The following is a 285,469-nucleotide window of genomic DNA, read 5'->3' as shown; positions in this document are numbered from 1 at the left end:
CAGAAAGTTGTGTCTATGACTCCATTATAACTCAATTTTATAGACAGAAATAATTAACCTCATGGGACAGTTAGGTCCAGTAAACACTGGACTTCAGTAATTTGTCAATAAATACATTCATTTCATTAAAATGAAAAGCCAAGCCCAAAACAAAATATACAAATAAGCAGTGTCAGACCATGTCTGTGTTTGCACAAGCAGTGCACACAACTGCAGGTCATCAGTAAGTTTCCGACAGTTAACCATTTTTTTGTGAACTTCAGACATTCTATTTCATTTAATTCAAAATGGCACTTATGAAGTGCACGTCGTCAGAATAACGGGACCATATGAAGAAAAGGCAAAAGAAAGTCAAAGTCTTCATTATTTTTGCAGTCATGGGGTTCTGTGGTGAGAACTGGGTCAAGGGGCCCCAGACTACTGCTGTGCACACTTAACTCACCCCTGAGCTTCTCTCCTCAGGAAGCACATGAAGGAAGGGAGTGCATGTCGACCTCTTCAGATGAAGTGCTAATTGACTCCTGCGGTGGATGACTGTTTACCAAAAGACACTATGATGGTCTTGCTCGTCCAAACGGTTCACCAGGTCTTGATCTAGGTGCACAGGCTATACACACCCTGTATAGGTGCAGGAGTCAGCAAGCAAGGCTTAGTGAAAGCACTGAAAGAGCGTTTTTTTTCCTTAAGCTCGCTGCAACTTTCAAATTAGGGACACTTGCAGTCTCAGTAGTTCGTGGCGAAAAAGGGGCTTGCACTTGATCAGTGGTTCATTTGTTACCATGTGTCCAAAAACAGGAAAGTAAAGATAATGATGGTTTAACATCATATTGCAACTGTGATGCGGGCTGAAATTTTGATCATATCATTTGTCATATGGCGCAACGGTTTATCCCTTTACACACAATAGCCTCTTCTATACTGTAAAAGCTGTCATTTGTGTGTAGTTATGTGTAACCAGCATTAACATCCATTTTCTGTAGCAGTGATTCTCAATGTTCTACGCGTACAACTAATGGCTTAACTGTTAGGGATAAAATCTCATTTTTGATGACCTGTCGAATGCTCGTTACGCAAAACGCATTGAACTGAATAGAAATGCCGTGCAGTATAATGCATTCAGACATATTATACGTAGATTAGATGATGACCGCCCTTGTTCAAATATGTTGTTTAAAGGTTTATAATAACCACAACGTTGATGGTAGTTTTGTTAGCCTGTCTATGGTGTTTTGTATTGTGTGGTAGCATGAAGGTAGCAGACTTTCGCAAGTCAAAGTTACTGTGGTTTGGTTGAATACACAATGCACTAGTAATTTAAGATTTGGCTCACAACTCAAGACAAAAACAAATCGTTCCAACGACTGCTCGAAAAACTCTGAAGTCAGGTCACCCCTAAGTCGAGGTTTGACTTACGAAGCCTATCCCAGCTGACTGAGAGATACGGAGTATACAGTACCTTGGACTGGTCGCAGGGGTATCCTGGAGACAAACAACAATTCACACTTATATTCACACCTGTGAGCTTTTTAGAGTATTCAATTAATCCGCGACCTCAAAGCCATGAGGCTCTGACGTAAATTCATCCCAACTTCAATGAATGGTGGTTGACTTGAGGACTAAGGGGAATAGCATTCCTATGAATCAGCATGTGAGATCAACCTTTCAAAAAGTTATTTGTAGTTTGCACTTCTCCACATTCTTGAAATAGAACCTTTTTGAAACGCTCTTCCTCCCCCAGCTTTGTTTATAACGTCAAATAGATCAAGGTGGATTCTTCAGTGTGGGTGGCTTCACGTTTGACCACATACCCCCTTGACAAGGGGCGTAGTCGGTGGGGCGCTTTGGTCCCTATTTCCATCAACCGTCTCGTGAGCATTAACCACCTTCACCCCTTTCCTTACATTCTCATCTGTGTGTTTGTCTTTTGACCCACTTTGACAGAAAATCAAAGGCCGGCTTTTGCTGTGTCAACACCACCGCCAGCGGTAGTATCATTGTTCGTGCTGGACTCAGATGGAAAGAATGAGACAGGAGATAAAAGCAGGGGTCCTGTGTCGGAGCCATTAGGGCGGCCCCTTTTTTTCTGAAAACATGGTTCACTGAACACTCGGCCTTGGAAAAAAAAATTGTGGACATTTGTGTTTTTATTGGCAGTTCTCTTTCCACAGGTGAATGTTAAGGCTCCGATCACTTTGTAAGGATTTTTTGGCTGACCTTGAAGACAATTATTTTTGCAATAGATGTGAAAATTTGGTTTCAGGAAGTAAACGAGATGAACCTTATGAGCTATTGCCAGAGCTTTCAAATTCAGAATTTTGCCATAGCATCGACTGTCTTGCTCTCCTCTACCTGTTTCAGAGTTCATCGGAACTGTCGCCAGCTTTGAGGTCGCAGTTTTCCACACTATCATATTTACCTTCTTGGACCTCTGTTTGTATTATTTACATTAGCATGATGAGGTTTGTTACATACGATGAATATACCAAACTTCTCGAGCAGGCGTTGGCGCAAAGCCAGGGAATGTCTATCCGGAGGACTGCACTTGAACTCAGCATCAACAAATGTTCAATTCAACGGATGCTTCAGAGAGTGATAAAGCTTTACCCGTAACGACTTCAGGTTGTTCAAAGTGTTCAAGGCAAAGATTGTGATGCTCAACAACACAAAGTCGGTACGAGTAAAGCTTTATTGCTATCCGAAGAAGCTACCAAATCGAGATTTATGGATGCTGAGTTCCAGTGTAGCCCTCCACATAGACTTTGCCTGGCTTTGCGTGAACGTCTGCTCGGAGAGGTTCGCACCATCGGCTGCGAGGTTTGTGAAGAACAGATCTTTTGAGAACCTTAGTATGGATAGTGCACAATAGATTGTCCTACGCAATGGAGCAGTGTGACGCCATAAAGCTTCTCAAACTGCCGCTGAAATGCAGTCGGATGGTAAAAAATCTTCTTGCCAGGTGTCGATCTTGCAACACACTTTGAATGTCAATTAGCAAGCCATGGGCAAGGCAATAATATGCTTACAAAAATGGCAAAACATAAGCTGTCAAATGCTTATGGCCTCTGGTCTTTCCAAATCATACCTGTAACGAAATAGAAAAAAAGCAAGTGTATAGTGACTTTTGGGACACCCTGTAGACAATGAGCTAAAGTTCCATTCAAGATACCCTACCCAGATCATTTCCTGATTATGGAAGGATTGGGAAAACATGGTAGACATCTGCCCCACACTGAGGCCTGGTTCTGGAGTTTTTCTATGCCTTGCTCATAAGGTGTACACTTGTTTCTTTGTTCTTTGTAAGGAGCCTGATTCTAGACTTGGGCCATGTGAAAAGTACCTAGCGCTTTGAGTTCTCAATAAAACAAAATTGTAGTACAATGTTGGTCTCATCATCATTGTTGCCCAGTGGAAAAAAAGTGTACATGGCGTGGTGGTACAACGTGATCGTTCCAAAACAAAACATCATTTCTATTTTTGTGTAAACCTCGTAAATTCTAAGACAAATTGCAGTGACACATGCTCACGTGTGCCTCTAATTCCTTGGAAAATGTTATGTCGACTTCAGTTTGCAGTACAATTGCCCCTCGACGCTCTCTTTGGTAAGTTGAAACCACCCTTAGCCTTACAAGCCAAGGTAGGCTGTTTAGCTCATGATAAATTTTACTTTGTATATTCTTTCCTGACATTAACAATATACATGTGCTATGTATAAACAGAGGCTTAATGAATGAACCGCCCTACCGCCCTCTGTTTTTTCGGTTCATTCTATGGAGATCAGCGCAGGTCGTCTCTGGATTAGTGAGGAATGCAGCTTCATAGGGCCACTTCAAATGCACTTTTCTTTGCAAAAGTCTATCCGTAACAGGATGCTGTGAAAATGCCTAAAAACAAACTGGATGCTTAGACCACACTAACCCCAGCAGTGTTGCTATTGCGTGCACAACGTCCCACAGAAATAGCATAATCAACACAAAACACAACACAAAATGTGAGGTGGAAGCAAGCAAGAATGTGATGGAGGGGCCCGGCTCCATCAGTGCTGCATGCTGTGAGACATGTTAGCCTTTGGCCCAGAGAGATAAGAACCTGCATGGCAGTTTCAACTCTCAGAACCCGAAACCATTTCCTCCTCCTCCACTCTGAAATGACTTCACAAACTTTGACTTGTCAAGGCTGCTTTGTCCCTGAACAGAAATTGTCTCTGCATGGTCCGCAATGGAAAACAGCATTAAAAAAATGAAATCCAAAAGATATTCGCAAATGTAATCTACACTACAATGCTCCCAAAAAAGTTAACTTAATTTGACGTCCTCTAAACCTTTCATGTCCAACTGTTCAGTAATTCTTGTACAAGTTGCGAACAAGGAGCTGAAGAGCACAACAGGTGTTTGATCCATCCTGGTTCAATAAGAATGGTATTTGAACAGTCCTCTTCATTATGCTGTTCTGAAAATAGCTCACCAGTGACCAGTGTAGAAGTGATCATTTGAAAACATCAACACATGCAGAGATTTAATGTTGTTGATATGGCTGTTGTTGTGCCCATTGTTCTCTTGTCCCTTTCGACTTGACATAAAATATTGCATATTGATATTTATCTGTTCCCTACATTGTTAAAGCATTGTTGATCATTGTGTATGTAAATGTAACAATAGTCCACATCTTGAGTTACCTGAGGGCTTTAAGTAAGATATGATGGTTTATTGAAATAGATTATAAAACAAGAGAGTTTTGACCCCAGTTTTGTTTGCTCACCATCTGTGTTTGGGTTATGCTACCATTCATCTGCAGCCAAAAGACACAAAGTTGGACTTTTGACGGTTTAAAATAAATGAAACCTGCTGCCTCACAGGTACACATTGATAATAATGAGGAGCGTGTGCTGTTTATCATCCACGTTATCGTCCTGACATTATCCCATGAATCTGCACGTCCTTATCACCTGGTGCACTTCATTCTTTTATTTGCATTGGTTTGTTACGCTTCGGCTGCCTTGTTGTCGTGTGCGTGAGGGACGTGCTGACCTGAATATGCTGCTCTCTGTTAGTTGTACTGTAACTACACAAGCTATACGAGGGACAAATTCTATTACATCGCAGTAGTTCAAATACTGTTAAAAAACACACACAGACTACTAAGATAAATAATGTTAAACATCTTATTAACGGCGGTGACAATGGCATTCTGTGTAGTGTTGCCAACTACTGGTCTGGCGTACAGACTGCATCGTTTTCAAAGTTGAACGTGAGATTGTATTGTCATGTTAACATTGGGGTCAATTGCCTGTTTGAGATCATGTGAGTCTTGTGATGACCTCGAGTTTTGTTTGTCAGCTAGTATAGGCTCTAGTTCAATATACTGTAATCATTCTTTATAAAACCATCCTTTTGAATTGTTTTTATGTTTTTTTTCACACAGTACAGTGCTATTTTACGTTATTATAGACGATAAACAAATGTGGTGTTTTTTTGTTTTTTTTTTTACTATGAAAAACAGCACACTACAGTACTGGATTAAAAAAAAAAAAGCAAAATAATTAATTAAAATATAAAGAAACAAAAGTTTTCGCGGGGGATAGGGACTCGGCTGGACTGCAAATAGCGAAAATTCTCAGGTATTTGACGCACATTATAATTGCAGTGAAAATTATCGTTCTTATAATTTTTTTTACCCAAAAATTCCTGAATAAGCTGGGATAAACTGTCAATTAGCATTTTCAGGGTTGGTTCCCCCCCCCCCCCCCAAAGAAAAGAAATAAATATAAAAAGGAAAGAAAATTTGAACGAATTGGGAAAACAAAATTGCGAATAAGTGAATCCATGGGTGCTGGACCACGAGTGGGGTCCACTGTATAATACATCCAGACATACGACATGTACTGTCGATTTGATAATGAAACACAAAATACCGTTTCAACTAATTTGCAATATTCGTTGATTTCGCATAGGCTAAAGTGAGTATTATTATATTTTCTGTCTAGATGTGTTGCTACAGTTCAGCACAGTTTGTGACTACCAATATATGGGCACTTGTTTTTTTCGCCGGTCTGTGGCGCTTCCCGTTGTTTGAGCATTAAAACAGCAAACATTTGTAAGGCAAATTATGTAGTTTTGTTAAATACACGTGTCTCTGTTTGTTTTCTTTGTTTTATTTAGTTTAACAGTTAACTTCAACTGGGAGTGGCGATAAACAACTCGAAGCACGCACACTCATCCTCTTGTTTGAAGAATTGTTCACTCCTGCTTATTATGAAGTTGGCTGCCATCATCTTGTGCTCTTAATTTGGCTTGCAATTTAAGACAAAAAAAAAATAAAAAAAGTCAAGCCATGCCCATGAATACACTCTCTGAGAATCCAAACGATCAGTCCATGTTCAGGTACTGCTTTGTTTTCAAAGTCAAATGCTCGAAATTCCTCGACTGGGAAATCCGTTGACCGCCACGCGACCCAGCCTGATTTGCTTCATTAAACTGGCCTTCCAAAGTGAGAGGTGACTAAGTGACAACACAGCAGCTCTCGCTCCCCTCCCGCCTTGACGAATGACACAACAAACCGGTGATAAATGGCCCGTGCAAGCCCCCCTTGTCTCCCCTCCCCCCAATCCTCCCTACTGGAAAGACACATATGCAGTCAATTCACTCTGCTCACGTGAGCCACACAGGAAGATGTGTGTAAAATGTGTTTGCCCGGGCACAAAAGAGCCTTTGTCGCCCTAATACACGGCAGGTCAATGACATCACTATTGTGTGTGTGCTGGCTATTTTCCCATGAGAAAGATGTCAAAAGCGCACATACGCTGCCGCCTTACAATCATGTCAGTGAACGCGTGATTTCACAACACAAATGTGACTCACTCCATCAGGTCCTGTAGATCACTGTAGTTTGAGCAGCTCCAATTCACCGGTCCAAAACATCAAAACACGATCTCTTTTGAGCCTTTGGCTTCGTCTCAAATGCTGTTGCGATATCTCATTTGTAATAAAAGAACAGCAGCTTGTGTAACTAAAAAGAACAAGATGTGAAGTTTACTTCTCGTGGCGTAATTTATGCGTTAAGCTTGACACAAACACCTCACTGGGCGTCTTTCAGCTCTGAGAGTGCGTCACCTCCAGGAGGTCAGCAGCAGGTCGAACATGCCACCGGAACTGAACAATAACAAAGCTTTGATTTTTATTATTTCATTAATCATTCACTTTGTTCATACATTCATACATTTTTGAGTTGTTCGTTATTGATTAGGCTGCTAATATTGCACTTGCATGAATGTTTTCCAGTTAGATCAAAAAAGAACCCACATACAGGGAAGCAAAGTTGATTTCATGAAGTAAAATTAAGTGCAGTTTAAGTTATAATCCCCATGCAGGTTTACATAGCTGTAATTACACCTTTTAAACAATTCTTTCAAGTCTCTGCAAAGTGAAATAAATATCTTCTAAAGTTGATAAACCGGGACGAAGACCTGGTCCACACGTCAGACTCTTTTATAACCCACCCCCCTCCTCAGTATTCCGCCTTTCTCTGCATGACACACACTCACAGCTAACAACGAGGCGCTCTAAACGGCCACACAGGTGAACTATCTGAATTGCATTTTTGGGGTGTATGCATATCTGGCTAGCGAGCTGCATGTCGCACTTGCGCCGGATAACGAAGGCACTCCAGTTCTTGTACAGTGGGGGTATCGTTGATTTTCATCCAATATATCAAATGCACGTTTTTAAGTGCTGTGTACATGAACTTGTCTGTGTACTAAAAGTGAACTATTGGAAACCATTTAGGCTTAAAATAACGAACTTTTGGCTTGAATAAACTTCTCATGGTTTCTCAGGAAATCAGAACGATAGAAATGAGCATCTCACGTTTGTCAGCCTTGGACCACCCAAGCTACGTCAGTACGAAACATGCAATCTTGCGTCGCTAACTGTGGGCAACGGCTCTTGTCAGGAGTGTTCAGACAACACAGATTTACCCTCTGTCGTGCAACCTGCCCAAATGTTTAAAGTACTACCTGTGTTTCGCTCTTAATCACAAACTGGTCTTGCTGTTTTGAAAGTCTGTTGCTGAAAGTCTGAAGAATATGATTTGAGAATGCAAGAATGCTGATTAGAAAGTGCTGTTGGCACAAGTGCAAAACTTTGTTTTTCATAAATACAGGTATATACAATTGGAGTAGGTATTAAATGTTTAGCTATGGAGCAGAGGTTTTTAATGTGTTGTTTATTGATCTATGGTGAAAGTTTGAAGAATTCCATTTGAGAATGAAACAAGCGCACAAATTTTAATTTGTCGCAGTTGTTGTTGTTGCTTTTTACTGCTATTGTGCTGTTGAGTCCAAATCTGGGAAAACAAATATTTATAAAATGTGTGTGTTCAGATAAATTGAACTCAACAATACAAATACCCCAACAAAGGCTAATGATTATTCCATCTTTGAGTCAGTATTTGTTCAACAGGGATACCTGGAACCGACTAGGAATGTCGCCCCAATCGGGTTACCGTAAAAACAGCAACTCAAAACGCACGCAGCGAACACCAAAAGGTGCATTGTGTCTTTGCTGGGGAGTGATGCGCGCCATTAAAGCGTCAGATGAGCAAAGCAGCTGCTGACCCCTCCCCTAGCGGGACCCCGTGGACCTCAAACCAGCAGGAACCACTAACTAATCCCACATCAAAGTGCACCCAGTCACTTACTCTATAGTGGTAGAGTATTGCCTGTGATGTCTCCTTTTGTGCATAAAAACGTCCGAATCAATGGATCTGAAGTGGCATTAATCAGGTTAAGCCCAACAGATCGTCCTGTGTTCAGGTACTTTAAATGATCCTGCACCTGTGGACAAGTGTGTATTTCCCCCTTTCACATGGTGAAAATAACAAGTAGTTTTGAAGCAGGTAAAGAGGATTGGTCAATGAGTTCAACTGCGGCAGATGAGCTGGAAAAAGGCAGTTTGTCTTTGTCAGGGACTGGCCCGACCGGCTCTATTGACGGCATGCAGAACTGAAATTTCCCCAGAACATTCAGTTCCCGACGCGGTCGCCTCTTGTCTGGTAACACTGGATGTACAGTACGGCCATGCAGAAGCCGCAATATGCATTCAGAATTGTGATGTAACTTCCCAACCTGCTCTCTGTCAAGGTTGTCAAATTCCGACGCATGGTTTGCGTGATTTCAGAGACATCCCTATTCAGAAACACGGCAGAATGCAAACGGGATATGTCTAAAGTCTATATGGAATATGAAAAGTAGGTTGTTTTAAGCTTAGTGGTGCACATAGCTAGGCTTGGCAAATTGGCATCGTCATAGTTACTTGGATTGGGACCAAGCCCTGCTAATAGCGCAAATCCGCGAGTAATTAACGGCAACCCGAAAAGGCCGAATGACGGCTCGTACCTAGAAAAAAAACTTGTAAGTCGGGTGGGTCGTATCTCAAGGAACCATTGTATTTTGTCTGTAAAGTCGTAAATCTCCAATTACCTGCATAGGAGAGGTGAAAAAGTAGAGCTCAAGCACCATGTACTTTGCTTGCATCCTTTATTTCCCATAATGCAATCACCTCCCATCATCACCCCCTCAAGCTTTCTGTTATCGATATGCACAAGCTGAGCTGACTTGTATGACATCACCTCGGCCGTTTTGTAATTTGAGACACGTGTCGCTGCAGGTTGTGTTTCTTCCAGTGAGTGAACGAAGTCGCTGGAGCGGCCTTCAACGCATCTCCACGCAAAACAATAATAGACTAAATCACATGCGACTGTTTTTGTCTTGACGGATGAGTGCAGGTGACTGTTGTCTGCGGTGCCTTATCTGCAGCCAGCGCCGCATAAAGGCCGGGTACCTGCAGCAGGAACAAAAGCAGTTGTTTTTTTTTGGTCCCGCGGCAGATCCCGGAACAAGAAGTCGGGCTTGATAAGAGACTGAAGGGGAAAAACATTTTGACGGACGATGACAGAGGGACAACACGGCACACTAAAGCCATTTATAAACTGCTTTATTGTAGGCGTGTTGGACGTGTTAAGTGCCACGTGATCACACATGCTGACTTAAGTCGACTTCTAAAAGAAGTGATGTCATGATAAAATACTGTACTGCTGTTGTGATGGTAAAATGAGCACATGAGGTTTGGGTGCTCTATTTAGACGGGGTATATTCCTGATGCATCAAAATGAATGCAAACTGAAGTTCACTCACTGGCCATACCATTAGCTAGTAATTGCTCCACAATTTAAATGTTTAATTCTCTATAAATTATTGTTCTCCCTTTTTTCCTTCCTTCCTTCCTTCTCTCCTTTCTTCCTAATAAAAAAAAAAAATCTGTTTTCACCTTGATAATCATAATCACAATAATAATACCAAAATACATTGCAAGGGCGTGAAAACATCCATCCATCCATTTTCCGAGCCGCTTCTCCTCACAAGGGTCGCGGGAGTGCTGGAGCCTATCCCAGCTATCTTCGGGCAGGAGGGGGGGTACACCCTGAACTGGTTGCCAGCCAATCACAGGGCGCATTTAAACGAAAACAGTTTCTACCAATTTCAACAAATAATAAAAAAATTAATTATTATAATATACCTATATATTAAAATTTAAATTAAATTATTTTTAATGTAAAAGATCAATCTGTGCTCACCTTTTATGATGATGTAATTTTTGAAAGAGATTCATTATTATTATTATTATTTTTTTTAAATGGCCATTGAAAAGGTCAGCAACGCTGCATTGGTTTGTGCAGGTGTACCAGATGTGTAAGCTGTTAGTTAATAAAGCTGTTAACTGCAAACAAAAATGAGCATAACACAATCGCCCCCAAAAACTAATACAGACAGAACATCGAGTGGGATATGACTTTGTGACATGAAAGTTGTACCTAATAATCTTCAGAGGCCAAATGAAAGCAAAATAAATGTCGGGATTGCGGCGTATGACTGGAGTGTTGTTCAATAGACGGCAGGAAGGATATTAACCTGCTGGCGCAGTTCTTCATCCCGCAGATTTTGTTCTAGCTTTGATGGGACGACCTCGCTAGGAAGAAGGTTTACACTGTAAATCCTGGAATCAAATTTCATTTTAGAGGAAATGGAGAGAAAAAAAACATTCTTTATAAGGATTTTGCTCCATGAGTAGGCACTGCCCCAAGAATAGATCGTTTTCAGCATTTTCCATCATTTCTTATTAAACAATACATGAATTCTAATGGTAGAAGAAAGCAGGACTATTTATATAAGGTGAGCCAAACTATCAAGTGTCACTATTACATACAGTATGTAGAGTGGTTTTGATAATATAATGAGTCGTGTGTGTTTCAGGGTTGTGGTCATTTTAGATTTTATGTGTCACTGATGTTTTACTTGGTATTGCGGCTGTATATAGCCTCCCCCTGTGTTTTATGATCTCCAAGTCAGGGGAGCGCTAATCTGTGACTAACGCTGAAACGACATTCCGACTACTACGATCAAGTTGAACTGGGGTGAAGCCAGCTATGAAACATACATTAAAGTTGTGTCAATTGGAATTAATAGGAACCGGAAGGGAAGAGCAGACTTTTCGATGTGTCACAAGTGCTAAAATAAGTTAATATTTTACGCCTGGCTTCTTAAGGTGCCCTAAGACTTGAGACCGACTCACAATCCGGCCTCTGGCGAGGGCTTGCAACTGAAATGCAAGCCACAGCATAGTGGAAGAATACATGCAAGAAATAGGGAAATGTGTCCCATTATTCTTTTAAGACAACTGGGAAGTGAAAAAAAAAAGAAGTGAAAAAGTGCATAGTGCACCCCTATTTCTTCAAATCTTAAATTTTATAGTTTTTTTTTGTCTGTTTTGAGTTCATCCTTTGGCATTGATTGAAGAAGACCATACTACAAATCATAATAATTAAAACCATGTTTTCTCAAATGATTTTCATGACGGCATTATGAAGTTAATGAGCAGTTTAATCTGTGTATATTTCCACTGGCTGCATTTCACATCAAAACGGAGCCAAATAATGGATGACTTGGCAAGTCGGGCGAGCTGATGTCAGTATGGGCAAGAGATCGAAGTTAATCACCGAACCGCAGCTACCGCTTGGGCCGAAGAACCCGGTTGATTACACTGAATGTGACGTGGAACGCTCGTTTGCTCGCGACCAAAAGTCAAATCAATATTTGACTCGCCTGCAGACCCCCAGTGACGATCAAAATAGTGAATGGGGACGTGGGGCGCTACTATTGGAGAACCCGCTGATGACCTCTTTAACATGCAGGTGCCATCTCCTGTTCGACGTCACAGTCCTCATGTGTAACCAGGGGCGTTGCCAGTGTTTGGGGGCCCTGAAGAAAAGAAAAAAAAAAAAAATCACTTGAGTGACGCAAACTGAAACCACTACAGGATCATTCCAGAATTGGAGGACAATTTAGCCCCGACATTCTTTTTAAATGGACTATTTATTGACAATATTGGGGCTGAAAATCAATGCTAGCTAGCTAGCTATGTTAGCTGCGATGCTGACTGGTAAAAAAAACAAAGCTTTATAAGAAAAAAATAATAACTTTGATATTTGGACTTAAATTTGGGCTATACCTACCAATTGTGATAATTGTGATAAAAATGACTTTGTCCATTTAAAACCACTGCCTACACTGCATATAAAAACAACACAAAAATGTCATGAAAAACCCACTAGAAAAGCTAAAGTTTATTTGCTGTTAATCAGATGTACATTAAATGGTGGCAGATGTGTGCCTGACTCCCATTTAACACTAGTTTTTGATTGGTGAAATCTGAGTTCAGCCACCTCCCCCAGTTTGCACTTTTGTAGCTGCACATTTGGCTTTCGTCCCCCTCTGGGGTTCCGTTCTCTGCACACAAGAGTGTGGCCAGCGACTCAAAAAGCAACTTTCATTACCTCATGAAACCGCCGCTGAACCAAGCACCGGAGTCCATCACCCCACGAGCACGACGGGCCTGCCGAATCGGAGTGACCTCACATCTCTCGACTGACTCAACAGTGTGAGGGAATAAACAAAGCCAGACACGCAAATGTAATCACTCAACACACCTATAAAGTTTAATGAAAGCAATTTGCTGTTACACAACACTTACACAAGGTTCCATTTATAGAAAATGACACGCTTTTAAACTATATGTTATGAGTTGGAAACAGAATTTTTAAGCAATACAGTTTGAAACCGGACTAGGTAACTTCACCGCGGAGGTCGACTGAAATAAAACCCGAGCCGCTGCCGAGCTTCTTGATCCTGTCGGCCAGTCAGACAGGAAGCGCTTTAATCATGGCTTCCTACGCTTTGCCTTGTTTTGTCTGCACACCGAGACACGGGGGAGAGAGCGATATGTTTCGCAGCTGTTCAGCAAATAGCGACAAAAAGTTATTGCAAGTTTGCATTTTTTCTTTTAGGTAGTCGTTTTATCAACTTGCATCAGGTCGTAGTAATCAATAAAGTTTCCTCACTGTGATGCCATCAAGGAACACGGATTGCGCCCCACCACTGTTATACTAGCTCACGTGAGCGGGGGGTAAACATTCCGACACATGGTAGCGATGTCGCGCCGTGTTTGTTTTCAGAGCCCCCGCCAACTCCTCGCTTGTTGTACTTTTGCTAACCCGGCTTATTATCAGAGCGGAATATCTCTCCTCACGTGCAGAGGACCGTTTGGACAATACAATACGAGCATTGTTGCGCTCACTAATCGCCCGTGTAGGTACATAAACCGGTTTGTTGGCTATTTCCAAGAACATTCTCTCTTTTATTGCTCTCTGCATAGCTGATTTCGGCAGTTCGAGGGCATTAAAAAATTAGAACAGCATTACGCATTCAAACTAAAATGCACTGGAGACTATCGCTAACCTACGCGAACAGTTATAAAGTCATAATTACAGGAAATATTTGCATGAAAAACCGCTACTTTAACACAACTGTATTAAACAAATGCACTGTACTGGATTAGAAAAAAAATTTAAGCCACTGTAACATATACACTGTTTGAACATTTAATTCAGTGATTCTTTTATATACCACTAGAGGGAGCGCACTACGCTGCTGTAGTCATATTGCATTGTATCGGCTAATCCTCACACGCCTTCCCTTCTTGCGGTTTTCCTTGGCAATAGGGTCAGAAAAAAAGCCAAAGAAAAAGTAAAACACTCAAATGTGTCGATGCTTGACGTCCGCTTCACCTCACATTTATCCCCGCAAAGGCTTTGTAAACATAAATGTGCAATAACCGTATAATCATTTCCTACAGGGTGGCCATTACAGGCTAATCACACAGAGTGCTGTGGTCGCAAAGTGGCGAGCGTGACGCAGGGTGGGAGATGAGGAATGAGGACACTTCACTTGTAGTCTGTAACTTCCACACACGTCATCGTCTTCACTGTCTCGTGCACGGATCGGGTTTTGTGGCTAGTCTCAAAGCTGTTAATATGTTTGACATTACGAACTGCACGCAGAGTCTGGATGGAGAACTCATATTTGATTGATTATTAGTTTGAAACTTATCCCAACACTTATGTCGTCTTCACCGATATTATCGACAATTTCTGGGAACTTCAGGTCATTTAAGGTTATTTGAACAAATAAGACTATGGGACACATTGCTTGTTTAAACATTTGGTTTAAAACTGTACCCACATTATGCCTTTATTGATTTTTGCCAAACAATAGGCCCACTCAAAACGGCTTGAGAATAAACAAGTAAATACCGATAAGTGATCATTTTGTAGTGGTTTCTTAAATTTATTCCAGCTTTGTATATATGTGATATGTACAAATACTCACTATGAATGTTCTCATCACGTCAAAAATTTATTGATTGATTAGGAATAGATTAAGACAGACTTTTGTGATTGATAATTCTCCTGCAACATCAACAGTAGACGTCAGATAAGTTCAGTTATGTAGTTGAAATTTTTTTTATTACATACAATTTAAAACTATTAAAGTAAAATTTTAATTTTACATTTTATTTTTTTAATGTATTTTATGTGTCGTTAAAATGCATTTAGTCATAGTTTAGTTTAAAAAAATAATGTAATAATTAAACAAAATAAAATACAGGTCGTGGTACGGCGCCTCACAGTTCTGAGGACCGGGGTTCAATCCCCGGCCCCGCCTGTGTGGAGTTTGCATGCTCTCGCCATGCCTGCGTTGGTTTTCTCCGGGCACTCTGGTTTCCTCCCACATCCCAAAAACATGCGTGGTAGGTTAATTGAAGACTGTAAATTGTCCGTAGGTGTGACTGTGAGTGTGAATGGTTGTTTGTTTCTATGTGCCCTGCGATTGGCTGGCAACCAGTTCAGAGTGTACCCCGCCTCCTGCCCGATGATAGCTGGGATAGGCTCCAGCACTCCCGTGACCCTTGTGAGGAGAAGCGGCTCAGAAAATGGATGGATGGATGGAAAATACAGGTCCATTTGAAATGTATTTTTACATGTTAATTATTTTTTAAATATATGTCGTACAAATACATTTTTGGGGTGTATACTACAGAGAAAATGTGCCAATTTGTGTTAAAATGTGTGAATTTAATATTGTAAATTAAAAAAAATATTTATACAGAATTGTTATTTCAAGATAACTATTTTTACATATATTTTTCTATTTGTAGACCTCTTTTTATTTCTATTTACTTGTTTTACCCAAGACATATCTGTTATAAATTTCACTGAGTTACTTAACTTTTAATTTATTTTAATGGATAATTTTAAGATACCTTTTGTTATTTAAATTAGTTGAATTATAAATTATTTTGTAGTTTTTTCTGTTAACGCTCAACAGCCATTTGTTTTTTTGTTTTTTGTTTTTTAATTTATTGCAACTAGACTGGAACACTAAGGTCCTGAAACACTTAAATTTTTTAATAGCTCATCATTAAATTCCTGAAAGACATTTATGGTACAGGACTGTTGCAGCGTGATTGTTCTGTACTGCGAGAAAAGCGTTTATCTTATCTCTTCATGTCGAGGCTACGGCCTTCTAATCTCTCGTCATTGCCCTTTCTCCATTTTGTTATGGCTTCGCTTCCCTGTTTCACACCACAGTTTGTCCTTCTGTTGAGCCATATATTTATTTCTAATCCCACCTTCAAATTGCGTCATAATGACATCATCAGGTCATGGAAGTCTCATTTGAAAGGTTACGTGCGGTGAAGTGATGCGCCGCACGTGCGGCCGCTTATGTGTCGGTGCAGTTGTTTTTTTAAAAAAATATATTTGTTGCATCTGATGACATTCTGGATTCGGCGAAAAGTACCCGCAGCATTCTGGGAAAAATCAGTGGTGTGAAAATATCAGACCACCATGGTTTTGTTGATACATCAGTGCCGTTTGCAGGTGTCTCTGTCTCTACTCTGCAATGACCATGACTAAGCGAGTCAGTTGCAGTGCCTATACAGTTGGTCTAAAAAGTCTACACACCCTTGCTCAAATGCCAGGTTTTTGTGATAGCAAACTAGAACATCTGAATTTGGAATGGATTAAAAATATAATTTTTAGTCTGCATGTATTCTTCCACTGCCCTGCAGCGGACTCTTCTGGTTAAGTCCCGCCTCCTGTGATGACTGTCATCATTGGTCGACTTTTTAGTTACTATTCCCAAAATTATTGGGTGGTCTAATATGTTCATCAACTCCACAGCACAAAGAATAAACCATGGGATACTTACTGTAGTCTGCACGTATTCTTCCACCACTTGTGTTGCCCACCTTCTTGCATGGTTGGATTGTCTTGTAAATGGACAGCTTTTCAGCCACTGTGACTGTAAATCATTTACACAGCTCAACTAACAAACCAAGGGTTATTTAGTCCAGTGATTTCCAACCTTTATGAAGCCAAAGCACATATTTTACAATTGAAAAATCTCACGCCACACCAACAAACAAAAATGTCACAAAAAGTGGATACATCAATTACTGTATCAGAATCAAAATCAGAATCATCTTTATTTGCCAAGTATGTCCAAAAAACACACAAAGAATTTGTCTCCGGTAGTTGGAGCCGCTCCAGTACGACAACAGAACACTTTTGAGACATGAAGACATTGACAAAAAACAGTCTGATTGTACTTCCTGCCATTTATTTGTTCTGTCTGGCACTATGCCTCACTGGCATAACTAGATGAACAAAGATACATTATTTATTGTAAACAACTCAGTAAAATTTGATCATTTCCCACGGCACACCTGAAGAGAGCTCACGGCACACTTATGTGCCCCGGCACACTGGTTGGGAATCACTGACATAGTCTACAGATATTCTTCCGTTGCGATCTGCCTTATGTTTCCCACCTTCTGTGATAGTTTGACTGTATTGTCATTGGCCAGCTTTTCAATCACGGTTCACTGAGTCATGTCTGCATGTAGTCTTCTACTGCCAAAAGGCTTCTGCCTCTGTTCAAACCTTCCCTTAAAGGCGACTGTGCAACTATCGGGAGCCGTTATGCAACAATCTTTTCCTTCCAGATAACTTATCTGCATTGAACAACAGACCCAACACCCGGTCCTTTTCCCACTGGGATACAATCCCAGTGGGAGAGAGGAGGAAGCGCTCTTATCCACATTGACACAAATCCACCTCCACTGTGAGTGTCAGCTGCACACGTTAGTCGCAGTCCAACTTGACTTGTGTTTCAAGGGAAAACTCATGCTAACACCCAGTGACACACTTTGCATTTCCTGTTTATCTGCACATACACAGAGGTATTTAATAAACTAAACAATCAGAACGAGCAGAAATAAAATCGAACAACGTGTACTGACTTGTAGTCAGTACCAATTTTCACTATCATGAGGAAGTATATTTTGCAAAATTGCTGTTCACTGCATTCCACATTCGCATTCCACAGTGAAGCTGTTTTTTTTTTCATTTGTTACATCTGTATTTTAATTTATCTAAGTGTTGGTTAGCATTCACAGGTAAAGCATGAGGCAACAATTTATGCTTTAAAATGATGATCCGGTGCAACCAGATTCTATACAATTGTTTTTTATGAGATTGTTCACTTAATAAACCTTGAGCGGAAAAAGAAGATTTTTGCAAAGTTTAATTTTGTTGGACATGTTACTGCATGCAATGAAAATGCACTTTTTGTGGAGTATTGACAGGAAGAGATGTGCCAACTGGGCCCTGTGCAGCAATCATCAAAATACCTAAAATTGTATTTGTTCATACAAAATTTTAATAGTGAAAATTGTTTTGACATTTTTACTAAGTAACTTGTTATTGATGATATTCAGTGGAAATGTCAACCCCTTTATAGGACAAACATATTTTTTGTGAAATATGTGAAAATATTTTTTATTTTTTTATTTATAACTACAATTTTTATTTACTTTTCAACCCAAAACAATTGTCTTTTTTTTGACATAATGCCAGATATACAAAAAAATGTTTGAATAGAATCACGGGGATGTGGGCATTTGCTTACCAATCAGCTGATCTCATTTTAGTTTACAATTTGATTGTCCGTTAGACTTTGGAACAATGTACCGGTGGAGTGGACATCAGCTTATCAACCATGTCAATAATCTGTCGATATGGTTACAAATTCCAACATGATGACCAGGAAGTTTCAGCCCCGTGAAATGTGGCGTCGTTTCTGGAGAGTTGACATGATTGCGTTTTCAAAATGTTGCCATGTTTTTGCCTTCCCAAAATGTGGAGATACATTGGGCATATTCATTTCAGATAAAAAAGCAAAGAAACGGACATACTTTATACTTTGAAGACGTCCAATGGGATACATTGGTGCCATCTACTAGTCCATCCACTCCATTTTGGGTGCTTTCTTCTGGCACATCTGGCACACCACTGAAGGCTTCGCTTGCTTTTCACGCTAATCTCTGGCTTTTATTTTGATTGTGATCTCCCTTCTCCTGCTCACCTCGACACCAACGAAACAAAGGACATGTTGTCAAAGCCACGGCGCAGAAACATGCGGGCGCACAAAAGGACGGCTTAATTTCTGACAAGCTGCTCTGTTTAAAAGACCCCCTGACATCCAACATGAGCCAGGTGTGTGCAGGTACAGTGAGCCTCGCATGAGTTTAGTGAGTTCATCGTAGTGATGCTTTGAACTTCCCCTCACAGATTACCTCAGAGCGAACATCATCTGGGAGAGAGACGCAAGAAACCGTTTGGAAAAGGCCCATTTGAATTATCGTTGTTATTCTTTCTGTTGCAGCTGTCTAGATTTAGACGCCTTTCCATACATGGCAGTGTTTACATTTCACGAGTGTGAAGTAAAAGGGTACTTTTTTTTTTTTTGAGGGAAACATAAATCTCCTACATGGCACATATGCACCTGCTTCTGGAATATTTTCCGTATCAAACTGACACGCACAGGTTTGTGTGACCTTGGTAAATCCACTGCAACATATAATTAGCCCGGTTAAAGTCTGGCTGTCATTGCATAAGAAATGACTTTGCCCAGTACAGGGAAGTCGCCTTGCTTGAAAGTAGAGCCTCAAAGGGATACTTCAACAGCCTGAATAGCGTGAGATTGGGTTGCAGTCGAGTAGACAATGTGAAAATGACCTCATCTATTTTTCACAAGCATTGAACACGCTCTCTCTGTCCCTTTGAAAATCACAAATGTCCATTTCATCATCTCAAAATTTAAAGAGGCTGTTCATTCATATGTTTTTAAAAAGCACAAGACAAAAATAAAAACACACAAAAATATGAATTTGGAGATACATGCTTTTCACTGGACATTTGTTGAAGACATAAAGCAAGGAAAATCCCCAAATTTGAAGATCATGCTTTTCATTGAATAATCTAAGGTGGCATAAGCAACCACTGCACCACTTTTTGGAGGTATAAAAAGAAAAGAAAATCAGAGAATGTAAAGGCTTTATTTCATAATAAATAACCCCAACATTTTTTCCAATACTCTTTTTCCATTGGATAGTTTTCGATTAAAAAAAGAAAAAAAAAAAACAGAAACTTTGATGAGGGATGATGTCGGAAGCTTTTCCTAGGCTGTTTAGAACTGTTTTTGGTCATTTCCTCAGTCATTTCCATCCATCGGCGCACAGCTTTGTTTGTGTTTATCACTGCGGGGCTCAAAGAGGTGTGTTTGCTGGCAAGCGTCTCGTTTTGCTGTCTTGTGTGAAAACGGGACGAAGGTGTGAGTAATCTTGCACCGGGGCTGAGTAATGGGTCGAATAACACGGTGCGTTCCCTCGGGTGGTGGATGAGGCCCAGATGGTTGGCGAGGGGTTGACACGCAAACCCGCCGACCGGAGGGAGCAAGCGTTTGATCCAGGTGAGGGCCGACTGCTGGAATCAGCTGTGACCTTGCTGGCATGCAGACAGCTTCCCAACCATGCAGAACAGCAAAGCAACTTTGCTGCTTTTTGTACCCGGTTTGGATCATTAGTGCAGGCGGCATCTCCGGTGTTGTTGCTTCCTCAACATATTGGTGCCAGACATTTCATAACCTGACCAAGCAGTTGTCATCTTTAATCATTTAGGCACACCTGCGCAACGGATACATATGCCGACCACGTTGTTAAAATGAATCTGACATACATTTCTTAAAACTTTTGACGTTTAGGTACTTTTTCCACAACTTGCTTCGACAGACAGAGCCCCCTCTCCGAGGAGGGGAAGAGGAGAAGCGGCAGTATAACAGGCCAAAATCCAGCAATGGAAAACAATATCATGATGCATCGCCATCCTGTGAGTTGCTCAACACACCCACTCCTATCTTTCCAGTGAAGGCTCTCCCGTCTTCACCTGTGAACTTCGCCCTGTGACATGTGGCGGCCACCTGCATATGCGCGCTACAAAAGCAATCCTTCAAACAGGATTATTATGGGTAGCTGTGATTTAGGACCTACAGTTCAGGGATCAGACAGCCGCGGGTTAAGGTTTAGGTTGGGTAACTTATGGCTTGCCCGAGTATTTGTGATGCAATGCTAAAAAGCTCATAAAACCTAAGAGGTATTGTTTCACAAAGCCTCCAAACAAATATATACACTGTTCCCTCGCCACTTCGCGCTTCACGTTTTGCGGCTTCAGTGCTTCGCGGGTTTTTCCAAAATATTCATCCAAAAAAAAAAAATATGAAAAAATACAGCCATATCAACAGCCATATTGCGGAAAGACGCGTTGTTTCATGTTGATGCACGCGAGAGAAGGTTTCCTGCATGCCAAACAAAGAGATGAGTTGACTCAGATGCTTTGTATATGCCTGTACTGTACTGTACATGCCACTGGCACTCATACAAGGCGCGTGATTGGTTCCCGGCGCGACGGTATAAGATTTTATAATACAAGATTTAACTAAATGCGTGTACTGTTGTCATCTTTGTCTCAAATATGTCAAGTATAAATACTGTTTACATATTTTAAACATTCTGGTACCCACATGCATGAAAATACCTGGGGGGGGGAGGGGGGGGCAAATCCTACTTCGCGGGTTTTCACCTTTCATGGGGGGTTCTGGTCCCCATTAACCGTGAAAAACGAGGGAACACTATAATATGAAACTTTCAGTTGAGTTCTCTCTCTCTGGCACCTTAGGGAGATAATGTTTTGGGCTTCACTTTCTGATCAGTGCTTTCGCAACACACAAAGTTGTGAAACTATATGCGTCACGTTCAGTTTGCGAACATTTGGAAAAGGCAGATTTTTCAATGCAGCTCGTGTTCCATTTCCTTAGATAACTATTAGATTCAGACATATTGTACAGTTAGTTTTTTCAGATCTCAGGTATCTTATTAACATGTTTGCGTTTGTTGAAATACCACAAGGATCAAGAGTTATAGCTCACTTCATTGTCCTGTTAAAATTAGCCTGTTTTGTGGGGGTGGTCCTGTCTCATACAAGTTAGTCAGCAGTCACCCAGGCCCAAAAACTGCCGGGCCAATGGTGAGTATGACATTTTGATACCATGACAACTGAGGACGGAGCTAAGGTGAGACTTGGCCAAGCTCACAGTGTGGAAAACAAAAGACAGGAAAAGCATTTTCACTCATGGCTGCAGCACTTCATACACTACGCTTCATACATGTCGTCAATTAGTGTGCAGCTGTATACATGTCAAAAACAAACCGAAGCGACGGCTTCACCGAATAATCAATTACAGTATGTGCTGCGTATCAGATGCTCATGCTGTTAGCTAATGCTCTTCTGTGCATCCAACAAAACGCAATGCAGCTCTGCTTACCATTTGGCTTTGACATTGCGTTTCAGATAGCGTAGTCCAGCGGCTGGACCGTCGTTTGAAATTGGCTAGCTTCATCAGATTGTGCATCTGTACCCAAAGAAGTCTGCATCCAAATGTCCTTACGTGACTCCAATTCCCCTGTTAAGATGCCCCGAAAGAACCCTCTGGTCTCTTTCCTGTAATGCGACACAATAAAGCTGAAATGGGTCTACATAGACAAGGGGGGCCCTTTAGAGTGAGAATAATGCCTACCATAGCAGGTTAGTTTCCCCTGTTGGGGGAAGCATCATACATCACCTCCCCAGGTTTTAATGGCGGATTAGCAGTCATTGAAAAGCAGAGTCGGCGTTTCCAATGAAAGGACCCTCGCTGACTTTGATGTTCCAAGTCCGGGCGTCTGTCTGGAAATGGATCACAAGACTTTGCGGAACCCGCTTGACCTTGTTTAACTTTATTAGCGAGAAGGGAGGACGCAGGACAGAGAAGCGGGCCCGGGCTCTGTTTTCTGAAGGCACGATTGAGTGGTTTGATCTTTACACAAAGCAAACACCTGTCTGAGTTTTAATCCAACTCTTTATGTGATATTCTCAACATGTAACATAAATTGTGGTTTTAAAAATAGCAATCCAGGTCGTTATCAGTGTTTTATCCCTTTTTGTTTCTGCTGTCAAGCAGCTATAACTCTCGGATTTGATTCCTTCCACCTGTTGACTTTCAACCTTGCCGTGCCATGCGGGAAACTGTGAGCATTGATTCGATATCCAGCTTAAAGTCCATATACAAGTATGCTCTTTGTCCTCACTAATACGACAACTTGGATAAACTAGTTGGACAACTACATGTTACTAGTGAGGCAAAACTGCACGAGTTGACATCTGTGTGCTCGGGGTTGAACAACTAAAGATTTTTGTGTTATCCATCCATCCATTTTGTGTACCGCTTACCCTCACTAGGGTCGCGGACGTGCTGGAGCCTATCCCAGCTATCTTCGGGCAAGAGGCGGGGTACACCCTGAACTGGTCGCCAGCCAATCGCAGGGCACATCTAAACAAACAACCATTCGCACTCACATTCACACCCACGGGCAATTTAGAGTCTTCAATTAACCTACCATGCATGTTTTTGGGATGTGGAAGGAAACCGGAGTACCCGGAGAAAACCCACGCAGGCACAGGGAGAACATGCAAACTCCACACAGGCGGGGCCAGGATTTGATCCCTAGTCCTCAGAACTGTGAGGCAAATGTGCTAACCATTCGTCCACCGTGCCGCCGTTTTTGTATAATGAAAGTTGATTTGAAGTCAATTCATCAATGAGATAATTTTTTCAGCACAGCCCACCTTTTTTTGTGCCACCGACCCATTTCACGTCATGACATATTTCGATGGACAGGCATAGAAACAAATAAAAAGAAATGCTTAAAATTGCAGCTCACCATTAGGCTGAATATAATTGTAGTAATTAGTTGGCATCCTGCACATGTTAAAACACACAAAGTGAATCTTTTTGTTTTAGACTTTTGAGTTACATTCAGTTCTTGCCAATGAAAAGGGATCATTTACCTTTTTTTTTATTTTTATTTTTTAACCAATTATGTTATGAGCATTGATATTACAGAAACTGTATTTGTGTTGTTTTTGGGAAGAGCTCGCAGGAAATTAAATATTTGCACATTTTATTCGATGTTTACTTTAGCATGACGGCTGTGGATTACTTTGAGGCTCTCTAGAACACAAATCATGTTAAGTTCAGGGTAGCCTGTGAAAAACTGCGGTGATGTATCGTGTGTTTGGAATTTCCAATGGGATTGGCCCCAAAAATAAAACTCCAACTGGCAATTCAGAGACATTGTTTCTCATAGGAAATAACAGAAATAGCAATAATCTGTACCTTGTAAGTGTACAAAGCCTTTTCAACATGCAATATGTCTTCATTCATTGAGCTTCATCATGTGGCATCATTATGTAGCGGTTGGGTCTGTCTTTATATCTCATCTGTTGTTTGAATAGGATCAAAACCTGGAGGTGTCAAATTAGGAAACGCAAGAAGAAGAAAAAAACCTCCTGGGGCAGCATTTCAATTGACTTTTTTTTTTTTTTGACTGTGATGTGACAAAAGCAGTAGGGGATCAGGAGGAGATGTTGAACTTCACTTTGAGCCATTGTTTTGGTTTGGAAAGCAGGTTTTTTTTCGGGGAGGGCGACCACACATCTCGACAGAATTCTCCCAACAGATGTTCCGATAAGGATCATATTGTACGTCCTGTTTTACAGCGGATCTTTAAGCCCTTTTAGTACCGCATCCCGTGTTTAAAGTCTGACCTTGCCTTGCTTAAACATTAAGACATCGGCTGAAGCGGTACATCCAACGCACATATTGCTTTTGGACTGAAAGGCACGGGATTAGACTCAAACACAGACACCGTATAGGATATACAAAGAAAGGTGGATACATTCCAGATATGCAGCACTATAAAACCTTCATTTTTTTTCCCTCGAGCGGTCTTTGCTAAAAGAGTCTACTTTCAGACACACGCAACTGTCACTCAAAACAATGATATATCACATTCCAAATCATATTTTATTAGCCTTTGTCCTCGCATATTTCCGCATAAGACTCCTTACATAACGTCTTAATGGGATGGTTGAAGGTATGTTGACTGACGCTCGATTCACCAGCTCCGAACGACAACCTGTAATTGGCTCGTAAATTCATTCGATAATCAGGCCATCGACTTATTTAACATGGTTATGTCACAAACAAAAAAATAAATACTTTGTTTACATGTTTGAGAAGTGATGCCTATTTTTCCCATCGTTGGTTGTGTATCGCACAACATTTTTTAAGTGAATTTCCCAGTTCGAGGCTCACAATTGGCCATTCGATTGAAAGAAGAGTACTCTTTTTTTGTGGTAATGTATGTTTGGTGCTTATACTGTCACAGAACACAGTGTTCCGTGGATCTTCAAATATCAATCTAAATGCTCTAAAACGGCTGGCAATATGAGGGAACGCTGTTTGGAAAAGGGCTGGCAGTGAATGCCTTATATGGAATCCCATCTTTTGTCAGTTTTTCATCTTCACTACCGTCTTGCACAATAGAAATGAATAGAAGGCAGTTGTATGTATAATACAATTGCAATACGTAATATCAAGTCTGAAAGCAAATGTAACTTCCTTAGAAATTCCACTGTAGCCTATTCCGATGAGTTTACATTTTTCGGGCGAAACGCGTGCCAACTCTCAGGGAATCGCAAAGCTACAGGCCTCCTCCTAAGGAAATGAAATCCTCCCCCTCCAACGCCGTCACAATATGTCTGAAGCTAAGCACTATAAATCCTGACTCTTGTCAAATATTGCTTTTTCAGAATCAGAATCAGAATCAGAATCATCTTTATTTGCCAAGTGTGTCCAAAACACACAAGGAATTTGTCTCCGGTAGTTGGAGCCGCTCTAGTACAACAGACAGTCAATTTACAGAACACTTTGGAGACATAGAGACATTGACAAAAACAATTGTGCAAAAAGATGCAGAGTCCTCTAGCACTTAGAGCAGTTCGAATGACTAATATATATATATATATTTTTTTTTTTAACTCAGGGGGTTCTGCAACACAATCCCTCTATCACAAAAGTTAGCTTGTATGCTGATATCCTGCAGGCGAGCTCTGCTCAAGGGCACTGCGGACTTTGGCAGTTCCTGCTTTTAGAGTTCATGTTAAGTCTGCATTTCGGTTCTATGCTATAAGGAGTGAATGCTGCTAATGTTTGATGTCAGTGGATAATTTGAGAGGTCTATTTCAATTATTAATTCAAATGTAATGATGTGGTGTGCTTTGGATTATTGTCTGTTTGCCAACATTTTAAGGCATTGTGCTTTCCCCTCAATTGAAAGTATTGATCATTTCTTGAAGGGATCATCCATTGTTGTGGTCTATGTGCAACACAGTGTGGGTCATTGATCTGGTATATTTTGGATCATGAGCTGTTCCATTCCTTTTCTGCGAGTTGCAATCCAAGTTTGAGAATAGACAGATAACAGATATTTAGACAGATAACAGCAGTTTGTTTAACTGCGGTCATTTTAAAAGGGAAGCCAAACATCAACAGCACGTTGCCTCCGAGCGTAGGCGCGAGGCGTGTGAATGACCTGAGCAAACACCTGCAGCCGTAAGCTAAAATTAGCATCTGCACAACTGAATAACTTGGAATTAGAATCAGGAAGGATGTGTTGTATAGCAGTTAGAATAACATCCCCTTTTGAGCAAGTACTCTATTTAGTGAGAATATTTGGTTGGTTGGTGAAGCATAGTTTTGAAAAATCCCCCTGAAATGGCAAAGAATTGCGTGCAGATTCCCCACAGAAAGGCTACAGCTGAGATTTGAACCCAGAGCCTCCGACGTACTAACGACTCGTCGACTGTGATGGAACATTACATACAAAAAGATAACCATGCAATAAAATCCTCATTTCGTTACTTAAACCGCACACGTGGAGATTTAAGAGGCATTAACTGGTGAGCTCATTGAAACTTTTTTAACAACCGAAACAGCAGCATCTACCGAGTTCCGTAGAAACAGTCTCTTCAGATGAATTTACAGTTAGTGTGGAATCTCAAGTTCCCCTCTGAGACGCATCTCACCCCATCTGCAGTTGACTAAGCAAGTTAGCTAGCAATATAAATACGGTCCGCTAATTTAATTCCAAAGTCTGGCATGCTGCACGTTTTTTTTATTACACGGTATCTCACTTTATTGAAAATTATTTTTAAAAATGCAATTAAAATGTGTTTGTTTTAATTTAAAACTGTAAAAAAAAGAAAGTTGCAAGATATCACGCTACTTTTTAACATATTTTAATCTTCAATATTACCTTTGTATTTGAACAGGGGTGTGTAGACCTTTTATAACCACTCTATGTGACTCTCAGTGTAAAAAGCTTCGCCAAGCCTCAACATCCCTCCAGGGAATTATTTCCATTGTTTCCATTGCCATCTTCTTTTTTTTTTTAATGGTCGATTATGACTGCAAAGTGTTTTTCTTGTAGTTTGATTTCTCTCCTCCTTTACGTGTCGTCGTCATAGCTCGAGGGCGGAAAGAAAATCTGCGAGACGACGCCGACATTCTCGGCGAGTGCATTAAGCTGTCAGTCGCTCAGGGTCGCATGCGAGTGATGACCGAACGCGCTCCGGCTCTGTCGCCACCAACTGTATTTTGACATAAACACGAAGTTTAAGTTGGGACAGAGGTGAACTCGTTTGACCTGTTTTTGCTGCGTTAATCCTCACTTACTATGTGTGCAGATTTGGTAAACTGATCCTGGAGTTCGATTTTCAGGGAGTTTCCAGAAGCTTCTAGAGCAGTCCTATTTTTTTTTTTACACCAAATACCACCTAAAAAAAACATGGGGTTTTATTTCTAAAAAGTAATTAACGTAAGCTACTGTAACATGATCTACAATTTGAAAATCAACACTGTATTTAACTTAAGGTCAAATGAAAATTTTACTGAACTAAATACTTGGAAACAAGCGATTAAAAAAATAAAAGCAAATGTATTGTACTTAAAAGTTAAATACAACTTAAGTGTGCTCAACAAATGTATTATACTGGGTTTAAAAAAAAACACTAACAGGCATGGTTTGAAATTTCAATTGAGTGATTGTTTTGCATACCACTAGAGGGAGCCTATGTATGAAATGTGGGACGTGTACCACACTTGGAGATAAAGATGGATTTAAGCAGTGGCGGGCTAACCCGACTTAATCCAACGCATAATAATAATATTATTTGTATAACACCTTTTGAAACAAAGTTACAAGGTGGTTCACAATAAAAACCGTCAAGAACAAAATAAAACTATTGAGCAATTTATGCTAACATAGTAAAAATATGGGAGGAAATGAGTAATGACAATGATAACAACAATAAAATGAAATAAAATATAATAAAACAATACAAGTAAGAGGGTAGCACCACTATCACGTCCCAATTATAAAAATCATCAATACTATACAAAAACGCAATATACTGTTTAGTAACAGCTCGCAACTTTACCATATACACTGAACCCTGTCATATCTGCAGTTTTGCATGACTAAATTCACTGATTGACAACAGATGATCTGATAATTATTTGTGGAAATCCCCACTTATTAGTGACTTATTTTGGCTAATGTGTGCAGATCACTCCAGACTGTTTTTGAGAGTTGAACAGGTTTTGCTTTGACCAACTAATCCACATTTGAAATTTTATATCTGATTTGTTAAAGAAAGTCCCATGGTAACACATAAAGGCTGAAATCTGAATTGGGAAAAAAAAAAAAAATCAAATAATCGAACATACATGTAATTGAAGCGATGTGCTACTAAATGAAGAGAACAGACTGTTGGGAATACATCAATCCAATTTCATGGAACAAATATTACAGTTGAGGTAAAAATTCTGCTCAGTGCTTGTGACTGTGTTTTTAAAGGCCACCACGGGCTTTACAGTAGTCGCACAAGGAGACGTGAATGCTTTTGTGTGGACGTGTGTTGATGTTAATTTGACCAACGAGCTGTTATATTGTCTCCACCCAGCGTGGGGCTCGCCTTTAAAATGCATGAGCCTCGGCGACATGAATGAAAGCGCTCACCCGCTCCATTGACACTGCGGGCTCCAAGGTTTAGCCGGCGTTAAATCACACGCACATTTCTCTGAAAGCGAAACAGCTGAGGCAACTAGAAAAATTCATCATTTTTCCGATGAGTCGTTAACAGATTACGACAACCTCGCACTGGGCCTCAACTGGGGAAGAAAAAAAGTGAAATTATGAGGGGGAGAAAAAAAGTCCTAATGGTACGAGGAAAAAAGATGAGAAGTACATTTATTACATGTGAATGTACAGTACAAGCCACACAAACAAGCAAGAAAATTCAATTACAAGGGGAAAAATTGAAATAAAAAAATAAGTTGTAAGATTACAAATTCGAAAGTCAAATTAGAAAAGGTAAAATTACAACAAAAAGGTATACTGCTGGAAATTTACAAGAACATTTGTTTTTTTTAGAGGACAAATTAGTTTAGCAAGGGAAATTAAAAAAATATATTTGTAAGTGGATTGTCAAGATTTTCACTCAAACTATGCTGAAATTAAAATAAAAATAATAATTAGAAACAATTGATAAGAATGTCTAGTATTTTCAAAATTCCCACATGAACTACACTACAAATATATTTTTTTATGTTTCGTCAATTTAGGAGAATGAAATTATATACCAGAAAATAAATTCACATTTGCTCACCCCCCCCACCCCCCCAAAAAAACTATTTAGAAAAATAGTGAATTTGTAAAAAATAATATCAAAATTCCCATGCAAACCTTACTGAAAATTTTGAGTTAAGTCGCATATTTTAAAATCCAACAAAAAGTTTTAAAGATAAAGCCCATAGTCTTATTAGAATAAATTCATAAATCCCTTCATGTGATACAGATGTCAAAGATGGGATGACCTCACAGAAAAAGTAAATGTTGCAATTGTCCCATTGGAGACAATTCCAATAACAAGTGAGTCACGCAATGCGGACTTGTATGTGTTGCAGTCCTCATTAGGAACATTTGAAGCATTGCCGAGAAAGGTGACATCAGCAGTAGCAGAAAGGCAAGCGAGATGGTTTGTGTTGTGTTCTTAATCGGATTCAAGTTCCACTATTGAAGACAATTTGTGCCTGAGTCACAGCAATGAGGGAAGTTTGAGTATCAGATGCTTCTGCCAGGCTGTGGCCACGGGGCAAAAGGCTGTTTGGAGCTGTCTTAGTGGGAGTGGCAGTGTTTTTTCTCTGTCTTCTTCTTCTTGAGGAGACAGCTCTCAAAGCATGTGACAGATGGCTGACAGGAGGCTCAGCTGTCCGTGTCCGTCAATAATCGGTCCCTTTTTGAGAAAGAAAATGCACCGATGTGTTGCTGAAAGACACCTTTCTGCAAGCCCTTTGGAAAAAAATGTTGTTTGTTTTGCTCCAGTTTGAAAATGCACATATATGCTAGTGTCAATCAAAACTGAACATTGTCTTTGCAAAGGAAGAATTAGTCATTCAGCTTATATTGCATCATATGCACGTGTACCTAATCTTATGGGTTGCTTTATTTTATTCTATTCTATCGAATTTTTTAAAATGACTAATTGACTTATTGTAAATAAATAAAAATATGAGTAATATAAATTGTAATTTACATAGTTGGAATAAGAAATTGGGTAATACTAAGTTACCCCAAAATGCTATTAAATTCCCTGTATCAATAACAAATATAAATTCCTCAGCCAAATTTCCCATGGAAGGTTTTCTTGAATTCACCGGAAAATATATAACAATCAATCTCCTCTTCGAGCCATGTTTTTACACAATACTTATTGTTTGCTAGCATGTATTGTATTTACTACAATTCCTCAAATAGTTGCCGTCCCTTTCATAAACGCCGTCCACCAATTAGTCACCAGGTGCATCATCCTTGCAACAAGTAAACGCCTCCTACATAAAGGCCTCCCTTTTTCCATCAGGGCAAAAGATTGTGTAATTGTCTCATATTAGTCAACTTCTGAACTCATTTGAACTCTGTTGCTAACCAAAACAGCAACACTAATAAAGCAGTAGGCATACATTGAAATATAGTCATAATATTGTTTGGTACTATATATAAAAAAAAAAAAAAAAAGCATTTTACAGCCTAAGCAGGCAAATACAGTCAATATTGCAATGGAAGACGTGCCTGAAATCACGTTGGCGTTTGCGAACGTGCACTCTAAAACGTGCGCTTCTCGTGCTTTTGAGTGGCTTTTATCAGCCTGTTTGCCGTTAGTTTGGTGTAAACACTGCTGAAGTCCTTTACGAGGAACAAAATGTGTACAATACTAGTTGGCGTCTCCATGGCAATGCCGACTGATGTTGAGGTGTCCCGACTGTTTCAGTCTATTGAACTGCTTCCCAAGAAAAGTTTATTGGATCTCAGTGGAGGTCCCTGAGTGTACTTTCGTGTCTGTAATGTCTTTTGTTTAAATAGATTCATGCAGCATCTGTGCTCAGCTTGTTGTCTTCAAATTTGACCCGCTTTGACGTTTGTCAGCAATAAAAATATCCAAAATGTAAAATGTAATTCGTACACCCTGAGATTTGATGACTCTTCCTAAAATGACCCCCCCAAAAAATACAATATTTAACATTGTTGATCTTTCTAAAGGTGCTACAAAGTTTGTATTCTGGGTCAAATTTGACTGCAGAAACTATATATTAGATTAACGTTTCTATGTTAAATATTCTAAATCTTGAAACCTTGATACAGTATGTGCCACGAAGTGATCCTGAATGTTCATGTTTTACCAGAAGCAGGCACGAGGTGACCGAGGTTGGCTCGCACCGACTTTGACCATCACACACTTAAATCACCGCTTCAATTCCTAGTAGCGTACTCCGAGTTGTTTATTTTTAAGCACACAAGTAAAGCAAAGACCAAAAAGGGAGATGGAAACTTTTAATAAGTGCCATTTAGCTGGCATCAGGCAGTCATTGTTTGAAAAAACAGTCACTGTTTTAATCCTTTGCTTTTGACTATTTGAATGGATAGTTGAAAGTTTGGGTTTGTCACCAGCAAAAATGGTTGAAGACAGTGTAATATGCATGCCAGGCCAGTAGTTGGCAGTGTGACATTGTAATGAAACAGTATGTACACACCAAGTAAGCCCTAACTGTTCTTATCTTAAGTTGTCTTTTGATGCTGAATATGATGTTGACATTTCCAACTTTCCGCAAGACAAAGTGCATGAAATCAAAAGTTCCTAATGATGAAAAACGTCCGCCTTCCCACTTTGGATCAGACCATCCAAGCACTGTGTGACTGTTTGAAGGACTAGTTAGATTTTTGGGAATAGATTAGCCAAAGTTTGATAAGAGCAAACTTTAACCGCAAAAAAGTAAAAGAGATGGTGTAATATACATGCCAGACCATTAGTTGGCGACATATACCTGACGTCGAACAGGTTGTTTCCGATATCACGAATGTATTGCGGTCTTTCTTGACAGCTGATTTTTCCATTTTCTCTTAGCTTGAAAACCGATTGTTTTTTCACCGATAGCTAAGATAGCTCTGTGGTTGTGACGTTTGTTACACCTCCAGTACGAACCCAAATCTGAAACTGCTCACTACTGTTTGGATCATCAATTAAACACCTGTCAGATCCAGATGTAAATCCCAAGAAATAAAAGCTATCTTTTCTTATATGAATGTTTTGATGACAAAACCAAATGTTCTGAGTCGACAGTGAAAATATAGGAATTGGTCTTTCTATTACAATACTTTTATGCTATAATTGAATATTATATCTGCAGATGGGAATAGCAACCTGAACATAAATAGATACTACAGATAAAGAGGTGAATAAGAATAATCAGCAGCAAAAAACTACATGTAGCAAGTGTCTACTGTGTACACGTGGGCGTTTACTTTTAATCGTGATTAATGAAGACATGACACAAAAGGTTCCGGGTCAAATTTTACACAGATCTTTATTGTTAGATAAAGTTCATGGCAAGTACACCTTTTTCCCTTTTTCTTTTTCCAATCTCGACATACACATACAGAAACATTCTTTTTTTCTTCGTCCCCTACATACTCTTCCCAACTATGAGCATCCAACATTTTCTTAATTATCTTTCTTTCCATTTCCACACAGTCTGTTCTCCTCAGCAACATACTCTTTTTCATCCTTCTTACAACACGTTTCGTAATTCCGTTCCTCTGGTGCAAAAGTCCACAACTTCGACTCCATGAAAGATGCTACACCGAAAAGTCTCCTTCCGAAACCAAACATGGCTCAGTTCGAAAATTGGTTTCAGAACATCCTCGACTTGTGATCGGATTTAAATAACGCCTGACGCCGATACCCAAAAATAAACCGGCCACCATGTCCTGGCATTTTTCGTTTCAAGGAATGTATAAAAATAAGACGTCTTGTTCACTCGTAACTTATGCGGTACATCTTAATTTATTTATCTTCCTGTCTTACCTAAAACACATGCGCCACCTAAAAGCTAAAACAGTGCTCCATTATTATAACAAAAAAAGATACCACATAAGAATATAAAAATGTAAAACTACACCCCTCTTCTTATGCAGGAAACAAGATTGCTTAAATATCAAATTAATGGTAAACATTCTTCCCTTTGTTTTTGTCTTTGGCAGGGTTTCACAAACGTAGGTTGGCGACCCAAAACGGGTCTACCTTATGGCAGGACAACAATTTGATGTCTATGTTTATGTTATTTCAAATATGCAGTTTAGGAAACCCTGGTCTTTGGGATGGTATTAAAAAGGAGGGGTGAGGTAAACAGCTGCCAAAGTGGACAGTCACACAGAACACTGTTGTAAGGGTATGCGCACACACTGACACACATAAATACAAGTCCCACGTTTTCCCGTGTTTATGTACAAGAAAATGAGTCCGTTTTCGTCTTCCACTTCACACCATGGTCTCTTTTCTCTTCCCTAATGAATAAAGGTATTTCTTGTCCTTTTTGGTCTTCTGAGACGCTGGCGGGGGAACGGGCGACGATGACGTGGAGGACGAGGGGGAGTCGGAGGGGGACGGGGTGGCAGTGCCGCATGGCGAGCTGGGGGCAGACTGGGTGGCCCGCTGCGGGCAGTTCTCGTCCGTCTCCTCCATGTGGACAATGGCGGAGACGGAGGACGGGCGGCGCTTGGAACGGACGTCCGTTGTTGTTGTCGGCGAGGCGGGCTCGCCGTGAGGCCGGTGGACGGAGATGGCGCTGCGCAGGCAGTTGAGCCACTGCTGCTTGTGGAATACATCGTTGACCTGGAGCGTGTGCGACTGCGCTTGGCCGGGGTCTTGGGCGCGAACGCGGAAAATGTTCTTGGCTGGAATGGAAATTAACAAAAACATGAAGTTCACAACAGGTTCAGATTCCACAATCGAATGCCAGGATCTCTCTGGGAGCACAAGCCTCACCTTTATCAGCATTGCTAAAGGCGCCTCTGAAAGAACCGCCCATCCTGACGTCGCCGTCCTGCAGGTCGTCCAATACCAGGTCCTGCACGGGAATGGGCTGCCGATACACTTGGAAACATTGGCGCTCATTTCGGGTGACTGAGCGGGTCAGGACGAGTAGCTCGGTGAACAGGAACACGTGCAGCTTCTGCCAAGGAGACATTGAAAAATTGAGGCTTGGCTAGTTCCTCGGGGGTTGGGTGACCATAAACAGTTCCTGCCTGCTTGCTTTAATCCTTTATAAGGGACGTATGGAGAGTCTAAGACTTAGTTTAACCTCAACCAAAAAGGAAAACACAAGGCTAGTGTTATGTTTTTCATTTGTTTGTTAGTTAGGGTGCCAGTTTCTCTGGTAGTCTGGCTTCCTCCCTCTTCCAAAAACCTAAATTTATTGAAGAATCTAAATTGCCCTTCGGTATATAAGTTAGTGTGAATGTTTTATTGTTATTTTTTTCACAAGGCTTAAGTGGAGGCCCAGCAGCTTGAGAAAACTGAAGTAATGCGAAGTTCACGACAGAGCTCTTAAACGTCGGGGAGCAGATCAGACAGCTGGAGGAGCAGTGTGAAAAAAAACTGATTTTATAACCCGTCAGACCAGATTTTTAGGACTGTTCCACCAAGATTTGGATCTACTGCTCTCTTGTGTGTGTATATTTCATTATAACGCTGTATCCAATGCTAACATTGCCTTGAGTGTTTAGCTGAGAGAAATCCAGCTGAGTTCTATTCCCTTAAAGTTGAGGAGACAAGAATGTTATGTTTGCCTGATTGAGTAGGAGGTACTGATAAGATAAGTCGGGGTGTGTACTTTGCTCACCGTGCCGCTCTTGTTGCGAAGCTCGCCGTGACACAGCAGGCTTTTGCACTGTTCGAGACGGGGATCTCTCTGGCGGTCGTCCAGATACTCCAGCTTGTCGATGTAGTACAAGCACTCGGACTCGCCCTTCTTCATGTTGATGTCAGACAGCACTCCTTGGATGATGGTGATCTGAGGAAATTGTATCATTTAGTCACTCTTGTCTCTAGAACTAGGGGTGTTCAAAAACTATCTTAGGGTTGGCACTTACTGCTTGTTCCAAGCTAGTGGCGTCCGGATGCTCTGGCGGAGTGTGTCTCAGGATTTCCCTGAGCAGGAGCGGGTACTTCACCAGTCGGGAGCGCGGAATGTCTAGGAAGCTCCAGAGGTCCAGCTTCCGGCTGAAGGGTGACTCCAGGCAGCGCTGCAGGAAGTCCTGCACCCGCCGGTCTTGTTTCTTCTGGTCAAGCAGGGCCTTGGCGGCCAGCTGGTTGCTGCAGTACTCCTTATAAGCGTCCAGCCTGGGTAGCTACACAATGAAGAAACCTCTATAAGTACTTCTCACTTAAAGCATTTTAATGCAAGTAGTTAATTTGAAATTAATCTTACCCAGTTTACAACAATCTGACCGATCTGGCCCACAGTTCCATTGGAGCCTGTCGCTTTAGAGAGCTGGGCCAGCAAGTCCTCATGCAGAGGGATATAGGCGTCCAGGTTGCCGAAAATGTGCGAGAGCTCCTCTTCAGACATTATGGAGAGCTTCAGCATTGGGTCATGATATGCCTGCGGAGTGGGAGGAAATTGTTAAATAAATCCCCAGTAAACCAGAATGGGAGGATGTTAAATATAGCTCTTAAAGACAAGAGACACAGAAAAGATAGAGTGGAGGATAAATTCCTAGCTTTTTATAGACCCTGGTTTGATTGCGTGAAGGGCCTGCTAGGCTTTGATTGAATCTGTTTGCTTTCTGAGTACAAACCTTGCGTGCAAGTTGGAGGTCCTCAATCAGGTCTTGTTCTCCACGAGACAGCTCAAATATGGCCTGAGGAAGGTGAGGGGGTGGGGGTAGGGGGGGCAGAGAAAGACACATGAATCAGGTTGCTTTTTACTTTAGGACAACCCAATACCCCTTCGACTAAAGGCCAGACTCGTGCCGGGTGCCAAGCAACTGAAGTCTAAGTCTTTCTGGCTGCCGTCTGTATAAAAAGTGCACAAAGTTTATAGCTCCTGACAGCTGGCAAAGATTTCGGACATAAGTGGGGAGGGAGCTCGCTCTTTTTCAGTTCTATGTGAACTTACACAGACTGGTGGAAAAGGCCCTGGAAGGGCTTATATTCCCATTTCGACTATTTGACACAAATACTGCAGGGATATGTGAAAGTAGTCTGGACGTACAGCGCTGTCTGGATCTTTGAACCACACTGGCCTAATTCTTTTAGTCTGATTGGATTCTCACCTCCTGTCGCTTGATCTCTTTGGTGGTTAAGGTTTCTTTCTGGTGCACGTCGAGCGTCTCCGACCACAGTGTGCTGTTTCTCCTTTTAGGTGGCGTGGGGGCCGCCGCCTTGCTGCAAGGCTTCTGGGGCATGGCCGGCAACTTGCCATCGCTCCGGAAGGAGGCCTGCAGATGGGAAAAGCTCCACAAGTCAGTTGTGGTGTTGTTGATTTGACATGCGGGGAAGAGCATCACAAGGTCTTTACCTGGATGGTTTGGCCGAAGCGCCGGACGGCCCCATTCTTCACCGGAGAGATGAGGTTGGCTAACGACGTCACCCTGCCGAGAGAACGGACACGCTTGTTGCTGGGTTCCTGGATTAGAAAGACAAAATAAGGAGGGAAAAGTTAGCTGAGGAGGTAACAGAACGAATCCATTGGTAATGCAAACTGTGAGACCTCAGCAGTGAGTCCCTTGTGAGTTCCTTGTGATAAAATGCATCAAATAAAATCATAAATCCTCTTTATTGACCTCACTTCCAGGGTTTGGAGCCAAGAAGGAGTTGGGAGATCATGCTTCAGACAGACAGACTGGCAGAGCTCACAGGGGAGACAGAAATATTGCCCATGTCTAGTTGGACAATATGGAGTCCAAAGCGGCTTCCCCAGCTGTCGGTTCCATCATCTGAGAGGCAGGCGGCCGACCCACCCTGCACAAAGACCCCCTGTGTTGAGCTGGTCGGGTAAGGGGGTCTGGAGGAATGCCAAGAATGCACGAGACTGCTCTCAGCTGTTCGGCGTCCTTTCCTGGCTGTGCACGCTCTGCGACTATCTGCCTGACAACAAGCCCACTTGAAAGTGTATCTGTGGGAGATAAATGCTTCCTGGTGGCTCGCTGCTGTTCTTTAACTTCCTTTTCCAGACAAAGCAGTGTGTCAGGAGCGGCGGCTTTAACGTGAAACAGACCGTGGCGGAAAGTCTAGGAAAGGGGTCGTCATCATAAACCTGCAGTGAATCTATCCCCAGTTCGAGTGTTTACATTGAGCAGCGTCGCATGATGGCGCATGGGGCTCACAGTTGTGTTTACAGTGCTTCTGCAAGTTGACACAGGTTCTTTAATAAAGCTTGCGTGAGAGCTGATCTACACCTGGGCCAGGTAACCTACCCCCCCACCCTCCAGAGTTAAAAGGTTGCTGTTCAGCCGCATGCCAACAGCAACGTAGAGCAGCAATCAAGAAGCTGAGGTAATGCTTTCAGACCACGGACATTCTTCAAAAATCATTACAGGACCAGAATCACAGCATTTAATTAGTTTGCGCCATCTCCCATTTTAAGTCTCTCATTGAGTTACTTGTCCTTTCTCCTGACTCAGCCCAAAAGGGATTTTTTGCCTTGGATCAGCGAAATCTGGGAAACCACTGAGGCACAGCTGTGGAACTGATCCACTTGCTCTGGTGCGCTCTTTGAGCTGTTATGACTGTGGTCGGCTGGGGACTCAAGATGCCGAACCGCAGTTTTATTAAGCCCTCTAGCGGCAGGGCTGGCACATGGCTGCCACATGGCAGATGCTTTGACTGTTAGTCCTTGGGAACGACTCGTTTGTGACCTGTTATTATCTTTGCAGACAATGCGCGTAAAACTAACCACCAATGGTGAGGGGTGGGGGGGTTTGACTAGTCCGTGACAAACAAGCCAATGATGCTGGTCTTTGTGCATCTAAGTTGCTTTTTCTGGCAGTTTGACCACAAAGTGACCCAGTTGCTTAAGTCTGTAACTATTGTCTGTAAAGAAATGAATAGTGTTGCACATTCTCCATCCAAACCCAGTATTACAACCTCCCTGCTCGGAGGCGTTTAGGTTACTTTGATCGATACTTAAATGTGCGGTGTGCCGAAAAACTCCATATGTGCGCCTTTGCTTTTTACAGCAGAGCGCTGAGAACCAGAACCAGACCTCAAATGACAGAGCCGAGGTCATCAGTAAGTCACTTGTGAAAGTCTGGGAACTGGCTTGTGGAGAATTGTCTCCAGACTTCTCAGAACCTCAACACTTTTACTGTCAGTGAAACCACATGTTAGTGGGAGATTAAAAAAAATCCTTTTCCCTAAGACAGCTGAAGGTACAATATACATTTCTGCAGTAGAGAGACCAGTTCCACGTTGATCTACTGGATCTTCAAGTGACAAATACCTGTTTATTTCTAAAGCTGGACCAAACCTTAAAAGGTTACCCCCTGCTATTTCATTGTTTATAGTACTTTGATTCTGCTGAATACACTGATTGCTCCATATCCTACCAAGCCCCCGCTGGGGCGAATATTTCAGAGAAGGCAGCTAATACATGTGTGTGGTAGCAGAAAATGGGGGTGGGGGTGAGGGTGGGTTAGTTAATAGTTCACAATCTGAGGCAAATGACAGAACATATAAAATAAATAGCAGTAACTATCTCACCTCTAAATCCTTGTGGAGTTGGTTCTGGCAGTCTATCACTTGCAGCGTCCGTTTGATAGGCACCAAGCTTCCCAGTTCATCGTAAGCCACCATAGCTTTCAGTAAAACACAATATCCGTTTTTTAATCCGTTTTTAATTCGGCTCCAAGTAATCCACAGAGAAAGAAAAAAAAAAAATAAGTTAAAAGTAATAAATAAATAAAATCCCTCTTATTTATAGTAGCTCTTCTCCCCGAGTGGGATAGAGCTTTTAGTGAAGCACCACCTCACACGCTCTCTAAACTTTGGTCTGGTCCAGACTGAGAGTGGGAGGGCTTTATAGCGGGTGAGGAGACATGGGAGGAGAGAGCAGCCCTTGTGCCGGCAAATGAGGCGGGCTCAAAGTTTGCTAGGCAGTGAGAGGACACCACCAGCATGCTATGTTGTTCCTTGCGCTCGGGACTCAAACAGTAGCGAGAAAAGGCAAGATCCCAAGTAAAGTTTACTGCGAAACAGTTTCGATGCGGGTTTTGATTGAACCTTGGACAAAACCACGTGATTAACTCAGGCGGCCATAAATAATTAAAATAATTCAATTATAACGCATAATAATAACCATTGAAATGTAAAAGTCAATTTAAATAATGATTGCAAAATAGCAGCGGTTGCTGGTTGGGCCCTAAATATGACAACAACACGGAAGCAACATAAATCATAAAGTACTGTACAGTGTTTAACAAAATTGGCAAAATGTTGTCATACAGCAATGAATCCTCTCTAATAACATAAGCAGAAACTAGTCAAATAACAGCTAAAATGGGTAATTTATATCAGCAATTTTCTAATAATTACATGCAATTCATTTCGTCTCTCATCTTTGTTCTTCAGCTTTTAAATTGAGTTTGGTATTTTGGTTTGAGCCATAGTGGAACATTTCCTAATCCTTTCTGCTCTGAATTTTTGCATGCCGAATTATGCGAGAAGCCAATTATGATTAAATTAGATGTGTCTTCTGATGAGCCGCATTATGCTACTTGTCATCACGATTATCATCATGATGCGGACGTCATCTCGAAATGGTACCTACAACAGCTATTGTCAATTTCAGTTGAATCTACTCGAAACCAAGCTATTAATTAACGACTTCATCATTCTATGTTTGGGAATCAATCAAAGTAGTCTCTGTTCGGACCTGTTTTCTTAAACAGTCCTCTTATCAGTCTCATCAGGCCAACTGGGGGAGGTTGACAATTTGAATATCAATAGCATGCGGGGGGGGGGGGGGGGGGGGGGGGGGACACACACACATTCATCCAGATGTTTGAACAAAAACTTGTATATTGAAGACCGTTAAGGTGGGGGGGGGGGGGGATTGGGGGGTTCGGTGTGACCACCACCCATTTTATTTCTTTGTCGGTTTCAGTCAAGTCAAATGAAAATCTAACCTGGGGCCTTGTTTCACGCAAGCGCACATTTGGGAATGATCTCAACTCTGACTGACAACAACACCTGAAGACGCAGAATGTGTTGGGGCGTGAGCCATAGTCTTAAATGGTGGCGCCACAAAAACAGTGTAGTGTAAAAGCGCGTTCCGAGGGCAAATGGATGAGAGCGCCACGTCTTGGACTCCATCCTCCTGGGTCAACACGGAGGTGTAAAGCCCAACGCAGACTTCGCACTGCTGCTGCCGTGTGTAGGTGATAAAACACAGATGCTGAATGAGCTGCATAGTGGTTGACACCTTCTTCAGGGCTTATTGGCATGACGGTAGGAAAGCACACCAACAGGATGATGGTTCCAGACGGGGAATACAATTAAATGTGACGCTCATGAAATAACAAATATTTCTCATTGGAAATGATCAAAATAGTTGGAGAGGGCCATCATCAAACTTTTATGATCTTAACAGATCATTTTCAAGTCTCAGTTGGACATTCTTAACTATGACACAAGTGAATGAAGAAGTCAACCGGTGTTGAGAGCGAAACAGTGGCACAGCGTCATTTTCAACATAATCAATTGTCACACAAGTGTAAAAAAACTTTAACCACTGTTAATAGTGAAACGTATAAACAATTAACACTCTTAAATGAGAATTAGTGGTGGCATAATGTGAAGGTGAGTCGATTTTAACATGCTTGATTGCCACACATGCGTAGAAACAATAAGACACCTTTCATTTGAATGACAATTACGGAAATGAGTAATCTTTTATTCTTAATCGTCACGAGTGTAGAGACAAGTTAACTGTTAATCGGGGAAAAAACAATCAGACATCTTTCATTTTAGTGAGTATTGCGAGTCTGAATATATTCTGACATGCTTGTCACCCTATCGTAAAAAGAAGTTCACCGAAAAAGAAAAATGAAAATTGTACAAACAATAATACACCTTTCAGATAAATAACAAATGAAGTTTGTTTTAAGTAAAATAAAATAATCCAAAGAAAACATCACAATACACACTCAACAGAGGTTTTGCATGACATCATGCAGGATGATGGTACAAACTCTGTGGGTTTGTACAACTTCAATCTTTCACCTTAACTTTCCAAGTGCGGTGACCATAGCATCGAATAAAGTAATTACAAATCAGTTTATTTTATTTCTGTTCTTGTTAAGGCTAGAATAAGTGTTGTAGAAAAGCCAGAGAAAGAACAAAAACACTTGTGCAGTACCGTGAGATTCTCGCCTGACAATTTGCATGGCGGACGGTGGTTCAAATTGCTACGTTTTGTGGATGTAAAAGCTTTTTTCCAATTGGCGACCACCAACATAACTAACCTAAATTTCACACTCAGATTTTACAACACCGATCTGCGATGATGCCACTTTTGACACCTATACCCAAATAAATCTGTCGTAATGTGGGCCCACGGTGCGATTTGAGTTTGCACGCCATTATCACTAGCACGGTATTATAGCGCAAGTGTGTGAGCATTTTTACTGTCATGCTGTCAATTTGGTCACGTAGCTACCTCAGCTTAAGCCCATGTTTACATGACGTCCTGCAAATGTTTTTCCCTCGGTTTCATTATGTCAGGAATGAATGTAATTGGAGTCACAAAACATAGCGTCTCTCTTAGTTTTGCACACATGGCTCGGAATGTGATCGGTCACTGTGTTGCTTTGTGTTATTAGTGACAAAACCACTCGCCACAAGTAATAGTGTAGTATGATATTATGTGTAACTTCTTTTCTGTTCAACCTGCCATGCCATTACGATCCCCTCGTGAACAGACTTTTTCTTTCATATGACACTTAGTTTGTGAGTTAGCAGAGCAGCAAATATGCGGAATGGAATGAGCTAGCGAAAATCTGTCTGTGTGTAGTCTGCACTGCAGATGACACCGGGTCGCCTTTTGCTCTGAGTCACACGGTGTGGGGAGACCTGGTGCTGAATCAGCTGTACGTCTGCTCCCCACCTCCTTTCCCCTCAAGTTATACTGAGCTGCAGCTGGAGTGTCAACATGATTTACACTCCAAAACCCATAGTCTGTGGCGTGCTGGTGGGCGTTGCTGATGGGGGGAATATATGGGTTTGGACAGATGAGTAATGCCACGTGTGGCGCGGAGTGGAGTTTCACCGCTACCTAACCTATGCCGTGCCAGGGACGGACTAAAACGCCAAGGGCTGAGCTCAATTTAACTTGAACTCGGGAGCAGTGAGCAGCCTAATTGCTGCCCTTGAGGGATGACTTTCAACAAGCGGCTCTGGGCTAAGGAACACAGCAAAGTTTAAAAACTGGAGGCATTGCTGCCTCCTGCTGACTACATCTGGAAGACATGCTGTACTTTATCAGTTGGGAAAAACATGCATTACAATATTGCTAACTTACGGAGCTAACGTCAGCTCTATAGCACGCTATTCAATTTAGTGTCAAAGGAGTATGTGTGTCCCATTAATTAGCGCAACAGAAAAGTCAGTGAATTAGCCAGTCCCTATATGATCATGTGATCATATGTGTGAATTTCTACCACGTCTATTTTTGAAACAGCTTCAAATTCATCTGACACCAAAGAATCTGAATTTCAACCCAACTGTAGGTGTGTTCCGGTGTCGATTGGGTGTTATTCTGCTTAGTACAACACTGGGATGGAAAAAGGAGTTTCAAAAATAGCACTCAATTGATTTAATTTAGTTGAATACCCATCCCAAATCCTATAAATAATTCAGATATGTTTCACTTAATGCCGACAGACTAGGTGTGTCTTTAATGATACGCTTTAATTTTGAGTGGGCCACTGATTACGTTTCAAAACGTATTTTTTTTGTCTGTGGCACAGGTAAACTATAAATATCACCACTTTTCTCCACCAACAGTTCTCCGATGGGACTTAGTCGGTTACTCAATGTTTTGATTCGTCAGTGTCCACGCCCCAAAGCAGACCTGGTTGCTAGCAAACACAGGATGATTGGAAGAACTGGAACGCCGATACAGCCTGATAACAGACGAAATCACTTTAAACACTACTTCCTACATTTCTTTTTGTTTTGGGTGGCAGGTCACAGTGACATATGATGATAGGCCCTGGAAAATAATTGGAAGTAGCTACTGAAGCAGCGACAGAGCGTGTCGGGATTAAAGCGTATTGGAAGCAACTCAACTTGAAAGGAAAATAAAGTCCTAGCAAAACAGAGCTGTTTTGATTGGAGGAGTGGCTGCTGGGAATCTCCGCACCACAACAATTTCTCTGCCAAATCAGAGGTACTGATATAACTTGTTGCATAAGTCCAGCTGCTCATCTCTTTTGCGTAGGAAAAAAAAAAAAAACAGCCCACATGCAACCCAAATAAATGAGACAAAAACATATTAGGGCTGCCCTGAAACGTAAAAAAAAAAACTAAGAAGAGACAACGAGAGGAAGATCATTTGTTGTATTATAATGAGAATAAAGTCCTAATTTTGGCAAGCGAATGTTAGAATTATCTCTGGAATCAAACTGAAAATAAAAATGAAAAATAACATTAGAATATTATGAGAATAAAGTTGTAACATTAGCAGGGGAAAAAAAAAGGAATCGAACCTACGACATCTGCAGCATTTACCACCAGAACACTAGTGCTGGAATATTGCGAGTATAATATATGAAGTTTACAACAATTCGATCGTGTTTTTCTTTCTTTCTTTTTTTAATCTGCATACTGAGAAAAAAGGTGTCATTTTCTGAGAGCTGTTGTAACGTTACAAGGAAGGTTGTTGAGAAGAATGTTTTAGTTCGTCCTGTATAACTCAGTTTTGAATGTTGTTTTAGTTGATATACAGTGTCCTTGAGGGCCACGAAAGGTGCTTTCAAATATTCATAGTAGCATTTTGTTTTCTCAAGACATACATAAAATGAAAGTGCCCCCAACCCCACCCCCCGCTGGTGCCCCATACAAGTACATGCTCATTTTGCGATTCATTTTATTTCACCTGAGAAAGGAGTAGTCATGACAGGTCTTGTTGCTGGTCCAATGAACCAACCACCAACACACTTCAACGTCAAACGTGTTATTTTCTAACTCGGCCGTCCTGCCTCTTGTGCCCTCAAACCCGAGAGCTTGTTTTAACTTGAACCTAAATAAGAACGACTTAAATAATAGAACGTTTTCGGGACATCCTGCGTGGGCCGGCTCACGTGTTTGTTTTGATGATCCGTTATTATTTTTCAGTTAGACCAATATATTATGCAGTGCATAATTCTGACATTGTATCGTAACAAGTTTTAGTTGTTTCTTTTCTACAAAATGCTAAAACCTAATCTGCGCTCACGATGACACGTGCACGGCTAAACTGCTGTGTACCCGGTTGTCTCTTATTTTAGTCTGTAACAAACAGTACAACGTTATTTTCATCTCATGTCACATAGATTCTATCCCGAGATCTGTCTCTATGGCCTTGTTCACTTGGTTTCAATATAAATGGCATGGTTGCTTTTAATAGTGCGGACAGGGTGGGAGAGGAGCTTGGACTTTCTACTTTTATCAATGGATGTCCTCCATCTATTTTTGTGAAATGTCTGAAAATGGGAGAAAAATGTTGACTCGCCGCAGCGCAGTCAAACCCAGCAAAAAAAAAATAAAAAAAATAAATAAATCTCCAGAGGAGTATCACAGGGTCCCATCAGCAAAGCAGCTGGTAATAACAAAAACGCTAAAAGTAGTTCTCTTGCCGCTGCAACGTCGCCATGAAAATTCTGTTTTTATGATGTTAAACAATTATGCAGAACTTTTAAACTCTTCAGTTAAGTTTTGTAACAGTCATTACCTCCTTTTCCTCTTTTTACCCTTCTGGAGATTCGAAACAGGATCTCCTGACTGTGATGCAGACATGCTAACCACTATTTCACCGTGCTAGTCATTGCATAACACGCCAATAAAATGAACAAACAAAAGAATGTGACACAGTAAACACAAGACAATAGGGGAGGAATTCAAACAGGCTTTGTTCAAGAAAGCTTTTTCTTCTTCCGTGAGGAATTCTGTGTGAACCAATCAGCTGACTGCAATGTGACTAGCCCGACCCTTTTTAGTACCCAATTCTAAAGCGCCATTTTCACAAAGCAGCTCGAAATTTATCGGCATTTTTTTGTTTCCGCAACCTTTCATTGGGGTACTGATCACAGGGGGGAGGAGCAACACGCACCGCTCCACTGATGGTCCAACAGATTTGGATGGCTATGATGTCATTCTAGATCGATGACGCCTCTATCAACTCGGGACATAAGCACTTTGCTAAATTTCCTTGAACGGGGAAAATTAATGTGTGATGAATCGATTCCCATTTTAACGAGGGCCCGACCGATTTACAGTAATCGGCCAATATTAGCCCTTTTCAAATCGGCAAAAATTGGCTGATTTTTAGCAAATATTTGCCCCCTTACACATTAACAGGTAACAACATGAGAAAAAAAGGTAATGGCATTCGAACAAACATTCCCATTTCGCCAATTTTTCTCTCTGTTTCTGCTCTCACTTAAACAAATACTAAAAGATAAAAGTATAGTTAAACGGTCAAATCTTCTGCCTCTAATTCATATCTTTATTGTTGTAAGCGTTAAGGGACCAACAATTTGGTTAGAAACTATATATTCTTTAAATTAATCAGCCAATTAATTGGATATCTGAATTTTATTCTGCCAAATATTAGAATCAGCCCCTATTTTTAACTAATAAGATCACTCTGCATGCTCTGAACTCATGTTTCTATTCCCATGTTGTATCGAGCTGAATAATGCAACGCTGGACCCTTTCACCATGATGTCACGTGGATCCTTGACACTTACATTGAGATACAAAAATCTGGATCACAATCGAGGCGTTCTCGTGGTTATTTTGCACCGGTTCTTTTACAATGCCATGATGATGGGTGCCTTTGAATGCATTTACCTTGAAGTCAAAGCTGCACAGGCTGACTGCGTCTCTGATATCCGGCTCTCCTCTGCACTTTGGGTTCTGTGGGGGAAAAAAAGGACAAATGTGTGACCATTCAGCATTATGTGATGGCAAACATGTCTGCTGTCAATACACAACTAGTCTGGTGTTCCCACTCAATACACAACTCTGACTTTGAGTTGTTCACTTGTCTTATAGCTGATAGATGGGTATTTACAATTAAATCTGAGAGCACTCGCTGTGTAGTATGTAGTTGATTAAATGCATATGAGAGCAGTCAACATGTGGGGTGTTTAGTGTTTCTTTTATGATAATAGACGGCCCCTCCAGAGACATTTATGGCCACTCCACACGCATGCCACAGGCCCACTCTGCTCGTTGGCCCCGTAGCTCGATTGTAAAGTGACAATGGTCAGCGCTGGAGGTCCTTGAGCTAACAGGAAAGAGTTAATTAGGTAGCATGATGCTTTAACACCTGCATGCGGATTGTCAGGGGGGCAGTCAGTTAGCAGGTGAGAACAGTAGTTGGACAACTTGAGACTGTGGGTCGTAAAATAAAATAAATAAAATGGTGGCCTCGGGGCCCCCCGGTGTTGTCATTGCAGTCCATTAACCGAGACAGTCCAGACTGCCTCTGGCTTGACACACAGGATGTCAAGACCTGATTGACCGGCGAGCTGAGGACGGCCAAAATTGACTCGTAATGGTCGGACTTTATGTATGTTTTCGTTGTGGAGGTGGTGAGGTTATTTCCTTTTGTCCATTAAACTCCAACTCTTTTCCCAACATGTTTTTCTCACTAGCAGGTTTCGAGCACCATAGAAGGCTACAAATAACAAACGATGGCGCAATGCATTTGCAGTGGCCGGACAGCTTTTTTACAGATAGCAACACTGTCGGTTTTTTGAAGCTCGCAGTGAATTACAAGCAGGGAAACACGCAACATCTCAATTAAACAGCCAATGCTGCTGCTACCTCAAAGACTTCAGAGTTATTGCAAACGATAAAGCTATCAAGCATATGTATACTTTCTCCCATCTCTACATTACCCGGTACTATGCCGCTGCCTGACCTTCTTCTTCGGAATGTAAAACATGAGATGGATGTGTAAATGCCGGCCCATTGGTTCTGTCTCACCTTTTGTCAGACCTTAATCTTATCAATGATAAGATGTAAAAACAAAAAACTCTCAACATGACCAGAATCAGAATTACAAACCATACCAAAAACATAAAACCTGGCTTGGGAATATTGCTCTCACGTGGCATTTTTTGTTTGAGTGGAGGAAATTTATATATATAGGATAAGAATACCATTCACAGTAGGTTATCCAAACACTGGACTAAATGGGAAGACGTCAAGAAAAGCCTGAATAATGGTCGTGGCACATATTAGCAAGAGAGTTATTATTGAAGTGCATGGGAAACTCTTTGGCCATTTGTCTACATGACAATTGCATTTAGTGCAGGTCGCCATAACCTTGACTCAAGAGCCTCAAAAGTGGAAGTTTATCATTCCTGTGTACACCCTGAAAATGGTACTCTTTTGTAGGCATGAACAAAAACAACAATGGAGGACCACATGGCTGTGAAGTACCAGGTGAATAAGGCCAGATCTTCTCATTACAGCTCTAATTTGCTAATTGTGCGGGATTTCTGTGAAAGAGGTTGACAACACAGGATCCGCCCAGTCCCTCTATCAGCAGCTCACGGATGGAAATAACACGTTCCGTGTAGCGACTTGTTCATACGCTACATACTCTTACTCAACAAAAACAGGGCTAGCATGGATCGTCGAGGCCGAGTTTTCGTCACCTGGGAGACGACTGACAGATTTGACAGTTGATGTGCATAGACAGGACAAAGACCACATACAAGTTTCAACACAATCACAAGGAAGGGTTTGGCAGTGTCCTTAAGATCTTGCTGATGTCCAAATGTTCTGTTGCCTGATATCAACAACATTACAGTTTAATATTTCAAAGATTTTGTAGTTTGGACCAAGACAATGTTTAATTTGAACTAAGACGTGGATTCGATAGGATAAGAGACTTTTCTGACCCCAAAGCAAATGCTATGCATAGCCACAGTCGCTAGTGCAACTATTCGGGAGTGTGGACTCAAACTGTAAGTGTGAAAGATTTATTGGGAGGGGGTCTACAAGGTGGGCGGACAGTGCCCAGCCATATGCCGGACGCAGTCTTTGTTGGTGCTTGAGGGTTTCTGTATGTGACAACTAAGATTTTTTGGTTTTTTTTTTTCTATGATGAGATGTTTTGGGATTGAAAATAAACAATTGTTGCCGATAAGAATCGATTAATTGATTGTTAAGGCCCATGTCGGTACTGTATTAGTTAAGCCAAAAGTTGTGAAAGTTACTGTGCTACCTTTGGCACGGGTGACCCTCATTGCGACCCACCAAGTGGTCCATTGTATTACATCAAAACAAGAATTTAGAACTCTCATCACATTCATTTAAAGAAATATAGTTACTTCATTTTCCCCAGATATGATCCAGTACTTAGTCAAAAGTCATTAGTCAAATGCTCATCCCTACTCTGCAGACAAACTGCTTTGTGGTTACATTTGATGTGTGGAAAACCATCTTATAATTCAAGTTTGATTCACAAACGGTGCCAAACAAAGCCACTTCTACAATCTAGATTTTAACTCCACTCAAATTGTTCTTAACACATAACGTGTCATTTAATCCAAATTTGATTAACATGCCAAAACTGTGTAGGGGCTTGCTTGAACCCACACTAATCAGCTACCACGACAGGCTGGCGCATGACGACATAGGTTTATTTACAATCCCCCTCCACTCATCAAAAGACTATCCAACATCAATGAGCGCTTGTAAAAATTACGCACTGAAATATCCTTTTGTTAACATGTGCTATCCACTATTAAGAGGCATCAATCTAATGACTTCAGCAGTACAACAACATCAAAGTGTGATGTATCTGCATTGGAATAAAGCAGCTGCACGGATTCTCACCAAACTGGGTGAAGCAACATTGGAGAGTAGGATGCACTCTGAAAGGCTTGAGTCAATTGCTAGTCACTTATTGAAAGTCGGTCAAATCAGTCTAAATAGACGAGAACCAGAATAAGTAGACTCCAGCTAAAGTGGAATTGTGAACAAAAGTGAAAAAAATGTTTGGCAGTTTTATATTAGTTAGCAGGCTTCCTTCTGGAAAATGGAAAAAAGAGAAAATCCCTTGATTTTCTCGATCTCATATGTGAGCATTAAGCTTGCGGACTAAACAACGTGGTTTGGTTAAACATTTTAGTGTTTAAATAATTTTCTTTTGTTAAATTTATGTCAGTTTTACACTAAACTTCAACTGGCAGTAACAAATAAAACAGCTTGGAAGCACGCTTTGCTTATCATTTGGAGAACAGTTCGTTATCTGCTGAACATGGCACAGCACGTTCAGGGAGGGCAAAATGACCCATTATCTATAAAAATGATAATAATCAAATGCAGGGGCAAGCGTGTAAACTGACAGGACGATTATGAGGGTTGTCACAAAGAAGATATGAGGGACAAGAAGGGTCTCTGCCTCGTGTGCTAGCTCCACGACGAGTCCGAAAACAAACACAGTGCAGCGCAGCTTCTCGTGAGCAGAAGTCGTGGATAACGATACAATTTTGGCAGGACATCACAAGCCAGTGGAGCTTGAAAAAAGAATGAAAGCGGTACAAAAGCAATTTCAAGCAGCTCTTACAGCAGGTCCCTTGCACTAGTCTCTCCTGTTCATTTCCTAAAAAGAAGACAAACTATTGATGCTGCAATTTCCTACAAAGAAATGATTGAAGTTGTTGAGGTTTCATTTAAATGTCATTAAATCGGTTGATGCTCTGATGTTCTAATCTGCGTGTTTTTTAGCATGTGGGAGAAAGCCAGACCTCTCCACTGTGAGACAGACATGCTAAACACTGCTGAGCTGCAAGAAAATGTTAATCTAACACAAGAGAAAAATTGGCGCTTGGTGTTTCTCTGTCAGTCCGTATTTTAGATAGCCTGGTTCGTGGAGAATAACATTTGGATTAGACAGATTGGACCCTGATATTAGGATTCTGGGGCAGGAGGGTTCCATTTTAAGGTAAATAGCAAAAGCGAAAATGAATTCTACTAAATATGGAATGGTACGCTGTATTTTTGTTTGTCTGTATGCTAGTTAGCTGGCTACTGTCTTGTTCATGGAGAATGACATGAAGGAAAAGAAAGACAGCACTCTATCACTAGCATTCTCTAGCAGGGCAAACTGAAATAAATGAATACCAAAAAAATCCTCTATCCATATTTAATCCAGATACGCAGCAAAATGTAACAGGTTCTTGAGCGACACAAAAGGTTACGTGGAAATCTTTCGTGTAGTCTCAAATCCTGCGTAGTAACAATCCAACCGTGGTTCGAAAATATATCCCGGCCTTGCACCTTTGCGCTTGGCAGAGGTAATATCTTGTTCTCAGAACCCCTGACGTGATATTGCTGACGACCATGTGATTAAAAATGGAATACCGCATACCCGTCCGACATCTGTCTCTTGTTGTAGCTGTTTATTAGCCTCTTCTGTTTCGACCTAGTGCGCCTTGGCACTGGGCTGTACACCTGACACACATTCTTCGGGCAGCGAAGCCCTCGAGGCCGAGTGCCTGGTCGTTTTGAGAGAATGCGCCAAACGTTCAGGAATGCTCGCCTTGCCTTGTTCCAAGGTTCGCCTGGGGGCCAATGCACCCCCACCTATATCTAGCAATATGCTGAGCAGGGGGAAGGTGTTGAGGGGATCGAGTTTTGCTACTTCAAAGCCAAATGATCGAGCTAAACATTATTCAAAGCTCTGGACAAACTTTGCGTCTTAAAGTGCCTGAATTTATAGATAAGCGCAACAATGAGAGATGCAAAGACCCTTCCAAGGTTCTTTTATCACATGGTGGATTTATAAATGAGTGACAAACTGTGGCAAGATTAAATGGTGAGCTAATGAGCTCCATGTGTTTTTGGGTGGATGAGCTAATCATACCATGTTTGCGAATCAAAGGCAGAACAAGCTGGCATGAGATAAATATCCAATGGACCTCTCTCTGCAACAGTTCTTTTATTTCTTCTCTGCCATTACACAAGTGATGGATTGGGTTTCTGGCGGTTGTAAACCTCCCGGAATGCTGATCATCATGCTGTGTAATCTGTTCCCCCCCCCCCCCCCCCCCCGCTTCGCCTAATCAGCTCGTCTCGTTTTGTTCTGACTCTAAACCGCATGGGCATACTGTAAGAAACAGTAGTGGTTTAAAGGTCATTAAGTTCCCTTTGGTTCGAAATCAGGGTTTTTTCTTTAGCCAGCATTTGGCCCGTGCTTCTAACATAAATTGGCTCAGCCTCGAGGGAGCCACTAAACATTTAAAATAAATGAGGATATAGAAAGATCACACAAGCTTGGAGTTTGGAGGCAGCTCAAGGTAACTGCTGTGGAGGCAATGCATCAAGGCTTGATCCAGATAAGAACCTCTTGGTGTAGCAAGGTTTTCCATTGCATGTCAGGGATTTTCACACGCAGTTCTAAAGGCACATGGCGTGCCACGTTTATTATTTGTTGAACTTGCTGGAGAGTACAAAAGACAAAGAAAAAGGTGTCATTTATCTCCAACAATGGTACAATGCTTTTTAAACTGTGGTTCCGTAAGAGTGAATTACATCTTTATTTGACCTACTATCAAACAAACTGAACAAAGCTGTGTATATATTGACAATATTAGTAACTCTGTCAATACCACGATGTGATATGATTTGCAACTAGCCCTTTAAATACAGAGAACATCCAACTTTAGGCCTTGTTTTCATTTGGTGAATGAGGATAAGCAACATAAAGTACCTAATATAATGATTAATACGTCAACTGTGTTGGTTGTAAGCAAGGACACATGCATAGTACAAGACAAAACCAACAGGCCTTACTTGGGCGGGCTGTTAAACCATATGAGTGGGTGGCTAAGTAATTCTTCTTAACACATTGTTTACATTCATATAACTTTCTCCCCTTTGTTAATTTCTGTTTCTGACGTTTGTAATGGGGATTCAAGACGTAGAGATCGACTGTTAAAAATAAATAAACAAATAAATCACACCATAGTAGTTTTTGCTGCACCGTGATGAAGTGGAAAAAGTGATGGTATCAAAAGTGGGCCAGTTGAAAACAAAAAAAAATAGCGAGCATCGATCAAATCGCTTCACAGTTACCGCCAGATCTTATCTCTGTTTTATACAGCTCTGGTCATTTCATCGGAAACTGCAGTTTTAATAAAACCTTAGTATATTTATAGAGGCTTTTTGATTATGCATTTGGCAACAATACAATATTTAAAAGACCTTTTAATATTGTATAATAATGTTAGCACACGGCTATAGTCAAGTATATTCCAGTTGGCATAGTAGTTAATACATATGATGCATGCATACTGTAAAATACCAGGCGGGATAAGAGTTGAAAATTAGCAATGGTATATACAACCGTGTCTATTTAAATATAGACAGTGTTTAATATTTATAAAATCCAATTTGTGTTAAATATCATGTGTTTTACTCAACTAAAACTAATCTCTTGAGACTTTATTGTGGTTGTTAGGTCAGTGAGCCAACTGTTGAACACGTTTACAGTGCTACCTATTCTGAGGGGGAGATTGTGTTGTTAGTACACAAGTTGCATTCATAGAGCTACAAATTTGGATACATGAGGCTTGTACTCACGAGACTGAAATCCCACGGTGTACCGTGGGATGCGGAAGGTGAAGGAGCTTCCTCTTCGCAGCGACCTGTGCGATGAGAACAACAACCTGAGAGAAGTCAGAATGACAAAAAACAAAACAAATACAATCCGTCCAACTAAGCCAACGCCATAGAGAGCCTGGTTGGCCGATGAAGGCCTTTTCATGAAGACAAACTTGACTCTGGGCCAAAGATAAGAATACTCAACAAGCTAAAGCACTTGTTAAGTCCGTTTTGACCTAAAGTTCCACCCTGAGAGTGACTTCAGTGAGTTCAAAGCCCTCACGAGGTGATAAGAAGTGGAATACGTCCTGAGAAAATATTCACCTCGCGCAACCTACCACAGCTTCAGGATGTTCGAGCTGTAGTGCCTCATTCCAATCACGATCAGCGAGGAAAGGGCAGCACGACCCCACTCAGAGCTCTCATTAACCAAGGCCTAGGATCTAAAGCGAGTGTGATATTGGAAGGAGGAGTCCTTGATCCAGCACCCAAGACTTTGAAGGAGCCCCAAACGTCTGTTCTTTTTGTCATTTTTGGTGGAAGAGGCCTTCACGCCACCTCTTTTGGGGTTTCAAACGACTAAAACAGGAATGCCCAAACCGGGATGTGCGGGATTAAAAGTGTAGTGCTTTGTTGCCATGCCAGTTGGGCCATCGTCTATCACCTAAAATCAACAGTCTAGCTACAGTACGTTTTGATCATGGCTGGTGATTAAATATGATGCCTTTAAATGGGCTTTGGTTAAATAAAACAGTTGGCATATGGTTGGCTGAACATAATATCTTCATAACTGCTCTGCTGACAATAACGCCGAAATGGCATTACATAGTACTCTGTTTCCTTTCATTGAAGACGTACAGTACATGGGTCAGGATAGTTCTAAAGGCATTCGCGTTAATCGCTTTGACACGCCGAGAAGGAATCAGCATCTAGAGAATGCTGAGCTGCCCAGAAACACTCGTTGCTGGTGAGTGTTTGCCCTTCAAGGGCTGAGTCATTCCAGCCATTCGACTGCTGTACCGCTGTTGCCACAGGTGGCGTTCGCCCCGGTGCCACAGCAACTGTGCTGCCACATTCGCTAATGGCAGCTGTGGGTCAACGTATACATTGGTACACTGTAACCCACCTTTTTTCAGGAAGAGTCGCAAGTCGGAATTAAATGCTTTGGTCAGAGCAAAGGTCTGATCACCAATTCATCTATCCATTGATGGGTCAACCCGGATGGATTACCAGTTCACACATATGGAAAATTTGGGGCTTCCAAGTATCCTGACATGTTTTATTGGACAGTGTAATAGTCTTGGTGAGCGAAGCAAGAACAGGGAGAATGCTGGACCTGCAGCTGGTTCTGGTTTAACAGTCTGGCTGCTGAATTTTGGATGAGGTGTCAATGATTTGAAGCAGACCAACTGAAGCAAGGAGTCATAGGAGCATCGCCAGGAGAAAATGAATGACCTTCTGAGATGCATTTGAATTTGATAAAACATTTTTAACTGAAGTAAACTCGTCAAAGATGATAGGCATAATAATTGATTTATAGATTGTTAAGAAGGTAAACGTTTTTATTGTGTCTTGACGCAATTGAGGGTTGATTCCATTAGATTGTTGTCGAGGTATGTGCAGTTAAAGGCCCACAGTTGGAGGATGTGATTTGTATCAGCAATGAAAAGGACTTTGGTATCGTCCGTTGGTTTAAAGAACTACTTTTAGCGGAAAAGGTATGGTCATAGTCTTAAACAATTAAACAAATCTGTAATTTAGGTATTCTACCTATGATATCATCTTCTAACAGACCACGGTTGTCCCATAGTTGCTCCTAGGCTTACATACCATCCCAAACGAATCATTTTAAGTCTTCAAAATGGAGATGACAAACGTCATAACAATTGCATCTTGTCAGACTTAAGAGAAAATATATGCGCAAAAAGCTCTAAATGAATAAAACGCAAGTAAATAACATGTGTTCACATGAAAGAGCTCTATGCTGTTCCTCTGTAGACCACCCATGTGAGAAATATATCCTCGCGCGGTACTGTAAGGGCTTGTGGCTTATGAATGCTGCATGTGTTTTAGCATAACAACGGCTGGAGTGAGAAGGAAAACATGACATCCTGGGTGTCCTGGGGAAAAGGGTTGGAAGGTCACTGTAGGTGTTGTTTGGATGGAACTGTCAATGTGGTAGGTTAACCTGCCAGATCGCCTTTTGGATTTGGAAACAGAGTTGTTCTCGAGATTTGGTTAATGTTTGCCGGACGGCAAAAAAGTCACAGTGCCCTCCTCACCTTGAACTGGGGCCTCACTGAAGGTGGAGGGAATTATGAACAGTAGAAAATAGCAGTCTGGAAAAGCAAAAAATGTCAGGAAAGGCCTACTAGAGCAGCTCAACTTTATTTGGGTTTAATCAGAGACACTGGCAAATTTTGAAAACGGCTATATCCCAGTCAAAAGAGAGTGTGCACATTTGTGCAAACACATTTGTTTTCTAGTTAGGGTAGGGCTGACTGTTAGTCTCGGTCTAGGTTGCCATAGACACCAATGATAACCAACACCCGTGAGTGAGTCACCCGGTGTTGTTGGTTGAGGAAAATCATTTCATCACAAGACACACAACCAGACCTGTGTGCAGAATCAAAGTAAGGCTGAAGCATCCGCGGAATGCGCAACGCTTCCAAAGAAGTCTCACAGTGACAAGCGCTCTGAAATGTCGATGAGAAATGACTGGCATGAGCGAGTGTTCGGAGCCAGGCTTGGTCGCAGTGTGCCACACCGCTGTTATGCCACCCGGCTGGAAACCGAGGTGTTAGACGGTTTCTCAGACGGGTGCAAAAACAACATGCTGTGAATAGCAACAGGAAGTGGGAGCAAGTCAACCTAATAGCTCACTGCTCAATCTAAACAGCCATCCCAGAAAGACTGTGTGGATGAGACAATGGTATGTCAGGGCAGAGGTTTGGGAAGTAAGCACAGGACAGTTTACGGTTCCTCATGAGGAAAACACCCCAGATAGACTGGAATTAAGAATGTGTTCCATGTGGAATTGATTGTTGTTGTAGTAGTTACTTAGTAACAATTGACTTTATAGTACCCAGCATGATGCTGTAACAGCCATCTATTATAAACCCCTTTTGTTTTTAAATGTACACAGTGGTAGATGTTTGGGTGTGAAAGTACAGGTAACTCGTGTTTCTTGCTGCTCCCAGTTGAAGTTTACTGTGAAATTAAACATGAAACAAAGAGTTACACGTTGCGTGTTTAATCAAACCACTGAGCTGCCTTGCAAAAGTCTGCCAGCGTATTGCCAATGCAGAATGGGAAATGCCATAGACAGGCTAACTAGCATCGACATCGCGGCATGTATAAACATTTTAACAACTGATATTTGGACACAAACGGTGCAGTAAAAGATGCAGACATAGTATATAACAATAATCACAGGCATAGTTATGCACTGCAAAAAATTACTTGTATTACTGCAGCTCAGTTGTGATGGAAGTCGTATGTCTGCATGTATTATACGCACATTAGAAGGGGCAGCGCAATGTACCTTGAATTGAAGCATGAAATCATGATGCGAAAAGTGTTGTTTACATTTTATTTAATTATCTTGTGACTCTATATTTTTATGAACTGCAATACTGTCGAGTGCCATTAGTTAGAAGAAATATTGACAATAACTTTTAAAATACAGAAGACAAATGAGAGGTGTTGATGGTCATTCGTACATTTAGTCACAGCAGTGATTTTTGGATGAATAAGATTGTGCTGTTTGATTTAAATAACTGTTTAGCGAATTAAGAAAGTGCAGAAAATAACTCGGGTGACAGTTTTGATCTTGACCGTCAAATTGAGCCCAAAATGAACAATGTTCGAGAATAGGAGGACAGCGGGGAGGTTAGCGATTTCGAAAGGCGAATGTCAATGAGATTGTGTCACACTATTTGTTCCCACCTGCAACCAGCGGACAAAGGTGCTTTTTGTCGCAGATCACAGTGTGTGTCAAGAGTGTGAGTCAGTGAATCAACGCGCCAGGTTGACCTACCCTTGTTTGTGAAAGCTCGGCAAGATAACAGCCGTGTCCTCACCTCCGCCCGCACGCCCTGATGTGCCTTTTTGAACAATGGAAGCCATTTTGAAGGTGAAGCCTAATTGGCCATCAATGGTTAATTGAGCAACATTCTTTTTTTTAAATGAAGCACATACAAAACAAATGGGTGCATTTCTGCGTGTACTGTGTACTTGGCAACCAGAAAAGTGGAATTCATTGTCAATCTCACTTGGGAAATGAAGCCCTATTTTCTCCCCCCCGTGTTTTTTTCCCATAATGCTTGTAACGTGGGGGTCAGATTGTTGGGTGAGGTTTTTCCAAGTTTGTCTGCAAAGCCAGACGGGTACTGGGCAGGGCCTGGGCACTCTGGCAGACGACATGGAAAACCTTCAGAAGACTCCAATGTAAACGGTCCCAGGGATGCAGACTGATTGCCATGATAGCATTTGGCTGCTCCTCTGAAAATGCACCACATAAATGTCATATTTTTAAGTGAGACGGACACGTTTATTGGCAAAACGCAATTCATGACAACGTTCTTGAGGAAAAAGAACATCATGAGAGCAAAACCTTTAGTTCATTTCGTCTCACGAAAGGCAATTTATTTGATCTGTTTTCAATCGTTTTGAACGTAATTTGAGAAGAAACCCTTATAGTTACGTGATCAACAGTATGTCAACTTTTATAGACAAATTAATGAATGTCGATCCATTTTCATCAGGGTTGTGGGTAAGCTGAAGCCTATCCCAGCTGACATGGGGCGAGTGGTTGCCATCCAATCCCAGGTCATGTATCGACAAAAACACATTTACACTCAACATTCACACCGATGGTCAATTACGAATCTTTTCGGCAAACTTGAAATGCAAATTCCGAATGGCAAGTCCAGAGCCGAAATTCAAACCCCGAAAGTCAGCTCTATGAGGCAGGGGAAAAAAAAAAAATCATGATTATGATTACAATGGCGGAACGGTGAACAACTGGTTAGAGCGTCTGCCTCACAGTTCTGAGGACCCGGGTTCAATTCCTGGCCCCGCCTGTGTGGACTTTGCACGTTCTCCCCGTGCCTGCGTGGGTTTTCTCCGGGCACTCTTTCTCCGGGCACCCCGTGCCTGCGTGGGTTTTCTCCGGGCATTTCCGCCCACATCCCAAAAAACATGCATGTTAGGTTGATTGAAGACTCTAAATTGCCCGTAGGTGTGAATGTGAGTGCAAATGGTTGTTTCTATGTGCCCTGCGATTGGCTGGCAACCAGTTCAGGGTGTACCCCGCCTCCTGCCCGGTGATCGTTGGGATAGGCTCCAGCACTCCCGCGACCCTTGTGAGGAGAAGCGGCTCAAAGAATGGATGGATGGACGATTACATTGCAGGAAATCCTGTCAACGTGCTGCTCATCAATGAACATATTGCATTTTTAAAAAACAACAAATGTCTTGATGAACTAGTAACTTGGTTTTTGTTTCTTTGTTTTCTAGTTGTTCTATACAGTTCTAGCTGTCTATTTTATTACTCTGTTAAATTTAAATTCAATTTTATTTTTCAAAATACGTTCATATGTAGTTAGTTCTTCGGTCGCCTGGCTTTGTAGCTCAGCAAAAGCTCTCTGCTGACATCTTGTGGCTTTCTTTTCCTCGGATTCCACGTCAGCAAAAGATTTGAATCCAATTTGGGATATTTTTATGTCACCTAACATACTGTCGGTTGTTTGACAAGCAATATAGAGACGAGAGATTCATGTTTTGGTGGCATTTGTTGTGTTTGGGACTCACTGTCTCAAAAGTCCTGCCGTTGGTCTTATACTTTTTTTTTTTACACCCTCCAGATGACTGTCTTGAAACTCCTGGAGCTCTGCTGTCTCTTCTTCTTCATTTATTATTTTATTTATTTTTTTTTATTGACAACGTTGTATTCACAATACATCAACATAATTAACATACATCTTTTGTCAATATCATATGAAATGATACATACAACCAGTAAAACAATCCAGGTCAATTACAACAGACAAAATAAACAAATACATTAAGGCAAAAAAAACAACATTATTCTTGAGGACTAATAATGATAATAATGTATTATGTATAATAATGTATTAATTATAACTGTATTTACATTTAACAAAAATTCATACATATATAGTACATATTACACAGTGTGTAATAATAATAAAAACAATAATAACTAGAGCTGCGAGCAGCGATGAACGGCCCATCGCGCACACACTCAACACAAATGTTTACTTCAATTCAATTCCAAACCTTTTCTTTAACAAAATGTAGCTATTCATGTGTAGTCTTCACAACTTGAGTTCCACGCACTGATGCATTGAGCCACGGTTTTATAACCGATTTCAAATGGTGCTAGAAGAACAGTGTCGGGGTCTCTATGCACCATAGGAAATCAGTTATCTTGTAGTGGAGAAAAAGGAACCTGGCAAGGTCTGTCCTGTGCTTGACCCTTGACCTCGGACGCTACCTCGTAGCCGTGCTGCTGTCCTCGAGAACACTGATTTCAAATGGTGCTAGACAGAGGCAACATACATCTAAACCACCACGTGAAACCAGCTTCTGGGGGCAGACGTTTTAGCGTTCTTACTGCACCAACCTTGCCGTGAAAAATGAACCTTTCGTCTGTAGTGCTGCAAAGCTCCATGGAAAATAATGGGAATGAACTGGAAATGTACACATTTACAGGAATTCAAATGTAGTCTTGCATCTTGCAGCAGAATTATGGAGAAAAACTCAATTGTATGCAAATACACCACAGTGTGCTTGCTACCCTCCATCCAACACACCCAGTGCCACTTACACAACTCATACATGGACTGCAGAGTGGTAACTATTGATGTTTTTTTAAAGGTACTAAATCAAGTAGTTTTGCTGGTTATCTGTTCATTACTTTTTCTTGTTACTGTGTATGATACAACTACCTCAAATTGATTACATTGCATGAATTCCCATGCAAAGTGAGTAGAGTTGTATTCATTTCCAAAGGAGCATTTCTGATAATGTACCAGAAATGTCTCACAGAATACAATGTTGTCTTGTGAGACAGGTGACCCGACCTGGAAGTTTTTTCGAGATAGAGTTACCGCTTGGCAGACAATTCTTTGAAACAGAGGCTTCAAGTGTTTTATTGCCAGTCACAATTGAAGTTTACTGTCAAAGGAAACATTTATGACACATAACATACAGCCATATACCATATTTTAAAAGTAAGTACAACACGTAATGTAATAATTCAAATAAATAAAACAATAAATTAATAGGAATATAACGGTAGTAGTAAACAGTCGCCAATAGGTGTCACCGAAACCCTTCAAAAATGCCCGTCCTGTGTGTAATGTAGTCCAGTAGTCACCTGATTTCATAGTGAATCCACTTAAATCCAGGGTGGGTGAAGTGTAACTCAGGATTAAAATTGGTAATAAAATCCATATGCCCATTACAAATGTATTGAAACAAATGATGCACGTTGTTTATGACGTGTGCAAATGAAAGTAAAGAGAAGAACTAATAAGATAGAAGATAAGCAAAGGAAAGTGAGCTGCTATCTTCGCTCACTCCTGAACAGTTAGACATCTGGAAAATAAGTCATTCCCATTAGTGTTCCATCCATCCATCCATTTTCTGTACCGCTTCGTGTCTGTCTGTTTAAAACGTGTTGTCAGTGGTACGAAAAATGCCGGGTTACTCTTCACCCACCCTGTAAATCGTGTTGTTGTTTTTGTTTTTGTTTTGTTTTTTGTTTTGACTTTTGGAGCCCCTTTACAATCTTGTTCCACATAGTCAGCTACAAAACCAATTTGTCCAAAACACAACATTACCCCAAAGAAAATTGCTTAACTGACCCCCAAAAGAGGCTTATTAAGCAAATGATTATGGCCACACACACATACAAACCGTTTTGGAAAGAAAGGCCTCTCTGTGGCGTGCTATTCCACTGGCTTCCTGTTTCATTCTGTCCCCCGGAAGTGACACGTGGAGCATCGATGATGTTCGTGTCAGGCTCTGACTCCCACGCTCGACGCCAATGTCATCGTCCATATTGAGCCATGCCTCCGTCTGTGAAAAGATGCAAAAGCCGTTTTGATTCTAATATTAATTGGGATTGCGTGGTTGGAGAGGAACTTGAATTGTCTTTAACGCTGAGCTTGGGTTTAACGGGTTTATACATGATTTCATGATGAATTATTCATATTACGGTGAATATTTTTCAAGCAATAGTTGTAAATATGAATGCGTTAACTTTCTCCAGATGTGTGGCAAAGTATCAATATGATTTTGCCATAAATTACATTATTTTTGCTTTATTTATCAGTGTGATCTTTATGAATTACATGTGTATTTTTCCAAATAAATACAATTGTATAAATATAAATCCATTATTCCGGCACGGTGGACGACTGGTTAGCACATCTGCCTCACAGTTCTGGAGACCGGGGTGGGAATCCCCGCCCCACCTGTGTGGAGTTTGCCTGATTAAAGTTGAGTTTCAAATGGGTGCCCATCCTGCGAACAGCCAGTAAAATTCTGGTGCAATATCCATCCATCCATCCATTTTCTACCGCTTATCCGAGGTCGCGTCGCGGGGGCAGTAGCCGAGGGACACGGTCGAACGCCTTCTCCAAGTCCACAAAACACGTGTAGACGGGTTGGGCGAACTCCCATGCACCCTCGAGGACCCTGCCGAGGGTGGAGAGCTGGTCCACTGTTCCACGGCCAGGACGAAAACCACACTGCTCCTCCTGAATCTGAGATTCAACTTCCCGACGGTGCAATATAGCGTCTGAAAACCTCGTACAAATGAAGGCTGATGCTTTTTTAGACGCCGGGCCCCAATCAATTATCCGGTGCAACTGATTTGTAGAGAACATACAACATGATACGTGTTTATTTTTCTCAGTCGGATTTTCCACGATGTGCTGTGAATAGTTATAATAATAATAATACCGGTAACACAATAATCAAAGTAAAAGAACTGATCATGCCATGTTTACAAAGACAATAATTGCACAATGGAATGTATTTTGAGCTGGCATTTACTGTATTTGAAGTAAGGCATTTGAATATTTGACTCAAGCAGGTATTAGTTGAAACTGTATTGCGAGGTGAGTTTATTAAAACACACTCGACTCTCAACATTAAATAACGACTTTCTTTCCTCAAACAACGGCTTCCCCGCCATACTAGTACCTGACATTTATTTGAAGTAAGGCATTTAAATATTTTACTTAAACATGAATATTAAATTATAAACATAAATATTAAATTGATTAATGTGATAAATACATTTTTAAGTAGGATAAACAATATAATGAAAATCACTGTCAGTCAGTATAATGGAGGTTTTTATCATTCTCTTTTAGGTCTATCCTGAATATTAAACTCCAGCAAAAACTAGTTTAAACTGTATTCATTTTATATTTTTCATCTATTTTATTTGTATGTTTGGATCAAATTGAATTATTTATTCATTTCCTAAAACAATAATACTGCACATGTGAGAGTGGCCCTTTATCGTTGGCAGCCTAAGTAGCACGTCTGTGAGCTGGATGGCTTTTTGTTGCATTTATAGTTTTGTTCGGTGTCATACATTTCAAGCATAATAAAGAACAAACATTGGAAAATGATGCCTCTTCTTCTAAAGGTTGTAATATATAATGGGAAAAATATGTTTTAGGATGCATTATTGATTATAATGGCAAATGGACACAAATATGACCCTGTCCCTGCCCTCCAAGGAATAACAAGTATTGCAACAGAACGGCCAGCATCGTGGACCAGCCTCAAGGGTTCCCGTACCTCAAGGAAAACAGAAACAAAAGCTGACGTAGTCGGCCTCAACACAATTTTCCGGGCCAGGAGAGAGACTTGGAAACATCTGGCTTTGTTTGGGCTCAGTTCTGGGAATGCATCACAACTCTGGTGATGCTTGAAAGGCCTCTCGTTCCTTCTCTTAAACAAGGCCGATTTGTAGAGGGGAGATAAAAATAGCATTTTAACCCTTGCATGCTTCTCATTTTCCATGCACATATGGTATGTTCTAGGTCAAGTCTGACCTGGAATAACACCCTTGTAATATTTGTCTACTTCAAATTATAAACTGCAGAGCTTTTCAAAAGGCATTATTAGCCGGTCTCACATGAATAAATGGATGATTAATCCATAATATTTCAAAGAAACACATAAAACCGTAAAATGATGACTTCATCAAATAGAAAGTAACAACTTTTGCCTCATTGTTTGCCTTAACTCAGTGGACATTGGGCTGCTCCTTCTGATGCGCGTGCCTTGACCACCTGGGGCCAGTTTAATACAGACATATGGATACAAATAAAGACGGTGACCGCTTCTAAATAAGCTGCAGTGATGTTAGTTGTTCTTCACAGAGGATAAAAAATATGTGCCTGTTAGTATTGTTGTATAATCTAAAAATACAGTTTGTGTTCAAATATCTGTTGTGTAAAGGGTTACAACACCGTGACACAGATGCATCTTTAGTGTTTTTTTTTTTTTTTGCATTGTTTGGTAGTGGTGGCACGGTGCACGACTGGTTAGAGCGTCTGCCTCACAGTTCTGAGGACCGTGGTTCAATCCCGGCCCCGCCTGTGTGGAGTTTGCATGTTCTCCCCGTGCCTGCGTGGGTTTTCTCCGGGCACTCCGGTTTCCTCCCGCATCCCAAAAACATGCACGGTAGGTTGACTGAAGTCTCTAAATTGCCCCAAGGTGTGAATGTGAGTGCAGATGGTTGTTCGTTTAAATGTGCCCTGTGATTGGCTGGCAACCAGTTCAGGGTGTACCCCCCCTCCTGCCCGAAGATAGCTGGGAGAGGCTCCGGCACTCCCGCGACCCTTGTGAGGAGAAGCGGCTCAGAAAATGGATGGATGGATGTTTGGTAGCGGTGAGCTAAACGGATTAAACAAAAGTAAAGCTATGTTGTAATTCCCTGTGTTTTGTGTTTAATTTGACTAGGAGTGACAATAAACAGCTTCTATTTTTTGAAGAATTGTTCACTATCTGCCAATGTGTGTGTGTGTGTGTGTGTGTGTGTGTGTGTGTGTGTGTGTGTGTGTGTGAGCCGGTTACAGTAAAATGAGCTGTTTAGTCATTTCTGTGCCAATAACCACACACACACACACACACACACACGATTAAAACACCCCTGAGACCACTTTTTTTTTTTTACTATTACACTACTTGTTTTGAGTCTGACATACTTCTGAAGACCACAAAACGGTGACTCAGAAAACATACATAATTAAAAATGACACACACACACACACAGGTGGCCAAAAACATGAAAATCCCCAACTTCCTTTTAAAATTCCCCAAATGACGAGAGAGTGATGGTCAAAAGGACTTCCTGGAATCTCTCTTATCTGTCCGACGTACAATTACCGTGACTTGACTAAACCCTCTTTGGCCACACACTCATCCCTAATGGCCCTCTTGGCATCCGATGGCGCGGCTGTGGGTGTTTTCGTTTGAAAGCATAGGCAAGTAAAGGAGGAACCGCGTCATTGCTCTCTTGCCAGGCTTGTAAATCAAGTCAAAGTCTGAGCGCAAATAACGGGGGGAGGGCGATGGGGGCAGATCTTCACTTGCGCTTTATACTCATCATCTTGGCTGTGGGCGATGAGTCATCATTTGTACGACTGTAGACTGGAAAACAGGGACTCCAGTCGATGCCATGCCACAATCAGCAGTTCCAATGCAAAATCTTGTCTTTAAAACAACAAACCATACTTCCTGAACTAATGGCTTACGTTTTATTATATGCCCAATTTAATGACAACATACCTTATTTCCTCAAATAGTGTTCTCTGTGTGGGAAATAAAAGCGTCAGTACAACACAGCAAGCCATATTTCCTCAAATAATGGCCTAAGCTTTGATATACACCCATGAGCCAATAAATCACCAGGTGCAACATAAAATTAAACATTCCCTATTTCCACAAATAGTGATCTCCACTCCTAGAGATGCCATGACAGCCTGTCCTGATTAATCACCATGTGCAACATAACATTATTTCATTACAACACATTTCCTCAAGTAATGGCATGCACTGTAATAGTAGCAGTAGTGTCAAATGTTTAACTTTGAAAAATAAACACCTCATCCCAAATAAAGGCCCCTTTTTCTCTTAGTTATTCTTCAATGCGAGAGAATCATGAGGCGAGTTATTTATACACAGTTGGCTCTGTGTTGAATCACGACAGACTGTATTTCCTCAAATAGTGACCTCCGCTCCAATCGAAGCCACGCCCAATTTATCATTGGGTGCAACATAAACTCATCGCAACGCACCATATTAACTCAAATAAAGTCCTCTGTTCCGATTGGCACCATACCCTAAATAACCTGTGGGTTTAAGATAAAAACACAAATAAATAAAACACAACACACCATATTTCCTCAAATAACAGCCTATGTGCTAATAGATGCCACAATCAATCGCTGGGTGAGTTGTTGACTACGACCAATAAACACCACACCCCGAATAGATGCGGGTAATTACGCTTGTATAACACTATACAAATCACAAAGTGGGTTGACTGTATTTCCTCAAATAGTGATCTCTTCTCCAACAGACACCGTCCCCCAATAAATAAATAATTTTGGGTACTTTATTTATTTATATAAATGTAATATTCTTTCTGGGTATTTGTACATATGTAAGCATGTTTGTACTTCCATCTGCCATATTTCCTCAAATAATTTACCATGCATTTATTTGAAGTCAGGCATTCAAATATTAAACTCAAGTTGAAAAACAATAACATTTATTGGTATTTTTATTGAAGTTGTTCTTATTAAGTTGAAAAATGTTTGGGGTTTTCATCACGTTGCCACATTATAGTCAATCAATATCCATGTACTTATAACAATGCAATTATAATTCAAGTTTAAATCATTACAAGTGTCATTTTTATTGACAAAAAGCAGAGTTTATGTCATTCAATCTTTGGAAGGTGCAAGTCAAAGCTAATAAGACTGTGTTGGCAGATGTGAATGAGTCACTCAATGAGTTACAAATTGAATTATTGTTGACATAAATTGCTACTCTTGCCAATTGCTCTGTCCAAAGGTGACGTGTTCTGACTAAAACTGGACTTTTAAGTGTTGAATTATGAAGCTGCATTTATTTTGTTTATGCCATAAAATAATTCAAAGGTACGACGTCATCTTAAAAATGTTGGTAAAATGTACAATCAATTTACTATAGCCGTGTTTCTCAAGTTTTGGCCAAATTAACACTGCGCTTAAATATAGGGAAATAAAATTAAAAAAATATTTAAATATGACTTAATAAAAAATGTAGTAAAAACTTAATAAAAAACTAAATTTTTTATTAAGTTTTTTATTAAATAAAGAAAATACACTTAAATAAATACTTGGAAACAAACACTTCTAAACGATTATATACAACTATATTGTCAATAAACAATATTATCAATAAAACTGAAAAAAAATTACATAATCACTGTACTTGAGGGTACGTTTGACACAACCAAGCAGTGTTTATTAACCCATGATTCCTGTGTCAACCTCCACTTTCCGAAAATTGCTAACATTTCTGAGTGAGAAAAAAAATTCATAATAACCGGATGTTCCGTGTTTAAAATCTGCTGTTCCCGTAACGGAATCTTATGGGTTTGAAGTACGACAAATCACACTAAAGCCAGAGAAGCAGGGCAAAGTCAAAAAAACACCACCCCAAAGCATTGTCGGATATCGTTTAATGTCAATCTGTAGGACAGCAGTGGGCTTTGCTCCCTTCAAGTGTGAATTCAAAGTATTTCACCGAAACAATTCCGTACATTTGGCAATCTGTCTTCAAGAGGACATAGTCAACATTGTGATTTCTTCGTTTTTGATTACTAATACATTTGCAAAAAACAAAAACATAAGTGACTCCAATAAGCAGCACTTACTTGATTTAAGATGCCTGGGAATCCATATGTCTCCTTTAAAGCATTATTTTTACGACAGACCTATTAGAAATGATTTATTTATTGGTTTGTTTGTTAGCTCGTTAAAACCAATAAATGTTGTGAGCTGTTAGCTGCCTGCTAACACTGCTGTGACAGTATTGTAAAATACGGTCGCTGTAATAAATTGCGGTTTGGCTCTTGGATTTATTACCACACACAAAAAAAAAAAAAAAACGACAACAGCGGCTTGGATTTCCCCACAAAATGATTCACGACTTCATTCATTCATTCATCTTCCGTTCCGCTTATCCTCACTAGGGTCGCGGCCGTGCTGGAGTCCATCCCAGCTATCACACCCCGAACTGGTCGCCAATCGCATTAAAATGATAATAATTCAGGCCGTATATAATGGCTTGGAAATGTAATTGCTTTTGTTGTGATCGCAAACTCGCTAAGACTGAATCTGTTACTGGTAGTGTTTGATTTCAAAACCCCCCCTTGAACTTTGGCACAGTGCCTTTAAGTCATCATCATTCTACACGTATAAAAGTGAATAAAAGAGGTGTTTTGTAGCAGGAAAGGACGTCAAGGTAGGCTCGTGCCAATGCCCTTTCAGCGAGCAGATTTTTGAATGGATTTAAGGGAGTTCATCAAATATCCAACAGGAACTGAATTGAATATCAATGGAAATTCCCTTCTAGTGAGCTTGTAAAGGACAATAGCAGTGTTTTGGTCCAAGTTTCAATCTACGCGTCTTACGCCCAAGACACATAACAAAGGTCCCTGCGTGGGTATGATTGACTTATGCAAACATACAGTATCTTCCTTTCATTTTACTCGAAGGTGTGGTATCTTAGTGCAGCCTTTTGCCAACTTTCTGGAAGCCAAGCACCCACTTTGACAGCTAGACAGCAATGGCGGCACCACCTCTTCCCTGCGCACACCCATAAAAATAAGTTAACAAAAAAATAAGTTAACAATCATGACCAAAACGTGACAATTTAGAAAATAGTATTTTGTCGGGAAAGTGATTATATTTAACCTTTGAATTTTGAACGTCCTGCTAATCTGATGAATTAGATGAAATATTTGAGGAGATTTCTTACAGCCTGGGCCATCTTTATGTCAAGCATCAATTCTTCTTTTCTCATAATCGGAGAGTTGTTTTCCATATGGTGCCATATTGACCTACCTTTGACCGGTATGAGTGTGTGAGAGAGCGATACGGGCAATACCAAATGTAACGCACCTGCTGAAGTTAGACCTGAAATCTAGGAGTCATGGAAAGACTTTATACGCCATGCATGTCTCAATCCCAAACGTTCCCACGTCCCACACACAACCTTGTGTGTCGTCTATGTACCGTTGATTTAATGACTGTGACGTGGAACGGTTTACAGCAGGAAGGTTGGCTAAGAGCCTGGCGGCTCCTGTTCCCTGCCTGATAGGAGTCAGCGGTGGGGAAACTCAGGTGTACACTTCCACACATTTATAATTAATCAGTGTAGTGTCCTGAGACGACCCGCACACATGTAAACATGAATGCCAAAGACCCTTTTACTCACCTACTATTTAATAAGGTGCGCTTCGGTGTATGTGTCCTCTCCCTTCAGTTTCATTTTCGGCTGTATCCAAACTCCCGCATCCGTTGCCTTCTGATACATAAGCCATCATCTAAATAGGCTTGAAGTTCCAGACTCATATCCTAACATTGAGTTACACACTTTTTTCCCCCTTGTGTACGTCTGCGTGTGTGTGTGTGTGTGTGTGTGTTTGTCCTGTCTTACAAAACAAAGTGGGTGTGTCGCTCTTGAAGCAAACCCAAAAAAAAGTGGAGGAAGCACACACCCACGGGCGAGCCGACGATAGATGGCCTCTGTCACATGCGGCCCATTTGTACTGTAGGTATGCATGATTTGAAATGACTGTATTGGTTGAAATTAATATTAGGGTCATTCCACAATTGGAGGACATTTTCTATCCCCCAAGGCCCATGAAAATTGTAATAATCCATGCACAAAAAGCAGAAACATGCACTTGTTGTGTCAATTATAGGTGTCCTGAGACAAAATGTAACTATAGATGAAGTAAAAGTGATTACAAAATATGATTTAAAATACCAAATATCTCTTGGCCACCTCCTCAAAAGGATTTTTTTCCCCTTTTGTCCCCCCAACTTACATATCAAATAGAACTATAAAATAACAAATATAAATATATCAAAAAATATATAATATATAATAATAATAATAAAATACAAATATAATATATAATAAATATAAAAATATTTTTTGGGCATAATTTTGTAAGTCTTTGTCATGATTGAAATGTTTTTCACCGACACTTCAACCAAATGATGCTCTGAATTTGTGTCTCTCAACCTCCATGCAACCCTGATACTCAAACCTTTTCATAAGTGAGTTACACATGACTCAGCAGAAATCACATCATCAAGAAAATTCCCCCTGGCCATCGGTCATATACGTAGGTATCAGAAAAATACATTACATTATGTCACGAAGCTTGTTCTTGATCAGTTAGCAGCTAACCCAGCTAGCATGTACTCTTGAGCAAAAACTTAACTTGCAACCCTGTTACTGTAGAGTAATAAAAAAATTCAATTACCAAAGTATTCAAATGACTTTCTTTTTCTTAATTGAAAAGGATTTAGTCACTAATATTCTGGAAATATATGCCTTATATTGGGGAATTTACAACATAGCTTTACTTTTGATTCATCCGTTTAGCTCACCGCTATCAAACATCCCTCCAGCCATTCATTTTCTGAGCCGCTTCTCCTCACTCGGGTCGCGGGCGTGCCGGAGCCTATCCCAGCTGTCATCGGGCAGGAGGCGGGGTACACCCTGAACTGGTTGCCAGCCAATCGCTGGGCACATGCAAACGAACAACCATTCGCACTCACATTCACACCTACGGGCAATTTAGAATTGTCAATTAACCTACCATGCATGTTTTTGGGATGTGGGAGGAAACCGGAGTGCCCGGAGAAAACCCACGCAGGCACGGGGAGAACATGCAAACTCCACACAGGGGGGGGCCGGGGATTGGACCCCGGTCATCAGAACTGTGAGGCAGACGCTCCAACCAGTCGTCCACCGTCCCACCCAGTGAAATATATATGATGAATAAAATATGTAGTTAAAAAAAAGTGCACTCTTGATGAATGAGCAGGACTAATCTAATTATAGAATGGTTTATTTCCTAGTTTTCTTGAAAACAACACAAAAAAATTGGAAGAGAACAGGTCCGCTTTTCAAAGATGTTGGTGCCTAAGTTGTCCTTGAATTCTGGATTGACCCACTGCATTTCGTTCCAGCATGACACTCACAAACACATACACGGCAGCAACTGCAACTCGAACGAGCACGCGCTGGCGTGTATGATGCCAATTGCTCAGGCAGCTGGCCAGGATCCCAAGAAAGCCAGAAGCATGATTTGGCAAAAAGGTGGTAAACCACTAATAGGATGCGGTTTACACACATAGAGTTGAACCTGCAGCGTAGTTAGTGCCTTGCTCTAACCTGGGGGGTGCCGACCGCACACTCCGCGGTCGAATGAGGCAAAACCGCACTTAGCCTTCATCGTACTGAATGGTAAACAGCAGCAGAATGAGAGGAACTCCATAAAAAGAGCCCCGTCTCCATGGTGACACCAGAGGCAAAGACCGGGTCCGTCCGAGCGGCCCTCCCTACTCTGTATGTACACAAGGCGATATGGGGAAAGGGAATGGAGTTCACAACAGGCCCTCTCCTGCTTGGCGTCCCACGCTAACAGCTGCGTGTCACAACAAACATTTACCCTCCTTGTCCACACCCACATGGTCGGAGAGTCGAGGGTTGACCCCTGAAAAGCGAGTGACGCGACGAACCGATCACTGGCATTCAGCAGTCTCTCAATTAAAGATCGTGATGTATGGTCACACCCGGGTTCCACTGCTTGCTGTCTTGCGAGGTCAAGTTGCTGACGCGCTATGATTTCCACAGAAACCACAACAGATGTCTGTACGTTCACGCCAAGGTAACCACGTGAGTTTATGGTGGCCGCATGTTGTGAAGTGCGCTGCGGCCATTTAGTTACGGAGTGTCTGAAAGCGCCCTTGTCCAGTGAGTCCGCAACACGGAGCAAGAAATCGACCGAGCGACACTTGTGAGTCAAAGTACTCACAAAGTATTCCCAAACAAAGGCAGAGGTTTTCTCCGAAAAGTCTGCGAATGCCGAGCTGCAAACGTGGGAGTTGACTGTATTTATTTCAAACGTATTTATTATCAACTACGAGGAGTATTTATTGTGGTTTGTTATCTCATCATTCCTGTCAGCCAATCAACTCCTTCCTTTCTCTGGCGTCCTCGCCAGCTGTCTCGTGTGTATTCAGCCCGCGGCTCTTGTTCACTTCTTCTCCCGTTTCTGGTTATTTTTGCCTTTCTGAACTATAAAAATATTTTTAAAAAACTATAACTCTTTGCCTTCAAATTCATCCGAACTCAAACTGAGGACTGGTTTGTTGTATGCCGATGGCATGAAACGCATGACTTGAGCACGACGGCGCGATATAATTTCACACGCTGTCGACACTCACATGACAGAAGACGGAGCAGAAAGAATGAAGATAAAGGCCAAGTTGAGATCCATTACAATTCAAAATAGAGTACAGTGAACCCCAACTACATCCCAATTTGCTTCAGACCCCCACCGTGAGAAGGTGGCAGCAAACTTTACAACATCCGGCCGCCATCGATTCACATTGCATTCATGATAGTAGATGGACAAAATAAGATGGTGGCACTGATGCACCATTAAGATAGTTTACCAACTGCCAATAGACCCCAGAGAAGAAGAACAGTGAAGGGCAATACATTAGGTACAGTCGTGTTTTGTGCTCGCATTTTCCATGTTTGTAGGTTATGTGGAGAGCAAATGTTATTGCTGTTTTTATATGGGGGAACAACAAGTGGAAAAAAAATTGAACAGCTTGAAGCATGCACACTTTACATCTTTTTTGGTTTAACTGTGCAAGCGAGAAAGTGGAAATATATGCTAAAAATGTGTTTTGACAAGTTCAAATGTGTTGAAAGCATGTGGGAGGGGTACAACTATATATATAAAAATACATATGGTCTTTTCGTCAAAATAAACAGGGGTTCACTGTATGCATATACTGTACAGTGTGCAGATCTGTGTGCGAGTGCGCGTGTGTGTTTGCGTGAGGTTGACACACTGTGACTCATTATCTTATGCAATGCCATTAAAGGCGCCGTTAGAGGAGGCATGACCCTCACTCACTGGAGACAGATGTGGGTGAAACAACAGGAAGTGAATTGCCAATAAGGAATTCACACACACACACACACGCAATGCAGTGATATTCATCATCATGCATTACAAATAACCCTATTATATACGCGTACGTGTCTGCGTCCCACTGCTCATCATGAACCTTCACCTCATTCCCGCATTGTTCCATGTAAGGCCCCGGTCATCTGATACCCTTGTGGTTGCAATTTTTGTTTTGTTTTTTTTTTTGTTCATCACACTTCCCAAGATGTGGCGCATGATATGTCGTAGATGGTTGAAATACTTTTTTAAGGCCTGTTCGAGAGAAAATTCACCTTCTGAAAGTCAAGTAAAAAGATTGGGCCACATTTAAGTATATATTTAAGATCAAAAATCTTTAGATATGATATTATACATTACAACTGCTGTATTTTCTTATGCATCAGATTAGGATTTGATGCATACGGAAGATCTAGTGGCGCAATCGTCCAATAAATGGCGCTGCGTGTAATGATCGATTGCTCTGTGGGGCAGTACAGTTCTCTGCCCCCCGAGTTGCCATCGAAACAGAAGAGTAGGCGTGACATCAAAAACATATGCCTGGTCACAATTCTTCAACATTTACAAATGTGTTTTAAAATACAATGTAATGCCAGAGGAATTTTGTTGAAGTGAAGAGAGGAGCCTCATTTAGTCAGGCCATAGCCTTGTCTAACAGAAAAATTAGCTTTGCCACCATCGTGTGGCATCTATAGGCAATGAGGAACCTTTTAGGTGGGTGTCGCTGTCTTGTGATGGGAGATTGTTCTCATGTAAACTATGAGAACTACGACTATTCGCTTCATCGGAAAAAAAAGCAAAAGAGACTTTGCTGTCCTTTCATTTACATCCAAGTGCAGTCCAAGTAAAAAAGCAAAGTGCATGGTGAGAGGGAGTGGCTTGAACGCACACACACACACACACAATCACACACACAAACACACACACGCACACCTTTTCACAACAGGTAGGATCATGCTACCCGCCCACACACACGCATTTTTCTCGTTCCACAGCCAGGTAAACAATTTGATTCGGTAGGTGGACGCACAATGAAGCATTAACCGCAGCCAACACACACACACACACACACACACAAAATGGTCGTCATGACGTGTTATGGCTTCGTGGTGCTTGAATACGGATTCCGTAAAAATCATCGCAAGATTCATTCATTATTCAAAGTAGACGCACACACACACTTTCAGACCTTCATCCCAGGAATGCGTCCTTCCAATGCGACCTGCTAATTTGAGCCTCGTACACTAACCTCCGAGCGAAGCCTGTATAGCGAGAGAGCGAGAGAGAGAGAAAGAAAGCGAGAGAGAGCACACGGTTACATAAGAAGTCCCTGCGAGATGGACAGCATCTCTTTGCCGGCCGCCCTTGGTTATCAGCAGCCCAGCGAGCCTCGCTGTCCCGCAGTGGTGGCAGTTACATCGGTTACATAAATGCCGTCCGGCATAAATAAGCATGTGGCGAGTTCCGCGCGTGCTCCAGATACATCAACAGAATAGCAGATTAGCCTGACATCTTCGTGATCTGTGTCGTGGCTGGACGAACGTACTTATTTCTTTTCCATTTTTAGGGGCCTGTCAAATGCTTGTCCGTCAATTTTATTTCTGAAGCTTTTTCCACACAGACGAATCAAAAAGTGATTGCTATCGTTTAAATACTAAAACACACACATGATACAGATAATATAAGTACATTGGTACTGGGCCCGACCGCGAATAGTGAAATTCCACAAATAACTGATGCTCATTATAATTGCCATGAAAAAAAATAAACATAAACAAAATTATAATTTCCAGATTAAAAAAAAAAAATACATTTTAATAATTGGGGGATTGTGGGAAAACAATATCATGAATAAGCAGGGATTTCTGCAAAAAACACCCCCCCCCCTCCCCCCCAAAAAATCGCAATTGTGCAAATGCCGACCCGCGAAGTGTCCGCTGTTTTGTAAAGGTTTCTGCATAACATCAATACAAAATATGCATGTGATGTGCAGATATTATTTTTCTCCACTTGGGATCGCCACCCTCATGATCTACGCTGTTCCAAGTCGCGGTGGTCGGCTAAATTATATTAGCTTGTGTTTTGTTTACCGTGGACCTGCAGTAAGTCAGTTCTGCTTTGTAGGAGTCACATTACACTTTACCTTCTTTTTTTTACGTATGAAATGATCCAGAACTTTGGACATTCTCTGTCTTTTTTTTGTATTCTTTCCTCCTGTCTCATGCTTATTGCTATATGAATCTGCAGTAGCAATCCATGCGAACCGTAATATGGCGAGGGACGACTACGTCCCTTTTATTGTTGTAGGGGAAAATGGAGGAAAATAGAGCAAACATTTGGCCACCGAGAGCATTGTTGGTATCGTGCGTATCATGTAGCACAGTAGTGTGTGTGCGTGTGTGTGTGTGCGTATGGGGAACTCGGAGTGCCAGGCCGATGCCAGGGAGCACATTCTTTGGCAGCGCGCGAGGTTGCCGTCTGACGCCACTCAGGAACACGATGTAGGCACCATTCATTTGCGTCAGCATGAGTTATTCGTACAAAAACAAAACAAAAAAAGTGAAGGAGATGGAGGTACGCTATGTGACATCTGCACGCTCAATCATTCAGTTGTCCTTCAACCAATGCGACATGCTGTCAAGTGGTTAAGGTTTAAGTCGTTCCATTTGTTCCTATTGCGCAAAGTGGCGCTTATGAAAAACTGGCAAGAGCAGCGATCGCGTTCATTGGATGTATTGTATCCCAAAAGGCTTTTAGGGAGTTTCTCAATAAAAAGAAAAAAAAAGAAAATAAGCCCTGAGTAAGCAGTCAGTGAGTGGAGATAAGAGGAATTCTTCTTTTTTAATTAATTTTTTTGAATGATTGCCAGAGTTCAGAAGTTGCATTACGTCTCGTTAGTGTCGTAAAGTGTGCAGTTGACCTGAGTGGGTGTCGGCTTGCAAAATATCTTCCCCGAGGCTTTTCGTAGAGGAGAAATGCTCACACACACACACACACACACACGCACGCACGATCACGCATAACACACGTGCCTGAGCCATGTTCCCATCACAGGAAAACATTTCTGGATTAAGACTATCATTAAAGGGTTCACTTAAATGTGTTGCTCCTTCTGATTCTAATGGTACTTTTTAATTAAAACGGCGTTAAGCTAAAAAAAAAAAACTTTTTCTCAATACACTTCACTGTGCGTATGTGGCAATATATTGAAGAGAATGAATGAATGAAATAATTGAAAAAAAAGTTATGAGTTGTATCTATTGAATTTGAATCATGTTTTTATTGAATTTCAATAACTACATGTCCTCAAAATGTGGTAGTGATGGTGGTTGTGGGGGAGGGAGGTTATCCGCTTTGTTTGTTTGTTTTGTCCTGTGAGTATATACTGTGTATGAGGATCAGATATTAAATATTAAACCAAATGTAAACACAAATGAAAAAAAAAAATGAAACCTTGTTTGTCCAAATGACAAGTGCTGAAAAACGCTCTGTGGGAGCCGTCCGGCATTATGTCACCTCAAGATTGAAAGTCTGGATGTTTTGACGAGTGAAAATAGTTAGATACATTTGATGTTTATTCAAAAATAAAATAAAATCAAAGTATCATCATACAATCATACAAATATAGTCATCATAAAATAGTCATCATCTGACCCTGTATATACATTTATTTAATGAATAACTAACTTAAGCAGAGCTGATCAGACTGCATGTATAAGTGTCAAACCTCCAAGCTGACATTTCCACAATGCTTTATATTTGATACAGGGATATTGAAGGCATTTACTGGCTTGTAAAAGTAGAAATAAATCATGACTGGGATCAAACCACAAAGTTTTGGAGTTTGGGGTTCGAGCAAGCACGCGATAAAACTGAGATTTATTGCGAAATATTCCGCAGTGTGAAAGCTGCGCGCTCCTTGGAGAGCTCGCGCGCCCCGATGCAGCCGCCCAAATGTGATCCGGACTGGCTCTAAATCAATGGCACACAAGTAGAAGGCGGTCAGAGGATTTCACAGTGGGAAGTATCATGTTTTAAAGGCCGCTTGTGGACGGTAAAGTCTGAATGGAGCAGATGATGCACAGAAGCAAATGCATGGAAGTGTCTCTGTACACAATTGTGGTTGTGTTAACCACAGCCACAGTATATAAACATGTTGCTGTACATCCACCCATGTTGTACAACAGTCAGAGGCTCTGTCTGGCAACACAGTTGCCAGCCACTCATGCAGAATTACTCCAGCAGCATTTGCATGCCGGATACATACTTCTTGATTTTCACTGACTCTTATGTAATCTGTCTTCCTTCCTAGTGCCGCTGTAATCAGAGCCGAAATGTGGGGTTCTGCTTGGTTGTTTCGGATCATTCAGCGACAGTTACAGCACTGTATCAATGTATTTTATTGGAAAGTGTGAAATGAGTTACTGACTGGATACATGAGAATTGTCATTGTGAAATTGCTTCCAGTCACTCTCAATAGTGCATCTCCTTCTAATAGATCTGGTTGCACCACTTGGCCCCGATGCAAGTCGACCGTAACAGCGAAAAGTGAAAATAAAATAGATCAAGCAGGGGTGCCCAACTCATTTTTGTCGCAGGCCACGTCGTAGTTATGGTTTCCCTTGGAGGGTTGTTATGACTGTGAACCCATATACTGTAAATGTATGATCGCCTCGTATTACGGCTCCCACAAAGCAGCTTACACACAAACAGAGACACACACACACGAACCAGATACATGGAGAGAAGGGAAATTCAGAATACGGAGAGAGCGTCAGCATCAGTGTTCGGGCAGACTACAGTTCAACAAAACAGACGAGGCTGAGGCGAAATGAGCCTTGTGACGCATGCAGCTGATCATCTCACATCAACATGCGCCTCTTAAAGCATCTTCCACCGAGCCACCAAAAAAAACAACAAAAAATAATAAAACTATTTGAAAACAATAAGCAGCTGGCGGGGTGGAGTCACAGCGACCTGTCGATCGGGTAACACGACTTGCTGGAGGGCGGTCCATATGTTCCTACGATAGCATTTCTACCTACCAGAGGTAGGGAAAGTAGACAATAATTAGTGCTGTTACTTTTGAAGAATATGAATCAAATAAAAGTAAAACGTTGGCCTCCAAACAATACATATTCAATGAAAAAAACTGTTCGAGTACTGCGTCACTGGTGAGCAACTTCTGATTACAGTATTATTTAAATAGTACATCAGTGTCATGGAGACAAAAATCTAAATTAGGACTAAGCTAATTCAAATACTGCCCAATAATTTCACTTTGAAGCTATATATTTTTATTCCATGATAATTTAGAAAATACATAAATAAATATAATTTCATTATATAAAGCTTGGACCTATGTATTCACCCACATTTATCAGCAATGCTGACGTCTGGTTTATTATTCAAAATCAACGAGAGTTCCGCCAAATGTGATCTTTATCTTCAGTACTGTGCATACATTGTACATTGTTTTGTTTTTTTCTTTCAACATTGAGGAACGGAGTGCTTAAAACTGACCTGATTTTTTTTGCCTTCCCGTGCCGTGGTTGACCTGCTGGTTTTCTTCCACTGAGCATTACATTTTGCAAATGCAAAAAAAAAAAAAAAAAAAAAAGTTCTACATTTTAGGCTTGACTAGACTGTGCAGTCACGCGACTGCCATTTCATTGGTCAATCGGAGTCAAACGTCAGCATGCGTTAGATTGATGAAGCTGTCATATGGTACAAGTCTGTTTGACGAACCAAAACAGATGAAGCAAACCATATTAAATATCTGTAAGTAAAAATACAAGCAGCAAGTGGAATGTACGGAGCTCAATGTAACAGAGTCAGAGTTTTGTTTTCCCCAAACCAAAATACACAAGTAAAAGTAAAAAGTATGTCACATTAAAACTACTGTACTCTACCTGCAAACCTGAAGAAGAAAAGTGAGCACATACAGAGACAGTAAATACATGGATTATATTTTATTATATGTTCACCCGTGGAAGCCGCACTTCATCACCAAGCTGCCAAATGATACGTGGTAATTAGTGTGCGGATCTGTGCACGTGGCGCATGCAACTGACACATTGCAAAACAAAAATGACAAGGACCGTAAAAGTACTAAAAGCAGTATATTTCTGAACACAGCTTTTTTTGTGTCATTTCCAACTAAAAGATAGCAATTCACACAGTCACAAATATGTCGCTTTAATCGAAATTCTGCCTCTTCTGCGTCAGCCATTAAGATCCGTTCCCTTCCCTTTCGTCTTCTTTCAGCTGCCTCTCACCCTGTAATTTGTCTGTAATGTATTTAGTCTCCTAGTTTTGTTCCTTTCATGTTGCTTCCAGTGTTTTGTTTTTTTTTGCAGGTTTTTATTTTCCGACTCACATCGCTGCAAACTACTGTCACAATAATGAACACATTATAAATTGATTCACTCATAGCTATTATAACACCAAATAATAACTAGATTGTGACACTATTCCGGATAATATGATAGAAAATGTTGTTTGAGTATGACCTTAATTGGCTTAATTGGCTTAATCTCATAATATTGCCGTGCACGTAAAACAAATTAAATCATTTGTCCGATTTTGGAGTTAATGACTAACCGATGGCCGGGCAATTTTGGCAAAATGCTATCTGTCGTCCTTCGACATGATACAAACTGCAGCGATTCCCCCATGACACTCCGAATATTTCACTGGGATTCAAGGGGGCGAGGCGCTCCGCAGCGTGAAACCGGTGTGTATCCGAGGCTTAGGGCTCGGCTTAGTGAGCAGGTTTTGTGTTGCAACAAGTCACAAAGCTCTTGGAGTGACACCCATTACTTTGCAAATTGTGCTTCTTATTCATCCACATTCCCATGAACAATAACATAAAAGGTCGTCTTTTCTAGAAGCTCAACACTGTTTATTCTGTGAAATAATCATTATGACTGTGTAATATTGCCATACATATATTTAGCGTAGCAAAGTTACAACATATTGGGGCTGAAACGATTTATTGAAAAACGCGAATAATTTGATTCCGAAAAAGGTCGAAGCAAAATATCTCACACCAGGAAACTCTGCACTCTCATTCGCTGACTCCCACAGCACACACACACTGAAAGTCACAGATATTATCGTGTGGAACGTGAGGATGGAAGTGGACAGCAATAGAAACGGCACCTCATATGCACATTTTGTTGTTTAATAATGCAAAATAAATTTTTAGCAGAATAATCGATTATTTGATGGGATGATCGGGAGAACAATCGGTTCTAAAAATTCGTAAGTAACGACTTCTGTCTGTTGTGTGATCCACCTGTGGGGGTTTTTACTGGCATTATAACGAAGAGGATCCTTTAATCATGTAATCCTTTTCATTTGTTGCTCTTGCTGGATTTTTCTGTCTTACTTTTCAGTCAAATTTGTCTGTTCGTATAATTTTTTGTGATATACATGCAATCCAGGGACCAAGTACTTAAATAAAATGCATTTTTTTCAAAACTTTTATTCAAATCTCAGATTTTAAAAGGCAATAATTTTTCAGTATGTGAGGATGGGAGTAAATATAGTGATCCAGTTTTTCTCCCCAATTTTCATTACATTTGAGTTCAAAAGTTAAAGATTGCAATCAACTGTAATTGCAATCCATTGATCAGTCCTTTTTTTGAAATTGAATTTATTTCCACGTATCAATCAAATTTGATGGGCTGAGGAATCTAGTTTTTTTTTTTTTTTTTTACTTATAATCTGTTTGATCATTTAGATTTTTTTATTACTGTGTATGAATTATGTGATTTTTATTGGGGCATGGGGGTGTGGGTGCGGTATTGCCAACAGTTCGTTTAAAAAATTGGCAGTTCACTTCGCTCAACTGTAATTGCAATGCAGTGATCCAGCATATATATATATTTATTTAGATATATATTTATAAGTAAAGTGTTTTTTAAAAGACCTGCAATTACAGGTGCGAGTAAATCCAGTGTTATGATTTGTCGTTACAGTGTTGTGGGTGGAGGCCTGAGGATTTACCGAAGCGCATGTCAGGACCTGCCGACGCCGGGGCAGCGACGACGGTTGAAAAAGATTTCACGTAATGCCGTTCCTGGCCTTCAATACGGCAGATTGCGGCGCCTCTTCTGCAGTCTGGAGGGCTTCGGAAGAAAGGCGCTCAGTCACTGCAGGTGCTCCACACGCACACGCACACACACTCTTTCTAATGCAAATAAGAGCAAGCCTTTACTGTTTTGCCGCAAAAATCACATGGATGCAATTATTCAATTTTGCCCCTTCATCAGTGGTGGGAAGTACAAATACGTTGATAATGTACTTACTTTAAGTACAGTAATTGAAATGTCATCATTCTTTTCCATAAACAAAAAACATAAAAACATCTTTCACGTTTTAATGAAGACAAACAGCACAGTATTGTTAAATGTAAATCTAATACCATTTTAACAAATGTTCTTCAACGTTTTACTTCAAGTAGCAACTTGGCTCTCCAAGTACTACCATCATGACCCACATTAAAATATGGTAGCTTAGTTGGCCTACTGTAGATGAAAGCAAACAGTCCTTAAATATTAAATGCAAATGTATTAATACAGTAAAATACAACTGAAAGTATTGAAACTTAAAAGTTAAATACAGCTGAACTGTACTGAGACAAGGATTCTTTTGCATACCACTAGAGGGAGCCCGTGTACCACGACTGGTACCACACTGCGGATTCTTGCTTTTGGGTATTAAGATTCGGAGAAGCAAAATGATTCCCATCCTCGGCCGTATTTAAGAGAATTTTTCGAAGGAAGTGAACCGTTTTACTTCACTTTAAGTATATTTGAGTCTGCACAGTTTTTAGTCAAAGTACAGGAGTTGAATAAGTGCCTCTGCTTTGGCCTTTTTTTTTTTTTTCTTTTTTTTTTTTGCACCCAAGTATCTGTGCTTCTACTCAAATACACTGTGTGAGTATTTCTTGCCACCCCTGCCCTTCATTAATATAAAATGAGATGAATGGTGACAAGCACACTGGGTGGCATCACTCCTCGCTTGACGCGGACTCTAATTGAAGTGAACAGCAGCTTGGCCCTCTCCTGCCGTGCCCGGCCTAATGCCATTAGAGGGGATCTGAGTCCATGACTGTGTGTGTGTGTGTGCATGCGCGTGTGTGTGCTCGTGTGTTTGTGTGCGTGTTGAGTTGATTCGTCACGCACCCACCTCACTATTTAAGCAAACACTAATCCCCATTCACACCTCCAACAATATTAAATGTCAGCGCACACACATGCACGGAAAGCTGTTTGAGCATTTACTCCGTATCTTTGATTTCCAGTATAATTTCCATTTACAGTACTAGTACCCTCTTTATCCTAACAGCTCACCATTAGAACGACGAGGGTGCACTAGTCGAATGACACTGCACACGAGTCGGACAAGTTTGGCATGACAACTACGTTACTAGTGAAGCAAAACTGTGTATGAGTTGACATCTACTAGTACCACTTGTGAAGTGCTAGATGTGAACTAGTAGAATTTTATAATGTCACTGGTAGTACTACGCAGTTATCAATTAGTGCAAAGTTTTGCCTACCTGTAACATGAATTTGCCCTACCAGAAAGCCAAAGTTGGCTTACTGGTGGGGAAAAAGAGTCTACTAGTACATAGACCTTAAAATGGATATCAAGCACATGGACTACATGCTCAAACGCATGCTCATGGCTCGTATCGTTGTAAACCATAATAAGAGTTAACCCCTCGTACATAAATCAAGCACGCACAGCCGAGGGGTATATATTACCAAACTGAACCCTTCCCATCTCGTGTGAATGAAACCACAATTACAATTACTGAAGAAACACACACACACACACACAGCACAGCACACACACACAGCACAGTCGGCGTTAATGCTATCAGTTACGCATGAGCCTGCAGGCTAATAAAACCTTGAAAGTCGCATGTTTTGATTTCCAAAAGCCTGGGGGCTGACTTAAAGGACACACACACACACACACACACGCATACACAGAGGCTGACAACGCAAGCATTATGTAACCAACAGCCGTGAGTTGCCGTGGGAACAGGGAAGAAGTGAGGTGGTGGGAGGTGGAGGGACTGAGGCCAGAGGAAAAGATGAGAAGAATTGTATTAAAATGCATTTTAAAAAAAAAAAAAAAACGTCTGGTCACCTTGCCCACAATAGTCACATGCACACTCAGACACACACACACACACACAAACACACACAGTGGAAACGCACTTGGACACTCGATGAAGACATGACCACTATTTATGCACAATGTACCGCCATATATGTAGAACACAATACAAGAGAATTGTACCCAATTGAACTGAATCGACAAACTCTAACCAAATACTATTGCACTTGTGATGTAATACGACTTATAGTTTTGAAAATAAATACAATTAAATCAATAGAACAATGTAATATGGAATAATATACATAGAATACAAGTGACTACAGTAATTATGCTCTGTAACTGCAAATGATTACGTTCACAAATATGTTGTAATGCAGTGCAGTACTAGTGTAAATCAATTTGTTCCAATCAGTGATATATATTGGAATTAATATTTCATAATTGACTGACTTAAATGTTTATTATTGACTGTATACATGTGTATTTATTTTATCATGTAATTATGACTGTATTTTGTCTGTTTTATTATGGATTTCTGTTACCATTTTCTATAAAAATGCTCCATTTATTTTTTATGTAATACATTATCTACTATATTAACTAGCCAATTTATTAGTATTATTGTGGCTGTGTACTTTATGTTCAAAGTATTAATTTCTCCAATGACAAATGTTTTTCTTGTGTCTCTGTTGTATCAGCAAACAATTGCTAGAATATTAAATAAGTTCAGAAAAAAAGAAAGAAAATACTCTTTATCCAGTACAGTGTGATTTGTATATTTTATTTTAAATGTGATTAATTTAAAACTATTTTTAAATGTTTGCTTTTAAGTTAAAATGCGAAACATATATGCAATTTTGATTACATTTAAAATCATATTTTTAAATATGCAGAGCGATTCAAATCCTAGTTTTGGGATGTTTACCAATAAACAATTACAGGTTCATGATACAATAAAATTCAAATTATAGTTAATACCATATTTCTGGTAATTTCCTCTGTAGTGTTCAAAATTTGAATACCGTATTGACTTTTTTTGGGGTTTTTCTGCTGTGTGCTGCCATTACAAAGGCTGGACATAATTAGATCAATATTGAAATAGAGTTTGTCCACGATTGAATATATCACTGTTGCCATTTTCTGTACATTTTGTGGGATCTTGCGCACATGAAAATTCACTCAGGTTACAGTTTTTAACTTCAAAAAGTATTATTGCTCGTCATATTATTTATATTAAAAATCAAACTGGTTGCAATGCTTTTGGTGTATATTACTGATGTTTTGGATTTTATATTTCCTTTTGGTAGCATCGTAATAATACCGATAATCATTTTGGTCATAATAATTGGGATAGTAAATTTCCATACCGATTCATCGCTACACTATTGTACATAGCAGAACTACATTTTTATGGCTTGTATTAGTTCCAAAAGAGCGGACATGACAAGATGCTTGTCACTTTGAAAAAAGCCACAAAGACGAGTAATACCAAGAAAAGCCCCGCCAGAGTAATAACCAGAAATGAATAAATGCGCACGACACGCACAGCCGCCTCTCCGTTGTCCCAAATCTCAGGAACTGGACTTTTCTTCTGAGATAGTCGTGCCTTGTTCCGCTCTCGGAGGAAAGCGGAGGAAAGGGCTATAAGCGGCCGATTCCGAAAAAAAATCTAGGCCAGCTGCTCTGACGTTGGTTACCTGGCGCTGACGAAAGGAGTCGCGGTGTGGCTCAAAAGGATTTCTGGGGAATCAGAACCCAGTGGTGAAAGGTCAAGGCAAGCAAGACAATTCTCTCCTGGCTTAAACGCTATCAGAAGCACTGAACTACTGTACATTTACAACCTAAATTCCAATATTTCATTTCGATTCTCTTCATTTTGTCGCGTTTCTATTGGCTGCGCTGCTACTTTTTTTTTCTAAATGAAGCTCCTCAGCTCACTTTCAATCGGGACTGTTTCTTTCACCAGTCAGCCTCACAAGCTGCCCCGCAATAACATCTGCATCTGTCCATCCTCGCACACATCAATAATAATTGATGTATAATAATAATAATTAATAATCATTATCGCGAGTGAGTCTGTGGTTCGGCATGCGCAAATTTTTATTTTTTTAACGTTCTTCTTTGTTAGTCACCAAAAAACTAACTTATTTTCAGTTGAATGATAACAGTAGTGCTTGGGCGGCATCTGGTGGCATCTTTGTGTCAAGGCCGTATGTAGAAGTGAGTTGAGGAGTTTCATTTAGACGTAAGTAGGGATTTGCTGCCATCTTGCGGCATCTATAGGTAATTACAAACCTTTTCGGTGTGGGGGGGGGGGGGGCATCAGTTCTTCACAGATTTTGTATTTGTTTTTCGTGGCTTGGTTCCTATCCCTCACTAAACGCGGACGTTCACTGGATTTTACAAAAATATATATCTACTGTATTGATTCTGACCTGCTCCAGATGATGCGACATGATAGCGGTGGTATTAAAAGATGGATTAAGTCGGGTAAGTCCCCACCGAAGGCCCAGCTGCCACATGCACGGCCCACAATTGCAAGAACCTCGGTATCATCTGCCATTTCCTCCTACAGGGGAGAACCGGTCTGGCTGGTCTATTTGGTTCTGGTCACTTGGGAAACCGATGCCATGGAGAGCGAGTCACCGGACCCTCCCTTGCCCTCGCCTCCCCTCCCGTCTCCATGTGCTGGACAAACACAGATGACGGTCCAAAGAAACTCTCCCATGCAGGCAGGACACCGAAACGGATGTACAAACACTCAAAAGTCAACCGGAAAGCAAACAGAGACGCTTCGGTAGCAGAGGTATTATAGACTACATTTGTGATGGTCTTGTACTTTGCATATGCCCTCGTGTTTCTCATTGCGGTTGGTATCGCGTATCAGACCCCAACAGTTTCATATAATTTCAAAATCCTCTTTCAACCTTACCTTTTAAAAGTGAAATGGTTTGCAGATTATTTGATTTCGATCAAATGCACTGAAAGCGTGCGCGTACACTCTCCGTATCTTCAACAACCCAGGCTAAACTTGGCTCCTCTCTGACATACGTACAAAGTTTGTCCCACAGTCGAGATGTATCACTTCAACATACTTCATTGACATGTCAGCTATGTCAGCTATGTCAGTTATTATACAAATCAACTGTGACTACCTTCGTCAGCATATATTATTCCACGAAACAGTAGCTTTTGCTACTCTTTCTTTCAGTATCTGACACTACCATCATTACCTTCCTATCATTACCTTACTTTTCAGATACTGTTCGAGCAGTCTACAAGTTCATCACTGTGCCCACCGCCTTCCCAACATTGACGGAAGAGTTTGAACTTTTTTTGCCCTCTGAAAATGACCCCGCTCTTTGGTGACCTTCTGCACAAGTTAACGCGCTTAAGGAAAAAGGTCACCGCAGTCTCTGGTCCAAGGAAAAGGAACACTTCCCCTTGTCGACAAGTGGTTTTGAGTGTCACGTACAGACGCCAGACGGCATGGGAAACATGACGCACGCGAGCCCTTCTCTCTTTCTCTTGCTTTCTTGCTCTGTCTCTCTGTCTCTTTTCCCATCTCGGGCTGAACAAGACACTGGAGAATAGCACATAGCAGCGGCGGTTCATGCGACACTCCCCTGTGCCTTTGGCCTACTTAGCAACTGTTGAAGCAATTTGTCCCTGCTCTAATATTATCCCCTTTCCGACCACGGCGTATCCCCGTCGCAACCTTTAACATCCCCACTTCCCTCCCCACGTAGGCTCAACAGTCAAAGCTAGCATCGAGCCGAGCTGCTTCTACACACAAAAGTAGAGACCAGAGTGTCTAAGGGGGGGGGAAAGCGACACTTCACACACGACACTACGTGTATTGTATGTTGCATGAGGAGGCATCATCAAAAACAAATTTCGTCAGGCAATGGAGTACAGTGAACTGCCGCGTATTCGCAGTACGGAATTCGCGTGGCATGTCTATTTTAAAAATATTGCTTTGGTGCCAAGGAACTATGGTGAAGTGAGGGGAGGAGCTTTATTTAGTCAAGCCAAAAAAAGTCCTGTCAAAATAGCCAATTACAAACCGTTTTGGATGGGCGTCAATTACTCGCAGATTTTGCTGTTCACAGTAGGTATTGGTCCCCGCACATCCAACAAACTCACTGGAGCTCTGCTTACCTTTTTCGATTTGATATGATAGCAAAGCTGTAGCACGACGTGTGAGTGATGAGGGCATGTGAGTGTTTCTGCGTAATAGTGCCTGATAATGTCTCAGCTTGAAAGTGGCGCCGATTATATTATGGGCGGAGAAACGCGTGTGTTGGGTTGTCATGTTATGTTTTTATGAGCCCGCAGATAACATAACAAGATTTACTTGGTTGTTTAATTTTACACTTGATGGGTGGGCAGCCACTCCAGGGACTGTTTGTACACAAAGCCGTCAATTTTCCATAATATATCCCATTGAAATAATTTGACAAAAATGTACGTTTTGTTGAGTTTAATACCATTCAACGGCATCAAACTGACTCGACAGTTCACAAACAGCAGTGTATCAGCTTTGTGTTCTTCTGCTGCCCTATTATTTATTACGCAGCTTGGAGCCGGGCCACACTCTGCCTGCCGAGTCACCCTCCATCCTGCCGGCTGCGCAGGAATTGAATCTGCCACTGGAGAGTAGCCCCATTCCCGGTATAATGTATCAATACACCTCACAGAAGGCAGAGCACAAAGCCTCATGAAAGTCATCTATTGTATAAAGTTATCATTCCTTACATAAGAATAACTCCAACGTACAGGGCTGTGCACATTCCTGCCTCACTTGGGGTGTCATCATTACAGCACTTCCTCTTTATTCCATAGAAGGACATGGACAGATATTACACGCAACAAACTCACTGCCATGTACGGCGTGCTTACACAATATCAATCGCAGGTCATGCTGGCAACAGTGGACGAAATCGGATCCAAGGCTTAATTCAAATCCAATTTTGGCGCTAGAATGTAGATTCAATTTGAAGTGTGGTCACAAGACGTTGTGTCTGTTCATCAATCAGGTGCATTGGAATGAAATTCAAAAGAAATATTGAATTGAATGGCTGTTCGGGCAGTCATTGGACCAGGCTACTTGCAGTTGTATGGCAATTTTGAAAGGCATCAGTCAGCATTTATTGTTCTTTTGCACTTTGAGTTGAGTTTCTCTTGCATGACATCTGACTGTAGAAATGCTCCATCATTGACAATTTTTACTATTCATGCAGTCACTGGCAGGGCTCTATGGCAATCATGATAGGCCTCAGGCAACATTTATTCTTCCACTGCCCTATTACTTGTGTTTCTCCTTAGATCCACCACCTCTGAATGTAGAACGCATATCCAGGCACTGGCCGAGCTACCACCGATTGGTCCGTTTCCGTTTTCACGCAGACGTGCAGGAAGTATACTTTATTTGGCATATATGTATCATGTCTATGAATGTCATCGCCTGTAAGAATCAACACATTTGTGGGGAATTATTACAGAAGTGTCAATTGCTGCATTTGTTTATGAAAGTTTCACAGCCAAGAAAGTTGGACCGGGCTCCAGTTGGGCAGGGAAGCGAGCCAGAGAGATGATGAGGTCACTGCGAATAGCAAACCCGGGAAAGTTTGGCTCCGAACTGGAACAGGCCAAGCTCTGAACAAACACAACCTTGTGTCGCTACTTTTATAGTGAGCGAGCGGGTAAACACATTTCATAATCGAATGCGCAGTTGGGGCCAAAGCGGCGCGGTCAGTGACTCATTCGGATGGCGCCTTTGCGCACTTGACAGTCACAACAAAACTAGCGGTCAGCGTTATTGTTTCTCTATCATGTTTTATCTTGCAAATGTTGTCCTGGCCCTTCCTGTCCTCGCTCTTTCTCCTTCTCCGCAGCATGTCTGCAACTCTCTCCCTCCGCCGCCTTCCCTTTAAGGCTGCCTCCTGCGTCACTTCCCCTGCTGGTCGGCTGTCATGTAAACACAAGCACACCCCAGCTCGCATTGTATTCACACGCACGCACACGCACACGCACGCTCCCTCGCTCTCGCAAGTCACATGGGAGGTGCTAATTATGACCACATAAACCCAGCGGAAATGCAACTTTCACAGCTGGCTGTTGAAGCTCCGCTCACATCGAGACACATAATAATAATTTTAAAAATCTGCTGTCTCATTTACTTCAATTATTCGGCAAAAATACACTGGAGGAAAGGAGTAATGGGATACAAATATCAATGTGGGATGGGAGAAAGGGCTTGGTATTGTGATTCCGAGAGCGGATCGAAAGGCTCATTTGTAATCGAATGAAACCCATCTATTTGTTGAAACAAGGCGAAATGTAAACACCTGAGCGAGTCCACGCGCGGTGCGTGACGCACACGGGAAGCTCTGTCTTTTGTAAAGCGTTTGCCGAAAACGGACAAAGAGGAGCATGCGCAGGTCGTGTTGTTTCTACTTGCGAGTTGGAGCTAATCTGCGGTTCCCGGCCACAACATTAGATAAGGCTGCGCAATGCAATCCAATACAGGAGCTATATATGTTTTTTTAACAGATTGGAGGTGCACTGCATCATACTGAGAGGTGTTGTTAATATTTTTGGTTGTAGGGTGACCACTAAACAAGATCCAGTCAGGATTAAGTAGATTCATGATCTCAGTCTGCATGTATTCTTCCATTTCCGTGTGACCCGGGTTTCTCTATATGTCACACCCACCTTTTTGGACAATCTCTGAATGTAGAAACGCTATACCGTCAGTGACCCGGCTATATGGCAATTAGAACAGGCCTCAGTCGGCATGTATTGTTCCATTTTCCCTGTGAGTCGCAGTTCTCTTTAGGTCCCACCAAACTAAATACCGTCATTGGTAGACTTACTGATCACATACAGTCTTTGGCTGGGTTATACGGCCTTCATGACAGGCTTCAGTCAGCATTAATTCTTCCCTTGTCTTGTGACTTCGGTTTCTCTATAGCAGTGGTTCTCAAACTCAAAAGTAGTGTTCATTAAAAACAAGGGAGAGGTTTAATTCCTGAAAAGAATATCTAATATTATTGCAGGCCACTAACACAAACATCAACACTGTGCTTAAATTTAGGAAAACAAAAAACTGTATTTTTTTTCTTTTAAAATGTATCGCACAGAAAAGCGAATTAAAAAATGATACCTAAATAAATGCTTGGGAATAAACGGTTCTAAAGGATGAAATAGAAATGTATGGTACTTAAAAGTTCTAAATACAACTGAACTGTACTTAACAAATGTACTCGACTGGATTAAAAAAAAAAAAAAAGGTTCACGCCACTGCAACATTATGCACAGTTTGAACATTTAATTGAATAATTCTTTTGCATACTGTGTACTAGTACCAGATTTTGAGAATAACTTCTCGATCGGTACCGCCCTCTTGCTCGGTCTCTGAATGGAGAAATTATACTGGCACTCCATTGGTCGATTCACTGTTCATACGGTCACTGGGGATACTATATGACAATCCTCAGAGGCCTCAATATAAAATATAAACACTGAAAGGAAATAATTGTTTTTATATATTATACTGTAACAATGACAAGAATAAACAGCTGAACAAAAAAGGCTACATTTTAGATGAGATTTGGTTAAATAACTTCATTAGGGTTTATTGGTTCTGAAGGCAAAACACGGCAAGATTATTGCACGTTTCAATCGTCATGCGAGGAAGGCTCGCGGTCGTCACTGCTCGGACTTGTTTGGGCGCATTTTGTTGCTTTGTTTACAAGGGGGATCATGTAACACAACTGCTCCAGTCCAAGCATATTTTTCTTGATTACAAAAAGATGGGGAAAAAAACACAAAACAGTGAGTTTCTACTTTGAGGGAAGCATTGTTAGCATAAAATAGTAAGATGAAGAGCTCAACTAGTTCCTCATTCAACTCATGTTTGAATAATCGCGTCCAGAGCCTTGTCGCTGTGGTTTGTTGACATAGTGAGACAAACACCATGGCTGCTTCTGGAACGTGGCCCAAGGGCTCCAGAAAGACCAAAATCAAATTAAATTCTACACTAATACTGGAGAGATTAGACTAAATGAATTCCATTCTTAAGACCTGTACAGTACTGTGCAAAATGATTATATTTTGCTGTTTAAGCATTGACCGTTTACAACTACAATTAAACGTACTGACCTCCACCAAGGCCCAAAAAATCGGCACATTTCCTTGATTGGTCATGGGAAAACTTATCTCTCCATAAGGGGGCGGAATTCCTCATACAACCACCAATGATTTACATTTCCTGACGCCAATAGAAAACCAATTCACGGACCATTAAATGCTGCCGTGTGTGGCCGCACATATCGCACGTACCAGAAACAGCCACTGTATGTGGCGCGCGGAAGAAAATCATGTGCGTCTACTTCATGTTTCTTGCTCAAATCTGCAAGCATTTGTTTTGTTACGAAAACCGTTTCTAAAATTAACAGCCGTAATTAAAAAAATAATAATTGCTGGACTTCAGATTTCAAATCGAAGCCATTTATATAGTTTCAGTCATGATGGCCCGCTGAGGGAAACCATAACAGCAATGTGGCCCATGACAAAATAAGATAAGATAAATCATTTCAAAACCTTTTCCGCCATTAATGTGACCTATAACCTCTCCAACTCAATTGAGAAAAAATATGCTTTGGGGGCAGAGGGGGAGTAAAACAACTGATACTTTAGTTGCACAAGTGTGCACACCCTCTTATACCTGAGGATGTGGCTCTGTTAAGAATTAATCGTGACATTTGCCCTCATGTTAAATGGGTGTCAGCACACTCCTGCCACGAATTTAAGCGCCTCTGAAGAACACCAAATAAACTTCAGCTGTTTTAGTCGGCTTTTGCTGGCTTTTTAAAAGTTCCATTCCATCTATCTATCTATTGATCTATCGATCTATCAATCGGATGTTTTCGGGATATTTCCAGTCGTGCCCGCGGTCGTCGCGCTTGATGATCAAAACCCGCGGGTTTTTTTTTTTTTCTCCCCGACTCACTCTCTCGTCCCTTATTCCCACTTGTTTACTTCCATTTCGATGTGCGCAACAGCACCTGGAATGCGGACACTGGTGGCGGCGAACGAGAGAATGAACACGTAATCTCCCAGTGTGGGAGAACTCGTTCCTCAGGCTTTTACGCACAACCAAAAGCAAAGTAAAAGCCCACCGCGTATGTCTGCGCCAAGGCACCTGCGGCAGAAGCGCACAGCAGCTTGACGCACATCAGCGACGAGGAATAACTTCACTCACGCTCAAAAAGGCGCTGCTCCCGGGACCCGGGACCGCGATGTTTACCTCCGTCGAGTTGTTTTGAAAGCGCGTCGCAGCTGCTGGCAGGTGTATAATCGGCAAGTCCGAGTCCAGCGGTCCGGATCCTCTCTTTCCCCCGAGTCGTCAGATGACTTCGCGTGCCCCCCACCCGAACCCAAGAAGAAGAAGTGGCCTCGCTCCCTCGCTACTGTGTTCCTGCCCGGTCATGATATCATGTCCATGTGACACGCTCGAGCCTCCGTCAATGGCAATTTAAAGGGGCCTCCCACGTGATGGCTTCTCGCGGGTAAAAAAAAAAGAAAAGAAAAAAAGGGGGGGGGGGGGGTTGGTATAAAAAAATAGAAAGAAAGAAAAGGAAAAGAAACTCTGATAGTATCTGGGCCGTACTTTTACCAGAAAGATGATGACGACCGTGTGATGATGTCACCGGTAGCCATTGTAAAGCTATGACGCTGTAGACATGATGATGATGATGACTGCAGCGATTGGATTGGAATAGGATGGTGTTGATCACTTGTTGTAAAGACAACATGGTAGTTGAATGTTATAATAATGTTATAATAATACTATCCTCCTCCTACTACTAAAAATAATAATAATGCATGATAACAATTTTTATTCTTATTATTATTATTAAAAACCTCCACATTCTTCTTAACAAAATGTTCCATTAATTTGGGACATTTTTCACTTTTGTCTAAACAATCACATGGTAATGCGTGGCTATGATGCCTTGTCATGGACAGTATGTCATATTTCCATTCATGAGTACAGTACATATATTCAAGTATGTTGTCAAAAAACCTCAGATTTTGTCCTGTACATCCTAACGTGTCACAACAGGTTCATAAATCACAAATGTTCTCCCTAAACTGCCATGTTAGCCTCCTCTGCTGGGCAAAACTGTAACAGTGCTGTCACTGCATCGCCCTCAAAGATGTTTTTCCCCTGATGGTTCATGTTAAAAAAATAATCTTGTAAAGTTGCATTCTGTAGTTTTTATAACTCATCAGTAATATGCATACAGTATACTGCACTACTGTTTTGCCCAGGTTCCAGAAGTCTCATTATAAAACGCATGACACAGTACTACATACACGGTAAACAATGAATGCTTTTATCTCACATAAATAGCATGACTTTACTGCAATACATTGTAAAGAGATATTAATGAGCAGCATGCCAAATTTACTAAGGATCAATTTTCCAAACAATAAAATAATTGAACAAGATGCGACATACAATTACAAGGCCAGAAGAGATGAAAGTGATGCAAAACGGACACTACAATAGAATGTTTATTTAATGTACACGGGGAGGTCTGGGCACGCCTCCGAGAAGAAGTGGTGCAGGGGTGGGGGGGAGTCGACCGATGAGGGAGATGAGTCGCATCTCAGAGTACAATAAAATGATGGAGAGGGGAGCCATTTAACGGGAATAGAGATTATTAGTCACCGGATGATGCATCCGCAGTGTTTGGGTCCACCGACTCGATGTTTCGTGAAGAGCTGAGATCACCCTGAAAGTTGCTTTGGAAAACTATTATTTACTGAAAAGCAAAACTGTAGGCACGTGTGGTGAATTTAAACAAGAGAGGGCACCACAAGGATGACAAGACATTGCATCGACAGTACATATGTACAAAGTCTACACACCCCTGCTCAAATGCCAGCTTTTTGTGATATAAAACAATGAGACCAAGAGAAATCATTTCAAAACTTTTATCACCATTAATGTGACCAAAACCTGCAGCTTTTAATTGAAAAAAAAGAACCTTTTTAGAGAGAAGTACAAATAAACAGCTGAGTTAATGTGGTTGGACAAGTATGCACACCCTCTTTTATAACTGGGAATGTGGCTGTGTTCAGAATTTACCATGATGACTCATGTTAAATGAGCGTTAGCACAGACCTGCTACCATTTAAAGTGCCTCTGATTAATCCCAAAAAAGTTCAGATGCTTCAGATGTTCTAGTCGGCTTTTTGTGAGATTCATTTGCTTTCTCGCAGAAGCCTTAGCTACTTAAATAGATAGTAAGTAGGTAGGTAGGTATACTAATTTACACTCAATTACCGCCCCCGCGCTCCCCCCCCGCTCCCCCCCCCCCCCCCAACCAAAGGGGGAAAAAAAGCCAATTTCACCCTTAAGAGTGCATGATCACATCCAATTTGTGGACTGTGTGAAATGATCTAAGATTTTCAAATACTAACCAACAGAATTGTTATTCTTTTCTGTTTTTATTGATGTACGTTTCATGCAATGTTAATCTAATGAAATCAGGATGCGATAATTTCTGTTTAAAAACTTTTGTGAGTGTTCAACCCTTAGTTTAACAAAATGACAGCCAATGAGACGTGGGTCGTTACTGTGTGCTAACTTTTCACACAGCCAAACGTCGATGACGCGTGTTTGTCGCCGCCATATTTGTCAGGGCAAGATTGGTCTGTGTGAAAGTCTGTCGTGCGTATTTTTTGTTTGTTTTTGTATTAAAGCCCTACCACGTCTAAAAAAAAATCAACTTAACTCCAATGTGTATTTATTATATTAATCTATTATAATGTGTGATCATATAGGAAATTAATTCTTAACGTGTGTGTAATAAAGTCATTTTACTATGAACGGTAGAGTTGAAAACATGAATTTGTTCTTGTTTGGGCGGTTGTTTAGGAGACTCTAAGGTGTTTAAAGACGGGAAATATATTAAATATGAGAAAAATGATCGGAAATTTGGTGTTCCGTTGCGTATTATTTGAACCAAAAAAGGTGCACCCTAGGTGTGAATGTGAGTGCGAATGGTCGTTTGTTTCCACGTGCCCTGCGATTGGCTGGCGACCAGTTCAAGGTGTACCCCGCCTCTCGCCCGACGATAGCTGGGATAGGCTCCAGCACGCCCGCGACCCTTGTGAGGAGAAAGCGGTACAGAAAATGAGTGGTGGGAAGGTGCAGTGTCTCTTTTAGGTCTAACGCGCCCCTTCCTTAGCCTCTCCCCTCCTGCTTGTTTTTTTTTCTGCAACAAGATGGCTGTCGTTCCAGAGAGCAGGGTTCTCACGTTCAGCGTTTTTAAATGGAGCTCGTACTCCTCAACGTATTTACCCGAGTGAGTAATTTCCACATTAGTCTGCCCGCGATGTGCATTTGGGCAATTGTTATGTCCTGTGAGCACCGCATTTAGTTAGCTTGCCGGCCTAGCCCACCGTCTTCAATCCAAGCTAGTTAGCATTGGCTCCGTTGCTAGCGACATATTTGGCATGATTTGTGGCAGACCCTTGGTCGAAAGGATATTTTTGGTTAGTTTAGTGCATTCGAAGAAAATTTAATATTCACTCTATGATACCGTGCGGCTAAATATTTGTCCCCCCCCCCCCCCCCCCCCTTATAATTTGTATTACGTCGATCGTCCTCACAGCAATGCTATGTGTAAATGTATTCTGCCCTATTTAGTTATCTCCTTTCTCTCTGACTTCATTTTAAATAAATATCGATCACAATATAATTAACAACAGAGGAAAAGAGCACGCGGAGGCCCTATATTGCATGACAACCAAAGAACCATTCAAACTCAAAATAATACACTATTTACAATTGGACTTTATCAGTTAATATAAAAGGCATTACTTCAATGACGAAACAAAAAAAAAAAGCAGGAATAGTGTATTCTATCGCTCCTTAAATGCAGAGGTGGCTGGTTTCCACATGCAATAAACTCTAAAAACATAATAATCTGGTATCATGCTTCATCCTAACCATATGATAAACTAAGCCAGTGGTTGTCAACCTTATTACACCAAGTACCACCTAATAAAATACATCAACCACAAGTTAACACTTTGCTGAAACATAAGGGGGGGGGGGGGGGGGGGGGGGGGGATGTGAATGCCGAGTCAATGTAAATGTAAAGCACATAAAAGTTACATCAGAAATAATTGTAACTTAACAAATGAGGAAAAAAAATAACATTCTTAATCATTCAATGCTAATGTTTTGAACTCAAAAGTTAAATACAACTGAACTGTACTTGGGCAGGGATTCTTTTGCAGAACCACACTTTGAGAATCATTGAGCTGTGTTGTTTTTAAAAAACTCATTTATTTTTTTAATACATTAATCAGCTCTGTTTTGTCGATGCGGTGACAGCTCTGTGGTCGGGGGTTTGAATCTGGGCTGCAGCTTTCCTGTGTGGAGTTTGCATGTTCTCTCTGACTTCCTCTCACATTTCACTGCTCACATATGTGAATATGAATATATTGCCATGAGGGCATCTTTAATGAACATCGTCTTGTTCAACAATTAATTTGTGCTTGTCGTCCCTATAAATGCGTATTTGCTTGTTGATCATTAACTTGTAATATCATCTTGTCTCTTTTCTTTAATTCTTAGGAACATTTTGGTGGACAAACCTAATGATCAGTCCTCCAGGTGGTCATCTGAGAGCAACTACCCTCCACAGGTGACTATAATGCTGCAACATGCCTCTTTTTACTGTGTTGCATAACTTCCTCTTGGTCCTGTTTAACCACAATTTATTCAAATTTAACTGACAAAATATGTCCTCACAATTTCTGTCATTGACCTACTAATTCAGCATTTTTACTTTCAAAATGCAACGAGCTGAACTGAGGAAACTTTCTCTGCCTTTTTTGCAGTTTTTAATCTTGAAACTGGAGAGGCCGGCGATCGTTCAGAGCATCACCTTCGGGAAATACGAGAAAACGCACGTCTGCAACCTGAAGAAGTTCAAGGTGTTCGGAGGCATGAGCGAAGAAAACATGACTGAGCTTTTGTCCAGGTGAGACTCAGCTGCTGAGAATTGCTGCCTAATAAGAAGATGTGATCTATTGATTGTTAAAGGGGTCATATGGAAAATTTACTTCTTAATTGCTTGGATATACATACAGCGGTGCTTTGATCTATGAATTTAATTTGTGTCTTGACCATGGTTGTAACTCAAGATCTTCGTATCACAAATGAAGAGAAATGCATAATATGTCTCCTATAACCAATTTTCCCAGCATGTGCGAGAACTCAGAACGTCCAACAATAGAAGTAGTGAAAGGGTGGCCTCTTTTTCTCTTCCCCTCTGCCAGTGGTCTTAAGAACGACTACAACAAAGAAACATTCACCTTAAAGCACAAGATCGACGAGCAAATGTTTCCCTGCAGATTTGTCAAAATAGGTGAGGAGCGGTTCGCTTAGACGCAAACATAATATGCTAATTTTAATGTTGACTTTTCCCCCCGCTTTGTCGCTCAGTGCCTCTGATGTCATGGGGTCCGAGTTTTAACTTCAGCATCTGGTACATTGAGCTGCATGGTATCGAGGATCCGGATGTAGTGCAGCCCTGCCTTAACTGGTACAGCAAGGTAGGACGTAGGATCCAATGCGGCTGATTAAGGGTTGAATGGCATTTGTTTTTTTTTGTTTTTAATTTTTTTATTTATTTATGTATTTTTTATTTATTTATTTATTTTTTTGTCGACGCTCTCGTGACAGTTTAGTCGCGTCGATCAATCGATGGTGTCATTGATATTTTTTCCGTTGGCAACTCGCTGTGTACGCAACTGTTTACCTTCAGCCTCACAATCAATGAGGCATCTGTGTTGTTAATGCCAAAACATGTTATTGTTAACTTTAACCGATATTGCGGTGTGATCTGTGTCGATTAATCATTTGGACCACGACTACTACTACTTTTCCCATTCCTGCATCACTACCTTACACACTGGACAGCGAGCCGCAAAAAAACGGTAAAAAGAGAGCTGTGACCAGTGTGTAAAGGGGGTAATGTCGCTGGTTGTGATGTACTGACGTTTTAAAAAAACATTTTTTAATACTTGCAGTACAGAGAACAGGAAGCCATCCGCCTTTGCCTCAAACACTTCCGTCAGCACAACTACACAGAGGCCTTCGAGTCCCTGCAGAAGAAGACGCGCATAGCACTTGAACATCCCATGCTCACCCACCTGCACGACCGGCTGGTGCTGCAAGGCGATTTCGACGCCTGCGAGGACCTCATAGACAAAGCCGTGAGAGGTCGGGTCCCGTTTCAAGGAGTCCAGTTGCATCCTGTTCTTGTGTGTGCTAATGTAACGTCTCTCTCCTTTAGACGGTTTGTTTAACCAGTATATCAGCCAGCAGGAGTACAAGCCCAGGTGGAGTCAGATCATCCCCAAATGCAACAAAGGTACAAGCGCGCAAGAAATCAACAGAGACGACATGAACAGTGAGGCAATCTATTAAAAGCCGGACTTATCCAAACATTTCAGTATCATGTCAAAGCTTTGTCGCTAAAACAATGCCGCCTTCCTTTTTTTTTTTGTGTGCGTCGCTGACCCTTCAACCTCCCAACCCATTCCGCACCATCCTCTCGCTTGATGATCGCCCTCCCTTTCACATCCCACGCTCACTGCCGTCTTTGTACTCGCCTTCCTCTGCTCTCTGCAGGCGATGGCGATGACAACAGGCCGGGAATGAGGGGAGGACATCAAATGGTCATTGACGTTCAGACTGGTGAGAACACGCACACAGACACACACACATCCACGCACGCATGCATGCGCACACACACACTGTTATGACTTGGCAGTTTTAACCAGGCGACGCACTGACTAATTTCCTCCTCAGCACAACTCTTGCGACGCTTTATTTGTGTTTAATCAGATGATTCCGTATCGGGTGGCGGTTGATGTGCACTTCCCTGCTGGAAGTGTGCGTGCATGCGAGTGAGCGACATGTTATTGTCTGCTGAGCTAAGAGAAGGGCTTTGTTTCAGAAACACACACTCTGACCTTTTATGTTGCTGTAGTCAAGGATGTTTACGCAAGAGTTGGATTTTCATTTTTGGGAAATTGAGACTGCTCGGAAAGCATTCCTTTTTTATCCGTTAACAATTATTCAACTACTGTTTTTCCTCAAATAGAGGCCTTCGGTACTGCAGATGCCGTGGCTCAATTAATTGCATTGAGAGAGAGAAAAAACACTTCTTCTTGGTTAAATTCCTCTTTTTTTTTTACCCCTTTGGAATAAGATATGTTTTGCCGGACCATGTATTTGAAGTAGACATTACCAAAACACACTATTTGCAGATAGGGTTGCAAAAAAGTAGAAAGGTTTTGGAAAATTTCTGGAATTTTTTCCAAAATATCCATAGAAATTTAAGATGGGGAATTTTGGAAATATATATATTTAAAAAAAAAAAAAAAAAAAAAAGTGTCTTTCTATAGGTATTAATGGGAATTCTATATTATGTCACCTGGAATAATTACTGCAGTCTGCTCTGAAGCAACCGGATGATCGTGCCAAACCCAACAAGAAAGTTCAACTGTCAGTTTTGACATTTATCAAGCGTTGTTCGTGTCCTGCAGAGACCGTGTACTTGTTCGGGGGCTGGGATGGCACGCAGGACCTTGCTGACTTCTGGGCTTATAGCGTTCAGGAGAACCAGTGGGTCTGCATCTCCAGGGACACTGAGAAAGAGGTAAGCTGGTCAGAACACATGACTCTAAAAATTGGGACTCATGTGAACAGCAGTGAGCCTGAACTGTGCACACACAAACCTTTATAAGCCCATGTTTGATTCAGAGCGGGCCGAGCGCTCGCTCCTGCCATAAGATGTGCATCGACTCCCAGCGGCGTCAGATCTACACGCTGGGCCGTTACCTGGACTCTAGCGTCAGGAACAGCAAGTCCCTGAAGAGCGACTTCTACCGCTATGACATCGACATCAACACATGGACGCTCCTCAGCGAGGATACGGCGGCCGACGGGGGGCCCAAGCTGGTGTTTGACCATCAGGTAATCATTCAAAGTCCATCTGTCTCCTTTTTCTATTCAGTGGTACCTCAATTTATGGGTTTTTCGAGATACGAGCCGTTGCTCGGCTGTTTTTTGTCTAGAATTGCGGGCAAAAATTTGAGTTCAACAAGCTGACGTTACAGTTCTCACTTGTAGCATTGCTCGAAGTCTCAAAAGATATACCTTGTGCAGTCTAAATATAAAGGCTAAAGTGATTAAAAATTCTTTAAATTAACACAACTCATTCCAAAACACATTCAGGGCGTGTCAATGTCACTTCGTCATTTTGTCGTCCCAACAGATGTGCATGGACTCGGAAAAGCACATGATCTACACGTTCGGGGGCCGGATACTGACGTGCAACGGCAGCGTGGAGGACAGCCGCACGTCCGAGCCGCAGTTCAGCGGCCTGTACGCTTACCACTGCCAAGCGGCCACGTGGAGCCTCCTGCGGGAAGACTCGTGCAACGCTGGCCCGGAGGACGTCCAGTCACGTATTGGACACTGCATGCTCTTTCACACCGTGAGTTTGTAAAATGAATAATCCTGCCTGACGAGGTTGTATCATAATCACAGTCTCCCGCTCTCCCTCGCTCAGAGAAACCGCTGTCTTTATGTGTTTGGGGGTCAGCGATCCAAGACCTACCTCAATGATTTCTTCAGCTATGATGTGGATGGAGACCACGTGGAGATCATATCTGATGGCACCAAAAAGGACTCGGGCATGGGTAAGATTTTATTTTGTTTAAAGTAGAATTAGGGCTAGTCGCTATGGCCTTAAAGTTAAGTCAGATATTTTTCCCCACAAAAATAAATGTTCCTATTACAGTTATTATTATTCAAAATAGGTTTTGCTCTTAGGTTTCCCTTCCCCCTTCTGGCGTTTGCTTTATTTTGCCCGATACCATTTATCCCTCCCCCAACATTGTCTTACATCAACTTCGACAGAAATAACAGAAGTGTTTTTAATCTCGATTCCCTATTTGCAAAATCATTCTAACAAATTCCAATTGTGAAAATCCATTAATCACCCACCACTAAATAGACTGAATATATGCAGCAGAATATGGACCCTTAAGTGATGACAGATTGTCAGCGACAGTGTGCAAATGAATAAAAACAACTGAAAGAGACGGAAGGAAGGAAGCGGCGAGCACGAACAGTTGCTTCTTTGTATCTTATAAAACTGTCTCACTCTCATGTGAGAGAATGCGTGGTTGAGGCAGTCCTCTGCAGCAGTTTCGTGGCTGACGTCTGTCAACAAAGAAAGCCCTCATCGTCACTTATGAACAGTTGCCAAAGTAATACTCAGTGGTGGCGTCATAGAATGTAACACTGCTTTAGTACTTAAAAAAAATATAATTGTGTTTCTGACCAATTTATGAGTCTTACAATCAATTACAGGCGATGACTGTAATTATCACAGTGCATGCACGCTAGTCTTCCCTATACAAACTGCTGAGCCCATTTGAACAATGTTGCTTACCAAAACAGCAGCACCAAAGCAGTCTCGTGAATGAGTGTGGAGGCTTACCGGATGTTCTATGCGCAGTATTATATGATCTTACGTGATGGTGAAATGTCTATAATGTCCTCCGTTTTGTTTTGCACTGCAGTTTCATTTGACATACATTTCAGTATACTGGTAATATTGTTATTAATATTTAAAAAAAAAAAAAAACACACAATATATTGCATTTATACAATGTTTTTTTTTGTACTGAAATGGAGTTACATATTGGAGAAAAGATTGCAATAATAAACAGAATATTTCCTGATTCTATATTTATCACCATTGGTGTAACTACAAAAGGAGTTTGTTAATCTTTTCGTGCCAACAATATTCATGGGTCAATATGACCCGCTCTATGTCTAATCCTCCGACATTTTTGGATAGAAGAGTAAAAAATAACTAAATAAAAAAAGACCTAGCAGATTAAATTGATTCTTAATTTCCTAATTCAATGTGATTTAATATTTATTTTCGTTTTTATTTTTTTTATTATTATTTTTTTTTTACGGTTCAATTAGACCTGCAACGAGCTAAATCTGTGGAGCTTTCTTGTAAGCGTACCTGTGCTGCTTTTTAACCATCTTGTAAATTACCGGTACTAGTGGGCCCTAGCAAATTCTCAGAGAAATGATTGTTAGGAAGTATTTATTTCGATGCCTTCCGAGTTGTGAAACATGATTTATTGACCCACATAGAAAGATCTGAGCTGAGGGATTATACCACAAAAGAATTGGTGCGGTGGAAATGAAAGTCAGGCTGAATTTGAATGCTGCGCACTCCAGTCTGTCTGGCCTTATTGCCATGTCGGCACGCTGTTATCTGTCTGGCCTTATTGCCATGGCGGCACGCTGTTATGTTTTTGTTTCTCAGAGCCTCTAATTCTGCAACTTTGGTGTTTTATTATAGTTTTATTCTGAATGTCTTAAAAGTAAATAGTTAATCCCAGGTTCAATAATGATTCTTGCCTTGTTGTCCCCCACCCCTGCCCCCTCCCACCCTCCTCCTCCCTTCAGTGCCAATGACGGGTTTTACCCAGAGAGCCACCATTGACCCCGAGCTCAATGAGATTCACGTGCTGTCGGGCCTCAGCAAGGACAAAGACAAACGCGAGGAGAACGTCCGCAACTCCTTCTGGATCTACGACATCGCCCGCAACAACTGGTAGGGCACCCAACGTTGGGGAGCGACCGCACAACACAGAGTCTAGCAGTTGTGTGTGTGCGCGCGTGTGTGTGCGCGCGTGTGTGAGCGCGCGTGTGTGAGCGCGCGTGTGTGCATGTGTGCGCGCGTGTGTGCATGTGCGTGCGTGCGTGCATGTGCGCGGCACACGTGTTTGTGTGCGCGCACGTCTGTGTGTGTCCTGTATCTGCACTCATCGTGTTTGAATCAGTGGTTGGGAAAGAACAGGCCGTCCTCATTGTTCCAGCACATTGATTTTAGCTGTTCTTGTTCTCTACGGGCCCATTCAAACAGACCAGTGAGACTTTTTATGCAGATGTGTGCTCTTGACTCTATTGGCGCATGTTGTCCTTTTTTTATATCCACCACGGAGGTTATGTTTTGTTCCCTTAATTACCCTCACGGGAAAAATAAATCTGTCTTCCTAGTTAAAAAGCTCAGTTGAATTTTAACCAGTTGTTCTTTTTTGGAATGATATTAAATGGACAACCACTGTTTATGGAAATATAGTATTTGATAATATTGTAGAGTATAAAAGCCTTCCTCACCTTCACATGGGCTCAACAGTTAACTTTTTTATGTTCATGTTTGCGCATTACCGTCTGACCTGAGTTTTTGTAAAGGTTTTCTTTGGTGGTTTCACCAGCAGTTCATTACTAATGGAAATGTTCTTGCTCTTCTATTTGTCTTTATCCAAGGTCCTGTGTGTACAAGAATGACCAGGCGGTGAAGGAAAACCCCAGCAAGGTCCTGCAGGAGGAGGAGCCGTGCCCACGCTTTGCTCACCAGCTGGTCTACGACGAGATGCACAAGGCACGGCGTTTTGTTTCACGCGCCATCGCACAAACCTCATCACAAATAGTGATATGATTTAATTATGCAAATTGTTAACAATACATTATGTTGAATTCTATTTCACTCTTTAAATGCCAGCCATCTATTGTTTGGATATGGATCAGTAGTAGTTATTGACTAGGTGTGGTAATATAAAGTTCACAAAAATTATATACATGTACATAGATTTCCAACTATTTTTCAGAAAAACGACTAGCAATAAATCTAGTGACTTATTGTGGTGTTATTGGAGACTTCTGGAGCCTGCGAGTCTCCCTCCATACCAGGAGATGTTCAGCCTTCTGTTTCCAGACTGGAAATGAGAAGGCAAATGTTCAGGAGACGTTCACTCCTCGCCTGTCTAGATTGCAGATTCACGCCCGAACGCTGCCATTAAATTGAAACTGGAAAAAATCATTCTCAAAGATGACACTCGGGAATTTGAATTGTGATGTCACAATTCGGCAAAATTCATAAAGGCTGGCTGACAGATGCAATTTCAGAAAACGGCAGATAATGGATTTACTTGCTTGTTTAACTCTAGATGAATAGTCAGGCCCTTCAGAGACCCAATTATTTGTGTACAATTTTCCATCATATATCCCCTGTTATTCGTGTGTTCCCTTCTCAGGTGCATTACTTGTTTGGCGGCAATCCGGGCAAGTCTTGCTCTCCTAAAATGCGCCTGGATGACTTCTGGTCCCTGAAACTGTGTCGGCCCTCCAAGGAGTACCTGCTGCGCCACTGCAGATATCTCATCAGGAAGTACAGGTAAGTGGCCGCCCTGCAGCGCAATGTCGCCACCTGGTGCTCTGACGTTAACTGGATCAAATGAGGTGCTTCTTAAATTAAAGACCAGCTGACTTGCTGCTTTTTTGGGCGGTGGGAGGCGGGAAGGCTTGAGTAAGCCTTATAGCAGTGATGGGCAAAGTATGGCCCACAGTCCGGGCTGTTCTTTCAGTGGTTTAACATATCAGTGGTTTAACATATGTTGTAATGATTTCCATTCTATTTCCTCAACATTGGTTCTGTTGAAATCTAGTGACAATTTGTAAGAACTGGAGCACAGTGAATGTCTTTTTTTGCTTGGCCAGGTTTGAAGAAAAAGCCCAATCGGAGCCACTGAGTGCACTCAAATACCTGCAGGATGATCTGTCGCTCACTGTGGACCACACAGACCCCGAGGAGACCAAGGAGGTACTTGATTTATCTTCTTTGTTGATATTTGTGTCCGTTGAAATGCTGTTTTCAGTCTGTTCTGTTAAGAGATGATAATTATTGATGTTGCACTGTAGTTCCAGCTCCTGCCCTCAGCTCTGTTCAAGTCCAGTAATGACTTCATCCCCCTGGGTAAGACTCCAAACTCATTTTGTACACCCTTTCTTAAGCTGATATGGATATATATGGGTATTTTAATATCTGATTAGAGCTCTGTCAGTGGTGATGTCATTATGCAGGATAGACCACGGCGTCTAACTACATGTTTAACTGCGATAATATTTACTGCCGCAATCTATATACCGTATGCTATGTAGGACATATTTACAATGCAGATGAACGAGTCAGTGGAAAAGGACGGAGCCATCCAGTTCTTTTTGGCACCCTTTTTTTTGGGGTATGACCACAACGGGAAGACACAGAAAAGGTGGAGCATTTAAACAGTTGGTGCTTGTTTTCACTTCAATAGGAAGAGCAGGGCAAGAAAACCAAAACTAAGCATCGGACATACTTTAACTCCCAAGGTTCTTCCAACTCCTAAGTTTTGGTTGACTTTTGAGGCACGTCTTTGCCCTCAGGTTTCTCGGACGTGGACCAGACTTACGCCCAGCGCACGCAGCTCTTTGACACGCTCGTCAACTTCTTCCCCGACAGCATGACGCCACCGAAGGGAAACCTGGTGGACCTCATCACACTCTAGCCCCCCCGTCCCTCCGCCGCCTCGTGACACACTGCAGCCTCACCCGCTGGACTAAAATGCAAAGACGCAGGAGGAAGAGGGGGTGAGATACACCAGGTACTTCCCGTTTCTAATATCTAGTCCCTTCTTCCGTTTAATGTCACAATCTGCTGCTACCACCCTGAAGCTGAGACACGTCAAGCTGACACTGTAATATGAGAGTGGAATCGTGTGAATGTGTACCGACCAACTGCCAAGCTTGTGTTTTTGTCCCATCTCTCTCCACAGTTATTTGCATCCACACTCCTAGCTAACCATGTTCAAATTGACTAGGTTTTGAGTTAAAATCCACTTTAAAGTAGAATAACCCTCAGTAGAGCACAGACACCCAGTAGTTTCTGTAATCAGCAGCCTCCGCCTCCACTATAACGAGGCAGTAGGTCATTCTACGGTCGAGCGGAATATAGTTATGCTCATAAGTTTACATACCCTGGCAGAATTTGTAAGATGTAGACCATCCTTTACGAAAACATGAATGATGACATGAATGAGATGGTCAACATCAGCCAAATCTTCCCCCCAAATTGCCAATATTTTACTATTTCTTCTGCAAGGCTAAGTTAAATTATGAGATCAACTGTATATTAAGACGAACACAAGTCAATGTAAAATCAATAGGCCAAACTCAGTAACATAAATTATAACGTGTAGTACACTGAGGATAATGTCTGATAGCAGGACCGCGCCAAGTAAATTCCACATTTATCAGAGGGCAGTAGATGGCAGTGAAGAGACTACCACATGAAAATATATTCATTCAAACCATTCACAAGTCAACAAATCCTGAGCCAAACTCAATAACGTTTATCATGTTGTACATTGAAAATAATGTCAGATTGCTGGACTGGGCCATTTTTTTATTTTGGGAAAAGGTGATGATAAAAAAAGATGACAAAATCGGCGAAAAAAGGACACCTGAGCAAAATAAATAGATAGCTTGGATGTAAGCCTGAGATTTATGATTAAGACTCATTCTTCTGTAACTGTAAATTTAAGAACCATACCCCAGCTAATTAGTTTTGAATGATCTTGAATCGACTTAACATGGGAAACTGTCATTTAATTCCACGACTGAAAAAAATCTGCAAAAGTATTTCCTCAAACCGGGGCAAGCGTTTATTTGGGGTGAGGCCTTTATTTGTACAAATGCAATTTTTGACTTTGAGTAAATAAGGGTACAGTAGTAAAATTACATTACATTTTAATTCATCAACAGCGTTCGAAATGGGCTCAGTATTGTTTAGTTTTTTTCCCCCCACGATGGGCAAAAGGGAAGAATTTATTTGTCTTAAGGATGACTGAGTCGAATCATTGGGGTGCGGCGTCTATTAGAGAGACGGCCACCATTTGAGGAAATACGGTAACACATACAGTAACCCCATTTTGACTCTTGTTTAACAACAAAGCCACACTCTCTCATAAGGGCTGCATTGTGTTTGTGTGCAAGTGTGTTAGCAGTCAGCCACAGCGGCACAGTTTCCCCACTGTGTTCGCGTCCCCACTGAAGACATGAAAAGATGTCATAAAAAGCAGATATGCAATTTTTGTGATATCGCATCACAGAAAAGCATCGGCGACATTAATGGTAATGTTAATTGACTTGGGAAAATTAATGATTCGGTTAGGGCATTTGTTAAGCAAAGGTGGTGAACTTCAGGTTGAACTTAATTTTTGAATCAGAAAAAAAACCTATTTTGGCATTTACACCACCTTGTTTTATCAAATAAGCCCACTTTTCTGTCATTCATTCACAGTCTCTTAGTGTACTGATGGTGCAATCAAAATTTGGAAGAAAAAATATTACATAAATGTTTGGCTGTCATATGCCTCAAATCCCATTCTAATGTTAATTTAAAGTGAAAGTTAAGATTAATGCCCTTTGTTTTTGTGTTTAAGAATAAACCCTTATCTGAATTGTGGAGTGCAAATAAAAGCTTTGTATTAATAGGAAGAAAACACAAACATTGTTCATTTTCCCATTTTTTTTTTCTTTTCCTTGCTAAAAACACTTGAATAGAATTGTTTGGTGCTTTTGGGTTGCACTTGAGTTCAGAAGATGCACATTTTGGTTTTGGAGTTGATCGCGTGCATGTCCTGCAACATGGAAGTGAATTATTAAATGTAAAAAGGAATATTTGGGCTTTGCTGAAACGGGAAAAGAAAATGCAGGATCGAAGTCAGAAAATTGACAAGTTTAGTCATATTGTTACGAGAACAAAAAAAACTATGCTCAGAGTAAAACATTTTTAATGTTACAAGAAAAAACTCATATTACAAGAATAATTGTAAATTTACAATTAAAGAGACAATGTTGCGAGAAAAAAGATGTGAAATTATGAGTAAAACTTCATCACATTTACAAAAATTGAATCTTGTTCAGTTGTAGTGTTATAGGAACAGAATTTTAATTGTAACAAGTTAGTTAAAATTGCCGTACATGTATAATATCATGTTTTTACGAAATGGATGCCAGTGTAACTTGAAGCTTCCCATAAGTATACATTTATGCTCATCAAACTAACTTTACTGTCATAAAACCTGACCTTTTTTTGTAATGTGTATGGCTTTTTTTTCATAAAACTAATTAGTTCTCATGACTTCATTTTTTTTTGTAATTTGACCGTACTGAATTCAGTTTCCATTAGGACTCAAGCTTGTAAATGATCTTTTTACTTGTAAAATTAAATATTTTCTTATGAGGACTTTACTCTCGTAGGTGCCCAACCTTTTGGGCGTAATGCGACTTTATTTTTTATAGTATTCTAACCTCGTCTAAAATAATTTTTTTCTTGTGATTGTACAACCTTACTGTCATCAAATTACATTTTTCTTTCTTGCATTTGCAACCTTTGTTGTAACTTTTTTCTAAAATTAAAAATTTCCCCCCACATCTTATGGCTTTATTCTTGTAAAAATAAAACGTTTTTCATAATGTGGCCTTATGCTCATATTAACACTTAATATGAGCATGAGATTAATAAATGATCATTTTAAAATCCAAAAATTAACTTTTCTTCCAAAAAATTCAGTTTTCTCATAAAGTTATGACCTTTCTTGAAATACGAGGAGTTTTGTGAAACTTTTTTTTTTGTAATGTTCCTCTTTATTTTCAAATAATTCTGACTTAATCATGTAAAATGTAACATTTATTGTCTTTTTTTTTCCCTCGTGATTTTACATCTTTGTTCTCATCCAATTAATGTAGCCTACTACTTTTTTCTCACTTGAAGAAAATTCTAGCAAATTGGAGTTGTTGTCTCAGTAGTTTGACTGGTTTTCCCACAAAGAAATCCTTGTAAAATTGAGAATTGTCATTAAAAATTCAATTTTATTCCAGGCAACTAGTAATTCTATGACTTACTGTCATAGTATATTTCAGTGTGGCCCATATAGTCCTTTCTAGAAATGGCATTGATGCGTACAGAATGGCGTATGTTTACTGTACTGATGGTTTGTGGTCATTATTGCAAGTAATGGGAGGTGGGGATTCCACTATGTGCTTCTTTTACATTTACACTGGTCATATTTTGTGTTGAATCAGGGTGTGTATGTTGCTGTGTGTCTGAGAAGAGAGAGAAAAAAAAAGCCTGTCAAAAGAATTATTCAAAAAAAATTGAAAAGCACCTTTTGTTTAAAAACAATGCCAAATATTACTGTTTAATTTCCTCCTCACTGTTCCAATTAGTCTTCTCTCTCGAATCCCGGGTGGAACCGTGACGGTCCGCGTGTGGTACTGTCCGATCTGTGAGCACTTCTCTGTGGAATGTGTAGAAAGCCTTGTAGTATTGCATTGTATGTAATGTAAATAATGAATAAAGATTGTATTTTGTTCAGGTTTTCTTATATTTTGACTTTTGTAGTTTCTTTTTTCTTCTTCTTCCTCTCATGGTGACCTGATAAAAATGCAGTTGAATTATATGTGGGGGTGGGGAAAAAAAGCTTTATTTGCAAAATATTGTGACAATTTACAACTTTCCAGTGTGTCAGACCCCTGTTGTTCACTTCTATCAGCAAACTAACCATAAATACAAATAGTACAAATACTAAGAACATACTTTGGTGAAACAGAAAACACAAAAACGGCAGCTTGAAATTGATGAATTAACACACAGTAATAACTCTTCACAAATTCACCTGTTTTTTTTTTTTCTTTTCTGAAAAATTCCTCTTGTCATGGTTTGTGTGCTGTTTCTAAAACGCCCACAAGAGGGCACCAAGGTCCTGTCTAAATAGGAAAGCATCAGGGAAGTATGCTGTGGTGTCCCTTACTCGCGGTTTTTCGCTATTCACTAAACAGTAGTGAATTGCTGCATTTTGAGGTTGAGATACATTTATGAATTGATTTAAAGTGGAAGTAAACCATTTGAATACAAATACTCGGGTCAAAAAGAATTCGAGCCGTCCAGCATCAACAAAGATAGTAATAAAAAGAATATTTACAGTGTTTGGCAATAAGAAGCTTTTAGTTGTATTGTAAAAATTGTATACAGGGTTTAAGTGCCAGATTCTCATCAGACTAAATATGATGTGGTGCTTTGAGATAAGAGTTTAATTCGTTACGTGACTGTTTGTAACTTCAAATACTCATATCGCAAATCATTTTTCCCCATTAAAATGAATTAAAAATAGCATTTTTCCAGCAACACCAAAAAACAAGAATTTATAAAGTGTGTTTAATAAGGAAACTACAACTATAAAAACTGTAATGCCATACTTAAATAGAATATAAAGAATTATAAAGTTTTGCCCAATTTGTATTCGTATTATTTTTATTTATTTTTTTGCTTCAACTCAATGAAAATTTTGCAGCTGCTTCTGGTGTACCTGCCTTAGTCACCCGGGGGCAGTATATTACAGAAGGAGAAGGTCGCTCCTCAGTAAGCCGCAGTACAATTGTCGTCGTTCGCAGAAGATAAAGAATATATGCCTGTGCGTATTGTTATGGTATCTGTCAACATGTTGGCCCACTTTTTGTGCGTTGCAGGTTCAGCACTACGACTTTGATGCTACTCGTTACCCCGTTTATGGGGTTTTGAACTGTTTGTTAGCATTGAGCTAAGTCGGATCACTCATATCTCAAGGCACCACTGTATTATTTGACTTGTCGATCCCATTTAGATGTAATTATTAATAGCTTACTGTCTCTGAACTCTGGGATATAAAAAGCTATGTGTACAAAAAGCATATAGTGAACATTTATATAAACCCCTTCGTAAAGGCACGGTGCGTAACCTAAATTGTGTTATGTTGACGTCAGGTGTCGTAGCAGTTCAGTATGGATGCCCACTCCACAGTCCCGTTTTATCGGGGGGTCAAAAAGGTGTTTAATCTGTGCCAGGCTTGCACTCCCTACAGGTGCGTGTCCTCCTCGTCGGCGACGTCCTCTTTGAGCAGGTTTTCCATGGGCACGATCCAGCTGTCGTTGAACTCGCCGTTGAGGGCCACCTTCTTCTCCTGCATCTCGGGCTGCACCTCCATCACCTCCAGCGTGGGGTTGTCGTGGTAACCGTTCTCCACCGTGTGCAGCTCCTCGGTCAGGTGTTGCTGGTGAGTTTCAAAGGACATTTGATCAATAATTGCCTGAAGTGTGTTTGCAGTGACATTCAAGATGTCATTTATAGGATAGCCATTATTTTCGAAAAGAGGCATTGACTAAACTGTAATGTCGGTGTTTGTGTGCTCGGTGTTTATTTAAGGTGTTCAGTTCATTCAGGACATCCAGGGAACTGTTTCCAAATAATGGAGACCCTTGAAAATGAATGAATTCACCATTTTATTCCAAACCAACCTAAATAAAATTATAATGCTTAAAAATGTACACACAAAATAAATCTAAAATAAGCGCTCTGATCTTGCATCAATGCTATTACGTCATTGGTGGGTCCTGACCCTTTTCCTGCCCCATAATCCGTCCTTATAATCACATTTTTTGAAATTAGAAAAGTGTTTCGACCAAGAGTAGTCAGCCAACACCGGCAAAATGTGTTTTCTTATTTGATTCGATGCTTTCCATTGAGAAACGGCGAAGCTTTTCGATGTTGTCGATCGCGTTCATTTAAAACTAATGCCCCACGTACCTGGTTCTCGCTGTAAGGCTTGCGGTGGTGGGACGCGCACACGGCCAGGATGATGATCATAATCAGCAGAGCGCCACACGAGGCCAAGATGGCGATCAGGGTTTTGTTATCGGTCGGTTTCTTCATGTGGACAACAAATGCAAATGTTAGCGGCTTGTTCAAGCTTAACGGTGCATGCGCTGGACACGACCAACACTCACCTTTGTTATTTCTTCATAATACTGAGTTGCCAGCGCTGTTTTCACTGTAAAGTACATAAAACCGTTGAGATATTTTCTTTTCACAGTTTTCCTCGAATAGTAGTGCAGGGCATTTATTCATCAGAGTACCAGACATTATTAGAGAGGAGCTCTTAAAGTGTACAAATCCACAATTTGAAGTAGTTAGCTGGAGGCCGCAGTACCTTTGCCGTTGATCTCCACACAGTCGAACAGCAGTTTGCCTTTATGGTGGCGCCACGTCAGCGTGCAGTTTCCATCCTTCAGGTTGCCCATGAGGCGCCTGCACACCTCCACCAGATCTTTCTCCTCCTCCTCCTTCTAAACGGGCGAAAAGCACAGGTAGCAAATTCAGCTCCAGCCCCCCGTCCCAGATTATCAGAGAACAAAATGACATGAAAGAAAAATCGCTACCTCTTGTCCGTTGTTCAGCGAGTACTAGACACAACAAGAAAAAACACAATGCTGCACGTTAGTAAAAGGCGATTCCCATACATTTGCAAACCGTGCTTCCTTGTCTCACCGAAAACTTCTTTGGATAAGCTACGGTTGTTGTGGTCGTGGTGGTTATTTTCGGGGACGTGGCACCAGGGGTCGCACTTGTGGTCACAACCGCGGAGGGGTTAGTTGTGGCCAGGATCGGGGACCCCGCAGTGGTCTCATCCCTCACAGCCGGTTTGGTGGTCCCTGAAGGCGTTGTCTGTTGGGAGCTTGTTGCAGTGGTTTGGGCTGTGATGTTAATATTGAAAATAAATAAAACAGACTCTTCGTAAGATTTTTAATAACTACTAAAACGGATTATGCAGCACAAGTAAATACAGTGCACAGGTGGGAAGGGAGTAATTAAAGCCCACCCAAAAAGGTTTGTAATTGCCTGTAGATGCCACAAGATGGTGGCAAAGCAGTTTTTGACAATATTGCCTTACTACTTAAACCTCATATATTGCATTAATATGTCACTGGTTTTACATAAACTCATATCTCCATAATTCCTTTGAAGTCAAAGTATCGCTGCGCCTTACCCAATTGGATCTCCCGTTGAGTCGTCTTGAGGATGACGGTGGTGTGCGTGGCGGGCTGATGGTTCGCCGTGGTTGCGTCTGTGGCCGCTTTGACCGTCGGTTTGACCGTAGTGATGTCATCGTTTTTTTTGCTTGGGACTTGTGTGGTGCCTATTGTCGCCACTCTGAGGATGGTTTTGGATGGTCTGGCTGTGATCATCGGGGTGAGGGTAGCACTCTTAAGAGTAGGTGGCGCACTGGAGGCGGCAGCATTAATTGGGCTGTCCGTTTGCGGCCGATGCGGTTGGGTGGGGGCTGGCGTTACCCTGACAGTGGGCGCCGTTACGGCGGGAGGTAAGGTGACAGGTGGTAAAACCGTCGGGGCCTGCGTCACCCTCCCTGCGTCGCCACTTGTCGGCGCGACAGTTTGTGGTTTGTTAGTAACGGGCTCCACTACAGCCTGGATTGTAGATATGCTGGCGACAGTAGGTGCTTTGGTGGGCAAAGCAGTCATCCCTTGTGTGGCGGGGTCCTTCGCCACGGTGACTCCGGTAGCTGCAGTCGAGTTCTCTGAGCGTGTTTTGTGACATAGAAGACCTAAAAATAGATTTAGAACACATCAGTGGATATCTCAATTGTTTTTTTTTTTGCATTTTTGTTTTTGTCCTTATGGACAGTTTAACACTACATTTAAATATCAGTAAATCGAAAACGCTGATAAATAAAGTCACATATTATATTGCACAGAAAAGTTAAATAAAAAAAATCACTAAATGTTTAAGAACAAATGTTTCTTCAAGATTAAATACAAATGTATTTGAACTCCAACGGTAAATAGAACTGAACTGTACTTCGGATACTTAGGATTCATGCATCTGTGCAGTTTTACCGAACAAAGTGTCCTCTTAGTGTACACCTTCAGCTTTTATTTATTTAGAGTTCAGGAATCTTTCGTACTCATTTTGGTTTATTAAGATAAAAACATACATTAGGTGCTTCTTTATTAACTCTTCCCTTTGTTCGAAAGGTAGTTGGTGGACATATTTAACAGTAGTTTATAGTTTTTGTGACAATAGCAGTAATTTGATAATTTAAAGAAATATTTAAAAAAATAAAATTATACTTTCAAATACCAAACAGGAATTTACAACTCGAACAAACAAAATGTTTCAAAATGTGGCTATGCATTTTTTTCTCATTTTTATTTATTGTTATAATAATAATAATATAATTTTCCATGTTATTTATTTTTTTATTATGTTATAATTTCATGATACAGTATTAAACATCTTTTTTCTTAACTTTTTTTATCATTATTATTCATAAATATTGAATGTGTATTTTAATTATTAGGAGTCCACACTGCCCGGCATATAATCATATGCAGGTTTTTAAAATAATAAATTAAAAACTGCAATAAAAATTATTTTAAAAAACAAGGAAAATTAATATATTCAAAATAATAATATAAAAAAATAAATAATATTAAAAAAATGAATCAAATAATGTATAATGATACAAAAAGCAACAAAAACGTGAATATATTGCAGGTATCAAAACATCTTTGTATATTAACATTGTAGAAATGCTACTATATATTTTCCCATAAATAAACAAGTACAGTAAGTAGTGCAACATTGTAAAAGTATCCATGTTATTTTTTACATTGTTGTTAAATACGCAAAAAATAGCTAAGTAGTCAAGCCAAGTTTACATTATTTTATATTTTATATTATTCGCGAAAGAGTCTCAAAGGGCTTCCCGCAGTGGACAAAGATTGACGACATCCCCTGATCTAAAACCCCCCAATTGAGCAAGGAAAAATACGAAATAATGGTCCAAAAACAATTACAATTTGAAGAACTAACATATGTATCCTATTATAAAATTGTATTGAACTTTATCCATATCGTTTTTAATGGAACAAAAAGAGGGTTTATTGGGAAGTGAGAACCACAAAGAAAGACACAATCAAATATCAAAACAGAAATAATATTAACATTCAACTCCTTAGCCATCCATCTTCCTCTGTTGCTCTATTTATAGTGACCGGGCCAGGATGTAGTACACAATAAACTTGGAAGCACCACACCTATACACTCCACTGCCGTTTTGTTTGTGTACGTGTGTCTGTGGAGCAATGTGAAGCAGTGGACAATCCATGCCCGAGTCCACGTCGGCACAACAATGGCGTCTGGCTCCACCACCTCTGTGGATTGTGACCTCCGCCCAGCTATTGTATTATATCCCCCGCACAGAGCTACTGATGACATATGACATATTACTGCACAATTGGCCATGATGAATGGCATTTACTGTAGATGATGTCATCATCTTGACACCAACGTCACTATATCAATGAACAGTCATAAACACACTGTGTCCTTTGAAATAACAACATTATATAATATTTGTTATTATATGCATTATTTCAGTGAATTTTTGTATTCATTATTTATCATTAATTATTATTTTTTTGTCTTTTTTGCATAGCTGAAATTAGCCTGTTTTAACGGGGGGTCTTCCCTCATGTAAGAGAGAGACTGCTCACCTCGCACTCTGAAGCCCCCCTAAAATAGGCCTATCAACGCCACTGCTGAACGGACAGTGAAAATTGCTTTCAATACAACATGGCAAGAAAAATGACTGTCAGCCTATCCCAGCATTGCGGAATCCCCTTCCACTCAGGGGTTGCCCCGCCCCTGTTACGGCGCTGATGCTACCTCCCACGGTGGAAAGTTGCTCGGTAGATACTCGCCTTTACGAGCAGTGTAAAAGGGGCTCCGAGCTCCTAGGGCTGCATCCTTCCCAGCCTGCGAATCAATCATCACAACGAAGGGGTCAGAAGTGCGCAGATAAGAGTGTGTTCTGATCAAGTGGAGGCTGGTAGAGGTAGGCACAGGCGCATTGCTTATCGGCCCCAGAGTACTCTTACTAAGAGAGGCGGATGCTTGCTGAGTCCCTGAGAGCTTTTCGGTTGATGTATTCTCAGCATTACAGTGTTCAAAATTATTAGCCAATGGCATTTTTTTGTTTTTGTCTTGCATGAGAATTATTTTACCAGTCCAGGGTGTACCCCACTTCTCACCCAAAGTCCGCTGGGATAGGCTCAAGCTTACCCATGACCCTAATAAGTGTAATCGTAACACAACTTAATGACCCTAATAAGTGTAATCGTAACACAACTTAATCGTAACACAACTTAATCGTAACACACACAGTCTTGGAGTCGCATGCAATTTGTTTTTAACCGTCTTGAAATCAGCATCACCTCACTATAACCACTGATTGATTGCTTCTGAAACATGTTGAGCAACCTCGATGTTTTGCCTTGCCCCCACTCCGTCACCCCTGACCCCCATCTGTCACCGCCACATCTGTTTCTTTACGGGCGACAGCACCCCTGATCCCGCCACTATCTCCATCAAGGTTGGCTCACCCACACATTCCCCGCCATGCAGGTCACCTGTGAGTCATCAGATCCACTTGCATTGTCCTGAAGGTTGGACAACTACACAAAAATATGAATGAAAGGGTACACCAAGGCACTAAAACCCCTTGCGTGGTACCCTCCCATGCGAATCAGTCCTCCACTGTTCCACCACATTATGGTGTAAAAACAAAGTCAGACTGGAAATACTCTATTGGTTCCAAGAAAAAGCTGATGAAAGGTACATGAAGGTATTGTTTTGTGCATATCTTGTTGGATTATTAGGGAGCAAAATAACACGGCATATAACACACAGTATCACAGTCTAAACTAGAATAGACACTCAGATCTCTGCCAAGGTTGAACTGATAAAAGTGAGTACTACTGTATTTCTATTTGTCGGACCACATTGTGTCGGTTTCCGCAATCGGAGTTACGACTAGAACGAGGGTCTCGATGGCATCAAAAAAATAAATAAAATCAAGATAAAAGATAAGGACCTCTGTCCTGCTTGCGGCCAATAGCAACACGCCAATATAACGTATTTGACAGAACTTTCAATTCCTCTAAAATAAATAAGGGAAAAAATGTAGAATAGTCCATTTATGTTTGTCTTAACGTTAACTCCCACGCTTCTCTCTGGGTGATGGACTTACTGGATGACACCAGTTGCATTATGGGGGCGGGGGTGGGATAAATCACTTAATGAATTCAGATTTGCATTAACATGTCACTGGTTTTACATAAATTAGTTGTGTCCTCTTCAGATACAGTGAAACCCCACATAGTTGCGATTCAGCAAAGTGGTGGCATCTTAGCGCCAAGTTGAGGAGTTTGATTTAGACAAGTGGTGCTTTTCTGCCATCTTGTGGCATCTATACACAATTACGAACCTTTTTGGATGCCACAAGTTGGTGACAAAGCACTTTTTTCCCATTAGACAAGACTATGGCCTGACCAAATAAAGCATCTTCCCTCAGTTCAAATTACCACCAGGTGGCGCCAGAGCAGTATAGTTTTTGTTGACATGGCTCTGGCGAATAACGGAAGATAGGTTCCCTACCCAAGAAAAGTCTATCCATAGCTGAATGTAATCCTGCTAACCAACAATCAAGACAACCCTTCTGCCTTTTGCACTTTCATGCTTAACAGAGGTAATAATAATTTTATATTGAACCTGTGATGCATGTCACTGCGTGGAGGGTCAGGAGAGGTCAAAGGGTGCTCTCACCCACTCTGCCCTCACTTTAGGGGGGTCCTACTGTTTGGTTCCAGTGGGGGTGGATCCCCCAAACCCCCAGTCTCTTTTAGTGTGAGAACCACCATGTTCGCATTCACAGGGATTTACAGCCTGGATAGAAGGCTGGGATAAGTTCTCCTCCTTCCTCTCTGCCATTTAGTGAAATATATACAAGAGGAAGGGGGCTGACAATAAGTATGTTGGTGGGTCACCCTTGGAGTAAATACTGGTGATAAAAGAAATGGCAGTAAAAAGACAAATGAATTCTAGTCATGTTGTTAAACTGATTCATAGTCTCTTCCCTGACATTATTGGTTAAGAGCAGTCAAATGAATGCATTTCCAAAGTAGTGACTCTTGAAGCCTCTTGAACTCTATTGTTTTTTTTTGTCAATTTGTCTTGATTGTTTCTGACTTTCTAGTTAGCCCCGCCCTGCTCCTTATGTGTCAGCCAATCATTACATGACCTGGTCTCGTTTGACCCACCTTTCCATCCCAAAGCGACATACAGTTACAAGAAAAAGTACGTGAACCCTTTGGAATTACCTGTATTTCTGTTCAATAAATGTGACAAGATTGGAGCTGTTGGTTATCGCTACCCTGCCATACAAAAAAACGCACACTAATGCCGAGTTTTCTATTCTGTATGTTGACACTGATTTCAATGCATATGTTTTGGTGGTTAATATGATGATAATAATATGGATAAATATAGTTTATGTAAGCTTTCTCAGACTTTAAATGGCATTCCTTTGCACTCAGGTTGGAACTTTGCCTGTTTTCTCGAATACTGCATTTGTTGTTTCCGACTTGCCATTCTCATTATTCTCTGTAATAATATATAAGTATGGCCTCATGTAATGTAAAGCGCTTTTTTGCTAAATATTCGGAAAAGATTAGGGCTCCAGCGATGTAAAAAAATGAGGTTACTGGCACAGGAAGACATTACAACTACAAAAGGGACACATTAATGTGTATTTGTCTGTCAGCTAGCTAGTACTTAGTCCACCTTGCCAAGGACCACTGCGCTGGAGTGATGCACAACTCTCTTTAAACAATGCACTCCCGAAACAGCTAGTGGCACAAATCTTCCCCATTAATTTGGTGACACCCCACACAAAGAGCCCCCACGTGCGACGATTGCACATCCCTGGGCTTCGTTACACCAAGAGAGCTAATTCAGCCCGGCGCGCCATTGTGAGGGGGCACCGGGTCGGAGCCGGATAAGGGAGGGGTCTTCCCAATGTGCAGCATTGGGACGTGAGGAGGCGTGAGTGTATTCGGTGGGAGTAAAGAGCGAGACAAGTGAAAGGGAGGAGGGACACGAGAGAACATGAAGAGACCCTGTAAATTTAACTGCCAAATGGAAATGACCGGCCACACACACACACACACACACACACACACACACACTTACACTTACACATTATCTACAAACAACACACTCCCTGTCCTTGGAAACCAGACTGGTATGTGTATTTATACAAGCTGTGGGGTGTGTTAATGATAAAAGTTCAATGTTACACCCCTCCAATCATAGTCACGGGTTAAAAGTGAATCACCATATCTATAAATGTCAGTTTTTTTTTTTTTTTAATTATTATTATTTTTAAATATTTATCTGATTAACCTTTAAAAGGGTATGCAAGTATCCCACGTGCTGTACTCGGCTAATTGAACAGCAGCCACGGTCTGTTTTGAAAAATGTTGCAACCAGAGGGAGGGGTTGACATGCCATGATGAGGCAGATTAAAAAGAAGAACGAACGAAAACAAGGCGGACACCGTGCGGTGCGGGGGAGGTCCGGGTCAGTACCAGTCGCAGGGCCTGATTAATGCCTGACACCTGGGAGAGGATAGTGGCATGCAAGAGAAGAGTGCGGTGTTACAGTGGAGCTGATCTGTGATGACATGCCAAGCATCTGTTTCTGTACGTCCTAAAATACGTTCATAATATATAATCAATCGAAACTCAGTGCGAGGTAAAAAATGTTGGTTTGAAGTCTGGTCCAGTAGCAAATTAACAGAGTTTTTTTGTTGCAGAGTTCTATGGTAAACGTTTGTGTCTGTGTGTGTTCTACCATGCAGGCCACATGAAAAGGTTCCTCCGAGCGAGAGAAGCCAGCTCAAGGCCATCTCCTGCCACCACACCCTCCTTGGGAACCAGGATGTTGATAAAAAGTATTTCCCCCCCCCCACCACCTATTGTTCTCACTTCTCTCCCATGCTCACTGGCCAGCAGAGACACCAAACGAATGTGCCAAAGCAGGCAGCGTCTCCCCCGGCACCCTGGTGTCCTGGAACGTGTTATCTTGTAGGAAATGGACAGGTCACAACCCCAAACCGAAAGCAGAGGACAGATGGTCTGCGTGGGGTTAGGAAGTCCTGGAGAGGACCGATAACTAAAGATGCTGCCTCTTCCTGTCAGCGCACATCCAGCTATTTAATTCGAGTATGTTTTGGAGGTAAGTAAAATGCCACTCTGACACCAATTATGAGCATTTAATGGCATCAGGTGAAAGTGACAAAAACAAAGACTCACTCGCCCAACACTTCGGGGAAGTGGTTTTTGTGTAATCCTGCTCACAAACAAACAAAAGAAGTGGCCCCTTTGAACCTACAGTATTATAACTTCCAAGGCAGCGGTAGTCATCCAAAATAATGCAAAAACCTACAGGAAAATGCTTCCCCATTAAAATAACAATGTAGCTCTTAAGGTACGCAACCATATTTGGATACTTGGGTGGAGTCAAAATGGACTCAGCATGCCCTATAACTTCCTTGCCAGAGGTGGTAATATAAAAACATACATGCAAATGCTTCAACCGTCTTTCAGTTGTAAAAGTGTCCCAAATAAATGTACAGTAGCTCTAAATGAAAAGGAACCATATTGGGTTACTTGAGTTGGTTCACAATCGAACCTGCACATCTATGTTGTAACATCCTTGGTGGAGGTAATAACCCAAAAATGTAAACATGCAAGATGCTCAAACATGCTTATAATTATAATGGTGTTTATATGTTGGTAGAAATTTAGCTCTGACTGAAAGGGAACCATATTCTATAATTGACCTTGCACACCTCAATATGGAGTAGATATAGATACAAATGTAATAATCAGAACTATACTGAATTTATATTTGAAATTTCTTTAATGTAAAATATAGTTCTCAATTGAAAGGAACCATATTTGGTCACTACGGGGAAATGAAAATCACAATTTCTCCTTGGCAATCACTGAAATATGGGTTAAAAAAATGTAAAATAAAAGTAAAATGTGGCCACACAAAATACATTAAAAAAACATTAAAATGTAAGATTCTTATGCTTAGACAAAGTGTGTAGTTCAAAGTAAAAATGTATCCCTATGCGGTAAGGAACCATATTGGGTTACTTGAGTGGAGTCATAAATGTCCCAATAAACAAAATATCAATTACCACAGAAGGTGTAATAAAATACGACAAAAATAAATTTTGTAAACAGGTTTTGTCGTCCACTCCTATAATTGTTGAGGTGTGACATTTTGGATTTTCTTTTATTTCATTAAATTCACTTCAATTGTTATACCGACCCTTTCTTTGATATTGGACACACATGCAAACCAATGCCCTGACCCCCACCCCAAAAAAAAAAAAAAAAAAAAAAAAAAACTTCTAACCCAAGTTAAATGTTTGTAGTCCTGCTCACATGTTGAAGCCTCCACGTGCTCGTGAAGTGTTACAATACACACACAGCCATGCATGTTCACACACTCCTTTCTATTTTTAGGAGTTTGTGTTGTGCTGACAGGCTTTCGATTGAGTTTTTCTATCAGGGAAGGAGGGGCGGGGGGTGCTGTGTCACACGTTGCTTTTCCCAGGGTGGAAAAATAAAAGCCCCTATTAGAATTCCCGTAGCGCGGTGGATGAGGCAGGTGCATAATTACAGAAAATCTCTTTACTTGCAGCCAGGGAGGGAGGTCATGGGTCTAGTTTATTATTCAAGATCCTTCTACACTTGTGTGTGTTAAAGTGGGGAGTGCAGTGAGAAGCCCTTCACTGACTGTGGGGGGCGGGGGCGGTGGGGAAAGATGTTTCAGCTCCTAGTCGTACTGTGCTTTCAGATATGATTACAACAGCCTTCGGACTGATTGCATAGCGCCAAGATGAAGGCGGGGGAAAAAAAATGAGACATAGGACAAAAGAAGCTGTTCAATGGACGAAAATGAGCTCAAATGACCTAACTTGAACCACGACAAACTTCGATGAATTTCCTATTGTAAATTAATGTACAATGTGGGCATTTGTGATTTTTTTTTTTTTTTTTTTTTTTTTTGTGCAATTGCATCAAATGTTCTTGCACCATAGGTTCGCCGCCCATGCCGTAAAAAACTGCCATTGTTGTTTTTTATGTTATACTTCTGTGTCCGCTTTGGCATAAACATTTAACTTGTGTGCGTTGAGCCTTCAGATCGGATTTAAAGCCAAAATTAAGAGTATGCCTGCTGTTTTGTTTTTTTTCATCTGTTTTTGCTGCACGTCACTAGTTTTCATAATAAAATGGTATGTAATTAATTTAGAGTAAACAATGAAATATTCCGATTTATTTTTAATTATAATAAGCAATCGTTTAATTTTACAATTTGATTTTACATTTTATTTTGAAAAAATAAAATGAAATGCAATGTTGATGGTGATTATGTATGTACAATATTATTCCAAACTTAAAAAATGGTAGCATCCAAACGCATATTCAGTGAGAAGGCTTGATGACACCAAAATGACTGCATGTGCATCCCATGTGAGCGCACCTGTTGCTGCACGTGCTCTTGTCGCCTATTAACGTTTATTTATTTTTTTAACATCAGTATGAGCAGCCAAAGAACTCAAAATGTACTCACTGAGTGAAAACAGCAGACATGTGATCCTCATAGTGGCTCCCATCCTTAATGTGCGCTCTTCTCCTCCCAGATGTCGCTATCATTCATGCAGTGGATGAGTTTTCAAGTGTGCTAAACCCGGAGCCGTGCCGTCCTGTCACGCCTTTCTCCTCCAATTTGAAGTAAATGATCTTGCCGCGCGGGCCTTTTGTGTTTTCCTCCTTAAAAGTGAAAGGCAAGAATGCTTTTGTGCACGCTTGTGTTCTCGTCCCTCTTTTCGGAGTTCGGGATTTGGAATCGGGGGGGACGAGTGTTTCTGTGGTCTCCTTGGCTGCGCTCGCTCCCTCCCTCTCTCGCTCGCTCCTGGCCGGTATTGTGCTCAACGCGGCCCTCGCTCGAGCACTAAAGCGTTGCTCATTGCCATCCCCGAAACATGCCTGCCTCCCTTATCAAGAGCGCGGGCCAATCCTGCAGCGGCGTTTTGAATAACAAAGGAAACGGTGAGACAATGAGGCACTCCGCTCCCAAAACGGTGCGTGACATCAAGGACGACGGGTGAAGTCACATCAACGCTCAACGTTTGATCGCGGGAAATTCAGCATTGTCAATTTGTCATATTTTGACATTTGGATACAAACAGCACATAGCGTGTGTCCCAAAAATGTATCCTCAGCATAAAAAGTTGAGAAGAAGCTGAAAATACACAACTGATAGACTTCATAACTCCTTCATATCTCCTTTTGTTGCATGTTTTGATCTTTTATTCTCAAACGTTTTACTCCAAGTACCACCGAGAAAAATACTTAGCTCTCCAAGTACCATCATGAGGACTAACATTAAAATATTATAGTGTAGTAGACCTAAGTGTTCATCACAAGGCATAGGTTTTTATTCCCAAAAAGGATATTATTATAAACCAGTTTGAACATTAACACCACACTTAAATATAGGGGGGGGGGGAAACTGTACTGAAATTGTGATTCAATAAAAATGTATTGTACTCAAAAGCTAAAAACAAGAATTGTACTTAAATGTTAAAAAAAACAAACACTTCTTAAAGATTAAAGTTACTGAATTTAGGGATTGAATCTTTCGTGTAGCTCCAAATGTTCTGTGTGCACGAGACTGAGAATCACTGTCTCGTACTTTATTTGGCCTGTAATGCAATTCTGAAGACAAACATGCCCTGTCCCCTTTCAAATAAACTGATTAAAAAAAAAAAAAATACTGGAACAATAATAAAAAAAAAAACCAAACAGTAACGGCAAACTGTGAAAAGTAAAAATAACCCCCAAAAAATGCTCAAATTATTAATTATATAGTGTCTATTACTAAACTCACGTTTTTCATTGCTAATTTGTTCTTAAAGTAAGCTTGAAATTACATAAACATCTGTAACGGGATCCATGGGGCAAACACACTTGGAATATTGCAACAGTCATGAAAATCACCCAAAACATAATACAAACAAGCATATCCTTCAAATTATAAGCTATGTACTTGAAGTTTAATTGCTCAGAATTTGAGTATAAAATGTAGCTGTCAGTCAGTATGTAAATGCATGGGAAATGTCACGTAAAAAGGCAAGAGTTGACCAAAGTGAAACATCAAGACCCAAGTCGTGACTTCTTCTCATATCATTCAAATCTTAATCTTTGAAGCCCCCCACCCCATTATTGAATAAGCGATGCAGTGGCAGGAAACGGCCAGGAAAACTTCCACACCCCTGATCTTATCCAAGCCACTTCTCTCCCCAGACATCAACACGCACATGAAACAGGCCTGAGCTGCACATATGTTGTGTTGGACTCGCTGGAGGACCAATTTGGAATGATATCCAGTTCTCACCATTTTTGAAGATAAAATGATGATATATTCTTCCTTTTAAGTCAATTTAAAACAGCTAATTAAAGGGAGATTATCTGTTTTACATTCATTACAGTGGAAGGATTAGTTATTGGTAAATGTCATTCTCCAGTAATTTTAGTCATTTTTCGCAGAGCATAAATAATATATGCCTGAGTGGTTTTACTGTCTGTCTATTTGCGTTGATGCACTATTTGTGTTCAAATATCTGTTGCGAAGTGAGGTGTGTTGAGTTCACTGCCACCGTACAGCTTGTATCACAACTTTTTGTTCACACTCGTATCTCAAGGCACCACTGTATCTCAGTTCTTAGGTGGGTTTATTCGCACATTTGAACTCCGTTGCTAACCAAAACAGCGGCACAAAAGCTGTCTAAATCGTCTCTCAGATGACAATTTCTCCATTATAGTTTCTGGACCGCACTTTGCCTTCACATAAATTACAACACAGTGCTAACACTTTTTGATATGGTATTTGTAGATAGAAAGGCCTCCCCACTAATACATGCAACATGGTTCCGATATGATGAATCAACGAGTTTGAACTATGACATGATAATGATAAGTTAGTTACGCTAAGATGTATGCGCAGAATAAATTTCCGATTAAGCGAGCAAGAACGCGGCGTTAAATCATGGGTGACGCTACCGCCCTGCGATTGGTACCGTTTCACAATGTTGTGATAGAGGCGCTGAGGAGCACCAGACATTGATTGGGGTCGGAGGGGGGTGTAGATATGGAGGAGTGTAAGGACACTGCTCGAGGTGGGTGGGGGCGAGGTTCTGAAGATGAACCAGAAGGTACTGGGAGGATTGTGTGGATGTGTGTGCGCACCACATTCCGAACATGCCTGTGTCATTGTAGCAGGCTAATGAGGGCTGGGTGTGGCTACGAGGGGGGTTAAAGCGGGTCCCCCCCCCCCCCCCCGATGAGATTCGGTAGACTACAGGACAGAAAAGTTGGACGGGATGGAGCGGCTGATCTCACAAGTGAGGAATTCAAACGCCGGACATGAGAGGGCAGGGCCCGATGCTACTGGTTTGTGTGTGCGTGTGTGTGTGTGTATACACCGCACGCATACAAATCCATGGCGATTAAGTAACACCCACCTCTGACATCCGAAGCGGAAAGGATGGCTCTTAGTACCATCGATGCCCCCAAATCAGTGAAGAAAATAAGTGCTTTTTTACAACTATTGTTTGGAAATGTCACCCATGAAGAACATTTTTGGTGGGCATGGTTCATGATGTCACACGTACCTCTGGGTGGCGAAAGCTCCACTAGTAAACAAAGGCTTCTATGTCATTTGACCGCTTGTGAAGACAAGATAAATGGCTGGAATGATGATGTTAGCTGGCTCATTTATTGGCTTTTCTGTTGCTCGGATTAATGTTGTAAAGTACAGTAATACTGTACATTACTACAATTTGTCCCCATCCACTCTGCCCTGCAATGTTACCCATCACACAATACTGTATAAGTAGTTAAGGCATCGGTAGGGCAACATCATTATATGACTGATATTAGACAGTCCCATTCATTTGAATGCAAGAACTGTCTTTTGTGGCATTTGTATTGAAATTTTTGGTTTGTCTGTGTTGCCTGTTCAAAATGGTCACGACTAAAAGGAGAAACAAAGCTCAGTCACTCAGGAAATGATGTGACACATCCTTCCCTCGCTCCCTTCCTCCATTTGTCATCCCATCACTCAAACACTGACGCGTGCTTCCACTTTTTCTTGGATTACCCCCCGACATGTTTTGAGATCAGAATAGTTTTATTCGACTACCACGACGTGTCTGAAATGTGGATTTTGGTGAAGGAATTCCAGCAGTCCTGTTTTGCTGTGAAAATTTCCCAGTGTCTCCAGTTCAGTCAGTCAGTCAGTCAGAGTAGAGGGGCTACTTTTTGTCCATACATCCAGAGTGCCTCTCAAAACCTTAAGGAACAATTCAATCAGCCGAGGCACGCACAGCACTTGACATTCAAACGGACTGCTCCATGCTTTGCAATGACTGCTTATGTCAGTGTTTCCCAACCTTTATAGAGCCAAGGCACATTTTCGATTCGAAAAGTAATCTAACGGCACGCCACCAAACAAAAATGTCTCAAAAAGTGGATACCCAGTTGAATTATGTACCTTCTAATGTTTAGTGTAAAAAAAAAAAAAAACAACATTTCATTTTTCTGACTGTAACTATACGTGGCTGGTATAGAGGATTCAACAGAACTACAGTATTTGTAGTAAATGAATAATTGTCGGACCAATTAAACGAAATTGGATAATTTCCTGTGGCATTCTTCGACGGCACCCATTTTGGGAATCACTAAATGTGGATTGTTATCCACAGCGACAAAAACTTGCTCACTTATTGCCAGATACAGGGGCCTGACAGACGACATTTCAAAGTTAAGAGCGCCATGCTCAGGAGGGGGATGCAGTGCACCATCAACTAGTTTGCGTAGTGCCGTAAGAGTACGTCGTCACGCAGCATAAGGCACGCTCGGTTACCCCCTTGCGTTGTGTTTTTCAGTTGATTGTTTTATATTTATAGCCTGCAAGGTTTTTTTGCATTGAAATATTTATTTTAATCATGACTTTCCTACAATGTTTGCATAGGGTAATGAGAAACGACGACACATTCCGATTTCGGTACAAACTCCCCACTGTTGGAACAGAACTACGTCATAAACCGAGAACAGTGACCCTTAAAGGTAAAAAAGTACAGTACAGTTTGGGATGCACTGGATTATAGGACACAATGACACTTATTGGAGGCATGCACTTTTTGTAAGAATATCTTTTCCTTGCCCATGGCTCGCCGACTGACATGTGAACAGTTTTGCAAAATCGCCATCTGGCTTTACTATCCCCGACTGCAGTTCATTGGCATTTTGAGAAGATTTATGGCTGTCTCACTGCTACATTTTGGAGTTGAATTTACAATGTCCATGGCGGAAAGTCAGTTACTTCCACCACTGATGCAAACACTGAACCTCGAAAGCAGGCATTTGCGGAAAGCCAGGGTTAATCTATCCGGAGGGCTCCATCGGAATTTAGCATCAACGAAAGCTCGATTCAATGGACACCGAGTTACCAATACTGACTTCAGGTTGTTCAAAGGCTTCAAGCGGAACATTATGATGCTCGACAACCTCAAGTGCAAGGGAATGATACAGTCTGCTTACAAAAACTGCAAATCCTAAGCGGTCAAATGCTGATTGCCTCACGTCTGTCGGAATGGAAAGGGTCTGAATTTGATTTCATTTGGTTACTCGTGTTGCGCCTCAAAAGTAAGTTAACCCATCTTCAACTGTCCAAAAATTTGGGTTAGATTAAAGATGAGTAGTTTTCTACGGATGTGTGCTTCAAATAGGCTTTGGCTCATGTTCAATGACAGGAGGTGGCTAAGGTGAGAATTACAAATATTTAATCAGCAAAGAGTTCTGTCACACTTGGGAGGATGCGCCGAGTAATGATAGCACGCAGAACACTCCACACCTTGTTATCAGAGACCTGGTACCAAGTGGAACGGCATCTGGAGCATTAAGGAGTGCGCGCGTGTATTTAGGGGAGGAACAACAACAAAAAAAAAAAAAAAGATTGTGTCAGGGAGTTCTTGGTTGAAGCAGATGGCTCTTTCCTCTCTTTTGACTGTGGGGCACTTTGCTGTCAGCCCTCCTTTCTGGGGTCTCGCTGCCAAGCATCCCCCTTTCAGAGCAGATGGGGTCAAAGGCAAACGTGCGGAAGGAGGTGTTGTGCGTGTACAGGGATAACATTCCCCAGATAGACGAGAACGCTATTGGGCCGAGGAACCTCTGAGGAATCGGTGACAGAGTGATACCTCTCTCTTTGGCTGATAGGATTCACTGAGAGCTCGCTTATCTGCAGGCGCTATCAGCGCAAACTGTTGGCGAGATCCACAGCAGATGTCCACTCTTTCCCCCATGAATGCCTTACTGTTTTCATGACTATGCACCTTAATGGCAGATTTTAGGCACCGACGGAGGCAACGAAGTACAAGTATTGAGTTTTCTGATGGCTTTTTAATTCTACTCCATACATTTCAAAACAGACAGCTGTTCTCTCTGCTCGTTAATTTTTTCAACCTCTGACGCGATGTAAATCAAGAGAAGTTAGGTCAACTGCACCTAAGATCTTTGACGGATTGTCAGACCTTGGGGTTAAGGTGGAAAAACCAAGGACAGCGGTGACATGGACTCCAGTCCTGGAGGGGGCAGTAGTGCACTTAATGGGCGTCAATAGCTCCCTCATTTGGCCCTAAATGCAAGCAGTAACAATGGAGAACAATTTTTTCCTCACTTTTTATCTGCACCCCAAATTTTATTTTATTTTTTTAACATGTGTCGCAATAAACAAGTGCAATACATAAAAGAGTATAATACAGTAACTTTGGAAATTACTGAGAACATTACTTAGAATCAGCTAATACAAAAAAAACAAGTTATAAAATTCAATTAATCAACAGAAATTTCCCGCTTACACATATTGTACCTGATCATTTATGTTCAAAAAGGAGTGAAAAGAAGTATAAACTTATCTATATTTCATTATTAATATATCAATTTTAATTAATATTAATTAATATTTCATTATTAATATATCAAGTATTGATATATTAATAATGTTATATATATATATGTTATATATATAGTTGTATTTGATATATTATATTATATTAATATATAAAGTATTCATATTGACTATCTACATGTAAGATAATACATATACTATATACTGTATTCCAATGTGCAATGGACTTTCTTGTCACAGTACCATATTTAAATAAGGTTTCACTGCCAATCTTCCCGTAACAATTTTAGTGATCAATAAATGGAATGTCTTCTTTTCTGTTGTAAGGCACAGTTGGAAATTTGTTTAGTACTGCAGTGTAGCTCTCCCACCACAAGTGGCAAGCAGGCTCCCTCTAGTGGTATGCGGAAGAAACACTCAATTAAACGTTCAAACTTTACGTAATGCTGCAGTGGCTTGTACAGTACATTTAAGTGCCGTTCAGTTGTATTTAACTTTCAAGTACATTTGCATATAATAATTTAGAAATGTTTGTTTTCAAACATCCATCCATCCATTTTCTGAGCCGCTTATCCTCACAAGGGTCGCGGGAGCGTCGGAGCCTATCCCAGCTATCATCGGGCAGGAGGCGGGGTACACCCTGAACTGGTTGCCAGCCAATCGCAGGGCACATACAAACAAACAACCATCCGCAAACAAACCTTCACATCTACGGGCAATTTAGAGTCTTCAATTAACCTACCATGCACGTTTTGGGGATTTGAGTGGAAACCGGAGTGCCCGGAGAAAACCCACGCAGGCACGGGGAGAACATGCAAACTCCACACAGGCGGGGCCGGGGATTGAACCTCGGTCCTCAGAACTGTGAGGCAGACGCTCTAACCAGTCACCCCCCGTGCCGCTGTTTTCAAACATTTACTCAGATTTAAAAAATATGTGCAATACATTTCAATTGAATCATTTATGTACAGTTGTTAATTGTTGTGTTAATTAATTGCAGTGTTAATTTTCAAACTGCATAATGTTGCAGTGGCTTACAAAAATATGCAATACACCTTTTTAGAAATAAAACCTGCACCTACCACCTTACTGTATTTTACTGTTGGTCATTATGGTGGTACTTGGAAAGCTAAGTACTTTTTGAGGTCCTACTTGGCGTAAAAAGTTCGAGAACCACTGAGGTTTAGTCACATTTTATTTTGGTAGTGATCAAATTGGAAAAAAAAGATTTCAGAACAAAGGCAAAAACGATCCATGTTATTCAATTGGCTCATTGAATTAGGGAAGTACTGAACAGTATGTGGTTTTGCTGGACTGGTCTTCCTAAAGTGTTCAAAATTGAACCTCATGTTAAATAGTTGTCAGTATTCACTCACCGACTGACTCTGATTAACCTGAAATAAAGTTGAACCCTGACAGCAACTTTGTTAATGTGCAACAGTCATCTGCGGGGGTGACGTGAAGGCGGCCGTCGACGCACAACCTTGCAATCTGACAGATTTGCTGTTTTTTTTCCAGGTGTTTCGTGGTAAGATTAATTTGGTAGTGTTCATAGGAAGATCCCGTCCACGTGAATAAATGTGCGCTAACAACTTGAACTCGGACACGCACTTTGCTGTTGTTTATAGTGTGACTCAAATACAACAAGGGGACGGGAGGGTTAGTGAGCAGACAGATGGACAGATGTGTTAAAAGTTAGAAAAAAGAAGGGACAGGGAAGGAAACTCCTCGGACACAAGATGGATGTGCAGCTGGGCTGCGTGAGACTTTCTGGCACTGTGTCGTCGGTCCGTCAGCGGCGCGGGGAGACACCAGAGTGGGCCGTTTATACCCCGAGTGGGTGCGGCTCAGGAAGTTGCAAACAGAGGCTTCCCGAGCAAAAAGTCTTCGGGCGGTTCCCGTGGCCCCTTCCGCAAATCAGTGTTCAAACTAGACGAGACTGGTTGAATATTATACAACGCATGCAGATGGTTGACAAATTAAAGGGAAACTAAAACATCAAGTCCCAGACAGTGTATGCAGTGTTATCTGTATACTTGAGCCACTTTTGATTTATTAATCGGTTATTTGGGTGAATAAATCAAAGTAAAGTACTTGTGATATGAATTTAAAATGAGAAGCGCGTATATTTAAAGTACAGTGGTGCCTTGAGATGCAAGTGACCCGACTGGCCAGATTTTTGAGATGGTGTTTTTGGTTTTTGTTTTTTTTGCTTTGACTTGCAAGCCAAAATTGGAGATGCGAACGCTGTATGTTGGCGGTGAACTCGACTCCGCGACATCCAGCAGTTTGGCAGAAGGCGAACAATAATTCCGAAAAAAATGAGTCAGTTGAAGTTTACTCTCAAACTAAACATCAAACAAAGAGAATTACACGCGTTTAAAACAACCACATAGCTTTGCCTTTATTAGGCCAGTTTAGCTTAATGCGAACAAAAAAATGCTAAACGCAATAGACAGCCTAGTGAATAGCTGTGTCTCTGTGTTATCATGCTTGTAGTTGACAGAAAGCAGACTCTCGTCTTTGTAATAGTTTCCCTTTTGACAATTGTGTCCACAGCAATATAACTATTTAGCGCTTTGCAATGCAGTAAAGCTGGGACAGAAGAAACACAATCTCTTCAGCGACTTCTAGTCGGTACTCAAGCTTCAGCATTTTTGACAGTTTTTACCACTCTACATCTTCTAATTATATATTTGTATTGTGGTTCTCATCATTTCACATCTAAATTTGGGAATTGATTTCACAGTCTGTAATCGGTGTTTTTAGAACTCACTGGCTAACCATGCAATTTGGTCTGTGGGCCTTCATTGGGGATTTATCCCTTAATCCACATCTTAATACTACTGGTATAATGTCGGAATTAAAGAAACCATTAATTTCTTTCCAAAAACGCAATATAACCGCATTAATAATACCTCATAATATAAGATATGGTGAACATTACAGTAAATGAATTATTAATGTGTGCAGATTGTTACGCGCATGTCTTGCTAGTCAAGCTTGGGTTGATCTGACCAACCAGTCAGAGGATGGAAGAAGGATTCTGACAATACAGCCAGCTGACTGGCCTAGTGAGGTGAAATTTGAAATCTGATTGGCTAAAGTAACAGTCCCGTTGCTAATAGAGTTTAAATTACCACTGATTCTGGAGGCCCTGGGCAGATTAGATTGACATGGCAACACATGGAGGCTGAAATCTGATTGGACAAAAAAAATAAAAAATTAAAATCCTGAAGTCAGTGCAGCCAAGAGAAATGCTCCTAAATATAGACTGTTGGGAATAAATGAACACAATTTCATAGAACAAATATTAGACCACCACTGTTAGAAATTGGGTGCTCTTTGATTAAAAAGAAAATAAATCATTCAGAAGGGGGGTTAATGAGTCAGGGAAGGTGTGGCGAGACAACAGAGTAATAGATAAAACCGGTTCAGTCTGTCATAGTTTGTCTCCATTCTTTCCTTTTCTCGTGATAATGCGTTGCGTGTCTGTCTGCGTTCGAGGCGACTGGTTCCGGGTGGCCATCGGGGTCCCCTCGCCCTCCGTGCGGTCGCTCGGCTCCACGGCCCTGCAACGCTACTACCGGGCCAGCAATCTGGAAAAGGGACCCGGCGAGTCGGAGTTCGGCATGCGGAGGTGTCGAAGCGGCGAGCTTCTTGACCACGATGACAGCGCGGCGGCCGTCCTCGACCACAATGACTTTGTTCAATTAGGTCGCTGTCTCCGACGCGTACAAAAACAGTAGCTCATCTGGGGTTCAACTGAGGATTTTCTCTCTTTTTGTTGTTGTTGTTGTCAGTGTTGGCAGATGAAGATGACAAGATTAGCGCTTCTCTGTTGGCCACAACAGTGTATCCTTTCAATGACTATGAAAGACAAAGAAATAGTTTCACAGACTGAAACTTCTTTAACCTGCTTTTAAATAGGCACCCCTACCAGGAGCCCACTAAGGTGTGTTCTTTATTTTCACAAATGTAATTAATCGGAAAATCCTATTCTCAGGTAACGGTTTTTAATGAATGTGTGTCTCGTCAGTTGATCTCTCTGGACGGCAACGGTCTGACCACGTCAGATCTGGTGGCTTTGGGCCAGGGCTTGTACAAAATAAAGGTGAGTTAGCTCATCTACGGTAGTTAACATTTTTCACTAAGATAATGAGTGGCTCACAGGTTCATATCGAAATATCCGGTACGGTATAAAAAGTCTACACCCCCCTGTTCGAACGCCAGGTATTGGTGGAGTAAATAATGAGACCAAGACAAATAATTTCAAAAGTCTTCTTTTCCACGGTTGTAAACGCTGACCGGCGTCGACTTTTCGAGAGGGAAAGTTCAAATAAACAACTGAGATAATACCGTGTTGTATTGTTGCACAAGTGTGCACACCCTCTTATATCCTGTCATGTGTTCAGAATGAACCAATCGCATTGAAATTTTAAATGAGGCGGCACCACCATTCAAAGTGCGTCTGATTAACCCTAAAGTTAAGCTGTTCTAGTAGTAATAATGCATTACGCTTATATACAGATTCAGTCAGATCAGATGAAATTGAGTATATATGTATTTTATTTCTGCATATATTTGTATATGTATATATACATATGTATTTATGTATATTTTTCTGTACTTTTTATTTGAGGTCTTTTAATTTTATTCAACTCCCTCAGTTAACCCCAGAGGCAGTCGACAGAGTTAATAAATCCAGAGCAGTGATTGAAGGCTTTACAACGGAAGGCAAAGGTATTCAGTGTTCTTTCAAAGAAGAAAAAACAAAGCCCTTTTTTTCAGCAATTCTAGTGTTATGTTTATCTACAGTTGTGTATGGAGTCAACACTGGTTTTGGGAAATTTGCGCACACACGCATACCAGCTGAACAACTGGTGTAAGTAATTTATTAACAAGGATCAACTCATCGAATAAACAACACATCTCCCTCTCCAATCCTTTTCTCTTTTTTTTCAGGCAACTGCAAGAGAATCTTGTTCGCTCGCACAGTGCCGGTAGCTCACCCGCGTGTAACACACTCAAATTTTCCTCCAATAAGCGACCTCGCTCACTTGGGGTGCGTGTCTCTGTGTGAAGGTGTGGGCCCCCCCTTGAGCGTGGAGAGGACGCGTATGCTGCTGGCGCAGAGAATCAACGTACTGGCCAAAGGCTACAGTGGCATCTCCATGGAAACCCTTGATGCCATGATCAAGGCCTTCAATGGTACGCCGGTGCCTTTGAATCCCATAATGTCGTCTCAATGTATTTATTTATTCTTAAGTGTTACACAAACACTCACCAGTTACAATACTAACAACCACCTGCACAATTAATGAGATCTAGTCATCCGTATTGCTACTATTTTGGTTACCTTATTTACATATGTATATTGGACTGCAACCCCACTACAATAATACATGCGCTTCACAACAATGGTGCAGTGAGTCTTACCTAATTTTGCCGTTAACGTTTATCCATTTATTAATGTCAGGCGGACTATTAAAAATGAATAGTTTTTGAAAAGATCTAAAGTTCCTAATTTGATGGAGACCATTTTTATGGGGGAATTCTTGACCCGGGTGAAAATATACCAAGCACATAGCGTGTGTGCATGGAACGTTGACGCTATGCAAGGGTTAAGATTGTTTGCATATGTGTGTTGCAGCATCTTGCCTGTCCTGGGTCCCGGAGAAGGGCACGTTGGGGGCGAGCGGCGACTTGGCCCCCCTGGCCCACCTCGCCCTGGGCCTGATGGGGGAGGGCAGAATGTGGTCGCCACAGAGCGGCTGGGCCGACGCCGAGGCGGTGAGTTTGCACTTTCCCGCTACCATCATGTTGATGAACCCGTAGTGAGGTTGCACGGTTGTCGAAACCACCTTCACTGCAGTTTGAAGCCAATTAATACAGTCTTTGGTTTCGTCAAAAAAGTAATGGAAAATTCTCAAGGGCTGTTATCAAGACAGATGAAAAAGCTAAGTAATTGTTTAGAAAACATAAATCGGTATTTTTGCCTTTGCATTCAGAACCTTTCGGGTCGTTTTTTGCAGGTACTAAAAGGAAATGGTCTCAAACCTCTCGTGCTCAAGCCAAAAGAGGTAAGAATTCCTCAAGGCTATTTACTTACCCAAATTATCACTCAAAATTATGTTGCAATACCTTGTCTTGACTTAATTGAGTGCTCCACTTTATGGGTTTTCTGAAGTGAAGTGAAAAAGGAGCAGTTACGGTGCTGTAATGCCCCCACGTGGGCAAGGATAAATACAAAATGCGAACACTCTCAAGGAGCTGCTGTACTCGCGCAACCCGAGTCCAGCCCCTGATGTCACTCACTAGGCCACGCCCCCTAAAAGGCAAAGGCTTACTTTTATTCCTGTCCAATTTTGGCGGTGTTCTACTGTAATTGTGTGAAAACAAACCTCTTCAGCTTCTCACGTGTGCGTCATTCATTTCTCAGAGATATGTGCAAGCGAGCTCCTTCAATGTCATTTGCCTGAAAAGAACTTGTTGTTTCATGTTCATTTTTTAAAAGTAATTTGTGATGATAGGGCATAGCTGCGATCAATGGCACTCAGCTGATCTCATCACTGGGGGCAGAGGCTGTGGAGCGAGCGTTGGGCGTGGCCAGACAAGCCGATGTCGTCGCCGCCTTAAGTTTGGAGGCACTGAGAGGAAGCGCCAGACCCTTCCACCACGGTAACGGCCAGCGTTGTACCTGAACGACCTCATTGAACGACAGCTCGTGACCTTGCTCATACTTTTGAGCAAATGTGAACTGAATGTAGTGTATTTCTGAAACAGTCCAGTGAACTGTCTATGTTGCCACCAGAAACATGCCACAGAAAGCACCTATGGGTCTTTGAAGGGTCATGGGGGAATCTCAAAAGAGGAAAACAGCATAAGAATGATCATACATTCTAAACCAAACATTACAACGGTCAGAGGTAGTGAGCACCCATAAAGACAAATGTGTTTTCACTCATGGAAGCAGCACTTCCTACGCATGTCAGTTAATGTGGCGCATGCAGCAGACACTCGTTATGTAAATAATAAATCGACCCAACTATTTGTATAAGGCAAGTAAAATGTCATTTTTCCCCCCCTCAAATTCTCTTACGTCTTATTTAATTACATGTAGATTTCCTTTTTCCATGCTACTATCTCAATATTTCTATATGCGTTATAGCTATCCATGCGGTGAGACCACATCCTGGACAGATAGAAGTGGCCGAGAGAATCTGCGCTCTTTTGGATTCTCCCATTTTCCCCTCGCAGATTTCAGGTGGATACCTCAACTATTATGCTCTAATATTTCAAATTCGGTGTCCTATAAATGTTGACTTTGACGATCATCCTCCTGAAGAAAGTCACAGATCCTGCAATCGTGTCCAAGATGCCTACACACTGCGCTGCATCCCGCAGGTGTAGTTTCATTTTAATTGAGGAGTTCATTCGGCTTTGTCCTTTAATTCACCTTTTTCCTTCCTTTTAATTGGCTGCATGGTTTTCCTTGTTGCAGGTTCATGGAATTGTGAATGACACCATCAAGTTTGTCCGGATGATCATTACAACTGAGATGAACAGCGCCACTGACAACCCTGTATCCTTTGCCAACACCAATATAATAGGATATTTTGTATTGTTCAATCGCCAGATATAATTTAAATATATTTTTATTATTTATTTGTTATATTTTTTCAGTATTATTATCCTATGATTTATTCAGGTTAATTTATATTTGTATGCATAATATATTACTGTATACAAATATATAAAGTAGGGTTTAAAAATTATATTGATATTAAGATTTTTAGAAAGTGTTTCTACTTTTTAATATTACATATTTGGTTTTTTTAAATATGTATTTTAAAAGTATATAATGTCAGATAAAATATATAATATATAAAATATTTTTTTTAAATTAGTTATTAGTCAACTGCTTGATATTCTCAGCTTTACAAAATATTTGTTCATTATATACTTTTTTTTGGTATTTTGTATTTTTTGTTCTGTATTTAGTCATATGTAATAATATAAAATGTAGATTTAAAGTCACAGAAATGTCTATAATGGATGTAAAGACAACTAATTAACTGCACTGAGCACAATGGTAACATAATATTCTCGTGTGAACCCCAAAAGCTCTTTTTTGTCCTGGCTGGCTATAATTCACAATATGTCCACAGGGTCTAAGTGTTTCTCACTCCACTAAGTCAAATGTACACGGTGGGTCCTCAACTTGACTTCAGCTGGTGTTTGCGGAGAGCGGAGAGACCTTATCTTGTGGGAATTTCCACGGAGAGTATCCTGCGAAGGTACGATGATGTCATAGCCGATGATCCATCCGATCCGTAATTCTGTTTGGGTTGGCAAGCAAAACGGTGGAAAGGGAGTCGTCGGACACAATGAGGCAGCACTACATATGTTATAATACATCTTGCCTCATTCTTTCCTTTTCTACTGCGCTTGTCTATTGCCAAACTCAACTGTTCGAAGGCAAATGGCCTCCTTCCACCAAATCCCGGTGAGGTTCTCCCTTCATGAATTAAAAAACATTTTTAAAGGGTAAATTACAAAATATCTAATGTAAAATTATTTAATATATAGACAACAATTTTTTTAAACAAGGAATACATAAATAATAATAATAAGGCATGATACTTATTTCGCGCTCTCGACACTATAATTGCATACATTATTCATTCACTCCACAGAGCTAGCTATTTAGTCTGACAGAAGCGTGGCTGCCATTCTGCGCCTCCGGCCTCTGCGATCAGCACTGAACGAACATCCAACCACATTAATTCATGGCCAATGTGGGTTGGGTGTCTTGCTCAGGGACTCAGTGATGGTACGCACTTGGGTGGGATAAGGACCAGTGAACCTTCGGTCGCAGGGTTTGCACTTAACTTCTGCGCCACACAGGAATTGAACAATTTCACTTCCAAGCACCACAGTCTCATCAAAACCATCATCTATTTGTATTTTTTTCAGGCGCTGGACTACCTGGCCATAGGTGTGCACGAGCTGGCCAGTTTCAGCGAGAGGAGGATCGAGAGGCTGGTGAACCCGGCCCTCAGCGAGCTGCCGGCCTTCCTGGTCAAAGACGGAGGCTTGAACTCGGGCTTCATGATCGCACACTGCACTGCCGCCGCTTTGGGTTCGTCTCTGGATTAGCTTCCTTTGAATCCGGAAAACTCCTAATTGTTATCCCGTCACAGTGTCCGAGTCCAAGGCTCTATGCCACCCGGCCTCCGTTGACTCCCTGTCCACCAGTGCCGCCACGGAGGACCACGTGTCCATGGGCGGCTGGGCTGCCCGCAAAGCTCTCAGAGTCGTGGAGCATGTGGAGCAAGGTCACCCGTCCCCCACTAGTGGATTCACACGCTTTACAATCATGTTCATATATCAAAATGGTGGCGTCATGTTTTCCAGTGCTGGCCATCGAGCTGCTGGCTGCCTGTCAGGCTCTGGAGTTTCTGCGTCCCCTCAAGACCACCGCTCCTCTACAGAGGGTCTACCAACTTGTACGCTCTGTAGTCAGGTAGGATGCCTCTCACTAATATGCAATACCACCACATTGTGTCGTAACCAGTGTCCCACATGCCAGTTTGGGCAAACTTTTGTATTCAGGGGCCACATTTGACTTTTACAAAAAAAAATGATTAAAGGTGTATACGTACATGTAATGTTTATGTAAGATATGTATTTTTCTTTAATAATTTATTCTCATTTCTGTTAAACGTATTTGTAAAATAATGTTACTATTTTTTTAATTAACACAAATAATAAGTTAAAAAAAAAACAAGATGTGAAATTTAATGTACTCATTTTTTGTTAAATTATGATTGTTTTATAATTGTTAAATGTACTGTGTATGTAAAATTGTTCACAACCTTTGCAGATTACTGTGACCTGGGTGACTGAAAATCTACAAATAAAGAAATTATGTATTTTTTGAAAGCACATCGGTACTGTTTTTGAAATTGGTATTGTGACAGGAAGTCAGAATTGATTTAAGCAATTATATTAGGCTAACAAATGACATAATCTCCCCAGTGCCTGGGATAAAGACCGCATCATGAGCCCTGATATAGAGGCTGCGCACACACTCCTCAGACAGCAAAAGGCAAGTGCGCCCCAAACAAAATCGACAACTCAACATTCAAAATACAGAGTTTGTGTATCCTTTGACTGCTTCCAGGTGTGGGCTGAGATTCAACCATACATGGACGAGTACAGGAACAAGATGCAGGCGTGAGACACGAGGGGGAAATTACAACTTCAGTTTTATTGGCCATTTTTATGCTATAAATAAAAATACTGTAAAGTTTACACACATCACATATGTTTTTTATTCAAATGAGTTACAGAACATGTAATAAGCACATAAATTGGATGAATTTACAAAAAAAAGAGCCAGTTTATTCACAGAGAAGTGACATTTTTTTGCTTCGGATAGCCCGCTACTTTCCCAGAGGCTTTTAAAAAAAAAAAAAAAAAGCAAAAGCAAAGCAAACACGCTATCGCACATGCAACGAAATGTTTTTTTAACACTAAATACGTTGCGTGAAGACTAGCCTTTCAAATACAAAACACCTTGCCCCGGCGGTTCGGTTGAAATCCAAAACATTTGGTACCATACAACTTTTCTTAACGGCATGGCGGAAATTAAGCGGAACTAGAAACTACTTTCTACTCAACAGTTTGTCTGTACATGAAGGGTGCTGCAGCAGACGGCAGCACGCAAGTCCTTCCTCCTGGATGGCTTTTTGTCACCCGCGCCGGGTTGGGAGGTTCGTTTGGTGAGCGTGGGTCACTTGTTCACGCTGGAGGTGAGGCCTTGTCAAGAAAACTGGATCTGCTGCACAGTGGGAATCTGCACGACAGAATACGAGTGGGCAACGTATTATGGAAAGTTGACTTTTGAACTGTTTGTAGACAAACTGGTGAGTCTCTGGAATGCCATCAAGTGTAAAATTAAGGAAAAGCTGTCTATTTTCCTGAAAATGTGTCTGAGAGCAAGCTGTTTCAGGTTTCTCCGCCCATGACTTGGAAGCTAGGCTGGGAAAACACCCAGCACCACCTTCAAGCCAGAGTCAGACTACACTGTCAAAGCCGAAATCAACGATCAAGTAACCTTATTTTTTTGCCCTTTTCTGAAAATCTGCGAGTGAGTCATTCAGAATTTTGCTTGGCTAAGTCACATAATAAGCACCTCTCTACCGCAGGTATCTCTGCCCATGATCTGGAGCGAGGTGACGACCTGGTATGAAGTGCCTCTAGGAGTGACACTGCTTTATTTATTTTAAAGGGTGCTCACTTTTTTTCCTCCTCACACTCTGGGCTTAACGTCAATTCACTTGCTTCATCAGAACCCCTATAGAGTACCACCCCCTCAAGTTCCAGGTTAAATAAAATCATTAAATATTTACCTACGATTAAATAATCGTAGGTAAATAAATTGTGCTTTTATTCTTGATCCTTGAGGTATTTTGACAAAATCACATCAGAGAAGTAATTAAGACCCCTGGGAACTATTTTAAATACGGAAACCATAATGAATACATCTCCCTTAAGAATGTCTGCCTACCTGTTGATATGAGGTGGTGTACACCATGACGTTTTGCTGCTGGCCGTCGGCCGTTATAATTCCCGCTGGCAGAGGGTTTGCTGCAAAGGGCAGAAAATGATTGACTGGTAAATATAATATGCTTTTAAAAAGAATGGGAGGGATGACAAAAGTGAATTTGTCGTACCAAAAAAAAAAAAAAAAAAAAAAAAAGTGCATAAAAGTCAACTTACCGAAGCCGTCGTCCGTGAGCTCCTCTCCCAGGCTTTCACCCACGGACACGCCGGGCATGCCTTTCTCCCCTTTCATTGCCTGGTGAGTGGAAATATAGCTTATTTAATTTTACATCTTGTAATGCTGCCGTAAGTGGTCAAGGGCAGACACAGCCGCCTGCACCTCACACGTGTACTTGTTTCTCCAAAATCAATTTTTATCCAGTTACTCTATATCCGATTCTAAAAATATTCAATAAGTACAGCCCTACGAATTATTCAATTGATAAAAAATTCATTACATCTCACCTCTCTGAACTTCTGCAAGTAGAGCTTGAGTGGCTCCACGTACATGTCGAAGCCCAGCGTGGACATGGCGAACAGGATGTCCTCGCCGTTGATGGTCTTGCGCTTCTCCTGGTGGCAGCGCTCGCTGGCCTCGCTCGTGATGAAGCTGATGAACTCGCTCACGCACTCCTGCACGCACTCCTTGGCGTCCTTGGCGATCTGCGGCAAGTAGAAGGATTGTCGAGATACGTTCTATAAATGTACAGTGACGAAAGCGTTTCCCGGCTTTGGAACAAACCTTTCCAGTTTGAGGGACGGCGTTCTTCATGATGCGAGCCACGTTGGCGATGGGGAGATAGATGTCCTGCTCCCTGTAGTTCTCCTTCACGCCACCGTCGTCGTTCAAACCTTCGTCAGCGTCATCTATGAGAAAAGAAAAAAGGTTGAAATATTTTTGGGGGTCCTCTCGGGCTTCACATAGCCAACAGTTGTCATGAATTATCATATTGTTAGCTTGATAGCATAACTGTCCAAGTCATTTTTAACTTACAATATTAAAAAAAAAAAATACAAATGTGCTTGCGAAGAAATGGTTTTTTTCTTTGTCTGTTTAGAATTTAAGATATCCAGGTCATGGTAATCCTCAGAAAGGTTGAATCGAGGCAACTAGACTCTTCTTTGTTGAATTTGTCTTTTTTTTTTTTTTTTTCCCCAAAAATAACAGAGGCAATCATGCTTTTAGATTAACAATTAGTTTTTCTTTATCAAAGTGAGCTAAAACCTGTTGCTTTTTATCTCGAATGCCATGCCACATATGACGGTTATATGACCCAGTTGTACCATTATTGAGTACTCACCATCTTGTTGCAGCACGTAGTGCGAGGATGGGATGTACTCCCCAGCGATGCCCAGCTGGGAGGCGTCGGTCGTGGCACCGTCTCCGTCCATCTGGGGGAACCCACAAAAGCATTTTTATTGTTCAATTAATAACTCAGCTATTACATGTGCTCGAAAGAGATACAATTTGAGAGACGAATAAATATGCGGCCTTGAGCAGTGTCACGCTCAGAAGTAGACAACCACAGTTGTAAGTGTTACGTAAGGGCTGCAAAAAGGGGTGTTAATGCTGCCAGTGGAAGGGAGCCTTACAAAGCGGTAGGAAGTTGTTAACTTAAGAAGGGCAGAATGGAGCATTACGAGCTGTATAAATGAGTGTTACAGTACAGGGTGGTTGAATGGAGTGTTGCAGGCAGTACGTCGTAGTATATAAAAGAGTATTATGGACGGTAGAAAAGACTGCTGGAGCTGTATATTATCTATCCATCTTCTATCATCTTCATTAAAAGCGTTTAAATGGTGCACCTAATGAAGTGTGTGGTTTGGTTAAAATAAAGGCATTAGTAAGACTTTGTAATGATTCACTTTCCAGGATAGAGTATAATAAGCACACTCTCATTGAAAGGTTATATTACCCTTTTATTAGCATTATTACATGTAATTCAGATGTAGCCGATTAACATTATTTTGATGCTTGTCAACCAACCGCATCCTTGGCAAGAAACCCCACATGGAATATTGCACCATTCGGTAAGTCGTTGGCGTGGAATTAAAGGTTGAAATGTGATTTTTGGTTGACGAAGAAAGCAAATACTGGTAGTGCGCTACACACAGACGCGAAAAACACGACTGCGTGTAGCTAAAGTCCGCTAACTAGCGGCTAGCTCACTAGCTTGCCATCATTACCCCTAAAACAGTAGCTAGCGTAATTCCACCCGCCTGATTAAAAATAACACATTGTTTTAAATGAGCATTATATCATTCAAAAAAAGGCAATTCGGCCTTGTGTTACCTTCGGTAGGTAAACCACCCCCCACACACACGCTGTCCATTGCGTAAAATGGACATTTCACATCCACGGTAGCGACAGCGTCGGCCCTGTTTCTTTGTCGGAGAAGAACGTGGCGGAGGCCCGAATCGTTTTAACCGGCAATTAAAACAAGTTTCGCCGGGAATATACTTCCTGACCAGCGGCTCACGTTCACGCAGACGACAATTTTTTTTAAAAAAATGAGCCGGCCGACGGACATTGCCATTCGAGCTAACGAGGAATCGGTTAGCAATCATTGGCCGGAGCCAGACACAGACCTGCAATGAAGCCCTGGTTGGTTCCCTCCCTGAGACGGCTGTTTGGTTGGACAGAAAATGGCTGCGAAAGGACCAGTCCCAGCGCGGAGCCACGGCTGCGCTACCGGCTTTGGCCTGTAGAGCGCCACGCCGCCTTCAAGAACTCGTCCAAAGCTCGTTTTTCACCATTCACCATTCCATTTTAGACGAGCCCACGTACATTTGAACGGTTTATCTTTACACCAATAGACTCACACACAGCGTAATTATTGCGAGGACGTGACATTTGTATGTTACACTACATCATGTTAAAATTTAGCGTGGTGTTTATTTTAAATTGTACATTTACGTCATGACTCGAACGCACCCCCCACTGATTGTTTTCACCCTCCCACTGCCTCTATTTGAACAGCAGCAGGCGGTGCGCAGTCCCCCACCACTACTTCTCGACCCCGAGGTATATTTTCTCACTTTGTACGATATATAATTCGATTTGATCTTTCCTAATTGTGATTCCCCTCCTCAACAACCGAGTGCAAAGTGAAACGTGCTTAAAAACATAGTTTATCGATATCCGGACTCGTGCTCACGGGAAAGCAAGGAAAATGTCGTCGAATTTGAATACTTTGGCGACTACAGTAGTTAAAATACTTTGATATCTCGTTTTGTTGTAGCTGAAGTTCGTTTTTCCAGCACGTCTACTCTCTAACCTTATACCGCAAGGTGGCACCAGAGTAAAGCATTTACTGTAAACATCTCAGTGAATGCAGGTGACCAAGAAGTCAAAGCACAATTATTAAATTGGAAACACATTTGGTCTCCAATTAACTAAAAAAAAAATATATAAATAAAAACTGCGATTTTTTTTGGAAACTTATTTTAAATTAAAATACATATCACTTCATTTTACTCTCTTGGCAAACAATAACATGTTTTTATTCTTTTTACATCAGAGGACGACGGAAAAGTTAAAAACACTGATAAGAAGTTACTGTAACAAGATGGAGGCCTACACGTGTCAACAAGAAAGAAGACACTAGTAAGTCTCATGTGGAAAAACATTTGTTAAAACTGAAATGAACCCAGACCTAAAGCCTATTGAACATTATTTGAAGGTGACCCAAAGGTGGCATTTTGCTTCTATGAGGGAGAGATGAGTATTAACCTATGACAATAAAGGCATTTTACAGGTGGTTGTTGACTATTCAAAAGTTGTTTCTTTACAGGTTTTGAAACTTTAAAAAATACTTCTAGAAAAAAAAAATTCAGATTTTTTTTTTAGTCTTGCCCATTAAACTATTTTCAGTGGATTTAAATTGTTTCCCCATCTTTAATTATTCCTAGAAAATAATTAAATGTACTTTTAATTTTAGATTACTTTAATTTTAGCTATACTGTATTAAAGAACTTTTTTTTTAACAGTTGTGTGCTCGCTGTCTTTCCCATTCATTATATCTCGCCGTTACTTCAATTGACCCTGAACAGATGGCGACTAGCGGAGCAAATAACCAATTTCCCCCATGTGTGCCGTAAATCTTAACATACAGATCCATCACAGCGCCACACTTTGGCCTTTCTGCCGCAACCCAAATTGACTTTTCCATCTTCCTTGACAGCGATGCGTCCCCTCTACCACCTTGCAACTTTGTGCAACCCGAAGTTCCTGACTGAGAGCTTCCTGTGCAAGAGACGGTATGCGAACTCCAAATAACCTTCAGCGTTCTCTCAACAAGTAATGGTCAAGGTAAGTAAGTAATTAGCATTGATGTTGCGCTAGCACAGAGCATACAACAATACTCACAGGAACATTTTTCCTATTTGCATCGTGCATCCCTTGATTCAAGTTCACCCGGATCGGCCGCTTATCTAGTCAACAGTACGCATTTCCCCATAACACAGCTGAGGTAATTACCATATTAATGGTCTTATGGCAATGGGAGGATCAGGGAGCTGCTCCGCGGTTAAGTGGAAGAACACCGCGACTGAGGAGAGCGACCCATGTTAAAGCCTCCTTCACGGTTTCATTTCTGCCGAGTGTGTCGGCATTTTACTCATTGACTCCTTTAGTTCTCTTTAGGTGTGACTCCTTTAATTATTACTCAACTTACCAGTGACTCCAAGGTAAGATTAAAATAAAAATAGAAATTGCAGTTTCAGTTGTGATTTTGATTACAATAAATCCCTCCCCCTCAGTGTCAAGGAGGTCATCAATCCGCAGACATTTCAGAAATCTTGCGCCTGGCTTCATATCGCGCTCAGTCCGAGGTCCTCCGGGTTGTCAGTGCTTGAGGAAGCGCGGCTAACTTTGAGGTCAATGTCACAGCGGTGCATGCAAATGAGTTTCCCTGTCTGGGTGCTGAATTATTCAAGATTTTTTTATAAAAACCCCGTCACTCAAGGTACCTGCGTGGCTACTAATCCCACAGTACACTAAAAGGGTTAGGACCTCGTTGGAAATGTAATTAATAAGGCATTCAGTGAGGGTTTGAACAGAGGTCACTGGATCTTTTATTGAGTGACTCCAAATGGTATCCAATCCAACTTTAATTCTTACTATTTTAATACAAGCCAGGACGTTTTGGTCCTCCTGCTTGCACCTCATTGACCCAAGGTGAGCGTACCGGACGGGAAAGTGCCCAAGGCGACTCCATCGATCACGGTTGCCGTGGGAACCGGTAAAGGCTGCCGTGACACGCGTGCTGTTAACTGGTGACCTTGACTGTCTACCGATGTCTTCACGTGACAAACAGCCACGCGGGGACTGTGCTGCCAGTGCGAATATCCGTCATGTTTCATGCACAACCACCATTAATCTCTTTCACCTCAACCATCCCTTCGTTAGTTAGTTAGCTGGATTAATAGATAAATACATTAAATAACATACAAATGCAGTGAGCCACGCATATTCTTGGTTCAGCATTTGCAAATTTGGCAATTTGCTGGTTTTATTTAAAAAAAAATGTTTTAACTTACTCTCTGTTTTTCACTGGAAAAAGTCACCTATTTGCTGTTTCTGTTTTTTTATTGTATTTTTTTTGGGCACCCATCCTCCGTTATTTACTGAAAACCTCACACATGTTCTGTTTTGTACTCAGGCCAAAGCAATAATGGTCTTGCTTTGTCACCATCTGCTTGGCATCCTGGCGCCAAGGAAACATTAGAATGGAGTTGAGCTTCAATTAGACTAAAGTACAGTACTTCTTTGCCACGAGCCTAAACTATTTCACTGTAAATTACTACTACTACCACCATATACTATTACTACCTCTATCACCACTACTATTACTACTACTACTACTAAGATTTATCAAGAGTCATGCCCCTTTGTGCGTGTTTCCATTGCTTTGGTAGTTAATTAGCGAGATTAATTAAAAAAAAGGCATATATTAATTTAAAAAAAAAAGACAACTACTGTTAATATTTATGCATTATGTTTCCATCCAATGGCTTGTAAGCTAGCAGGGTACCAAAATCAAATAAATACACGCCCTTTTGTACCGCCATCAAGGTAGGTGCTTCCATACCTTGGCTTGTACACTCGCGGGAGTATTTGCATTAGTATTATTTTATTATTGTTATGAATCTTAATGACAAGATTTTGCCATATGCAGGATGTGGGTGTCTGTAAGTGTGTACAACCTTGACTGAGGTCAAACTCTACTTAGTGAAGCTAGTAATTATTTCCCCCCCCCCCCCCCCCCTTTTGTTTAAATTTTATTTTAAAAAAAATAGTTTTGTTTTGCGCTTTAGAAATGTTTCAAATTATACACTGATGATTAATTTTAATCACTCAGCGTGAGGTAGGGCTCACCCTTCCAGCACATCTGCAAAGCGCAGCTGACATTTGAAAGGCTACAGGAGAGAGAGCGTTAACACTCAGCTCAGGCCTTTATCACCGCTCTACGAACCCCGGGGGGTTTTATGAACTTAATTTCATGTCATGAACTCAACGGCGATTGCGGAATCTAAAATCAATGTCTATCAACGCTCGTCATTTAATAGGTCCCCGGTCGGTTCTTGAGCGAGCCCTCAGGCCAGGATTCCCAAGGTGCCGTTTGCTTTTCCACTTGTCCTATTTCCGCTCCGCCTCGACTGCGTATATTTCTTGAAGGACTGACCCTGAATGTATTCCCCTCGCCACCTCAGCTATGCTCAATCAGTACGTACGCGCAAGGGCCTCATTTTAATTCTGCCGGAGTGACGCTGAGCTTCCCATCCATCTCGTGCCTTTGCTGCAGTGTTTATCAATTCAGGGCCGATGCAATCTGCAGACCACCTTTGTGGCACTTCCCATGACAACACTCCCTTGTGTAAATAAACGATTGCATCACATTTCCTGCTTCTTTTATTTATTTATGTATTTATTTATTTCGGGTGGGCGGCTGAGAACGTCACTGGAGGATAATCTGATTACAACATACACGCCACTGTACTTAAAGATGCTGCATCGAGATAGTATTCATCACCGCCTGGGTACTTTATCGCCACTTGGTGGCGCTGTAGATGTGTGTGCAAATGGAACTCAAGTTAACTCCGAAGGTGTTTAGACTTACATTATAACAACATAATAGAGAGGGGGATATAGAAAAATGTGTGTGGGTTGCCATTGTCTGCCTCTCGCTATTTTTGTCACTAGTGCTTATGTTACCACAATGTGCGGCAATGCCAGACGCCGTATACTAAACCGTGGCCTGAATTGGAATAAGCCTCTCAGCATGTCGACGTGCATTTTTTAACCGTTTGATAAAGATAAAAAAAAAAAAAAGATGACATTGCTTCTTCATTGTTGTGGTTGTAACTTGCAGCTCACCCTAAGGAGCGTTTTTGCCTTCTGAGATCAACAAAAACGGACATAATACAATTGGAAGTCTGTCATTGCAAACCGCAACTATAACAATACGACACAATACTGTGGATTGTATCGTTGCGTGTTATCTTTGGGAACGGTGAATTTTTGGCTCACGTCGGTTTGTGAAAGTGTGCCTCATGAAGTGTTCAAGTGTTTTTGTAATATGCAGTTCACTCCCCGGCAGATTTGCGCTTTGGCATTCACGAATTTGCCTATTTGCAGGTTTTGGGGGGAACATGTCCTTTGTTATTTGCTGTTTTATGCTTAGGCCAAAGCCGTGTCTAATATGAATTTATTGCTTTGCCACCATTTTATCTTCCACCATCTTGGTGACAAGAAACCCATGCTAAGTGAGGCAAGGCCACTGTCCTGTCTAATAAAAAGAAAAAGCAGATCTTTGCCGCCATCTTGGGCGTCGATTGCTTGCAGATTGTCTGCTCTTCGCCGCGTAGCTTGGTCCCTATCCAAATATTTATTTATCAGAGTCAACGCGGTAATAAAATAGCTCATAGGAAGGTAGTAGTGGGTAAATGTGCAAAGTGCACAATTATTAGTTTCTCTGATATTGCTATTTCTAGGTTTATGAGTCAAAACAACTTTTTTAAATTCCCAAATATTGCCATATCATCTCTGCAGAAAATGAAAAATGGTTAATAAACATTAGCGTTTAGGAGACAAGTGTTAGCAACGATATCAATTCGGGGTCTGTTCCATTTAGTAAGTAAGGGGAGACCATATGAAAAAAAAGCCTCAGTCCAAAGATGCACACGCTTATATAGTAAGTAAATAAGAACCTAAATGGCCCAAACGATCAAGTCGCGAAAGACAGAAGCGCACATCTGCATGGGCGCGCTCAATTTGTCCCCAAGGCCGGGGGTCTCCTTGCGCCAAGCGGCTCCTCCTCTCCCCCGCACGCCGCCCAGCAATGGTACGCTCCGCGGAGGATGCGTTTTGCTCAAAGACCGGCGGACGGTCCTCCCGTCTCCTCATCAGTACCACCAGAAGCGCAGCAGGAAGGTTCGAGCGAGACGGAACCTTCCCCCCCCCCCCCCACCGGGTCTCCCTTTTTCTTGCCCTCGTCGGCCATGAAACAGACTTTAAGCGAACTCATGAGGATGAGCAGGATATGCCGGATGGTACTCGCCACTTGTTTGGGATCCTTTATTCTGGTCATCTTTTATTTCCAAAGTATGTTCCAACCAGGTAGGAGCCCATGTGTCTTCTTCTTGTTTTGGCACCCCATCAAATTGTTTGCCGCACAAATCGACGCGACTTTGATACCCAAGCAGGCGCCTGTGTTGGAATCGACCCGGCACCACATTGATTTTGCCCGTCGAAGCGTGGCGTTGTGCGGTCGAAGGCGTGAAAGGAGGAGCCCAATTCCTCGAGGAGAGGCGTCGAAAGGGCGCCCGGCAGCCGGGCTGACACCCGCCCCTCGTGGCGCGCGGCTTGACGGCGGATCCGAGCTGGAAACCGTGCGCTGGCCGTGCACCGTGAACGCACCGTCCACGCGGAACAAAAGCAAGCTGCTGCTTCACTTTCGCTTGCGGAGTACTGCGGTGCCTTTGGCTTACGAGAGTAATTTGTTGCGTAAAACACTCCCATTTCAAATCCTCTTTCCCCATTGAAACGAACGGAAAGGCCATAGATTGCAGCCCCCGAAACACCAACCCCAAAAAAGTTTTTTAATTTTTTTTTTAATTATTTAATGAGAGATAGCACTCTACGGTATTGTGCTTGATAAAAACATTCGGAAATAACATGATTAAACAGAATGCAAAAAAAAAAATGAAACACTTTTTGGATCACGATTTCACGCTTTAATTCAACGGGCTTCATTCTGGTGGGTGGGTGTGTGCCTTGGCCACCGGGGGCAGTATAATACAGACATAGGTAGAATACGCATAGATTTTGTTGATATAACATGAAGACCGTTGCAACAAAGCTGCAGCAATAGTCGTTTTTGGAAGACCATCAAGAATATATGCCTGTGAGTATTGCGATATTGTCTGTCTACATGTTGCTGCATCGTTTGTGTTCTTAGAGTATTGCGACTACGCGACATCCGTGCCAGTTGTGTTCGGTTGTTCGTGGCGTTTTGCATTGTTTTTTAGCATTTAGCTAGCCGTCTTTCGAAAGGCAAAACGATGTGCTTTCAACTGGGCGTGACGAAAAGCAACTTAAAGCAAGCACACTTGGTGTCTTTTTTGAAGACTTGTTCTCAATCGTCAAACTGTTGCTCGCTGTGAAGTTTGCTCACAACAATCTCCAATTTTCGCTCACAACTCAAGACAAAAGAAAATCGGTTAAGCCAAAGGCTCGTATCTTGAAAAACTCATAAGTCGGTCACTCTACGTGTACAGTACGGAGTAGATAGATTCCAGGCCGGAATCTCGGTTTAAGGCATCTTCCTTTCTGCCGTGAAGAGATAAGTTTAGGAATGCTCGGCCTCACCTTGGCAAGTGCCAGGGTCAACGCAGTCTGTCCCTGCGTTTTTGTCTACCATCCTCGCAACCGATACGCCGTCACAAACAGTAGGGCGATATCTCAAAGACTTTCTACGATTTGGTGACGCGAAAAGGCTGAGCAAGTTGTTGTTCTGAAGAGCTGTCACGAATCACACGAGTGGTCAAGAACCACTGATTTATAAGGAATGTGGCTAACGTTCGATTAGTCTCGTCATTTATCGATTGTGTGGAATTGATTGTTGATCGTCTCGAAGCAATTAAGGTAGAAGTTTGCTGTTTAAAGAAGCATACCGTTTTCTCTGTGTCCACGAGTTGCGGGCAGTCTCGAAATACATTTCAGAGTAATTATTTTAGTGTCCAGATTATGTTGTACGTGCATGTGAGTGTCTGTCATCTACAACCGGTTGAAACCGGTTGCTCTGTTGTGGCACGAATAAAGCGGTCTATGAATAATTTTCCCTGTAGTCATTCAAGGAAATGTAGTTAAATGGCCACCTCACACTGACTCTCGGTTCTGTTGAGGATTTCTTCCATAGAAGGCAGTTTTTTCCCCTTCCCGAAGCGCTCGCTCATGTGGTCTTCCGCCGGTTGTGTTTAATATGTGAGCAGCGTGGTGCTGGACCTGATCCATATCAAAAGTGCCTTGAGGTAACGCTTGTTGTGCATTGGTGCTATATCAATATAATTGAATTTTGCTTATGCACGCGACCTTTGCCAAAAGAAATTGCTCACGTCTGTCAGTGCAGGGGGTGCGGGTAGTTGATAATTGGATTGAAGCTTTTTCTTTTTTTCCCCCCCCTTCTCCATAGGATCTCCCTCCCAGGTTCTCCATGGGCGTTGCGTCATGCTTTACTCCCACATGCCTAGAGGTCACAGTTTTACTTTAATGACAGGCCCCTGCGTTGCAGGATGCTATGACCAAGGATAGTCTGAAGCAGGATATTTGGGATTTAAAGGAAGCATATGGATATTTTTTTTCCTCCCACAATTTAAAACGTTTCCCAGATGTCTTTAATAAAACCGCTCTCTCGTCAGTCGTCAAAATAAACAAAGTGTAAAGATTACAGCGAATTTAACATCCACTTGTTACACTCTGGTGACTCGGTTTTGGGTGGGCAGTGTGTGTCTTTCGTTACTACGACAACCAAGGCGCGGCAAAGCAAGCAATTTTCCGATGCCTGTAATGACAACTTTTTTCAGGGACTAGCAACACATTCAGCCACTTTTTCTTCTGTTGTCGGTGACTTCTGGAGACTCCGACACGCCCTCCTCTCGGTCCAGACCGAAAAGGAATTGGGCCAAGTCACCACGAACAGATTTAACCATTTCAGGGCTGTGGCCGAGTGAGTGATAAACCGGCGTGCTGAATGTGCTCGTTTGTGTTGTCGATTCCCTTTAGAGTGCTTTGCTTGGTTGGTTGACATTCTTTTCCAATGTCTCCACAGCGCAAGGGACGCTTGACAGACCCGCACACAGACACGGCACCAGGGTTGTTTGTCAGATAACGTTCCCGAGCCAGCGTCGCCATGGTCGAGGCATGTTTAAGAGGGCTGGCAATGCCGTCTGGCCTCCCAGTGTAAAATCTCGCCTCCTCCCACCAGGACTTGCGACCTCTTTTTTAAAGTGACAGAAGGAGACACGGTGGCATCGCGCACATAGAGCCGTACCGTCGTTGTCTTCAGTCAGTGTAATGTCCACTCGGAGAATTGTTCCACTGCAGATTGGCTTAGTTGGATCTGTTTGAGACATGGCTTTCGCAGCACTTCCATCATACGCCTGAGGTTGTCATCATGCGGTTGCTGTAATTATAACACGCAGTGTATAGGTCAAACATCCATCCATCCATTTTCTGAGCCGCTTATCCTCACTAAGGTCGCGGGAGCGCTGGAGCCTATCCCGGCTGTCATCGGGCAGGAGGCGGGGTACACCCTGAAGGGGTTGCCAGCCAATCGCAGGGCACATACAAGCAAACAACCAGTCGCACTCACATTCACACCTACGGGCAATTTAGAGTTTTCAGTTAACCTACCACGCATGTTTTTGGAACGTGGGAGGAAACCGGAGTGCCCGGAGAAAACCCACGCAGGCACGGGGAGAACATGAAAACTCCACACAGGCGGGGCCGGGGATTGAACCCCGGTCCTGAGAACTGTGAGGCAGACGCTCTAGCCAGTCGTCCACCGTGCCGCCATAGGTCAAACAATGTCATTTTAACCCAAGATAATGTTATAGTGTTCAAACCAGCTATTTCTTAAGATTTGGATACAAATAAATGTTTTATATTATTGCAGGGACCTCTGTAGTGACAAAGTTGAATGGATTGGGGATTGATAAATTAACAAACATCCAACGGAAGAATGTTCTGAAACTTGGTTTAATGTCAGCGTGGTATGTAGAACACATGCTGGCAGAAGGAAATTTAGTACCAGAACGGAGGTCTTGGATAGACCTCTTCAGACAGCAAGACTAAATAAACTGCACACATGCTGCCTGCTTAGTCCGAATGGAGCTCCTCAACTCACTTCATAGTTCCTTTGCACCAAAATGCCACCATATGGTGTCAAATAATTTGGCCTGAGCACAAAAACAGTAAATTGTTGAGATTTTCAGTGAATAAGTGGAGGTTGAAAAAAATAAAATCATTGAATAGGTGAATTTGTGAATGCCGGACCCCAAATACTCGGCGGGTTTACGGTATTTTTGTCATTTGGAAAGTGTATTTCAGTATTTGTACTGTATTTAGTTGTGTATACTAAAGCTTAAATTGACAGCACATGCTATTTTTGGTCACGGGAAAGTGGTGCCTTTTTATAAAATACATTTACATGTTGTTCATGACAGCACCTCCCGATTGCTCGAATTGATACGTCGCCTCCATCGAACAATGAATCGGATTTTTGTGATTGGTGCCACGGTACTGTCCCACATTTCCTCATCCGCGTTGTATCTGATCTCTCCTTCAAGATGCCTGGCGCCATGTGAAGCGTACGTCTCAGGTAGCAGGATGTTTGTTGCACGACAAACACAGATATCGAAAGTGTAGACAGGATTTTAATTTGCCGATGATGCAAATAGGCCCCTGGCGGAATAAAGCTCATTGAGTGGAGAGTGGAGGTCGTCCTGCCCTGCCTCCAGAGGGCCGCTTAGTTTTGGTCGAACTGTTGACTGCTTTGAGGGTGGACCTGCAACTTGTCTCTGGTAAATTGAGTTGAATTGCACGGTTACTCATACCGACCGGGACAGAATCGTGAGAGCGCCGCCTCTACCTTTTCTGGGGGCTAATAAGGAAGTGTGCTCTGCGCGCCGTTTATTTGGTTTCCTCTTGAAGTGCCTGAAGTTAGTGTGTGTGCGTGCGTGCTGAGGTTGCAGATCTGTTCTGGTTTAGGCAGCCACGCCACATGCTCGCTCACATTTAACATCCCTCCGAAGTTTTGGTGACAAAGCTGCCATGGTCGAAAGCAAAGAATCGGCGCGTCTCGGGAAAGAATGAAAGGTTCCGCCTGTGGAATTTCTACGGGATATTCGAAATTCCTCACCCTCGTTGCCCTCCCGCCGCATTGTCAGCTGGAGCTGACAGCCGGGGTCAGCCTCGGTCGGTAACGTCAAACATGGGAGCACGCGGCAGTAATTACAATAAACCATCCAAAACCCGACTATATCACTGAACGACCTAACGAACAGAGACAAAAAGTACACATTTAAAGTCTGAAATGATCGTGTGTAATGTAAGCGTGAACATAATCGAACCACCACACCGAACTGAGGCTGTAACGGGATTTTCCCCGAACATTTTTGCCAAATGCAGAATTGTGCGACTTTATAGGCGCTACTGTTCCACTGGTTTATTAGTACACAGAAAAACACATTCATAACCAATTAACATGAAATTACAGTGTACAACATAGATCCTTTGCTCCATTATGCCACAAGATGGTGCCAAAACAACATTTTTATATTAGACACGGTTTTGGCCTGAGCACCGTTAACTAACATAGATTGGGTTCCCCCCTAACAAAAATGTGAATATGCAGGGCTTCGCTGTCTTAATTATATTTTCATAAGGATCCAAATAAGAATCGTCTCGTTTTTTTTTGTCCTGTTACTATTCACTATTCGATTTTTGCCAGATGGCGTCCGAGATAGAAGGCGACAGTATGTCTTGATTGTTTTTCGATTAGTCACGTTTGTTACTTGACCTAACAGCACACATACCTGTAACATACAGTACATACTTAACCGAACGGCATGTCATGGCTAACAAAATGAAATTGTCAGATTTGTGCGCTTGCGCCAGTGTACTGTTCTCACGCACTGGGACCGTGTTTCGTATTGAGAGCGCGTCTCGTCCCGGACGTCCTATCTGTGTGATCTTCTGTTTTCCTGCCCAGCTGTGCCGCTAAATCCCACATCTAACGTTGCGGCGTGGCGGGGGGAGGGTAGAGGAGGGAGGAAGCCGGGAGTTTTCCAGCATCTCCATTCATGACTAATCCATGCAGATTATCAAGGCTCGGCCAAGCACATATCAGACGCTCTGCTGCCTCATAAATGAGACTTTTCATATTTGTCTCCCGTTATTAAATTAGCTCACGAGTCACCTCAAAGTTAAATACACAGCAGTGATCTTGTCTGGTAACTACAGTCAACAACCAGTCTCGCTTCTATTTGTGTACAGTAACAACACGAGCTGCAGGTCACCACCTGATTGGCTGGAGTTCCGTGGCTCGGCCGAACTCTTCAAGATTTACGACTCTAAATATTGGTCATGTTCAACATTTACGATTGTTGGGCCGCCACCGTTTTCCAAGTTGACCAAGGAGGAAAAATCCCTCTTTCCAAAGCACAAGATAATCGGTCAGGATAATCTTTCAGAGACATTCCTCATTTTGATCAAAAGGGAGGAAAAATGCTGAAATTTGGCACGATTGTCAGTACGTGTGTACCCCGATGGCTGAAGGGTGCGTACCGACCAGTGATTCTTCCAGCATTGTATGTAATTATTTGGATGTCTAGCAGTTTTTTTTGGAACTGGACAACTTTCATCAATAAACCGTTTGGTTCAGACCTTTCTGTGTTAGGGTGTGATCATAACTAGGGATGGAAGACTCGGGTGCGGAATCTATTGGTGATTATTCGTGTCTCCAAGCGAGCAGAGGTACTCTTCTACGCCAATCAGTGCCATCTCGTGCAATTCAGACAACATTAAAACCAGATGCTTGTATTTTGGGGGGGATGGCGGGTGGTCTTCAATACATCAGAGGCGGCGGCGACATTAATGATGGCAACTTGCCGAGCCAGCAATGTGCAGTCTGCTCCTCAGCGTTGCCAACACGTCATAAAATGCAGATTAGGTTGTTTAATGCACATTTCCCCAAACACCGGACAGACTGAACCGCATCTTAATTGCTTTTGCTGTTTTTTCCCCCTCTCTCAGTCCAGTTATAAAATATGAATTAAGAATACATATTTTGTATCGAGAAGTTTAGTTATAGATGTTCTGAATTGAGTGAAAAAAAATGTTCGACTTCATTTTCGCCGGGTAGGTTTTCTCGCAAGCGGTTGTTAAGTCCTCACGGTCCGCATTTGCGCTTACCTTGCTCTCTCTGCTCGCACCCGCCTGTGACTGCCTTGCCTTGAAGTCTGATAAATGATGCATTTGTGTGTCTGCGCACACCAGGGTAAAAGGCTGAACATCTCTCCTCGAACGACTGCAGGAAACTCGCAGACCTCATTAGGTATTTTCAAATCCAGGCGCTCGTGACGACCGAAAAATAATGAGCTCCCAAGATGTGTGATGTCATTAAGGCTGATACCGAATGACCATTTGTTAAATTAGGGTGTGAATTATTTTTTCTCCTCCTCCACGGAGAAGTCGTGCGCTCAGATTCAATAATCAATGCCGTCAAAGTTTGAACGATCAAAAATGATTTGAGCGCAGCTTGGGCGCAATTATCAGATGTCTCTAAAAGATGATCCTGACATATTATTAACTTGTACAGTTGTGTTTGTCTGCGTGTGCATCGTACGTTGGTAGGTGCGCAGCACAGTAAAGGTCACTCGATGCGCGACCTCGGCAGCGGCAGTAGGAGATGGTCGGAGATGCGAATGTAATCACAGAGCTCTCGTCGATAAATATCGATCTCAGTTGTTAGGTCCTCACCCCCGAGAAGTAAGTAAAGGAGTGCGAGCTTCGTCCATTAGCCACATTAGGGCATTAATAACAGGCGGGCAGGAGGGCGCCGACTATTTTTAGGCACTGACGAATGGCCCTGAGGCTCGATCTTGCAGTGTTTACCTCTGGAGGAGTGGGTGGGCAGGATGGAGAGTTTGTGTGTGCGTGCACAAATGCTCAGTGTATCTTTGAAGGCGCGCAGTGTACAGTGGAACCGCGAGAAAACGGATTGCCTCCGAGGTCAAACACAGTTAGGAATTCCATCAACATTTTCCCCAAAATGACTCATATGTTGACGTCATCAACATATGCGCGTGCCACTTGTGAACATGGAAGGACTAATTGCGCTCACATGCTTTGCTTCTTTTTTGTGTGCCTCAACAAGTACGGTATGTGCTTATGGTGATTTCCAATGACATTATTCAAAGAGTTTGGCTTTGTTTTGTTTTTCTCTCCTGGGATTTCCTTTATATTTCCTATAGCCAGTTTTTTTAATCCCAGGGATCCACTTCCACAGAAATAATAGAAGTCAATATTTTCCCCCATAATGAATATGTTCAAATAGCTACTTTCTGAGTTTCCTTTGGAAAAATGTTGCTTCGGTCAAAATGTATGTAAACACGATCCGTGATATATTAACATTTGTGTAATGGGCACTTTAAATTTTGCTTAAAATGCCGAAACAGTTAACACAGGTTTTACGGTTGCGACAGTTTGACCAAGAAACAGATTATTTTCTATGGGAGAATTCCTCTCAGCCTCGGAGGTTCCACCGTACCCGAAAACGGAACGTCACTGCACGTGTCGTGCGTTGACAGCGCGTCCTCAGCCGCCAGATGCAGACAGCATGGCGGAAGAGAAGTGAATCATGGCTTTAATTAAGGGGACGAGCGCCAAACCACGTCTCATTAAACGTCTGCCGGAGGAACATTCGAAGTACAGTAGCTCGCTACCGGGACGCGTAACAGAGGAGCAGGAACCGAGTTTCCACTGCACCTTGACCCCACGCCTCTCTAAATGTGGACTTTTCCCACTAAGGACAAGGAGTAATAGACCCTTAGATACTCTTTAAACACTGATAAATGCCACTAGGCTTTTGGTATTCAAGGCAATGGAGTGCTGAGGATTTTATATGCGTGTGTTGCAATGAGCTTTTTCTGTGTTGCAATTTCCACTGCAGTTGGAAACGGCCTACTCTTTTTGTGACATTAAAGCTTAAACAACACTTCGAAACGTTCAGTTATGCAGAAGGTCCTGTTCATAATAGGATGACATCTTGCTCGCCCACAAATACTTTGTTATATAAAATCTCAGCCCATGTGAATAGGAATACACGGGTACAGCGGTACCGTGACTTACAAGTGACCCGACTTACGGGTTTTTTTCAGTTCTGAGCAATTGCTGGGCCATTTTTTACAAATAAAAATTTGAGATACCGACACTATACGGTGGCAGCGAACTCAATTCACATCACAACAAGCAGCAGTTTGGCAGGGAGTGATCGATTCTTCTTCTTAAAAAAAAAAAAAAGTCTTCAAATTGTTTTTCGCCACTCCTATTTAAACGTTTCCTGTCGAACTAAACATCCATCCATCCATCCATCCATCCATTTTCTGAGCCGCTCCTCCTCACGAGGGTCGCGGGCGTGCCGGAGCCTATCCCAGCTGTCATCGGGCAGGAGGCGGGGTACACCCTGAACTGGTTGCCAGCCAATCGCAGGGCACATACAAACAAACAACCATTCGCACTCACAGTCACACCTACGGGCAATTTTAGAGTCTCCAATTAATTCATGTTTTTGGGATGTGGGAGGTAACCGGAGTGCCCGGAGAAAACCCACGCAGGCACGGGGAGAACATGCAAACTCCACACAGGCGGGGCCGGGAATTGAACCCGGGTCCTCAGAACTGTGAGGGAGACGCTCTAACCAGTCGGCCACCGTGCCGCCCGAACTAAATATAAAAAAGAAAATTTTCAAAAAGACAAAGTTCACTAGCTTAATATCGCAAATGCAAAACTCCATAGACGGGCTAACCAACAGCATCGGTCTTTACAACCCTTCAAGCAACTAATATTCGAACACAAATGGTGCTGCAACACAACTAGCCAGATAATATGACAATACTCACAAATGATCGTTTGTGAAGCACAACTAATATTACTGCGGCTTACTGAGGAGCTGAGAGGTCTCCGTGTATAGCCATATGTCTGTATTATACTGCCCCCAGGTGGTCAAGCTGCGCACACCAGAAGGAGCAGCCAAATGTCCCATTAAATTGAAGCTAAAAGTGTGGCAACAAGTATTTCATTTGTCTCCATTTGTATATTTGTTTACAATATTATAGAGTGCTATTTTTCTTATTAAAATATACACTTTACAACCATTTTTTTTTGGGGGGGGGGGGGCGGCCTGAAACAGATGAATGGCATTTCTATTCATTCCTTCCATTTCTCTTTATTTGTCCAAGTTCTTTGTGACTACATACAAATCATTATGTCTGTAGACAGACCTGATGCATACTTCACAAGCTGGTGGAGGCAATGCGTGAATTCCCGTTTTTAGTATCTCATAATGTGACAAATTACTTTTATTGCGCCATTTAAAAATGTTGGAAAAGTCTACAGCACTCCAGGATTAAATGTCCTCAACCCCAATGCTTCCATAAATCTTCCCCCCTTCCTCTTTTTCTATACATGTACCGTTCCCATTACGTCCATCTGTTCAGTGGTTTCTTTTTTCCACCCACGTTTCCAGCGCGGTAGGCTGGTTTGGCCGGTGGAGCGGCGGGTGCCGCCACCATCCTCCCTGCCGATTCCGTGCCGCATGCAGTCGGGCGCTTCGACGGCCTCCAAAAGAGGTCAGAGCGGACGTGTTGGCAAGAGACGAGCAGGCAAACTCTTATGACTGACTCAGCGAGTCGTGGGTACACACCAACACAGTGCTGTACTATAGTGCCCTCATGAAGTGGATCTATTGAGATTTAATTAACCAAATGAGTTGTCTTTTGCTTTAAAACGGGATGACAAGCTTTTAATTAAGTCCTCTTCATATCATCATATCATTCATAGAATAGTTTACTGTTCTATTTTCATATTGTACACATGATGACTCTTTGAGTCTTACAGTAGAAATTATGATTCCCCCCCCCCACTATTTCAACACTTTTTGGACATTTTTGTCCACTTGAGGTGGCCATCTTCCCATTCTACTTTTGTCAATGTGACTGAGTGGGTATACTTCTAAAAGGTGGGGCCTTGCCCCTGTGAGTGACGTGGGCGTCAGCGAATACGAATCTAGAGTCGGCTGGCTGAAACCGGCTAACCCCGCGACTCCGTGTAAGTTGCGGCCTTGGGCCACATATGTATAAATGTGCCCGTTAGTGTTGTATTTTCACTCACGGAGACAGCACTTCATCACCGAGCGTCCAAATTACACTTTGCCCTTTCGTGTACGGATCCGTGCATCGCCAAACATCATCTGGTAACACTGTTAACCAACGCGAATCTGTGCCAACAGTGCAGCTCCTCTTCCATGTAGTTGCTTGAAAATGGCAGAGCTTTGGCCAGGCTAGCCGCCAAGTTACGAGCGGAGCAACTCTGTGTGGGGTGTTTATGATGCAAATTAGCCAATTTGTGATAGGAGAATTCGCTTAATGCAGAGCAGTTTGTTTACAGACACATTTCCAGAAAAAGTCAAAAGATTGACTTGGCTGTGTAATTCCACACTTGACGGGAAGGCAGGCACTTTAGAAACCCGACTGTTTGTAAAGAAGCAATTAAGAAGTCCATTTTTCCGAACAAGTCTCCTTTAAAGTCTTAAACCAATTGATAGACCCAATACCAGAATAGCAATTAACAAGAAACATTAACGGGGTGCATCTCATAAACTGGGTTACAACTCGATGACCGCGCGCCGCCCTGCCACCTTTATACACGTCACGGACGTCATGTATTGCAGTCAGTCTTAAAGCTGTCAGTATAATCTGTTTTCGGCGATTAATGGCGCCTGTCGCCCGCTCCTGCCGCATGTGCCAGGAACACGTTTTTGCTTTTTGTCACGGAGAGGACATTGTTTCCTACTCTACAGCGCCTTTCCCTTTTTGACCGTAGACACGTGAATGTGACGGAAACAATCGTTACCGGCTTTCACTCCTCCCACCATGTGCTGTGCAGATAAAGCTTTCTCCGGCTGGGCGCACTCCAGGCCGGTTGTCCAAGTGATGTCTATACCACAGGGAAAAAAACGCGTGTTTTTGATGTACAAGTGTCTTGAAGCGGATATTACATTTTTCCTGTAATCATTCATTTCTTAGCTTTGGCGCCTCGGCGAGGCAGGCCCCTAGAGGAGCTCGTCCGTCATTCTCCATCCGAGAGGGCCCATCTGTCTTCTCCTTGTAACGGTAGCATTTTTAAACAGTGCACACTCAGGATATTCACCTGCTTCTGGAAATATTTATTACGGCTAAGGCGGGAGCCAAGGACGAAGGATGGAAGTCTGGGGAAACGGAGGTTGGGGGGTGGGAACAAATGCTCAAAGCTTCGACACGTTTCTCCTCTTCCTCAGGCTGTTATCAGCTCACTTTGCAGGCGGGATGGAGTTGCCATGACGATGGGTGTAAGGACCACAATGGGAACAGATGTCCTGGTCGACTGGGGTGTGGCCCAATTGGTAACAGAGCAGAGGTGTGAGTGTAGGGATTGGGAATGGCCGTTCGGCTCGTCATTTTCTCACCCCATAGACACGACTGTGTATCAGGCTTGAATAATTCTTAAAGCTGGCATCAAAAGGTTTCCACGCTAAAATGGAGCCGCGGCGTATCAGTCATTTCGTGTCGGTGAAATTCCACTGTCCCCCGGTGCCGTCAGTTCCAATTTGCGGCGCTCGTGCGCAAAGCTATTTCCTGCACAATTCTTTCTGCATTAAACACATTTGGAATGCTCAAAAGGCGCGTTACTTCCGATGTGGGAGAAATGGAGCGTAGCCTCAGCGCGAGCGACGACCGCGTCATATCAGTTTAAAGCGGCTGATGACCCGCTTCTTTCTTTATAGGCCTTCAGTTGCCATTGATGACTACCGGCTAAGAATTCGCTCGGGGTGACTTGTTGCGCATTTTTCTCTTCCGCCCGTCAGTATATATCATCAGTGTATATTCTTGTTTCCAGTTCGTTCTTTTATGCTGTGGTTGCATGTTGCCCTCCCTGCCATTTAATTGTCTTTAAAGATGTAATAATTGAGACACTATCCATCCGTTTGATATTACATAAGGCAAAATGGAGCGCACTACGTAGCTGTAACCAGCAGAGGCGCTGTTGCTCCAGTCTCAACTGATTTTAAAGGGGTGACGTCAGCTATGGGAAGTTGAGGTGCAGACCTCTGCTACGGCACAACTTCAGCTCCGTTTGTTTTCCTTATCGTCGATCCAGGAACGGGAGTAAAATGCCCATCGTGCCGCATGCACATCTACTGTGAATTTGTAAGGGAAACTTTGACCAATCCCGTGCGTACCTGGCCTCTTGCCCAAAGTCGGCTGGGATAGGCTCCAACTCAACCAAGAACCTAATGAGGACAAATGCTGTCAAAAGCGGACCGATGGAACTTATTGTCTCCAGCTCCCTGTCGTCGACGCTCTTATTTGCATTTTTATCCGGTCGTTCCCCCACAATCAACCGTGTCCGCTCCTCCGATTTGTCTCTCGCAATCTAAATGGTGATGACTCGGACACATGTCCGCCGTCTCGGATCGATTTCCACACGTCCTCCTGCCAAGTCTCCGCGGTCAGCCGACTGAAAGACAAGAGGCAGCCGCCGGGCAGCTCTAGAAGCTTCCGTGCTTGCATTTCTTAACGTCTCCGAGCTTGCGCGTGCACACACACACGCACACACACGCACACACACTAACTCCCGGGCACTCAAGACCTATAATTTCCACCGCTGTCTATTTTAGGAGGACTTGCAGTGCTGGAAAAAACACAGACGCACTATAATTTAACAGTGCATAAACGTTGTGTTGCAGCAGGCAGCACTAAAGGTATTCGAATGAGAGACGACTAGACGGAGCAAACAGTGAAGTAAATCTTGCTCATGCTTGCGGTATGTTCTCACGGCTTTCCAAAATGTACAAAATGACCTTGTTAAAAGATACGGTGATAATGAGACAATTTGCCATAACAGCTGAAAAGGCTAGCCAACCGCACGGAAGCAGCTTTTGTTTCGCCATGCACTTGTGGGGGAGAAAAAAACTAAGGGTGTGTGCTCACTATATTCCCGTGACGTTCAGAGCATTAGCAGGGAACCAACCACTGAACAAATAAAAAGGTAAAAAAAAATCTTCAGTTTCTTGTGTGTAGTTGTTGCTTGTTCAATAGCTTGACATTAGTTTATTTACCTCATAAGTTCCTGAATTCATCTTCATTTGTTGTATAAAAAATAATGAGTTCCCATTGTGCAGACACTGCTTTTAATAGCATTCAATCACAAAAAGTCATAAGATTTAGGGATGTGCATAATTAAATTGATTAAGAACATTAATTGTCTTGACTAATATGGCCAAAATGTAGTAAAGTAAAGAACACGATGTGCTTGCTGGTATCTGTAAGGTTGTGTAGATAAAGGATCCAAAAGTAGAGAAATATATACATGTATATGTGTTACTGGACTGATGATACGATACAGAACGATATTGATATCGTTAGCTCAGCACGAATTGAATATGAGAATACACTTCAGTCAAAGCTAATCTCCTCAATTACTGAGATGCTGGAGCTTCTGACAATCGCACCGGAAAGTGTGTTCAAAACCTTCGATTGGTCGTTGAAGTGAACTCTGAGTATCTCCTCTTAATTCTGCTTGTGTTATAGTGACCAAAAGCAAAGCCAGAATAGTCTGAGTTGCGAGGTGGTCGACGCAGCTCTTTCCGCAAAGTCTTGCGCCTACAGTATTATCCCGTCGTTGCATCATCACCGAACTCGAGTTCGTCTTCAGCTGCTGCGTGCAGAGAAGGCGGATCGCTGATGGCTTTCGAAAGCGGCGGGGCAATTCCTCCGAGTCTAATGAAAGGGGCGACGGGAGCGGAAAGTTAAAAAAGGTAACGGCTGTGTTCTATTTGGAGGTATAATCGGTTTTCCCAAAACGTGAAACTGCACAAACCACTTCTGGCCTCCACGGGGAGTAATGGAGTTTAGAACAGGCACTTACGGCACATGAGAGGGAACGCTGCTGGATAAACAACCTATTAAAAGAATTGCCTCCCTGTGTCATATTGTTAACAAACACATTTTTGTCCTCTGTCTTCTGGAGTTTGAAGCTAACAGGAAAACCAATTTAAAGCGTAACCCAATTATAGTATAAAATGTGCCGGCATAGGTTTAACGGATACATTTGTTGTATCATTTAGTCCGCGTTGTCTCTAGCTCATTCTGTACATAAATACATGTAGTCGTTATTGAACTAAAATAAAAGCCCAAAACAAAGCCGCCAGAATCGCAATTGTCCCTTACTGTTGCTCTAAGACGCTCAGCTTGAAATTGACACACCCCATCCGATATCATATTTTCAGCTGCATACACCCACGCACACACACACACTTTCCATGAGTCCACGTGCTAATTTTACTAGCCCAAATCACATGCTCCAATTTTAAACCCCATTGTGATTGTGCGTCATCCGACGTATAGCCTCATTGACCACCGTTCAAAACACGCATTCATGAGTTATTGCCATATACAATATATCATGTATATACACGCACTTACCTTCCACTCCCTGCCTATTAGGGCTTCATATAATTACAGCGTGGGTCCAGCTTGTTCAGTGTGACATCAGCGCTCTTGTTTATTTTTTTGTGTGCTGTAATTGCAGTGTGTTTGCAGTCAAAAGATAGAAACACTCAAAGAAATGCGGGGGCTGGAAGCGCCCACGCACAAATTTTCACACCAACTTCCTTGCTTAACTTTGGCTATTCATCTTCAAGTGGCTTCCATCCACTCTGGTCTCTAAGAGATTATATGGGATGTAAAAGACAATTTTTAGTGCGAAAATGAGAACTTTGTTCTTGCCGGAGGAGCTCATGCATTTTGCATTAGTTCGGTTTGTTTGTGCCACATTTCTCCATTTGATTCGAATAAAATGGCCTCTGATCACACAATCACTTACAAGCTGACAAAGTACCCAGTAGCTCAAACTAACTTTCTTTTGAGCCCGTTATTCCAGGAACAGATACAATACAGTGCAAATATTGGTCATTGCCAGATGTTCTCATTTTGAGGATTAGCGGTACAGAAAATGGATGGGTAGAAACTTTCATTTTAGATGCTTATTGGCAGATTGTTTTTAACATTCACCAAATATATATTTTTGAACTCCACAAAAGGGCCTTCTAATTATACATAACTCGACAGAAAATATGAAAAAGGTTTCAGTTCTGCAACAGGGGTGACTGGACATTAAGCGGGCTAAACAAAGCGACGCTTGGGTTCGGCCTCGCCGCCCTCGAGCAGCCGGTTCGGTCCGCTGATGCCGAGCTGATGCCTTTTCGATTGACATCGGAAGTGGAGCTCACGCGTTCCAATCGAACGACATCTGGTCGCCTCTTGGATCGCGGTCAAGAGCTCCCGGATGTTTGAAGCTCCCTTTTTCGTCTTACGGCTGAGTGCGTCTTTCTGTAAAAGCGATGGCATTGCGCCTCATGTCAACTGCATTGACATACAGGCGTGTCCGCTGCTGTTTGCTTCGTGGAAGTGTATGTCCCCCCCCCCCCCCCCCCCTATAAAATCCACATCATTTAGGAAGTATCAATAAAGCTGACACTGAGTATGATGTGTGAAATAGAAGGACTTAGAAGGACTGGTTTGCCCTGCTTTGTTTTCCTCATTCCTCAAGGATGTTGTCACTGCTGGGAAAGTATGCATCATTGATCACTTACATATTGTTATTTGACCTCAGTGTTTTGACCCATTGCCTTCTAAAGCAATTTACTTTTTTCAATTAACATCTCGGGGCAGCACGGCGGTGTAGTGCTTCGTCCGACTGCCTTATAATCAGGCGATCCAGGTTAGAATCTATATTGGAACATTTTTACTCGCGTGACTCATGAGGTAAGGGCGATTACTAAGGAACTCCTGGCAGTCGGAGTGAGACATTTGGTGATAACAATCGCAAAAAAGTGAGACTGAACTTTGAATGAAGTGGGGAAGGTGGCTGTTTTGACACTTAACCCATGAAAGTAAAAGATCAGAATTTTTCAAAATCTAGCTGTCGTGGTCCACAGGGGCTGCCTCCACTTGACTGTGTAGGTAGAAAATACTCTGACCGTCTTTATTATCTTCTCTGTTGGGTCTCTGTGGACTCTGCCTTTGTGGTTTTTCTAAATCAATCTTTTGTCCCTACCATGTTTCTTGCTTCTGGATTGCAAAGCCCTTTTGCTTTTTTGTTTTGTTTTGTTTTCCCCCTCTCCACCTCTAAATTTAGTCCCCGAGGGCAGCTGCGCCTCTCTGGAGGTTTGTCTGAACTCCTCCTCCTCCTCCTCCTCCACCAGTCAAAAACCCTTTTATCGCACGCACGGGCCACGCCCCAGAGAATGATGGGATACCGGCTAAAGGCAAACAAGCGAGTGTCGGAAAATGGCCTCGTACCCAATAGGTACTTATTACTGTTAAGAGAAAGTACTCATCACGTGAGTCAAGCCAAAAGTATTCTGAAGTTATATGGAAAGAACACTTTTTTTCCACAACAACAGTAAGCCTGCGATTGCGTTAACGATCGTATACATACATACCGCCACATGAGACGGATAACTTTAGAACAGAAGCACTCAAATGGAACAACTGTGGTTTTTGACCCAGTGGGGGCTCTTACCTCACAAGTTATCTTTGTCTGTCTCCCACAAACACTTTTGCATCACATTCACTCCACTTAAAAAGACTCTAATGTATATATTACACTCTTGCAATCGCATCGTGAACACTTAGCGCATAACGTCAGGTTCTCAATGCAACCCTTTCTTGCCGAGTTTTAAATCCTGTAATGTACGTATCCTAAAATATCACGGGTCGCACACTGACAATGGGTCATATTCACATAGCCACACTTCACACATTTTTTTTGCCATCGTAAATCTTCACACAGCGCTAAGAATTACCATAATAAATTCATCTTAAATAATCAAACTGGTCTAAGCAAACTAAAGTGTAAGACAAAACTAGAATAGCATTGCAAATATTTCAATATAAATACTGTACATAAGAGATGTGAGAGTGGTCATACCAAATTTAACACACCTGCTCCCGTTCTCACCGTTCATTCAGACCTTGTCACGCCGGTGAGGAAAAATTGGGCAAATTGGGCCAAACTTGGACATTTTCACTGAGGGGTGCGGTCATTTTTGTTGCCTGTTCTTTCGACATTAACGGCTGTCCGTTGAGTAATTTTGAGGGTGCAGTAAATTTACACTGTTACAAAAGCTGTGAACTAACTACTACACTGTAGTGAATTTTTTCCCAGTGTCGTGCTATGTTTTTTTTTTTCAATTGCTTATTTTATCCCTAATTTGATGAAATACAACAAAATTATTCATCATCCTTTATCTATACCGCTCATCCTCGTTAGGGTCACGGGTGAGCTGGAGCCTATCCCAGTCGACTTTAGGCGAGGCGCAGGGTACACATTAAAATATGACTTATCTGTCCGAATGTAAAAATATATTTAAGAAACAGTACATTGTAGGTACAGTCCTTCGGCGACGTGTGAAAGAGTGTCTGAAATACCGCTGGTTTCGTAGCCTTGTACAACTCTGACTCACTCACACACACACACACACACAAACACACTCTTCTGCTTTGTCAGAATGTCATCAGATATTTTACACTCTGCCTTTTTCTGCTGACTCGGGCTTTCCACTCCGCTCTCTCTGGGTCACTCGCTCGCTCCTCTTGAAAAGGCTCAGTGTAGGCACACAGCGGCTGACGTAGACGAAGGCGTTGTGTCAACAGCGCAGGGACGAGGAAATGACGCCGATCGAAAAGAGAGCGCGGAAACACACGTGACGCGTGCGGTTGACAGAAGGGCTATGATTTGAAATGACATCCACTCCAAATAGTTCAACGTGCGGTTTTCATTACAATAAATACACCTGAGTCATTTACGTTGAATATCTTGTATGTAACGACTCCCCCGAGCCCCTCACCCCAAACACATTTGGAACGTACTACAAAGTACATCAGCAACTGTAAATTCCAGGTTTCCCAATAGTTTTTTTGTTTGTTTCCGAAATGTGTCAGTAACGGTATATTTCAAATCCACTGGAATCAACCAGTTTTCTCCTTCGAAGTAATCCGCCATGGAGTCTAACGCGCTTCCCCGGCCTTCTCTGCCACAGCTTCGTGCACTTCTAGAAGGATTCTTCACACAGAGGCAGGTCGGTCGGGTGAATAGGGAGGTCGCTGCGGCACGGCCATCGTTCTTCTCGGCTCAGCGCAATGCGATCATGGTGCGCAAACGCCGCAGGATCTCGTTGCAGACGTGTCGCTTGAACGTCTGGGCCGCATCGGAGGGGATAAGTTTATAGTTTTGGTTTAAAAGATAGCTTTTGTGACACCAGTCCCGGAACCTTTCTGACAGCCCTCGGACGAGACTGTTGCGCTTCCCGACGCAGGTCTAACATGCTGATTCTCCTATTGTACAGTAGACCCTTCTGTACAGCAGATGGCTTTGACTTCATTCACAGGGCCCGGAGCACCAAGAGGGAGGTCGAGATGAGACACTTCACATCTCCACAGGATGCGTTGTAAAAAGCAGCGCGAGTTAATGTTAATGTTCGCGGTGCTCCTGCACATAAACTATTTGGTGAGAGTCGGTCAAATAAGATGCAGAGTTGTGCATTTTGACCGCAATTTAACAAGGGTAACTTAATGAGGGTTGTTTAACGGCAAAATGGTGGACTCGAACAACCTGGCAAATTTCAGTCATCACATTTTCGATTAGCTGGAGGCAATCAAAACAAAATTTGCTTGGTTGACGATGGGGAAAAGTAATGATGATTTAATCTCTATTAATCTTCTGTTTCCAATCTTGTGTTGTGTGGATCTATTTTTATGCCTTGAAGTCTCTGAAATGCTTTCCTAAAAGTACAAATTGAGAAACAAACACCATTTTTTACAATGCCGTTTGGGCATATTATATTCATGCGACTCGTTAAAATAACCATAAGTAATTTAAAAAAAAAATCCAGATTCCCCCTGCAATTGCATCATCAAGCCTCGTATTATGGTTGTTTATCTCTCCTGAGAAAAGCGTTTGCCTGTGTAGGGGGAACGGGGAATTGAATTGGAGTGCTCCTGTCTCATTATGTTATTGAAAACCATTTGTGTTATTAGAAAGCTTTCTGTCGGAAAATGTAGCCGTGATTATGAGCCGGACTCGGCACCCGTCTGGATATTAAGCGGCATGCTTTTTTAATTATCCTCCAATCGCTGTGTCTAATTAGCGACAATAAAACCCCAATTGTGGCTCAAAGGTCAGGCGCACAGAGGCGCGCATTGTGAAGCACGTCGTAAAATGCTTCATGTTCTCGCACGCTCGCTGTCATATGATTCCCCCCGCCAGCCCCCCCAGACGTAACGCAGCGACTGCCACTTTGTGTCTTTAGAACATTCCCAGATAAGTGCAATGAATTCATATGACGATGATGATGAGTTTGTCAGCAAAATGAGACTGTTGCGCCCATTTCTATAAATATAAGTGTGAGTAATTATAGCGGACAGTTGCAGAGACAATCGTGAGGTTTTTGCCACAAACCGGGCAGCACATCGTGGCGGGCTGCAAATAGGAATGGTGCATTTTTGTCTTGGGTGTAGGACAAAAAATTGTCAAATGTCGACACCGCAACAATCTTCTTGTTCGGTCGACCGTTGGTTACATTACTACTACAACAGCCACTGCGTTAAAATATATTTTTTAGAATGGGTTATTTTACAGATTATCTCTTTGATTAATGGAGTAATTGGATTAAAAATATATATTTTGCATGAATAAACAATAACCCCAATGCAAAATATGCACGTGAGGGGCAGGTATTACATTTGCCACCCAAACGTTCTCCATCTGTGACTTTGAAAGCGCGTGGTGAGGTCCGGCCTTGTGAGAACGATGTTGGCCGTTAGCTCAGGCTAGCTAGTCTGCGGATCGAGTCTCTGAGCGTCAGTTGTGGCCGTAGCGCTTATTACGAGTCTATTTTGTTACCCTTTGCGCAATAAATTGATTGAAAGCACGCCGGCGGCGGTGTCTATCCTTGACCCCTTGTGGGGGTATTTGTTAGATATATTTTAGTAGTTATCATTGATTTGCTTAGCTTGCGTTAGTATTTTGCATTAGTAGCTTGCATTAGTATTACGGACAATATTTAGATAGAAAGATGTCTCGCCTTCAAGAAGATGACTCAGCAACATTTGATGGAAGGGCGCCTTGACCAAGGACGTGATCGGATATGGTCGGGGACGGGACAGGTGTCGTCTGGTCCTATGTTTTGTGTTGTGTCTTAATGCTGAGAACATTATGTCTTGTAGAACCCTCCTATTTTCAAATAAACGTAGGAGCGACGGGGGAGATTGTTTAGAGCGTGTTGAGAGGCTGTAACCTGAACAATCTCCCATGAGTAAAATGACCAACGTCTTCATTCCTTTTGTGTTTATTCATTATAATGTTTGGTAAGATAAATCCAACAGTATTGCAATACGTTCTCACTTCCGGTGTTAGGCTATATTAAATTACCATCCATACCATGCGTTGGCGAGCGTAGACGTGCTGTTGTGGTACGTTGATTAGTTCTGCTTCGCAGTAGACGCGTCGCACTTTATCTTCTTCTTTAAGCGTGAAATATTTCATTGTGTCGTTTACGTACTATTTCCTCCTGGCTAGCCGCCATTGCCCCAACTTACTGCACGGAGTGGGTCGTGAGTCTGCAGTAACATTTGTTCATGCGGAAAAATGATCATCGATCAGCTTCGAGACAGAGATTTTGCTTCAACTGTTTTTGTAATCCAATTATCGAAGTTATTCGATTAATCGTTTCGGCCGTAATTGAGATCCGATAAAAGCTGCTCGGAAAAGGCCAGGGTGAGGAAAAAAAATATATCGGCACTCAGTAGAGCAGTTTTTTGAGAATGCGGACGATCAAGCGGACTTGTTGTCGTTTGGCCGAGAAATAAGCCTCCTGAGCTGCAACAAAGACACGACTCTAAGCAGGATCTCTATTGCCGCAGGCATTCTCAGTCTCCGCTCGTGTATCGCCTCAAACAATTTTTTGGGGTTTTCTTTTGCACCACCGAACAAGGACACCGCGATATATTTATTAACTCTACGATCGGGCGGTCTTGACCTTTTTTACAGCAGGTTTAAGGACCGGATGGCTTCTCACGCGGCTGCTAACCTCCACAGACACGTCGTGGCGTCAATCATCTCTCGGGCTGTAACATGAGTCTCCGTTCGTGAATATTCTGACTGAAGAATGGCCCGGTCAACTGAAGGTGACCTTGTTTCCAAGGAGAATAGAGGCATTAGATCAAGATCATGATGTGCTTGAATTGACTTGACAAATGCAATGTTATTGTTTGGTTGAGCTGGGGTGACGATCTTTTCTCACTTTGGATTGGCCTCTTCCCCGGTTCTTTTCCAAATATTGTGCTTTGGTTGTGCAGTCCTGCAGCGACACTGTTGCGTGTACGTCTGTGGCGTTTCATCATTTCGTGCCGCTTCGACTATAAGTGAGGGATGCCGGGTGTCTTTTCTAAGTTGTCGCTCATGACCTCATGCATCTTTCAGAGCCGTTTAATACTGAAGGACGCGATCGTTTAAATGATTCCCGATGACTCAGTTCAATAGGTTTGAATGTGTGTGGCTACTTACTGTAAAGAATTTGCTCATTATTTGCGCAACGTGGACATAATCGGGAATACGGGAGCCACAGCGGTGCAGTTAATGTTTGAATGCGGTTTGACCTATATTTGCATTCAAATTTCAGTACACGATGCAATTTTATGTTTGCATTGCCAAAGGTTGAGCAGCAAAATGACAGGCCCTTACCAAGGATGGAAATAATCAGTGAACGTCTTTTGGTTTCCGTGTCCCTCTTCCTTATTGAATTCATCGCTGGGTTCCACGGTGTTGCAGTCAATTCAGGATGTAACGAACGCCTTTCGGTCCTACGCAGAATAATCCGATGGGACGGCCGGTATACAAGTATGGATGTATTTCTTCCTCCCCCCCCCCCCAAAAGTCTTTTTCAGTTCTAACTGCATGGGAGAGGCTCCCAAAGGGGGTGCCTGGAAGGTTGTTTTTCAAGCAAAGCCTGAGTCGGAAGACCGGTAGGGCACCAAGCACTTTGGTAGACGACACACAGAGAAATCTACAGTACTTTCTTTCCGGATTATCGTCTTTTCTGGTTTCTTTTTTTTAAATCCGGCACCGGCGGCAATGTTATGAATCACACAACAAAGGCTACGAATTAGTTGTAAAACTTCACCACTGAAACAAACTTTTGAAAAAAAGTAGGTGGAGTAGAATGTTCTCGGGTACGTTTTCATGGTTATGTTGCACTTTAGCATTCGTGCGGTCACTTGTTGCTAGGCGGAATTCGTAGGGCTCAATCATTTGTTCTCCATCGGCCGATGAAAAATGGGAGTCATGCCCTCTTTAAACGGCTAAATAAGTACCGGACAGAAAGCTGTCAAAGACTTTCTCATTGAAAAAACAAATGTCTCATTGAATCACTGCTCTGTATTCAACATGGAATCCTGACAAACGCCACCGTTCCCAATTTTGATCGGTGAGAAGTGTTTGGGCTATGTTGACTTGAACAGAGGCCATCTTTGTATATTTTGAAGCAACTTAATGCGCTTTTGATTTGCACCCCTGCAAAGAGTCCTTTTAGCACAGCCAGCTCCCACATGTCCTCATCCCCGCTCAATACAGAGAGCCCTTCCTTAAAGGAGTCTCTGGGCTGAGAACTCATGAATTACTCACAATCTCTCTGCAACTGAGAGCATTTTTTTCTCGATGTTTTATGCATAAGGACCCCCGAGTGCCGACGCGGTGGACCGAGGAGAACTCAAATGATTTTTGACTTTGAGTCGAATTAAGCGTTACTGCCTTCTCGCAGCCCCTCGGCCGTCCTTCCCTTGCGACAGCGGTTGGACTTGTCAGCTCGCAATCAAGCCACAGGGATCAGATACCGGTTCTTCATTCTTCACTCGCTCCTTTACGGCTGAGCAAAGAGGCTGAGGGTTGTTCACTCCCAAGCAGTGAGACACGGAATGTGTGTCCATGACTGAAAACGCTTGAGCGAGTTCAATCGGTGCACTACCCCGTCTGTATCCATCCTTCGCTCCCGTGACCCCCCCGCAGCGTCTGCATCACGCAGTCATGTGTTTTTTTTCCCCTCGTACAGTCTGCTCCGCTTCCCTCCAGCCGGCGTGTCTCGTGACCGGGGACTCTTCCACGCCTGAGCACCTTCCGACCGAATCGACTCACGCCTGACCGCCTTTCCACCGCCCCCCCTGTTAGCCACAAAGACATATATTTGCGCGAGAGGAAGTGCTCCAGCGGAGTGGCGGAACGTAAGCTCGGAGCACGGGCGTACTTCCTGTAATCCGTCAAAATCGGCGTTCGTTCACTGAAACCGCATCTATGAAAACAATTTGTCACTTCAAAATTTGTCCGACTTTTGGCAGTGTCCCGTGATAGTGTTCTACATCCATCCGTTCGCTATACCGACTGTCCTCATTTAGGGTTTCGTCACGCGTAACCGGAGACGATCCCATGTGACTTTGGGTGGTCTGGACGGGTTGCCAGTCAAAAGCAGAGCGTACATGGACCAACAGCCATTCACGCTCCTTTCAAGTGCCTAGATAGAAATAATAAAATCATAATAAAATTGAAAAGATCAAATGTAGTCATTGCATTACTATTTGTAATAGTCGTGCATTACGATATTTGGTCTGCGCAGGGGTTCGTTTGATGTTAGTGAATTCAAACCTCTCCAAAAGTGTCAAAAGCCGGCGATTGTACGCGAGTCAACGCGTCTGCCACGTGTCCAGGTTTTCCGAACACCTGTGGCCCCGTAGCGCTGACTGTCGTCTGCGACTAAGCGACTCAGGCAGCGAGCGGGCAGCCGTGTCTTTGGAGTCCTGGGAAAACCCGGCGGTGATGTCACGGTCCGAGACTAGACAGAGGTTTTTAAAAGCGTTGAAAATGGAAAGAACAGACGCGCGATGTGCTTACTCACTGCAAGCCGTACTAATAGTTTCTGACCGCTTTCTACCTACCACTAATGGTGCAGGTGTTCCTAATTTTACGGCCAGTAGAAACGGAGGAAGAAGTAACCCAAAAATCTGTTGAAGATCCTCCGACAATGAGATGTTCTTATTAAATACAGAGTGATGACTTTGTTCTCTTAACAAACTATAATGAGTATATTTTATAATGAAGCTAATTCATGAAAGATGCCTCGGAGCTACAAAATACTGTTTCACACAAACAAGAATGTATTCATCGCGCTCATTAAACACGTTTGTCGAGACGCATACATTTGCCGATCCCCTGTGCAGTGATACCAAATACTCCTTAGAATAATCTTTGCATCAAAACATGAACATTGTCTCACGCGAGCGAGCGACTCACTGAAATCCGGAGACCCGACTGACTGCACACGAGCAATTGAAAAGTCAACTTATGTCCCCTTTAAAGCAATGATACTCAGGATGGCGGCCAGGTTATCTCTGCGTAGCTTCCGTACAGTCTTACCACAAGGCGCAGGAGCAGCGCATCAATAATGGAGTCGCGCTCGTGTTAAATGAATGAGAGGCTGTCTGAAAGTGAAACTAGCTCCCTTGCTCGCGAACTCGCCTCGATCTCCGCTTGAAAACCAGCCGGGCCGGCACGGCTCACGTGTCGAACCGGCCCGAAACGTCCGCTTAGGTCCAGTCAGGCGCTCGTGCCGCAGGATGCGCTGCCGAAGTTTTCGATGGAGCGGGACCTGAGAAGTCGAATAACTTGGGATTCAAACACAATTTGGGAAAATATGTGTCAGCAACAAAATGAAGGCAGTCTTTTGTTGTTTTTACATTTTCCAGGGCATCACTGTTTTTTTTTTTTACCAGTTACCTACCTACTTAAATAAGTCGTCACGGAAACAAAAGCTGCCTTTGCACTCTCCCCCAAAACAGCGTGATGTAATTCTTTATCCTTTGTGTACTTTGGCAAAGACTTTTTATGAAGACACGTGGGAATTGTGAAAAATGTGCATAATGATGACTACCTAGAACACTTTTGGTCGAAAAACTTGCTTAGCCGATTTGATTGACACTTCCAGTCTGCCAGATTATATCCGGCTGTAAAAGCAGCGCGGCATTATCTGACGGCATCTCGGCTTACTCCGGCCGTGTACGCCAACCTCAGGTGAGCGGCGTCTGCTGGAGGCCAAATTGCTCGTCTTTTACCGCCACACGCTGCCAACCTTCACTGGAAACTTGATCAGCTTCACACGCACACACAAACATTACTTCTTCATAGTTCTTCGTTAGCTGTGTTCAATGAAGTTGTGCCAACATCCCTAATCATTTGTATCTCTACTTCTAGGCACCACTTGTGCACACACACGCACACACATTCATCCCCATCTCAAGTCATAGCGTGTGCCCGCGTTTAGTCCCAATCATCACTTTTCCGCGCGTGTGGCTCAGTACGAAGTGGCTGTCCGCCCTGTCCCGCTGTGTAGGTAAGATTAGTCACAAATTAATCTCTCTCCAGAGGCCCATAATCCTCCGCTGATAGACGGCGGCAGATGTTGCGCGTGATTGCCGAGCCCTGACTGAGCATGTTGTTGTTGTTGTTTCGTACTACCCAACACAGGAGCCAATTGCCCTGATTTAACACACTTAGGCTCCAGCGACATTCGTTATTAAACATGGTTTGAATTAACAATTGATGTGTTTTGTTTTATTATCCGCGGATTGAAAAGTTGGATTGGTGAAATGGTCTGTTTTGGCGGCAATGGACGCCGAATCAAAATCGGCTAGCTATATTTGCCATTAGCCTGGGAGTTAGGATGATTTCATTGCAGATAATTAATGATTTGCCTTGTTGGAACGTGTAGCGTAACACTATGAGGAGAGAATAAAAAGCACATTTGCATTGCCTTTTATCAATATAAGCAGCTTCATACAACTATTTTGTTGGGGTAAGCAAATGTTTCGCAATATTTAAAATTCCATTCCAAGCGTACAAGGTTGACTACGAAAAGATTATTGGTACTAAAACTTTTAAAGAGCCATTTTATTGTTCTAAAAAACAACAACAACAACAACAACCATTTGGACATGTAGTTTAACTGAATGTGTTGAGTCTCATGTAAGTGTGGACAGCTGTCACGAGGATGTAATGTATAAAATAATGCTCACATACTGTATATTTTTAATATATACTGTTATACAGTGATTGTGAAAATGTGGCGTGTAGTTTTTTTAGCCTTAGAGTTAAGCGCAGTGTTTATGTTCAAACCTGTGCATAATGTTACAGTGCCTTACAATAATATTGAATAATATACATTTAACAAATAAAATCTGTCCCCGAGCCACTGTAGGAGAAAATGCAGTATTTTTATGACACAGTACACGCGTAGGTAATGTCATAAACCGTTATAGCGTGTTGAGCGGGTTACGTCGTGGTCGTCATCTCCTGTCATCGCACAGCCCCCCTTCGTCGGCCCGTGCCAAAAGGAACGTTGCGGCCGTTTTGATTGACGGCATCTTGGACGGTGTCATTGGCAGACGACGCTTCTGATGGGATGTCACCTCTTTGTCCTTTCCCCCTTCAAGCCGAGACACGCGCACTGTTAAGATTGTATCGTGACGTCCGCCCACCTCTGACCTTGGTCGGTGCCACGCCGGCCCACAGAAGAGCTGCGTTGCGGGACGCGTCATTAAGTTTTACTAGGACGCGAAGGTTGCCACTGGATGACAGAGTGGAGCCGGAAGCCGGCCAGCTTCTTTAAAAGCGCCAACAAATCGAAAGGCGAAATGTTTTTGCGCAATTTCAGAAAAGGCAGGGGGTGGAGTGTCACGTGACTGGGCATCAAAGCTGGCTCTTTGGGGTGTGTGTGTGTGTGTGTGTTTTATAGAGTTTTCTGTGCATCGCTGTCAAGCGCAGCTCCCACTCTATTAGCTTCACGGTGCAACAGTAGGCCGCCAAATTCACCATTAGCATTATGGCAGACAGGCAGGAGGAGGAGGAGGGGAGGATGAAGAGTGACGCAGCGGGGAATGGGTTTTTTAAAGGTGGGGGTTGATAATAACGAACGGAACTAACAGCGAACCCCTTCCAATGATGGGGGATCGGAACGGAGCCCTGCCGCGAATAGCGAAAATTGAGTAAAAGCGGGTACTTCGCTAAAAGCTTTGTGGAGCGGTGCCTTGAGCCAAGACGATGACATCATTAAATACAATGCAAAGACAGAAACAGTTTTTGACCCATTGTTTGCTGCAATTTAACAGACGTTGTGCTGCTCCGTCTGCTGTGTGCGCGCTGACCACCAGGGGGCGGTTTAATACAAAGGGGTTAGTTTCACAACTGACTCAGTAAACTGCAGTCTTATTAGTCTCTCAATGTATAAAGAATATATGCATGAGTATTATGATATTGTCTGTCTACGCGTGTTGCGCCTCACTTAAAAATAATCGCTTAGCACCCAAAATCCCTGTGCCGAATCGCAAAAATGTCCTTTTTTAACTTTACTCTCGTGCTTCCTTAATTCCCGTGGCCAGGAGGTGCAGGTAAAGCACGGCGAGGCGAGTGATGCTGTTTCCATGGCGACACCTGTTTTGGTGTGCACGTGCATTAAACAGATGGCAAATCACTAGTAATGCAATATAATAAGCTGATCAGGCAGCGTCATTCTATTTTTTTGTCCATGTGTGTGTGTGGTCGTGTACCTGAAGGCAACATAAAACATTGTGATAAGCATTGTGTGGATATATTTAAATCGTTCGTATGCCTGTGTGTGTGTGTGTGTGTGTGTGTGTGTGTGTGTGTAAATTACTATGCATGCTTTGAGAACAAAAGGATTAAAAAGATGAGCTTTTTTCCCCCTCCTTTCTTCTTAGTCTCCAGTGGCGTTTACAGCAACACAAGCCCACCCAGGATTTAGTTTTGACGGGCATAGTTTCAGGTGACAACAATAGATATTTTGGATCAGTGTGGCATGAGTTTTTTTTTTTTTTTTTTTTCCTCATAATTGCAGTCTTCCATAAACTACTGCTGAGAAGCTTCAGCGACTTGCTCCGGTTGCTCATGCTTCCACTGTCGACGCTCCACTGGTCAAATTGTCGACTGATCGTATAATTGAGTGGGTTATTGTCGGTAGCAATTATTGAACTGCAGTTCACGCAGAGTCCCAATCAACGTCGCCTCCCTTCCGTCCTTCCAATCCTTAAGCCTTCTCCGCTTGAATCCCTGCAGCAAAGACTAGCACGCCATAAAAGCAAACCGTGGACTTTCGCAGACGACGTGCGCTAACAGCGAGTGGGCGCTGGCTGGGAGGCAAAGACAGATTTGCATGTTTGCACTCCACAGATTTGTAAATTGACAGTTGAGCGCACCGGCAGGTGCGTGGCGTGAGCAAATATAGATTCGGAGACTTTGACACGGCAGATGCTCGTTTGAATTGAAATCATGTCCTACTTCCTTTAATTGCTTATAGTTCAGAGCACGACATTATTTGTTCGCGTATTTGGCGTATTTGTTTTGCGTCGGGATGACACGCGTTTGAAGCGCCGTGATGGGGCTTAAAGACATTTTGTACACGCGATCGCAATAAAATTGAGTCATAAACATTGTCCTGATATTCAATTCCAGCCTCTAATCAAGTTTGGCTCAAGGTGGCATCCTTTCTGCGGGGACTTTGCGCATTCCCCATGAGTGGGTTTTGCTTGATCCTCCCACAAACCAAAGGAAAAAGTTTCAAGTCGAAGGCTCCGACGCAAACGTCGAGCAAGTGAGGTTAACCGACAGAGATGCGCCGAATGGAAATATATCCAGAAATGCGACTGCGCCATTTTGTATGCAGGTGTCTCGACGGAGGTGACGTATGCTCATCATCCATGACCATGAGGCCTGCAAAAAAATAATCATATTTGGATTCTCATTAGTGGGTTATTTTCCTTCCTTCTGCGTCACCCGTCGGTGTTTTTCCACCAAGAGTAAGAGGAGAGGTTTTGTTTGAGTAGCTAGCGCCGCGTATCAGGTTGCGAAAAAGAGCCGAGAGTCGGTCAAATGAACTGCAGCTTTTGAGCTCGGCATACAAGCGCAGTTGTCTGCACGGGGATGCTCGTCGCAGCCAAGGTGAAGGCTTGTGTCGATACGCTCAGGGGAGATGAGGGCTTCTTCTTCTTCTTCTTCTTCTTCTTCAGTCAGTTTTACAGCTCTTTTAACTTGACGCAGTCTGTCCAAATGTGTTCCTGAGACGTTTCTTTTAAAGACCCCTGGAAATGACCAACGATCCCTTTAAAATGTACAACTTTATTTGACAGCATGACTTCTTGTGACTTTTTGTTTTTCTCTCTACTTTTGGTGGACGGAATTTCACGTCAGCAAGTAAAACCGAATGAAACTCCTCAACAGTCTAATATTCGGTACATTTTTGGTGAAAAAGTCCTCGGTTCTTATTTGGCGTCTCCCCTATGTTTTGCAGTCATGCGCAGGAACCCGTTTGCGGCGGAAGGCTGCTGCGGGAAAGGCTCCCGCAACGCCCTTCAGGAGCTCTACAACCCCTCCCAGGTAGGAACACATCTGCTCTCACCTCACGTTTCTCGTATTTGTCCGCGTCCCGTGGCCTTCGTCGGCTCTCGTTTGTTCTCGGCGCCCTCGGCCAGCTGTCGGAGTTGTGACCCGACGAGGCCCCCGAGCAGGTTTATGGTACAAGTTGAGCATTTTGACATATACCGTACGCAACTCAACTGTCTGGCGGCTAATGCAGGAGAGAGAGAGAAAGCAAAAATCTGCAAGGAACAAGACGCCCACCCAGCAAGATTTCTAATAGCTTATATTATGCCAGACGATGGCTCGAAGCACGTTTTTCCACGGCCTGCCTCCACTCACTTCAACATAGCTTTATATCAGACGTGGCCCGGGTACAAAAACAGCGAATAGTTTTTCAGCAAATAAAAGAGGATCGGTTTCCCCCAAACAATCGGTGAATTTGCGAACGGGCAACCCGGAATATACCGAGGCTCGCCGAGTACGGGAGGGACTCCGATGGCAGAGCGCTTGGAATTAATGGACCAAGAAAATGTTCCTTCATCATTCCGTTTCATTCGAACTTGTCCGCCGGGTGAGTGGTTTTACTTTTATTTCGGCTTTATTTAACTACACGGTGTTACCCGCTATATCGCGATTGACCTCCCGCGACCTCTCTACTTCGAAGAGTTTATCATGGCTTTTCAGCTGATGCGGGCGGGTGTGGAAGGTATTTCCCGCAATGAACTGCGCTTCTCTTTGTAGTTATTTTTACGAACGTGTGACTTAAAGGGTTGCCCGTAGCGTTGATAAATGCTTTATGATGGCGACGGTTGGAATGAATTGGAATTATTTGGGTCGCTTCGCCGGGGAAGGGATCGTGTCGAACTTTGGAGTTTCCGCTCTCGGTTGTTCGGGGTGTGGCTGACGGGCAAACGGCCCAAGGCGACGCTATCACAGTGACGGATCGGATCCCTTTTTTTTTTTTTCGTCGCCGCGTCGTTATCGCGTGACGCTGTCCTCAGCCACTCACGCAGCTCTCTGCATAATACCCACCTCGGTCCGGAGATTTTTCTTCTTTTTTTTTCCCCCTCTCTCTCTCCACTGGTCATTTATCACAACGCGCCCGGTGTCTTATTGTGACTGTGCTGAGATGAGAGAAGGTGCACAGGGGCACTCATTTTCAGCGCGGGGTTTTTTCCACACGTCCTCCCTCATGTGAAGTCCCATTGATACGGTCGAGTGTGTGAACGAGGGGGGAATTTGGCTGCAGCCAGAGCAAACTAGAGCCGGGCGCTTGAGGTCAGGAGAGAGGCGTATCAATGTGTGTTCGCGCGTGCGCTCATACGTCTTTGTGAGCGACTGGCTGTGACTTGGAGGATGCCGGGGGGGGGGCATTTTTGCTCAAGTGGTTAAGTTTGAAGGAAAGCTAAAGATTTGATGTAGAGGCGGACTATTATGGGAATGAAGTCGAACAATTCGGATAGTATATAACTGTTTCCACCCATCTAGATTCCAGTACAGGGGCGGGCAAACGTTTGCGCTTCAAGGGTCACGCTTGAGTTTGTAAATCGGACAGATGGGCCGGGGTCGCTCGGAGGTGAGGTAAAAGGGAAAAAAATAATAATTTGAAAACGTGTATGTTGAATAAAGAGGATTTTAATGCTCAAATAATTCACTCTATTTTGTTGATGGTATTATATATCATTCGGATAATACTGGCTGGCCCACCGGTATTATAAATGCAGTGGGTCGGCAATGGCAGAGACCCTGTTAACTTTTTTCTAAGCCGGTGCGCTACGAAGGTCATCTGGAAGCTGATATTTGAATGTAAAGTTATTACAAAAAGGAGATTATTGTGTTTGACATTCAAATAAGGCTAAATGCACCCCCAGGCCCACGCATTTCATTGATCATAATTAAAATCAGAATTAGTTTAGATGCTCAAAGCAAGCGGCCACAAAGGTCAGGAGATATCATGTAGACCATCATGTTATTTCCCTCCAAAGAGCCCGCTTTGTTCACTTTGGGGGTTGGGGGGGAAGGCCCGCAGACGCTGTTATTACCGAGCCGGGCGGGCGCAATTAAACGCCGATTCGGAGAAAATGATGCGCAAATGCACGCGAGCTGTCGGCGCGGGTTATTATCGCGGAGGACGACCGGAGGCGAACGTGGGCTCGACTGTCATCGGGGATTGAGGCGGTTTCCAGCGGTAAGGAAGACAAAGATGCTCGGTTCGCTTTGACAAGAAAAACAGCGCACTTGAAGCTGAGGTGCTCGACACTTACAATTCAAGAGTAATAATCATAATTCATCATTTTAGTAGTGGATAAAATGGGCGGATGGAGGTATTACCGTACATAAATAACACAGAAATAGTCGGCGAGCCGATTTATATTGAGAATGCGCTTCCTCTAATTTCAGCGGGTATGAATGACGCTCACATTTGGAATACTTACAAACGTCCCCTTTAATTTGCCATTGGCGATCGAAATTTGCCACATTCTGACATCACTTTCTGAATTGTGGTTGGAATTAGTAGCCTGGTTGTGTTTCTTGTTACACAAAAAAGAAAAAAGTAAAAAAAAGAAAAGCTGTAATCCATCTCGGGACACTGGATCCTCTAATTAGTCACATGTTGGAATGGAAATTGGAAATTTCCACAGAAGGCGGAAGTCCCTTTTGCCAGAGTCCTATTTGGAGCCTAGGAAAAACACATTCGAAAGCAGCGGTCCCCAACCGCCGGCCCTCGGGCCAGCACCTGACTGCACAGAGAAACTAATCCCATTTTCGTCTCAGTCGCGTGATACGATCCATAAAAAGTAAGCCCACAAGATAGTTAAAATGAGCGAAAAGATGCGTTTGGATAGGGGAAAAGGCCAAATGAGAAAAAGAAATCAGCATTTAAGAGACTACATCAGCAGTCGGAATGGACTTGAAATTCTTTTCAGTTTTAATTATCGCTGTCACGCACCAAGCCGGCTCTGCGTAATATGTGGCGACAGGCAATTAAGCTTTCCAAACTTTTCAGCATCCTGTCTTTGCGAAGCGGGATTTTCCTTCAATGACTGCGACCCAAAAAAACTGGCACGGCGGAGTTCGGCTAACGCGCTTCGGCTGCGATTGTCGCCCGTTACCCCAAGATTGGACCGGCCGGTTGAAAAGAAACAAGTGCAGGGCTCCCGCTCATTCATAACGGTGAATCGTATTTGTAAAACGCCGAGCGGTCCAGCTTACGGCTTCGGAAACGCTCACGAGCAGCTGCAGTCGGCCAAACCAAAGTCACGAGGCCACGCCCCCTTCAAAACACCGTTCTGCCACACAATGGTTGTTGTGACTTGTGGTGCGGACAGTGTGATTTTTGTTGAAAGAAATGAGGTGTCCGGGCGCAAAAGAGGTCGGGGACCGCCGTTTTAAAGGAGCCCGATGACCTGAAACGACAAGCGAACCGGCCCCAAGCGAAAAAGCAAAACGATCACACGATGACTCGGCGCTTTAGTTTTACTAATATGACAGAAAGCACCGGTCACGAATGGCTGTAAATGGAAACCAGGAAAATCCTCCAGGGCCACCTCCAGCCGACTAATTCCTCCCCTTCGCGTCCCGAGAGGTAACCGAGCCTCGCTCCGCGGAGAATCGACACTTCGATACTGGCGCCGTAATGACGTCCTCCGTTTTCTCTCGGCGAGACGCCCTCCTATACGGCGCGTGCAAAAAGCGCCGGTCCCCACACTTGCGCGCAGAGGCCCCACGCCCGCATCCACGTATATATTATTCACGGGGAAGAGCAAGCGCACTAGGCACTTTGTTCTGCGATGATCAAATAAGCGAAGCTCAGTGAGATGAATGAGTTAAAAGCGGCACAGAGTTACAGCTTGGTTTGGGCGGAGTTGAAATTTTCACTCTTAACTTCGTCTCGTACTTTGAAGCAACGTGATTTTCGATCAGGCCGTAAATTCGGGACAACTATTTGATTTGGAGCTACCCTTAAAGTTTCAGCTCGTCGTCTGGCACGCGATGAGGTATCGTCGCCGCGGTGACGCCAAATCCACCACCAAGGATCTTTGGACCGGCCGCGGCAACTCCCGCGGTCGCGAGCATCGGCGCACACGCGTACAAGCTTTGCCGCACGCTAAATTTATGGAAGGATGTTTATTTGCAGACAATAGGCTGTAACCGAATGAATGTATGAACGTTCCTGCGATCGATCACAGTTTAACACGTATGAGACGGAGCGAAGCGGCAGAAGCCTTTGTTCTGCCCCGAAGCGACACGTCCGTGTTCGGTCCGCGTCAGAGCCGCTGCGAATCGTTTCAGCGGTACCTTGCGGGAGGATGAATGTCTTTTGAAGACTCGGGAGTCTTTGATTATTATCGTTAACGTCTTTGATCCGGGGAGGCTGTTTGGAACATAAAATGAGCTCAGTTGTTCAGACGTGCAGCCTCTCCTCTCACATTTGATTTTCTAGCATGGATTTCTTTGTTTATTCAGCAGCAAAACGTTCCTCCCTCCCTTTGATGCCATAGGCCCCACGTGTTTGTTCGGCCACGTTACAGGAACGCAGCAGGGACGCTTTTCGGCTCGAGCCCGTACACATATGTCCATTCGCCGCCTCCCTGTAGGCCTCTTATGTAAAATATCGAGATCAGCTCGGGTATAACGATTCTGTAGATTGGCGGCTGTAACGCTTTCATTTCGGCCTTTCGGTCAAAAAGTTCAACGCCGGTTTTGGACGGCGGGCACGCTCGTTGGTTTGTACGTTCTTTAGAAGTTGTCATTTTTGTTCTTAATTGAAGCGCAAGTAATAACCTAAGTAGACGGGGTACAGCTACACTACATCGTATGCAGTGTTATCAAATAGACGAGCTGAAAATGGAGTTTACGTCAGCGGTTTTTAAAGGAGCGAGGTGCGGCAGAAGGATATAAAATAAAGAAAAGCTATTTTTAAAGCTGCCGAAAGCCGTACTTGTTTGGGGCAAAATGGATTGATTTTTAGCACGCGGCGCACCGCACCAGAGTTCACGGGAGGCGCTGAAGCTCGAGAAAATGAATAAGAATAAAAACATTTAAAAAAAAAAAAAGCATTTTCAGCGAACCCCCACCTATTGGCAGTTCACGAGTCACATTTCAGCGAGTTCATTAATTTGTGTTTTTTTTTCCCTGCGGAACCCATCCTTGGCTCTTATACGCTTCACTTATTGAGATGCCACAAGATGGTGGCAAAAGCCTGACTAATAGGAAAGTAGTAATCGGCGTCAGGGAACTATGTCTTTGTACGTCGGAAGTTTAGCGGTTGTAACGCAGGGTCTTCGCACTTGAGCGCACTTCAAAATCCAATCATCTTTAATCTATTTATTTTAACGGAAACCTTGCAAGCTAAGTTTGTCATAATATGGAAGTGTTTTGGGATCACGGTTAGCGGTATATTTACCATTTCAATAATTAACTAAGGCAATTCGGAACATGTCGTATGGGGGGCCGCAGCTTGAGAAACAGAAAAGCCTAAATGGGCACGAGAGTTATCACGGCCTTGCTTGTTTGACGAACGACACGTCCGCATTTCTGTTATCAGCTTTGTTGATCAGATGCATCGCGGGCAAGCCGGGCAGCAGGTCATCCGCTTTGAATTTGAACGTAGTCCGTTCGGAGTCCGACAGTGGCCCGAGCAGGCGTCCGGCGACGGCGCGGAGCGCTCATTAACCGAAAGTACATTCCCGGCCCGACTCCACTCAACGCCGAGCGGCTCGGGAGACGTCTGCGTTTGTGTCGAGCCGCACGAATATGAAAGAGGTCAACGGTCGGGGCAAAAACAACACGGCGCTCCTCGACTGAAATGAAAGTAAATAAAGGAATTCTTCGAGGGTCCCGACGTGTCCTGGCTCAGGACGTTCGGACGATATGGCGAGGAGAAACGTGCCGCCGTTTAACAGGCTTTGGCTTCGTGGAGGCATCTTATTTTGTCGAACATTTGACTGCATATTAAGCTACGGTGGCATCATTATTCCCGCCTGTCCTTAACGAATGCCAGCTTGTGAGCGGAGCAGGGCACAGACAGAAGATCATATTCATTCTTTTTGTTTGATATACACGTATCCATAACTTGTCAGCTTGTAAGCAAAGAGACGAGCTACAAATAAGCAAACAAGGTGCACACAGATCAGATTTCGGAAGGAGTTTCCCGTAGCCGTGCCTCGCAGCGCATCTTCGCTCGCCATCGCCAGGGAAGGTATCGATGTATCGTCACGGAACGGCCCCACCCACAAGTCGTCCAGGACAGACACAGCCGCACTTTTCGTACACCAGCCGCCGAGTCGCTCGAGGAGCCGGGCCGCTTAACAGCCAGCCGACCGCACACTTTCGCTCGCTGACGCCCACGTCACTCACCGGGCCAGATCCCGCCTTTTAAAGCCGTACACGCTCAAAGTCACAGATAATACAGCAGAGCACCCCGCAGTGCTCAGCCGAGTTCGGCTCTGAAGCGCAAGGGGAAGTTTCGCAGCACTTTATTGGATTATGTGATTTTGACAGCAAAGATAAATGACACCAAACCTCCATTTTTTGGGGGGGTTTACTCCTGCAGCCAACTTGAAGCATTCCACTCACAGGAAAGTGCTACGCATATATGAATTTCTTTCTTCTTTTGCCCGCTGTTTTGAAACCACTCATGGAAAAAGCTGATGGTAAATGTAATCCGCACAGCGCACAGCTACACGTTTTTTGGCGGTATACATTCCTCTGTGGAGTAATGTGCCAGTAGCAGCTATTTTGGGTCTGCTTTATAGAAAGTTGACACAAGAGAGTCTTAAGACTCTCCGGGGAAAACAATGAAACGTCTGCTGAATCCATCAGCGATGCACCAGGTTGGGAGCGCATCTGCAATTCCAGGCAAATGAGATTGGAGCCGCTCCAAAATAAAGATGCAGTCGGTTAATTGAGAGACACAGTTTAGCGAGGAGGAAAACGTGGAGGTGCTGTACGCGGGCGGGGCCTTGAATTTTGCGCCTTCTGCACAACGCAGCCGTCAGGTCGAAGTGTAGCGTTTATCTGACTATAACGAAGGCCACGGGAACGTGTTTCGTCAGTAAGGGGCGAAAAAAGGCAGACAAAAAGTGGGTTTTGTTGGGGTTAACTTTCATTTTCAATAGTTTGGTGTCAAGACGTAACAAAAACATGTTTTTCTACTGGAACAATCTGACAGTTAAAAGAGAGTGTATCTTGAAACGATCGGCCTTCTTTCCAGTATTTGCGATGATACGATCCCCACTTTGGAAAGCGTCTTTCAACGCGCACTGAAATACGGTTCCTCTCCAAATCTTCTCGCTCCGGTCCACGTCAGGCCATTATTTCCAGCCGTCTTCCTCATCCTCTGCAGACGGAGCAGCTTTTTCAGGTGATCGCGACGCATCCGCTCCGTGCCGATTTCACATTCATAACAACGCTCGGGGGCAATAAATATGCCGTAGCGAGGAAATGAAAAAATGGGACATACGGAGCCGCGCTGTCTTCAGTCCTTTATCGTGCAGTTTGGATTTTGGGATACGCGATGCCGATGAGCGGATTAGAAAACCGCCGCCCTGTTTATCGCAGGGGGGGGATACCTTCCAGATCCACCCCTAATCCAATGTACGGAAAGATGGTATGTTTTTCTACAGTTGAAATACTTATTGAAAGACACTTTTTAAATATTCCTCTTTTCACTCCCTCACTCACAGACTTCTCCAAATAAGAGGTGAAGCGTGCGTGCTTCAAGCCGTTTATTTGCCAGTCCCACTCGAAGTTGCCTGTAAAACCCACACAGGAAAAGAGAATCAAACACATTTATTGAAACCACACAGCGGTGCCTTGACTAAAGAGCTTAATTCATGGCGTGACCATGCCAGTAACGCAAATCACTGGTGTTACAAGTCAGCAGTACACTTTAAGGACTTTATTTTCCCTTCTCGCTCGAAGCTTCATGTCTTTTATTCCGGAAAGAACAAAAGCTCCCACGGCATCGAAATCAATAGTCCGCAAGCGATCGATCACGTAGAGCTGCTCAGGGGGGAAACCGCCGCAGGTTTGCGAGCAATAGGAGATGAAATCGTATTCTGGGACGCCGCTACCGGACCCCCCACGCCGTGTTTTTTGTCTTCGGAAGGACATTTGCAAGTCGCGGCTGAATTAGCGAAGCGGCGCGCAAGCGAATCGGTCGCTAATTGTTTAACGCTCCCTCGCGGGAACAAGTCGACGGGGCCAAAGGTCAGCGGCCTCCATCGAGGCTCCGTCCGCCGCCGTATCGACCCATCACGTCCTCACGGATCCCGCGCTAGAGGAGATAATACGTGTCCTATCTTGCCGACGGGGATATTCCCTCCGCATCGTTAATTACACCGTCGGCCCTCCTTCCGGGACCGAGGCCCCCGCGCTCGCTGCTCCTTTCGTGTGAATTATAGCTGACGTGTCTGCGGGAATAGAAAAAGAGGGAGATTTTCATCTGCGCTGTTTGATACGTCCGCAGCGCCGCGAATAGGGAGGAAAAACGAGACGTTCGGAGTCCGTCGTCCCGCGCGCCCGGCAGAAAGCCTTTAAGTGGGGCGGTTTGATGCGATATGACAGGCAAAGGTGAGAATGAAACAGTTGAAATCAGATTTAGTGAGATTTCCACAACAAGACGTCAGGGACAAAGAAACACGCGGCGGGGCTTCGGAAGCTTTTTTTGACGAAAGGGAGCAAGGATCCGTGTATTGTTTGTGCAAGTTGTACCCAATTAATTAGCAAACAGGATGCAAATTATGGGATTAGGAAAACATCAGCACAGTTTGCTAATTTAATTCCCATAAAAGGATCAGACGAATGTAAAAACATGTTAAGCTTTCATACAAACAGGGCTCAAATACGGCGTTGTTAAGAGTATTGTATTGTATTATCCTGTGCAGCACAAACGGATTCATGAAGGCAAAATCTTACCCGTTCAAAAGTCTTTGCTAGAATTTTGGGGGTGGGAAATGCCCAAAGTCAGATGGGATGGAGGGATAAGAGGTACAGAAAATGGATGGATAGACAGGCAAAACATACACACGTGTATAAAATATGGGTTTCTTCCTAATATATGCCTTTGGCTAACCAAAAAAAAACCGTTCATTTCATTGACGTTTACGTTCCAATTTCGTCATTGTGGAAAATTCCCAACGCGGGCCGCAGTCGCCGCACTGAAAGGCCACGCTTGTCGGCGATGGGAAATATGCAGGTGGCGTGACAATCTGTTTCAATTCCTCCAGGGAGAAAGGGGGGCACTGCCCTGTGGAGGAATTTGAAGCCAGGTGGTAAATAGTGCCACGGAGAGGAAGAAAACTCCGCATCAACTCCGACCCCCCGTTGAGGAAAGCACTGAATCAGCGCCGCGGATTTCACGCTCAATATCTCTCCTCGATTTCCTCAGTTGTTCTCCTAAACACCCACGGAGCAATCGCTGTCAGAGCCTGCAAAGTGACTGCGGGGATAATCCCAAAAATTAATTTAAAAAAACGATTGACAACATTTTCCAATCTGGCGCTCTCCATCTTGCCAAAAGTAAGCCATTCGTTTCAATCCGAGACGCAGTAGAGATGCAATTTGCAATACCTCAGCCGTCGAAATGCGACGGGAGCGCTGACGATAAAGCTCGGGGTCGATGGACAACGCGAGCGTCGTGTGAATTCAACGATACGCTCGTTATTACGGTCGCAGCGGTGGGGATGCCTTCTTTACGTGAGCGTGCCGACACATTTGAAACTTAGTCACATCCACGTGAATAAAAATCACATCAAAACTGAGCGTGATTCAATTTGTCGGGCAAACATTCTGACATCGTAGCTCGTTCGTTTGTGTGAGCGTAGCCAATGTTGCGCAAAATGGTTCCGAGTTAAGAGTGTTTCAGGTGAAAAGTTTTTTTTGTAACTTCAAATTCGACTTAAGCGTAAGATTCAGCCAGTCCACCAGTAGATGGCGGCAGCGGACTTCGCAACATCTGGCCGCCATGAGTTCACGTCGTTGACCTCTCAGCGGCGGTACTTTGTTGCGTTTTGTGCTGGCATTTGTGTTTTTTTTGTGCCTGTATTCCCCCCCCACCCTCAAAAAGAAATTTGTTAACCACGAGTCCTAAGAAAGTGAGGAAAAGCGATGATGCCGAATGATTGAAATCATGAAATCATGAAAAGGAGAAAAAAACAAATCAGATTAAAGGTGCATCCGTTTATTAATTTGGGGAAAGTCGATTGGAGCTACAAATGATTTGAGTCGCAAGTGTGGTCGTGGAAGGAATGAAACCGTCAAGTCGAGGTCGCGCGATATTTTCGAAAAAGCTCCCACTGATCTTCTGTCTCGCCCGTCTTTCCACGAGCAGCCCGAGCTGTCGGGAGCGGCCGTCCTCCACCAGAGCCGAAGGGACCGGGTGGCGGACGCTTGTCGGGTCTACAGCGCGTCCAGTCGCAAGCGACGGGTCCTCACGCCGGGAGACCTCAAACACTTGGTGGTGGACGAGGACCACGAGCTCATCTACTGCTACGTCCCCAAGGTGGCCTGTACCAACTGGAAGCGTGTCATGATGGTGCTGACGGGCCGAGGCAAATACAGGTGGGTGCGGAAGCAAGGGCAACCAGGAATTCGGGGTATCGCGGCGGCGTTTCCGGACCGACCCGTCGGAATTTAGTTTCGCCGTCCTCGGGATCGGGCTTCGGCATTTCTCGGTCGCTCTAGGCAATCCGGTCCAGTGCAGCGCGGCCGTAAAAGAACTGCGGCGGTCGGGGCGAAAGGGTTGACTGTTTTTCCAAAGTGAGATTTGAACCCAGAATCTTTGACTGGGCCGCCTACCTTGACCTTACCGGCTAAATCCCCGTTTTACGGTTCTTGTCTTCCGCAGCGACCCGATGGAAATCCCGTCCAATGAAGCCCACGTCCCGTCCAACCTGAAGACCTTGAACCAGTACAGCATCGCCGAGATCAACCACCGCCTCAAGAACTACCTGAAGTTCCTGTTCGTCCGCGAGCCCTTCGAGAGGCTGGTGTCCGCCTACCGCAACAAGTTCACCCTCAAGTACAACTCGTCCTTCCACAAGCGCTTCGGCACGCGCATCGTGCGGCGCTACCGCAAGAACGCCACGCGGGACGCCCTGGCCAACGGCGCCGACGTCAAGTTCGAGGAGTTCGCCGAGTACCTGGCCGACCCGGCCACCCGGCGCGACGGCCCGCTCAACGAGCACTGGCAGACCGTCTCCCAGCTGTGCCACCCGTGTCACGTCCACTACGACCTGGTGGGCAAGTACGAGACCCTGGAGGAGGACGCCAACCACGTCCTGCGGCTGGCCGGCGTCGGCGACGCCCTGCGCTTCCCCAGCTACGCCAAGTCCACCCGCACCACCGACGCCATGACGGCCCAGTTCTTCGGCAACATCAGCGCCGCGCAGCAGGTCCGGCTCTACCAGCTTTACAAGCTGGACTTCCTCATGTTCAACTACTCCACGCCCGGCTACCTCCGGCTGGACTAGGGAGCGCCGAGCGAGGGACTCTTAAGGGGGCGGCCGTCTCGTTGGAGTCGGGAGTGTTTTTCGGGCAAACTCGAACGAAACAACTGCGCAATGTGCACTTATTTTCCGGATAGAATGTCAAATGAGCTGGTTTTTGGACAGAATGCGGGCGCGGGAACGAGACCGGAAGAGTCCTAAGGATTCTCCTCGCGGGTTTCGAACGAACCGTCGCCCGCACCCCGACGCCAATCCATCCGACACGCGTCGCGTCCCGCGTCCCGGGGCCGCCGACCTCCGCCACCACCGTTCGACTCCCGGCGGGCCCGCCTCGAAGGTCGCGACCTCCTATTCGGCGGTCGGACGCCCGAGTCGGGCAAATTTGCGAAAGAGCGCCGAGCGACACCCGACGCCCCCTTAACCCTCCCGTCTCTTCGTACGGGACGGCGCGGGGTTTTAAAGACACTGGAGCTCGTAAAACCCGCGGACTCACCGAGACATTCTTTGTGCTTATTTTGTACGCGAGACGGCGATAATTATGGAAACGATTAAAATGAGAGCGAGTATCGAATCGGGCGGGGTTATTTTTTTCTGGAACGGAGCTCTTGTAAAGAGTCGCGTTTGTACGATTTTGTCCCGTCGACGTCCACGCGCGCGCACGTCGCTTCGGAACTCACGCTCGTATCGGTTGTACCCGAGAATCGCAGGCCGTATCTCCCGCTCGTAACTGTGATTAGCGTTAGGTAAACGACTACATTGTCTCTCTGTCACACTGCGAAGTGCATTACACGCTCTTACGTAATCAATATTACACGGGGGCCAGATAAGGAGTCGGACATATCTTTGTAAATTCCAAACCACTCCAGCGTCGAAGTCAAAGAGATAGCCATCTATTGCCGTTTGTTTTGTTCTTTTCTTTTGCGCTTGACTTTACAGCATTATTTCCGACACGTAATTATGTACAGCGCGAGCGCTCTTGAATTTGAATGAACGTTATTGTAATGGACTTATCGGACCACCGCAGCGCTCGAAGCGCAACGGGACACGCAAAGGATTTTCAAGTAGGCTCGCGGTTTGTAGGCGTTTGTTTATGTGTACAGTCCCCCGTCGCAAATACGTGCGAAGCATTAGTGCGTTTGTACTTTACGCTTCAACGCTACGAAGGAAGGCGGTGAGGGCCTCGCTAAAAAGAAAATAAAGTCATGGAATTTCAAAGGACGATATTAAGAGAATGATTTTTATTTGTTTTCAAATGTTATTTAAGAGAAACGACACTCTCAAAACGGCCGGGTCAAAAACAAGCCAAAATGGGTTATTGGGGTAACCCGACGCGTTCCTAAAGTCGGCCCGACCCAACGAGCGGTTATTTGACACCAGCGGTTCCGGGTTAGGGGGTTTTGAGCCTGCGTGTCGGCTGGGGGCCGTCGGATTGGTCAAATGTGAAAGAAAAAGTAGCGTAAAACATAATAATAACAAATAAATGAGGAATCCCACCGTTCACGTTGAGTACGATCCAGTTAGCGTTACCGACATGCGCCCGTCCATCTTTTGAAGCGCTTATCCTGACTTGGGTCGCGGGGGGGTGCCGGAGCCCACCCCGGCTGCTTTGGGTTATCTTGGGTCTAAAGGCTGGGGGCGACCAGGCTGTTGCACCTCACGCCGGTCAGCGGGCGGCTCCGCGTGGCAACGGAATGCAATAAGTGCAATTAAAGAAAAGCGGCGACTCGGAGATGTAGTCGATCGTTGACAGCGCCGTCAGCTCGTCCCGATAGCCGAGTTGCCAAGTGGATTTTTCCTGGAAATGTCCTTTTTTTTTGTGTGTTCTTGTAACATTGAATTTTAATTTATTCGCGTCATATCTTGACTTCCGCACCCTATTATAGTTGAGACTTTATACTCTGACGTTATTCTGTGCAGCAGCAGCAGCAGCAGCAGCATGCTGCTGGTTTCATATTGTTAAGTTTTGAACATTTGCTTGTACTTTTCTTCCCACTTTTGTCCGAACAATCCAACTTAATACATGTAATAACTTTTTTCCTCCTAATATTGTGGCTTTTTTTTTTTTCCAGGGTTTTCCTTTTTTTCTCCATGATGGCCCTAATACAGTACTTCTTTGTACTGTGACATCTAATCTCTGTAAAAAACAAATGCAATGCCACATGAGAGCGTTTAAGCTTCTCAAGAGCAGAGAATCCAAATGAAATCATCTGTTGCGGCTTTAAAATATGAAAAGATGTGTCGAAAATGATATTGGCACGGCTCGACGACGTGCTGCCGAGCGGACGAACAGAATGAGCGGAACTGTATCGGCAGGAAAGGGATGTCCACTGTGACGTCGCTGATGAAGCCCCGACGGAAAAAGATTGTAAATAGAAAAGCCTTCAAAGTGTTCCATGTCGCTATCAAATGTGACTGGATGCTTGCCCCCCTTTACACGGTAAATCAGAATCAGAATCATCTTTATTTGCCAAGAGTGTCCCAAAAACACACAAGGAATTTGTCTCCGGGAGTTGGAGCCGCTCTAGTACGACAACAGACCGTCATTGGACAGAGAACGCTTTGGAGACATACGGACATTGAGAAAAGCAGGCACTGAGCAAGGAAGGGTTGCTCGTTGTGTGGTAATGCCGGTACAATTTGGATTTGATTTGATTGGATTGGGTTTTTTTGGACAATTGTGCAAAAAGATGCAGAGTCCTTTCGCACTAAGAGCAGTTGGAAAGACTAATATTGCAATAGTCCGGCGCAATGACCGTTGCGCAAAGGCCGCCGAGACTTCAAGCGAGTAGCGCGATAATCTGGGACAATGTCGATTGTGCAAACGGAGTCAGATGCTACTCGGGCATGAGTGGCCGGTATTGGTCAACGACAGATACGCAAATAGTGCAGCGTGGCGAGACTACTCGAGTGAGTGCACGAGTCATGTATAATTGAAAAAAAAAGATTGGCGGCACGTTGCAACGGAATTGTGGGTGAGCTGTTTAAGAAGTCGATTGCGAGAGGGAAGAAGCTGTCGGAACGTCTACTCGTTGTAGTTTGCATTGATCGGTAGCGCCTACACAAATTGCCCCCCCACCACCACCACCACTTTGTCCCTCAGCTGTTTTTTTCCGCTCGCCCGCCAACGCGTCTCACTCGGCACTCGACCTCTGCCGTTCGTTCGGCCCCCAGGGAGGGAGCCGCCAAGGGTTCCCGTTCGCTCCGAGCCTGCGAGCGGCCCGTTATAGAAGCCCGTGGGGAAAGGGTCTTAGGAAAAGGTCCCAAATGTTGAAAATAGAAGTAATGAACTTCGTTACGGCCGCTTTCGGCCTTATTCTTAAGTCCGCCGTCTGCAGATAAAGCCAGCCAACTGTTGTATTTTGTTTGTCACCCCAACGACGTCTCTCATTAGACTGAATTACGTACAGTAGTTGGCGTTTTGCTGCAATGTGCAAAAGACATCGGAGGAGGTTTTTCCCTTCGACAACGGGGTTTCATACAGTATTTATGCCTTTATTTTGCTATTTACGCACGGATGAACACATTTCGTACAGTAGCGATGAAACGATTCACTTATTCCGACCAAAGTTTGAGGTCAACAATGAACGATAGATGCCGTTGTGCCAAACTGTACGCCCTCAAACCGTCGTTAGGATTCCGACGGGCCGCTTGTGCATCAGCGAGATCCGTCGGGACCAAAATGTAAAGACGGGGGCAAAGGTTGACCAAAACGCAGCGCGGTTGGATTGTTGTGAAACATATTGTTTCGATATTGTGCTTTCGTTAGTGCTGTTTTGAATAAAAGAAGTCCACATTCAGCATCATTTTTGGGGGGTTGTTTTCATGCTCTAATACGTACGTACTGTCTCATATTTGTGACTGTACAGCGGTGCGCGCGGAACTAGCGGATGTGAATCACTGACGCGTCGCAGGTCTGTCACATCACGTCGTACGATTCGTGCCACCGTAGCGTCCGTGACGTACAATACATCATGTGGTACTGTTAATCGTGTCGTGTATTATGCGTGTATTATGAGGAGCCAAGCGTTTTGCCTTGTCCTCCTGATGTGGGTCACCGGGGTCACGCGGTGGATCCAGACCTGCAGGAATGATTGTGGGTGGGGCTAGGTGTAGTGCTTTGCAGTACAAAAAAAGAAAAAGACAAGCATATATAGTATAGCAAGGTGTTTTTCCAAGAAACAGCCATGTCTAGTCAAGTGTTTTTGGAAGAAGAAAAAAAGACAGCATGACATAAATGTGTTGACTCGTGCGCAAAATGACTAGTAACGTGTAGTTGTACAACCAGTGAGCACAAAGAGCGTAGTAGTACGCGGGCCTGAAGCGGGAGGTCAAATAAACGCTGAAAGGTTACACGGCTACCAGTTGAGCCTATTGTCATCCGAGTGCAGCGCGGTACACTCGCGAGGTTTCATTGCATACGAGAGGAGGGTTTTGCTTTCTTGCGCGTGACGGGGCTGCGTGCTCGTGCGTGTGTGTGTGCACGCGCCCCGAGCGCGCACGTTTGGCCAGCACGCTGATTGGAGGGGGCGTGGTTTCGTTGAATGGATAAGTGCGCTCACCTGCGCGCAGGCTCCTTTTGTGTGTCTGTGTGCGACGTCGTCGTGGGATCCGCCGGCGGAAAGACTTGCGCCGTCTTGAGTCACCTTGCACGCCAAATCCTGTAAGTCCCTGTTGTTTGTTGATTGTTAGTTTTTTCTTATACGTCTAAGCTTGTGAATGAATTAACAGCACGAGCAGTTACAATTGTTAGTGTGTGTATGTGTGTGTGCGCGCGAGCCTTCTCGGCACTTTAAGATTTAGACGCTACAAAAGTAAGCTAAAGATTTAATTGTTTTACAAATAACACAATTGGCGTTTAGCTCACGTACCTTAAGCCAGATATCAAGAAGAAATGTTCAAATGACGTTTTGAGATCTGTGGTGGGAGTAGTGATCATTTAAACTGAGGATCTTGAATTTAAAACAAAGAAAATTACTGCAACATTTGCCATAAGTTTCCATTTTCCAGTTTAAATAGTTACTGTAGTTTATTGTATTTATTGATTTATTTGTCTGACTTTCCTCCTTGAACTTTTTGTAAAATATTTTTTTTTAGCAGAGGACCAGTTCGACCTGAAGTGATTGCGCCCCCTGCTGGCGTCGAGGACGAATTGAACGCAGCGCCCACTTCCGGTTTCGGGATTTGGGTAAGCTAGCTCGTTCGCTGTGGCTAGCTCGCCAAAAACGAGCCGTCAGTCACTTTCAACGCTATATAAAGATTTGACTCGCTCCTATGCAGAGAAAATTGATGTGGTATTATTTGTGGCTATTTCGCTCTTCATAATGAAAGTCGGCAGGCACGCGGCAGTTGAGTGCGTGAGGTGCGTTCAGGGACACTGCATAAATGCGAGCGGATGCGTTGTTTTGTCATGCAAAAATGGATTGCGAGGAACATTTGTATCAGAATGCTTTAGTTAAAACGGGCCGTGCGCTCACACCAATATCGATTGTAGTTTGGTCATCGATTTGAATGTAGTCAACCAGAGCTGCAAGGAATGCAGTGATCAATGTCATTTCCATCATTGTTCCTGTTATACTGTGTTGCGTGTTTTTGTTCGCACGTTCAGGACAAAAGTGTTTTTGAATTTCTCATTGGAAATAAAACAATAAAATGACAATACATAGAAACAATGTGTTTGAGATTGTGGGGCGAAAGCTACAAGTGTGCACTGAATATCAACAATGGGGAAATGAAATGCAAGTATTAAGTAATGGCCTGTGCAATATTTAAAAAAAGAACTGAGCTAGTTCGTTTTTGGACCAGTGAACTTCGTTGAAAATGTAGAACTGTGAAAGTTGTTGTTGTTTTTTGTATTGTTTTGAGTAGAAAATAAAATCAACTTTCCCAACAGTGATCCAGTATTATTTGACATCACAATATATATATTGTAGGTAAAAAAGAAATATTTTTAAAAATCACTTATTTTTTGTAGCTCTTGTCTGGTATTTAAGTGATTTGTTGATTGAACAGGTTTGGTTGTAATCAGTGAAAAGTATGAAAGAAATGTTTTTCCTTAAATGAAATGAGCATTTAAAAACAGCATTTTAAGATACCTTGGGTTATGTGCCCATTTAAATTAGTTTGATTAAACAGTGGGAAAAGTGAGCAAAAATTCGAAGGGTGGCGGCGGCCAATACTTTCCATGGCACTGTATGCAAAGTAAATGAAATCTGTCATTGCAGGTCCTCTGTTGCAGAAGAGGTGAATAGCGGACGCAAGGGAACATGGAGGCCAACGGTGTGTAAGAGAACAGCTTTTATTTGGAATGCTTGAAAACACAGTACTTCCAAAATTGGGGATTTTGTTATGCTTTGGGATTAACTTGAAGACTGTAAAGTGAATTGAAATATTTGAGTGTAAATGCGTCAATGACAAAGGTTTTAATAAAATAGAATGCACATTTTTGTCCAAAACCTTTGGACTGTCATTGATGTGTACTTGGAACTGGGGGTTGTGGAACTTAAAAAATAAAGTCATCCGTATTTAACGTCGCCTGCATCTGAGTCTCTCTCGAACGCATCACCAATGGTGCTGGTTGTGGTGGCAGGGCCGATCTAATCTTTAACAAACAAGTTGAGTGAAAGCAAGTGTTCCTCAATTTGTGGTCACCGCTTTGTCCATAAATGTGTAAAATGTAGAACACACTCCTTTTATTGAAATGAGGTCTGGTACAACTACAAGTGCATTTGTATGATGGCAATGCAAATGGCTCAACAGTTTAATTTCAAAGCTGAGGTGGAGCCATGTCCTGTGCTTCTCTTGAAATAGTGAATCAGCTGTATTTTATCATGTTCAGGTAATGTAGATTCAGTGGTACCAGGCATTAAAAAGTAATTGAAACAAGGGTGACGTAGCATTTTTCCTCTGGCCAAAATAGGTGCGCACAAACCATAATGCCATTTTCCAATGGCATTATGGTTCAGACATTTATATTGTGTATTTGCAATAGAATTGTAGCTGTTTACTTTTGGAAGCTCATAACTAACTTGTTTTTTTTTTTCCCTCTTGTGCAGTCTGTCCTGGCTGAGTCTGAAGTTTCCCCTGGTCCCAAACATTGTGCAATGAACTTCCCATGGCACCACCAGTTGTGTTTAATGTTTCTCTAGCCTCCACTTTGCATTGAATTTGTCATCAGTCAACTTAGCTATTAGACTGTGTAAGTTACCCTCCTGACTCAAAGTGTCTAGAGTAGTGGACGTTATGTGCAATAAAAGTCAAAGCGTGTAGAAAGCGTGTTTTGTTTCCTCTTTCCGTCTTCCGTCAAAGGTCAAAGTCTAAGTCGACGTCGACTTAGACTTAAACTTTAACTGCGACTGCGACGTCTTCGAGGGTCCAAAGCAACAAAAGGAGGGAAGGAAAGGACAAAAACTGCATTTTTCCAAAAAAGCTTTATTCAAAACAAACAGCCATAGGAAGGCAACATTGCAAGAAACATGAAGTGAGCTGTTGGAGGACAGCATGTGGACCTGCAAAACAAGACAACATGCAATCATTTGGGGAGATGGTTCATGACTTACCATTGCTGAGGAATCATCCTGACGTGAAGCCATTTCCTCCCACTGGCTTTGGAACACAGCATGAATGATGCACTACTTAAAGTCGGAATCATTGCCTTACCTCGTTGTCTGTACCAAATGACTTCTGCTGAAAATGCTTTTCAATAAAAATGTCAAAAACTAGACAACTTCTCCAATTCCATTGGTTCTGGCTACACGTCCACAGTAGTGTTGGGCAGGAAAACCCAGAGCCTGCACGATTGAATTAACAAATTACAAAAACACAACCTGGAAAGTTACCTTGTAGCCTTCCTTTCCAAGAACAGGTAGCGCAGCAGCCTTCTTCCACAACACCCACCTGCATATACACAATCAGATCATGCGCACCATACCATTAAGTGACAGTTTACACTTTCAATTTACCAAAAATCAGCTTGGAGGCCCTACCTGCAAAAACAAAAGGGGAATTCACAGTGTAAAAAGGTATTCAGAATTGTTCAACTGCTCACAATATATGAAACGCAACTTGCCAAAACAGCTCGCAGGCCCCTTTTCAACAACAGGAACATTTTAGCCCACCGGGTGATCCCAGCTGCAAAACAAAAGTCAATGCACGAGTCAGCTCAGATTCACTTGTGCCTCTGATGGGCTGCAGCAAAATCTGCCACAGGGACGACCGCATCGTGCTGCTCGTCAGGTGGAGGCCGAGCAACAGGAGTTTGTGGTTGTTCTTGAGGCACGCTGGGTCTTCCACAGTTTCTTCTTATCAACTCTCGTGGGGGTCACCATCTTCAAACAGAGGCTGTGGATCTGCGGGACAAAAACCTGTTCAATCAACATCTCGGTGAATCAAGACGACATTTTGTCAATCGGCGGCGCAGAGGTTTGGAGCCTCACCTCTCTGTTGACAAAGCACACGTCAACCTCATCGACAGCCACAGGAAACCGTTGCCACTGTAAACAAATGCACATGTCCAATTTAGCTCAGCAAGGAAAGTCACTCGTGCGCCGGCCTCATGACTCGTGTAGATGAGAGTCCTGAGCGCCGCAGGTGTCCCCAATCAGCACATTCAGGCAAGGCAGCATGTGAGGATCTCAGGAGGTCACCACACAAAGCAGCCAGTGGTGACGAAGGCCACCGCACCGGTGCAGTCGCTCCGTCAGCCCGGGGGGGGGGAACCATTCCTCACCACTTTGTCATTGATCTGCAAAGAGAGAGGGGGACAACCAAAGTGTTGCGAGCGCATCCTGTTCAGCGGCAATGCGGCCATCTCTGGCCAGTGTCCACTGAACTCCAGGAAGCAAGTCAGACTCATCCCGTCGCGCTCCTCGAGGCCTGCCCCTTCGTTCGCCTCCTCGTGCTGCTGATAAACAAAACACCTTTATTGCAAACATTTTCCTTTCACGTCTCTCGCTCTGGTGTAAAAGCTCACCCTTCAGTCCTCGTGTTGCAGAATTCTGACCGCGTGACCGGTGGCCGCCGTTTGCTCGTCGTGCTCCTTCAGCTCCGAAACGTCTCGGCCGCTCATCGGGCGGTTGGTCGGCACCTGCCGCGGCAGAGAATTATTCCACACGGTTACGGGACGACTCGGGTCGAGCCGGCGAGAGTTACCTTTGCCGGCTGCGCGTCGTCGAGAGAGGAACGATGCGCGAACGCCTGAGCCGTGACAGAACGCCAACCTTCGTACGTTCGTCCAGAAGCGCAGACCTGCAAACAGAAAACACTTTGCAAACGATTAGCGTGGGTAAACCTCACACTTACCTCGCCGAGCTCCGCTCGCCAAATGAGCTCCTGTCCTTTGGAAAGGCCGCCTTATATATGCCAGGCCACGCCCTCCGCAGCTGCGATCACTCGCAGGTGCAAACGTGCTATTAATGGCTCCTCCCCCTTTTCCTCCTTGTCATTTTGATCGAACGGTGCACACAAAATAATCAAACACAAACTACATTCAATCAGTGGCTGCTTTGACATTTCGCTTTGAAACGGAAAAGTTTGACTTTTAATTTTCCCATCTCCTTTGCCTCCTGCCACCCGCAACTCAAGTGGAGAAGACAACTTGGAAGGATATCGACCGCATGCTTCTTAACCTCATTTCCGTGACATCAGAAAGAGCGTTGTGAGGAATCTTACGAGTCCCGAGGTGTCAGTGGGCTACATTTTACGACACTGCTCAATACATTTCGAATGAATTGGGCTAAACGCCTTCAGAAAATCCAATTTCCGTTTGCCACGTCATTCCTCCAGATAGTTTGGACTACATTTGGTGGCTTCAACTTGATTTCAGGTTGTAATTACCAGGTAGAGAATATTCCAGTCAACCCCCGCACAAACACTTTCTATTGGCGTGGTCCCTTATTGAAAAACACCAACTTCTCACCCCATCATATGGAACAACGGAGACCCTTTTCTTTTCCCAATTGGGTCGACAAACGGCTGCCTATTTAACAGCAATGGCTATCTTATGTCTTATTCCCATTTCCTCAACACTCCTACTTTTCCAATCATACCCACAGGGGTGCTCATATTCCTCAACAATATTCTCCACCAAGACATTTTTACAATACCAACATTTTTAGCCATTCGGTTGCATTGGAAAATTATTTTCTCAATTGTTTTTCTGCCTTTTATACATATGCCCTTTGTTTTACATTATTTTCTCCCATATTATAGGTGTGTTGTTTTTTTTAATATTCTTTGGTTACTTTTTCATTTTTGTTTAATGTTTCTTTTAGCTTTTTTCTATCCTGTTTTTACATCTTTTTTTTAACCTACATTTCTTTTTTATCTTTGTTCGGATACTTGCAAATACAATTTGCACCTTGTGTTTTTTAATATTATTATTTCTACCATTTCTGTCTTTTTTGCTTCTTCCTATTTTCGGCTAACTTTTTGTGGCCTCCCCCACCAAACCACCTTTTGCTACAAACACACACAAATGTTAACAGCCAGGTGTCACCGTATTTTTTTCTCCGCCACAAAACAAGCTTCGCCTCAAGCGGCGCCGTCGAATCACAACGAGGACCTCCTCCCACGTAAAGAAGAACAAAGCCGACACGCCGCTATCGATCTTCCCCTCGTCCACATTTGGCGTAGTGTCAAGACGACGAGACAAGGGAATGGGTTCAGAGGTCACACGCAGCCCGGAAACGTGCCACTGATGAAATACGTATGAGAGGGATGTAGCACATTTGCAGCACTTTTAAAAGAGGACCGGGAACATCGGGTCCAGTCCGAGAGCCGTTCGCGGGTGCCGGCGACAACTCCTCCTAACCGCCAACGCATGCGCAAATGCTTACATGAGGCCTGAACAAAAATAGCATTGCAACACAATCATTTACGATGACAACAAAGTCTGATACATAACAGTGTCCTGGCATCTTTTATACCACACATTTTTAACACTTGTTTGGAATTTTCTTTTTGAGTTACACCCCAATTTTTAATAACATTATCTGCTACTTGGATCTTTTTTCCCCCACCACAATTGTCTTTCTGCTCTTTGTAGTTTTTTTTTTCCCAACAAGGCAGCTCTTTGCAATGTCATTACTTATTTTTAGAGTGGTGGTCTTCCCTTTCAATCTTGTTTTCTCTCTCTTTTCTTTGTTTTGCTTTTTTAAGTCAAATTTGTTCTGCCTCTTGGATATTTTTGTTATACTATTTTTCTGTCTTTACACTCATTTTTCCTGTACTGTATTCGGCTTTGTGCCTCTAGCACTGTACTTGTGTATTTTTGGCATTTTGTAATTTTTGGGAGCTATTTCTTACCTGATTTGTTTTTTTCTTTTTAATTATTATTTCCAGGCTATTTTTCTGCCTTTTATCATTTTTTCTAAAACATTTACAATACCTTCTCAACACTTTCATTGCAATTAGGTTTTTGCATGTCTTTCTAACTTTGTGCTGTGCCACTCTGTCAGTTAGCTGCAAGTCACAAACCAACTCTCTGGACACGAGGTAAAAATAGAATGAACAAATTCTGCCTAGCGACAAATGATCACACACAAGTGTGACAAAACACACACACCTGAGGAGACTTCTGCAGCTATGGCGTGCATGAAACACGGATTGTGTCCTCCTGCTGCTGCTGCTGCAGTTAACCACCGGAGCTGCCCTTTGACCCCTCCTGTACGCAGGCCTCATATAAACATCGCGCTAATGGCCCTGAGGGTGACTGGACGACTGACAGGCAGGAGATTGGGTTTCACAGGTCCTCGTGCTTGCGTCCGGGCCAGTGCCAGATCGCTGCGGAACCCCCAAAATGTCTGGCATTGTAAACAGTTCACCTGATTAAAAGACAATTATTAGCACTGATACCAGCTTTGGGAAAACTGGCTGGCTGCATTGGAATGGAGAGAAAATACCCAAACACGGAAAATCTCCACACGCGCGTTACGCAGCTTTGATCGCGACATCGATGAACATCGCTTTAATAAAGTTGCGCTTCTGCACCTTCAAAGACGAGTCGGACAGGCGCTTTCCCCATCCGACGCCGGAGTTCATCGCGATTCCGAGCACCTGTCGCCGTCGGTTCGCGGCTCAGCGAGGAGACGCGCGCAAACTTTTACAGTCGATTACGGAGCACAAAAGGAATCCGGACACCTGACTGCTCCAGTGACAATTTGCTTTGGAAGGCTCTCATCCATAAAGCAAAAAAAATTACAATAAAATCAAATAAATAAAAACAACTCATTCAATATTAAACTGAAAATACATTTATTTTCACAAACAAACAACAAACCCTCCAAAAAATAACATGAAAATGGCATAAACACTTCACCAAATGGTGACATCTGCTACTATGTCAGCGTTCGCATGCCAAAACTGACAAACTCGACAAAATGTTGCAGTACAACGAGACCTTGTCAACCACTAAATCTCAAGAGGCACATACTGGAATCAATTACTGCTTCGTGTTCCTGTCATACAAACAACAAACGCGCTGTACAAACACAACGCGCGGACACGACTAATGACACAAACGTACACCGCCATCTTGTACTGCATCCGCTGTAACGAGAAAAATACAATTGGGCTCCGTTGGTCCGGCGCTCGTGAATTGGATGACACTCGGGGTACATTGCCGGCCAATTCCACACAGTGGAGAAACACTTGGAACACTTTTGCTGGTGCGTAACTGTTATATGTCTTTCAAAGTGTTCGTGTGTCCCCGTGTGGACAAATCTCCATTGGCGTAGCCACGACAGAAAAAGTCTTTGGAACAAAACATTGACACATTGTTTCAACCCAAAATGCCAACTTGTCAGAAAATGTCGAAACAAGTGATCCACCTTCAACAAATACGTACAGGGCCATGGTTTTTTTTGGGGGGGGGAGGGGGGACTTTTTCTTTTTTAGATCATTTACTGTAACGGTGGCCTTTGCCTCATCTATAAACTGCTACTGAATAAAACACGTTTCCGTTTTGATGTATAAAAGGAACTCCGACACTCCCGCACAGGCCTCCCAATAAAGTCGATCCGACGACGAACCTGTGGAAGCGGGGGACCTTTAACAAAGCGCTTTGGTGCAAAAAGGTGCCAAAATCTCCGTGACGCCAGATTCCCGCAAGTACGTCGCCCGGCCGCCCCTCACTCGGCGAGGCGTCAGTCGCCCACGTCGCTGTCTCGGTCGCCGATGAGCCACAGGAAGTGGAAGCACAGCGCCAGCAGCGCCGTGCCCAGCAGGTCGCCCAGCGCCGTCAGGTAGGGGATGGAGAAGCTGTCGGGGTCTTTGCCGCTGCGCCACATGGAGTGCACCATCCAGTCGGCGATGCACAACAGCAGCAGCACCTGGCCGCGCCGACAACAACCGGCCACAGCCATGAATGTTGGCCAAAAACCACAATGACCGATGAAATCATCATCATTACAAATACACACTGTATATTTCTAGGCCCGAGCCACCGTACACGGTAGTTTTTTTTTTTTCTTGTGTTACTCAAAAAACAAAACTCCACTCTTCAAAGACTTCTCTGTAAAACTGGACAACGGGGAAGACGCCTGCAGGATGGAGGCTAAAAGGATTACAGTTTCAAAAGACGGAGGACCGCGAAACACTGCCATTGCCGAGACGCGCGTGAAGTCAACAGATAAGTCTATTAAAAGATAACAAGGCGTCTATAAGGGAACTCGGCTGGCCAAACACGATATCGACCAAAACGACATCGCGGTCGTTTAAGGCTCCGTCGCGATGGGCTCCAACCGAGAGCGAACACACTTGCGGCGCCATCTCGGCGGAGGACGCATCGACCGCGAGAGAGGGCGGCCCGATAACATTTCATCTCATCGCTTTATAGAATATGCGTGGAAAACAACAATCTGTTAAGCGGCCGCAATGAAGCGTGACATCCCTCCGACGCGATGTGATCAAAAGTCTCACACATTCTTCCATCTTGGATATTATTTTCTTTTTTTAACTTTTGTCGCCACTTTCTTTTTTCTTTTTTTAACATATGATTGTTCATTATCGCAGCAGGGCAGGAATCAAGAAAGTGGGAAAACGTGTGGAAACACCAACAAGAAAATCTCCACTTTGACAGCTTGCTCCTTTCGGTCTTTTTTGGGTCCTCCGAAATCATGAGGACGACTTATCTGACAAGCGTTACACCACTTGGCCTATTTTTTGTGCTGCAGTCGCAAAAAAAATGTAGTGGCTTATCTGATGCCAAACTAAATAAAGTTTTACTTTCATACAGCAGAAACTCCATCCTCTCATCTCAACTCCATTCAAACATTGAGACAGTTGATCCTGCACTTCGAATTCAAGGCATTCCTTATGTCAACGTAGCGGCTCCACTCATTCGGCGGCGAGCGTACGCTTACTTGCAGCAGGGCAGCAGCCAGGTAGACGGACGTGAAGATGGGCGTCAGCGTGGTGTGTCCGCTCTTCATCAGGTGAATGGTGTAGAGGAATATAAGATGCCCGGGGAGCACCAGGAGGAGGAGAACCTGAGCAGATCGGTGATTGGCGCCTGGATAACGAGCGGGACAAGCGGTCGGTTTACGAGCGCGGGAAACGGGCCCTCGCGTCGGTACGGGACCGACCTGTGCCCGAGAACGTGCGGCAGGGGTAGTAGCAGCCCTTGGCCTCGTCGGGCACCTCCCCGGGGGCGCAGTGGAAGTGCAGGAAAGTGGAGATCCGGCTGGACTGGATGGCCACCAGGTTGCCCCCGATACCTACGGCAAAAGGGATTCGTTGCGAGCCGTCTGTCCCGTGAGTCTGCTCGCAAAAGCATTCCGCCCTCGGCCCGATATTCACCGCGCGAAGGCAAAACCGTTTCCGATACATTTCGGTCGTATCGTTTCAAAACGTGCATATACCTGCGTCGAGTGCCCCAGTCCTTTTTAATGACTCTCACGATATCAATATAAAATACCAACGTGCTCGTTACAAGTGCGCGCTAATTATTATAATTTGGATTTTTTTTTTTTTTTTTTTTTTTTTTTTAAACGGGCAACCTTTATTTCTTACTTATTTATAATGCGTTACGATTATGAGATGATCCTTGGAAAAAATACACCTTTCAATTTTTGTGTCAGGCAGAGGAGATTCTTCATTTTTCAATCGGTTCAAGTCAGCTTCAAGTTTCTTGAAACCATCCTCCCTTGTCAGAGCAGCAATTGTATTATTATTATGATGATGATTATGAAAAACACAATAGTATAGAACTACTTCTTGTTTCTACCGGTTTGAGGGGGAGTTCCTCGACAACATTCGCGCTGCGGTGACAGCCGCGACGTGACAATTTCATTCCAATTAATCGCGATGGAATTACTGCGAATGTGGATTGTGACATTTACGCGTTGTCGTCAAAGCGTTTTATAGCTCCCGGCCACGGAAAACCGTTGACGCGTTTGGTAAACGGCCGCACGTAATGCAAAAATGTTGATTGTACCGCAGGGTCGCCGACCCAATTTAACGGTGATTCAACCGTCCCGCCCTCGAGCGTATCTCATTTTTGTACGTACAAAGGTTCTGTATGACAGGTATAAAGCAGGCTATGCGCACATTTCAGAGAGACGTATTGACTGCTTTTCTTTTTCTCTTCATTGAAATTTACCACCTCCAACTCTTATATACGACGACGAAGAGTCGACAAATCTTCAGAGGCATTTTTGTTAGACTGTATAAAATCAATATTAAACATTTAACCACGACTGCCGCTCCCACAGAGCAGCATTTATGAATACAAACTACCTTATTCTACCTTGGACACTCAACAGAATGATTTATATCATTTTGAATTTGACATTTAATTCTTTTTAAGGATCCATGTTTTTATTGGGTCACACTATTATACTCGTGTCACTATTATTTTATTGCGACTATTTAGGCAAATGACAGACTTCAAGGTGCATACGGGATGATAATGCAATAAACAAACATTGCACAACAACAAAAATACAAATGACCCAGCATCGTCCAGTATGAAACTTTGGATTCCGGTAAGGTTTTATGCGTCACACGTCAAAAGCAAATTATTCCATCACATTTTCTCAGTAGGATTGTCTCATATTCACAACATGCGTCATTGTTGGAAAACACTGTCCGTTAGTTTGAAACTAATGTTCTCTGCGGATGGGCTACAACGTGGCCAACGATAAGCGCCGTAAATGATGAACGCTACTAAAAAATAATAATAATAATAATACAAATAAACTAAATAACAAAAATCCAAATGGAAACATTTCAATAATCTCCCTTAATATTGTAAATTAGGTTATTGTTCATCCAGCGTCAATGCACTTGGAAAACAGGTGGAAACATCTGAATTCATCTCAATGACAACTTCTTGCCAGACGGGGCATTTAAAAGACATTTGCATATCACTTCATTCACATCTGTAACGCTGCAACGGGAAAACCAGGCCGTTTTTGTCACAAGCTGCAGTGCGATCGAAGGTGCGCAAGCAGCGGGGCGTTGCAAACAGTTCCAGTTTCATGCAGGAATGCGTACTAAACGAAGGCAACGGGGTAATGTTACACCTTCTAACCACTTTTACATTGCGGTTTCGAAGATCGCAAAAATTCCTCTTTTTATTTGAGGTATGAATATCCGTTGCTTCGTCCGTTTTATTTGACCTGCCGTTTCTTATCGAGCTCACGGCGACTCCTCCCTGATCAAATATCGTCCTTTCGTTGCTCGTGTTGGGCGCGGCCTCGCGCGTTCCTTTTCGCGAGCCGTCGCTGACCCGGATGACCTCTCTCGGGAAAAAGCAATTTCATTAACGTTGAATCAAAAGCTCATCTCTCGTCGCGCAGCCGTGGACGGCGTCGGCTGAGCCCGTTAGCGGCCGGAAGAGGCGCCGGTACCGCACGGGACAGGAGTGAAAATAACTACAATCCAATATGAGCAGCTTTTGCTGCTGAGACACGAATACACAATGGCGTCGTTTTGCATAAAAATACGCTGACTCGGCTCGGACTCCTGAAGGTGGGAATTTGCGTGCCCGTTCCAAGACGCGAAGGCGACTCTGCGTACATTTTCCATCGCGCTTGCTCTAAGAGTGGCGGGGGCGCTGGAGGCCTGACTTTTGGTGCAGTTTTTGATAATTACCGTAACATCTACTCTAAATTCCTTTCGCCCGCCGTCTATGGCGTCTCGCCTTACACGTCAGCCCATTGTCCATGATCTGACACTTTTCATCTGTAACGGCAACACGTGCCGTTTACTTTTAGCGTGGGTCGACCTGACCCGATAAGACGCACGGAGCTGAAGGGCCACCGGAAACTAAGCGCGCCAGGTGTGGAAGGACGACGCGCCTTTAAACTGCTGCGGATTTATGAAGGCGCGTTTAATGTGTACGGCGATACGGCCCTTTAGGGTGTACGTTTATTTTTACAGCTCCCTTGATGCTTTACTGTACATCCGTAAAACCGCTGCCTGGAGGCCATCGGCCCACCGCTTCCTCCTCCTCCTCCTGCAAAGGCTACGCTACAAAATGGATGACGAACAGTAAAACCCTCAAGTCGTAATAACCCGTCTTTTTATGAGTGACGTATTCAATGAACTAAACATATTTTAATTCATTTCATTTGCTAATGAATCTATTTCAAACAAATAAACCAAAAATGGAATGATTTCAATCAATGAATACTACTAATTGAAAATATCATTATCAATTGTTTTTTGGTTCGTTCAATCGTTACAAATCGATGCCAAACGCCCATTTACGCCATCGTCCGGTTCCTGTGTGACTCACCATTGATCACGGGGGTGTACACCACTATTCCGGCCAGATTGGGGTCAGACACGGTTTTGTCCAGGATGAGACCTCCGATGCTGCAGACGACAACATAATTGGATCATTTCAAAGGGGCTCTGCTGTCAAGCTGGCCTGATGTCATTGCAGCAGACGTTGCGCCTCTGCGGCTGAACGGCGCTCAAAGGACGTGACGCGGTCAGCTCGCTGGAGCGTTCGCACGTCGATGTTACCGTTGTGGGGGGGGGGGGAACACCAGCTCGCTAATGCCAGCGTTAGGCGACTGTTCCTAAACTGGTAGCCGTGGGTTTCTGACGGGAACGTTATTTTCTTCTTCGACGCAATGTTCGCGTTTGCGTGTGCTTCTCCGAATGCCGGAAAGGTCACCGGCTTCGCGATACCATGAAAACTCCATTTGTTTTCGGCTCGTGCGGCACGGCAGCAATTTGCTGCTCCGGCTCATCTGTTTTCAACTGCGCTCGGGCAAAAACACAATGAAGACAAGAGCCGTGTTTAGAAAGCTCGAGGGACTCGGAGAGCGTCGGTGCTTAGGCGCCGCTGCAATTTGTTGAGGTGATGAGTCATCGGGCAAACCGCGCAGTGTCACGGAAGCAGAATAACGGGAGGTTTTTTTTCTCCACTCCTTCCCTGTTCAAGCCCGGCGGACAAATACCTGCTGATGACCATGGCCGTGATGACCGGCTCCCATCCGGAGTAGAGCAGCGTGCGGCTGGCCGGGTGCTTCGAGGAGATGACCATCCACACGGGCGTCAGACACATGAAGAAGGCACAGACCAGGGAGGACACGTACGGGTACGAATCTGGGGGAGGAAGCCCACACGGAGTCACACGCCCCGCTACTGGAAATGGTACGAGTCACCCCGTGTCAACTTTTTGCCACAAACTTTCAGCCCTGAATCCCAATGAGGTTTTATGCTCGCGTACGAGTGTGTCAATGTCTTGCTTGATAATTAAGCTCCAGCAACACAAAGAAAGTTTTGTTTCAAGCACAATACAAGCTTTTGTTTTTGGTTTTTTTTTCAGAATAATTGAGTGGAACACCTGCTTAAAGCCACCACCAGCTGTTTTCCAGGTGGATCTGTTTCGGTCCAACACTGAATAACGCTTACAGGGAAACGGGCCAGGATTTATTTGCGCGATGTGGCGGGAACCGAGGGAACGGAAAGTGCTCGCTGTTCAGGGTTGCTGACTTTCGCATTTAACGAGGCACAGAGGCAGAACCTTCTGGAGGAAAGACTGCGACGACACGCTCGGTGATCGGTCGCTATTAATGTCTGTTGTGGCTTTCTCCCCGCTGAATATTCTCTTGCCACCCGTATCTCCTCATAAGATTGTCCAGCGCCGTTTGCCATCGCGCCACCTGCCGAGCTTTGGGTGAAAATGTTTTTTAACGGTTAATAATAACCGTTCTTGGAAACAACTGCTAAGTGGAGACCAACTCCGCAATTCCTCTCTTTTCAAACAGAGGTTATCAAAACATTTTACGCCAAAGTAAAAGTATTCCAGTAAAATGCATCGCAAATGCTATTTCATCTTCTGCAAAGACCGGGTGTCCCATGACTTTTGTCCAGAAAGTGTATACAACCTCCTTTTTTCTCTCAATCTCTGGATAAAGACCTCACCAGTGCAACACAGACAGTATTACAGTATTATCACAAGCAAATGCCACGCTATTGACATTGTTTCACTGCCGCGGGTGCAAAATGAAAACAACCGCCACCCAATTAATGTCGCTTCGGCTGCTTGGTGATCAGGAAGGGCGCTTACAGCGTTTCTACTTTGAAAATCGCGTTGCCAATTCAAGCCAAATTCGTTGACGTGACTCCCCCCAAACAATCGCATCTTTTGTGGACAAAACTGTTTCCAGACAAAACACTCACTTGTGATTTTTCACACTCCTGCATCATTCACGCGCTTTAATTCAAACTAACCGGATGCCCGAGTCTCCCCTCGACTCAGCTGCTTTGCCTCAAAATGACAAGCATTCGTTTTTTGGGTTTTTTTTTTTGTCTTTTGTTGCAACTTTGCAGAAAATCTGCACTGAAGAACAACACGGACATTGACGAGGGAAGAGATGCGGGCCAGACAGCCTCGTTACACCCTTCTGCTGTGGAAATATGGAATCTGGAGACTGTTTAATAAATTGAGGCTCTGTTTTCTCTCAGAGGGAACATCTGCGTCTCGGAGGTAGAGCTGACGGGGAAGAGCGTTGACTGCATCCTTGTATCGCAAGCGGCTTTGGGCGTGACGTGAATTAAACGTGTGGAATGTGCCGTGAGAAGAGAGGAGGTCTGTTCCGCAAAGTGGGCGCTGCGGAGAGGCGAGAGCGACCTCTACTGACTGACTGGGGAAGTTGCAATACACAACGACACATAGTCAAAAAAATGCTCAGGAAAATTGACTTTTTAACCACATGCCTCCAAATATTTGGATCTCCGGAGTGCCTGCCCACCCGCCAAGTGTCACATTACAACAACTACGTTTTGGTCACTGCCCGTTTCTGAAAATGTGACCCTTCCGCAATTGTTCAAACATTTCGGGAAAAGCGCAAAGTTTCAATGATAACGGCACCCGCGCAGAGCCACATACACGGATCCCCTCCTGAATCCATCAGCGTAATTCGGACGCTCGGTGACGTGAGAGCACGCGCGTGCGTCGCGGCCACGCCTCGCTCCACCCCTTGTCGTCACAAGTGTACTGACACACCGTAAACCCGTGATCCTGTTCATTCAGTCTGCAGTTAAAAGCTGCAATCTCATCTGCTCTGCTATTCATTTCACTTTAAGAAAAAAAAAAAAAAAGAGACAATCGTCTTTCGGTAGCCAAATATTAGACAGCTTGTAGCTTTTTGGAGATTTACATGCGCCGGCGAGAGCAGGCCGTATCGCACTACCGCCGTCTCTCCTAGAGGGCGATAAAGAGTCAGCGTGGCGTGACGGCGGAGCCGCGGACGGTGAAGTCAAACGCGTTCAGTCCGTGTGAATTACGGCGCTAGACTAAAAATCCGCCTCCCTCGAGTTCTTCTTTTTCTAATCGTGCTTCCCCGTATCGATGCGGAATAGTGCGGAATATCGGGGGAAATGAGACCTACCCAGGCACTTGTAGAGGCCCTGGCTGATCCACGCCAGGATTGCCAAGGTGATGAGGTCACCGAAACTGGCGGCGATGGGCGTGGCGACGTTGTCCGGGTTGATGCCCGTCTTCTTCGAGCCCACGATCACGCCCACCATGATGAAACCTGAAACGCGGGAGCAAAGTTTTCTCCCCGCTATATCGCGGTTCGTCGTCGGCGGGCGCGTGTACAACATAATCGCCGTACCGGCTACTCAAAACAAACCCCGTGTGTTTTTTTTATTGGTTATCTGAATGATTTGACGCGCCGATGACAGGAGGCGAGCCGCCGGCGCGTTTACCCTGCAGCGTGGAGGCGATGAAGGCCGTGGCGACGCTGCTGGAGCACAGCAGAGCGGCGTGGCTCATCTGGAATTTGCCCTCTGGTATCCAGCCGAGGACCACGGCCGCCACGGCTGCCAAGAAGCCCACCACGGTGGCCTGAACCTAAACGCACGCGCAAAAAAAGAACAGCGAATGTTTTTTAGTGTGGGCAAACAGGGATGATACAAACACGTGTCGTGGTTTGTTTATCAATGCGCGAGTGTATTATTAACAGCGTCTCCGTCGGCAGGAGTCCCAGAAAGGATGAGTCTGGTGCAGCGACGAGTACTCGTTACATAAGTCCTTGTGTCCTTTGTGTGTTTATGAGGGAGTGGAAAGTGATATGCGAAAATATGGACCAAAAAATACATTAAATACCTGCTTGAGCGCCAGGTTGCCTATGATTAGATTCCACTTCTCTATTGGAGAATCCATCTTGCCCACGTTCACCTGTGTTGGACGCACACAACAAAAGCGAGTAACAGCTTTTCCCACATGGAACGTCTGCTCGTATACTTCTCGTTTTTAGAGCCTGCGCTTCTTGTCCTGTGGTGTGACGTGTTTTGTTCCAGGGCAAAAAGGAAGGGCACATAATGACTTTCTTCTGTTTCAAATTACTTATACAGCGTTCATACCAGTACTCAAACAGCTACACAATTGCAGTTGGGTACAACTTGTACCCAACTGCAATAACAATGCACAACAGCGCTTTGTGTACCGTCAGGACACTTTTCCAGCTCACTTGACAAAGTAAATCCACTCCGCTGTCAATGTGAGGCCTTGTGCAGGGAGCCAGGGGTTGGGGGGGGGGGGGAACAAACAAACAAACAAAAAAGAAGCCCGAAAGCAAACAAAGGTGGAATTCAGATGGCTACTTGTTAGCGCTTTAAGAAGTAAAACAAGCAAACGAACTGAAATGTCAAACTGGTTTAACAAATAATCCATTGGCTTTCCACGCGGCGCATGAGCGATCGTTTTTCCCGCAAAGTAAATCCGTGTTCCACTAAAGGGAGCATCCGAGTTGAGGAATGAACACACGCTGAGTATTTCACATGCTGTCATCGCTATGGCCGCACAGCCCTTAGTTGTACAAAACCAATGAGACTTCATCATCTAATAACCAATTGGGAGTTGCAATACATTTGACCCCTGACAAGCGTTCATTTTTGGGGCGCTTTCACGAAGTTCGTGGAAGGCTCTTTTCTGTGGCCCGAGCCCCATCAAACGCCTTCCTTTTTTGTCAAGGCCGTTTGTCCAAATACGTTTGTCTACGAAGAAGTCTCACGAGTCCATTTGTCGACAGCTGTACGTAGCGAGTACGCCGGCCGGAAGCAATTTCGTTGGACTACATTGGGCGAACACCGAGTGCGTGTCGTGCGTTCTTTTGGTCTGACCGCTGTTGAGAGGCGTGAGGCCAGAGTCATCTCCAAGTTGCCCTTGAGACCCAGCAAAGCGGGAACCAGGATGAAGATCTCCGTGATGTACCGGAACGCCTCCCAGTGCTGCGTGGGCGACACAGAGGGCAGCGAGGAGATTTCATTAGACTCGGCTTTTCCCTGACGAGGACATTTTGTCGCACGTGAAGGACATATCAGAGGGACAGAACAGCAACGACAGCTCGTGCTGCCAGCCTAACACTTTCTAATCTTTCTTTGACAAACGTTTGATGTGTAAAATCAAAACCTTCCAAATCATGTACATGAGAGGGAAATGTATCATTACCGTGTGTACCTGCAAGACAACTTCAATGAATGTCATTTGCTGGCACGACATCAATACAAGTCATTAGGGTAACAATGTGTACTGACTTCATTCTTTAAAAAAAAAAAAAAACAACAACAACAAGACAGTTTGCAAAGGTCCCAGCCAGCGCCCGGACATAAATCCATTTGAAATTTGGACAGGTATACAAATATCGCAATACTTTTTACAGTACTGAACTTTAGAATTTTTTTATTGAGATATGTTTGTTTTATAATGTTTTCTTTTCCTAAATTTGGCAGAAATTCGCTGAAAATAAGGCTACATTCAAATATTGCTTACGCTTTAAAAACTTGCATATTGTACCTTAAAACTGGGGGGGGGGGGGGGGGGACATACAGTAGAGACAATAAATAAAATCTAATTAAAAATTAGGTAAAAAAGTTGGGAATACTTCATTTAAAAACAAATGACTATTTTCTATTTTGGCTGAAAAAAAAACAGAAAAATGGATATAAAATTTGATTTTATATATATATATATATATATATTTTACCTACTCACCTTTTGCAATCACAAAATTGTCAATTTGATTTATTTCTTTTCCCGAAAGAAAAACATTTCAGATAAATGCGCTGATGCACTTCTGGTTTCTCCAAACACGCGACAACTGCCGAATTATGTCGCTGTATTGCGGCTGCCGTTACCTGCACAACGTCCAGCACCATACCGGCTGACACGGTTCCAAATCCGGCCAACAGGAAAGGCACGAGGATCTGCAAAGCCATGGCGAGGGGTGACTCCTTGGGCAGAATGTGCGCAGCGGTTTGCGCCTGTTCCTCCTCCTCCTCCTCGTCGTCGCCATCGGCCTCGTCCCCCGACAGCCTCCTCTCGGCCAACATGGGCTCCAGTTCCGAGTAGCTCCCGTCTCCCGGGTCCGACTGGGTGACGGAGGAGCGGGAGGCGCGCTCCGGCAGGCGCCGGCCTTCCGGGTGAGGCGTTTCTTGTCTGTAGCCGTTCTGGAGCGCGCCGGTCTCGGGTTTGGCGCCGAGGTCGGCCGTAGCCAGACGCTCCTCCTGGAGCTTGGCGTAGCCGGTGGGGACCATGGTTTGGAGGAGGGACGTGATACGACCGGCGGACTTCAGGGAGAGAGAACTCCGGACGCCGCCTGCGCCGCTCATGCGTACCGTCAGGCTAGAGCCCAGGGAATCCCCGATGGCTCCGCCCAGACTCTGGATGCTCATGACGAGGTCTCGCGCAGCAGCGTCTCATCTCCCACCTCCTTGTCGGAGAGCGCCCTTTAAAATGGCAACGGCGGGCCGTCTGTTTTAGGGGCTTGGAGACTCATCGGCCTGGAGAAAATAAGAGACAAAAAAAATATATCGATTTCGTATCCTGTCTATCCTATCCAGAGAAGCTGGTGCCGGTCATTCACATTTCACTCAACCTAACATGCATCTGGAGAAAACCGAAAATTCTAACCCAAAACCTTACAACTGTGAGGCAGACGTGCTAACCGCTAGTGTACATATCGGAATCGGAATTCAGAATCATTTTTATTTGCTCGGTTTCAGCCCAGGACCTTACAACTGTGAGACAGAAGTATAACTTCTGATTTATGTAGCCCTTCATGAAACCCAAAACATGTGAAAACACAGAACATAGGACACTTAACATCAGAATCAGTTCAACACATTATCAACTTTTTTTTGGGATGTAATTTTAATCAAACTCATAAAGCTCCATTATTTTGATTTTACTGTACCTTTTATTTTCTTGAATAAAGTTTTTTTTTTTTTTTTTATTAAAAAATGGACAATTTACCCAAAATGACTGCACCGTTCCGGTACTTTTAATGTATATACAGTATTTACATGAAGAATACGACAAGAAGGCAAATTAATGTAGCACATAAGGGTGGAAATAAAAATAGGCCTCGTACACACTCACTTTCTTAGTCACGGCTGTGCTATGAAGACAACGCCTCAATGTACGAGCTTCACGTTGAATGCGTTTGTTTTGCGAGTAGCCTTATAAACAGACAAAATGCTCAACAATAAAAGTCCGTTTGCGTCGATTAGCATCGTGCTACATTAGCCGTGTACAAGTGGGGACCGCTGGAAGGCTCGACCGCCCTCCTCCTGTTCTGTAGCGATACAGAAAAACAGTAGCTTGGGGAGACATTTTAGGGCTTGAACGAACCACGTCACCGTAATTCTCGGTCGGGAAGTTTACCATCGCGAAGCCGGGATACTTCATCCGAAATCGAAGAAGATGCGAGCCGAAGATGACAGTCGGCCAAACAGCCGCGTCGAGGAGCTGGACGAAGATCATCGACAAGGTTGAGATGCGTTACTCGCTTCGCGTCGCCCTCATCTCATCAGACGTACATTTATAATGAGTCGTAGTGAGACGTCTTCGCGGACGTGAGCGGCTCTTCGAGAAAGGTTTTGTTGCGTTCTAAGTCATTCTAATTTAGACTTTTTTTTGTAATGTTATACTACAATGTTAGATGACATCAATTATTTAAATTACGCCGTAACAGTGTAATACATAACACTACATAGCCTTCGTTTTTTAAACTTACCGGTTTTCTCCTGAACGCTAGGGGGCGCAAACATAAACGCTGTACAGTAGCTTCGTGTTCCCTCTAACCCAGATGTTGTTCTGACCAAAAACACGCTAACATTTTGCAGTCGTGTTGCTTCTGCAATGGATAAATACAACAAAACGAGTTCACGTGATTTGCTGTCATGTGGCAACGGTGGAGGTAAGTTTTTTTTTTTTTTTTTTTTAAAGATTAAAATGGAGGTCGGCGTTGCTTTTGCGTGATTTAGGTCCAAATAAAAGACGGATGAATTAGTACGTAAATCGGAACGCGCCTTAGCTAAATCATCCATTTTACGTACCTCTTATCCTCACAGTAAATCACTGGATTAAAACCACTTCTCGGCAATGAGCCGATGTAAAACAGTAACTACGGCGGTGACTGAGCGTGCATTCTTGTGACGACGTAAACCGAGGACTCCCTTTGATTTCAGTTTTGTCATTGTGCTGTCTCAGGTCTGGTTGAGAAGTTGCTCCTTAAATCATCAGATGGCCTCAAGACAGAAAGAATCCCACAAAGCAGCGGTGAAATTAATTGTGATCATTGGTTTAATAATACCTTTGGTAAAAATATTCAATTCAGACTTTTTTTTCCTCAAAGTGATGGAACGGCTGCAGTGTTTCCTCCCGCAGATCGCAGAAGCCAATCAAAAGCTGAAGCGGCAGATGGAGGAAACTCCCGCGGGACATTTCAACATAGAGGACGTCGAGACGGCAGAGAAAGTGATCGAGATGGTGAGCGAAAAGCATTCCCGCTTTTGACGACCTGATTTGTGCGAGGTGTTTGAATTCTTCCTCGTGGTTTCCAGGACGTCGCTCTGGTCGAGCTCAGCGGATCGGAGGACGACGACGACGACGACGAGGAGGATTCTTCGGACTCTGAGGAGGAATCCCACATAGTTCTAACTGAGCGCAACCTTAAACTACCGGGGCACAAAGGCAAGAAGGACATAATCAACATTCAGGTTGTGGAGCAGGCGGAGAAATAGTTGTGTCGTCCGTACGGGAGATTTAGAACTTTCTTTGAAGAGGTTTGTCAGGACCTCGCTGCCTCAACTTATTTCAACTCTCCTGTACTGAAATGAAGAGCATCCATCCCCACGGGAACAGTTTGCACTCACTCAGATCGGAGTAAAGTCATTTGCCTTAAAGGTCGGAATAGATCCCGCAACCGCGTCGTGCTCGTCCAACGGGGATTCTGGTTTTTCTCAATTCTCTTAGTTCATTATGAATAACAACGTATGATCTATGTAATAAAAGTGGTCCGCACACCAGTTGATGTTCCAGGGAAGAACTCTTGTATTTTCCAATGACGACAAATAGGTCAACATACATTTACTACACCGTAGAAATCTCATGTTAAATTGTGGATTGATTTCATTGGGATCAAAGTGTCACTGTTCAGGCCAGGAGGCTCTGAGGTTGATGAGAATTAATACGTCGCAGGGGGCCAAGTAGTAAACTCCCAACTCGTTCAAGGCGGACTGCGGCGAGGGGTCGTCCCTTCCCGTCCGATCCCCCGCGTCCTCCCCCGATGAGGACTCTTTGATGAGGTTCCTCAGCAGGATAGCGGAACCCACGTTGAGGCACAAGATGATGCAGGCCTCCTTCACACTGGCGCAGGAAATTTAAGTCAAACAATACATTAACTCTGCTTTTGTGGCAGAATGCTATATTAAAGATATACTGTAGAACACATTACATAAACAGTGTTAAATAGCTCTGGCTACAGTGTCAGTCAAAATTGTGTGTTACAACGATTCATCACAGAGCCCCATTTTTCATCTATTTGTGCTTCAAAGTTTTGAAAATCACCGTTGTGCGAGTTGCATACTGTATTATAATGTGGCTGTAAAAAAAGATTTTCCTTATTTTCATCTCTAATGGAATCTTCTTCCTTGAGATGAATGTAAAATACACTTTTTCAGCACTTGTATACACTTACTGCTTAAAAAAGTTTTCAGGTCTTTTGCAGTAGTGACCAAAAAGAGGGAAAAGATTTCTGATCATGTCGAACTGAAGCTGAGCTGCTCCTCCGTCGCTGAAATGATTGGACAGCACCACCTGAAACAGAAACAAATATGGATCTAGAAAATCTACTTTTCGATCCATGTAAGGCGGGTGAAAAATAGGTGTACGCTTTTTACAGACGACGTGAATAATGCGCAAATAATTTCTTGTTCCCTTGACGTGGGTATTAAGTCAGTTGTGATTCTTTATCCTTTGTGAATTTTGACTTAAAAATGTCAGAGACCTTTTTTAAAGACACCTGGGAACCCCCTTTAAAATTGTCAGGGGGGGGTGCCTTATATGGTAGCTCTCCTTTAAATCCTTACTTCCTGATAGAGAAAGCTGTCCAGTCTCTCTGCAAGGCCCTGCCATGCCAGCTGGAACAGAGACAGACTTAAAACCTGCTGCAGGTTCAACAGACTGTCCCTGATGCAAAGCATCATGGGACACGCAGAACTGGACAAAGACGTGGCGGACATGTCGTGCTGGGACGGATGTGAGAACCACCTGCACGGGGAAGACAACAGGGGCGATTGATGCGGAGCTAAGGCTAATGACTCACCGCTACGACGACAACAACAATCCACACCTGTCTCGGCGGTACGCTTTGGCTTTTTCCGTGACGTCCCTCATGATGCCGTCCAGCAGCCGGCCCGTCATGTCTCCTCGGAGTCGATCCAGCAGGGCCAGCAGGCCGTCGAACAGCGAGCTCTCCAGAGAGGCCAGGCGACCCGTCTCCGTGACCCCGAGGCCTCCCGTTGCCGCCGCCTCGTCGCCCAGGGACACGGCCGCCTGCTGCAGCTGCAGGAAAAACTAAACGAGGCGGAAAAAAGGGTCCGTTTTGGGTCAATAGCCATTTCGGAGTCACGTCGGTAGCTCCGCCCGTGTTGACAACCGCGGAGCCTGAAATGGGACTTACCCAAGACATGCGAAAGGGTCCGGCTGCCCGTTAGAATAGCGCGATGCAATTATCATCAATTTTACCGGGCATTTACGAATAGCAGCGTTCCCAATTAATTACCAAGATACACTTCCGCTAACCGATGAAAAATAAACCGTAGCGATAGATGGTTTTCAAAAACACTCATCTAATCGATACCATGCATTTTCCAGTCGTAGCTGGTGGTCTACTTTATCTCTCCGAGGTAACATTTTCATTTCCCCTGTCTGTGTTCAACTCAACGATAAGACAGATCAACCGAAGCCATTCGTCACAATCGCACAAATCGACTGGGCCTCACCACGTTGTCTCCCCAGTCCGTCAGGATGGTGGAAATGTAGTTGACGGCGTTGAGTATGGCGCAATAGCGCGGTCCGAGCGGGCAGCGCGACTCCTCCTTCATCACCTGGAAGAAACGGAACACAAAAATAGTCAGTCGAGCGCAAACCTCCGCCGAGGCAAAACGACGCTAATTTGGAGTAAAAGTGTCCACCTTCAAACATTATTTACTTCATGGATTCTTTTTTTTTTTACTTTTCAAAATGAGATCTCGCTGGCGGTTATTTTCATTCGTACCGTACGCAGTTAGGTCCAGATATGTGTATTTTCCCTCACGGAGGCAGAACTTCATTACCGTGATATAAACTAACGATAATATTTATACTTATGATTTCAAAATTCCCCAGCTTAACTTTTCGTCGAAATTGACTGGAAACTTTCTGCGCCGTTTTGCAAAACTACTCCTATACGGACGTATTGTTGACATTATTACCTGCGTGAGTCGTATACGGAAGTCATCTACCAGCTCTTTCTGCAGTTCCAGAAACTTCAGCTGTGCAGATGGACAAGGTAATTCCCGGTAGCGGTCTAAGAAAAAAAAGAAAAGAAAAAAAAAAATACAAGAAAATCTAAGAAAAAAAAAAAAGAAACAATTTTTTTCACGACTCATCCTAATGGGGTTAGGTTTACCTGTGATGACCTCGAGCAGGGTCATGAACATTTCGGCACAATCCGGGGACTTCAGCTCATCCATGTCTCGGATGTCTTTGTATTGAGAGCTCCACGCTCCCTCTGCCGACAACATGGCGTCCACCTTCTCCAGCGCCGCTGCGCACGCAACACAGTTAGAACGGCGCCGACCCCCGCGGGGCGATTTGCCCACCTACTCTTCTTCTCCACCGTCAGCCACTTCTGCAGGACGGCGTCATCCAGGAGCAGGTGGAGCAGGCCGGGCAGAGGCGCCGGGTACGAGTGGTTGCGCCGCAGCTCCTTCTCGAACTGCAGCACCTCCTCCACCAGGTGGCAAAAGAGGGTGTCGTCGTACAGCAGGCGGGACGCGTCGCCCGCCACCTTCTCCTGGACTAAAGACACAAGGCCCCGACACAGCTCCGCCTGCGAGATTTTTCATTTTATTACCAGGATCTATTCCAAAGTGTTCTTATATATATATACACATATATAGATTCCATACAAAGCAATATTATGTCTATAAAGCCAGATTTTCTGATACACACCCTGGCATTGATGGTGGCATTGGCTCTGTCCAGGATAGGTTGGATCTTTTCCTCCATGAAGGTTGTGCTGTACCCTACCCACATAAGCACCTGAGTCAGGTACCACTCTGGCTGCAAATGCACACACACAGATGCGCGCAAGGTTCCCAAACAGAATGCAAAGTTTTAAAAGAAATGAGACCGCGATCAACCTTGCCGGGGGAGTTGGTCTGTCGATTGCCGTAGAAGTGATATCGGAACCTCTTGCTGAGCGGCTGCAGCATGATCTGGATCGGCAGGCAGAGCGGAGAAGCTCGGGGAGAAGTAACTGGCCGACTTTCGGCTTTGGAGGGAGGCGACGTCCTCTCAGAGATGAGGTCGTCGCTGGACGGGTGAGGGGGAGGTTAAAGAATCTGAAGGTTTACCGGGTCACTCGATAGACTTGGACAGGATGTTTGCAAGCGGAGGATACGACGTCTGCAGGGCCAGCAGCTGTGTGACCAGAAGCTCCAGCTGACTGGCCAGCTCTTGCCCGTTGGCGGCGGGCGTGAGGGACTGGGTCGGAGGGGAGACGATCGGCCAGTGGAGCTGGGTCAACACCTTCTCCAAATCCCTGAGAATCGCACAGGGTGAGAATGGAAATAAATGCAGACAAATTTCAGATACGCCGCCGGTCCGGTGAAGTGAACAAAATGTCTTACGTTGTTTTACGTAATGTGAAAATTCTGCTAGTTTTGGGGTGGTTTGAATGGATTTCAAATTCGTATCGATGGGGAAAATACATATGAATTTAGTTACGTGCTTCGTCACTGAAAGAATCGCGTTTCTAAGTTCAGGTACCGCTCTGGGTCCCGTTCTTGTATCGATTAATCTGCTGGCGTTTACCCGGCCAGTCGATCCTTGATAATCTTGTGCCAGAAGTGAAGAGTTTCTCGGAGGAAGTCGCGCAGGTGAGAGCATTTGGACTGGCTCAGGCCGGCGTCCGTCACGGCCATGCTCTCCACGGCCCTGATGGCCTCCCACACGCCGCTCGTCATCAGACACTGCTGGACGACGCCGCTGTGGAAACACGGCGCGCGTTGAATCCGAGACGTTCTTTCAAAAAACACGTGTCGAACGTTCTTTTTAGTACCTGAGCTCTTCAATGTGCTGAAGGCAATGTAGGTACTTCGTGTGTCTTTCTATTGTCTCCGCTTGGCCCAGCTTCTGGCTGAGAGCATCCATCCAAGGCTGGGCGCCCTGCAGGTGCTACAAGAGGGAATAGGGAATTGATTATTACAAATATCTGTGGAGGAATTTGGTCAGTTGGAATCGCATGGTATATTCAAAGTACCGTCGCTCAATTTGGGATTTCATAATTGCATCAAACTGGGGAAACTTTTGTTTCTGGGACATTGTAAATTCCCCCCCAAAAAATTTAAGACACACTTTCCAGTGACAACAGTTTGTACAGCGCCTAATACATATAAAATAAAAGCACCGCGCTACTATGTACTACCTGTTGCAGTTTTGTGGAGATGAGTTTCTCCCTTTGCAGAAGTTCTTCCAAAGAAGAGCTGGCATCTTCGGCGGCAGACAGAGCTGCAGACACCTGGGGAGGTACTGAGCTGGATACCGTCAATACCTATGGGACACACCCGAAGCATCATTTCCAACACGTCTCGTCGCAAAGGCTAATTTAACGGTCACCCACCTGCTCTTCCAATATTCTATTCTCCTCTTTTAATTTCTCCAGAAGGCTGCCGACGTTCTTCAGAGATTTGACGTCACTGCCCACCTCTTTCTCTATAAACCCCTCCACATAGTCACGCATTTCGTCGGAAAGGTCCGAAAAACTCGCGTTGTCAGGACAGTCTGTTAAAACGGGATTTAAAGACTCTTCTGACACATTTTCGGTGGTGTTTTCATCGGCTGCGGACGCCGCCATCTTGGCTGTGACAGGCAACGAACTTCCTGCCACGAAAGAGCTTCGTTATTGGGAGACGCTCGTTTTACGATGCGGCGTCCTGCGCGCGGGCGGCGATTTGGAGCTAATGAACGTGTTAACATCACCCCGCCCACCACCCGGGCTTTGAAGTTGATTAAATTTGAGAGACAGCAGTGACTTCTTCCGTCGTACGTTACACGTGTTGTTTTACATGAAACAGTAAATTCTTCCCAATATTTTCCCACAATATGGAAAATGTGTTGAAGATAAATATCTTCTACGGCATGCTATTAGCCTCTTACAGCAGAGGGCGATAGAGACCAAGAAGCCCCTTCGGCTATGAACCGACTTCCGATGAATGTGATCGACATACGACGTTTCGAGGTTATGAACGGTGCTGTTGGTTCGGAGAATACATCGAAGGCACGCTCAGTTACGGCCTAATTGGCTATTTTTTATTCAGATTTCTTACATTGGCAAACTAGGTTTTATTTTAATACAAATATTTATTGGAACTAAAAAAAACGTCTGCGGTGTTAGTTGGAATTTCTGTCTGTCAAAACACTTGTCATATTAAAAATGACACCACCTCTTAAATGTGTGGTCTTACAGGTGCATCTCAACAAATCTATCATTGCATTTATTTCAGTAGTTCAAGTGGAACAATTCCTTCAAAATATGGGAAAAGCCCCACCTAATTTCTCTATTAAAAGGAATTTTCATTGTCACGTAAAATTGTTTTCTCGAAATGGTGAATGTCAGGTTTCCGTTAACTGTAGGCTCTGATTTAAAACTTGAAATGTTCCAATGTGTGTGTGTTCATATGAGTTCGACTTTACGAATTGAACAACTGCAATGAATTTTTCGACTATATTCTAATTTGAATACGCACCCGTATGTTAATAAACGCAATGCCACACACACTGTCAAACACTGACAGTGAGTACCCAGGTGACGTTTGCATCCTGGCAAACTGTAACCAAACCTCCGGGCCCGGATTGCCGTTGAGTCGACCCGCTCCACAGCCGGTCAGCCTGAAGAGGGCGAGGGGCCAACGTGCCAGGGTCGTCCTACGTTTGGGTGAACGTGCGGAAAAAAAAAAAAAAAAAAAAAAATCACATGGCGCCTCCATTCATGACAAGAGCAGTCATCAAGAAAGCAGTCGTCTTCTGCAGAAGGACCCAAACCACCCACATTTGCCTTATACTAAACTAATTCTGGATGGATATTGAAGGCCCTTATTGCCCAAAAGAAGGCTGAATGACTCATCGGAGTCACAAATGTTAAGATTCCGCAGAGTTACTGTATGACTTATTGATTTTTGCATTCTCGTGGTCATCATCACTGTAACTGGGATGATTCTTTACATTTGGCATGGTTACTAGGTCAATTCAAATACATAGTGCAGCGGATAAAAAGTCTACACACCCCTTTTCAAATGCAAGGTTTTTAAAAAATGAGACTGTGATCAACCATTTAAAAAAAAAAAAAAAAAAAAAAAAAAAAAAAAAAAATTTACAATACAGGGGATCCCAAACTAGACATTTTATTCCCCAGGATACAAATTGAATAAAATATCACACGTTATCATTCCATGGACATATACCGCATATCATAAGAACAGAGAAGACAATTTTCTACATCAAATACGAATCCAAAATCTCTCTGCCAAGAAAATGCCCTCCATAAAATATCCTACAGCAGTTTACATTGTCCGCCCGCTGTGGAGACAACACGGTAGACTAGTGGTCGGCCCATCTGCCTCGCAGGCCGGTGGCTTCGAACCTGCGTGGGTTTTCTCCAGGCCTTCTCAAAACGTAACAAAAACATGTACGCTAGATTCATTGAAGACTCTAAAGTGCCCAAAGTTAGCTGACATATGCTGCAGCTTATGTCAGCTAATATGAAACCCAAACGAGAACAAACAACGAAAATGGATGCAAGTGTTTTGGGTCCCCGACCCACAGATTGGGAAACCCTGATCTACTACGTACGTACGTCGGTGACTCAGCCGCTTACGACACGAATTAAAGAGACCGTTGTCTGACATTCAACCGTCTTGGGACACAAAGTGACACAGTGCTCTACGGTGGCATTCTCGGGCCGGTCTTCTCTTCCTGTTAGTGCTCCCGATGACCTTTTTTGACATCTGTTCTTACAGGCTCGCCGCACGGCAGCTGAGTAAACCCCCACGTCGGAGACCGGTAGTATGACATCCCAGCTTTTAATGATGTCACCGCTTCGGAGAGCGCCCGGGGGTGATTCCGATTGTTGCCTGCACGCACGTGGAAGATGACACGTGCATCGCGCCGCACGCGAAGGACGGTCAGGTGCGTTCGAGGACAATGCCGGTTTTCCCAGTACAGCCCGTTTCCCACACTTTTTCGTAAGTCACAGCCATATTCCAAAAGGGGAGAAATAGTGACAGTGACATCAGAACATGAAAGACTTCAATCAGAGAACCTGAAAATGACTGCGCACCGACGTTCCCCATCCCATGTGGAGCGGCTGAAGAGGTGCCGCAAAGGGCGAAAAGCGAAACTGCTCGAAGAGCAGCGTGCCGAACTTGTGAGATAATGTTCGCAAAAAGTGCATTAACAAAGCATTGCGCAAAAGCTGTGAATAATTACGTACATGTGATTTCTTTTTAATAAATTTGCTCATAATCACTCCAAAAATTCATCCCATCATGTATTGTCTGTAGAATTTAGAGGGGGAGAAAAAAAAAAGAAAATAAATCAGGCTGTAACATAAAATGTGGAAAATCCTAGGTGCCTTCTTTACCCTCTACCCTGCACAATAAAACAAGTTTTATTACATTTGCAAAGTTATTATGGAAAGTTGGAACTCAACTTTTGTCATTCTTTCATTTTCTGATTTAAAACCAAAACTGTGGAAAAGTTGCTTATGCTAAAAAAAGATTCACAGGTATAATCCATCCATACAGATATTTATTTTTTATAGCATTTGTCCTCTTTAGGGCCGTGGTTGAGTTTGGCGCACACGCTGGACTGGTTGCCGGCCAATCGCACGGTACATGCGGACGACCGACCGTCGGCACTCACACCTACGGACAATTTAGAATCTTCAATTCAACCTAGATGGATGTTTTTTTTGGGCACGCGTCCGAAGCGCTATTTCAACGCGCCGTCTCGGATAAAAGCTATTCAATATTTTTATTTGATTTTCCAAATCTTGACCAACGACAATAGCATAATAAATATAATAAGTGCTGACTCACATCATTTTTGCCATAAAAAAAAATAAAAAATCCCGTCTCGTTAGCTATGAAGATATTGTTTTACTCATTGAAGGTTGTTTCCTTGTGTGTGATGTCAAGCTGTGATTCATGATTCACAGGAGTACTACGTCAAACGTTTGGCCCCGCTTTAACCTGGCTCCCCCCCACCACCCCTCGCTCTTCCCGTCACTATTAAAGGCAAGAGTCAGAGAGGGACCCTCACTGTGTCATCGGAGAAAGGAGCGCCTCCTCACTTTGCAGGATGCCGGGAAAGCTCACATCAGGTACTTCTATAGCTCTGCGTGCCATCCTTATTCTCTGCGTTGATCTTATCAATTCCTCCGCCTAGTTTGGCTATTATTGGCCGGTCTTACGTCGGGCGGCGGACCGGTTACGGTGACCGCGGCACTCGTCTGTGCCAACGGCCAGGCCGGGTGCCGCGTCCTCTCGCTGGCCAAACTGTTTGACAGAGTCATCCAGCACTCGGCCAGGATGCACAGCATCTCCGATGACCTTCGCTCTGAATTTGTAAGTCACATTCTACAGCAATCCCGTGTCTCCGCGAAGTAAAATGTCAAGTGATTGAGGTCTAATTGAAATTGGTTTTCTGAAAGATTAAGGAAGTCTAATGGAAGATGTTTTCAAACTGTCATGCAAATATCCTAAACACTAATAACTCAATAAATAATTCCCAGACTGTCACTTAAAACTCAGTATTGCGTTCTTAAAACTGTTTACTTACTCGTTCGGATTGGATCTCGCATTGCATTGTAGTACACCCAGTCATCACTGCTGTACTCCCGTGAACGATGACATTTACATGACATCAGACCTTTTGATATTTCCCTGTCGGATGGCCGTGTGCACCGACCAGGAGCAGTACTTCGTGCCTAGTAGGAATCACATTGGAAGGGTCAGTCGCATCTGTCACACCGCCAACCTCCTCACCCCCGACAGCAAGGAGAACGCGGAGAGAATAGCGGTATACTTCGTATGACCCGTCGTTTCCAAAAATATTCTGTTTATTCCAACAATTCCCCTGACAAAGTGTCCTGAATTGGAATTTTCCAATTGTTATATTTGGTACTGCAGCGCGAGGAGCTAACCGAGGTGATCCTGAAGCTCCTGGTGGCGTGGAGGGACCCCCTTTGGCACTTCCACCAGATCGCGGCCCACCGGCACGGCGCGGCTAACTTCAGCTCCGACAAAGCCCTCGAGATGAGCGACATGGTGCGTGAGCTACGCAAAGGCGTGGAGAAAGTGGCCCACAAGGTACTCCACTTCACTCAAGATTTCGCATGATAATGACAACTATTTGGGTATATTTTTCTGTTTCGAGTGTTCCAGCTCACTAAGCCATACATATCTTCGCTATCTTTCTGCTCTACTGTGCGTTCCTTCTCTACCTCAGATGCAGACGCTTGGGATGATCAGCAACTCCGTCAGCAGCCCGTCGTCCCGGGAGGATCTCCCGCCCTCGGAAAACGGCGAGTGGCGCCTGATGAAAGACCACGAGCTCCTCTACTGCTTTCGCCGCGACTCGGACAAAATCCAGAACTACCTGAAGATCCTCAAGTGTCGCATCGTACCCGAGCACGGCTGCTGAACGGAAGAACAGGGGGAAGAATCACTCGTTCGACATCACGGAACCAATTGGAATCGCGACGCTGCGCTTCCAAACTACACGGATGAAGCTGGAGTTTTTGTGAGGGATGTGTAGGAAGCAACACTGAAATCCAGACACTGTGAAAAAAATTCTCCATATGATAAGCACAGACAAGGATTATTGTTTGCACATTACCGTGTATTTCTGTTTCAATGCATATCCAACTATAACGCAATATAAAATGTCGGAACAAACCTTTGTGCTCACCTTGTTAATGAACGATCCTTCGTACTTGACTGCAATGCAACCCATTAGGCATACTGCCACCTTTTAGTACGCAAACCCCATTTTGGATTTGGATCATTCATATCAAAGAAACCACCGCACCCAAGGAAAAACAACCAATCAGAGACAAAATGATTGAGGTGTTATTCATTTGTCGCGCACTGGGGCCAGAGATCTTTTTCCAAGATCATAACATGTACTACTATCAAGTCATAATGACCGTTTCAACAAATATGACAAGAAGTCATTTTTCCCAGATAATGTCAAAATATGATATTGAAGTCAAACAATGAGGAAAGGATGTCAACTTTACTCTCATAATATTACGCCTTTTATTCTGGAAAAAGATGCTTCTACCCCCCCCAAAAAATGTAATAGATCCACCAAATTCTCAAAAACACTTGGGACTATTCTTGTAATAAGTTACGGAGGAGTCATTGTTGTAATATGTTTTTTGACAGGCTGCGACCTCATATGCAAGCAAGCATAAAAAAAAAAAAACAACAACAATACATCCAATTTATTGCCAAATTACTTTGCACAACCCCAACCAACATCCAACTCGCTGGCCAACATCCAACTCGCTGGCCCCAGTTTGAGAACCGCTGCGTTACCTAATTTTGTGGCGCAAGTCAACACACGATCGAAGGGACCATGTGACAATGAGCCCGTGCGGAAGATCGCTTAGAAGTCATCAAACGGGGGAAACAATTGATGTGTGTTTATTAACCGCCTTACGTAGTTAAAAAAAAAAAAAAAAAAAAAAAAAAAATCTATTTCATTTCATTTCAGGATGCGGCCGCTATGTTGATGATCTCTGACCTCCCGGTGCTCTGCTCGACGCAGGCCACGTGGAGGGAGCCGTCCCTGCAACACACACGCAAACCGTTGTAGACGCGCGCGCGACATGTTGGTGATGACAAAAATACCTTTTCATGGTGACCACTGTGTCAATGTTGTGGTGCTCCTTTTTGGGCTCCAGGTCTCGCAATATAATCTGTACGAGCGACACAACAGATGACTTTTAATCTATGACGACGCCACCGTCGGAATCTTACCCCTCTTAACCCCTCCCACATGCGTAAACAATTCAAGCGTATTAAAATGCAATCTTATGAAATATACACAAAAACACCAAATTCCAGTTTTTGCCGAGTATTACCGCACCTTGGCGAGCTTCTCTGGCTGCTCAGAGGCAAATCTCTGGTAAATCTCCAAGCAGAGGGAGGAGAGTTGGCCCCCGCCGCTCAGCGTGCGATTTCGGCGGGCGGGAAGCGGCAGGCCGGACGGAAGGAGCACTGTGAATGCCTCGGCTCCGGATTCGTCCACCTCCTGTCACGCGCACAAAAGACATTTCAACCTAAATTTACAGAATACACCCAAGTATATGATGACAATTCAGAATTGCAAACGTCAAGACGAGCTCACACTCAAGTTTTATCACAAGCGGGCAAATGCTCAATGAGTAGCGGTGCTACAATATGGCGGAAAGAGAAAAGTAGTTTGACAACGCCGAGGTACGAGCTTGGTTTCAGCGGGAATACCTTGACTAGGATGTCCGAGGCAGACGCATCCACTTGGACGGATTCCCCGTCGGCGACGAGGCGGTCCCTGCCCGCCAACAAACCCGCCTGGAGGGCCGCGCCCACCGCGATGACCTCGTCGGGAGGCGCCGAGCTCAGCAGCTCCACATCGGGGAACATGTCGCGCAGCATCTGCTGCAGACGAGGGATCCGCGCCGAGCCGCCGCACAGGATCACCTGCCACACGTACAATTTCAGCATTTATCCTCCCTACCGTCAACAAACGCCCGATTATCAGAATATCCCGATTGATGATCCCGTGGTGTGGGGCGTGTTAAACGGGCAGAAGGGGGGGGGGGGGACATACCTTGTTGATGTCACGAGAGGAGAGTTTGGTCTCCTCTAGCAGGCGTCTGATTGGCTGGATGCTCTTGTTGAAGAGGGAGGAGCAGAGCAGCTCAAATCGAGCTCTGAGGGGAAACACAAACACCACAGTTGGGTTGTTTCAAAAAGATTGAACGAACACACCTTCACTTTCCAAGTTATTTCATTGTATGAGCGCATTTAAAACATCTCGGGAACTGTTTTCCCTTTTGTAAAAATGTCCCAATTTCAATTCCTAGAATTCCACGTTTTCGCAATAACATTCCCAAATCTTTTCAGATTTTTAACACACAACAATTCGCAATTTCACTTCAAACGTTCTGCTCAATCAGGACATTTTGGGGATTATTTCCCCCCCCCCCCCCACAATAAAACTCTTTTTTACATAGTTACCTCCTTCCATGTTTGAACAATTCAATGATTTCCACAGCATTTCAGCCCAGCTTCAACTATTTAGTATTCAGTTCCTAGCCTGCAGAAATGGCATTCTCTCCTCTTAAGATAATATTCTATTTCAATATTTGTTGATAACTTTTAATAATTTGATATGTATCGGTGTATATATATATTTCCCCCCCTCTTAATTTTCTTGCCGCTCACCTGGAGACATTGCAGTCAAAGTCAACGCCATCGTGCAGGGAGTCCACAAAGCAGTTGGCCGATCCCAGCGTGGACAGGGAGTGCTTGGCCATGTCCGCTCCGTTCATCAGCTTTAGCATTGCGCGGGCGTTACTGGTCACGTCGTGTCTAAAAGTGCTGCACCGTGCACATAAACAAAAAGGGGGAAAGGAGAAGGAGCACAACAATGTATAGTACAATGTATAGTACATAAAAAGTGCACTATCGTGACGGATCGGCAGGTACCGTTTGAACTCGGCGGCGAGGTGCTGGGCCAAGGCCTGCGTGAAGCTTTCTCCGCCGATGCTGTGGTCCGTCTGGGTGTTCAGGACCCGGAACATTCCTCCGTTCACCTGTAGCGCGGTCACGCTCAGAGACGTGCCGCCCAGTTTGTATACCAGAACGTGGCTGCAGACAAAAAAAGAGATGGATCAAAGTGGGAGGGGGGAATAAATACACTCATCTAAAAGATATAAAATATTAATAATAGATACGTAGAAATGAGCCGGGTACCTTTTTGGAGCAGAACAGTCCTGTCCGATGTTATAGGCTAAAAGAGCAGCGGCGGGTTCGTGGATCAACCTGAGGACATTGAACCCCGCGGCTTCAGCGGCCTCCCTGCGCGACCAAAATGCCAGGTTAACACGGAACGACGACAGATGAAACATGGTGTGACCGACCTCAGTGCGCGCTTCTGAGGGTGCCCAAATTCAAACGGGACGGTAATGACGGCATCGGTGACATCGGAGCCCAGAGCTGACTGTGCAGTTTCTGGAAAAACAAATATTAAGCATAAGTATCGAATACGTGTCCACTTGTGTTTGTCAACGTGTGTTACCTTTCATCTTGTGCAAAATGAGTTTGGCAACGTCCTCCGGAGAAAAATACTTTCGTTGTTCCCCTGCCGTAATCTCGTAATATGGCTTCCCTGATCGGTTTACCACCTGTGTAGAACGCATGATGCTCACAAGTTTAAACTGAAACATTTTAAGGGTAAGATGACATTTTAACAAACAAAAACAAAAACCTCACCTGGCACTTGGTCTGTGATTTATGAGCTTGCGTCTCTGCATCGTCAAAGCTGCTCATTACGAAACACCATCGGTCAATAAACTTAGGTCAGTAAACAGTAAAATGGTTATTGAACTACTGTATTATTAAGAGTATCACAGCCACACAAACAAGAAGAAAAATAATGACAAATATGCTGACTTGAAATATCAATCCAATGTTGAAAATGACTTTTTGTTATATTATTTTTTATCTCGAAAACACATGCAACTTCATTCTCTTAATGTTCAAATTAAAAAAAAAATTAACTAACTGAATTTATTCTCATAGGGGCCGTTAATCTTAAAAATATTCAAAGTGTATCTTCAAAATTGCATTTTATCGCTAAAATATTTGACTTTATTCTCGTAATCTTATTCGTTTTAGTAATATTGAAAATATTCCACTTTACATTAAAAAAGAGCCGCCATTTTATCTAAAAAAAAAATACTAATAAAATACACTACTCTTTCCCCCCTTAACATGGCGAATTTCACTTTTCCAGTGTGGCTCCAATAATCTTTCGTATAAATTCTTCCCTCGTCGGTCTTAAACAGAAACAATCCGAAAAGGTTGCGTCACCTTCTGCCCAGCACTTGCTTGACCTTGTCAACCGTGTTGGCGGCGTTGCGGACCCGCCCTTGTTTCGCTGCAATGCCCACAAGCTGCAGAAGACAAAGGCATGCGTTAAATATTTCAGGCGTCCTCATGAGACGTCGCAGTAGAGACGGGCGATTCGTCGACTTCATCGATTAATTCAAAATTTTATTTTTGGGCTAACTATTTCAAAGTTTGTGTCTTCCATTAACAAAGTGACTACTTGACACGTTATCTGTAAAGCAACTATTTATTGATTTCTATTATTTATGTGGAACTTTAATACTGGGGGAAAACCCCTATTTGGCATCAGGAGAAATAAAGCCAATCCCAAAAGGAGTGAAAAAATAGTTTTTGGTTCCCCCCCACTGCCATATTTCCCAGGCTTTGTGGAACATTGAAACCAATTTAGACCAGGAAAAAAATATATAATAACTGGAATATTTAATATCATCATCCATTTTTAATGAATCGTACCTGCTCATTGTCTCTGTAGGCGACCACAGCTGGAGTCACTCTGTCTCCTGCGTCGTTGGCAATGACGTCAGCCCGACCGTCCTACACACACGTAAGTATTGAAACCAGATTCTAACAAACAAAACTGGAAGAAGAAGAAAATGTAACGGTCTAACAACCGGTTAAAACGACGAAACAACACACAACTAGTATGCACTCAGCTCGGCTATACGGCACCTCCGTGGAAGTTAGCATGTTAGCATTTGTCCGAAATAGAGACCATTTCTATCGAAATATAACTAATACTGCTCCTGACTTATGGCAGCAATGCAACGATAACGCGAAGAGGACGTCACCGGGGAGAAGTTACTCACCTTCAATATCGCCACACAAGCGCACGTGTAACCGAAGTGAACGCCGATAGCGGCCATGCTGAACCAACTGGAGCCGGCGTCACGTGGCCGCGACGCGTGCAAACGACATCCGGGGAAGATTTTCACTACAAAAGCAGTCAAATTATGCCTACAAAATAAGTTTTGTTCAATTTGAAAATTCTACACTGTACAACTACTGAGAGTGGGGGGGAAAAAAGAGTAGAAAAATTAGTTCAAGGACATAAAGCATCATACCAAGCAACCAATCAAGGATGAAAGTGAACATATGTCCTGTAAGTTAAACTGCTCAACCAGGGGCGATTCTATGGGAGGTTTAGGGGTGCTGAGCTCCTGGACAGGCAAGATACGTGCTCAACATTCATTGTAAAATCCACGCGTCCGTTCAAAAACGTTTGCCTATTGATGCCACGAGATGACGGCAAAGCACTTTTTTTCTATTAGACAAGGCTATGGCCTGACAAAATGACGCTCCTCCCCTCACTTCAACATAGTTGCTCGACACCGAGATGCCACCAGATGGTGGCAAAGCAATATTTTTTAGATTAGACATGGCTCTGGCCTGAGCTGGTGACCTTTACAGCACATAAGAGAGCCGAAAGTTCCTAATTCTTAGGCCAAAGCACACAAAAAATGACAAGTCCATAGACGTATCCGCTATTGTACAATTAATGTGTCATATTACTTGTGAAGACAGTGACGTTGAGCCCTGTGTCTCCAGGGCCAAAGGGAACACACTCGGTTTGGGCCGTTCAGCTATTAATAACAGCAAACACCGCGCCATGTCGCCGCTTCTCCTCGGCACTCTGCTGCTTTTAAACGGGGTGTCTTGTTCCAAGGCAGGAAACTGTGAAGGTACCGAAGAGTCTGTGTGATTTAAAAATCCATATTGCGTGTACCTGATATCAACAGCCATTGGGTGGACTGTACTGTATATTGCATGCAAGGCTGAGGCCCAACCATGGCCTGTTCTATAAAAGCACCAATAAGTAAGCATGTTTTATGACCGCCGACAATGATTCCGGTTTGCAGTGTGCGTGGGGTTTCTTCGAGGACTTTATGGAAGCTTGTCGTCGACCCGCAAAGAGCTGACTCCTGCTCTGGTGGAGGAAGAACTGTTCCGGGCTTGCTCTGCCGCCCGTGGCAAGGAGGCGAGGCTGGTGAGAACATGCACACTATACGAATGGAAGGGGGGGAGATTACAGTGGAAAGATCGGGAATAAGTCACTCGGTGCACTTAATACAATTATTAAAAACCATATTATATATATATATATGCACACAGTATGCATCAATATTTACACACATACACATTTACATTGAAATGACTTTATTTTTTTATTTCTAGTATCATTCAAATATGTTAAGACATCAACTAATCAAATTCAAAAAAATTACATGTACATATACAAGTGTATATAAAGAAAAATGGTATATCTAGTTATTTTACTAAATCAATCACACTCCATAATATAAATTGTATGCTCAATTTTGGTTAAACTTTTTCTTTACATGATTTTTTAAAATTAGTATCTCATATACTATGCTGTATTCAGTTACATGTAAAACAACATTTTGCCATGTTTCTTTTTTGCAGTCAGATTTTATTTGGGACACACCAACATTTCGCCTAATATCGAGCGGACGATATGAACAGACGCACAGTCAAATTACACAAACGTGCTCTTTTATAGCCCATGATACCGAAAAGAAGAATTCCATTTGGGGGATAATGGCCTGTATGTGTGTCCCAGTGTTACTACCTAGGAGCCAGCAGTGACGCAGCGACCCGCGTCACTGCATCCGTGTCTCAGCCTCTGGCTTCCCACGTTCCCGTGGAGAAGATTTGCCAGCGCCTAAGCAGCAGGGACACGCAAATATGTCAGCTCAAACATGGTAACATATGCTCACATCTATTTGGGGTTATATGGTTTAAAGCCTTTTTTTTCCCCCTCCCCCAGAGCCTGAGCTGAGGGATTTGAGCAGCGAAGGCTTGAAAAAGATGCGAGTGGTGGAGCTGAGGAATATTTTAGCCTCGTGGGGAGAGGAGTGCCGAGGATGCCTGGAGAAACACGAGTTTGTCAGCCTCATCCTGGAGAAGGCCTCGTTTCAGAGTCATAAAGTGGAACTGTGAATTATTCCGTGACCGAAATGCAATACAAATCTAAACGAAAGCTTTATTTTTAATTCCAGAAAAGTGGTCCAACACATCACAGAGCAGAGAAATAGATCTTAACTATAAATACTGACCAGAGCAAATCTGCACAATGATAGAGAATTTACAGAGTCAGATTGAGATTCCTCATAGAATGGGTGTGGAACGTTTCACTTTCTCTCCAAGTCTCCAACAACTACCATGTCACAAAAAACAAACGACAAGAGTTCTTAGTGTGATGCTCAGCTTTTGCTCTTAGTTTTTTTCTTTTTGTTTGTGGTGCAGGCGGCGGGAGGCGCTGGGTTCACTGGAGGGGCTCCCAGCTTCTTGGTTTTGGCCTTTTTTACTTTCTCCTTAATGGCGTCAATGTCCAGCTTGCTTTCCACAGGAGCTGAAATTGCACACATGAATACATTTTAGCCCGACAGTTACACCCCACGTATTTACGGTTCGGAATTCTCAAATTCACGGATGAGTTGATCCACCCATCCGCTTTCTGTATTTGTGCGATGTGCTAATGCGCATATTTGTTTGCCCGTGTGTGATGTCGTGTCAGTTTGTGCTCGTGTGTTATTCGAGCTCATATGCTAGCTAATACGACTGATGTGCTCTGCCACCATCTTAACCCGAATTCCAAACCTCTTTCGGGGCGTGTCAATTATTTGCAGTTTCGTTATTCGCGGCAGTTGGATACGTCCGTGTGAGACACACAGCAAGTGTGCATTTCTACCTTTCGTCTTCTTCAGTAAGGGTTTCTCTTTAGGAGGAATAAAAGCTTTGTTCCTCTGCTCCTGCTTCTTGGTCAGCGCCTCGGCTTGCTTCACCTAAGTAAATCACAATGGCGTATTTGTCAGATAATGGTCTCGTTTGACAAGGAAGTCATTCACACAGAAGTGAACTTGCCTTTATCTCTTCCATCCTCTTCCTCTTTTTAACGCTTTCTCGCAGGAAGAATTCACCCGTGGCCAGTTCCTTGTCAATCTTTTAACGGAACAACATGTATGAATGGTAACGTTTAAATGGCAACATTTAAGCGCTGGCGCGCGTGCCCACCTGGCTGTCTGGCTGTTGTGGCGGGAAGGGAGTGTACTCTTTCTTCACGCTCTTCTTCTTGGGCTCCTTGCGCTTGGCCAGATTCTTGTGTCGGAACTTGGGCAGGAAGCGCTCCCAGTTCTGCAAGCGGAGCTCGGGGTCTTTGGACAGTTCCCGTTTGATCATCAGCGTCTGGCGGTGCCAGCAGAAAGAGGAAAGAATTTAAAAAGGCACTCAGAACTTTGCGGCAGGATGCGCCGGACATCGTTTTTGTGCCCTCAGCTCCGAGTTGAGCCAACCCTGGCAGTCAAACCCAGAGAGAGTCGATGTCTGTCAGGAGGGTCAGAACAAGGATGAAAACACCATCGTCATCGGGCACACGAAAAGGAAGGGAGTCCGGGAATCACGCGAGCGGCCGTTTTTGTGGGTCGTACCTTGATGTTGTAGATGGGGTGGATGTTTTTCATCGTGTCCGTGACAACCTTGCGCACCTATACAGGAACATACCAACATAATCGTATGAACCTTTACCATCTCCTTTGCCTATAAAATAAAAGCAAAAATCCTGTAGCCCTGCGGTTACCAGACAGGGGTTGCAAAGTGCTAACCTCCTTCAGGCCGTTGTAGGGTCCCAGGGCGGACACAGTGTTGCCCTGAACCATCACGTAGCAGTTGGTCAGCAGTTCCAAAGCCTGGACAAGACAGCAACACAAACGACTTCATTTGAACAAATAAATCTTAGTGCTTCATATGGAAAAAAAAAGTGCCTTGACGTAATTTGGGGGATCACGATGATGTTGGTAAAAACACTACGGTTGCTTAGAAGCGCGTATGACATACGGCACACGGTACGTTAGGACTCACTTTTAAGGTGGAACCTTTCGGGCCGATAAGACGCTGTCTTCGCTTCACAAATCGCTCTGTGTTCCTCACCAGGGTCCCTACTTTGATGATGTCACACGCCACGTCGTCTTGTAATATCCGTACGGCCTTGTGGCGAAAAGCAAACAAATGCATATATGGAATATTTTTACAGCTGAAGGTAAAGTTCTCTATTTTGACAAAGGGAAACTCACATGTTCAAATGGAACGCTCCTGGCAAGCAACTTGATGAGATCCCTGGCTCTGATGATGGCGTACGGGTCAAAGGTTTTCCTTGTGGTGCAGACAGTCATGCTGCCCTCAATCAGGTCCAGGGAGGCTTTTATATACTGAGGGGAAAAAAACAAAAACAAAAAACAACCATCTGAGTTTTGGGACTAATTTGTTTCAGTGACAGGACATTTTGTGGCATACTCACAGTTTCTCCCAAAGCCTTCTCCACCAGCGGCCAGCAATCTTTCAGGTAGGACTCTCGGTATTTTGGGAATAGGGTGGCGAAGCTGCTCTCGTCCAACATACCGCGCGGGTTGTCGTCTTTGGTAAAGGGCTCCTCTTTCCAGCCGTCGGGGACAGTCAGGAGATCGGCTTCATCCGCTGTGCGACAGAAATCAGCATCATTGGAGATGATGTAGGAATGTAATGTTTCTTTACAATTATTGTGAAAAACAGCAGTTTGAGTCACGGGTAAAGAAAGCGGATTCTAAAGCAGTGTTGGACAGGTCCGAAGGAAGGCATAATAAGTAGATTTCGGCAGAGGAAGGCAGGACAAAATGTATTTAAAAAATGTATTTTAAAAAAATAAAAATAAAATAAAATCTTGTGTTTTTTTGTGGACATTTTGATATTTTAAAGTCTCCGGCATAGCGACGTGTGACCCACCCTAATATATTGATCCTACGTAAGTCTCTTTGCTGTGGATAAGATGCCCGGGTCGGAGTTCGATACAAGAGAATTCACTCATGAAGGAAAGAGTACATCGAAATGACATCTCAAGAATTCTACTCATACACCAACATGGACAAAGATCACCCATTTTCCGTACCGCTTATCCTCACTATTGTCATTCAAATTAACGAGCCAAATGCTGTTTATAAACATTGCAGCATGTTGCTAGGTATTAGCTTTGGTGCTAATTGCATGCATGCCCTCCCATCCAACCTGTGAACAAGCTTGAAGATTCGCAATGATTCAAATTCCTCTTCGCGCCAAGAGTGTATTTTTAACAATACATGGCCTACAACACGTAGAACTTACTTTGTTTTTTGTCGTTTTTTAACTTATTCACAGCTCGCGCTTCATTCACGCCGTCCTTTGCATTTCGAGACGCCATCTTTGAGTAGGGGCGGAAGTGACCCGATTATTTTCTTCTTCGGTGATTTTCACGCAAGCGTGACGAGACGAGCGGGCTACACTCTGCCACCATCAGGCAACAAATTATGCAGCAATTATTATCCAGTTACAGTGTGAGAATGAACAAAAATACGTCCTATTATATAACCAGTTATTCACAAAGAAATAACCCACTTATGCCTTAATGGTGGAAAGGCAGAGTAGAAATGAACAAACAAAAGTGACAGTTTCAAACACTTTATTTCTTTTGTTGCTGTGCATAAAAAGCCATAATAGCTTTGGTTGCACTCACAGACAGTACTGCTAATCCCAAAATGCCCACTAACCCCACCACAATGATGATCATTGTCATGCTCTCTGTCCCTGCAAAAAAAGAAGAAAAAAAGAAAGGTGCACATTTCAGTATCAGAAATTGCAATATTACAAATTTAAATTTGGACCACACAGTCAAAACCAGACAACCTGACGAACGTTAACTCACAGGAAGATTGCTGGACTCGTGCCGCATCTCGACTGAGCACCAGAGGTCCGGCAGATACCACAGCAGCTCTTTTCGATTTCGTGTCCATCGCAAGGCCGGCCGTTCTCTTGGCTCGTTGAGGGCCGGTGCAGTTCTAGGAGTTTGGAGGAACAAAGCGGGGTTATTTTGAGAGAAAACCTCTTAAAACCGTGGCACAGAATTACAGAAACTTGTTCTGAGACTATGGCGAAAGGAGCTCCAGAACGTAAAGCAATGAAATAAAAGTCCGAAATCGCAACAGAATATCCATGACCGGCCAAAGACAATTGTTCTTCGCTTTCGCATGTAATTCCATTAATGACATCTACAACTTGTACAGAGTAACATTACCTTTGTACAGTTTTCTTTAAGTCCGCATATGCTGGCCAAGCAGTGAAAATAAAGGGGCAGTTCTTGCGGCATGTGGAACATCTGCACGGCGAACCTGCTTTTCTGAGCCACGCCATTCACAGACAGCCACCGGAACGTGTAGTCGATGGGACAACTGAAGGGAACAAATGAGCCAAGTCATTGCACATTTCATACTCTGGGACGAAACGTTGAATTCCCCCTCACCCGTCCTTCAGGAAAACGCCCTGAACTTCATCCTGCGGGTCGCTGGTCTCAGTGGCCCAGCAGGACTCCACGTGCAGCAGGACGTTGGAGGTAAAAGAGGCGTTGGCGTCCAGGGCAACCTGGAAGTACAGCGTGTCCTCCGGGTCCATGCTGGCAAATTCTTGAAAACTGTTGCGAAAGGACTTGTCGCCGAACAAGTCCATGGTCAGGCCGAGCTGCAGGGAGGCGTTGAACTCCACCAGGGAGTAGGACTTGAACCTACAGAGCAAACAGATCAGCGCTTGTGCAAAGTGTTTCTTTGTTGTTGTCGTTTTTAACCACAATGGCCAACTTCATCAAAAACAAGGCGACGGATTTATTCCTCAGAAGTATACAATTTGAACATTAAAAACCGCTTAAGATAAATGCATTTACACAATCCAATCAAAATGTATTTATTGCACATAAGTTTAATAAAAATTGCACCAAAATGTTTAAAAACAAAAGCATTCTCCAGGATTAAATGCAAACATATTGGATTTAAGTTAAATTCAACTGAGATGTATTTTACAAAATGTATGCTACTACTTGTAACGTAAAAACATTTTACTGGGTTAAGGGAAATTAAGCCACTGTAGTCTGTAACATTAAGCACAGTTTCAACATTAACGAAGATTGTCTTAAAACGATATAGGTAGTCCAAAAATAATATTCTGGGTATGATATTTTGACCTCAGTTCGTGTTTGGCAATTTTATGCGCCACACCACATTCGGTGGCTTTGAGTCTATGGCTGCAGGCTTGATGGCGGGGGGGGGGGGGTCATGTTTTATTTAGCCAGTGGTGTGACTAAGCAGAGATTAAGCGCTTCGCGTGTTGAATGCGACTCACCATTTCAAATCAATGCCGACGTGGGCGTCGCGAATATAATGCAGAGGGTAGACGCACTTCCAGATCACTTTCAGGTCCCGCCGGCTGATGGCTTCCTCCTTGGTCAAGGAGACCGCGAGAGTGTTTTGGAATTCAATGTGAGTTTTGTTCACCTGTGAAAACACCATCAGGTTATTTTACATAAAAGGTCTTTTGGCGGGAGAAAAAGTCTCATTTTATATACTTTCCAAGGTTTTATTTCCGCAGAATTTTTCATGTGATAATTCGGATTTGTTTTTTAGTGTGCTCTTACAGAGCACAATTGGGATCATTCAAATGCAAATCCAGCCTTGGGAATGTTAGGGTTAGGCCGCTCACCCGCCTCTTCGTCCCACATTCCGAGCCGTGTCGGGGAGTGCGGAAGTGGAACAGCGATCCGCTTTCCTCCACTTGGCAGGTGCCGTTGTTCAGCACGACTTCGACCTTCCCGCCGATGTACTCGGTCAGGTAGGGTTTGGCCACGCCACCGGTCATCACTTTCTCCAGACACTGACTGAAAATGCCTCTCTCTGCGGAGACACGTGTGACTTTTATAGGTCAGCCGCAGAGACAAACGATCAGACTTTGGAGGACTACAACGTGACAGCGCGTTCCTTCCTTTTAAAAAGGTCAGATTTAAATTTGTGGCGGATGCCTCGAAACTGAAATGCCGGTGCTAAAATATTTCACCCTTCTTCCAAGAAGAAAAGTAGCACAAATGATTTGCTGTACCGTTGCAAACGGGGTGGGAGGGCACTGGGGCCTGAAGCACAGCGCTCACGTCATAGTAGCCCAGATTGCACACGCAATGGAACGAGCCCAGAGTGTTGACGCACTCGGAGTTCTGCGGACACGACGCTCGGGCGGATGTCGCGCAAACATCTGGACCTGAGAGAAGAAACCATTCCAGAAAACGCAAGACCACTAACTGCTTTCACCACCATTTTGTTTCCGCCTACCATCCCAGTAAAGGACTCCGTCCCTAACGGAAACGTAAGCGCTGTCCCGGGACGCGATGTAATCCATGTGAAACCGAACCGGCAGGGGCATGTCGTCGTCTCGGTGGGACGCGTCGAAAAGCATCGCCTGAACCTGCGTTTTGTCGGTCTCGAACGCGGGTTCCATACCGATCACCTCCACGCGGATCGGTGGGCGCACCTCACTCAACAGCTCCAGCAACTGTAGGATACAAAATGAGCGGCCACAAATGAGTTTCATTCCATTCAACAGTTTTAGTCACGTAACGCATCGAAAGGACTCCAATAATGCCGAATCTGCAGGTAGATGTGATGTCTCACCAAGTTTTGGACACTCTCCACCATTGCAGTGGTTGCCTCAGACATTTCCCGGTCCAGGTCGTCAGGCAGAGAACCCGGCACCACCATTCTCAGCTCATGAATTTCTTCGGCTACGCACAAAAGGGAAAAGCGACCGTCAGTCATCGCGCAAATGTGACTTGGGGTACACGGGATTTGGGATTCAGACCTCGGTCTTGATCGATGGAGTCGAGGCCCACGCCCCTCACAAGGAAACCGTAGGTCGAATTGTCGACCGTGAAGCACAACGCGGTACGTTCCGAATCCCACCGGCCCTCGCACCGCTCCCACAGTTCGAGGACGTACGTCTTCCCACCTTCCAGCCCCGGCAGCCGCAGCTCAGTCTCGGTCAAATTGGCCGCCTGGAAGGCGCTGCCGTTCTCCAGGGACAGCTCGTACGAAAACGACAGGGCTGAACTGGGTGTGCCGGGAATCCACAAGGCCAGGGAGTCGTTGGTGCGGTACCGGAGTTCTAACACCCCGTGGGGTCCTGGAAATCCATCAGACAATGCAACACTGGGATGCCCAAAATCACCCGAGATTGACTCCAGCTCAGCCGTGACCACAATGAGGACATTCGGTATAGAAAACGGAATGTATACGTTCGCTTGTGATACAGTACCAACATCGCTTTAACACTCCCAAATGTATTAGGTTTCCTAGCATGCAGTATTTGTCTGTGCAACGCAGCCGTTTATACAGCATACCTGTGTGCACCGGAAGAGTCTTGCTGCTCATCAGCACGCCATCCCCGCACAGAGCGTCCACTCTGGCGCGGTAAGCGCGACACGGCAGCAGCCCCTTGACCGTGTAGTCGGTAGCGAGGGTGGTGCCCTGCGGCGTGCCCTCGTGGTAGATGCTGAACCTGGAGACGGACGAGGCGTCGCTCACCTCCCAGCTCAGCGTGTAGTTGTCGGGGCCGAACGATGTCTGACGCAGGGCCTTTATGCTGGAGTGAGCTGCGCGACAGAGTTGGGTAACGGTTCGTTGTCGCTTTCTCTCTCTCTCGAGTTTAAACGATTAACAGCTTACCAGTATTTCCATCGTTCAGGATCATTTCACTGTAGCGGGACTCCATCCCGGCCAGGCAAACCGTCTGCAGGCCGAACCGAACCCTGCTGCAGGGCTGCAGGCCCGACAAAGTAAACACAAAGTCATCCGTCGCGTGCCAGGCGGGGACCTCCTGCACGACGTGGTCCGTGCCGTTGAGATGGAAAGACGTGAGGAGGAAGAGGGAGAACCAGAGGTCCTCTGGGAAGTCCCAGGTCAAAGATATGCTGCTGCCGTTCCACAAACTGACCCGAAAGTCTCTGGGAATGTCTGGATCTGATGGAAAAAGATGACAAAACATAAAACAATACTCAATACAATGTTTGGAAGCCCATTCGCCATGAATCAACATGTAACATTTGACGCGACTTAAATCTTGATTACGCCAAGTGCCGCGATAGTTACATGTGAGCGACATCGAGATGCAGAGTAAAAGTTTGATTGGTTCAAGGGAGTGTTTAAGGTTTTAAAGAGCCGTGTTAACGTGTGACCTCTGTGAGTAAAATTTGAGGAAAATAAGCACACAAAAAAGAGGCAGTAAGACATCCAACACAGTAGCCATTCAGCCAGAGATTGATTCGCTTCTTTCCATGTCCTACCAGTTGAAGTCGAGAAGCAGGTGATAAGGAAGTTGGCCTCGGGGTCCACACACACCACATACGGGCTACAGGAGTTCAGGGAAGTCAAGCGATAGTGGCTGTCGGTGACTTCCTCCCTGCTCAGCATGCGATAGGCGCCCTGGTCAGAGCGATACAGGGCGACGGCGTGGGTGCCGCCGCCAGGAGCCGGTCGGCCCGCCGCCCACGACAGCAGCAACGTGGTGGGGGAGCGGGCCTCCACTTTGACGGGGTAGCGCACCGAGTGGCCTGGAATGAAGACAAAGGTCAAATTAATGATAAACAAAAGAATTATGTTTGAAAAACTCTTGCAACCATCATGAAGCTGATCTATTCTGTCGGTCGGTTGCGTTTGATAAACGCAAAGCCGCACGTTCTTACCAAAAGCTAGGAAGAAGTTTTCATCTTGATAGAAGAACAATGTGCCGTTTTCACAAGGGAACACCTCAGAGGGATCCAACAAATCCAGGACGCCCTATAAACAAGTGCTGTTAGCTTAGGAAAACTTTTTCTTTATTTATTTTCTTTATTTATTACATGATACTCCAGCACCTGTATGGCACTTGTTGGATTTTTCTCGGGTTTCTGCCGACCGCTAACTTTGGTTTGCTTGGTGCCTTGAATACGAACAGGAATGTTTCAGAACACGTCGTTCTTATGGATGAATGACAAAGCGTGCTTACCCGGGGAAACTGTTAAAGTCCACGAATGAACAGTGCCTGCATATTCGAGGGTCACGTTGTTTTCTACAGACTGGGGTACAGTCAAGGAGACCACTTCGCCGTTTGTCCACAGGTTTTTCAAAGATGTGCCGTTGAGCCACAGGTTGCCGTAACTGAGGACAGAAAGACACTTTTCACGTGAAGTCACGCGCCGCCGTGTTGGAGGTCAATATTGTCTTTTATTTTTTTACAATTGAATTCAGTAAAAAAAAAAATAATAATAATAAATTTATTTTATTTTATTATTGTTTTTTTTTTTTTTTTTTTTTTTTTTACACAATTACAGTAAACCAATTATCAAATAAAATAAAGTCAAGGAGGTAAGTGTTTATTTTACAAATGGTTTATCTTATTATTGACAGTAAATCTAAATTTTTAATGACAAATGAACACCAAAAACTAAATACATTTTGATTCACCAATTTTAGAGAAAATAATGCAACAAAATATTACAGTCCATACTTTGCCTACCGCTGAGCGAGACGACGTATCAAGTTTTCCCATTACTATAAATTTTGCCTTATTTATTTATTTATTTATTTATTTTTTTTCAACAAGTGATTTTCAACCTGTGGTTTCGCACCATGAATGGTACCTCGCTCCCTTTAGTGGTGCACAAAAGAATCAATTCTACTGTTTGGTTATATTCAACTTTTTAGTTTGATGCATTTAATCTTTCAGAGTCATTTGATTTGAAAACTTTTTTTTGAGCCAATTTTTAATTGAACCATACCTTTTAGCAATAAAACCTCGTTTTGGATGAAAACTACTAGGTCTACTACACTACTGTATTTTACGTTTGTCACGATGGTGGTACTTCGAGAGGCAAGTATTTGGTTTTTTTTCCGGTGGTACTTTGTGTAGAGTTTGAGAACCACTGAGTCCATAGACGTTCCAATTTCAAGTGAATCAACAGCACTGACAGCAAACAAACGAAAGCAAATTTGATCAATGTATACAATTCATCTAGTTTTTGTGAGCATGGCGTCAGGGAGCAGAGAATAGACATTGTAAAACTTGAGGAAAACCATTTTAAAACTAAAATAAAATAAATAATCTTTACCTTTCCAGAGGGTTGCCCAAGTCCATCCAACATATAGAGAAAGAAACGTCACCTGTTCGTCCTGTTAAATAAAACAATTAATATATATATATTTTTTTGCCATTATGGGCTTCCACGTCAAAAGTTATATGAGCTAAAAAGCTATTCTCACCTAATGAAATGGTTTGAGCTAACAGGAGGAAAAGGACCATTGGATATTCTAAAGAATTCCTGCAGATAAATCAGAGTCAGTGAGAGAGAGTCACATTTTAGTTATGAATTCGGGGTTTCTTACATTTTTCCCCCCCACTCGTAATTCCAGAAGAAAGTTGCGTTTTTGTTCGGTAAAAATTAGGCTTTGCTGGAAATTGACAGCCCACTAATGTGGGGCAGGTGTGTGGTGACGTCACTCTACGTCACTTCAGGACAAGGACGTTAAGTAGTCGTCGGTGCGTATTGTACGGATAAAACAACAACAACAACTGTCAATAAATATACAACTATATGTAAATGAATGTTTTACCGACATTCCGCGTGTTCTCGTAATGTGCCAATTGGAGAGTCTCGTTAAAGGCTTCACAAGTGCTTCCTACGGTGGCCGCGAGGTGTCAGTGTGCACTTTTGCAGTTGCAGTTCAACATCTGCATTCTTACATTTTCGAAATGATTTCAAATGACATTGAAAATGTGTTTGCCAATCAGTTCCCTTGTTGTTTGCAATCAGAATGAGTGTGGAAATCAATGGGGGTGGGAAATAAAAAATGCAATTCCAGGCACGCGAGCAGCTGTATATTCCAGTATATCAACACAAATAAAGCTAATTAAAAAAACAATCACATGACATACAAATCTGAAGAAAAGAGCCCTCGACAGGGAAACTAAATTGGAAGGACAGTCTGCCTCACAGTTCAGCGGCTCAGGCCCTGATTCTTGGCTCTTTGTGGGTTTTCTCCGGGTACTTCAGCTTTGTTCCACATTCCAAAATTAGGTTCAGTGATGACTCTAACTTGTTCAGAGTGGCGAATGTGAATCTCTATATGTGCCAGCGCCTTCTTGACCCCTAGGTTCCAGCACACCCGCGACCCTAATGAGGATAAGCAGTACAGAAAATGGATGGATCTGTATTCAACAATAACATGCATTTCTCATCTTTTGATGCTACACTGAATATGAATCTCAAATGAAAGTAAGTGAAAGTAAGTTGTGCCGCTTTCCACTTAGTGCCACCTAATTACATTTGGGCAAAGTAAAGGCGATGCGCCCTCAATCACAGTCCAGCATTACAGTGCTTGTATTTGGGTGTCCAAGGTCCAGTGAACAGCACTGTGCGCGAGTCACACAGAGCCACTTTTGTCTGATGAATCTGACCAAGTAATTGGAATCACAAGCCCGTGGATAGTTGGAGGCAGCAGTCTTGTTGGGGGATTTGGCTCTTTGTGATCTGAGCTGAGCGTGTTGGAAAAATAAGTGTTATTTGGCAAATATGGGGAGCTGGAGGTGTTTGCCGCTGTTGTGCGCACTTTGTTTGGTGCCAACCACCGGAGAGGCAACGAAAAGTGACGACGAGGTCAACCTTGTCAGCTTCTTGAGAGGGATCTACACCGGACTCTTGGTGAGGGATGACCCCTTCGTTCTCAACACAGACTTTGGGATAAACTCCCTCGCTTTGGAAAAGCCGGAGGTCCTCTCGTTCGCAGAAGAAAACGGAAACAACGGCGAACCGGTCAAGGACAACAATGGGACGGCTGGACCTGTGGTGTTGACCAAAAACGGGCCAGTCGAGGGGATTACAGCAGATAAGGCCCAGGTATTCTATGGGATACCATATGCGGACCCCCCGGTTGGATCTTACCGCTGGAAGCCGCCCAGACCTGTGAGTCCTTGGAAGGGGGTTTACGACGCCACCTTCCCCAGGGCGCCATGTATGCAGGCCTGCAGAGGACCTATCGCTGCAGAATGTCCACAACATGTAAGAAACATCAAACTTATTTTGGTCAGTTTAGTCCATATTGAGTTCATTTTAAAAGTACTCCACAGTGATGTAGTGGTTGGCCTGTCTGCCTCACAGTGAGGATACAGGTTCAAATCTCCGGTGTGTTTGATAGATTCGTAAATAGTTGGGCCGCGTGTATTGATTTGAATGGAATCGTAATGTCCCACTCAGGCCAGCGAGGACTGTCTTTATCTCAACATCTTCGTCCCCCGCGACGTGAACTTCAGCTCCCCGCCGCGCAGTCCACTTCCCGTGATGGTGTGGATCCACGGTGGGGATTTCATCGCCGGTTCGGCGTCCAAGCCGCTGTACGACGGCCGCTTCATGAGCAACTTCACCCGCTCCATTGTCGTAAGCCTGGAGTACAGACTGGGTGAGGACATCTCACAGTCTTTTTTTTTGTTTGTTTTTTTTGAAACCATTAAAATAATGGTGTTTCTGGATATTTGACGCTGAATGAGAACACATCATGTGCGTGCGTGTGAGAGTCATTGTTTGAAAATGGCTGTTAGTAATTACTCCGCCTGCCCCCGAGGCAGAAAACATGAGCAGTGATATGTGAAAGGTAATTTGGCAAATGGCTGCCACGCTGACGTCAATGACTGTTTTGCTGATCATGTGACTGCATGATTTAAAGGTGCGTTCGGGTTCCTGGTGTCAGGCAAAGACCCCGAGACGTCAGCTGTGGGAAATTACGGCATTCTGGACCAGCAGGCGGCGCTCCTTTGGGTCCAGCGGAACGTTGCCACGTTTGGAGGTGACTCCGGCAAGGCAAGTGCACTCAATCATTCATTGTTTTATAGCAGCATCGACAATAAATGTAGAAAAAAACGAATTCAATCGTGATCAAGTAGTCATGTACTGGACATAAAGTTAACTTGTACTGAAATAAAAGTTGATCAAACAAACAGGTGTCAAAGACTAAATGTAAACATATTGAACTTAAAAAAGTTAAATACAACTGAATGGGAACTGAATCTACTTAAGGGGGTCCCTCATTGTTTTATCGCAGTTCCATGCGCTGGAACCTTTTCTCTTACTCTCGTCAGGCACATATAGAGACAGACAAGGATGCTTTTGTTTCAGGTAACGCTATTCGGAGAGAGTGCCGGTGCTCAGTCTGTGAGTCTTCACCTGATGATCCAAAGCAGCAAGCCTCTGTTCAAACAGGCGGTTCTGCAGAGTCTTCCCTTTTCCATCCCTCTCAAGACCAGGTGAGGGCGCAGCAGTGGTGTGTCTCGTCTCTCTCACGCTGAAACAATCTGTCATGTACCAATCCTAAGTAAAAACAAGTGGACTAAAAGTTCATTTTGGTCGTCCTGTACATGAATTTTCACTGGAGTTTGCCAAATATGGAACCACTGCAGTCCAACTTGATGTTTCTGTCTCTCACCCACTTTATCTCTCAGACACGACGCCCTGAAGCTCGGGAAGGACTTTGCAAAAAAGACCAATTGTTCCGTCGCCGACATCGTCTGCCTGCTGTCGCTGGCGCCACGCGCCGTCCTGGAAGCGCAGATGAAAACAAGTAGGACGGCGCACGACAACAGCAGCAGCAGAAGCGGTGTGGCGGCCCACACTTTGCAAACTCGGCTCTTTCATAAGCGGCGGCGGCGAGTTTATGATGAAAAGCGGGGGTTTTATCTTGAGTTATGGAATCCCGCGAAAGACAATAACTCTTGTGGGGACCTTGGAAGGAGCAGTTAGGCTTTTAGTGCTGTAGTATATCTTTCTGAAGTGCGATAGCCCTGAAACTCAAAAAACAAAAAGCTAGAAGGTGCTTTTATCATGAGTGTTTTTCCTGTCTGACCTTTTGAAAGTCTGGTGTCAGCTCGCTTCAGGTTGTGTTTTGGAGAAAACTGGCAATTCTGTGATCGCAGGTTCCAAGCTCGTGAACCCGTTCAGGTTCCTGGAGGTGTTCGAGACGTGGGGTCCCTTCATCGATGGCGAGCTCATCAAGGACCAGGCGGTCACCGCCTTCCAGAAAGGCCACTGGCATAAGGAGAAACCGGTGCTGCTGGGTAAAGCGCGCGCAGTTTTTTTGGGGGGTTCATTACAGATGCTAGACACTGAATTCCCCTCGCTCCTCATTACAACGCCATGCAATCATCACAACAAGTTCATATTTGAGTCTTTTCTTTTCTTTGTGTCCCGCAGGCACAACCTCAGAAGAAGGCGTGATCTTTGCGTACGGCGTCTTTAACAAGCCCGTGTCGGCGGTGCAGTCCATCATGTACGTTACGGCCATCTTCAAACAGCACAGCCTGCGGATCCTGCACAAGTACCTGCCTCTCTACAGAGACTCTGACCGAAGAGATATGCTGGCTCAGGTGAGACCGCAATACACCACAGGACAAACTTCACTTCAGTTGCATTCCGGTCATAAGAAATAGTCAAAGTGGGTTTTGTCACCGGAGATGAATATAGAGATAGTCTATCTAGCCATAAAAATGATGATAATAAATGTTACTTTCCTTCAATTTCCTAAAAAGAAGACAGACTATTATGGATGGTCTCTGGGAGAAAGCGCTAAAATCAAGTAAAGTAAACTGAAACTACAAAAATGGGCTGAAATTGGGCAAAGCCATCTTGAATGTGGGCTGTGCTTACGCGTATAGTATGAAACCTTTCATTGTTTTGCATGTATAATATGCAATGTCTTTTTTTTCTGAAATGCTTATTAGATGAGATACAACTTTATTGTCATGACAGTAAAATGTTGATTAGCAGATGCAAAGAAGCGTAAACTGCTGTTTAATGTGGTATGCGTTCATGCTAAGTTATGGAGTGTGGATAATGATAATAATGCTAAAATCTTAAAATGATTCACATGCAATTAAGAGTTTAGGTCATTTTGACATGTTTACAGAGTTCTCTTGGGTGATCAATAAATAAAACTTCAGGAGGTAGTCCTGGACCAGAGGAACGGCTAGCTGGAGGCTATTTGAGCCATCCGGAAGCTTGAACTATTGCACGCATGACAAGCTGAGGGAAACACTTCAAAGTAGCCTCGATGCAGCAAAGCTACAGTCAATAACAGAGGATAATTTTTTATCCGAACAAATTGCAGCTCACTAACAACCATAGGGAGTTCTGCAGGCTTGTGTTCTTCAATTTATCTTTGGACTCACGCCTCATTGCTTGCGTTTCACATTATTGGGCAATTATATGGAATGTAACGTCGGCCCCCGTGCACAAGCGTGGAGCTATACGATCACGTGGAAGCCGAATGCCAAGTGAGGGGATCGCAGGGATTGAGTAGAAGAGAGGAGGAAGGCATCACATGGTTTCTTTTTTATTGGCCAAATGTGGGTTTGGGATATAAACGCGTTTCTCCTATTTGTTTTGATGCAAAGAGAGAGACACTGATTGCATCCTAACTGTTTGTGGAGACACTTTGGTGAACTTTATTGGTTTATTAACAATGGTATTTTTTTTTTCCAGATTTGCACTCCAAGGTAAAGACAAAGGAATAAAAATGGGAAAAGGGAGGGCCAAATGACGACAAAATTAAATCCAACACTGTACAATTTACCATTTAAAATCAAAAGTGATCCCTTTATTACTTTATCAATGCATAAACCACTTCTACTTTAGTAAAGAAAGTGTCTTCCCCTCCATTAGGAGTGCAAATACCATCTGAAGCAAGCACTTAATCGCATCAGCTGAAAATATGGCTCTAAATATGAGATATGCAATGAGTGAGAATGACCCCCCCCCCCCCCCCCCCTCCACCCCCTGACATTAAAACTCTGATGAGCAAAGTCACTTTAGAGCTCTGCTGCGGGCCACATTTAATTAAGCAGAAGAGATAATAATGTATGCAAATTTGAATTTCCCAGCTCGCAGAAAGAGATAGAGACGCCACTGTCTTCCAGACTGAGGCCAATTGTGTGTAAATAAGGCTCTTCTATTCCATTTCCTGCCAATTTTTGGGCTTGTACAACGCTGTATCTGTAATCTGTAATACCTGATTTGGTTGGGGAGAAGTGGACGGATGTCGTCGTGCACGCGCAGCCCAGCCGGGCGGTCACGCACGGATCTTTATGAGAAGCCGTTTGAGCATTTATTTGAGGACAACTTTGGTATTTTAGTAGAACTGCAACAAATGAGGAAAGCAATGTGCACTAGTTGACTAGAGCGTATTGAGTACCACTAATGACATTGTAAAATTCTACTAGTTAACATCTAGTGCTGCACTAGTTGTAAGCGTGCAGATGTCAACTAGTGCACAGTTTTGCTTCGCTAGTAACATGTAGTTGTCCAACCAGTATTGCAAAAGATGTTCGACGAGTGAGGACAAAGAACTTAATAGTGCATGGACTCTACCACGACTGCATCGGCAACGGTAGCATTATTTCAGTCGAAATAGAGAGGGCGCTAAATCTCCAGCTCCTTTTGCAGACAAATAAAACCTCCCTGATGCCTTTCCATCATTAGTATGGGGCTGGAAGCATTGTGAGCCAGCTACCTGCACGGGAGTCACGGAGTTGGCCTGTTTGAGATGCAGCCAGACTGCTCACGCCAGGAAGTGACTTGTCTGTCATAAACACCCACAGTGGCAGGTCATCACCCAGGAACAATTAAAGAAGTACACGGCAGACAGGGCTGGGTCATGCGGGGATGTCCATTTGAGTATACAGTACACTGTTTGCTCTAGGGGTATCGTCAAAATGTGGCATTCTGAATATCCAAGGTTGTAGGGTGAGTCACATCCTTCCCTGTTTACAGCGGGATGTTTTAAACCTTCATTTAAATCTGTTGTATGCAAAGCTATTTCTTCAGAATGTGGTATGTTCTGGAGATAACACAACAGGGCAAAGCGATACCAGATTTGAAACCCCACAGCTGTTACTCTCCTGAGCCTTGCTCGTTGTGTTTTTCAAAGTCCAATACATTCCCCTCGGGAATACATTGCTCTAATTCTTATAAATGCTCGGGCGTGCCACATAAGCACCCATTGCGCTTGATGTTTTTCTGTTTCTCGCTGCTTTTAAGCATTTTAAAGGGCTCCGAGTGGTCCGTGTGAACCACAAAGGGAATTTTCTTGCATCACGAGGACTGTTCACGATTGACACATTCGGTTTCGTTCAAATGAACTCGGATGGGACTAGATTCAGTTGCCAGCCTGGTTTTTAGTCATTTTAGTTGAAATGTGTTCATACTTCGAGGGTTGTCTTCTCAGTCCAAATACAGATTTTCTTCAGCAGTCTAATATGAACAGAAGTGGTTCCGGATCACTTGGCCTTAGGCCCGCCATCGTATTCTAAAAACGAATAAAACCACATTATTGGCAACTGTTATAAAAAGCCTCCAAAAATGTGAAACACAAATGCTCAAAATTTGTTCGGTCATATTTAACATCAATTTAATGTGGCTCCTGATAGGAAAATCTTCCTCACCCACGGCCGAAAGCAAAAAGTACATAAAAGACACTAAAAAAATACATATAATGTCCTTTTTGGCTGAATAAGCGTAGCGATGACATTCTAGTGATCAGAACATGAAGAGCTTTCCCTGTTTTAGAATAAAAGTCAATTGGAATTTGGAAGCCTCGAGCGTTTTTTTTTTCTTTCTCCTTCTTCTGTGGTGTGGATGAAAGTGCAAGGTGTCCGCCTCAGGGAGGACGGCGAGGTTAAGAGGTGATGCTCTTGCTCGCGTTTAGTATTCACCGACAGTTGGGGCCACAGCTGGAACACGCGCTCACACATGCGCACACACTTACATGTCTTCATAAAGGGCACTTCTCCGGAGGATTTGGGGGGAGGTCAGCGTAAATGTCAGCCACTTTGCCACACAAGAGGTTGATGTGGAGAGCTCAGCCTGTCTTTTCTCTCTTCTTTTTTTCCCCCTTTTTTTTATTTTCCCTCCACCACATCTGCCCGCAAACACGATGGAATTGGATCAGTAGCATTTCGGCAAATGCATGTAAGGACACACATTAGAGGCAAACACTGAATAAAAATAGTTACAGAACCTCTACCTTTGAAGGCTAGCTTACAAAACTTCATGCCAAAACTCAATGTTTCAGCTTATGTACACTTTTGGACAAAAGTAACCATGTCTATAGATAAGTGAGTCTGTAGGTGTGTGCATCTCAGCTGTGTGGGTGCAGATTCCAGTGCTCTAAAAGGTAGTAAGAGGCTAGAGTTTTCCTTTTTTTTCTTCCTTTTTAGCTATATGAAGCAAACTAAAAATAAAAAGTAGTTGATGCTACACTGCCTCCATTTATTGTTTGTTTAAGTTTAGCTGCAATCGTTTGGTTTTGTTCAAAAACACACAGTGAGTCTAAGATGTTGACGACAGAGATCCTGCAAAATTGCTGCATCTGAGCTGTAACAGAAGATCCAGAATGTTACGCAGAACCCAACAAAAGTGGGATATTTCCGCCGCTTTCACACAGTGACAGCATGACACAATCAGATTATTTATCTGGGGGGGACATAAAATACTTGTCGGACAGCAAATGTTGCTTTTAAGACACTGAAATGGAAAGTGTGCTGTGGAGTTGACCGTAGCCAGGAGGCTAGCCCTTATGTTTCACATAATTACAAGCCAACCAAACATTTCCCTTCACAAACCTGATGATGAAGATTTGGTCCCCTTCAGGCTACGTTCTGTCAATGCCGGCAGCGCCGTTTAAGGCCACCGTGGACAAAACGGGAGACAACGCGGGGGGGGGGGGGGGGGGGGCGGGATGGGCGTACGTGATAGGCTGTGATTACCGTGGATGTTCGGTCAGATGTTTAACTTGTCAAAATATTTGCCATGGCAGTCACGGTGCATATGAGAAACCTAGACATCTGTAGTAAAATGGGGTGCACGCAGCTCAACCAAGACCGTCCATATTAGGGCGTAACACAACTTGAAGGCACTCCGTAGTGGAACGGGAAGAATATTTATTCGGTGGCATCTCAGGTGACACCGGTGTACATGTGCCCCCCCCATGCTGACGCCGACTCTGGGACCAGACAAGTATGCTTCATTTGTGCAACAAACGCTCTCCAAAGCTGACAAACACATGGGAACATGAACAGAACATGACAGGCCGGGAGGGAACGTGGTAAACCGCCCGCAGAAATGTAGTGCGTTTTTGAGCCTCTGGGACTCAGCACTCAGAGAACAAGAATTAAGGTTCTAAATGGACTACATTTATCTTCTTTCCCTCTCTTCAGATCATCACAGACTTTGTCTTCCTGTGTCCATCGCGAAGGTCGGCGCGTGTAGGCACAGAAGCAGGCTGCAAAGCGTGGATGTACGTATTCGACCACGTGACCTCGGACGCCCGCGTCTGGTCCGGTCTGACCTTCTGCTACCGGCACGTCTGCCACGGCGCCGAGTTGCCGTTCGTCTTCGACTCGGCCCCCGCGGCCAACTTCACGATGACGCCGGCCGAGAAGGTGCTGTCCAATCGGATGCTGTGTTACTGGGGCGCCTTCGCCCACACGGGTGACCCGTCCTCACGGGTCAGTCAGACAACCTTCTGCCGGGAGCAACGTCTGCCCGTGTGGCCTCGCTATTCTGACACCAGCGGGTGGCTGGTCATGAACCTGACGGTGCACTCGCATGCACAAATGGGGACCAGGAGCCATGTGTGTGACTTCTGGGACCATCTGGGTATCTACTAGGGCTGCAAAATTCCATGAATTTTCAAATAATATGATTTCCACGTTTGTGTTCCAATCAGTCATGTTTCATTTACGGCAGTGGTGCATCAGTCTAATTCTGTGTTAAAAACAAACTGCAACCCAATCCTCAAAAATGCCTGTTTGCCTCTCAATAAACTATCCCAAATAAAATATGTCCCAACCCCCCCCCCCCCCCCCCCCCCCACCCACCCCCACCCACGCTTTCTGCACTTAATAGCGTTAGTTCTGCTATTTAATGGGCCACACTTCTTCCACCACATTTTCGCAGGGCCCAAATGTGATATAATCAATATAATTGTGTAGATGCGGCTTTCACAACATTTAGTTTTCTGCTAGCTCGCATGCTTCTGTATATTCCCAAGAGATTTATTACATAATTGGTACAACGCGACACTTTCTTCATCCGAAACTGAACTGGCTCGGTCCCGAGTGCACTATTCAACTAAATTACGGACGCATTTCAATTGATGTCTAGTAAATCTAAAGCTTAAAACAAAATTTAAATTAAATCTGCAGGAACCGAGGCAAGGAGGGGTGAAACAAATAATACATGGACGCAGACAACATTGTGGAGTGATCACCAGTCCAAATCCACTGGAACCCTAATCGTCATTTAATAATCCAACTCCATCTGGTCTATTTCATGCTTTGGTGCTCCTGTAGTCGGAGTCTGTACAATCGCATTATGGCAGAGCGAAAGGACGACTCATGCTTTCTCAACTCTTAACAGCCGAGATGTTTGTGGTAAAGTGGTAAGGAGTTGTGGCAACACGACAAATTTGGTGGTCTCCAGCAGCCAAACGGCCAATAGCAGCGGCAGGATGCTAAGCTTCCGTTTCCTCTTTAGCAGGTTATTCCCATGTGCTCTCAAGGCTGTAGCGGCAAAGATCCCGTATTGAAATTCTGCAGCTGCTTTGAGCGCTGGCTGATTATCGCACATAAAGAGGAGATGGGCTAATAAACTAACTTTATTTCAAGGTCCGTAAAAGTGGCGGCCTGCGGGGCCTGCGCGTGATGAGCGGAGCACTTATGTTTAAGGTCGGCCAGGTGCACTTTCATCACTGCTCGGTGATCAGGCTCACCGTGAGCCCAATAAATTAACCCCGCGATCTCCGATGCACGGACCCTTTGGTGTATCCCCGGGTGGCGACAACCGGATTGTTCTCACCTCTGAGCTGAGGCTTAGCGAGTCACTAATGCTTGTTTTTGAAACGTTGACCTTGCAGCCTCCATCAAGAATGGAACATAAGAAAGGGACAGACGGGAAATTTGAAGTGAGATTAATGCTGTGCACTTATAGACACATTCTCCACCAAGGCTTTTAGAGTGCATTTGAATGAAAGTGACAGACGAACTTGATGGAGGAGTTCAAACCCTTCCTAGCCTATTGAAAATGTCAGTCGCACTTCGAGGTAGATGGACAGGTTTTATTCTTTTTTTTTAAATTTATTTAGCTGGACCCCTTAAAGACAGACCTATGGGAAATGGCAAAATATGGATCTTAAATGGTAACATTTCTACATATTGGTACAGATTGTCACAGTCCAACAAAAGGCATATCCAGTGGTGCCTTGAGATACAAAACACTTGTATCTCAAATCATCTTTCACCATGGAAATGAATGGAAATGCAATTTAACCGTTCCAGCCCAAAACAAAAACAACAACAACAACAACAACATTGTTTTTTAAACAAAATTTTCATAAGTAAAGATTTGTAGGTTTTAAAGTTAGATCTTTTCTACATATGGAGCACAATCAGCAGGTAATGGAAAGTATTCGCACGCTAGCTGTGTAACAAGATGTCTGCACATGGACTTCCTACACATTTTCACACCTGACGGTGGCCCCCAAAAAATCCTTTCCAAGCTCATGTTTTTTTAAATAATTATAGATCTCCATTTCAATATATAAAGCCAAAAACCAAAAATCCACTGGACCTTCTTTGTTATTTGGGTCATTTTTAATTTTCTGCAAGCTCTCAATGACAAAATTTGTACTTGGAATTTGAGAGTTATGGTGTCAGTCGGTAGCTTATAGAATTAAACAAGAAAGTTAATTTTACTCAAGCGTACACATATAAATAGCAAACTCAGAGAAACTGCTAATTTTGCAGTGGTCTCAGTTTTTAGTGAGTAAACATATCTGGCTCGTAGCGCCTCTCGGTTCCAGAAGTACTGGCTGTGCCGCAGTGCATGTAAGCCTTTTCTTTGCTCGTCTGCCTTGAGCATCTATCACAACACATCACATTGTCCTGCGTCAGCACAGCTTTTGAAGCTGTGGGTCCTCGAAACTGAGCAGCACGCGGACCCTGAACCCATCGTGCGTGTCCCAGGGGTGTGTGACGTCAAAGTGCATTAAAATTCGATGCGCTGTGACACATTATGGTGGTCGTTGCCAATTAAGACATAAAACGAACGTGACGCAACTTCTAGTTTGGCGGTGTAGAATGTTCCACAAACACAAGTTATTAAATGAGTCCCTGGTGGTCTGAGTTGGATGGATGGCTCATGAAACTCACTGGTAGAGCTGCATTGAGCGCTGCACATTAACTGGTCAAGAAGTGCTGCCTCCACGAGGGAAATTAGCATCTGTGCTGACTTCACAGTTGCTTTTTTAGATTTGGTGCCTTAGGGACACCGCTGACTCAGTTTACATGAGACGGCGTCGCCCCCTCAAAACAGCCTAATCTAAGCGAGACCAAAAACCCGAAATTCCGCTCTGTGTGGCCGCACACATTGCGCACACCAGAAACCGGCACTGTTCGGTTGAAGGAAGCGCGTCGCATACACCTGGGAATTAAATGTTCTGTTTGTTTTTGTGTTTGTAGTCATGTAGGACTCCTCTGCGATCACAGTAACCAAAACTGAGCATTGGTATCGTTACGTGTGACTATGGCCAAGTTCACGGCATTTGAACTTTGTGGTGTGAGGTTTCTTGCGTGAGTCACCTTTTATGTTGAACAACAGCGCATCCTCGCTCTTTGTCCCATTTCTCCGACACGTCTCTTGGCGCAAAAACCCCACCCCATCCCCAACCAACCATCCGTATATCCTGCTCACACCGCAGTAACCTGACCTCCCCTTAACGTGACACCTCAGCTGACCGCTTTGATTACTGTAACCGAGGCCTTTCTCCTGTCGTAAGAGTTACAGCTCACCCTAACACACTATCCATCCATCCATCCATCAATTTTCCGAGCCGCTGATCCTCACCAGGGTCGCGGGAGCGCTGGAGCCTATCCCAGCTATCATCGGGCAGGAGGCGGGGTACACCCTGAACTGGTTGCCAGCCAATCGCAGGGCACATATAAACAAGCAACCATTCGCACTCACATTCACTCCTACGGGCAATTTAGAGTTGTCAATTAACCTACCATGCATGTTTTTGGGATGTGGGAGGAAACCGGAGTACCCGGAAAAAACCCACGCGGGCACGGGGAGAACATGCAAACTCCACACAGGCGGGGCCCGTGATTGAACCCCAGACTTCAGAACTGTGAGGCAGACGCTCTAACCAGTCGTCCACAGTGCCGTCCCTAACACACTAATGATGTTTTATTCTCAAAACCCGCACTCAAAACCTATGAGGGTATGTGATACATTGCAAAGGATTATCATTTCAAAGGCTACCGGCCGCACCATTATGTTGTCATTCAATACCTTCGCATGCAGACTGCCACATCGCTGGGAGCCGAGACGTTATACTGGTGGGAAACATAAGATGAGAAGGCAGCAATGTCAACCCCCGCGCACTTGAGTTTGTTACAGTCATGCATTTACAAGACAGATCAATCTACTCGAGCAGAAAACGCGCCATCTGTACGACATAATGGATTGCGCCACAACAACGTCATGCGCAAGGTGAGTACACAAAGGGAAATATATATATACACATAAAACTCACAGAACTGTCCTTTCCGCAATTTTTCTTTTTTTTGCTAGTCCTCCAATGCTGGTAAACGAAAGGCAAAGTAACATGTTCGCTATCTATGGTAAAAGAATAATATATTTTCAAAAAGACATGTTTATGTCCCAAAATGACAGCAACAGAGAAAATATGGGGTGGGAAGAAAAAAAAAGGAACACCTTATACAGTCAATATAAAAAGTCTACACACCCCTGTTCAAATACCAGGGTGTTTTTTTATTATCAGAAAGAGACCAAGATATACCATTACAAATATTTTTTCATCGTTAATGTGACCTATAACCTCGACACACAATTGAAAATATTGTTTTCAAGAGGGGAAGTAAAAATAAACAACTGAGATAACATGGTTGCACAAGTGTGCACACCCATTCTAACTGGGAATGTGGCTGTGTTCACAATCAACCAATCACAGTCAAACGCATGTTAAATGAGTCAGCACACACCTGCCACCATTTAAAGTGTCTCTGATTAACATCAAATAAAGTTCAGATGGTCTAGTAGGCTTTCCCTGACATTGGTAGTCACATTTTACAGCATAAGCCATGGTCCCCAGAGAGCTTGCACAACTTCAAATCAGATCAGATTACCATTAAAGGAACATTTTTATCGATCACAAAAGCATGACATTTGAAAAGGGGTCTGGAGACTTTTTATGACCAGACAATGTGATGATAAAAAGTATGGAGAAGCAAAGGAACTGCTCCAAAGGATAGTAAGGAACAGTAGTATGAATGTATTTTGTTGACTGAAAAATGCCACAAAAGTAAATAATGAAAAGTGACAGTGCCTCTCATCCTGGCTGCTTTCCACATTTCCAAAGAAAGCCACAACTGAGACAAGGAGCAATTGGCAGTAGTTTCGCCACTCTGTTCCCAAGTCCCTTCACACCTCATATTGCGTGAAAGAGGAAAGACAGACACGCACCTGAGTCTGTCCTCCCTACCGCCACGTGTGCCCGCCGATATTGGACTCCACTCAGAAAGTTGGCGCCCACATTTGCCCCCACAGCTCCCCCTCCTGGGATTGAGTGACATGTGGGCGTACGGGAATAGGCGAGGGGGCTGGGGGGGATACTCCAAAACTATCTCCTATCAAACAGTTTCCATAGCAACAGCCTCAGAAAAGTTTAGCAGGTATGGGGATGGCGAGGCTCAGAGGGGGACTGGTCGGAATAAACCACTCAACGCTGGCTGACTTTAATGAGAGCCGCGTGGAAGTTTGATGGAGGGCTGTCACGGAACGTTAGCAGCGCGGAACCCCCGGGGACGCAAGGGGGGATGCGCCAGTGCTGGGAGGGTGGCAGCAAAAATAAAGAGTGGCCTTGAAACGCTGTTTATTGGTGACCTTTTTTCAAGAGGGATTTTCAAGCGGGCTCCAGTTGTCATCCATTATTAAGCGGGGCGGAAAGAGGGACACAATGGAAATGTAATTAGAAGCAAATACATCATGCAAAATCGACAACAAGAGAGCTACTGTAATAGAGACTACAAGGGAAAGTGTAATGGGATATTAACTATGAAAATTTGGTTGTAGTGTAGTAAACACTGCAATTGGCTGGCAACCAGTTCAGGGTGTACCCCGCCTTCTGCCCGATGATAGGCTCCAGCACGGGATTGGCTCCAGCACCCACGCGACCCTTGCGAGGAGAAAACGGATGGATGGATGTAGTAAACAAAATCTTCATTTTTGATGGTGTTCTGTGCTCCGAAAGTATTTGAGATCTTTTCATCATAGTTTGTATCATAGTACGAGTCTTCACTTTTAATAACGCCTTTTAAAAAAAAGAAAAAAAAAAAGAAATTCACGCAGGCAGGCTTTTAATGTTTGGACCGTTTTCAAAAACCGGGATAAAATTTCAGCGGAAAAAAAACTAGCGACAGACAAACATTCACATTCACTTGTGCGACGTCCTGAACTGGTCTTCAATCAATCGCAGGGGATGTTCCAATCCGTTTCTGCTCAAGTGAAACACTGTCTGAGTCACTAATGGACAAGATACAGGGCGTGTGCCCACATGAAAAATGCATATGTTCATACATAGAACACATTTCCATATATTGGTAATATCTGCCTGACTCCTAACCACCCACAGTACATGCATCAGCACTCTCCAACACGCGTGTCACAGTGACAGAGCGTGTGTATATTATGTCTAGGGGGTAGTGAAAGTGCACGGTACATACATCACGGGCAAAAAGACGCCGCAAAGTCCTGACAGGTCCAGTAATTGCATTCAGCGGATCATAAAATTGCACGAGTTGCATCACTCTTGCCATGATGACAAGAGGCTGCAGCGAGGGGATGAGGCCCCGGGTTTGAATGCACGTTGCGTTCCGATGCAGTGTTAATTAAAAAAATAAATAAAATACAAAAAAAACGCAGCGGCGCTCCCGTGCATAACAATGTGTTACCTAAGCACCAAGCTTCACCAAAAGTTGACTCCATGAAGAGTTTCAGGGAGACATTTATTTTGTTCCCCCTCCAACCCCACAAGCTCAGAGACTCCATTAATTGCCAGGGTGCACATCTGTGTGAGTACACTGGACACACATGGATGTTTCTCAGTCCATTGAGTTGCAGGTCTATCCTCTGAGTAGCAAATTTGTTTGCAGTGCACTAGTTTGGCCAGGAAGCAATTACAGCATTTACAAATACCGGCGTGTTTATTGAGCCTCGTCTTCGACCGCTGACGGCCAATGTCGAGTCGGGACACTAAAACGCATCTCGGGCCAACGCTTTTACATCGTGCCGCAGTCAGAATCATGCCTGTGCCATCTACGCTTTGCAGCACGTGATAAAAGAAGACAGCCAGCAGGGACGTCCGTGGCACAATACAGACATCTGCCCAGTCAGGACTCTTTAAACTGACTTGGTATGGTACTTTAAAAGTGTGTCATATTATATTTTCCATCCATCCTAAGCATACCACATCATGTGTCAAACATGGTAGAGGGGCATGGAGGTGTTATGGCGTGGCTTTACGTATAAGTGACAAAATGAACATTAGGAAAGCTTTACACATGACTTTGTCCTGGCTGCTGAAATAAATGAACAGGAAGAAGAACAGAGGAGCACACCATTACAATCTGGAAACCTTAATTCAACCTTTGCGGATTACCATGACCTGGATAACTGAGAATATACACATACAAAGAAGAAACACAAATTTCAGTAATCATATTGTTATTAATATTGTGACAGACATGGGCAATTATGCTATTAGGCTAACCATATAAAGAGGAGCTGTGATTAGTCTTTGTGAAGCAGTCATCAAAATCTGCATGTTTCTAGGTTTGAGAGCACAAATTACTTTTATATCTACTTACCATGATTAACTTATTTTTTTACAGCAATGTGACCTAAAACATCATCCGGACAGTAAATAAAGTTTATTTATTTTTTTATTTTTTTTTCGTAATTGCCACAGTTTCCTTCCTTCTTGTGGGAAACATTTTGTCCGAGAAAAAATGCGGGACGTTCCAATGTACAAACTCCATTCAAATGGTTTCGTCCTGTCCAGGCTGAATTGCTTCTGCTGTTCGACATACATTACGTGGAGAAGACAACCATATAGTCCATAGTTAACAAGTCTTTTAACGTCAAAATTAACTCAGACTGCATAATTGGTTGCTTTGTTTTTGCCCTCAGCAGGCTTTTCAAAGTCTTCCTCCTTCACAACGCAGATGACAAGACACATGCAACGCTGTCAAACAAAGGCAAATTGTCTTTTTTTTTATTCCTTTGTTTTATTCACTGAAGGAGACAAAAAGAGTTACTGACAGGCACGGATGAACGTAGACTCTTCAATCAAAGTTAAAAAAAAAAAAAAAACACTGCAGGAAAGAATTCTCTGGAATATGTGTTGGAATAATAATGTCATAGTCTTCAAATATAATAAAAGACCAAGAGAAGTACTGAAAAACCTTGTTCTCAATCTAAACAGTCTTTGTGCTTTAAAAAAAATAAACCCCCACTGAAAGTTGTGGGGGGGTGGGGGGGGAGATTAAAACCTGATGGAACACTAAGGCCGGACGCCCACGCGTGTTTTGTCATTCCTTGAAGCTATTTCATAAAACAAAGGTTTTTCTGGAACCTTTTGAGTGTTGCTATTTCCATGGCAACTGCATGTACGCCAGCCATGAGCTTTCTGGAAGCGTCTCAGATTATATGGAGGGTCACAGAGGAGTGGATCTGAGAAGGGCAAACATTTAAAATGCATACAGAAAGCAAATAGTAAAAAAAACTATCTATATTTTGCTTGATTGCCAAATGTGCTCACACAATAGACAGCAGTAAACAAGAACCAACACAGACAAAAGCACAACAAGCCTATGTGCTGAAATGCTAGAATCAGTGGTTATTCCCAATCCCAACTCTAACTATAAACCATTTTTATTATGAAAGATGCTTCATATTACTGCAGTCTACAAATGTGCCATATTTTCCACTAATAAAACAAATAAAGTGGGCATGGAGTTAATTGATAATGTGAAATATGACAAACACAGCTAATTTGCACCCAGCTATGAAAGAAAAAAAAAATATCCTCCATTTTCAAAAGCACTTTTCCTCATTAGGGTCACAAGTTGAAGACTGTCCCAACTCATTCACAATCGCAGGGCACAAATAGACAAACAACAGTGAACATTGAACAGCATTGATTCTAAATTGGTGAAAAGTTAACGATGTCCCCGATGTCACCTTTTAATGATCCTTCAAACAATATCCGTAGACAATAAAGCCGCCTCGTATCCTAGCAATAAAAACAAGATTTCCTCGTAACTAAGTGGGAGTGAACTCAAAGCCTAAGGACACAATTAAAAAAGCAGACCAACGAAAGACCTGTCGTACTGTATCTGGAACTTTGGCAAACAAAGAGGTTTTCAACCTATACAAGATGGAGAGGAACTTAATTTTGTATTCTCTTTGAGGAAATTGCGGGGAATAATGTGTTTCTTTGATAATGTGAGTCTCTCTGTGAAGTCTAGGCCCGATGCACTCTGGGAGTATAGAAGTGGCGAAGCCCTCCCCTCCGTGTCATTAGTTAAAGTGAATAAACAAACAGCGGCAGATATGTAATTTCACTTGCTTGATGAGATGTGCTGCCGTCTAGTTAGTCTGTTTGGTCTTTGGGTTGGCTCTCCAGAGGGGAGCGGCACGCATCAAAGGCTGATTTCTGGGAACTAGCGCTTAAAGAGTTGGACTCAAAAAATTGTTTTTTAAAAGACACGGTGTTCTCAAGCCACGTCTGACCAGAGCAGTGAATAATACATGCGCGCATTCGTACAAGAGACTTGCATGTAAACACACATTCGCAAGAAGTAACCGGTCGAGTCACTAATGTTGGCGAAGTGCGGACAGCAAACAGGGCTTCACCAACAGGTCGCATGAATAAATGCATGAGGGAAGGAAAGAAGAAATGTGCACTTATTTTCACCTCAATACGCAAAGGCATACATGCAGAAGCGGACTTCGACTGGACAATCACAGACGTCCGGGGGCCCCCAAACATCTCATAAAAACGGAATAATCAAAATTTCTTCACATTCAATCAATTATTATTGTTTTGGTAATTCCCGCATTTAAAAACACATGAAAATGCTTATTGATCATGATCGTTTTAAGTGCACCCCCTCCCTCCTCACGCAATGGACAATTCCGTCATCTTACAGCGCATGTGCAGACTTGATACACTAATAGAGTCGCAGGCTAGCAAAACAAACTTGTTGGCACGTTGTGAGAAACATGAAGCACAGTTACTCAAATTGAGGGAAGAAGAGGAGCTGGCGAGAGGAAAACCAAAAAGTTTTTATGAAAAACTATCAAAGGTTTCCACAATTTTAACAGTGACGCCAAATGCGCGTAACCGAGCTTGAATGGCGCCCTGTGCAAGCCCCTCCAGGGTCATGTTGTAAAATTGCAACCTGCCAAGCATCTTGATATCTCAACAAATAACATCTGCAACTGGCTTCACACTGAGGATTGGTTTAGTCGGAGGCGGTGTTGCCACTTGAAGTGTGCAAAAAGGTCATTAAATGGCGCCGCGCTCATGAGCATAATTGGGGTGTCCTTCTATCTGCTTGCTGCCTATTATCAGGCTATGTCAGCCTTTTTGCATACGACATCATGGATGTGTGCATTACACAGACGTTAGACTACTGAGTTACATAAAGGAAGGGCGATATGAAAAGTCTACACACCCCTGGTTAAATGCCAGGTTTTCATGATTGAAAAAAAGTACAGTCGCTTAGGAAAAGCATCCTGGAACAGCTGAACATTATTTGGGGTCAATCATAGGCATTTAAAGTGTGCGTTTGATTGTGATTGATTCATTCTGAACACGGCTATATCCTCCCTTTTTTAAAATGGAATTGTAAACCTTATACTGTAGGTCACGTTAATAGTGGAAACAGTTTGGAAATGATTTCTTTTGGTCCATGTTTTATATCGCAAACCTGACATTTGAAGAGGGTGTGTGTGTGTGTGAAGAAATTTTTTTAATCCACTATCCTACCTAATGGAAATTCAATGTACACCCTATTACGTTCTTAATGCATTACATTAGCCACACACGTACTGCCGGTTCTAATTTACATATTTGGTCCTCATGGGTATACCCCATATGAGACTGTAAAAATCCAACCAACCTATCCACAATATCTGCCACTCAACCCTTTGAACTGTACCCAAGTGGCGGGCATCATGGCACAGCTGACAAATGCATTATGGGACACGAGATAGAACATGTATGTTAAGCAGTGGTTGAAATATCCAAATTCTACATTCCCAAACAGAGCCAATTATTTACCCGAGCGTTGAATAGAAAAATCGCTTGACAGTCTGCTAATTGCCTGCTACTTTAGGTTCTAATTATTGCCGTGCATATTAACATGGCGGGTCTTTCCATTACATTGTCAGGGTGTTTTGACAGGCGCTTGACTCACACTGCCGGTGCTGACACTTGAATGGATGCACTCGAGTGGAACTATTGACATGATGTGGGATTTGTACCTGCTTGTTGTTTCCCCAGAGGGTTTTTTTTTTTTTTTTTTTTTTTTTTAAAGGGCCAAAGCATGCAGTGCAAAGGTCTTCTTGAAATTGCTTGGTTTCTTAAGCTTCATTATTCTGAGGCTAATTAAGGCTTGCACATATTTAACAATCTTTCTTTCTTTCTGACCGTCTGGGTTTCAGCTGATTGGCCGATGGCGTTAAGTGGAGAGTGCCAGCACCTGAGAACCAATTATTCTTCCAGTATAAAAACCTTCACTGCTTGTGCTGGTAACCACAGCAGTTCAACAGCCTTCCTGTGTGCTTCGTAGCAGCTGACTTCGGAAATGGGTAAGTTGGTGTCATTTATGTATTTTTAAAAATATAAATAAATGTGATTTCAATTATGAGCTAAAGCAATTCACTTAGTGTTGCTGAATATATATATATATTTATATATATATATTTCTCTTTTTGTCTAGCTTTGGCAGCAAAGAATGTGCTCATCGTGTATGCCCACCAGAGCCCGGGCTCTTTCAATTCCGCTGCCAAAGACACTGCCGTCGAGGTTCTGACAGCTAAGGGCTGCGCCGTGAAAGTGTCCGACCTCTATGCTATGAAATTCAAAGCCACCGCTACAGCGGAGGATGTCACTGGTAACGTATTCCCCCAGTGTAATGAATGTTTTGACAGTCTTTTCTGGATTTGGTGCTTTTTGTGGACCATTTTTGGTTCAGACAACTACTTCATCTGTCTACTAAGAATTGAGAGTTTTATTGCTGCCGAAAGTGACAGTGTGCCACAAGCTGGCTGAACTGTGGCAAAATAATGGTAACTAAGATTTATAGTTGGGCTATAATGCAGGACACTTGATGTTCAAGCCATGAAAGTGTTTGAGTTGAATACTAAAAAGGTTTATACACTAATGATCCAACGTAAGGAAAGTGCCATCTGCCATTACGCTCCCATTTGTCCCTAATACATGGTCTCCAACTTCTCAGGTGAGGTCAAGAATGCCGAGCACTTCCGTTATGCTGATGAGACCAAAGCGGCGTGGGAGGAAGGAAAACTGGCTGCTGACATCACCGAGGAGCAAGCTAAACTCTCAGACGCTGATCTCATCATCTTCCAGGTATGTTGAAAGTCCTTAAAAGGTTAATCAATCCGTGTTGCATCACTGACCATGAGTGCAAATTATTTTATTTATTTGCCCCCCCCCCCCCCCCAAGTTCCCCATGTACTGGTTCAGTCTGCCTGCGATCCTGAAGGGTTGGATCGACCGGGTGCTCACACTTGGTTATGCCTACGCCAATGAGAAGCGCTACAGTTGTGGCATCTTTAAGGTGAGGCTTAAACGGGGCTGTATTGTGGTTTGAATACAAATTTCAGTTGCGGTAGTGCCGACAATCTGTTCAAGGACATTTTAGGAGTTTCCTGTGTTTTTGGCCCTACTGTTGACTCAGTCAAGCTAACTCGAATGATACTGCCCTCAGTTTCTCCAACTTTGCGACTGTCTGAGTGAAGCGCTGCCATTTTTATTTTCCCAGAAGCGGTGTCTGCACATTGACAGCAGTCTAAAACTGATCCAACTGTTTTCCTTCAACAGGACAAGAAAGCTGTGCTGTCTTTCACTACTGGCTCTCTCGAGTCAATGTTTACTGCTAATGGCATCAATGGAGACATGAATGTAACACTCTGGCCACTTCAGGTATTTTCCACTTAATATAGCCAGTGTTGCTCAGTGAAAACAAACTAAATTTGTATGTTTGAACAGAATGGCATCCTGCACTACTGTGGCTTTCAAGTTCTGGCTCCTCAAATCTTCTGGGCTCCTTCCCACGTATCCCGGGAGGCCAGCGCCGCCATGCTCCAGGCCTGGCGCAGCCGCCTTGATGGCCTCCTGGAGGAGGCCCCCCTGACCTTCACCCCCATGGACTACTTCGATGGCGAGAAGGGCTTCCAGCTGAAGCCAGAGGTCCAGGAGAAACAGGCCTGTAAGAAGTTTGGCCTGACTGTGGGCATCCACATGGGAATGGCTGTGCCACCTAACAACCAGATGAAAGCTGGAGTCTAAAATGTTTGTCTCAACTTGGTAATAAAAAGTTCAACCTGACATTTTGTATTGATTTCCTGTGAATTCAGACTGTATTGGAGCCTTCTGAATGCTATCTCATGACATTAGCCTGTTATCACTCAAATTAGGACTGAAGACTTTCAATCAACATACCTCGAACATAAATTTTCTGGAGCACTTGTAGTCTTAAATGGAGTAAATACTTTTACTGTACCAAGGATATTTGCATGTGCTTTTACACTACTACATGTCCTATTATTTTTTTTTTAAATATATATGTATACTTGGGTGCATTTACCCTAACCTTTATTACTTAAAACCTGAAATTCTTTTACATAACACCTGACTGCAATTGGCTTTTACAGCTGTCAAGAGCAATCTGATTGCCTCAAAATTACAGTTGTCATGTACTAAGACTTAATATTCTACAAGTTGACTAGTTTTGTTAAAATAAGTGTACTTTCACTTTTTAGCCCACAAGACTACTTTTTATTTGATCAACTGACTTTGGGCTAGTGACAACCCCAAAAAAAAAAATGCAATTTTCCAAAACAGTCATAGCTGCCAATCATTTTTGCAATAAAACAAATGAATATGTAACTGTCCATCACAAATGACAAACCATTGCAGTCAAAAACTGAGGCCTCATTGATCATTTTTGTCTGTATAATTGTAATCGGACATTTTCATCTGATTTGTAATAAAATTACCAATGTACCTCAAGGTCAAAGTTGACATATTCTCTAATCTGGGTCATCAGAAACTTGTGGCAGGTGTCCATCTCAAAGAGTGGAGCTAGCCTGGACCATTGAAGGACACTGAATGTGCTTGCTTGTTTGGGCATTTGAGGAGCGACAAAGAAAATAAATACTGCATGAAAGAAAAAGAGCCCGGGAAGAGGAGCCGCTTGCCCGGCACTGTCTAACATTGCGAAACATTTCAAGTGTTCACTTTCATGCAACGAGAATATTTGATTTCAGAACACTTTGTCAACTGCAAACGGGAAATCGTAGTGCGGCTGACAGGGTAGAAAGGATTCTCCCCCGCCCCCACCCCCCAGCCTTCGCACTAAAATGCTGGTCGCTTGCAACCTCACAGTTTTTCAGCAGCGCGTTGCCGTTCGGCCCTGGTGTATTCGCGGCGAGACGGAAATAGAACATGCTCAGCCAACAACTGAAAATGGATTTGATACAATTGAGCTGACAGATGGCTTCCTCGAAGTAGACTGATGGAAATTGAGATCTGACACAAGCAGGAAAGCGTTCACAGACAAAAAAAATATTCAAACTTCAAATAATTAACAGTCACCGTAGATCAGTTTTAATCTAGTAAACAAACACAAACTTGTCCACCTTTTTATATTCAAGTCACCACTGGAGAAAATCTGTTAATCTTTGTCACAAAAGGAAACGTTCCAATGTTTTGTTTTTGTTTTTTGGCGTTAGTTAAATGGGAGTCAACACATACCTGCCGCCATTTAAATGTGCCTCCGATTAACCCCAAATGAAGCCAAGTTGTTCTAGTAGGCTTTTCCCGACATTTGTTTTGCTTTTGTTTTGTTTTCATTCCATTCTGTGCGCACTAACTGCTTTTTTCAATCTGCCCCCAGCTGGCAAACAAAACAAAAAAACAGCTACCACCATGCTTTTCTGTAGGTATGGTTTTCTTTTGGCGATTAGCAGTGTTGCGTTTACGCCGAACATACCTTTTGGAAATAAGGCTAGTCTTCAACCTTTCCCCACATCGTTGGAAGATTTTGTCGCGGTGTTTTTACTCAATCGCAAAAACCTGTCATTTCAACAGACTTTTTCTATCCTATGTATAGGACGAATCAGATAAAGATATAGACATCTAAATGAAGTGAAAGTTTCCGAACACTTCACCTGCTGACCTTTTGCCGTTTCGTGGTCCACTTGACAAGATCTTGGCGGTGTGCTCGTGCATCACCGAACGGAAGTAAAACGTAGAAGGTGTCGCATCAAGAAAAGCACTTCGCATTTCACGTACACACCGGACTAATCCACGCTTGAAGTTGCCGGGAGATGAATTAGACACGATCTAAGTGAAATCTATTATTCATTATGTATCTAAGAGACGTGGCACGAAGGGAAGGAAGCAGTGTTGTGTTTTTAGGTCAGCATGGCGATTAAAAAAAAAAGAGGGGGGGGGGGGGGAAGACTGTATCTTAACCAGTGCAAAACACTGAAATTCCATTTATCAAAAGTGCTGGTTTTAATTTTACAAACTGCAGTACTCCATGACTGGGCATTTTGCCTCTTGAGAGATAAGCAGGGGGCGTCTTATTGGTATCATAAAATACCATCAGTGTCATATTGATCCACTTTTATCAGTGGCATCGATCAGTCCGGGATGAGAGACTCAAGAGAATTTCTCACTAACCCCTTTGGCCAAATATGAGCACTTTATGTGTTGGAAATGAATGTTTTCTCATCGTTCCTTTGCAGTCGCGTCTCATTATTGTTGCTCTTTAGGCACCCCAGTTCAAGTCATTTTTATGTCCGAGCAGTCGGCAATGCTTTAAACCATGGGTGTCCAACTGAAGGTCCGTGGGCCAGATGCGGCCCACCACATCATTTTATGTGGCCCGCGAAATAAAAATCATGCTCGTCAACTTCTGTGATTTTTGCTCAAATCTGTATCCAAATTCCAAATTGTCATAATAATAAACAATAATGTTGAGATATTGCATTTTTCTGTTCCCGAAACCCTTCTACAGTAACTTAAACAATACTTGAACGAACTATGATCCTTGTTTTCTGATTTCAAACTAGTTATCGCTCATTTTGTTGTGTAATGGTAATATGTTTTGGTGATGATTAAACATCTATATGGTTTCACTGTTCTAACGGCCCTCTGGGGGAAATCATAACTACAATGTGGTGGAGACAAAAAAAAAAGAAAAAAAAAAAAAGACTTTGACACCCCTGCTTTAAACAATTCACGTTAATTCATTGGTCCATGTTTTGGATGGCATGAAAGTTCGATCAAAACTTTCCATCAGAATATGCCTTATTGCAGCTTTTTAAACAATTGTTTTTTACAATATACGGGCAGGTCTGAATTTAGAGTTGTAAGCCTTCAGTGTTGGTCCACGTTGTGCACCTGTGATCAAAAGGTGGATCTTTTATATTACAGTATTACTGTACATTAGTGGTTGATTATATTTGTGTGTTAGGGTTAAAACGATGCGCAGGTTGCATGACCATTACTGCTACTCAATTGTCATTAAAGTTAAAAGTGTTAACAGAGTGTTTTTTTTTTGTTTCAGACTTATTATATTGGTTATTTTTTATGACCGTACTTTAATCATTGCCTGTGCAGTTAATAAATATTTTGTTTTCTCAATTACATTAAATTTTGTTGTTGTTGATATTTAAAAAAATAAACGCACCCCTAATTAACTAACTTAATTAACTAACTTTGCTCTTTTAGCCCCGTGCAGTGATTGAACTCCGCAGGCAGATGCGATGCAGCAGTTAGCGCAGAAACTGCACGATTGTCCATATTGAATAACCTGGCTTTTATCCACTTAGGATCCACCTCAAAGGGATATTTTTCAAGCATTTTCATACTTGGAAGTTGGGAAAAAATTTGTCTGCGCGATTCCTTGAATTTATGAATTCGGTTTCTAAAATAACCAAATGAAAAGTGGTAGTCATCGGCTCATTAAGCCAAAGTGGCCATTCTAGGAAATAGGGAGAGCTCATTAAAAAGCAGTGTTCTACGGTTCTGAAACATCCACTCGATGCGATTAACAGATCCTATTATGAACTAAATGTATGTCCTGAAGTATTGCTGTAAAAGCTTCAGTTAAAATAAATAAATTATGTGTTCGTGATCTCTTGAATGACGAGTGTGCAACCAGTTCACTCCGGACTGGTCAACTGTCAGTCGTTGGGTCAATATTGCAAAGTGGTGAAAAAGACCGAATACACTGAAATATTGTAGTTGTCGTGGACACGGCCAAATGATTAGATCCTGCTACTTTGTACCTTTCTTGGCTTTCATTTAATGGCTCGCATTTACATGATTCCCGTTACATTTTTACACACAAATCGAGTATACAGTAATCGATTCAAAAGGTCATCACACGGTTGGGTGTGACTAAATCTAACTCAGCCATTTATGGATTAACAAGTCATTTGTACAGACTAACGATATCTTCCTGGAATAGGAAAGACTTTCATCCATAGTAATCACTGAACATTATAATACAGATAATTTACTGCATGTATTCGACAGTAGGACTCTTCACAAATTGTAGTAGTTTCTATAAAAAGCACATGATCACCACATGGACGACATCTGAGGCACACACAAACAGCAGGGTTGTGTGTGAATGGAGCTTGGAAAGATTTATGCCAGATGGTGCAACTCTTTGTGCTCCGCCACCGGGTATCCTAATTATTATTTGTGTGAAGCGAGGTTTCCTCTTTGAAACCGGCCGCGTCGGATGACACGGCCCGAGGCGAGCCCGAGACCGGCCCCGAACACAATGCCGACATTCTCCACGCTCGCATGCACGCCGAAGGAATATTAGAAAAAAAGTGCACATACAGACAATGTAACGTATACAAACGCATAGACAAATAAATGCTTGTGTGTGTGGACTGGGACACACGCAAATGCCGTGTCTGAAAAAGCAGCAGTTAATTATGTTATAGTGAACGGAACTGTTCTAGTCTGTTGGTCTTTTTAGGCCGTTTTGCTGTTTTCTTTAGCACTTTTGTTCATGCACATGACACTAAGTATTCTGTCAACCCAACTTAGAACAAAGTTAAACAATCCATACAATGAACTATTGTTTTTGGCACTTTTCAGTTAATTTGTCAATATGTTATTCAAGTGTATATGACTACCAAACCTACTTACAAGATCTGGTTTTATCATTATTATTATTTTTTTGAACAAATTGCATACAATGTCCTAATGTCGCAGAGTGTGTCCATATGTTTCTTAAACAAATTGTCTAATTAATTTAATCCAAATAATCAGTGAGCAACAAAAGTTTCCCTTAGTTGCACCGGAAGAGAGTGTCAACTCTTGCCAAACAGATGGCAAAGCAAAACTGCTCTTCAAACAAAAATGCTCTTGAGCGCATCCTCCCTTGGCATAAATTGGAGATTTTCTATCAAAAAGTACGTTACATACTATTCAATGTCATTATTTGGACAAATATTTGATATTACATGCATGTAAAGAGAGTGTAATATATTAAAATTATTATTTATTTTTCATCAATGCAGCATCAAAGTGTATTAGTGTACCCCACCTCCCGCCCAGAGTCAGGTGAGATAGGCTCCAGCTACAGAAAATAGATGGATGTGTGGATTTATTGACGATAAATATTTCACATCATAAGCATATCAATGCAAGAATGAAAGGCAGGACTGAGAGGGAAACACAGACAGCGAAGGGGAAAAGTCAAGGACACGCCATAAAAGGCTGCATTAAAAACGAGACATGGTTATCCATCCAATCAAATTCATAACCTGCACTAAGTACATTTGGCAGGCTGGCTCCCAGAAATTGAAAAATGGTGGAAGTGTGTCCTCTGGCATGCTCCCGCCGCCCTAAGACACACACACACACGTGCGCGCGTAATATGCGCTTCAATCAAAGCACAGCCAGGTAGGTGTAAGTACCAATTCAGGGGACGCCATTATGCAAGGGAAATGTCATTAGTGATTTGACAATTTCATGCATCGGTGCATACTTCCACATCTCCGGAAAATGGCAGGACACGGGCGGAAAAGGGTAGCACCAAAAGAAAAGCGTTCGTGGGAGGGGGGGTGGGGGTAGCTAATCCTCATCAGCACATTACATGAGCTGAAGCAAAGTGTGCTTCGTTTTTAATTTCATTATCACCTTGAAGTGGGAAATTGAAGCGATGAAGATGAGCACAGTCTACATACCACACGCACACACTAACTATCTGTCTCAGTCCTAAATCAAAAATGTGACGAGCACTGTAATGCTTCTCTCGTCACTATCTGACTGATGAGCGCATTTAATTATATCAAATTTATTCCCTATTTTGTTTGAATGGCATTTCAGAGTGGCGGCGGTAACTGCTTCGTTAAATCACATTTGGACTCGATGGCAGGCAATAGTGTTTATAGCGTTGGATGGGGGAGAAAAAAAAAAAAGATGGTGATAATAAAGCTAATGTATCATCACAACCTTCAGGCTAGTTTGCAACAAGAGCACACTGAGCGAGCGTTCCCAGAAGACTCTCTCCGGAAAGTGGTGGCGTGCAATCGGTGTGACGTGACTGCTCAAACGGCTGAGGCACATCGGATCAGCACAAATCTCTTGCGGCTCGCAATACATCGCCAAAGGACGGTGTGCCGAGGCAAACGGACGCCCACGGGTGGCAGTGTGACCTCTGTTTCCACTGAAAAAGCGGAGTTGTTAGTATACTACACGAGCTGATAAATCGCGCGCCTGACAGCTTTTCTTCAAGCTTTTGACTGATGTTGTATACAGTCATGACACCATGCTGTCACTATCTTTCCAACTGCAGAGTCTGCGCGAGGCCAACTAAGCAGGCCACTTGAGTTCACGTTTGCAGGTCACTTGACTTCACCTTTTAATCACACAAATCCATAACACTTTGCTGAGGGTTAGCCCACGGGCTAACAAAGAACTCATGATCATTCGGAATCATAATGGGACCTCCCGTTTGTTCATTATCCTCTATGTTCATTATCCTCTACAGTTCTGACCACTATTATTGGCACCTATGATCTTTGGCAAAAAGCAGAGGAAGGATTAAATCACAGTCTCTCGTGTCAAGCGAGTCCCAAGTTAACAAGGACAAGAAAAAACACACCAAAAAAAGTTCATTACTTGGGTTGAGAAAGCCATACAATCTTTTCTTTATTAGTTTTTGTTAATGGTTCCAAACCAGTCCCCGTATTGTCGGTCACAAGTTCCCAAACCATCACTTTTCAGGCAACCAAAAGAAATTTAAATTGCATCAGCTAAGGGTGCAAGATAACAAACAATAATAATTTGTATACATAAATAAATAAATACATTTTAAAAACAAACACACCCGGGACTGACCAATAGTACAAAACGAAATTGGCCAAATTTGGACATGAGGTTTCTGCCCGATGTGAGCCATATCTAATTTACAAGACTTTATTGGCAGTGCAGAGCAGTGATTTATACATAAACATAATGAAGCCTTTACGGAATAGTGTAGTCAAGCAGAGAGGAAAAGCCATTATGTTGTGGGCCTGTTTTGCCTCCTCAAGTACAGTATAGGCCTGAAGGTATTGAAGGATTCATGAAAACTAGATGATCCAGTGATTTTCGAGCAAAATGTGCAACCTACTGTTAGGCTTAGATGGAGGAGCATGGGTTCTTCAGAACACCATGCAAAAAAAAGATGAAACCTTCAATAGCTGTCAGAATTGTTATGAGGCAGTCGTCCAGCAAAATATGAAATATTAAACCGTTCTTCTTTGAAACCACCAAAAGCTACTCATTTGGCACTTTTTATTTCGGAAGATATTGTAAACTGTAAGAAAAGAATTCAAGGGCACCAAAAATGGTGACCAGAATTGTGTGGTCAGTAAAGGCTTGCTAACAAAGAAGAATACAATGGTAGACAAAGACTTTTTCAAGGTACTGTACTTGCCAAGTTTGTCGCAGCTATGAACGCGGTTTATTTCAAACGAGTGATTCTCAAAGCACAGTCTCCCTCCTGGTGGGACAACTCGTCGAAAATAAATAAAAACATTTGCAAAACTATTTTGACTGGCATGCAGAACAGACAGAACAATGACAGAAGTGATTGGCTTGGGCAATAATTTGGTCCACAGTCTCAATTATTTCTCAGCATCTGATCCAAACAATTTGCATCTGCGAGGCGTCCCGAGCTAGGAAAAAATATTGCGAAGTCAGGTTTAAATCTTTTTCAGCCCCCGGGTGGGTAATTTGTCAGCCTCAAGCCAGCTAAAATGCGTAATTGGGCGCCCAAAGTGAAGGGATTGGATTAAGGCACGGCTGTGGAGAAAAGATTCAAAAGATATTGTTGTGAGGATTACTTGAAGCAGATGTGAATGTCGCATCAAAACAGCGACGTGTCCGTCGGTGGTGGATTTCCGAGCTGTGGGATTTGAGAGCTTGGCTTTCTTCTTCAGAGTTGTTGTCAACATTATCATTATAAAATGAATCGAATCGCCTAGACTGGTAAAGGCAATCCAGTAATTCATAGTATTTACCCGTGGATGTCGTACTAAGCCATATTTAGATACCTCTTCATCATCGGAAGTAACTCTGTTACTTGGCTATTTTACGCTAAAGCACTACATACATATTTGAAAGAAAATTAACTGGCATGTAGCAGACTTAATTAGGCCATTGGTTGCTTTAGAGCAAATGCAGAACTACAAATTTGGCTAACCACACCCCTTTTTCAAACGTACTACATCATTAACCATTAATAAATCACCTGGAAAAACATAAATAAAATAAATAAAGAAACAAAATGTTGATTTTGAAATGAAAAAAAAATGCATTGTCACAAACAAATAGCACTTTTTCATTTTCATTCACCTCATCCCTAATTAGTCAGCACTGAAATTAATTAATGCTTCTGAGTCTAATGAGCCTGTCGAAGGAATTAAATAGGAACCTGAAGCCCACACCCACATTCCAACATCAATCCAATTATCTTTGGTGGCCTTGTCATTTCTGTCCCAGTGAGAGCAGACCAAAGATATTCAAAAAAGTGGAAATCAAAACCCGGTGGGATGACTTGCGGAACCCATGTGGCGCATCTGTGCTCTTGGCCGGCTTCCACGGCAGCTGAAGCAAAAACAGGAGGATTTCCAGCGAGCACGCGGACAGAAGCAGAATTGAAAAGCCGCGTGATGACCTGCATCTCCTGTCAGTCCGCCGAGACTCGAACATGGCAGCTAATGTATCGTACGGTACCAGTTGTATACATAGCGTCTTGCTGCTGATGTGTATGGACACAAATTCATGAACAGTGCGCGTATAGCATGCAGACAAAATACATGCACACGCTGGTAAAAATATTTTGACGTGAAGATACATTTGCCTCGCTCTCATGAGACATCCTGCAAAATTGCCACGTCAGTGTTGTAACAGACCAAGCATCGGTAGGTACTGTAAGTATAGTAGGTAGGTCGATAGGTATGTTAGTTGGTATCTTCGATAGGTCAACTCGGTAGGCGGGTAGGTCGATCGTCCGGTTGGTCAGTGGGTATGTGGATCGCTGGTTGGTAGCTAGGTCGGCCAGATAGGTTGATAAACGCGTGGGTAGGACGGTTGGTTGTGTGTGGTAAGAAAGGATGGTCAGTCGGTTGGTTTGGTCAGCGGGTAGGAAGGTCAATCCAAATGGTGGCTTATCGCACATTGAGAACCATTGCACGGGTCGGTGTGTACTATATGCTGCCAGTTTGAATAATAGCTCAAATGTTGACCAAAAACCTGAACCAATCCCATCAAACGTCTTTGTAATGCTATTTACTTCATCACAAGATAAATGGCTGCATCGCCACTGGTGGCAGAGAGGAGATTGATTTGACAGTCAGGCGCAAAGCCGAAACGTTGAGGCGAGGTCGCCTTCTAAATCATTCATCACAGAAGATGATCGATGGGTTCTTGAGACTTCAGGAGCCCGACAACAGAAGAGTGGGCCATTGTCATGCAGCTGTAGTTCAAAACTGGCAAAAACAGCCTTGAGGACGGCTACACTTTTCATATTTTTTGTCAAGGATTCGTTAACATAGCGAGCGGGAATCAGGTAGTTGTTCGATCTGTAAGTTGTGTTTGATCCTACAGTGTGACTAATGGCGACTGTCATCTTGGACCACTTGTGCATATTTGTTTCTCCGAGTACAGAAAATTGACTTCAGTTTGTGGTCAGGTGTGTGGCCACATCGGAACATTAGTAACATCGCAGCAAGGTTACGAGGGCCCTGCAAATGTGTGCCTCCGTCCTCACAATGTGAATGGAGTATCATCATTACAGTCTCAGAGGTCCCGGCGGATCATTTTAGCCGTGAGCGTTCACCGCTGACGCAGGGAAAATGTTAATTACCTCGTTCAGCATTCACACAACTACACATATGCGAGCACACACGTCCGCTGCGTATGCAAGTATCCTTCTTCCAAAGACGCTCCGTCGACGCATTCTTCAGCAGGCCAACGACTGCGTGTTAAATGTTAACTTTTTGATTGGTTCAAATGTCAGCGTTGCAATTTTGGGAAATGTGCGACCACAGAGACAAAAGGGAATGATTGAACTCATTTAATTATCTACTTCGGTATTCCATGTGAAATGTGCAATTTCAGCGTGGTCGTTTTGAAGCGCTGTCAAATTGGTTGAGCGTTCGCGTCAATGGCTGCACGACAAATGGACGGGGGTTAATGTGTGCTCGAAAACATGGTGAGTCAAGGTTTTTTTTTTTGGGTGGGGACACACACACAGGAACAGTCACCATCATAAAAGATTAACTGTAGAAGCAATGTTTTAAGCAAAGTTTTTATGGTATTATCAAGAGAGGTTAACCAGTACAGACTCAAACTATATTAAAGTAAAACGGCATGACAAACACTCAATGTGGAGCTTCGAACTTGTACTGAGCAGCCAGACTGTTTCTGTAGTGTTATACTCAGTCACTTGACGTCTCACAAGATTCGCGGATTGAGCTCCATATTTTGGATTCATATTTTTTCCTCCCAAATATTGGCCAAACCTCAAATTGGACCACTTTTGGGGCGGATTAATCCTTTCAACTCTAATACTCCACCCATTATCGATGTCAGAGCTGACTTTAGACTGGTCTCCAGCCAACGGTTTTGTTTTTTTAGAGCACCGCTCAGGGAGTGCCAGTGTAATTTCATTGTGGCGCTGTCACAACATTCACTAACAATAGCGCAATCACAATAAAGTTGTTTATATTATTTGGCCACTGTGAGTAGTAATTCTCTAATTAATATGTGATACTGCCATGCGGTCAAGTATATGGACAGTGCTTAAATTTGAAAGGCAGCAGTTTTATGAAATTATTTTTGAGGGGCCACTTTAAGCAGCCTTGTGATTTAGAATCGAAGTTGTCATTAAAACAAAATTACTCGCTCTACTGTGACATTTGCGTTGAAAGTCTTTGGGTCTGTTATTCTTCAGCTGAAACGGGGGCCTGAGTTAATTAAGGCGGAGGGAATGATTAACAGCATCAAATATTAGTCAGTGTTAGCATAAAACCTTCAGGCATCTGCGAGAAAGCAAAATAATGTCAGGAAAGGACTACTAGAACAGCTGCAATTGATCTGGCCTGAATCAGACGCGCTTTAGATGGTGGCAGGTGTTGGTGATCTAAAATCGCCAACTGTCGTCGTACACCTACCCGCATGTCCTGATTCTCGGCCTTTTCCTTTTTCTGTCTATGGCTCTTGAATGTGAACCCCCCCACCCTTTGTTTGTAATCCCGATGACGCAATGGTTATTCAAAACTCGGGCATACAAAGGGAAAAAAATATTCAAATCAGAGTGCAGCAGCAGCAGCTGTTGCTCCAAGCATAAATTCTGTATCAAAGTTGTGTTGTGCACACAATGAAGTCTCCTGCTTTCTACTGGAGGCAAACATGGAACAAAATGGGTTTTTTTTCATGTGCTCACAAGTCTTTCCAAACCCCACTATTAAAATACAAATAAAAACGGCGGATTTTCTATAACACTGTCAGCATATCACGTCTCAGAACTCCAAAAATACATCCCCATAAGCAAAACAACTCAATCACAATTACTGACAAAAGTGCAGACAACTGTCCCTTTATTGGCGGCTATTGTCCCACACACAATTCACAGTGCATTTGGCTAAGGGCTTGAAGTCCAGTTGACAATGCTGACCCAGTTTGGCGTGTTGGCGTGCAAAGAGTATACACACAAAGCCGAGTTTGAGGAGAATGTTGTTACAGTATCTTGACTTTGACTTCATCGAAAGCGGAGGGCGGGGAAAGCTCCCGCACCATACATCACGACACATTATGCAACACTTGTGGAGTTTTGAAAGCCTTTTGGAGTGGACCACTGGAGGCTATTTGTCATTTGAGTCACTTGCTACGATCAGTGCACACAGGCTGAACTAAAAATATTAAATCAATGGAGAACTATACTTCCACAAATAACCCAAATCCCTTTGAGCCACCTAAATAGTCATACAAAAACTGTGGGGGGAAAACTTCTGAGGGAGGTTGTTGAACAACTAAAGACTTTTTGTAGTCCACTGTAATGTGATCAAAGTCCATTTATCGATGATGTCATTCATATTTTTTCGGGCCGGTTTCACGTAAAGACATATTGCGACGGACGGGCAAAGAAACAAATACCTTTTTTTTTTTTTTTTTTTTACCAAAGCTCGAACAAACCTTTTGAGGTTTTCGTCGACTAAAACTGGAATAAAACTCACAAATAGAAATGACTAAAATATGACTAAAACTAATAAGCATTTTTGTCCAAAAGACTAAAATGAAGACTCAACCTAAAATAGACAATACCGTATCGCTGGTATGAATCTTGCGGCGATCAGAAAAGATCAGAAAAGATGAAGCGAGCGAGGGAACTGCTGTTTTCATCCACCAGCAGCTAATTTTCATGCTCTAGAATAGGAATGTCTTGTACTATCATAAATCCATGACTTTTCTTCCCAGTGCAATCATTTGCAAGCAATCTAAATCTAAATCTCCAATCCATTCTGACCCTATACTTTCATGTTTTTGTGTTGGTTCTCCCCCCTAAAGTCGTTTAAGTCGCCAAGCGCAATATAACTGTAACCAGAGCCAGCTCCTCACATTTGTGCACCAGGCATGAACAGCACAGTGCGCTACACAACACGATCACAGCAGACCTTCCACCACTGACACGTGACCCCGTCCTTCTGTCGCCCTTTGAACCCTGAGCAAGAAACACGTCTCCCCCTAGACCCTCGCTCTTGACTGACTCCCGTCCGACAGCCAGACAAACGGCCGTCTGCTGCATTCAATCAGAAACGGTTAGTGTCGACAACATGAAGAATTCGCCACACTAGTAAAGCTGAAACCACATCCTCCTAAGTTATTGCCTTCCTTGTAATTCAGCTGCAGGGTGGAGGGGAGCGGGGGTGATGGTGGGGAGGGGGCGGAGAATGGGGGATTTATTGCAGCCGTGTGTCTGATAAGAAATTAATGGGGGCGATAAAGCAACTGCGGGCCGCCGTACTTCCTCTGTGATCAAACGGAGCTCGGGATGACGCCACTGAGGCAGAGGGAGCCTTCATCCTTTCTGTGCCGCACACAGCTGCGGCGTCTTGTCTGTTTTGACATGTGTCAATGTGAATAATGAACGAAGAAGACATTTGTATGGATCGAGAGAGGTAGTCATTTAACTGTATGTTCTTGGAGGCTAAGACGTAACAATACTTCAGACTAAAATGCGTTTCAACTCCTGAGCTACACAAAAGAGCCAAATTACATCATAATTACTGTTTTCAAATAGCAGACATCCCTTTAATAGATGCCGTGCCCCAATTAGTCACCAGGTGCATTATCTACTTAAGGCGTAGAATAAATGCTTTCCCCTCAAATAGACCCCATCAGGAAAAGAAAACGTGGTGTGAACTGTAATTATCTCAGATCATACACACTATTGTTCCCCCTGGGGCGTTGGTTAACAGTGGTTAACTCCTTAGCCAGTTTGACCTCTGATGCTAACCAAAACAGCAGCACCAAAGCAAGTAAAATGTCTTTCTGCGTTGTACTGAAGATGAGCTTAGCTTATGTGGAGACTGTATCTTTAATGCAGATTGGAGTTCCTCGACTTCATCTTGGGTTCTTGCCATTAAGCCTTGTATTTGGTTTTAAAAAACAGTTTCACTGGCCATACACGGTAATATAGAGCGATGCCTTGACTTACGAGTTTAATTCATTTTGTGACCACACTCATAATGCAAAAGTTAATTTGAATTCACTCAATGTATAATTATATGAAGTGATCATGAAGTGCCTGCTGACCCTTTATCAATGCTGATTTATTCTGATCACGATACAGTTTGACAAAAGCTTCTATATCAGCTCCGCGCAGCCACGGTTGCTTCAATATAGTCTGTGGTGAACTATTGATCGGAGTGAGACCTCAGCTGAACGCTCTGCAGATAACGGTAACTAAATGATGGATCGCTCAATAGGATCCCCCGAAGAGGCTGTATAAAACAGATCTCAGTTGTCTGCTGCCCGCAATGGCCTCGGGGATGTTAACTCTTATCTATGTGGTATCAAGCTGTATCCGTGACTGCGAGGGGAAGAAAAGTTTTTTGACGCCTCGGGGTTATTTTCTCAACCGGGGCGGAAAACGGGTTCCTCACATCTGCCTTCTTGCTCCCCCACCCCCCTCATTGCCTGTCAAACACTTCAAGCTCGCTCGGCCAATGCAAATGCCTGCTTGGTGTTGATTGATAGAGACAGCTGTTGTCGAAATACAAAACGTTTGGGCCCACACGCGCACTCGCACGTACACGTACACACCGACCGTTTATAGTGGATGCAACCAGAGCCTGGTGGCAGATTAACGACTTTACTTTCCAATTAGCCCACTCAGCAGGAGAGGAAATGGCTCTTAGTAGCCTTCTGCTTCCTTTCCTCGTTAATTGTGTGTGTATTCCTATACCGCGCGCTCGCGTCGGCCTTTTCTGATCTAATTCAAACATCTACAGCACTGACCATGAGCCAATTGCCTTCACCTCCTGTTTGTGTTAAGAGTCTATCTGCAAAACTTCCAGATACATGTATAAACGTTTAGTTTTGCTCATTTAATTGCAAATGTTGTTAAAGATGGCGTCAAATGTCTTATGTTTCCAAAATATTGAAAGTTGTTTCAATGAGAAATTTACAGGAATATTTGATTTTTGTTTTTAAACTTCGCTATCAATGATGTATGTTTATCACACAATCAAGCTTCATGGTGTTCCACAGGGATCCCTCCTAGGGTCCATTTGCATTTACTTTTTACTACATGTGGATATGATTTGAAATACCACTCATACCACTCATCATATCATTATAGCATAGCGTAATTATGAAAAACATCGTCATTTAGCCAAAATTGAAATCAAATAACTTATGAGAGTTTGGATTTGAGAATGATGACAAAATTGGGACAGTTTTAAGTGACGCTGTCTAATCGTGTAAAAATGTTCGTTATGTAATGTACAGCCTCCCTAAGCGGACACTCCATCATAAATTACGCAGGATGCTCCTTGCTCTTTCACACCCACATTTTCCTACATAATCGCATAGTACTCCCTGCACTGCCTTCCACTACCTCACAATATTGCTGCTGATTCAATGGACTGAGGACCACATCATTTAAATTCCGGATTCAGTTCACTGGCCTTTTGCACATTGTTGCATTCAACACAGCTGTTCTCCTAGTGCCCAGTCTGCATGTTTAAAAGATTAAACGCATCGGGTCTACATCTGTTTGTTCATGGGTACAAACGCATACAAACTCACTTGCCTTGCGTTATTGTGGCTTCCACACGACTCACGAAAACAAGCACGTACTTCATGAAAATGTTTGTCCAAATCAGTTCATGGTTCTTTAAATGTAGTCATGAGCGACTGGGACCAGTGCATTTGGTGATGACATGACCATGAGCAGGGTTTATGCTATATATAAATGTCCTTACTAAAATAAAGGGAAGCTCAGATGCTAAAAAGGGACAGTGAGTCAATACTGGCAGAGTGTGTCCTTCAATGCAATGCTGACCGCAGGATCTGCATTTCCGTCTGGTGACCTGCAATTTGTGCGCGTGACTACCAGGAACGTCTGCTGATAAGGACACCGACCATTACCTCACTCATACAGTCATATTTACAATTGCATAGCCCTGAGGGTTAACACAGTGGTGGTGTCATTCTGTTTCATCTGCTAATACGACAGTAGAAATGTCTGCGCCTGTTTGTTTGCCAGCAGAATTGAACAAAAATGAGAAGAATAGGCTTTGGCAGAGGTCTGCAATGATGTTCTTTCATTGACTTCGGCCACCCAAACTTCACTTTACCGCCAATAATGGCGCGCACAGGCCGTTAAATTTTATGTTGCGAGAGTGTCCGAGTAATCTAATCCAAACCTCGATCCTTTCTTTGCTATGTGGTCACCTTGTACACACTGCGCATGTGACAATATTCACTCAAGCCCCAGGCTCATTACTCGCCCTTTGGTTGCCATAGGAACCGGTGGTTATGGGAAAAACACTAATGAAGCGCGCTGGGTCGCTATCGTGCCATGCTCCGAAGGTGCCAAATAATAAAATGAAGAAAACAATTTGACGACGTGATGTTTGTTTGTTATTAAAAATTGAAGAAAAAGTTGGTTTAGACTGTTACTGCCATCCTGCCTCCCTCCCTCTCTGTCTTAAGAGAACAACAAAGGGGACATATGGAAAATTGTGGTGCTGAATTCGATAGGAACCGCGCCACACCGTGTTTCTCTGCACATGACCTGATCAGCGAGGAGCCACTTTCAAGTGAAGATAACATGAACGTGGGCCACATACGCACCGTGAATGAAGTGCTGCCTCCGCAGTAAAGAAATAAAATAAAAATGTTTTTATTGTTCGAGCACGACCAGCAAACTCACCAGACATAACACCCATTGAGAATGGCATGTTAGGGAGGCTCTGCATTGATCATCTCTATAAATCTCATCTATTCTGCTCTATTGAATAAACAGGCAGGGCGTGTTGGAACAGCAATACATCATAAGAGAAAATAATATTTATTCATAAGTATAATCATAGCTACATTCTCCACGGGTGCTCCTGAGTCACTTCAGCTGCCGAGCAGGCATCACAGGTATGATTTATTAAGATTAAGGCGATGGAGCTGGGACAGTGCCGTCAGCAACATTAGTTTTGTCTCAAGTTTGATGTTTACGGTCATAATATTTCCTGCTGGTGTCCTTCTACAGTACAGTGGCGCCTCCGAAGTGGAACAAAATGCTGGTTGACTTCCAGGCTATTATAATTTCCCCCCAATCTTTCCCATCGGAAATAATGTGAAGAGACTCAAACAACTGGACAGCACATTGTTTCAGTAACATTTCCAAACTTCACTGTCAGACAAATATAAGGAGAAGTTAACCACTCACCTTTTGAAGACGCCAGATGTACTGTACATGTACTGGACTGGTTCCCAGCAGTTCGTGAGATACATACATATATATATATATATATATATATATATATATATATATATATGTATATATATATATATATATATATATATATATATATATATAGAGAGAGAGAGAGAGAGAGAGAGAGAGAGAGAGAGAGAGAAAGAGAGAGAGTCCAGTTCATGTAGTGGACTCTCTCTCTCTGCTTGTTAAAATGGATTTGCATATGTAGTTGGTACTGGCTTGTATATTGCCCATAATGCACTGGAGCAGTCAAAAACTTTCCTAAATCATCATCACACTTTTCCTCTTTACCGTTGTCTGGTGGTATCTAAATATCTAAAAACAAAACAAAACAAAACAAAACAAAAAGCCAAATAAAAAGCAATACACATTCAATTTATTCTGTTAAATAAAGTTTCAGGGGATGTTTTTTTTAGTTTTGTACTTTCGGGGCGTTTGACAGTCAAAGATAAAGCTTTTGAAAAAGATCCCTCGATACCATCATTAGGAAGTTGTTTACTAAGGTTATAAACTGAAAAAGTAGAAGCCATGTCGGTGCTATACGCATTCCTCTCTTTCGTAAAACCTGATCATGACAGTGTTGAGCCGTCTATTTAGGCCATCTTCACACGGGCCGAGTCATCAATGATGAATGGTCTCCCCCCAGTTCTAGAGTAGCAGTTGTTTTAATCTTCATCACAGCGCGGACTGGAGTATAAATCACATTTTTTCGGAGCTTAACATGCATTCGTCAGACGCAAAATTCAGGGGAGTATCAATTGGGGGGCCAGCCATGGTGATTTTAGTATGAATGTTTATCAACTAAAAAGTGTGAATTGGAGAAAAATTCTCCTATTTCCTGAGCTGAATAAAGTCCTCAAAATAATTTTTGTGGATTATTACCTGATAAATGAATAACCTCAATGCCTTTACTTTAGTCATTCAAGAGTTAATGTAGTAGCTTGCCCTTTGGACCACTTTTATACTCACATTTTTGTGATGAACATCATCACGTGTCACACACCATGTCGACTGCGTCCTCGTCCGCTGACACTGACAACAGTGCTACTGTAACCATTGGTTACGCATATTCGGTGTAACCGTGAAAACAGTTCTCTTCCGAAATCAAGTCTGCAGTAAGAAGATGGAACAGTCCGTTGCATGCGAAGGGAGGATCAGGATAAGTTAAGCATTTTGGTTGAAGTCTAAAACATTAATATTTTCTTTAAATCGAAGAAAAACTTTCTTG

At 43.2% G+C, this 285,469-nt stretch overlaps 16 protein-coding genes and 1 long non-coding RNA gene across 25 annotated transcripts in view; 10 read left to right on the top strand and 7 right to left on the bottom strand.

Moving 5' to 3' along the window:
• The window catches only part of asb13a.2 (ankyrin repeat and SOCS box containing 13a, tandem duplicate 2), a 107,429-nt gene extending 27,007 nt beyond the window's left edge, over positions 1–80,422 (top strand). The window contains exon 11 of the mRNA XM_061667546.1: positions 80,332–80,422. The gene's annotated coding sequence lies outside the window, so the exon portion shown is untranslated. The remainder of the gene's footprint in view (positions 1–80,331) is intronic.
• Positions 32,679–39,185, bottom strand: net1 (neuroepithelial cell transforming 1). The gene is made up of 9 exons (XM_061667538.1): positions 38,884–39,185; positions 36,701–36,808; positions 36,456–36,620; positions 35,979–36,041; positions 35,609–35,782; positions 35,271–35,528; positions 35,021–35,191; positions 34,165–34,351; positions 32,679–34,073 (listed from the first exon to the last, which is right to left on the bottom strand). The coding sequence occupies exons 1-9, from the start codon at positions 38,974–38,976 to the stop codon at positions 33,658–33,660; spliced, it is 1,635 nt and encodes a 544-aa protein (XP_061523522.1). The 5' UTR covers positions 38,977–39,185; the 3' UTR covers positions 32,679–33,657.
• Positions 80,423–94,793: 14,371 nt separating the features above from the next.
• On the top strand, positions 94,794–108,897 carry mkln1 (muskelin 1, intracellular mediator containing kelch motifs). Of its 2 annotated transcripts, none has more exons than XM_061667998.1 (18): positions 94,794–94,875; positions 96,156–96,225; positions 96,422–96,564; positions 96,863–96,951; positions 97,029–97,138; positions 97,616–97,808; positions 97,882–97,959; positions 98,220–98,285; positions 99,140–99,252; positions 99,357–99,569; positions 99,871–100,092; positions 100,168–100,297; positions 102,096–102,243; positions 102,960–103,074; positions 103,727–103,866; positions 104,190–104,292; positions 104,391–104,445; positions 104,892–108,897. In XM_061667998.1, the coding sequence occupies exons 1-18, from the start codon at positions 94,796–94,798 to the stop codon at positions 105,011–105,013; spliced, it is 2,190 nt and encodes a 729-aa protein (XP_061523982.1). In that variant the 5' UTR covers positions 94,794–94,795; the 3' UTR covers positions 105,014–108,897. The 2 variants fall into 2 exon arrangements, with proteins under 2 accessions (XP_061523982.1, XP_061523981.1); XM_061667997.1 differs by having other exon boundaries at positions 97,882–97,998.
• An 81-nt stretch (positions 108,898–108,978) lies between these two features.
• podxl (podocalyxin-like) lies at positions 108,979–122,306 on the bottom strand. Its single transcript, XM_061667535.1, has 8 exons — positions 121,897–122,306; positions 112,370–112,945; positions 111,871–112,076; positions 111,762–111,785; positions 111,533–111,668; positions 111,330–111,373; positions 111,130–111,249; positions 108,979–110,596 (listed from the first exon to the last, which is right to left on the bottom strand). Exons 1-8 carry the CDS (start codon positions 121,937–121,939, stop codon positions 110,402–110,404), a joined length of 1,344 nt encoding a protein of 447 aa, XP_061523519.1. The 5' UTR covers positions 121,940–122,306; the 3' UTR covers positions 108,979–110,401.
• Positions 118,869–140,878, top strand: LOC133397072 (histidine ammonia-lyase-like). Of its 3 annotated transcripts, none has more exons than XR_009767533.1 (22): positions 118,869–118,946; positions 119,105–119,481; positions 131,803–132,012; positions 132,099–132,150; positions 132,226–132,250; positions 132,335–132,409; positions 132,966–133,038; positions 133,114–133,180; positions 133,261–133,298; positions 133,381–133,506; positions 133,949–134,088; positions 134,331–134,378; positions 134,829–134,976; positions 135,467–135,562; positions 135,644–135,702; positions 135,800–135,880; positions 136,530–136,595; positions 137,275–137,440; positions 137,502–137,636; positions 137,716–137,824; positions 138,340–139,229; positions 139,316–140,878. XR_009767533.1 is itself a non-coding variant. In XM_061667534.1 (22 exons), the coding sequence occupies exons 2-22, from the start codon at positions 119,241–119,243 to the stop codon at positions 138,539–138,541; spliced, it is 2,082 nt and encodes a 693-aa protein (XP_061523518.1). In that variant the 5' UTR covers positions 118,869–118,946; positions 119,105–119,240; the 3' UTR covers positions 138,542–139,276. The 3 variants fall into 3 exon arrangements, 2 of the variants coding, with proteins under 2 accessions (XP_061523518.1, XP_061523517.1); XM_061667534.1 differs by lacking the exon at positions 139,316–140,878 and having other exon boundaries at positions 138,340–138,409; positions 138,485–139,276; XM_061667533.1 differs by lacking the exon at positions 139,316–140,878 and having other exon boundaries at positions 138,340–139,276.
• Positions 138,564–142,460, bottom strand: nfyba (nuclear transcription factor Y, beta a). The gene is made up of 7 exons (XM_061667536.1): positions 142,202–142,460; positions 141,210–141,300; positions 140,651–140,775; positions 140,374–140,571; positions 140,086–140,164; positions 139,874–139,953; positions 138,564–139,159 (listed from the first exon to the last, which is right to left on the bottom strand). The coding sequence occupies exons 2-7, from the start codon at positions 141,298–141,300 to the stop codon at positions 139,127–139,129; spliced, it is 606 nt and encodes a 201-aa protein (XP_061523520.1). The 5' UTR covers positions 142,202–142,460; the 3' UTR covers positions 138,564–139,126.
• A 428-nt stretch (positions 142,461–142,888) lies between these two features.
• chst11 (carbohydrate (chondroitin 4) sulfotransferase 11) lies at positions 142,889–192,290 on the top strand. 3 transcript variants are annotated; one of them, XM_061667151.1, is made up of 6 exons: positions 142,889–142,933; positions 143,430–143,515; positions 144,024–144,220; positions 178,695–178,780; positions 189,099–189,328; positions 189,615–192,290. In XM_061667151.1, exons 4-6 carry the CDS (start codon positions 178,697–178,699, stop codon positions 190,237–190,239), a joined length of 939 nt encoding a protein of 312 aa, XP_061523135.1. In that variant the 5' UTR covers positions 142,889–142,933; positions 143,430–143,515; positions 144,024–144,220; positions 178,695–178,696; the 3' UTR covers positions 190,240–192,290. The 3 variants fall into 3 exon arrangements, with proteins under 3 accessions (XP_061523135.1, XP_061523134.1, XP_061523136.1); XM_061667150.1 differs by lacking the exons at positions 142,889–142,933; positions 143,430–143,515; positions 144,024–144,220 and adding an exon at positions 148,330–148,528; XM_061667152.1 differs by lacking the exons at positions 142,889–142,933; positions 143,430–143,515; positions 144,024–144,220 and adding an exon at positions 162,181–162,277.
• Position 192,291: 1 nt separating this feature from the next.
• LOC133396890 (uncharacterized) lies at positions 192,292–197,917 on the top strand. 2 transcript variants are annotated; one of them, XR_009767442.1, is made up of 4 exons: positions 192,292–194,875; positions 195,310–195,400; positions 196,437–196,491; positions 197,268–197,917. It is a non-coding gene; the product is annotated as an uncharacterized LOC133396890 (long non-coding RNA). The 2 variants fall into 2 exon arrangements; XR_009767443.1 differs by having other exon boundaries at positions 195,310–195,574.
• On the bottom strand, positions 197,624–215,457 carry slc41a2b (solute carrier family 41 member 2b). 2 transcript variants are annotated; one of them, XM_061667148.1, is made up of 14 exons: positions 215,345–215,457; positions 213,817–214,461; positions 212,803–212,910; positions 211,787–211,858; positions 211,387–211,531; positions 211,065–211,211; positions 208,626–208,773; positions 207,953–208,032; positions 204,795–204,926; positions 204,573–204,721; positions 199,363–203,540; positions 199,184–199,297; positions 198,648–199,114; positions 197,624–198,560 (listed from the first exon to the last, which is right to left on the bottom strand). In XM_061667148.1, exons 2-11 carry the CDS (start codon positions 214,351–214,353, stop codon positions 203,355–203,357), a joined length of 1,704 nt encoding a protein of 567 aa, XP_061523132.1. In that variant the 5' UTR covers positions 214,354–214,461; positions 215,345–215,457; the 3' UTR covers positions 197,624–198,560; positions 198,648–199,114; positions 199,184–199,297; positions 199,363–203,354. The 2 variants fall into 2 exon arrangements, with proteins under 2 accessions (XP_061523132.1, XP_061523133.1); XM_061667149.1 differs by having other exon boundaries at positions 198,648–199,111.
• Positions 215,458–215,765: 308 nt separating this feature from the next.
• Positions 215,766–217,000, top strand: nopchap1 (NOP protein chaperone 1). The gene is made up of 4 exons (XM_061667899.1): positions 215,766–215,879; positions 216,173–216,241; positions 216,318–216,451; positions 216,526–217,000. The coding sequence occupies exons 1-4, from the start codon at positions 215,822–215,824 to the stop codon at positions 216,703–216,705; spliced, it is 441 nt and encodes a 146-aa protein (XP_061523883.1). The 5' UTR covers positions 215,766–215,821; the 3' UTR covers positions 216,706–217,000.
• rint1 (RAD50 interactor 1) lies at positions 216,992–228,203 on the bottom strand. Of its 2 annotated transcripts, XM_061667896.1 has the most exons (18): positions 228,148–228,203; positions 226,734–226,929; positions 226,070–226,217; positions 221,853–223,156; positions 221,658–221,783; positions 221,292–221,407; positions 221,045–221,218; positions 220,632–220,772; positions 220,372–220,543; positions 220,181–220,291; positions 219,833–220,058; positions 219,636–219,773; positions 219,439–219,533; positions 218,968–219,072; positions 218,316–218,539; positions 218,053–218,233; positions 217,662–217,780; positions 216,992–217,330 (listed from the first exon to the last, which is right to left on the bottom strand). In XM_061667896.1, exons 4-18 carry the CDS (start codon positions 222,084–222,086, stop codon positions 217,111–217,113), a joined length of 2,382 nt encoding a protein of 793 aa, XP_061523880.1. In that variant the 5' UTR covers positions 222,087–223,156; positions 226,070–226,217; positions 226,734–226,929; positions 228,148–228,203; the 3' UTR covers positions 216,992–217,110. The 2 variants fall into 2 exon arrangements, with proteins under 2 accessions (XP_061523880.1, XP_061523881.1); XM_061667897.1 differs by lacking the exon at positions 226,070–226,217.
• prl2 (prolactin 2) lies at positions 225,551–227,032 on the top strand. Its single transcript, XM_061667900.1, has 5 exons — positions 225,551–225,611; positions 225,677–225,855; positions 226,202–226,309; positions 226,420–226,599; positions 226,739–227,032. Exons 1-5 carry the CDS (start codon positions 225,590–225,592, stop codon positions 226,931–226,933), a joined length of 684 nt encoding a protein of 227 aa, XP_061523884.1. The 5' UTR covers positions 225,551–225,589; the 3' UTR covers positions 226,934–227,032.
• On the bottom strand, positions 227,739–232,305 carry hspa14 (heat shock protein 14). Its single transcript, XM_061667898.1, has 14 exons — positions 232,221–232,305; positions 231,868–231,948; positions 231,376–231,458; positions 230,776–230,824; positions 230,582–230,687; positions 230,424–230,514; positions 230,257–230,361; positions 229,990–230,151; positions 229,726–229,881; positions 229,109–229,211; positions 228,763–228,978; positions 228,386–228,550; positions 228,148–228,215; positions 227,739–228,085 (listed from the first exon to the last, which is right to left on the bottom strand). The coding sequence occupies exons 1-14, from the start codon at positions 232,275–232,277 to the stop codon at positions 228,007–228,009; spliced, it is 1,521 nt and encodes a 506-aa protein (XP_061523882.1). The 5' UTR covers positions 232,278–232,305; the 3' UTR covers positions 227,739–228,006.
• Positions 232,306–232,506: 201 nt separating this feature from the next.
• Positions 232,507–234,372, top strand: LOC133397498 (mesencephalic astrocyte-derived neurotrophic factor-like). Its single transcript, XM_061668461.1, has 5 exons — positions 232,507–232,513; positions 232,932–233,093; positions 233,271–233,398; positions 233,993–234,134; positions 234,200–234,372. The coding sequence occupies exons 1-5, from the start codon at positions 232,507–232,509 to the stop codon at positions 234,370–234,372; spliced, it is 612 nt and encodes a 203-aa protein (XP_061524445.1).
• krr1 (KRR1 small subunit processome component homolog) lies at positions 233,576–237,650 on the bottom strand. The gene is made up of 10 exons (XM_061667771.1): positions 237,562–237,650; positions 236,726–236,901; positions 236,502–236,636; positions 236,290–236,415; positions 236,034–236,117; positions 235,860–235,916; positions 235,447–235,617; positions 235,297–235,374; positions 235,124–235,217; positions 233,576–234,784 (listed from the first exon to the last, which is right to left on the bottom strand). The coding sequence occupies exons 1-10, from the start codon at positions 237,635–237,637 to the stop codon at positions 234,636–234,638; spliced, it is 1,146 nt and encodes a 381-aa protein (XP_061523755.1). The 5' UTR covers positions 237,638–237,650; the 3' UTR covers positions 233,576–234,635.
• An 8,118-nt stretch (positions 237,651–245,768) lies between these two features.
• LOC133397300 (cAMP-regulated D2 protein) lies at positions 245,769–254,036 on the top strand. Its single transcript, XM_061668019.1, has 8 exons — positions 245,769–246,334; positions 246,530–246,731; positions 246,996–247,129; positions 247,445–247,572; positions 247,768–247,886; positions 248,239–248,379; positions 248,516–248,688; positions 253,534–254,036. Exons 1-8 carry the CDS (start codon positions 245,849–245,851, stop codon positions 253,984–253,986), a joined length of 1,836 nt encoding a protein of 611 aa, XP_061524003.1. The 5' UTR covers positions 245,769–245,848; the 3' UTR covers positions 253,987–254,036.
• An 11,236-nt stretch (positions 254,037–265,272) lies between these two features.
• On the top strand, positions 265,273–266,999 carry LOC133397497 (ribosyldihydronicotinamide dehydrogenase [quinone]-like). Its single transcript, XM_061668460.1, has 6 exons — positions 265,273–265,276; positions 265,408–265,581; positions 265,927–266,057; positions 266,155–266,268; positions 266,532–266,633; positions 266,700–266,999. Exons 1-6 carry the CDS (start codon positions 265,273–265,275, stop codon positions 266,997–266,999), a joined length of 825 nt encoding a protein of 274 aa, XP_061524444.1.
• The last annotated feature ends 18,470 nt before the right edge of the window (positions 267,000–285,469 follow it).

Source organism: Phycodurus eques, chromosome 22, assembly GCF_024500275.1.
Source record: "Phycodurus eques isolate BA_2022a chromosome 22, UOR_Pequ_1.1, whole genome shotgun sequence".
In the NCBI taxonomy this organism is placed as follows: domain Eukaryota; kingdom Metazoa; phylum Chordata; class Actinopteri; order Syngnathiformes; family Syngnathidae; genus Phycodurus; species Phycodurus eques.
This window is presented reverse-complemented; position numbering and strand designations above follow the sequence as displayed.

What these genes read in the sequence shown, in the direction of transcription:
- net1 (XM_061667538.1), bottom strand. Translation starts at nt 38,976, where the DNA reads ATGGTGGCTTACGATGAACTGGGAAGCTTGGTGCCTATCAAACGGACG. An exon ending in ACCTCCAACTTGCACGCAAG is followed by an intron (nt 35,783 to 35,978) that starts GTTTGTACTCAG and finishes CCCACTCCGCAG; the next exon opens with GCATATCATGACCCAATGCT. An exon ending in TTCGCAACAAGAGCGGCACG is followed by an intron (nt 34,352 to 35,020) that starts GTGAGCAAAGTA and finishes TCTCCTTGGCAG; the next exon opens with AAGCTGCACGTGTTCCTGTT.
- mkln1 (XM_061667997.1), top strand. Translation starts at nt 94,796, where the DNA reads ATGGCTGTCGTTCCAGAGAGCAGGGTTCTCACGTTCAGCGTTTTTAAA. An exon ending in ATGACTGAGCTTTTGTCCAG is followed by an intron (nt 96,565 to 96,862) that starts GTGAGACTCAGC and finishes CCCCTCTGCCAG; the next exon opens with TGGTCTTAAGAACGACTACA. An exon ending in ACTGCATGCTCTTTCACACC is followed by an intron (nt 100,093 to 100,167) that starts GTGAGTTTGTAA and finishes TCCCTCGCTCAG; the next exon opens with AGAAACCGCTGTCTTTATGT.
- LOC133397072 (XM_061667533.1), top strand. Translation starts at nt 119,241, where the DNA reads ATGCTCACTGGCCAGCAGAGACACCAAACGAATGTGCCAAAGCAGGCA. An exon ending in CTTTACAACGGAAGGCAAAG is followed by an intron (nt 133,039 to 133,113) that starts GTATTCAGTGTT and finishes GTTTATCTACAG; the next exon opens with TTGTGTATGGAGTCAACACT. An exon ending in CTGCACTGCCGCCGCTTTGG is followed by an intron (nt 137,441 to 137,501) that starts GTTCGTCTCTGG and finishes ATCCCGTCACAG; the next exon opens with TGTCCGAGTCCAAGGCTCTA.
- podxl (XM_061667535.1), bottom strand. Translation starts at nt 121,939, where the DNA reads ATGGGAGCCACTATGAGGATCACATGTCTGCTGTTTTCACTCA. An exon ending in ATGTCTGCTGTTTTCACTCA is followed by an intron (nt 112,946 to 121,896) that starts GTGAGTACATTT and finishes ATCTATTTTTAG; the next exon opens with GTCTTCTATGTCACAAAACA. An exon ending in CTTATCCAAAGAAGTTTTCG is followed by an intron (nt 111,786 to 111,870) that starts GTGAGACAAGGA and finishes TGTTGTGTCTAG; the next exon opens with TACTCGCTGAACAACGGACA.
- nfyba (XM_061667536.1), bottom strand. Translation starts at nt 141,300, where the DNA reads ATGGACGGAGACGGTGCCACGACCGACGCCTCCCAGCTGGGCATCGCT. An exon ending in CTACGTGCTGCAACAAGATG is followed by an intron (nt 140,776 to 141,209) that starts GTGAGTACTCAA and finishes CTTTTCTCATAG; the next exon opens with ATGACGCTGACGAAGGTTTG. An exon ending in CCGTCCCTCAAACTGGAAAG is followed by an intron (nt 140,572 to 140,650) that starts GTTTGTTCCAAA and finishes TACTTGCCGCAG; the next exon opens with ATCGCCAAGGACGCCAAGGA.
- chst11 (XM_061667150.1), top strand. Translation starts at nt 148,411, where the DNA reads ATGAAACAGACTTTAAGCGAACTCATGAGGATGAGCAGGATATGCCGG. An exon ending in AGCTCTACAACCCCTCCCAG is followed by an intron (nt 178,781 to 189,098) that starts GTAGGAACACAT and finishes TTCCACGAGCAG; the next exon opens with CCCGAGCTGTCGGGAGCGGC. An exon ending in ACGGGCCGAGGCAAATACAG is followed by an intron (nt 189,329 to 189,614) that starts GTGGGTGCGGAA and finishes TGTCTTCCGCAG; the next exon opens with CGACCCGATGGAAATCCCGT.
- slc41a2b (XM_061667148.1), bottom strand. Translation starts at nt 214,353, where the DNA reads ATGAGCATCCAGAGTCTGGGCGGAGCCATCGGGGATTCCCTGGGCTCT. An exon ending in GCAACCTGGCGCTCAAGCAG is followed by an intron (nt 211,532 to 211,786) that starts GTATTTAATGTA and finishes GCGTGCGTTTAG; the next exon opens with GTTCAGGCCACCGTGGTGGG. An exon ending in GGGCCTCTACAAGTGCCTGG is followed by an intron (nt 208,774 to 211,064) that starts GTAGGTCTCATT and finishes TTCCTCCCCCAG; the next exon opens with ATTCGTACCCGTACGTGTCC.
- nopchap1 (XM_061667899.1), top strand. Translation starts at nt 215,822, where the DNA reads ATGGATAAATACAACAAAACGAGTTCACGTGATTTGCTGTCATGTGGC. An exon ending in AAGAATCCCACAAAGCAGCG is followed by an intron (nt 216,242 to 216,317) that starts GTGAAATTAATT and finishes TTTTCCTCAAAG; the next exon opens with TGATGGAACGGCTGCAGTGT. An exon ending in CAGAGAAAGTGATCGAGATG is followed by an intron (nt 216,452 to 216,525) that starts GTGAGCGAAAAG and finishes CGTGGTTTCCAG; the next exon opens with GACGTCGCTCTGGTCGAGCT.
- rint1 (XM_061667896.1), bottom strand. Translation starts at nt 222,086, where the DNA reads ATGGCGGCGTCCGCAGCCGATGAAAACACCACCGAAAATGTGTCAGAA. An exon ending in CGGACTGGGGAGACAACGTG is followed by an intron (nt 218,540 to 218,967) that starts GTGAGGCCCAGT and finishes CGCCTCGTTTAG; the next exon opens with TTTTTCCTGCAGCTGCAGCA. An exon ending in ACAGCTTTCTCTATCAGGAA is followed by an intron (nt 217,781 to 218,052) that starts GTAAGGATTTAA and finishes TTTCTGTTTCAG; the next exon opens with GTGGTGCTGTCCAATCATTT.
- prl2 (XM_061667900.1), top strand. Translation starts at nt 225,590, where the DNA reads ATGCCGGGAAAGCTCACATCAG. An exon ending in GCCGGGAAAGCTCACATCAG is followed by an intron (nt 225,612 to 225,676) that starts GTACTTCTATAG and finishes TCCTCCGCCTAG; the next exon opens with TTTGGCTATTATTGGCCGGT. An exon ending in ATGACCTTCGCTCTGAATTT is followed by an intron (nt 225,856 to 226,201) that starts GTAAGTCACATT and finishes TGCACCGACCAG; the next exon opens with GAGCAGTACTTCGTGCCTAG.
- hspa14 (XM_061667898.1), bottom strand. Translation starts at nt 232,277, where the DNA reads ATGGCCGCTATCGGCGTTCACTTCGGTTACACGTGCGCTTGTGTGGCG. An exon ending in CCTACAGAGACAATGAGCAG is followed by an intron (nt 231,459 to 231,867) that starts GTACGATTCATT and finishes TGTCTTCTGCAG; the next exon opens with CTTGTGGGCATTGCAGCGAA. An exon ending in CCTCTCGTGACATCAACAAG is followed by an intron (nt 228,979 to 229,108) that starts GTATGTCCCCCC and finishes TACGTGTGGCAG; the next exon opens with GTGATCCTGTGCGGCGGCTC.
- LOC133397498 (XM_061668461.1), top strand. An exon ending in GTGGCAAGGAGGCGAGGCTG is followed by an intron (nt 233,399 to 233,992) that starts GTGAGAACATGC and finishes TGTGTGTCCCAG; the next exon opens with TGTTACTACCTAGGAGCCAG. An exon ending in AATATGTCAGCTCAAACATG is followed by an intron (nt 234,135 to 234,199) that starts GTAACATATGCT and finishes CCCCTCCCCCAG; the next exon opens with AGCCTGAGCTGAGGGATTTG.
- krr1 (XM_061667771.1), bottom strand. Translation starts at nt 237,637, where the DNA reads ATGGCGTCTCGAAATGCAAAGGACGGCGTGAATGAAGCGCGAGCTGTG. An exon ending in CCTACAACGGCCTGAAGGAG is followed by an intron (nt 235,917 to 236,033) that starts GTTAGCACTTTG and finishes GTTCCTGTATAG; the next exon opens with GTGCGCAAGGTTGTCACGGA. An exon ending in ACCCCATCTACAACATCAAG is followed by an intron (nt 235,618 to 235,859) that starts GTACGACCCACA and finishes TGGCACCGCCAG; the next exon opens with ACGCTGATGATCAAACGGGA.
- LOC133397300 (XM_061668019.1), top strand. Translation starts at nt 245,849, where the DNA reads ATGGGGAGCTGGAGGTGTTTGCCGCTGTTGTGCGCACTTTGTTTGGTG. An exon ending in CTGCAGAATGTCCACAACAT is followed by an intron (nt 246,335 to 246,529) that starts GTAAGAAACATC and finishes TGTCCCACTCAG; the next exon opens with GCCAGCGAGGACTGTCTTTA. An exon ending in GGAAGCGCAGATGAAAACAA is followed by an intron (nt 247,887 to 248,238) that starts GTAGGACGGCGC and finishes CTGTGATCGCAG; the next exon opens with GTTCCAAGCTCGTGAACCCG.
- LOC133397497 (XM_061668460.1), top strand. An exon ending in ACAGTTGTGGCATCTTTAAG is followed by an intron (nt 266,269 to 266,531) that starts GTGAGGCTTAAA and finishes TTCCTTCAACAG; the next exon opens with GACAAGAAAGCTGTGCTGTC. An exon ending in TAACACTCTGGCCACTTCAG is followed by an intron (nt 266,634 to 266,699) that starts GTATTTTCCACT and finishes ATGTTTGAACAG; the next exon opens with AATGGCATCCTGCACTACTG.